At 40.4% G+C, this 209,290-nt stretch overlaps 11 protein-coding genes across 28 annotated transcripts; 8 read left to right on the forward strand and 3 right to left on the reverse strand.

Moving 5' to 3' along the window:
- The first annotated feature begins 3,023 nt into the window (after nucleotides 1–3,023).
- Nucleotides 3,024–15,120, forward strand: LOC112575220 (procollagen galactosyltransferase 1-like). The gene is made up of 14 exons (XM_025256909.1): nucleotides 3,024–3,295; nucleotides 3,992–4,104; nucleotides 6,271–6,386; nucleotides 6,986–7,050; nucleotides 7,438–7,513; nucleotides 8,028–8,232; nucleotides 8,629–8,748; nucleotides 9,187–9,266; nucleotides 9,626–9,732; nucleotides 10,026–10,100; nucleotides 12,315–12,372; nucleotides 12,655–12,782; nucleotides 13,000–13,203; nucleotides 13,443–15,120. Exons 1-14 carry the CDS (start codon nucleotides 3,084–3,086, stop codon nucleotides 13,612–13,614), a joined length of 1,731 nt encoding a protein of 576 aa, XP_025112694.1. The 5' UTR covers nucleotides 3,024–3,083; the 3' UTR covers nucleotides 13,615–15,120.
- Nucleotides 15,121–16,168: 1,048 nt separating this feature from the next.
- LOC112575221 (TBC1 domain family member 13-like) lies at nucleotides 16,169–27,621 on the forward strand. The gene is made up of 15 exons (XM_025256910.1): nucleotides 16,169–16,225; nucleotides 16,339–16,412; nucleotides 16,774–16,814; nucleotides 17,343–17,404; nucleotides 18,579–18,672; nucleotides 18,900–18,982; nucleotides 19,173–19,335; nucleotides 19,630–19,758; nucleotides 20,252–20,318; nucleotides 21,681–21,779; nucleotides 22,050–22,193; nucleotides 22,605–22,686; nucleotides 22,829–22,886; nucleotides 23,175–23,280; nucleotides 24,016–27,621. Exons 1-14 carry the CDS (start codon nucleotides 16,182–16,184, stop codon nucleotides 23,244–23,246), a joined length of 1,212 nt encoding a protein of 403 aa, XP_025112695.1. The 5' UTR covers nucleotides 16,169–16,181; the 3' UTR covers nucleotides 23,247–23,280; nucleotides 24,016–27,621.
- Nucleotides 27,622–29,690: 2,069 nt separating this feature from the next.
- LOC112575040 (V-type proton ATPase subunit G-like) lies at nucleotides 29,691–32,654 on the reverse strand. Its single transcript, XM_025256547.1, has 3 exons — nucleotides 32,499–32,654; nucleotides 31,235–31,335; nucleotides 29,691–30,951 (listed from the first exon to the last, which is right to left on the reverse strand). Exons 1-3 carry the CDS (start codon nucleotides 32,578–32,580, stop codon nucleotides 30,784–30,786), a joined length of 351 nt encoding a protein of 116 aa, XP_025112332.1. The 5' UTR covers nucleotides 32,581–32,654; the 3' UTR covers nucleotides 29,691–30,783.
- A 132-nt stretch (nucleotides 32,655–32,786) lies between these two features.
- On the forward strand, nucleotides 32,787–46,531 carry LOC112575036 (60 kDa SS-A/Ro ribonucleoprotein-like). Its single transcript, XM_025256542.1, has 7 exons — nucleotides 32,787–33,908; nucleotides 37,178–37,398; nucleotides 37,675–37,826; nucleotides 38,341–38,461; nucleotides 38,756–39,004; nucleotides 39,223–39,398; nucleotides 40,102–46,531. The coding sequence occupies exons 1-7, from the start codon at nucleotides 33,371–33,373 to the stop codon at nucleotides 40,232–40,234; spliced, it is 1,590 nt and encodes a 529-aa protein (XP_025112327.1). The 5' UTR covers nucleotides 32,787–33,370; the 3' UTR covers nucleotides 40,235–46,531.
- Nucleotides 46,532–47,231: 700 nt separating this feature from the next.
- Nucleotides 47,232–51,380, reverse strand: LOC112575038 (protein ABHD14B-like). The gene is made up of 4 exons (XM_025256545.1): nucleotides 51,230–51,380; nucleotides 50,718–50,883; nucleotides 50,051–50,286; nucleotides 47,232–48,594 (listed from the first exon to the last, which is right to left on the reverse strand). Exons 1-4 carry the CDS (start codon nucleotides 51,344–51,346, stop codon nucleotides 48,409–48,411), a joined length of 705 nt encoding a protein of 234 aa, XP_025112330.1. The 5' UTR covers nucleotides 51,347–51,380; the 3' UTR covers nucleotides 47,232–48,408.
- Nucleotides 51,381–51,459: 79 nt separating this feature from the next.
- LOC112575037 (rhomboid-related protein 2-like) lies at nucleotides 51,460–64,457 on the forward strand. Of its 2 annotated transcripts, none has more exons than XM_025256544.1 (11): nucleotides 51,460–51,584; nucleotides 52,715–52,967; nucleotides 53,210–53,233; nucleotides 55,825–55,980; nucleotides 56,670–56,828; nucleotides 57,029–57,183; nucleotides 57,810–57,922; nucleotides 58,294–58,394; nucleotides 58,601–58,721; nucleotides 58,986–59,081; nucleotides 59,813–64,457. In XM_025256544.1, exons 2-11 carry the CDS (start codon nucleotides 52,896–52,898, stop codon nucleotides 59,974–59,976), a joined length of 1,161 nt encoding a protein of 386 aa, XP_025112329.1. In that variant the 5' UTR covers nucleotides 51,460–51,584; nucleotides 52,715–52,895; the 3' UTR covers nucleotides 59,977–64,457. The 2 variants fall into 2 exon arrangements, with proteins under 2 accessions (XP_025112329.1, XP_025112328.1); XM_025256543.1 differs by lacking the exon at nucleotides 51,460–51,584 and adding an exon at nucleotides 52,390–52,574.
- A 333-nt stretch (nucleotides 64,458–64,790) lies between these two features.
- On the forward strand, nucleotides 64,791–141,262 carry LOC112575034 (ras-specific guanine nucleotide-releasing factor RalGPS1-like). Of its 9 annotated transcripts, none has more exons than XM_025256534.1 (19): nucleotides 64,791–68,726; nucleotides 86,152–86,252; nucleotides 110,316–110,451; nucleotides 117,102–117,215; nucleotides 118,106–118,156; nucleotides 120,293–120,376; nucleotides 121,052–121,141; nucleotides 122,261–122,353; nucleotides 128,912–129,035; nucleotides 129,857–129,988; nucleotides 130,742–130,835; nucleotides 131,259–131,423; nucleotides 131,826–131,998; nucleotides 132,362–132,431; nucleotides 132,791–132,896; nucleotides 133,394–133,486; nucleotides 133,719–133,824; nucleotides 134,120–134,211; nucleotides 134,507–141,262. In XM_025256534.1, exons 3-19 carry the CDS (start codon nucleotides 110,332–110,334, stop codon nucleotides 134,534–134,536), a joined length of 1,737 nt encoding a protein of 578 aa, XP_025112319.1. In that variant the 5' UTR covers nucleotides 64,791–68,726; nucleotides 86,152–86,252; nucleotides 110,316–110,331; the 3' UTR covers nucleotides 134,537–141,262. The 9 variants fall into 9 exon arrangements, with proteins under 9 accessions (XP_025112319.1, XP_025112313.1, XP_025112315.1 ...); XM_025256528.1 differs by lacking the exon at nucleotides 64,791–68,726 and adding an exon at nucleotides 73,891–74,694; XM_025256530.1 differs by lacking the exon at nucleotides 64,791–68,726 and adding an exon at nucleotides 83,620–84,160.
- An 847-nt stretch (nucleotides 141,263–142,109) lies between these two features.
- LOC112575035 (monocarboxylate transporter 12-like) lies at nucleotides 142,110–156,778 on the forward strand. Of its 3 annotated transcripts, none has more exons than XM_025256538.1 (9): nucleotides 142,110–142,390; nucleotides 150,402–150,592; nucleotides 150,890–150,977; nucleotides 151,470–151,613; nucleotides 151,955–152,399; nucleotides 153,435–153,769; nucleotides 154,262–154,399; nucleotides 154,780–154,830; nucleotides 155,103–155,601. In XM_025256538.1, the coding sequence occupies exons 2-9, from the start codon at nucleotides 150,482–150,484 to the stop codon at nucleotides 155,381–155,383; spliced, it is 1,593 nt and encodes a 530-aa protein (XP_025112323.1). In that variant the 5' UTR covers nucleotides 142,110–142,390; nucleotides 150,402–150,481; the 3' UTR covers nucleotides 155,384–155,601. The 3 variants fall into 3 exon arrangements, with proteins under 3 accessions (XP_025112323.1, XP_025112324.1, XP_025112326.1); XM_025256539.1 differs by lacking the exon at nucleotides 142,110–142,390 and adding an exon at nucleotides 146,841–147,129; XM_025256541.1 differs by lacking the exon at nucleotides 142,110–142,390 and having other exon boundaries at nucleotides 150,539–150,592; nucleotides 151,346–151,613; nucleotides 155,103–156,778.
- Nucleotides 156,779–157,309: 531 nt separating this feature from the next.
- On the reverse strand, nucleotides 157,310–159,538 carry LOC112575039 (uncharacterized protein C1orf131 homolog). Its single transcript, XM_025256546.1, has 5 exons — nucleotides 159,383–159,538; nucleotides 158,740–158,895; nucleotides 158,454–158,522; nucleotides 157,939–157,994; nucleotides 157,310–157,500 (listed from the first exon to the last, which is right to left on the reverse strand). Exons 1-5 carry the CDS (start codon nucleotides 159,497–159,499, stop codon nucleotides 157,395–157,397), a joined length of 504 nt encoding a protein of 167 aa, XP_025112331.1. The 5' UTR covers nucleotides 159,500–159,538; the 3' UTR covers nucleotides 157,310–157,394.
- Nucleotides 159,539–170,815: 11,277 nt separating this feature from the next.
- Nucleotides 170,816–184,984, forward strand: LOC112575362 (nose resistant to fluoxetine protein 6-like). 7 transcript variants are annotated; one of them, XM_025257152.1, is made up of 19 exons: nucleotides 170,828–171,026; nucleotides 175,091–175,305; nucleotides 175,829–175,902; nucleotides 176,275–177,830; nucleotides 178,151–178,500; nucleotides 178,619–178,779; nucleotides 178,897–178,993; nucleotides 179,157–179,244; nucleotides 179,356–179,540; nucleotides 179,698–179,865; nucleotides 180,157–180,253; nucleotides 180,567–180,659; nucleotides 180,890–181,055; nucleotides 181,440–181,519; nucleotides 181,848–181,976; nucleotides 182,888–183,005; nucleotides 183,175–183,361; nucleotides 183,525–183,667; nucleotides 183,993–184,984. In XM_025257152.1, exons 5-19 carry the CDS (start codon nucleotides 178,158–178,160, stop codon nucleotides 184,143–184,145), a joined length of 2,208 nt encoding a protein of 735 aa, XP_025112937.1. In that variant the 5' UTR covers nucleotides 170,828–171,026; nucleotides 175,091–175,305; nucleotides 175,829–175,902; nucleotides 176,275–177,830; nucleotides 178,151–178,157; the 3' UTR covers nucleotides 184,146–184,984. The 7 variants fall into 7 exon arrangements, with proteins under 7 accessions (XP_025112939.1, XP_025112937.1, XP_025112933.1 ...); XM_025257148.1 differs by having other exon boundaries at nucleotides 176,275–176,802; XM_025257153.1 differs by having other exon boundaries at nucleotides 176,275–176,426.
- A 13,072-nt stretch (nucleotides 184,985–198,056) lies between these two features.
- LOC112574691 (nose resistant to fluoxetine protein 6-like) lies at nucleotides 198,057–206,700 on the forward strand. The gene is made up of 15 exons (XM_025255919.1): nucleotides 198,057–198,408; nucleotides 198,519–198,679; nucleotides 198,795–198,891; nucleotides 199,053–199,140; nucleotides 199,252–199,436; nucleotides 199,594–199,761; nucleotides 200,054–200,150; nucleotides 200,470–200,562; nucleotides 200,793–200,958; nucleotides 201,343–201,422; nucleotides 201,744–201,872; nucleotides 205,325–205,446; nucleotides 205,569–205,802; nucleotides 205,971–206,113; nucleotides 206,456–206,700. Exons 1-15 carry the CDS (start codon nucleotides 198,057–198,059, stop codon nucleotides 206,606–206,608), a joined length of 2,268 nt encoding a protein of 755 aa, XP_025111704.1. The 3' UTR covers nucleotides 206,609–206,700.
- Nucleotides 206,701–209,290: the final 2,590 nt, after the last annotated feature.

Below are 209,290 nucleotides of genomic sequence, written 5' to 3' on the forward strand. Positions count from 1 at the left end.
CAAGCCCCCAACTTACTTTAATTAACATAGAAAATGAGTTCAGGTTTTTAAATTTCCCCTCGTTAAAAGTACCCTCTCTCTCTCTCTCTGTCTAAAAAGTCTACTCAATCATTTCACTAACAAGAAAAGGAGACACGGGAAGTTTTCTCTAGCATGCTTTGATGGACTAATTCTGCACGAAAAGAAGATGAAAGTGCTCTTTATCTGGTGTGCGTCAGATGAGTCTATTGTTAAATATAAACACTAAATCTAAAGCATTTGATTTTTTTTTTCTTTCAGACACAAAGGTATCTGAAAAATAAAGTTTTGTGTTAAGACTGTTAATAAATAAACTCGATCGTTGTTTTAAATCTGCCGGAGGTTATGTCACAAAGGTGAACCGCGACTGGTGAGCGAGCCTTGACCAGTAGGAGGGCCTGGGGGTGTTCACCGCTAATCCTCAGCTTCATCCGAGCGAGACGCTGTTGCTGACAGTTCACAGGTCTCCAGCTGTTAACTTCTTGCCTTAGGCACTGATCACTCGTCACGCATGAGGTGTTGACAGCTATAGCGACCGGGCGACCGACAGGCGATTGACCGGCGTCAATAACTGTTACGACTCACCTGTGCTGTTCTGCGAGCAAATATAATAAAGCATTACGGTAATTTATTTGACAGTTTATTGCAAAACAACAAACATGCCCTCCACACACACTCGCAAAAAATGAGTAGACCTTAGACTGTCAGAAGCAAAAGAAATAGCAAGACGGCAACTAAGGCTGCATCATACTGAGAGAAGGATATGTTACTTTAAAAGGGTGAAAAACAAGACTCCCAGATGATACAATAACAATACCACAAACAAAATAAACCAAAATAAGGAAAAAGGATAATATAAAAGGGTAGATAATATGTTAAAAGGGCGTTGTGGTCCAACAGACCACAGCTATGCCAGAACCTTAAACCAAAATCCAACAGAACATTAAATCCGATGGCAATGCCCTACCATTAAAAAAATAGCAGCCGATGGGATGGACCTAAAGAAGAAATCTGAGATTCATTGAATCAATGTCACCGTAGACAAGACCGTTGATAGACTAATATTAAGTTATGGCTGTCAGTCTGCCTATTATGAGCTACATAAGATCAGCGCCAACCGCCACATTCCACATGCGCTGCTTACACTGTTGTCTGTGCGTTTGTTTATATCAAAGCTATTGTAACTCCTTGCTCGCAGGCTGCCCTGCATACCTTCTTCCCAAACTCCAGAAAGAACAGAACTCTGCTGTGCTTAGAGTTAGGAAACGGGACCATGCCACTCATTTCCTTCTGCACTGGCTACCCTTCCTTTCTCGCATTCAGTACAAGGTGTTTGTGGTGTGTTTGCAGGCTCCTGCCCTATTTCTCTGAACTTCTCTTCCCCTACATCCCAGCCAGACTACTTCGCCCGATGATCTTATGCTAACTGTCCCTGTCACCAGAACAACAGTATGGTCACAGCTTTTTTAGTTACTGTGCCGTAAAATAGTGGAACTACCCCCCATCACACACACAGACACACCACTTTTCCACATCTGCCACCGACCCACCATCTGGCCTTTAAAAGTACAATAAAAGCATCTCTTTCGTGAGCGTTACTCCTAACAACAGACCACATAATGCTAGTCCATCTTCTAACCCTTTCACTTTTTCACCATTGACTGTAGTCCTCCTGCTGATCTACAATCCTCTGCACATTCACGAAACTCTCTATCCTTAGTGTTTGCTACTCAATTCCTCTTTGCGTCTAGATGTATATTTTCCCTTTATTATCAGTACAAACCACTTCCGTTCTTCATATGATGTACATGTCTCGTTCTTGTCTTAAGTGCTGAGCGTGCTCTTTCATGAGTTTAACGACTGTGAAAATGGGCTATATATATATTATATTGTTAATGTGTGTATATATATATATTGTTGATATATATTGAAAATGCAAAATTCAGTTTCCAAGGTTGTAAGATTATGATCACACTTGTCACTTATATCAATATGATGCGCTTAGTATTAGTTTTGTAAGGAAAACGAATATGAAACCATTTTAAAACTTTAACAATAAATTTCACATTGGAAGCTTTGTCTGCTATATCGCGCGCGTGTGTGTGTGTGTGCAAAACATGCGGTTTTAATATATGCTAAATACATTGTACCTTATTTTATCAGAGCCATGCATGGATCGAGGTGGCTGTTATCAACAGTCACATTTAAAAAACCTTTGTAAAACTTTATCTGCCACTTGTGCTCGGAAGGATTTCACATACACGATCGTGACCATGTTCGTGTGCAGATTGGGTCGTAGATTGTTAGAAGACTTTAAACTAATTTTAAAAAATACAGTAAGTCAATAAAAAATTTCAAAAATAACAAGATTTTTTTCGAGATATGTAAATGTCGAAGGCCAGTACAAATTAAAATTACATGTACCAGTTGGCGTTAACGATGCAAACGTTACTCCGCACCTATCGTCTGTATCCCAAAGTCAGTTTGGACACGACGTGCACAAAACTTATTCCCTCCATCCTCCTGACATTTCCAAAGTTTATCAAATAAAAAAATGGGCAAAATCACATCGTCTACTTCGGCCATTCGATATATACCCTGGACTTGCCGGGAAGGCTTTTTTCCCTGCCATGTCCGTCGGAAGTGTAATGCGATTTGATGCACTCGTCGACATCATCCTCTACAAAAACAAAAAATATAATATATTTTAAAATATATTTTACACTTCATGGCCCCTTCCAGTGAAAGGTAGTTCGAGGTGAATATAACAGTTTAGGACAGGCCACTCCGACTGCTCTACAATTTTTTTGTACATAACACTTTATTTACCCCACAGGGCAATTCCAGAATGGTCTTCATAGGAATCGAGTAAAAGGCACACACGCAAAACTATAATTTTCTACACGAAAAGTGTCATACTAGTATTTACTTTGTTTCGTACAGTTTGCCTTAACTGACAAACAAAGTCCCAAATGGTACTATTCCCATTTGGTTGTTGTTCTTATCCATTCTCGCAGACAAGTACGATTTCGCAGACGACACGTTCATCATAGGGAACATCTACAATGGCACATGTGACGTGTTTAAAAGTATTGTTTTTTCCAGTTATTATTAGTCTTATTCAGTTTTCCAAAGCAGAAAATGCTGTGGAGACGGATGCTTTTCTTAGACCGACCGTAGTGGTTGCTTTTCTTGTTCGTAACAAGGCTCACACGCTGCCTTGGTTTTTAGGTCATCTCGAGATGCTAGCGTATCCAAAGGATAGAATCTCTTTGTGGTAAGTGACATTCAGCTTTAAAATATTGATTGAAATAGTAGGTTTGTGTATTAAAATGAGGAAAAGAGTATACATTTTCACTTAAAAGCAGCGATCGTATGCCAATGCAAATTTATTTGATTTGTTAAAGATCAACCTGAACGGTTTGCGTGTTTTTTTTCTTTTTTTACCCCCCAGATATCAGTAGATATAGACGGTATAAAACTAACCCGAAAATATCATTCTCTAAAGCCCATCCGTTAATTAATTATCCTCAACGATTCGCACCTGCGATCAACGAGTGCCGTAATAGTGTACTACGTCACGCTAGTGTACCATCTTAGGTTGCCAGCTTTCAATACCAATTTACTTTGGTATCGGATGGGTTTTGGAGGGTGAAATTTACAGGTTAGGTTTATATTGCCTATATCTACCGATATCTGCAAAAAACGCAAACCGCTCAAGTTTTCTTTAACATTTATTAATATCAAAAGCCCAGGAGAATTTACAACTGTCTTTTTAAACTGTCTTTTTGTACAATTTTTATAAAACTATATTTTCCTGGCATCATTCTTAGCTTAAATGACTCGAGCAAACTATTTTATTATTAAAGCACATAAAACTTACCCAAAAAATCGTATTTAATACTTTCAGTAGTATTAGTTATGAAACAGTCTTACTAATACACTTGAAAATATTTTGTTTGTTTAAATATAGGATACGTAGTGACCATAACATTGACAACAGTACAGCTATTTTGAAAGAATGGATTGCAGCTGTAAAACCATTATACCATTCAGTTGATATACAAATTGATGAGAAGCAAATGGGTAAGAAGAGTACCTATATACCTTGTTCTTAAATACTAACCTCCATACCAGCACAAAATGCAAAAAATACATGGTGAAGGACATGGGTCCCATATACTGCTAAGGTTATGCTTTCCTTCCTGGATGTTGTTTTCTTTCACTGTTTTGTCATACATATAAACATAGACAACCCAAGACAACAACACCATTATTCATTGGACCTTCACCAAACAGCTAGAGGACCCAGACTTTGCAGATGACATTAGTCTCCTATATCGGCAGCAGCATGCACAAACCAAACTAAGGAAGCTAAGAGAAGACTGTCTTAAAGATCAACAGAAAGAAGACCGACATGATGAAAATCAACAACAATCAGGAACTGCCAGTCCGACTTCTAGGAGTGAGCATCCTGGAAACAGACCGCTTCATATATCTCTGGAGCATTGTCAACAAGGACGGGTAAGTAGATGATGATATCAAAAGCCGCATTCACAAGGCCAGGCATGCTTTTAACAGCCCCTGCCCCATCTGGAACTCCTGAGCATTATCCTTCCGCAGTAAGACCCGCATCTTCAACACCCTACTTTATAGTGCTGAAACCTGGAGAGTAATGAACACCATCAACAACAAGCTCCAGACCTTTACCAGCTGATACCTATGCCATATTCTGGGAATAAAATGGCCTGAAAAGATCTCCAGCACTAGCCTGTGGAAAAGAACCAAGCAGAATGCCACTGGCCAAGACATCGAAAAGCACAAATGGGGCTGGATAGAACACACCCTGTTAAAACCAGCTGACACCATTGCCAGGCAGGCACTTGACTCGAACGTTCAGAGGAAGAGGAGAGTTGGGAGACCAAAGCAGACTTGGAAAAGAACAGTAGAGAGCAAGGCAAAGGACTTCAGAACCACGTGGGCCCAACTGATGGGCTGCCCAAGATCAGGTCTGCTGGCAAGGTGTTGTTGCAACCCTATGCTCCTCGAGAAATAACAAGGAACAGACTAAACTAAAACTATAGATGTACACAGGCTATACTCAAAGTCCTAAAACTTATATACAAAGTCTAGTCCTACCCTACCATCACAGAAGACTGAAAACATATGGGCTTCATAGAAAATATATGGGATTCATATCCTTCACCAGTAAACATGCATTTTTGGTATTCATTGCTACTAAGGTAGCTTTAACCATAAAAATTCCTTGAAAAAGTTCAAATTCCATCAGGTCCTTCAGTATGAATACCATGATTTTCTTCACTGAGAAGTATTCATTAGATAAATCTCTACTTACGCACTATTTCATTTTTGTCATTTAAAATGTTTACTTAGGCCTTATTCTTCAGAACACAAAAAAAGTGTTCACTAAGATTTTGGCAAGTAATATCTTGAGCTAAGATCAACTCAGAAATTTAAAGAAAGCTTTGCTTTCTTTCTTAGAGGCCTTTAGCTTTGAGATTCTGTGTGAATTGGGTGCATGCATGTGTGCAGTTATGTATGTGCACATATTTATTTGTTTTGTTGAAGGGGATCACTTATCACCATCACTGTCACTTTCCAATTACTTCTCTTTAGTAATGTCCTCAAGGGGACACAAATCTGTGCTCAATTTATTGTCAGTTATTAAACAAGTTTTTAAATTTAGAAAAAAAGTAGAAACAAAATGTAAACCAAGATAAAAAGAGAAAAGGCTTTGTAGTTACTAGTTTTAAGCTCTCTGCATTTTTGTGTCCAAAGCAGCTGAAAACTCTTTTACAGTGTGTTTATTAGTAAGCACAGGCATAGGACGCTCCAAAGTGTAATGCTATGTTTGTCACACCTACTTTTACTCTGAACAACTGAAATAACTGTTAGCACTGTTTCTACTGAGTTCATGTAGCCATGTATTCATTGTTTTTGTTTTTTTTTGTTTGTTTTTTTTGTTTGTTTTTTTTTTGTTTTGTTTTTTTGTTTTTTTTGGAATGCCTAAATACACATATTTTGTTACACAATCTCCTGTAAATGGCAACATATTTTCTGACCTATTGCTTAGCAAGTCCTCCAGATTGCTGGTATAAGGCAGTTTAGAACTTTGTATGTTTTCATGTCTATCAAGCTAATGGCAGGATTTTATGCAATATATTCAGTTTGATTTAATTTTTATTTAAGTTTATGCTTCTATGATTTGTATATTTTGAACAACATCTTCAGGTTATACAGATGAGAGTTCTCCTTTTGACTGGACAGAAAAACGTTTTTCAAATGTAATTACCCTTCGTCAGAAAGCCATTGAATACTCCAAACAAAAATGGGCAGACTATCTCTTTGTAAGTGCGTTGATTGCCTATTTTTGTACTTTGTAAACATAGAGAAATGTAAAATTTACTGGAATATTATATAGCTATATAATAATTTCACCTGATTTAGTTTTTGTTAGACAAGTTATATATATATATACTGTTTTATGCTCAAATATACATGTTTTTCATGTATTCAGAAACTACATTCTATGTGTACATACTATATTTTTGTCATTTCATTCCTGGCAGGACTTCTGTTGTTTGTTTTCGTTTTAATTAGCTAGGTTATTTTTACCCCAGTAGCTTTTCAGAATATCATTCCCTCTTATATGGCCACAACATGGTTAAAATCTTTATTTCTTTCTTTCCAAATTCCTCGTGGGAGGCTATATTTACTGATAATGCTACAATAATCAGTTCTTGCATGCAGCTTTCTCTTTTTCTAAATTCTGAGACTGGTTCTCCTCAGTGTATAATGAGCAGTAAATAATGAAGTAAGCTCTGTATTTTTTGTAATTCTAATGCTGTGTATCAAGAGCTGCATTAATTTATCACAGAATCATGCCGATGAAGAACCAGTTGATGTATGAAACTGTTCATTACGTAGATAACATATGCTTTTTCAGATGATTGATGCTGATGTCATCATAGAAAACCGTCACACTTTGCAACTGCTACAGCAGCAACAGAAGTGAGTTTTATATTTATCTTTGACTGTGCTTGCTGTGGGATTATATCAGAGCAAATGTGAGATATATCCCTGGCAAATTGATAAATGAACTGCCATATAGTGATGTAGAAAACAATGTTTTAGAAATAATCATGTTATTTATCCAGTTTGTGCCATGTGGTCTTTAAAAATTCATGTAGTATAGAAATGAGAAAGGACAGTTTCATTACCAGTAGATCATGGGTCCAACACTATCACCTTAAGTCTTGCATGCTTGTTGTTTTCTTGCTTTTTTCATGTTTCATGTTTATACAGTTATATTGTTTAACGTCAGCAATTCATGATGGTTTCCAATTAACATCTGGTTATTATTTATCCAAAAAGAGCATTTTATTTTTCATTTTCCAGGCTGGCAGTGGGACCAATGCTGAATGCTAGTGTGGAGGGCTACTATTCCAATTTTTGGGGGGCAATGAATGAGAAGGTTGGCAGTACTTTAAATAAAATTGAGCTCTTTTTTTTTTTTTTGCTAAACCACCAAGTAAGTGTGGTTTTCTGATTAAACCAGTTCAAATGAAATGTAAAGAGTGACCTTGATTTTTAGGTACTGATATTTTTATCACATGAACATAATGGAATTATTTAGGAATTCTTACCTTACAAGGAACTAAAGCTGTCATTTAAAAAAAGCATTTTGCCAGTCAGATATGTCTTCAGGATAATGAAAATCGAGTTCGAGTAAAATCCTTATTTTGAGGCCTTATATGCTCTTCGAGAAGTAACAAATAATAAACTAACTAAATCCTTATAACATGCATCTGAATATAATGTTTGGCAGTAGTTCCTAACTAACAAATTATGCTTGGATTTGTACTAACAAGTATAAGGAATCCGTTTCTGTCTCTTTGATATTATCCTGCAAAGCATATTTTGCTGCTACTTTTTTTTTTAAATAAGAATTTGTGGAATGATTTTCTATACCAATTATTTTTTTCCAGGGGTACTATGAACGGTCATCAGATTATATCGCAATAGTGGACAGAAGAAAGATGGGCTGTTTTTCAGTGCCTATGGTACATTCTGCAGTATTATTTGATATGAGGCGAGCACAGTCCAAGCACTTGTCTTACAGCTCTGTTCCAGATGGTTATGAGGGACCAAAAGATGACATCATTATCTTAGCCCATAACATCAAAGTTTCAGGTCGGAAAACAGACCTTATTTGCTACACTTGTATGGGTAGTGTATAGTGTATGTGAAAGAGAAAGAGAGTGTGTCTGTGGAAGTTTTAGGGTGTTCAGATAATAGTATGAATAGCGACATCTGTGAGAATGTGTGTGATTATCATTTATCAAATAAGTGGCAGCCATCAACAAGACATGTTCCTAGTGCAATGTCACTTGGCAAATAAATTGATTCTTCTGTAGTAACCATCTCTAGAAAAACTTTATGAAAAAACAAATATCTGAGGGTGCAAGCAGCACTTGATTAAAATTTGAGGTAGTTGTAGACACATGTATATGCATGCTCATATGTTTTGTCATTTATAATATCTTCAGCAGGCAGAAATTTACGATGTACTGATTGTTACATGTGCAGGGGAAACGATGCATGTTTTGAATAATGAGTACTTCGGCAAGGTGATGATTCCCCTTGATACGAAATATTCCCTACAAGATGATTGGGATCAGTTTGACCACGTACGCCTGGAAGCAAATGGTAGGCTCCCATGGGATTATATTGCTATAAATTTGTGCATATCTCCTTGTTTACTATTAAACAGTTTTCATCTTGTCTCATCAGCCTTAGCTGTTATGTTTTAACTTAAGACAATAAAACAAAGCAAACCATGCTGATGTTGTTAAAACTAGTTATGTTTTGGGAACATCATCTAACAATGAAAAATTACTTTAAAAAATACTGAAGATTACTTATTTTGTTTGAATGTTTGGTCTTCAAGATCTTGTTTAGATCCCAGAGACCACTCCAGATTACTGGGACAGATGGCTATACGTTTGATTGATAGACACTCCACCTTCTATAGCTATGTCATGACTAATCATTTCGCCACTTTTGACCAGTCTTGGAAAACTTGAGAATGGATGTCACAACTTTAGGGGACAGCTCTCTGTATTTTGTCCCACTTTTTTTTTTCAGTGTTTGGGCCACCATTGCCTGCATCTCCTCATATATCTTTCATTCCTATGAAACCAAAGGAGAAACTGGGTTTTGATCAGGTAAATAACATTCTTTCAGGAGCCTAAATAAGGTTGTTTTTTTTTTTCATTAATTTTTTTTTTTAATTGAAAAATATATTGCCATTACACAGTATTAATGTATATGTAATAATAGTAAAATAGAAGAGCTCGTGGTCTTTATATTTCTTTGGCATGCTATAATAGCTGTGATATATTGGTATATATAACCAACCTATTCACTTGTAACATTGTAATTTATGGCTTTTTTTTCTATTTGGGATGCTGTTAAAATAGGCAAAAGTGATAGTCATACTGCTACGGGAGTTTATAAAAATATTCATCAAAGAAGAAAGAAAATACTGGGTTTTTTCCATGTTTAAATGGCATAAATTTTTCAGATCTACATGATCAATCTCGAGCGAAGGAGTGAGAGAAGAGAGCGTATGATGAATGCCTTTGATATCTTGGGAATAGATGCTGTTCTAAAACCTGCTGTGGATGGAAAGTAAGTTAAGCTGTTCTGCACATTTTTAAATGTACCAAAACAGATCTTGCAAGATTTAACAGAAAATAAGCATAATAAGGGCAAACAATATAAAAGATCTTTAACTTGTCTAAATGATGTTTTAAAATATTTTCACGTTTCACTGCTTTGCATTTTTGAGAGAAAATCAACAGTCTTCATTAGTTTATTCCTTGTTGCTCCTTTGAGGAGCATAGGGCGCAACAACACCTGGCCAACGGACCCGGTAACAGTCTTCATCGTCACAAGTTTTCACTTTTGATATCTGTTTGTAGGAAGATCACTCCTGCATTCATTAAACAACTGGGTATCCAGCAGCTGCCAGGATATGCTGATCCCTACAGTGGGAGGTAGGGACCAGTATAAATTTTTCTTTTCTGACTGCCACACTTTGGTATAGAGCACAGATGAGCAAGTAACAACAAATGCCGTACTAGTATACAAACACACATAAACTCTATACATGCATATCCATTTTGGATATATGTGAATAGCAGTGCACTTGAAAATAATGGAGTTATGCCTTCAGAACAACCACTTTAATCTATTTTTTTTTTAAAATTAGAGTTTTTTCCTTTTAAATGGATGGAAAACTGTTTCTTTGTCATGATTACTTTTAATTGTTAAAAAAATAAAGATCCATTTGCTAGTTTTGGAGTTTATGTAGTTAGTTTTTACCTCCTTTTTCCCATTACCTTTATGGTTTTTGTGGTTTCCCCACCCCGAGAAATAAATTGCCGTTTATTATTGATTTAAGACAAAATTGATGTGCAAAGGCTTTATGTGGGACAAAATCAAGCAAATATTTGCGTATGGGAAACATTCTGTTGCTTGTTTGCAGACTGCAAATCGTGGATCAGCTTAATGCATGGAGTTTCTAACATACTGTAGATGTGGGTCTTCGTTAATTTCTGATTTTGATTGATGGATTGCTTGCAGCCATGGCATGTAACTTTTAATGTTCTTAAATCAAAATAAAACTTCCTTACGAATACAGTCTTTTTTTTTGGTGATACTAATGAAATGCTTAAGCATGATTGTTTATGTTTGCTTCCCCTTCTTATTGACAAAACTGGGATATATATTTTGAGCAGGAAAGAGTAAGGTATGGATGCATAGATGCAGAAGAGATAACACTGTAAACATTTTACAGTGATAAGCTCCCGCCTCCATGGAATATAGGCGGGTTTTTTAATTAATACAGTTTCAACTATACCTGTTTTTATTTGTTTCTTTTACTGTTAATACTATTTAGCATAATAAATTCACTGTTTAAATATTAGCTGTTTCTTAATTCATCAGGTGCTGATAAATACGTTTTTGTTTATAAATTTATTGACATAATTCCTTCAAGCAACCAGAGTAGTGCAGTTAAACTGACAGAAACAGTTTATTGACAAATATGAACATTGAATTTTGTATTGTTGCATGTGTGGTCATGATCTGAATTTACTGCATGCAAATATTTTAAATGCATTGAGTAGAGACAGCTAAGCATATACTGACTGCTAAGTCATCTATGCATACTATTAAGAAACCATTAGTTTCCATGTGCTAGGTCCTGTAGTAATATGCTTACTTACCACCACAAATCTACAGCAAATGCAATGGAGGCAAACTTCCAAAGGAGCAATAACTGATCACACAGCAGTAATGCAGACATTTTGTCAAGGGAATAGGATGTGAAGCCATCAGCAAGCAACAAAGTCAGGTGTGTGGTTGAGATGAAATGTGTCCGAGTCTGAATGATTATACTTTTGTTTTGTCTTCAAAATTTCTTAAGCCCTGTTGTGAGGAAGGGAACCAAATATTTTAGCTCTACACACAGCATGTTTTCTACTTTTCCCTGTTTGGGCACACAGATATATTAGTTGTGTGTGTGAGAGAGAGGGAGAGAAAGAGAGAGAGAGCTCCAAGGCCTCGTAGTGTAAATGATGCCACCAGGATATTGTTGGGCTCATTTTTAGAATTAAGCTCAAATTCAATTTTTAAATGAAAACTAAGAATGTGCTTTGCTTTTCCCTTGGTAGCGTCTGAGATGCACTGGATCAGAGGCAATGCTATACAACTGCAATCTGACACTCTGTGTAGTTTTTAACTATTATTTTTACTAACAACTCCTTACATGATCACTGTTGATTTCTTTGTTTCATGGATGTAGTCACAGACATCCTACATCATACAGGTTCAAAACTCAGGATTTTTAAATTCAGATATAGATGTACAGGCTAAAGAGAAGTAATACTTATTATTGTGCTTGTTTGAAAATGTGTTTTTTCTGTAAATAAGCATGGGCTAGTTTGTGTAATGTTATTGATCAAAATTGTTTTTTGGTTATTATGCTTGTTTAGTTTTGATAATAAAATAAAAAGATATATAATAGGCATAGCCTTATATAGTTTGTATTGTTTTCCTCTTTAGTGTTTACTCTTGTAATGGGTTCACTTTCAGATGTTAGCTCAGATAGTTTTGTTGAGATCTTGAAGTTTAGACTTACATTTACGATACAATATACATCATTTATATGATATTCACCCACTTTTATATTTTTTCTCTCTTCTTAGGTCTATGACTATGGGCGAAATTGGCTGTTTTCTCAGTCATTACTATATCTGGGAGGAAGTAAGTACCGAGCACTGCACAGAAATCTAAACTACTTTTTTTTTTTTGGCATCATCACGTTGTTAGTACTACAAAGCAAAATTCCCTAAATTAAAAATTTTAACCAGTAACAGTTTAATCAATTGGTTTAGACTTTTATTGGTTCAGTTATAATATTTTATGACAAAAACTTGGGTTCCCCTTTTTGTTTTGTTATCTTGTCTTGTTTCTTGAATAAACAATTTAACAAATATTATTAATCATTTGTTATTATAGTCATCATTTTTCTCTTATGCTTTTCAGGTGGTTCAGAAAAACTACAGTCGTGTCCTGCTGTTCGAGGATGACATCCGCTTTGAGCCCTATTTTCTAAATAAGTTAAAGTTCTTGATGTATGACCTTGACAGGCTGCTACCTACATGGGACCTTGTGTAAGTGAGCAATTTCCATGAGGTTTTTTTGTGTGTACTGTTAACATACTGATACACCTCCTATACCAAAATAAAACACATTTGCAGACTTTGAAAACCTTATATAATATTTTATTTGCTTAAGGTAAAATTTGTAAACAAGTCTTAAAACATTATACGCTTATAAAATTTGAAGTGTAGTGTACAAACTGTTAAAACTCTCTTGATGCTGTTACAGGTATCTTGGTCGTAAACGCTTGAGAAAAGGTGAAGAAAATTTAGTGGAAGGCTCAGAACGACTTGCATGGCCACATTATTCTTACTGGACCCTGAGTTATGCCATAAGTAATACTGGTGCACAGAAGCTTCTTAATCAGAAGCCATTGACAAAGCTGGTGCCAGTTGATGAGTATCTGCCTATCATGTTTGACAGACACCCAGAGTAAGTATTTAAACACTCACATAATAATAATAAATGCATGATTTATATAGTGCATACTCACCATCGATGATGAGTGTGTTTTCAGCGCTTGAGACAAGAACGAGACATGAAGAACACAGGAACATAAGTCATCATTATTATATTTGGTGTGGTGCATATGTCATCAGCATTTTACTAGAGACCTAAGACTACATAGTGTGTTATTTACTCTCATTGTCCACTTAATCTATTTGTTTCAGGGATTCGTGGAAGCAAGCATTTTGGCCAAGAAATTTACTGGCTGTATCAGCTGATCCATTTTTAGTCTATCCAACTCATTATACGGGAGAATCCAATTATATTTCTGACACAGAAGATTCAGCAGTCATTGAAAATGTTGAAGATGCAAAAATGAGACGAGAAGATTTATGACAAAAAGCACATTTTTTTTCAAGAAGTAGGTGTTTCATTGCAGCTCCTCAGTTCATACACTGTCATACTACACTAATACCAAAGCTGACTGTTCTTTTGCAGTGATATATATTTTAATGTTTTAATTCGCAAAGCTAAGCCTGATGTGCACAATATCTCCCCTGAAATGGGTACAAGATAAACACAAATAATGTTTCTTACAGAATTGATAATTCTAGTATTTGAGCAACTAGGCTTGGCATTTCATGATAAAGAATCTAATGATTTCCTCTTTTTACATTGCTTTATTATTTTGAATGAGCAGAATCTGATTTTCTTACGGTGATTTTATTATAACCATATTTTGATTTTCTTTCTTCCTGGTTCATGACTTTGTTTAAATGCAACATTATTATTAAAAATTATTTGCATGTTTCTTGTGATGTAGAATTCTTAGGTCCTGAATAATGTGGTAAGGATAGATAAGTATACCAGTATTTTTTTTTTAAACTTACCCTGATCTGGACAATTATATGCGGTGTGGATTGTGCTTACTTTTTATTTGTCTGATTTTTTTTATCATTTTAAGAATTATTTCATGTTCTTATATTGCCAAATTTTTAATTTTTGCGTAGAAATAACCATGAACTCTATTGTTCAACATACTTATATCTACATATATATATTACCCCCCATGTACAAAAATTAAAATTAGATGAGGCATTTATAGTTTACATTTTACATTTTAAATGTGTTTGAGACTGGAGGGCCACTGATTGGTGTACTAGTATGACATAATACATTGCTTGTGGCGCATACTTTTTTATAATGGATGGGTTTTGGAGGCTAAAATTTACAGGTTAGTTTTATATCGCCTATATCTATCAATATCTGCAAAAAGTGCAAACAATTCAGGTTGGTCTTTAAAGAGAAAATATTCTTGTAAACCTATTTGCATTTATGATGATTTTTATTTGGTTGATTTTATTATAAAACATCTATTTTAAGTTGTCTATGACATGAACTTTACATAAATACTTTGTCTTCATTTGTAATTGTATTATATTGTCACAATATTTTCTGTGTGAATGCATGGTCACTTGTTTGGGGAACCATGTGAAGTGTGAGAAAAATGCATATACATGGATGTTACATTGATAGTACATAAATATTAACTGATGATTTGCATAGTGGAGTCAGATGGTCAGTAGTTTCAGAAGGTTGCATGTTTGAGACCCACATAAACACTACACTGGAAAACTGTCCCTGCTCACCCAATAGCAAATGTATCCAGTCTATGAGGGAAGGTAAAATGTGGCTGCATCTGCAGCCCCAGTGTAGTGCTCTAGGTATGGTGAACTTTAAAGCTAGACATGGCGTTTAAGGCAATGCAATCTACTGAAGTCAGTGTGTAGTGTACAAATTGCCTTTGGCCTGGAGGTTGACCTAAGCATTTTAATTGAGGCACAACAGATTAAGTTGTTTCAGCTTAAATTTCAGAACCAAAATAAAGTTTCCAATAGCTTCTCTTGAGACTGTATTTTACCAACCTCACATTTCAGAGTATGATTCTCATGCTGCTGATGAGTTAATGGACCACGTACGTTGCTGCACTCAGTTTTGTATGAGCCCTAGCAATCACTAATCACCATAACTTCTGAACTTTTGCTTGTACATATTACATTCATCCTTCATTACTGTCTTACATATAAATCAATGAAAACAGACAAATCCCTTACGCACTCAAACATCTAGGGAACAAGATATGTATTTAATTTCACCTTGGTCTTATTTGGTCATTCCGATAAATGGAATGTTTGGTGTGTGTGTGTTTTTTTGTTTTTTTGTTTTTTTTGCTAAAAAAAAAAACAAGGTGAGGAAGAAATGTCTTACATCAATATAAATGTTTTAAAGAAAGATAAAGTATAGGTGGTGCACATATCGTCTAGGACTCTAGGGCGACTACTGTTTCGATGGTGCTCTTCTAGCACTCATGGACAGATGACGGAAGTTTGTCCATCATTGGTTACTGACAGTGGTTGAGATAAATCGGATCGGTCATGCATGATGTTTATAAATAATTAACAATGAACACTTCAATGCGAGCTCAAATGACAATGACAGAAATCTTTACACTTAAATCTCATGTTCGTCCGTAGCATCCTCAAGGTGCAGCTGGTTTCGTGTCCCAATAAACTTCAGCCATTACCAGCCACCGTAAGATTTTATATTAAATATACGTTGCTCCTCTAGAACCAACAAGAAGTGGACAACGTCAGCTGACAAAGGAACAATGAAGTAACGCTACTGAACCACGTGCTATATGATACCACGGACGTGTATAGGTTTTAGTAAACTGGAAAAAATTGTCTGCAGTCGCAATAGAAGTTCGTGATGACAGGATCGAACCCTTCACGAATTTGATTTCGGACTATCGGCCAACTCAGAATGTGTACAGTAAATAAACTTGCGCATACTCTTATTCTTAAAACCTAATTAGCCTAATATAAATAATGATTGTTGACACTAATCTGCCAATTAATGTCAAAACCTTGCAAATATTCTCAATCCTCACCGTGTCTTCACGCATGCGCACTGGATGTCAACATATGATGGCGGCCTTGAAAGCGAGGTACGGATAAGCCTACAATTTAGGAACGCCCCTTAACTTTCAAAATGATTCGAAATATCCATTCTTCTGAGTACATATTTGGTCTAAGCGATTGCATTTCATTTATTTTGCAGGTTAAAACAGTTTGATGATCTGCTGCAAGGAGAGACGATCGACTTGGATAAACTGAGGAAGATCTGCTTTAATGGTGAGTGTGAGTGCAGCTGCCTTGTGACATGTCCATCGCTTGATCTGTGCTTGCGCTGGTAGTTTTGAGCAAGGAAAGTAGGAAGGGTAACAGTCATACTTGCATATAAATACTATAGTTCCATAATCAAGAACTATGCAGCTATCTGTTAGTGTTACCATAGATTGCAGAACCTATATGGTTGAGGAAGTTCTTTTAAATAAATATTAAGTGTATATATAGGTGTATGGACAGTTCACAGATTTTAGATGGATATATTATAATAATGGAATAATTTTATTGTAAATGCTAATCTAATTGCACTTATTGAGAAATTATTTGGGTGCAGTGTGAGTGTTTAGTTTTTTTTTTATAATCACAGGGTGCCCTTTTGAAAGTGGGCATAGAGCAGTTTGTTGGAAGGTGAGAAAATATTTTCAATGTTACATTTAAAAACTTTGTGTGTATCAAAAAGACCTACTTCCATGTTCCTCTCATTTATGTTTAAACTTCAGTCAGCTTGTCGTTTAATCATAGATCATATAACAACTTATTATATAAAAGCAATGAATATTTATATGCATATGCCTTCTCCAGAGGGAGCTCATGGAGTTCATAATGTAAAAAAAACCAAACAAACAAAACTGCACTACATACTGATCAGTTGTTTGTACATTTAATTCCATGCAGTAAATGACACAAAAGAGAAAGAGAGAAAAATACTTTTGTTGATCTGATCTGACAATGTTGCAATTTATTTTGAAGATAAAATAAAGTTATTTTGGGGGGGGGGGGATCTCTTGCTTAAAATACATATTTCACTCTGGATAGATTGGGTAGTGGAGTGGAAACCTTGTTTCAGTATTGTAACATTGGAAATGCCATGATAGATAATAAATCCCTGAGTCATTTTTACAATGATTGTACATGTTGACCTATGTTTGGTTTCAGCTGCTACTCAACTATCTGCCTTTAAAAACTAGAGAATGGGAAACAGAGCTTGCCAAGCAAAGGTCAGAACCCTGTGAATTAGAACAGTATATTTCAAGTTGCCAAAGTGATTGAGTTTAATTCATAACTAGATACTCCCAAAACTGAAGCTAGCAAATATGTTTCATTGCAAGACACTTTTAAACATCATGTTACCTACAGTTTTACCTGTTGTGATATGTGAATATATAACTGTAAATCTAAATCCTTGAATGGCGAGAAGAATTATACCAGTTAATGTAGAACTCCTGTGATTTGTTGCCAATTCTTTCCACAGAACAGTCAGTTTTCCCATATATTGTTTTGTACTGTAACGTGTTATGCTTGCTATCATGTGTATGTGTGTGTGGTGTGATAGAGAGAGGGAAGATGATGCACTTAACCATATCCACAAAAAGGAATAAATTTGTCTTAACCTGCTGTCAGAAGTGGATTAAAGGGATCATGAAGTTTACAAAATTAAGTTAATGATGTCTTTTTATATCTTCTTCTTTCTTGTTCCTATTCGCCCCCAGTGGAGCATAGGGCCGCAACCACACCCCGCCATCGGACCCGGTTCTGGGTGTCCCTTTCCAGTTGGGACCATGTCATGCCAGCTGTCTCTGCCTCTCTGTGGACTGATCTCCTCCACGTCTGTCTGGGTCTCCCAACCTTGCGCCTCCCTTGTGGGTTCCAGCACAGAGCTTGTCTTGTTAAATTGTCGGCTGGTTTTCTAAGGAGTGACCAATCCAGCCCCACTTCCGCTTCTTGATATCTTGGCTGGCAGGTCTTTGGTTGGTTCTCTCCCACGGGTCTGTATTGGAGATCTTCTCAGGCCATCTGATGTTGAGGATGTGGCACAGACATCTGTTGACGAATGTCTGTATCTTGTTGGTGATGGTGTTTGTCACAAAAGTTATGTATAGTAGCGACTGCCATTCGATCGACTGTTTGATAATATTTCGTAGAGTAGTGATTTGGTCTGTGCATGATTTTCCATGCCGAAAGCCTGCCTGTTTTTGCCTCAGTCTCTTGTCTAGGGCATTCTTCAGTCGCTCCAGGATGATTCTGGTGTTTTTTTATATGAAGCTTGCATAATGTGTGCCTCTCTAGTGCATACATGGACAATCTTTTTTGATGCTTTTCTTCATTTATTTATTTCTACACAGAAATTAGAAGAAATTCAACAACTGAATGTTGGAATATGTTTTGTTTCAGATTATTGTACAGAAATTTTATTCAGGAGCTGATAATCATCCCAGGCAAAAAGACAAGGTCAAACAAGTCTTCCAATGGAACATTAGAAGATCATGTAAGCAACTGTTACTGCTTTGTGAGAAACAATGAACGAAATCTTCTTTTTGTTTTCCTTCCTTTTATTTTGTAGATGTTAAGTATTTTGGTTATTGATTTATTGGAATTTGAGCTTATCACTAATTTTTATTCATACCCTTTAATAATTTTTGAGGTAAGAAATTTCAAGTGTAATTATAGTCATAGTGTATTTTGGTCAGTTTTGTCCTTTTTGTCTTGCTTCAGCCCTTGAACCCAAACCCTGACAGTGAGTGGCAGGAGGACTTCAAGGATAATGAAATGCTGGTACAGATTGACAAAGACTGTCGGTAAAAAAGAGTTCCTGTCTCTGTTGCTGTCCCTTTATTTTGTTAAGTTCAGCTTTATTGATATTATCAATCCTACTGAATGGTGAACTAGGAAAGGTGGTAAATGTGTAAAGGAAATTGGTAGGACATGCATGTCAGTAAATATTTTGTTATTAGAATGCACAAAGGAGCTGAAATTTGTTATTTTCAGACGGCTGTGCCCAGATTTATTTTTTTTTCAACGAGCAACAGACTTTCCATGTGACGAGCTAGTCAATGCGAGTTCCTACGTGGAAACACTTCGTAAACGGGTTGAACACACTGCATTGAAGTCAGAGACAGTGGCCAAAAACAGGCTGGGCATAACATTTAATGTAAGATTTAATTAAAATAAATTACACCAAAATAAGTATTTGCATTTTTATTATTCTTGTATAAGAATAAATTTCTTTATACTAAAGGAGGTTTTTCTTTTAAAGACAAAAACATCATAGTATATATATTGGGGATTTCTTTAAGACAGTGTATTATCTGTACTGAACTTGATACTTTTTAATTTTTGTACAATCATTTTTTATATCAGAGATAGATTACATCATGGTAAGAAGTCACAGTCCTGGCCTTTGGTCTGTTATCATTGGATTGGTCTTTTTGTTGTATTGTTGCAGAAGTCAAACACTCGCAGAAAATCTGAAGAATACAGTACACTCAGAGATGGTGAGGAAGCTCACTGGGAGGTTGTGGAGCGTATTCTTTTCATCTATGCTAAACTCAATCCAGGTCTTGCATATGTACAGGTGTGTTATCTACAGGATTAAGCGTACATAGATTCCAGTGCAGTCAGTTTATTGAAGATGTTCTAAAAGAAACAATGTTGTTGTTTTTGTTGGCTATTGTTGGAATTTTTTTAGGCATCTTTGTGTGTCATACCAGAGTTAATTTGTATAATTTGAATTCTAATTGTCAGTTGGTTATATTTATGCATTACTTTGCAGTTAACAAAAACAGAAGCAATAGTTCTCTATTGACTCTGCAAAATTGGAAAAATATTATTTTGGTACATCTAAAGTATGATTTATGAGGATTTTAACTATTGTTAAAAAAGGCATTGATGTACGTCATAAATAAATAAACATGAATTTAAAGGTGCTTGACGTCATGGTTCCCAAATGAAAGTAACTATTTTATCTCCTTACTATGAGCCCTATCAGTTGTGAACTGATTTTGAGTAGGGAGATTTTACTGTGTACAGATGAAAGAATATTTATAACTATTAACTTTTTTTTACAGGGTATGAATGAAATCTTGGGACCGATCTACTACACATTTGCCACTGATCCTGATGATTCATGGAGAGGTACATTAGACCGCTTCAGTCTGAAAATGTTTCTTTTGTTCAAATTGATATATTCTTTGTTGGTATATGCATTTTGATTTCACATTACTTGCATAAGATTGTAAAATTAAGAGTCAGCTTTCAGAAGTGTGTTACCTCTGTGTGTGTGTGACAGAGTGAGAGAGAAGGTGTATGCGTTTTGTGGTCGGGGAAATGTGTGCATGCTTGTGTTACATACCTGCCAATGTGTATAAAGTAAGGTTTAAAAAGAAAAATTACCACTATGCATTCTAGAGTTACTTTTACCTTAAACAATTTTAAATCATTTTATTTATTGTTGTTTAGAAGGGTTCTGGCAGACAAGGCATAATTCTGTAATTAAGCATTTGTATATGTGTAACAGCCATGTGATCATTAATTTATTTTTGCCGCTGTATGAAGCAGACAAGAGTTGACCACAAATGAAACTTATCTAACATTGAAGGAATGTGAGATTTCGGATTGGTTTTTATTATAGTAATCTTTACTGATGTCAGTCTTGTGATGTGGCTACTCTAATGTGTAGTACAAACTTGAAAGGATTTAAATCTACTTTAAGTTAAATTTTATTTATTAGAAGTAAAGATATAGAATTTCTGGGGGGGGTTCTTTGTTGCTTTTTTCCCTTTCTTTAAATTCTTTGACATGAGAGAGCTTTTACTGTTTCAGGCAATGAGCTCTTATAGCAGACAAAAGTTTTCCATGACAAATGCAGTCTTGTTAACCCACCCCACCTTACTTTTGCAAAGGCTTTTATAATTATAATAAGTGAGAATATAAATATAAAGCACAATATCTCAGCCAAAGGCAGACTTATTGCACTGAACAAATTGACGAAATAGTAACAGAGATGTAGAACAAGTTAACAAAATGTTACAAAAATGTAGGACTAGATAAGCGAGGGAGTGGAGTGGAATTGAGCCAATAGATCCAAACAGTTTGCACTTCAAATAACATTATACACAGTCCTGTTGCAAACCAGAACAGAAAGAAAACACAGAAGAAGCACATGTAAACATAAAGGTCCAAAACTTCTATCCAAATCGAAGCACGACCACAAAACAATATAAAAAACTTTGTTTTGAGTTTAGACAATATTTGTATTGTGTTGTATTGGACGTCAAGGTTTCCCTGAGTAACAATGTAGAGACCATCAAACCTACTGATCATCACAATTTAGGTAATATCTAACCCTAACCCTGATAAAACAAGTAAAACTGCTTGATAGAATGGATCTGATTATCAGGTGTAATTGATTCCCTAGTTGTCCGTGGTTCTGTTGACACAGTAGCAGTGAATATGCAAATGCGTTAAGTTTGTATTACTGATTTATTTGTTTTTCAGTCCATGCAGAGGAAGATTCATTCTTCTGCTTTACCAACCTTATGGCAGAAATCCGAGATAACTTCATAAAGACTCTGGATGATTCCCAGTGTGGAATTGGTAAGCAGATAGCATAGTTTTAAGTCTTTAATGTTCAAATTTATTTTAGGCTTAACTATTGTCTTGTTGCTATTATTCAAGCCTTATCTTGACACTAGTATTTTATGTGTAGGTTTGAAAGGGCAAGGATATCATTTTAGGATACATTATTGGATTATCTTGTGACATGCCATGAACTTGCTAAAGGCTATTTCAACTAATGTTTAGACTATGATTCATTAAAAAAAATAAAAGATTTAGATAATGTTTATGGATTTATGGCATTTTAAGGTCATACCATGTCCTTGCTAATGGAGATGTTGAAGAGCCACGATGCGTCTTTGTGGCATCGCCTACAAGAGCTGGAACTGCAGCCACAGTTTTATGCCTTTCGCTGGCTCACACTTATGCTGTCTCAAGAATTTCCCCTTCCAGGTTTGGTCATTCTGATACTTGTTTATAATACATTCTAATACATAGAGGCATGCATAAATATATGAATGCACTGATGTATTTTTATCTTGAGAATGTTTGCATATTTGTGTGTAGGTGGTGGGTGTGTAAGAGAGCATATTGGAGTGAATGAATGAAGAAGTGAGCTGTCAAAGAAAGGCCTTTAGTGTGTTAGACAGGTCAAATAGTTGGATTGCCTGAGTTCAAAAGAAGAAAAAGCCTGTTTGTCTTCGTTTGAAGATGCAATATGTTTATTACATTAATTATAAGAGGAATTACTGGCAAAGAACCAATAATACAGCTTACATTTCATGATAAATCTTTGTAAATAGGTTGCAGGATAGTGTTACATTTTTGTAAGCAATACAGTTCATGTATTGTCTGTTGCAACAGATGTTCTACGGATATGGGATTCTCTTTTCTCGGATCCTAACCGCTTTGAGTTTTTGATCTACATATGTCTTGCCATGCTTATGTAAGTAGCTTTGTTTAAGTTTAGAACATAACAATAAAGGTTTGGCTTTTGTTATGTCTGGACATGGACAAACTCAGATATGAAGCCATTTAATATTGTACACGCAGCAGTATATTTGACACTTAAGGATCTTATTTTACAGTCTGCTGAGAGAAGAGATCCATAGAAATGACTTTCCTACAGTGATGAAACTTGTTCAGGTAACTAAATAGATTTATTTTATCATAATTTTAATTTTTTTCTTCAAGTTTTTGATGTGCACATTTGTGTGAGTAACAAATACAGAAGACAAGGAACTAGCTTCAACTGAAATTTTGATCTTATTTGTGGCCTTTATCGTTATGTCATTACTGTCAAGGCCAAAAAATTCTATCACAACCCATGCTAGCTCTATTAACAAACTGTTATTTTCCCAGAATATTTTGTTATTTGGTTATTTGAGAGGTTTCCTTGCTTGTTTGACAAGATAAATTTTGTTGTCTGAACAGAACTTTCAACACAGCTCCATTGACATCCAAGTGGTTCTCGCCAAAGCTACAGAACTGTCTTTCAGGAGGTAGCAGGTTGCTGAACAGTGGCATATTTTTGTTATCAGTAAGCTTTGTTGTATTTGTAATTGATTTAAAAAAAAATATGTATATGTCGTAGAGAAGTAAAGATTAAAGATTTTAACTTCATGAAATAGATTTTGAGAGATAAGGTCCGATGAAGGTATCATCACAGGAAGATAAAAGATGTGTAATGTAAAGGACAAATATATCACAACTTGGAGCGCAATTTAGTTTGTGTGTATTTTTGATTGTAAAAAGACCACGTCGGTTTATGCTTATTTAGTGATAATAATGCTTTTGCTAGATATCAATTTACATTTCTGCTAGATGACTGTCTCTTTTCTTGCCTTTTTTAAAAAAAAATCCTTCTCTCTTTTTTAATGTACTGGTCAGTTAGAAATGATTCTTCTGTTTATGAGATGCACATAAGTTCATGAACCTGCTCAATATCAAACAATTAACATTTTTTTTTAAGTTTATTACTTGAGTTCAACTAATGTAGAGCAGATAGCCATGATGCATGACTGAACTAATACACTTCATGCCAATTACCTCTTGCATTCACTATAACTTTTGAATTGATGGCAGGAGACAGCTATTCTGCTAATTTGCTGAAAGGCAATGCCCAATCTAATGTATTTCAGCTTATTTTTTGTTCCTGTTATCTTTGGACATGTACTGGACCCATCTTAGTAGAAAACAAAATAGTTTACCTTCTACATTTAAATATCAAGCATAAGATTGGTTCTTTTAGTGACCTTAATGTCATATGCTGCAGAAACCAGGGACCATCTGTAAGCAAGAATTCCAGGTGCAACAACTGATTCTGAAGGATATATAAAAACAAAGCCAGTGAGGATCATTGCATGTAGAAAACTGACTTTTGTAAAGAAAATATATTTATGCCTAGTGTGTGTGTTTATTTGTTTTTGTTGTTTTTTTTTTTAGAGGGGGATGGGGAAGTGAGGCCGAAGCCAGCAACAATAATGTAAATGGACACAGAAAGTAGCAAATGATAGGAGTGATGCATTAAGTTTGCATATCATCACATATCTTACTGTTTGTGGAGAAACAGCTTACTCTTTGTTGATAAACAGTTTCTCTGTGCTGCTAACCACCATGATCAATTGTAAACAAAAGCTTTCAACTTAGACTTGTTGTCTTTGGTTTGCTTGACTAGAAAGTAGTTTTGATTAATTTTTTTAAAAGAAACATTCTTTTTCCTACAGGAATAAATGGAGCTTTTTTGTTTTTATATGATTTCTTTGGTTTATGCTAATTGTAGAGCTTAGCCATTGATTTAATTTGCTTTGTTTTTGTAACATTGGGGAGTCACTGTTTTCTTATTGCCAAACACAGCTAATGGTGTCAGTATTTTAATAAGTAATGGCTAGAACATCAAAGAATTTTGAAGAGGATGAATCTAGTCCCTTAGTACTGCAGGGTAAATTGAGCTATTGAGTATAAGTTTGCAAAATATCAGCAACATTAATAGAGAATCAATAGTAAAAGAAAAAAAGATACTAGGGAATGGGAAACTCTCCAAAATAAATGAAAAGCAAAATGGGTAATTATGATTAATGCAAAAATTCTTCCACTCACCCTGGGTTTACATGTGGAATTTTGCTTAGAAATTTGCTGAGGAAATCATTCAATAATCTCTCTGCAGTTTCATTTACATGATGCAGTTAAACCTTTAAAAAAGCTCACATGGATAGGTTCATGTAAATGTATTTTAGTAAAGAAAATAGATAATAATAATGTGAATTTATAAAGTATGTGTCTTTACCCCACGATCAAAGGAAAGCTCAAAGTAATTTACAAAGAGAAAAAAAATATAAGCATACAGGCATCATAATAATAATGGTCTCGAAGAGTTCAGCATGTTCTCATCTTCAGAAAAAAATGAATGCGGTGATTACAGCTCAGTACCACAGCCAAAATATCTTTGCCACAAATAAGCACTTTATACATCAGTTTTCAGGGTATGCTTCAGGGTAATTTAATCTGTTTCAGCACTTTTAGCATTTTCTGGTGGTCAAGAAGTGCCTGTGGCTGAGCTGTGTTTGGTGTGTTGTGGCCTTCATTATGTGATACATTTCCATATATATATCCATTTTATTGCATTGTTTACTGTACAGTTTCTTTGCATATTTGGTAATTATTTGAAGCCCACCTATATTTGGTTACATTTTAGTTCCTATATCATCAGATCACATGGCAATAATGGATTCTTTTTAAAAACATTTGATTAAATTCTCTGTAAACATTTACCAAATGATATACCATTTGTCACTGGCAAGAAAAAGTGTGTTACACAGTGTGAGCAATTCAATATTCATTGTAACCCTCTCATTATGTTAAGCTTTTATGATTGAAACGTAAAACTCTTATCTAAGAATGCTCCATACTCAAGAGAAAAATGCATCGATTTCATGTCATTTAAGCATGATGTCATGCTTAACAAAATTAATCGAATTTGTGTATGAATCAACTTGAAGTGCTTTTTGTCAATGTAATAATTAAGTTTGTATTGAGGATACTGAAGTGCATTGAGTGGGTTTATTGAGTGTGGTCTACTTTATAATGTGTATATATATATCACTGCTGTGTGAATAGTGCCATGGAATTAAAAGAATGCGACTCAGTGTCTCAAAGACAGATACCTCCCAGAAAGTCTTTGCAAGATTATAAAATATTTTTGTGATACAACCAGAAAGGCATTTCAGAAAACCAAGATGGTGGCTGTCTTGTGCATTGTGAGATTTCCTTTACCTGCTACTGTATGTTCAGGTTTCTTCCCAATGTTTTTGCTAAAAGTGGGTAGTGACAGATCACTTTTTGTAATTTTACTGGCAACACCATAAGTAATTTACTTAATGCACATATATGAATTCATTGTTGGGACAATATCTACTTTTTAATGAAAAAATTTTTCTTTGAATTTTGATTTACTGAGAGAGGCAATGAATAAAATAAAAATCATGAAGTTGTACAAATTTACTTGTCTGGACATATTATATGCATAATTTGGTGATTATTTATGTATGGCATTAATTTTAAATGAAAATTTCATCTTAAAATTGTGATACTTGTGTTTTTGGACTTCCTTATGTTTCTTGTTTTGATTCTGTTATGTTAGAACTTAGACACTGATTTAATGTCTGGCTTCTTACATGTTCTCCTCTGATAGTCTACCACATTAAGGAATTTTTCATCATTAAAAAAAAGTATGAACAAAAGTGGCCTGAACAAAACTATTTAAAATAAATACAAATTTAAACTACATTCTGGAGCTAACACTGTGTGCTATCCAATGGCTTTATACTAAACAAATTTGATGAAACTGTTAGTACACAAATCCTTATAAATCACTAAACACAAAAAGAGGGCAAAATCATCACAATATATGGATATACCCTATAATTATCAGCTCTCGTATTAACTGTAATTATGACAGCAGATTTTAGCTTTCTAATCATGGCTTTGGCTTCTTTTTGTGCTATGACCAGTGAAAACTGGGACCATATCCACATAAGTCATAATTTCTTTATGCTCTGTAAACATTGCTAACCACTCTGGAAACTGTTCTGTTCAGGGTAAACAAGAACGACATTCATTTTGTAAATTAAAGTGCCTCTTTTTCATAATTTTTTTTAAATGCTTGGCCTTCTTTGCTTTTGATGGTTGAATGCAACACTTTATTCCATTCTTCTGAGAATTTCATAAATTTTAAAATGTGAAGAACCAGCTGTGCAGACCTTGCTCAAGATCACAGGATAATCATAATCAACGGATACAGATGGGGGAATTAGTGTTTTACACCGAGCTAACAACTAAGGCTATATCATGGCAAGGCATCCAGTTGTAATGGATACATTAATACAGTAACTATAGTACAGTGTTCATATCTGTTGAAGCCAAGTTTTTTTTTATCCATTGTTTTGAGCTGCACACATTCTACCAAGTATCATAAAGACTGGTTTGTCTACTCTAAATTGACCATTTGGGGCATTTGAACTATAAAACAAAACTTTCCATTATTATTCCTGTTCATTTAACATGTTTCAGCTGCAGTCAGGTTCTGTAGCTTTATTGTATAATATGTGTATACATGTATTTTGTTTATGCATTTCTGTAATTTTGAACATGGTGTTCACTTTTCTTTAGCAACTATTCCACTAAAGTTGGTAATAATACTCATTTGCTTAATTTGTGCAGTAAAAATTAATTTCAGAATACAGTATTAACATTAAACAAAATTGTTTAACCTATTACTATTCCACTGGTTTAGAAGGCAAACTGATTAAATAAATAATAAACTATTGAGGTAACAAGTTCCCCAAATTTATTTACACTGAAATAAACTTGCGTTCAGTTGGCATACCTCTTGTGTGCATTTATTTAAAAAAATGAGATTTTGTTGATTGAAGATGGCTGTGTTTAATTGCTTGAACTCTTCAGATATCAAAATATTCTCACAGCATTCTTAAGAACATTATCTCTAGTTCACAAAGGAAAGGTCGCCATCTCATCATTGCTACCCAATCATCATATCGTACTTTGAATATTGCCAAGACTGTTCTCATCTAACAATTGACATTCTGTCTGCCCTTGACGTTAGAGGTTTCTGCCTTAGCTCTGCTTGACCTGGCTGCCACATTCAATTAATCATTCAATATTCTTTCAAACACTCCTCACTCCCTGTGGCATCTCTGTAACGCATGGGCACGGTTCAATTCCTATCCAACTGATAGGAGTGTGTTGCCGTCATCTTTCGCATGCTGCACTTGCTGTCTTCCCCAAAACTGTGTGCTTTCACACATTCTGCACATAATACCACTACTATCCTGCACTCGGCATCACTTTGTCATCAGTCCCGTGCATACTTCATTCTGAAACTACGGAAACTGCAGAATTCATGCTCGAATTGAGTACAAAGTGTATGGGCTCTGCTGTAATTTCTCTGAAGGCACTTGTCCTATTTCTGAACCTTTCTTTCCCAAAATCTTTACCAGGAAAATTTACTCATCTGACCAGCACATACCATCTACTACTCTTACCATAACAATAATGTATACTTACCTGGTTTTTTAACTCTATAGTGCTGCAAAACAGTGGAACTTCGCTTTTCTATTTGTCACTTACCCACCATTGTCTTTTAAATATTCATTAAAAATACATCTTTTTTGTGTCAGTCGTCCTCCCTTGACTGGCACCTGTCATTGTGGGGAGGGGGAGCTTATTGTTTTGTAGTTCTGGCACTCTGCTGTTTCCTTTTCTTTAGTGACAGCATCCATTCTTTGGACTATTATTTGCATACTTAGATTCTTTGTCAGTGATAGCCTTTGTAGTTTCTCCTCCACCGCGCTTGAGCAGCTCAGCTAGTAAGTCATTAATGCCAGATGATTTTACTCTCTTCAGAATGAGTACTGCTCTTTCAATCTCTTCCAGTAGGACTTATGTGTGCAGATTCACTGGTTTCTAGTTGGTTGTTTTGAAGGATGTTTGCTGGATGATTTACAGGTCTTTGCAACACAGTTCATCAGGTGAGTATGGCACTGTTTTCGATGACTGAAGTCTTTAGCAGTGGGTAGTCATTTTCACTGTCACCCCATGCCATTCCATCCAGTTCTGTATGGTCTGGCACTGGCTCCTGATCCAGTTCTACCTTCATCCCTTTCTTGGTGGCTGAACTCGCTTCTTCGTATTTGGAAGCTACTTCAGGTTTGTTTTTCCCGTCTTCAAGGCTCTCCTTAGGTGACAGAGATCTACGAGTTTGTTTGTGACCCACGTCCATTTCTTCTTCCTTTGATGAAATAGAACTGCCTGGTCTGTTGACTCTTTTCTGAGTACTACTCCTACACACTGTCAACTAAATGCAAACCTGTTTTCTCTCCCCTGCCCCACCATATGAACATGATTTTGTACACTTATTATTTATTATCTGTGGGGTTTTAGCATAGGAACTTTGTTTTAAAAATACTTTTACGCTTGAAAAAAAGTGTCATCATTTTCAGTCATTTTTGGGTGCTATTTCAGTTGTAAACTACCACTCCCTAATACAAACCTTTAAAGATATTAAGAACATGGTAACTTGAAGCAGTCTAAATGTTAATCTTTGTGTTTTCACCTGTATTTACCCCAAAAGAGACCTGCACTTGATCATCCCCATTGGTGAGCTCTCGTTGCCTCCACATCTCACTGGTCAACCTGACAAAAGGTACCAATGGGATGACTGGCTTGTTCAACATTCAGCTAGTTCTGGTTAAGGGATGATATACCTCTTGCAAGCATGAAACTTAAGTGCTTGTTCACACACGACTGACCCACTTAGGAGTTGCTTGGTAGTGGCGTAGCCTGAGAATGTAAAATTCGTTTTTGTCTGCATATCATGAACCAACTGATACCAAGAGGTCTAAAGTTAAACTGTTTTAATGTAAAATGCAACAGCTGTTCCACAAACAACTTTATTTGTCTAAACTCTTCATACAGTCAGTTCATCCACCATCACAATGATGCTTTATGAAATGATAATTTTACTTATTTACATGAAAAAGACAAAGCAGGTGGTAAAACTAACTCCAGACATCAGTACTTCCATTAGAATGGCATTGCACAGTAGAAGGGCCCTTCCTCCTTCAACAATGCTTCAAGAAATATTTACAGCTTTGGTGGCAAGGAAGCAACATTCTTTCACTATCACTTCATCTAGTGTTCCCAATGACAATGTTTTGAATCATAAATGCAATCTACTTTTTATGTCTAAACTGTTACCAAAGCTATAGTTGCACTTCTTCTTTTAAGCTTTTTTTAAGAGGATAAATTTGAAGCAGGAATCTTAGAAGTTAATAACCGATTATTTTTATTTCTCAAACCCTACTATATATGTATATATACACACAATCTACAAAGCCTGTCTTACTAAAAGACATTGCCATGAAAATCCCAAGATGGAAAGGACTTACAAGCAACAAGTTGTCCCAATAAACAATCTTGATTATTTTATCAGTTGTGAGGAAATTATATTGTAGCATGCAACTTGTTTTCATCAAATGGAACTATCAAAGATGCCTTAGAGACCAAAACAAAAAAAGTTGCCAGTTTGATAGCTCTTGTATTTAATGCTAATAAAGTTAGAAATTGTTAAATGCTATGGAGGCTACTAACACAATTTAGTGCTAGAATGGTTAAAACCCTACTCTCTAAAATTTAGCCACTCTTTGAATGAAGGTAGAATCTGTACTTCGACACAGAAGTTCTAAAACTGTGTAAGCTGTGACTAGACCCTCCACAATTATTTACGGAACTGACCAAAGACACCAACTAGGGTTTTGAAAGAAGCGTGTTCTTTCCCCTGCACATGCATATTTGCCAAAGAACATACTCAATAGTTTTAAATAATACAACACAAAAATTGGCATAGTTGGTGTACCACTTTTTTGAGAATATTTTTTTTTGTGACTCTTGAAGGAAAATTTTAACTAGAGATTTTCATGAAAATTAGTTCCTAAACTCTGCATATGTGAAACATTATTTAGTTCTCTTAGAGCCTAAGGTTGGTGTGCAGCTCAGCCTTGATGTCCAGGCAAATATTGATAAGTCGGCTCAGTGCTAGCTCTTTGTTCTTCTGAACGTTCATGTTTAACTCCTGGATTTTCTGGCGTGTATTGGCATCAATCTTTGTCTCCATGTCACCCTTAGAGCCAAGGATCTGAAATCAATAATTTTTCTTTAGTATTCTGAAATTGGCTCAAACATTCATGTGAGTGTTGTCTGCTTTCTGAGGAACCTAGATGGTCACTGGAGTGTACATTTGCTGATAAAAGAAGGGAACATTAATTTACTGCAGGTTTTTAAATTACACTTGATTAAATGGATTTCAACATATATTTGGATTAAAAACTGAGTTTTAGAATTGTCCATATTATGTATTGGTGCCTGTGTCAGTTGCATCAGTTGCCAAAAAATCTAGTTCAGCACCAAAGATGCTTTACCTTAGCCTCATACTCTTTGTACTGCCGCTCTCTCTCTGCCTTGTAAGCATTGATCTCTGCGTCTGCCTCCTTTTTAGCTTGCTTCAAGCGGTTTGCTTTCCCTGTGCACAAAACACATTCTGTTGGATTAATTGGATTGGAAAAACATCAACTACAGAGACAATTAAAAAACAAATAAGAGAAACTTTCTTAATCAAAATCCTAGCAAAGGTTGTGCAGGTCAGAGATGCTTAACATTACTATGCAATAACCATGCACCTAGACACTCAGAAGAACACTGCAGCTTGTATGATGCTTTTTATGTGGGTTGTAACATATAGATTCATTTCCCACTGTCTTTGATTTGTTTGTTTTTCCTCTATTGATACAAGATATTGTGATATGATATCTGTAATGAGCACACTCTTCTTCATGCTATTCTATGTTATTGTACCATATTTTATCTAACAATGCTTGATTCCTAAATTAGGAGGCTCTCTTGAAGTGATAAATAATAAGTTTTTAATTGTTATTCACAAGAAAGACTCCACTAACACACTTGACACAGGTGAAGTCCCTTCCCAGATCAGAACCTCATAAGCTAGTATTCAATAATGAATACAAAATAAACATTTCCAGTTTTCTCTATATAACTGCTAGAGTTAATAATTTTTACACACTTATGCCTAATAGCCTTAAAATATACCTTCTTTTATAAAATAAAATATACCTTATAACCTTACATGGTAACATGCTGCTGAACTATGTGTTAACCATAAAAGACAAATTGAAGGATAGATGCAGTAGAAATACACTGAAAGGGCGAACAGAATGTCACAACTCAACTTATCAACTCGGTCAAAAGAACGAAGAAAGATTTCGCTTCTTTCATAGTAAAATTTATCACTCTGACATTTTAAAAAAAGGAGATACAGTAAGATGAAAAAGTAAAGGGTATCTTCACTGTTTACCTCAGGTTGTTACTACTACAATACTAAATCCCCCATGTCCTCAATCGTATTTAATAATTAATGCTTATAAAAAGTAACAATTAACTACTCAGCAAGTAAACAAAATTGTCTTAATAAATAAATATTAAAAACCTTGGGGAAAAATAATTAGAACTATAGTTATGTACGTACTAATTATGAGCATCTGTCATTTCAGCACTTATGATCCAAGGACGATATAGTAATCCGTTAAGAACCCCCCGAATGAAGTTAATTCGATTACATAAACAACAGATTTCAAAACATTATGCATTTCAAGATATAAATTTTCATACGTCTTCGAGCTTCCGCAACTTTCTCAGCTGCCTTTTTCTCTGCTTGGAGTAGCTGCTGGATTCCCTGCGTCTGACTCGCCATGTTGATAATGATGTGTCATGTGATCGGTCACATGAAATTACGTCTCTTCCGGCGAAAGTATATCGTTATTCAAGTAAATATAATATATCATAGAACTGCTATAACGTCTTATTTATTTAGAAAAACAATTAAATTAAGGTGCAAAAATTATGAATATCACGGACTTCTGTAAAGTCTGCAAGCCTTGTAGCTTGAAAAAAAACCAACAACTTATGTCTTTGACAACTCTAAGACATAGTTTCGTATTACGTTTATTTACTTTTAGCGTGCAGTAATGAGCAGCTTCTCTTTGAAATAATAACACTTTTAATGTGATGAAAATAACTTTTTATTACAGTAATAATGCACAATTGTTACATAGTTATGTTACATAGTTTTTATATACGAAATCATGAATGGGGCACCTGCGTTACATTTTCCCCGCAGAACAGTTATTTTGGGTCTTTGCTGGGAGAATGCCGCAGATTTCAGGAATTCCTAGGATAGACATTTCATTGTGTGTTTGCCGGTAAATAGCTGAAACTTCTTTCATGCTAAAGAAAGATCTGAAAACATGTGTTACATTGTGAAAATATATTTTCTTCGTTCTTTGGCGAAATCGGCAAAGAGTTAGTGATCGGTGTTCCAGCAGACAGCATTGTATAGGATACTAGGACTTCAGACCAAAAAAAAAAAAAAAGTGTTTCCTGTAGACGATTGTGAATTCTTGCCAATTGCTTCTCTTGTCTGGGTGTCCGGGGCAAGGCTTTTGCAGGTTAGCAGGAGGTTGCACCCAGGTTGTCTGCTGGTCATGGCAACCGACACAGTGAAGATCGACGATCTACAGAGGCTACGACGCTTTTTCTACCTTGGCAACGATCATGGCCTTTATCGGGTGCGCGTGGGACCCGAACGGTGTCTGTCAGCAGAATCAGCGCCCATCGTGAACGATTTACTGGCAAAGGGAAGAGGAGAAGAGGTTGTAGAGGAGGTCGTCAAGTTCCTCTCCGGTGACCGCACGTGCTGCACGAACCATGCTCCAGCGTTGTTTACTCTCGCTATGTGCGCACGATTTGAAGACCAGTCGCAGACGACCAAGCAGGCGGCGGTGAAAGCTATGGGCAAAGCATGCAGTAGTACTGCCGACCTTTTCCAGTTTATTTCTTTCGCTCAGTGCCTCAGAGAGTCCCGTAGGGGCTGGGGACGTTCACTTAAAAATGGCGTACAGAGATGGTTTGACAGCAAGACCAGTATGGAACTTGCAGAAATCGTGACACGGCAGAAGACAGGGAGTAAATGGTCATATATTGACCTGCTTCGTGTAACGCATGTAGTTCCTAAAACAGAAGGTAAGTGTAATGTGCATTTGTGTTATCATTGTAGACTTCAACAAATTTCCTTTCCCCACTTTTTCAAAGTTTGCGCAACTTATAGCTCTGTTTAAGTAATAAATACCTTAGAGAGTTTGTATCAAAACATATCTCAGCTTGATCTTCTGACTGATGTTTTTTGCCTTCCATGTGCTCCTGAGTGAGGCGAAGGCCTGGCTGCCTTTCGCCAGTCGGACTCGAATCTCCACCTCTGCATCCCCGGTGTTTGACATTTTGGACCCAAGATAGGTGAAACTGTCAACTTCCTCAATCTCTTCTCCATTTAGTTTGATGCTGTCTTGGACTTTGGCATTCACTCTCATATTGTTAGTTTTCTTTGTGCTAACCTTCAAGCCAAGGATTCCAACTGTTTCTGAGAAGGCATTTGTTTTTTCCTGCATGTCTTGCTGGCGGTGTGACAGCAGGGCAATGTCATCAGCAAAGTCCAAGTCTTCCAGCATTGTTGTTGCTGTCATAGTCATGGTCCATCTGATCCCTCTCCTCTCACTGTCGGTGGAAGTCTTCATGATCCAGTCCATGGCCAGGATGAAGAGGAACGGGGACTGACGTTGAAGGCGCCTGTGAGCTCCATGTCACATACAACCTGGGATTTGAAATTGCTGTACAGCATTGCAATGACGTGAATAAGTTGTGCAGAGACTCCGTAATGCCTCAGGATCTTCCATAAGGACTCGTGGTGGATGCTGTCAAAAGCCTTCTCCAGGTCGATGAAATTGATGTACAACGGTGTGCTCTATTCGTTGCTTTGCTCCAGAATTTGTCGCAGAATGAGGATGTGTTCAGAGCAGGAACGCCCAGGGCGAAATCCTGCTTGCTGTGGTTGGAGGTCTTTCTCAAGGGTTGCCATCAGTCTTTACAAAACAATCTTGCTGAAGACCTTGCTAGTGAGGGAAAGAAGTGTTATGCCTCTCCAATTATTGCTGTCTCCAAGATCTCCTTTCTTGGGTAACTTGAAGATGAGCCCTGTCTTCCACGCATCAGAGAGCTGCCCTGATTCCCAAACTTGCCTGAAGATTTCAGTCAGCTTGGGAGCTGTCACATTCACATCTGCTTTCAACATCTCTGCTGTTATTCCATCTGCCCCTGGTGCTTTGCCACTCTTCATTATCTGTATTGCTGCTGTCACTTCTTCCAGGCTTGGCAGGTCTGTGCTGATGACAAGGTCTATAGCTGCTGGTTGGATGTCTGCAAGCTGAGGAGGGGGGGGTGTGGTCTGTTCAGAACTGACTCAAAATGCTCCCTCCAGCGCTGTAGTTTTCCTGGCTCTCCCTTGACGACATTAACGTTCATGTCTTTCACTGGCACATTACTGTTCTTAAACCTGTTGTTTAGCTGTTTGTTTATCTTGTACAGTTTCTTCAGGTCATTTTGTCTTGTTGCTTTTTCTGCTTCATCTACCAATTTCTCTATGTAGTCTCTTTTGTCAGATTTTGTCTTTACCTCTTTGTTTAGTTTTGTATATCTTTGTCTGTGTTGTTCCTTCAGGCGTTCAGATCTAGTGCAGTTGATTTTTTGTTTGGCTGACTTTCTCTCTTCTGTCTTCTTCCATGTCTCTTCTCTGATCCACTGTTCTTTCTTTTTCCGTTGGAAGCCTGTTCTCTCCTGTTTTCTGTAAGACTCAATTAAGGTCATCTCTTGTTGGTCTCCTAATGCCTGGAACCTGTTCTTTACTTCCATAGCAAAGGCCTGTTTGGTGGCTGGATTTTTCAGTTTGCCAGAGTCCACTCTCTGCTGACATGCCTGTTTTCCTCGCAATCGACGTAACTTCAGAGAAACTGTGGCTATCACAAGAATGTGGTCACTGGCAACGTCTGCTCCTCTGTAGCTCAGACATCTTGAAGTGAGCTCCTCTATCTTCGGTTGATGATGACATAGTCTATCTGGTTCTTTGTGATCCCATCTGGTGATGTCCATATTGCCTTGTGGATGTCTTTGTGTTGGAAGAGTGTGCTTCCAATCAGTAGATTGTTTTCTTCACAAAAGTCTGCCAGTCTCTCTCCGTTGTCATTGATGGTTCCGATTCCATGTTTGCCCATGACATGCTCCCTGCAGGTGTTGTCACTTCCCACCTTGGCATTGAGATTGCCGATGATGAGCAACATATCGTGGGCTCGAACGCTCTCTGAGGCTGCCTGGAACTGATCGTAAAAAGCATCCTTGTCTTCTGCCTCAGAGTCTTCTGTTGGTGCATAGCAAGCTAGCACTGTCAGCTTGGTGTACTTTGAATGGAATCTTGCTCTCAAAAGCCTGGGTCCATAAGGCTTCCATTCCAGCAGTGCCTTTTCAGTTTTCTTGTTGAGGAGTAGTGCCACTCCTTTAGAGTGCTGACCATCTGATCTTCCTGAGAACAAGATGTTATGTCCAGACGCTAGTCTTCTCTTTCCCGTGCCAGTCCATCTGACCTTACTGACTCCCAGGATGTCCAAGTTGTAGTTGTCAAATTCCTTGACTAGTTGGTGCATCCTGCCAGTCTGGTACAAGGTCTGAACGTTCCAGCACCCCATGCTCAACTTTTGCCTTGGCTTCAGTAAATCCGCTGTCGTGGCGCCAGCTCCCTTTCGGGTTTGGCTGTCGTCCATCATAAGTCCAGTCTCCTGGTGTGCTTCATTACCTCCGCCATCTGTGATGAGTTCTCTGGTTTTAGTTTCGATAACAGTCTTTTTTAAAATGGTGGGGTTGTTAGCCCTACCACAACCTATTTTATCTCTAGGTGAGGTGTCCACCTTAGTCGCCTCTTACGACATGCCTGACTGGATGGCAGGGACCCTATTCTTACAATGCTCGCTAGGCAAGCATACCCTGCGGTCCCACAGGGGGTATCAAAACCAGTTGACTTGATTTTTTTTTTAAGCATCAGTTGACAGCTGTACATTATCAGTCATATGGAGAATTTCAGGCTGCACGTAAAACACAACTATTTCATAAACATTACACCCATCCTGCAACTCATATTTCTAAGTACTGTTGTCATCTTTTCATCTTAGTATATTGTTTGGCTGACAACTTATGGGTTTGTTTTTTATGTGGGTTGTAACGTATATTCATTTCCCACTGTCTTTGATTTGTTTGTTTTTCCTCTATTGATACAAGATATTGTGATATGATATCTGTAATGAGCACATTCTTCTTCATGCTATTCTATGTTATTCTATGTTATTGTACCATATTGTTTTGAACAGAATGGCAAGATGCATCAGCTTTATATTACAACATTTGTCTTTTATCAGGTGCAAAGATGATAGTCAGATACTTGGCTAGGAGCTTACAGGCAGCAGAAGAGGAGTTTGGTGGCGACAAGGCTAGTCCAGAGCTAAAAGAGACCCTGGCATACCTTGGTGCTTTGGAACAGCTAAAGACGGAAAAAGACGTTGCAGTAGCTGTTGGGTTAATAGAGGAATACAAGTTTCATCCAAAACAAGTAGCACCCCACCTGCAGCAGTTTGCACAAGTATGGAGCTTCACTAGTGATAGATGCTATGCCACTGAAGACATTATGCATGATATTGTTAGAAATCTTGCTTTACTGCTGAATGGTATTTACTCCCAGTTCTGTCAGGATTTTCATGGTGGCTCCAGCATGTCAGTTTGTCTTTATCACTTTAAAGAAAGTATCTTAGAGCATTTGGTAACTTGTATATGCATTTCTGATGGCAGAGTACATACAAATTTATATCATGAGATTATAAAGATCTATTGCATTTTCTCTTTTATCTTTGTGCACTAGGTAGTTGCAGCAACATTGACACAGGTCTCACTAGTGGAGCTGCTTCATAACATTGGTAACCTGGCTCGTAGAGCATTGCTGGAGCCTGTGGAACCAGTATCCGGTGACATTGTCCAGCGCATCCAAGATGAAGAATACATCAGAAAAGAGAAGTAAGAGCAGTTTGAGGGGAAAGGGAAATAACCCACATTTCTGGAAGAAGTGCTTTATATTTTTCAGTTTATTTTTCTCTAGGAAGTCACAAATGAAAAAAAAATGACAATAGCCTTTATTTCTGATATAATTTTTAACAATTTAAATTGTTTGTTCTGACACTTTTTAAAGCCTGATTGAATAGATATTTTCACATTTATCATGCATTGTCAAAGTTGTGCACTTTGTGAACAAAAGGTCATGGTCAAGAAGGATCAAAGGTTATTTTGTTTTTACGAATGCATTTTATGTGCAAATGATCTTAAGCTATAGTTTGCCATTCCGTCTTGTAAGAGTAAATATTTTGATTTTGTGTATAAACACTTCTGTAGTTTGCAGGTTTTTCTAGCTTTAGTTTTCTGATTCTAGTTTCGGTTCTATTATTTGTTATCATAGACATTTTTCCTATGTTGGTATTGACTGCCTAAAAGCATGAGCATATGTGAGTTTAAGAGTAATTGTCACATTGTCCAGGTTATCTCCCATAGCAGTATTAATTGCAATGAGGGTATATGAGCAAGGATCCTCTTTGAAATGGACACGCAATGGTGCAGTAGTAGAGGCCTTGAACAACGCCTTTGCCACAGCTTTGAAGGTTTGTGGTAATTTTGTTAATGAAGCAATAAATGTCATAAATTAGTTAGCCTTTTGCTGCATTTGAAGTTTTTGCATTTTTAAAGCTGTATTTACAGTTTTTTGTATCATATGACATTGGGTTCATAGTGGTCACATAGGTGGTAGGAAATGAAGAAGAGATAGTTCAAATAATTATTCATTTATTCCTATTTCACTCCTTGACATGAAAGGTATCATCATTAGGTCCCCCACTCACGACTAGCTTTGTTTATTTTCCCAATACATTCTGTGCTTAATTTGTTTTTGTTTTCAGTATAATGTGGAGTCGACTAATAAACGATACCTGTTGGCGATCAATATTAACAATCAGTTCTTGTGTTGGGTGCATGGAGCTAGAGTGCTGTCTCCAGTCATAGCAGCAGCTAGCATTGCAGTCATCCTGGCACACACTGAGAAGGAACCTACAATGGCTTTTTTCAATAAGGAAGTCAGACCTTTGTCCTTTATAACCAGTGTGCAAATGCCAGAAATCTGTGAGAAGATTGTCCAGTGCGCAACAGCTGTGAGTAACTTATGGGTTCCCATGTGCTGTTGGATTTACTGTGTCTTCTTTGTTTCTACTCTATTGACATGTGTAAAATGGAATATATTGCATCACATTACATGTTGCTTGCAGCAAGTAAGTTCTTTATTCTTAGATGATTTTGATTTAGGAAAGGACCTAAATTAAAAATGTGTTGCAACTCAGAACTGTATCTGTTGTTTGTTTGTTTTTTTCAGCCAGAGGCTGGCAGGAGTAAATGTGACTTGGTGATACCTATAATGTGGGCGCAAAAGGCCAGTGAACCCTATGATGTCATTATCATCATGACAGATCATCGTAACCCAAGTGCCTCTGCTGACTTAGCCACAGCTTTCAAGCAGTATCGCAGCACCATGAAGCTGCCACAAGCCAAGTGAGTTGATAAGGTTTGCTGCAGTAGTTGCAGTTGTAGTCAAATGTGGTGTGAAAATGCATTGACACTGATCAGTCTAGAATAACTTGATGGTCTGAAGAAAAGTTCGCAAGTTTATCGTTGTGCATTGTGCTTTCTTTTGCTGCCTTCTTTGACAAATGAAGTTGGTTGAGAAAAAATTATCTGGCTCAAAAAATCAAACGTAGCAAGAGATAACTCTTTAATTTGGTCAAAGTGTATTTGGTGAAGAAAATGATCCAGCATGATTAGCCATCATGAGGGAACAGTTTGGTTTTGGAAAGCAAAATAGATCTTGCAATGTGAAGACTGTTTATAAAGAAAATTCTCCAAATGAATGCGAAAGTTTGCGCACTTAACAACTTTATAAATAATTGTTTTCTCTGAATAATTCAGAAAATGTTGCAGTATATTCATGTTGATTTGTGTTTTCTCAGAGTTGATAACCTAATGTCAGTTTGTTTACTGCAAGCTACTGATACTGACTCATGGATGTGTCCAGGTGCACACATGCACACATATTCGTCCTAATATTTCTAGTAGTCATCAGTTTTATGTAACACTTTCATCATGGGATGGGCTTCATATTGTCTGCCTGATACAAGATCTAAAACATTATCCATTCTCTACTGACTCAAAATTTTAATGCACCTCATTGAAATTACAATATTTAATTTGTGTGCAGACTGGTTGTATGCAGCGTGACCGCAAGTCATATACAGTTTGCTGACAGCAGTGATGCAGGCATGCTTGACATAGCTGGTTTTGATGAGAGAGTTCCAGATGTCATTCACAAGTTTGTGACAGGAATGCTTTAATTTATGCTTTGATGTGTTTGAAGATTCTCTGGCTTGCATGGAATGGTGAAAGATAAACAGTGCAAGAACTAGCCAGTTGCATCTGTGTGTGTATGCATGTGCATTTGCACCTATTTTGAGAGGAATAGGTAAAGAGAGATGTGGAGATGGATATGAGAGCTTCAGTAGCATCAGTTTACTCTGAATGCTTGCATTTTCAGACTAGCAATGTTTGTACATGTCTAAGTTAAGTGAACAAAAGATTGACATTCATTGTTCTAATTTTAATACTCTTATAAGCCACGTTCTGTAGCAAATTGTTTTTCATATTTTCTATTTCAAATTTACTAGAATGCCAAGTTGAAAAAGATTTACTTTTTATCTGCCTTTTACTCTTTATGGAATGACACAAACCTGTCTTATTTAATAAGAGAATGCAGTGTTCATCAATATTGTAAATTCTGGTTTCTCTGCTCTTTTTTCCTATTGGGTGAAACTTTAAAATGGTTTGTGTTTCACAAAACTTGCTTTTTTTTTAAAAATAGCTTTTCTGTGTTAGTTTTACATAGATTTAGTTTTCTTTTCTGTTACAAGTTTTTTCATGCATGCTATACACTCTGTAAAATACAGGGTCAGGCAACTGTTTCTATGCCTAGAGGTAAGAGAACTAAACTTGCGCAAAGCTTTATTGTTGAAAAAAACAAAGTGTACTGCAGATGAGTGTCATTACTTTGTCATTTTCTGAACAAATTCAATTTGTTCATGGCTAGTTTAAGTTTGCAAACTCCTGTGAGCATTCTTAATGTGTGTGTATTTTCTGTACTGATTTTTGTTTTTCTTTTCCATTCCCTCCTTCCATAAACTCAAGATTTTTTTTTGTATTGCAGATGTTTGTGAAGCAGGGTGGGTAGAACATTCAAGCACTGCTGAGCTTTCTTTAGCAGTCTTTTGTTGTACATATCCTTAGTCTGCAGAGAAAGTAAATTTTGAAAACATCTGTCAGATATACAGATGAGCAGTTTATGTCCTCTGACTCCCTACACAATTCTCATTTTAAATCTGTTCATCTACATTTAGCTGTTCATCTGAAGGCCACTCTGAACCCATTCCTGTTCATTTAATAAGAATTCCATTAACTTATTGTCAGTGTTTCTGTCTCACAGTTTCCTTTATGATCTTCAGTTACCTGCATAAAGTCGCAACACATTTTTTTTTCTCCCCCATGCATTGTTGGGCGGTCCAGTGGTGCAACAGTTAGCGCCTGTCACCAATACTGTGAGGGTTGACTGTCTTGGGTTCAGCTGTCATCTGGGGCACGCTGTTCTGTCTCTGCATGTGGCATCTATTTACAGGGCTGGCTGCCTTGCCATGAAATAGCCTTAGTTGCTGGCTCGGTGTAAAACACCAACCCCCTTCCCCCATGCATTGTTGTCCTTCATCATTGGGATTCTTTTTTGAATTTGACTTACATGTTTCAATTTGTTTTGATTTTTGCATAGTTGATGATGTTGAATATGCTTTTGCTTGAAAGCAGTTTTTTGGATTTTTTTTTTTTATTCTGTCTTGTGGCTCCACATGGGATGATCTGAGGTTTTCCAGAGTAGATTCTAGCCATTCTTTCATGTTTTTCAGAGAGCTCTTCACTGTTGATTAGATGTGTTTGTGGTATTTAAATGCTTAGCTCTGTGTGTATGTGTGCATATGCAATGAACTGTTTTCCATTTATTGCAATGGAAGTAGCTGTGTGCACTACAAAAGTATGGACAAGGGATTGTCTTAAGGATTTTTTTTTTTTTTATGGTAGATCAAGTTAGAATTACAATTGTGGACTTGCATAGATAAATCCAAAGATAAAATTGTGAATATGACCCTTTAATTGACAGTGGCAAGAATCAGGACATTTTCTGGAATAAGATTGTGCTCTTTATCCAGCTCGTTTTATTGCAAGAGTTGCTTATCCTTTATGTAAACAGGATTTTCATATGCATGACAAGAAGAATGACTGCAGGATTGTCTACCCTGCTTTATTGTTTACTGAGAAGTTATAGTGGAGATAATTTTTTCTTCTGTTAAAAGGTTTCTTCCCTGTATTATATGGCAGAGCATTTAAAAGTTGTGTGATTAGAGCAAATTATCATTTTAATAAGTTTGTGTACTTACAGGATAGAGTAATTAGGCATAGAGGGTATTTTGCCTTTTTTTTTTCAAACTAATACAGATGTCTTTTGAGCCAGTTTTTGTAGTTTGCTAAAAGTGATGCAATTATTTCAGTGTCTTTATTGTGTTACTGGCTTAAAGTGACAGAGTTTTCATATGCTAATAACTAGATAAGTATATATATTTATTGTGTGCAATAATAATGATATACAGTATTTTCTGGTTAATTGAGCCATTCTGGATTCGAGGTAGCCATGCCTTTGGGACAAATAGTGGACAATAAAAACCCAGTTAAGAAATCATTTTGCATCACTGCTGGACACAGTGTTGCTTTACCAAGAAAGTAACTGCCATGCGGTTTACTTGTGGGTTGGCCCCCCACTCAACCGTACATACTACTTGTTCACAGATTTTTTTTGTGTCCTCAGAATAGTGAACTGACTGATGGCTTGTTTGTGATTATGACTAGCAGATGCATGTCATGTGGGTTGATTCACTCATAAGCAAATAAGCATATTTAGACAGCATAGGGAGTTTATAAACATCTATAAAGGTTCAGAACTGCTTTCTTGGTATAAGGACTGCCGTGTGATTTTATTCCGTTGCAGAGTAAATAGGGTAATTCTATATTTGATGTTTCCTCCGGTATCAAACAAATATTAGGAACTACTCCAAAAAACTTCAGTTTGATGAAATGAAATTTTTTCGTATTTTTTAACTAGAATTGACTCATTTTTAACAAGTTGCTTAAAGGGACTAAAAGGGTTCTACCTAAGAGGAATGGCCAGATAACCAGAATCTGCTGGGTATTATTTGGTGACTGAACATTATGGTGGTTAAACACCTGCTTCTTAAAATGGTGTCATTAACCAGTTATTTTACTGGCACTTGTGTCTTGAGAGTACTTATAAAATACTTTACTGTTAATAGGCCCTACAAAACTATGCTCAAAGTGCCTTTGAAAGTTCTGTATATTATAACAGGCCTTTATTTTAGTCATTTCATAAAATAATTTATATTAACAGCAAAAAATATGTTTATGAAAATGTGTATTTATTCATATATTTATATTGTAGTACCTTGATAAATGTGAACAATCTTTGAGATATTCAGTCTGCAAGTGAGGCAGATATAAACATCTGGTATTTCATTTTTTTTTCTTGGTGCTTCAGAGGAAGAAAACAGTTTTGTTAGAGATGGCAGGTTTGGACTAAATCTATGAGAATGTGCAGCTGTTGAAATATTAAGCAGCTTAACATCTGATAGACATTAATCTTCTCCAGAGACAGTATAATATTTGAATTTGTTTCCAACCAGTTTTGATGGTAAAATTGTTTTGGTGAACAATTTTAGTGACTTTCAACATAGCTCCAATAAAAAGAAAATTTCAGTTTCTAGTCATTTGCGCCAGCAGTCTGGTGGCGCAACGGTTAGCGCCTGTCACCAATACAGTGAAGGTTGGCTGCCCTGAGTTCATTTCTCATCTCGGGCACGCTTTCTCTGCACGTGGCATCTGTTTACAGGGCTGGCTGCTTGCTGTAATATAGCCTCAGTTGCTGACGGCGTAAAACACCAATTCCCCCCTTCTAGTCATTTGCCCAATATGAAATCTTCTGTTCTCCCAATCATTATTGCCTCCTGAACTGTTGTTGATTTTTAATTTAAAGTGTTTTTAGAAAATGTTTTGCATGGCTATTCCTCATTCTCATTTTTCCATTTTGGTTCAAGTTTATGACCTTTTCAAAGAACATGCAAAATTATTTTCTTTTTGACGTCATATGAGCAGTTAAAATTATGATCTGTAGTAATTTTCAACCAAGCATACATTTAAGATGGATTTATTCTTTAAATGAATGGCTGAAGTACACGTAATTCATTTTATGCGTTTGCTTCTTTAGATATTGATTTTTACTTTACTTTTATTTTCATTTCTAATTTCTATAGTGTGGAGATATTTTGGCAGGAAATCTTCAAGTGGAATCATGTCACAGCTTACTGTTTAACTTATGCTGGAGACACTCAAACTAACTGTTCAGGTTTATGTTCACGAGAGATAAATTATGACTTTCCAGGACTGGGAAGATAGAGCCAAGATCAAGTCATTAAATCGAGGGTGTGCACATTCCCACATCTAAGACTTACATTCCTGCCATCAACATACATTTAAAAGAGGAATGTTTGTCTCAGGAAAATCATTGTAATTTTAATGAGTTGCAGGATTTTACAAAACTGTTTGTGTATCTGAACTAGTATTCCACCTTATTTTTCAGTGGCATTAAATTTGGTGAAGAAGAGATTTAGTTCCAGAGGTATTCAGCAGCACATTTTACATCTAGTAAATGAGTTTTTGATGCCAATTACATCATGGTAAAAAGCTTGCATCCATTAGATGTCTAATAAGATAGTGTCTGTTGATGGTTTGGGTATTTGGGATGCTTTTAATGAAGTGATAGAAGACCATTAAAGGTTATAGTCTGATCTATATTTGAAAAAAATGCAATATCTTAGAGCTAAATACATTTTTATTTGGGATAGAAGAGTATGCTTATTTTATGTTTGATGAAGCGTTTTCATTCCAAATCATTTTAAGTTTTCAACCTGATCATCATTATAGGAAGCAAGAATAAATTACTTAGATTAACAAGGTGTGCAGTGGAGCTACGAGTTGGGTAGTTGATGATTAAAGGGATGGTGTATTGGGTGATTGAGACAACTGTGTAGAAAACTTCAGTGTGGAATTTAAGGGTAGGGCTGCACATAGCACTGTAAGTGTTGAAAAAGCCTTTCATTTTACTAGTCTAAAAAGGTCACATATTGTTCAGTGGTTAAAGAAGGCTGAAAACAGCAGCTAAAATAAAAGAAAAAGAGATGAAAACAAATATTAATAAATGTTCAGAGCTCATCAGAATATGATCAGTATGTTGGTGAGCCAGTTTGTTAAAGTAATACAAATTGTGAATTCGGGCATGGGATGTTTTACTCTCATACCCAAATCAGCAACAAGGAGGCTGTATTCAGTCTGTCTGCTTTGGCTACTTCTGGAAAAGGCAAACTGTATTCACCACTTTTCATATAAATAGGTGTCGAAACTTCAGATCACTGTCTCCAGTGACAAATGTTACCACTGCAAGAAAAAAAAAATTCCTGTCTTGTCAGTTGATTTTCATCAGCTGTACCTGTCACTTGTTGATGCACCTTTTCCCACAAAGCCTTAGTTGCTAACACGATATTAAGCACCTACAACTAGCCACCTGAACAATCCCTTTGTGATGTTGAAGATATCTGAGATTTCTATTTTATTTTGCTCTCTCCGATTAGTTTGACTCCTTTGCTTTTGCTTCTTTTCACACTTCATTTGTACATATGTATTACAGATTCTTGATTGTAATTTTCCTCCTTAAAAAGATTTCTGCTTCTGCTGCAGACCTGCCTTGTTGCAGGTCTGGACAAGGTCACAAAGTCTCTTGCTGAGCTAAATTTATTAGTTCCTTGCACTGAAAATTCCTTTTAATTTCAAGTCATTTGTCCAGTTTTGTGCATCATATCCTGGTGGTTTCCATGCAGTCTTCATATGATCCTTTAAGTTGGGTGTTAAAACTGCACGAAGTGCTCATCACTTATGTGTAAAATATGTGCACAAGACTGCAGTCCATTCCAGAAGTACTCCTGCTGTGTCCTTCAGCAGCACCATTTACTCTTACTATTTCATTATTTTCTTGGTCACACAATCCTATTACTATACGCTGATTTCATACTTAAACCAAGAACTTGACCGTGCAAAGTCATTATGCTGCAGGCACAAATGTTATTTGTAACTTGACAATATTTTTGAAGATTTTGTTAAAAGTAAATAATAGTGCCATTCAAAAACAAAATTATAGCTTTTGGTATTCTTATTTGAGAATTCCTTGCTGCAACTAGTACATGCTTCTGGTTTAGACTGCTACCTGGTGGCTTCTTTGCAACTTTGTTTGGGGTTTTTGCAATGTGTGATTTTAAGGGCTTGTTATGGTTGTGTTGTATTTATTTTTGGTTTCCTTTGTATGCATGTCACTGTGAATGGTTGTATGTACATTCATGGTAAAGTGAATCTGCACAACCAGCCTTTGCAAATCTGGGACACAAGTGCCAGCTGCCTGTCAATAAAGTTTTAGAAGCAAATTGTGTTTTGCTGCAATGATGGTGAATTTAATCTAGCAACTTAATTAAACATTAAATAGCCAGAAATGTACACCGCACTAGAGTGGTTCTGCAACTGATGGAACAGAAGCACAGTGTGCTGCATGGGCACAGCCCAGAGGTTGACATTACATGTGAGTAGTCATGTCTTCAATATATTATAACTCTCTGCCTCAAGAAAGGGATAACTTTTCTCCAAAGTTTTTCACACCTCATTGAACTTCTGAATAAACCAAGGAAAAAATCTTCCTGCTGATGGTTAAGTGGAACCATTACACATTTCTGTAGCTACTGCTGATAAAGAAACAGTATGTTGTGTATGTCAAAGGTTTCTGGTGATCTTGTCAGCTTGAAAATGATTTAGACTAATGATTTCTCTGATTCCTTTGCCACCTAACAATACAGTGAAGATTGGCTGTCCTGGGTTCAGCTCTCATCTCAGGCACGCTGTTCTTTCGCTGCATGTGGTATCTGTTTAGAGGGTGGTTGCTTTGTTGTGAATTCGCCTTAGTTGCTGGCTCGGCATAAAACTCCAAACTCCCCTCTCGCCCCCACTGCCACATTTGGAAAAATCAGCAGCTGAATGGTTTGGTCACCATAAGGCATTTCCATTAGCACTTCCCTCTCTCGCACACGATTTTCAAACGTACTATCATTCACTAAAAAGTATGAAACAAAAACGTGCAAAGTAAAAATTATTACCTAAAGTTCTGACTAGTCAAAAACAACAACTCATCCGAAAAAATAACAAAAAATTAGATTTCAATAAGTGCATCTGTTTAACCTCTCTGGCTTGCATAACTACATGTTGTGTAATCTTCCCTTTCTTATATAATCTTCAATATTTATTTGAGAGTAGACTGCTACAACTGTAGTCTTCCTCAATAGCAGGACCTGACTAGCCATTATAGCAAACATAGCACCAAGGGACATAAGCAGAACAGAAAGGCCTACGAACCACATCTGTGGTCTGTGAGTCATCTTTTTTTCCACTGAAGTCACACTCATATAAGGCACATTAGAAAGGTAGAATTCTTTAAGACTGCTAGAAAATGTTAAAAATACAAGCCCGTGGCTCTTAAAAAATAAGTGCATGTGAAACGTAATTTCTACCTTTTAGTAGTTATCTACATCTTATACATGTCACAACACCAACAGCAGGTATGAACAATCCGAAAACAGTCACACCTGTCACAACAGCAATAGCAGTTCTGAACAATTACACTTGTTTCAAAATAAACTATCCCAAAACAACTGCATCTGTTACAACAGCAGCAAGAACAATAGTAAAAAAGTACATGGTGTGAGCAGCATAAACTCCAGCAGCATGGAACTCACTTTCCCTCTCGACTAAGGAGTCTGATAGTATTGCATCTTTTCAGAAAAATCTTAAGACTCACTTGTTTAACATTATTTGAAGTTGTTCATTTGCCCTGCAGTTTGGTGGCTGCTGGGTTCCCTGCGCATTGAGCGTATCTCTGTGATACGGATACTAGCGCGTTACAAAACTACATCATCATCATCATCATCAGCATAAAAGTTGAAAGTGTAGTTTTCTGAATAACAAAAGTTGCTCGTGAAAACCTTGAAAGCTTCCTGAACATTTATGCAAAACATCACTTTCACAAAATCAGTCCAATTTCTGCCTATCTACATCACAAAATATTTTAGCAAGGAAATGCAAATACCACGCTATTCCAAGAGCACCCATAGCAGCAGGTATCAGGATGCATTTAAGATTATTAAGATGCATACTAATCTAACACTTCATGCTAAATCAATTTGTGCAGCAGCATTCCCTCTGAACCAGAATGTTCATAAATGCATAACAATTAGAGCTGAAATATTTATCTTTTGTATTAAGCTGAAAGTTTGTTTAGGAACCAATACAAAAGGTTGTGAAAAAGAGCTGGCTGATTCATGTAGCAGGCATGCCCAGCATCAGGTATTTCAGCAATCTGGGATGCTGGTAATACTTTCAGACTGTCCCTACTTGCAAAACCAAGCCTCTCATCTCTACTCCCATACACAATCAAAGTTGGCAGCTGAAAATACAGTACACAGAACAGTGGGTAAGGTTGTAATATTTGTCACAAAGTTTCAGGACATAAATGAAAAATAAAAGATATTTTACATTTCTTTTGCACTTTTTTCCTTCAGTAGAACAGACAATACTTGAAGCAAGATAGTGTAAAGTGTATATACAATAAAACCTGCTTAGTGAGTGAGATCTCCTCTAATATAATGCAACCTCTTCTTAGACATGACCCAAAATATTTTCACAGACAGGAAAACCTCCCCAACGTGACTTATGACCTTCAGTTTGTGCTCCATTACGACTTACGACTTTCTAAAAGAACATTTTAAAAAAAGGCTGCTTCTAGAGAAACATTTGCCCAGTATTACAACTATCTGCAGAAACAAATTAAGAATATTTTAAAAGAGATTGCTAATTCATTGTTGCCTTGTTTACCAACATCAATCTATTATACTTCCTTACAACCTGTTGAAGGAGTCATATGTTTATAAAAATAAAAGATTTTTGTGACCCAGTGTTTGTGCTCTATTGCAACTTTTTGGAGAAATTATTTAAAAAGTACATATAATGCATTTTAAGAGACCATATTTGTCTACCACAGTCCACATGTACTGATCAATTGTTCTTCCCTCAAGACTAATTAAGTTTCCTTGAAATTATCAACCAAGCGCTACACTAGAGGAATCAGCAAGCATAACCGAGCAAAAACAAAAACAAAAAAAAGCACGAGGGTTTTTAAGAGCTTTATTTTCAAACATTTAAATACATGAATGGGAAAAAATTATTTGTGCTCGAAGTCATGGTTTGTAGAATGAAAGAAAACTTGTTTTTCCTACTACGATCCCTTTCACCTGATTTTGGTGGAGTTTTAGAAAGTTTTAATAGGAAGATTTTACTGTATTTTTAATGTTTAAAACTTACACTGAGACTTTACCACAAAAGAGAAAGAGCGTTAAGAGTACTGGCCCTACAATTGAAAAAAAATATTCAGAGCATTAAGCTGCTACTGAAAATACAAGTGCATGCAAGCATGCTAGATTTTGACTTGCCTGTCAGTTTTAAATGCAGTAGTTGCAAGCACAATGTGAAATATAGCTATAATAATAATCAGTGATCTTTATCTTTTGTGGTAAAGTCTCAGAGGAAAAGACTTTTTTTTGAGGTTTCTGGAACTTAAATGCAAAACTTACATGCAAGTGTAATGGCAACACATACACACACTGATACTCAAACAGAGGCACAGATATGTCAGCAAACATACATAGCTTTCTGCCTCTCTCACTGAATGCTCACATATATAATTATATACATGACATGCATGTTTGTGACATAAACTTCTGACCCAAACACAGACATACAAAGGTACACATACATCACCTAGACATATTCCCTCTTCCAAGTACCATCACTATTCTCTTTCACGAACACATTTTTCGCATTTGTACAATAGCAAAACTCCTCACCTGACTTTTGGGGTAATTTTGTTCCCAGTTCGCTGTCAGGACAGGTGCCACTGGAATGTATCCTATGGCTTTTTCCGTTGACTGTAAGGGATCCTCGAAAAGATAAGGAAGAGCAAAGCCACCACTCATTGAGGGGCTGATGATGACTGGTTTAATCTGAAGCAAGCTTACCACTGCTGCCATGAACTCTTCGTTGGACACTGGGCCCAATGCTTCATTTTTACTTTTGCCATAGCCTGGGACAGCAAGAATAAAACCATGTATGTTTCACAAAATTAAGCTACATTTGATCTGGTTCATTAGCAAAAAATAAAAAGTGATTTTATTAGTAATATTAGAGGGCGATAGATGCAATTGTGGTGTCTGTAACAGAGGCAGCTCTGTGACAAAATTTAATCCACACACAAACTGAAAGATTGAATTTGCTGAAATGTTCGATCTTTATTGCTGATCAAGCGAAAGTGATAGCAGAAATGAGAAATAAAAATTTCAATACGTGCTGTCTATGGTTTTGAAAACTAAAATGTTATCAGAATACTGGAAATAAAAATATATTGGTGAATTTAACAAAGGGAATTGAGTAATTATAACATGCAATTGAGTGGGCTTTTGTTTTACCTTTAAACTATAGTAGTTTTATTTCATAATGATAAGTGAATTTTCGTACCTGGAAGGTCAATGGCGACAGCACGAAATCCCCACAAAGCAAGGTTCTGCAAGGTTTTGATATCAACCCAGTTCTGAGAAGTGAAAGACATGCCATGCAGCAGAAGCACTGTTAACTTTGGTGAACCACCTGATGGAGCTGTCTGCTGACTGTAGATCTCCACTGTCTGCATTGAACATAACTGACTGTGATGCTGATATAATTATATTATTTTGCAGTCAATATCCTTTCAAAGTGTCATAATGAAACCATTCTATATTTGAATGCCATTTATTCAATTTTTGAGAAAGGAGTGCAAATTATGTTTCAAATGTTGCTGCAGTATGACTACATGCAGCAAAAATTAAGTTTAAAGAATTGCTTAACTTCTTATATATCACGGAGATTCATTATACAAAATCGCTGTGAAATATACTGACAAAGACTAGTGAATATACTGGACACTCTTTAAACTCTGTTGAGCCAGTTTGAATCTATGATATCTATCTCAATACTATGCCTGGTAAACCTACCATACTGGAAAGTTTCACCGACAGTACTTTCTGTTCGATCTCGACGGCAGCAAGGTCCGCTTCGGATGCCGCTGGATACTCTGGGAGTTGTGTGACATCAATCATCTCTGAACTCATGGCTTACTTGTCTCACGCTCAAAGACCCAGGACTGTGATCGTTTGTTCTTGTCTCCAGCTGCTGTCGATGACACAGCTCCGTGCACTTAATATTAATGCTCCCCTCGATGCTGATATTGATTTCGAAACAAGTGCTCGATCGTTGTTTCAGTTAATGCTTGAACTGTACGTGCTCCTGTGTCTCGGGCTGTACGACGGGTCGTCGGTGAATGAACTACGCAGAAAGATAAGCAGGGAGGTGGGTGTGCAAAAACATTCTTACTTCTGGTTCAAAAAGTAGACCACTTGTTATCTTTGTAGGTCTCGTTAGTCTCATAAGATTCTGCTTCGCAGAGGTAAGATATTTTGTTACTTATCTCTTTGTGCATTCTTTGGAGAAAAGTTTGAACTCAAGCATCAACCGAAGTTTTGAACATTGAACTTTTGCAAGAGTAGTCTCCCATAATAGTCTAGTGAAGGTTTGCGGGGGTGGAGTAGGCGTTGAGGTGTCGACAAGGTCGTGGTTTACACCTGTTTATAATAATATAGAACCGCACCTTATATAATGTTAAACCTAAATTATCAAACGTCAGGATGCGGCCGATGTGAGCACCGATCGCTGAACGCGCGCTCTCACGACAATAATGCATCTACGAAGTCGGCTTGCTCTTGTATGATTTAGAATAAATATTTATACTTATCACCATATACATTCGTTTGCTCCCTCTTAATCTCGCACAAAGTCTGCCTGCTTTATGACAAGAGGTGTAAACGTCTTTTCTTCGTCAGTCGCGATTGTTAACTTGTTTCCCCAACTTCTGTCGACAGCTGTGCGTGATTGATTCGCCGGCTACACCTTGATAACAACATCTACTCTGTGACGAGCTAGTGCATGTCGCATCACTGTGTGTGCTAGATATCGTGTCATGTGTGACTGAGTCAGTTCAAATAAATTACTTCCTCAAGTTAACAGTAGGATGTGTCGATATGCGATGCGCTTCTCCTTTACTGATAAGTGCACGTAACTGTGACGTGGGAAAATCCGTTATTATTTATATGACTTGGTTCAGTACCGGTGTTTTTAAGGAGATAGGACACAAACAAACAAAGACGTTAAAAAGAACATTTTATCCTACAAGACTATAAATAAAAATTACAGTCTGTGATCCCACAAACTGTGTTTACTTCAAGGTAGGGGAGATCACCACATAACTTTAACGGCAGCAGACGAGAGCGTCACAGTCGACGGGTACGAAACACACACACACAAAATAACCCACAGTCGCTTCTTTTCTGCACGTTTCACAGCTCAGCAAATAGAAGTGAGTGCTAAAAAAAAGCCTCTTGCATTTTTTTACACAGAGTTGTGGTGTGATCTGATCTTGCCAGGTGCTGACTCAGGTGGGTGGACGAATCCGGAAAGGAGGAAAGCTCTCGGTGGTTTCGGCTCAAGCTATGAAATCAAAAGCCGTTTGGTGACGTGCGTTTTGATCAAAGGTGATTGGCAGGGTAAGCGCGGGCTAGTCATCGCGGATTCCCAGAGTAGCAGCACGGCTGTCACTCAAGCAAGATGGCTCGATCATCAACTAGCCGGGACGACGATGCTATAGAATTGGGAGTGGTACGTTCGCAGCTGGAAACGGTAAGCCATGCAATATCGCTTAGTGCATTCGCAGTTTTTGTATGCTTCGATAGTTATAGGTCTGATCCCGGATTACCATATCCGAGGTCAGCTATAGTGCAGACAGTACACAAGTACTCAACAGTACTGAAAGAATGAATATGAATTTTAAATAACGTGCTAAAAATGACGTGCGTTCTGAGTGTTATCTTGTGTATGTGTGTACATTGCCATTTCTTATATTTGTTTTCCGTTTTCTGCAGAATTTCAAGCCTATTTTTGATAGGGTAAGTGCCATTATTAGTCATGTAAACATATTTTAATGACGCACCCACTTTTGAAGTGAACCAAAATATACATCAGGTGTGCATTAATGTTGTTAAATCAGTGTACTACAATGTTAAAATGAAATGCTACATTTAATGAATGCAGCACCTCAATTTGAGCTTTGTAAGAGACAGTACTGTTAACAAACAATTAAATGAAAAATAGAGAAAGCAACCTGCGGCTTGGGCAACTATGTTAACTAGCTATGTTTAAGTTTTTCTCAAGTTTTTACTTCAATTAGATCTTGAGAAAGCTCCAGGTGCACATACCCTTTTTGTCATAGACTTTGGTGTTTGTCTTTGTGTCTTGTTATCTGTGCCTGACATTTTTATTTCCAAGCACTGTTAGTAACCAAATTTACATTTTATTGTGCTCACAGTTGGAAACATAAAAAGTTGCTGACAGAAGCATGCTGGATGTATTGGGGCTTGCTTAGCTTAAGGTGACCAGACGTCCTGCATTAGGCGGGACAGTCCCGCTTTTGACCTCGTGTCCCGCCTGCTCATCGGGCGGAACGCCCAATGTCCCGCTTTCTTGCTTTCTGGCAAATCCATTAAATGTCCCGGTTGTCTTTAAAAACCACTTTTTTCGGCGTTCTTTGACGGTGACGACACCATCATCGGCATGTGTCCCGCTTTCGCCCCTGAAACTTCTGGTCACCTTACTGAGCTGTATGAATGTGGGTGGATATAAAGACATCGGTGCAAGCAACCTGTCTTTTTTTGACTGAAAGATACACAGTACTGCATTTGAACCATCACTAGAAAACAGTGGACTGAAGACATTACACTAAAGCTTAATGTGATGAGGAAATGAGTCCAATTATTTGTTCCAATTATCACAGGAAGCTTATATTAGTTGCTGCTAATTACCACATGAATGTTACATTATTTGTGGCTTATTATTGCTTTGAACTTTATCTTGCTTTTTGCAACTAATCTTTTTTACTGCCTTTGTTCTGTATGTTTCTTCACTTCTTTACATTTTGGGTAAATAAGTAGCTTTCCCTAATGTTTTGGTAGTGTTTTTTAATCCCCCAATGCAAGGCTTTTATCTTCACTTGGAAATAAACTACACAATGGATAAATGAGATTTTTTTTTTCAGTGTGGTTTTGACTGTATTCATTTATAGGGAAGAAAGCTAAGAGGTCAATTCTAAGTCACCACAAACCATCTGATGAATTTTTAGTTAGTTTAAGGGCATTTTCAATCATTACCTGCCAAGAAAAAAAACAAAAACCCAAGAAGTTATGAAATTAATGTATCTGATAGGTGTGGCCACCAAAAACTTTTCTTCCCTTGTAAATTTAGACCCTTGAAGGCGACTTGCTGAGAACATGAGAAGCCCCATTAAATATTTCTCCACCCTTAGGCATAACCATAAACAGAGGCAAACAGGGAACCATTTGGATGAAATATTTAGCCCCCACTGATTTTATTCACTGTTCACAAACTACAAATCTTGCAGTAACTTTTATAGTTCGTGGTTTCTTGCTTAGCCACTTTTTTTTTTTTTTTTAATGGGAGGAAGGGGCCAGAGACTATCCCTATTTAAGTAAATTTCAAATTAGATTTCCCTGTTATTAATGTGATATAACTGTTTTATTTTCTTTTTTTCACCATAGTGTTCCTCTTAAAAGCAATAAAGGTATGACATACACTTATGTACGTTCTTTTGGTTTTTATTTACAGTAGTTTTTTTCGTTGGTGTGGGATTGATTGTCAGATCTATTGGTAGATCAGTTCACAGCCATGATTTTTCATTTTTTAAAGAAAAGTAAACAATGGTGGTTCTTAGTCAGCATATAGACAGTATGAAGCAACAGGAAGCTGATTCTTTGAATGCAAAGAGTGAAGTTAATTTTGCTCCATTTGTAATAAAAGGAATATGGTCAAAGTAGGTTAAAGTTTGAGTGCAAAGGATTCAAACATTAGTTGGAGCGAGGAGGGAAGAGGAAAGAAAAAATGTGTGCAGCTAGAGAATGGAAAGAAGCAAATGTGTCTGCTTATCTAGCTTGCAAACCTAAGGGGGCAAAAGCCTGACAATGCTTGGACTGGCTTTTTACAACAGCATAGCAATGGTATATCTTGTTTGAAAGACAAAAAGGGAGATGCCTAGCTATTATTTTTTAAATGTAACCTATTGTAAATATTTCAAGAATGTGCTCACTTTATATACATTATCCTAAAGCAGTTTTTTAAGAAGTGTTTGGTCTTTGTTATGAGCATTTATTTTGTTAGGAATTAAGGGCAATGGTGTGTCAAATGACCAAAGCTTTTTATTTATTAATTTTTAAAAAAAGTTCCATAAGTTTGCAGGGGATTTAGTGTTTATGGCGGCATATAAAGTAAGATTAGGCAACTTCAAGAAAAAAAAAAACGTGTAAATGATTGGCTGATGAACTCTCTTGATGGTGATTCACAGGTGAAGGGAAAGGTGAAAAGAAGGAATATGAAATAGTAAATTACATACTTTAGATCTTTAGAAAAGGGAGTCACCAGAATGGATGATAGCAGGATATGTTGGCTCAAAAATCCCTGATATTTTCAGCATGACAGCAGGGGACTGCCTATTGCTGACCTTCGTGCTGAGCTTGAGGATGAAGGACTTCTCAGTTTTATGCCACGAGCACGAATGGATGAACTTCTGGAAAAAGCCAACACTGATGGTGACCAGTTCATCACCTACAAGGAATTTTCTCAAATGGTTAGTACATATGTCACAAAGATTGATCAGTCCTTTTACTGATGTTTTATATATATATAGAAAATGTTCCTTTTCTGATCCCTGAAATAGAAATGTTGTGTTTTTGTTAATTCCTACATATACAGCATTCCACTTACGAATTTTAAAAATATTATACGTTATAATAATAATAATTAGAGTGGAAAATCATAAAAATTATGTCACTTGAAGTTTGCATGTACCTCACCATGTTTGAATTATTTAATTCTATTTTTATGACACAGGTTTACTATTTATTGACACATACAAAGTATTAGATATGGAATAATTCATAACATTGTAATATACATGTAATTTAAAACATGACACACCATGGTGCATGTTTGTGTGTGTGTGTGTGTAGAGAGAGATGATATTTTTTATACATGGACCAGGAGTGCAATGACACGCATAGATTCACGATTTCACAAAGTGCATCATCAACTGCTCTCTGTCACAGTAAAATAAAAGAAGCATTAAGTTATGGTAGTAGGCGGAGAAGATTGCCAATCAAGTAGAAAGCTAAAAGTTTTAGATGTCTTGCCCACTGTGACAGAGGGCTGAAAAGGGTTGTACATCCAGTCATAAATTCCAACACAACATAACACATTACAGGAATCCATTCACATTCTTTTTGTCAACAAAGATGTTGATTTCCTGAATGCTTTCAGATGACAAGAGACTTGACTGCAGCTGAAAGATCCAGATTTCAATCAGTCATTCGAGCAGCTATTAAGGACATTATACCCGTTCGAATGCGGGAGGACTTCCTTGCTAATTACACCTGCTGCCCTCCACCCCTTTTTATTCCATTCATCAGCATTGCAGAGGCAAATATTAAAATTAACTTCCAGCATATTTGTCTGTTGCATGCTTTTTAACTTTTTCTAGCTTTTGACAGTATGTTTGCATGTGTCGGATGAAAAGACATGTATTTACAAGGATACATGCGTACATTTTTTTTTATGTAAACAAGAAATGAGTGACAGTATGCAGTGAAACAGTTTAAACATTTTTTTCACCCCTACAGATAGTTGTGTTCTTGATATACTATGTGGAGCTGAAAGATTCAAAAGATCCAGTAACAGCCACAAGTGGTATTGCCATGTACAGTCCACTAGTGTATAAAGCATCCCGCCGATATGAAGCCTGGCGATTTCTCACCTACATGCTTATGCATCAGGGGTGAGAATTCCTTTCAAAGATTTTCTGTAAGATCTTAAAAGCAGAATATTTAAAACAGTAAAATATATGTATCAGTGGAGAATTTTCCAGGAGAGAATATTGTATCTTATTAGGAAATTCAAGCTTAACTAGTTGTCATTTGCAGTTACTAGGAATATTTCTGTCATAGGAATTTTGTATGCTATAGTATATGCAGTAATAATAGAGCAGGGATCTGTTAAATGGCATATGTAGCTCTGGTAAATGCAAGACAATTCAGTTTACAGTTTTTCATTTTCAGCTTAGTGTTTTGAGAATATTTTTATTGTTAACATCCTCTTAGTCTTACCAATCACTTTCTAAGAATTTAGTGATTTTGATGTATGTTGTTGTTAGGGATATGCTTACTGGTTTACATAAAGTTAAGTAAGGAACACTTAGCAGAACAATATATTAAAAAAAGCCTGACACTTGACATTGTGATTTACTGACAAGTCATACCCATGTTTGTATTTATTTTGATAAAGTGACCAAAAGAAAGAGTGTTAGAAGTTGTTTATCCATCATTGACATAATTTTATACAAAGCAATATTATATCAACTGTTAGTTATTATTGCATTGTGGGCCTCACTGTTATCTGTTCCAGATATATGCATATCATCTTCAATATGCTTTTCCAGCTTTTTTTTGGAATTTCCTTGGAGATAGTGCATAAAGCCTGGAGAGTGTGTATAGTCTATCTTCTTGGTGTGATTGCAGGTTGGTCATGTTAGTTTCCTTGTAATTATTGCATTTTCTATTGATGTTTATGAACTTATACATGAACAGATGAATGTTCTATTTATCTGCAGAGTGCTGTTAATGTCTTCATAAGCTGCTCTTTTTTAATCACAGATAATTTTGTTTTTGCATTTCTCCAAATGCTTAATAACCATTTTCAGTACATTTTCTGTAAACTGGTGTGAGATCAAGATGTTTACAACGAAATAAATATATCGATCAGTTTGCATTGTTACTCAAATGCCTTTGAGTTGCTTGGTAAGTTACGGTGATTAAAGATTAGTGTTATTAATTTGGTTAATGATATGGCCAATAGTGTGAATTTTAATAGAGGCTTCGTTGTTTCATAGGTTCTCTTGCTCACTCTGTTACTGACCATGCCGTGGGCCTTGTTGGTGCCAGTGGAGGGGTGTATGCCATTCTGGGAGCTCATGTAGCAGCAATAGTAACAGTAAGTCAACAATCTCAAAGACAGTGACTATTTTGTATTCATCAGTCAAAAGAAAACAAAAGAATTTATTTTTGTTTCGAACACTGAAAATGCACTATGAAGTCTAAATGCTATAAAATATAATTTTGTTTTTTTTTCAAAACACAGAAGTGTTTTTGATCATTTAATCCTAGTATCAGATATATATGGTTTTGGTTGATAACTAGAACTGGCGTGAAATGAACTACAAGTGTATGGATCAAGAAGAACTGGAAGATAACACTGTTAAGGGGATTGGACGCATCCTTTGTTCTGCTCCAGTGAAACTGGCCTTTCTTCTTTTTCTAGGTGAGGAATGCTTGCATTTTATCACATCTTATCACATCTTTTAACTCTAATGTCCATGCATCACACATGCACTGAAGCTGATATCTAGCCATAGATAATTTCTGGTATGATGACTAGCCCTTCTTTCACGTTTATTTTCTGGTGATGGATGCTATTACTCATTTCCTTAGCATGCTTCCTGTAAACTATCATATTTTGTTCAAATAGCTGTAATGTTATACTGCTATTATACTGTATTATACTATTATACTGTATTGTCGCCAGTGATTCCTGACACATCTCTGGCAGTATACAGGCGCATTGTGGAACCTGAGGCTCAAAAAGTTGGTGTGACAGCACACATTGGGGGGTTCATGGCAGGTATGCTGTTTCTGTTTTTTGGTGTCTTTCCATTTGTGTCACCCATTTGTTATGATTGTTGCTGATGTTGTTGAGATTGGGTGGGATGAATATCTTGACCACACAGCCATTTCATTCTGTGGGGAGGGGGAAATGGGGTATTTAGGGGAAGGGTCACTGCTTTGTTTTGCCACAGGTATCAGTTACTGTTAGTCAGTTAGTGGTTCACTCTTCCATTGATTGTTTGTCACTATTGGGTTCACGAGTCCTCAGTAGTAGCAATCTATACTAATTGACAGATCTCTATATAGCACTGATCCTATTTTCTAGCTGAGAATTTGTTTTTAATTTGTTAATTTATCAATCTGTAGTTTTAATGGTTATGAAAGTTATTTTTTTACGTATATTTCGCGGTTACATTTTTCTTTGCTTAGTTATCCTACCTTATGCTTGACTATAATTCTGTTTTATCCATAGCTGTTTATTAATTAATGAAGGAAGCCATATTTACTATTTGATTTGAGATGTGTTATCTAGTTTATACCCATTATCTGTTTGTATGAATTATTATATAACTGGAAAATATGAGCTAACATGTTTAAATCTTAAAATCCTTCTATTAAGCTATTGAAAAATTGATCAGCTTCATTTGTGATTTAATTTTTTGCATTTTTCTTTTTCTGCAGTGATATGGTTTGCTATTTTTACTTGAAAACATATATGAAAAAAAACAGGATTTGCTGTGATTTCAGGGCTCTTGCTGGGTATACCTGTTTTGAAAAACATAACACGCCACCCATGGGAAACAACGTTGGGCTGGGTTACTTTGTCTGTTTACCTTGCCTTTGTTGCGTTTTGCTGTATCTTTAATGCTGCATACACAGGGTATCCACCAACAGATTATGAGGGTTGGTAATGGATCACAGTGGTGGTCTACCCTTCCCGAAGATTATTTTAAGACATTGAAAAATATCATACATAAATGGACAAATTTCATTTCTGTCTTGTTTTAATTTGGAAAGGCTTTGCAAAATGAGAAGAGATATATTCATGATTTTTAGTTTCCTTTGTTTTTATTGTCAACATAATCGGGACATCATATTTGAAATAAATTTCAAGGTTTGTAACTCCATAGAAGCATTCAGCTTTTTATATTTTATTCCCTTGAACAGAAGTTGCCTGGCTAGATAATTTTCAAATTAACTGCTATTCCAGTTGCTCATTAGCAACACACACTCAGGCATTACACTCAAGTACTGCTGATATTTCAGTAGCTGAGGACTGAGTTAATGGCCATGTTTTTAAGGATTTGCTGTCACTATGCATTTGTTTTTACTCCATTTTTTTAAACAAGTTACTTGTAGCTTTGACAAAAAAACTATATTGTTACCCTTGGCACATACCCTGGAACTGATAAAAGCATGTTAAGACACTAAAGAAAGCCAAAGCAGAGATTAATGGAAGTTTTTCATTAATTAAATCTGTTTAAATTGTGGCACAAATAAAGCATTTAGGTTTTTTCTAATATATGCAGCTATGCAAATACAGCGCAATACATTTTATGCCTTATTTGATTTATTTTTAGCTCATAGATAAAATTTCTATCACAAAAAATTTTTAATAGTTTGTTTAAGAGAGAAGGAAAGCATTTTTGCTCATCTTTGCACTAACGGGATGTGAAAAAAAATTTGAAAATTGAATTTTCCAGAAAATTGCTGCTTTGTAGATATCTCCTTTTTCCTCCGTGATATTAGGATTTATCTCCCAAGCAAGCTCACTGCCTCCACACACATTTTTTTCATTATGTATACAATTGCAAGATAATTTTAAAGTTATGATTTTACCGTCAAAATGTTATATCAAATTTATTGCATTTTGCATGCAACTTACCTGAAATGTGTTACTTTTGTCAAACGTGTCTGTCATTACTTCATCATATCTGCACTGGAGTCTTAAATTTGCTATTTGTACAACAGCCAAAAGTAGCATTTCATTTGCTAGTAAACAGCATTACAATTAAGCTGGCATCACCATGATTGATACGAGGTATTTTTCATTAATGTCATGCATATCAGAAAGGAGTATAACTGTGGATCACCCACATAAAGGCATTCTGATTGCATACAGCATACAGTTTATGCAGAGGTTATCTTGAAATCAGAACTGTTTAATTCTGGTATCTCACTCATATTTGTTTTTAAAAAAAATAGATTTTAATGATGAGGGGATGCCATTGCAATTCATCCTATTGTCCTTTTAGCCTAAAATTATCAGTTTTAACACCATTTTCATATTCTTTTCTTTGCAGTTTTAACTAATTTCAGTGCATTTTGCAGCTGTTTTGTTCAAACTTTCTGATTTACTGGTTTTGTTGTGATGGTGGTTTGCCGACACATGACTGACCTGGCAATCTTTTGAAGATGATTACAAAGAGCTCAGAGTTGTAATTGCTGGCTCCAGGTATTGTTTCAAGTTGGCATGCAATTAATGCTGTCTGCCTGTCAATGTAATAGGAGTCAGTATTTCATAGTAATTGCCCTCGGTAAAAAATGTTACTTTAATTTTCTCTTTTGTTCTAGAGATGCTTGAAATCTGTTTGTTTCTTTTTTTTTTAAATTAGATTTTTGATTATATAAATGATATTCACCAATACTACTTTTTATCTTTCATTTTCATGATGGAGGATGTCTTTGATTTTTTTATTTAAGTTACAAATTAGATTTAAGTTGCAGCTTACATCCCAAATCATGAAGACACTATATACACTTATTTTGGATATTATTTCTCTATGTACCTTTTTTATGTATAAACAAATCTTGTTTCACTATTATTATTTTACCTGGTAAGATTCAGTGTTTAGTTTAGCAAGTTTCAGAAATAACAGATGCATATTCATATTATTTGCTCATGAATAAAACATCTATTTGCCATTAAGTGAAATTCAAAAGGTATCACTTTAGGTCACACTCCTGTGACAGTATTAATGAATAAGGTATTGTCAGATCTTTTATGAGAAACTGTTCCTTCAGGAATCAAGAGGAAAAAATTCTTAGGAAATATGTTGATTTCAGCTGATGGCTCATTTACACAGTATTTTTTGTTGTTTATTGTTCCATCATCTTTGTCGTTCCTTTTTATTGATTATTCTTTACTCTTTATCTGCCATTTGGGTAAAATTATTTTCCTGTTGAAGTTTCTTATTGCTTTGTAACGTATATATTCCAAGGATTTTGTGATTACTTTTGTTGCTCAGATCGTAATCAGTTTGTGTCTTTATTTGTATTGTTTAAAGCTATCATATTTCTCATCTTTGTAGATTAGAAAATTAACCTTTGCATGACTGTAAGGTGGTTATGCACTACAGTTCAAAATAATCTTTTTTTTAATTTTATGTATCTTTTCTGAATGCTAATTCCTGACCACCATATATATATTCAGTTTTCCTTCAATATAAATTTTTTACATTTCTTGACATCATCTTCAGGCAAATTTATCAAGGTATACATTATTCTTTTATTGTGAAGATCTCACTGGTTTTATTATTGCTATGTTTCTGTGTCTTGTAAAATTCATGAAAAAGGTTTATTACATGTACTAATGATTATCATGGTTATTTTATATATATATACAAGGTATGTAGCAGAATAAGGGAAGAAAATGATGCTGACTATAGAATTTAAAAAAGTGGATTCAAGTGGCTCATAAATAATTAACTGTGCCCAGAATTTTAACTATTTCTGTGGTCATTTAAAAAAATATTTAACTGCATTTAATAATTAAATTGTATAGCACCTTCCAGCACAACACAATTGCATGCAAGTGTTTGCGTCAACACACACTCTCTCTCAATTGATAAATGTCTTTAAGTGATTTATTTAAATAATGGAATAACTTAAAAATCATTTGATACTGCATTTTTGGACTTTATTTTTAATCTTGATTTATAGAAGTCTCAGTGCATTCAGCATCTGAAGATTCAATTATTTTACTCGACGAATAATGAGACCAAGATATATGTGTGTGTGGATTACAGTAATAAAGAGATCACATCAGGTAAAATAAATAATAAAAAGACACACCTCTAATAGAATAATACCAAAGAAGGCTTGTGCTGCCATTATCAGAATGCAGAATAATCAATAGGAAGTAAGTTTCAATCAGGGTCCATATCACAGTAATGATGCTGTGTTCCCACACTGTGTGGTGTTTTCATTGATTTTAGGGAATACTTTACAGTATTGCTGGTGCAATAACTATGTGAAGGCAATGAGTATTTATTTATTCATTGTTTTATGAAATGAACTAGGTGGCACCTAACTTTAAATGTATTTGAGCAATTTGATAAATGGCATTTTAAGTTGTTGCTGTCTGTGCTGACTGCTAATCATAAAGTGCTTTTGTTACTTGTTTATTTCTGTCATTTTTCTTTTTGTAAACAAAATGAAACTTTGCTGTCTGCCTGTAAATGGATTGACTCTTCTTGCAAGATAAATGGTGGTGTTTTTTTTAATCCTTAGTCTGTTTGAATGTTGCTGTTTTGTTACTGTCCTGTTCATGCTAGCAGAAAGCTGTAATGGCCATTCATAAACTACACTTTAAATAATTTTTTAAATAATAATTTTAACTGTACTAATCACCAATTTAAGTATTTTACATGACTCTTGTAATATAAGCTTATGATTTTATTTTGCATCATATCTTATATATATATATCAAAACACTTTTTAAATAAATTCTTTTTCATGTTTCTACAACAAATTTTTTAATTGTGGACTTTTTATCACTGTTATCAAGCACTTTTTAAAGATATATATGTATACATTCTTTTGTCATAGAAGGCAGCTGTTATTTGTGCCTTACTTGCTGAAATATGTACGACTTCGCTAAACTTGTAAAACTGCACGTGTACTAAGATAATCCTTGCACTTTTTTGGAGTTGCTAAACTGGAGTTCAGCACACAATAATCTTTACAAAAACTTTATCAGGGATATGCTGCGTAACAATGCAGTAGGTGATAAAGACAGTCAGTCGTGAAGCTGACACTGATGTTACAGTCTTGCCCATTTTCGTGAAGGCAACAGCAAAGTACATGAGATCAAAGTATTGTTATAAAGTTCAAAACATCACCAAATTTGGTTCATTGGCTTCCATTTTGGGTCATTGTTGTTCCGTCACGTATTACATTTTATGATGTTGACATCAGAGCTTCTTGCATTTGAAAATAAAGCAGTCATCTTGTTTTTTTGGGGGGGTTTCTTTTGGTGTTTAAAAGTGCAGTTGCCTTCAGATTTTTCTTACAATGTTTTTTGGTGAAATTAGAACAGAAATACTACTGTTCGCATGCACTGTGTGGCTTCAGCATCTTGTTAAAATCTAAATAAACAAGATAATGCTCATTTTGTTGCTTGACATTTTGCATGATAACATTTTCTGAATATGAACTAAGATTTCTTACAACTATGCAGAACACTTTCATAATTTTTTTAATATGTTGAAACAAACATGATGGCTACAGTAAAGAAGTCAATGTCCAAGCACCATTTTTGCCAGCATGTATCCATACTAGAGACAAGCAGTAATTCAATTCAATTCAATTCAATTTAACTTTATTATCTCACTAGGAGAAATTAAAAGACGTAGTAAAACAACTGGCTGATAATAAAACATAATAAAAACTTAATAACAACTTAATTCCACTCAAACTATCATCTCACACAAACACCTACAGTCCATGTAAATACCCGACTAAATAAGAAACAACACTAAAACTATATTCCCAAAACCACACACCCACACCCTCACACTCACAAATCCTTCCAACACTTATTCAGTAATACAACAGACTGGTGTATAAAACTAAAATGTGTTCTTATAGCTTTGTTAGGTTGTTCTTTGGACTATGTGTTTTACTTCATTAGCAAAATTTTATACTTACTCATATTTATGCTTAATACACATGCTTCCATTGTGAGGGACAAACATGTTATTCAGTGAATTTATCACTGTTAGTTGCTAGTTTTGATTATGGCATTAGTCTTACATAGCTACGCAACTGTATTTCTTCTTTAGGTTGTCAGATTGGATTTGTTTTGTGTTGTTGACTAGAGTGAAGTATGTTTTTTTTTAACAACTATTTGTGGATTCTATACAGATATGTATTTTTCTGCTTTATGAAAGAGAAGATATGGTTTAAAAAAAAATCAGATGGGTGTATTTGCCGTTAAGGTTTTTTATTAAAAGAAATGTGATTTTGTGAAAGATCAGGCTTAAGGTAAAAACATAAGGGCAAAACATAGGGCCTATAGTATAAAGCTTTCTTTCTAGGAGCATAGCAATAACAAAACAAAACATCGAAATTCTTGAAAAATAAAATGGTCTGCTTTGCAAGGGAACTGATCTTGACTTATGCTATGATCTAAGTGTAAATGGCATTTCTGTCTTATACTAAATGGAAGAAAGCATTGCCAAAATTGTAGATTGTTGTGGCTTAACTAATATCCAGGTATTTTTGGTTGTTCAACACATTATTGACACTGGTCCATCACTTTAGCATGAAATGGTGGGCTTATCTTATGTTAATATGAGATCTATACGAAGTAAACAAATCCTTGTAAACCATGTCATCAAAAAATCCACCTTAAGATTTCATTATACATACCTGAAAAATAAACCTAAATCAACTGTTTTTTTCCCTTTTAGAGGTATCTTTCCTTTTTATTTTGCACTATTTGTGTAACCTATATTTTATATACAAGATGTAGATGCTTGTATGTGTACAAGTATGTGCACATATTTTAGGAGGAATGAATGGAGAGAAAAGCAGGGATGGATATGTGTTGATAGTGGTTGTTTTGCACTTTTTTCTAATTGGATTAAAATATAAATGTTTAAAATATATCCTCAGATTTTTTTTGGTTGTTGTTGGCTTGATCATGAGTGAAACAAGTCTGCTCAAAACTTTAATTTTAATCATGAATTTTACTCATTTGCAGCATGAGCATGGCATCATTTGCCTGTCACATTATGATGTGTCTATTAAGAGATGTGTGTTAAGGATATGAGCAATAAGACTTGCTTAATAACTAAGGCTGTTGAACATTGTCACTGGAAAACTAACCACTCTCTTTAAATCAGCAGCATTATAAAAATCATGTCATCAAACATTATAAATATGTTAATGTTAATAATATATGTTCATAACTCAGAATCAGTCTTGTACATCTTATGTGAATGATAAAGGTACCTAACTTATTGCAAAACCCTAACCCTTAGAATAACTATTAAATATGCACATATATAAACAGTGTCCTGACATATCTAAATCATGTTAGCGAATTCCGACTGGCTACTATACAACTGTAGAAGATTTAAAATTAATTCATTGATGAGACCCATCGAAGTATGTTATACTCAGATAATGCAATGATCATTCGATGCGATGTGTTTACAGTAATCAGCTATTGCACTAAAGCTCATAATTATTATATGGTGTTACATTAAGATGGTACAATCGCATATGCTGTATTTCACAGACAACAATAATCATGTTGAAATCCATGTTAAGCTTTACACTTGACACATTTACATTATTATGTTTGGACTACCTCCCTTGGGTTGTGCTGCACCTATCTTCATGTTTGCCTTATATGGCCTCCATGGCTCAATCTCAGAAAATTCACACCTTATGGAGCGAACTGCCTATCTGTGATTACATCTTTACTCCCTCAGAATTTTATATGCCAGATAATAGATATAAATGTTCACATAATTTATCCGGGGAAAGTTCCATCTCATTCTGCAAACAAAATATGATAAACTGTCAGCAGTGTCCATTCACAGTCAAAAGCTTATGGCGACTTCCACAGAAAGATCATAACAATGGCTGGCCGAAGCATTGCCCTTGGTTAATGAAAAAACCAAAATAACAGGGATTTCTGGGTTGCATGGGAACTTGTATTCACTTTTCTGAATTTAATAGCTCCCATATGTTCCTGCTAAATTTATGGATTGGTTTGATAAAAAGGGTTTCAACAGCACTGATCCAAAAATTCTCTTTCTCCACCACCACCACACAGACTATGTATATATAAATGTATGAGCCAGATCAGCTAACATTGGTTACTATAACGGCAATTGGAGGAAACCAACACTGGAATATTTAATTTTAGAAGTGGATTGACATCTTGGCGTCATGCAGTTTACATTTCATTATCACATATACACTAGCCTTCTATTTGAACCAGAAGCTTTCAAAGGGGAAGATAATTCTTGTCACTGCCACAAAAAAAGCATGTTGTGGTTGCTAGATGGGTAAATATTGATTGTTGTTTTATTCACCAGGTTGTTTTTTTCTAATTATCGGGATTGCAAACACCTGTCAATTATTCCTAAAGCTTCTGAGATCAAAGAACAGTTCCAGATGGAGCAGCAGTAGTTTCAGCATTCAGCAGCCACTTGTACATGCTCCACAGATCATTTGATTTTGGAGTAAGAATAAAACAACAACAAAAAACGAATGATTAACAAATTAAAATTACTAAAACAGTTGCAGATTTTTCAGTTTCATCTTGTAGCTTTCTCATAGGGAGAGTACAAAACGACCATAAGAAATGTTTAACTAATCAAAGTGCCTTTTATAACTTTAAACATGTCTGTTGAGAACAATGAGGCTTTGTTATGGTGCACTACAAAAATGGGTATGAGTTTGGAAAATGAATATACAACTAAGAAACAATGGAGTCATATTAGAACTGATACAGACGTCAAATCAGAATGAGTAACTGTAAGGGTGAATTTAATCATAATGCATGATGACTGCTGACAATTAAGGCACATTAAAAAGCTCAGTGTGGACCTGAAGGTATCTTTAAAAGCTAACAAAATTTCATGGGCATTTATTGCCATTGGCAGATTGGTCTTCTGTGTTGGAGTAAAGCTCAGTTTTCCTGGGTGGGAGGAGGGGGAAGCATATTATTGTTTATTGTCTCTACATGTATACAGGTTGAAGCCGCAGAAAGCAATTTTTTTTTAAGTTCAAAGTTCATAACCTGAATACACGACTTTATCTGGAATAAGACCTACATGTGGTTCTTAACAGAATATAGCTATTAGACACAACATACAAGTGCTACAACTGTACCAGTCCAGAGGCGTTCTGGTATTCGCATCACACAACTACTGGCGTGACTTTCTACGAAGCAAACTGCAAAAGATTATTATTTCTGGTGTAGTGAAAAGTACTCTAACACAGCTGCCTACAGTTAGTGTCATTCTGATGGAGATATAGCATCAGCAAACGGTCGATCCGAATCGTCTGCTTTTTTTTTTAGGTCAGGTCTCACAGTACGCTTGAAAACTGACCTTCGTCGTTAGTTTGTAATATTAACAGACATGCATGCACAGATATACTTAATACTGATGATTTCTTTCTCTGCTGTAGAACTTTTTTTCCATTTTCATTCCTCTCAACACACTGGTAGTACTCTTTGTGACAGAAGGAATAAACAGCCGCAACACACCAATTCGTGACGTCACGAGGAGAGGCGACTTGGCGATTGTCACTGTTTGCAGAAGATATTTCATTCAAATCCCATTTGTTTGAAAATTAGGGATTCAGCAAATGCGGATTTTTCGTCGTTGAGAAACGGAAGCTGTAGCTGCAACACGTGAGTAGTCAAGCTTACCGCATATGCAACTTGATCGCTTGGTTGATTGACAATGTGATCCGTAGCAGTGGCAGTTTGCCAAAACCCGCGTCTGCTTCACTGTCTCTCCCATCCCCCTCCTGATCCCCACCCTCCTGCATTACGCACCTGGTTAGTTTGGCTGTGTGAGGGTCTAACATAGTAAACCGTTCCATGTACCTTGCGATCACTTTTGCACTGCTGCATTCTAATCCCAGCCATTGCTGGAAGAGGATGAGATAAACTTTGTTTTGGGAATGCAATACAAATTCTTACTAAATGACTGCTAGCTTTTAAAGCATCATGTAACATATTTCCTGTGCGCTCTGCGGTTTATTGAAAATATATGCAGTAAAATTGTACTAAACCATTTTCAACAAAGTTATGTTTGGAAATGAAGAGATATGTATGGATGAAGAGATGTGTAGTCTGGCATCCTCTGATGCAACTTGATTTAATAGCTGTGTAGTTTTCTACTAGGAGTCATGAGTGATCTCATTTTGAAGTTAATAACCTCAATTAATCATGTGACAGATGTCACAGATGTTGCCGAACCAATCTACTGTTGTTAAACGGCATTATGTGAACATGTACATATGCATGTACAGATAAATTACTTGCATCCTTCATTGTAGATGGTGGTCTCTTTAAGTTGTCAGCATATGTCTCTACTTATTGACTAGACGCCAACACTTATGCTTAAGTACTGAGTGTACAGTTATGTTTATTGTTAAATGTTGGCTTATGATTTTTGTGATAAGTGGATCTGCTCAGTCTCTCCACACAAAATCACAGAGATAAACCAGATGGGTAGCAGAAGGAATAAATATATATGTTCTTCATTAGCATGGTCAGACTTGTACTAACTAAATCATAAACTGAGTCATTTTATTGGGAACACTTCAAAATGAAGAGGACATCTTTTATTTCAGCAAAAAACAGTTTATAGTTTCATTTATAGTTTATAGCTTCTACAATATTTTTAGGTAATCATTAGCATGAAAACCGTGAATGGTTTTCAAGAAAATAGGTAGCCTGTCATCATTTTGTTGTTCAGCCTGATGTACTATCAGATTACTTTCTTTTTTTTTAAGTATCATATTTATGTTCTTACTGTAACTTATAGTTTAGTTAGTTTAGTCCTTGTTACTCCTCGAGGAGCATAGAGCATAGCACCTTGCCAGTGAACCTGGTTTTGAGCTGCCCTCTTCAGCTGGGCCCATGTGGTTCCGACATCCTTTGCCTCGCTTTCTGCTGTTCTTTTCCAAGTCTGCTTTGGTCTCCAAACTCTCCTCTTCCCTTGAGGATTCCAGTGAAGTGGCTGCTTTGCAATGGTGTCAGCTGGTTTGTGCAGGGTATGACCTATCCAGCCTCATTTGTACTTTTTGTTGTCTTGGCTAGTGACATTCTGGTTGGTTGTTTTCCACAGGCTGCTGTTGGAGATCTTTTCAGGTCATCTTTTTCAAAGAAAACTGTGACTTATAACTTTGACTTTATATTTTTACAAGCTTGACCAAGATGTGCAATACTTTTAGATGACTATAATATATGTATCCAATTGATAAAAATCCAGAAACCTTTTGTCAGTCCCATGCAATGAGAAATATCAGAATTCATGAGCTGCTGAGAATTATGTCAAAGAAAGTCTGCTGTGTCTTTCCTGCTGAAAAATGCATGAAGAGAATCAGGCTTGTGGTTAGATGACATGGCATCTTGCCTTTTGGGTAGTGATTCTGTTTTTTCCCTGGTCTTGCTGCACTTTTAGTATTTCCCTAGTCTTGCAGCACTCATCCTGCTGACCTGACCCTTATTGATCTGCGTTCAATTCAAGTCACCCAGGGACAGCTTGATTAATCAGGCAGTTTCGTTTAGATGAAGACTAGTGCTGTGATGAAGAATCGGTCAAACAATACCATGTGGACAAGATGCTAACTCTCATGAGAGATGCTGAATTTGGATTCCCAAAATATGTCTGTTAGATTTACAATGTGCATGTAGTAAAAAAGCCAGGAACATTTTGGTGATTTTTCTGTTTTAAATAGGGGACCATTATCACAGCAATTGCAGCATTTTGTTTCAGATGGAAAACTCTTATCATAGCTGTTGCAACAAGCTGAAAATGCACTGGTTGCTTTTTTGCACAAACAAGCAATGAGTTATTATGTGACATCTTGATGTCTTTTACAGTTTCGCCTTCATTTGTTTTCTTCTTGTTACATTTCATCTGTGCTCTCTAAGGACATTTCTCACTGTAATGGAGTTCTTATGCATGGATGTAAAATGAGCACTACAGTGTGATTTGCAGCTTTATCCATGGGTGGTATTTAGGATGTCAGAAACATCTTGACACCACCACCCCACCCTGTCCCTTGTTTACTCTGTGTGTGTGTGTTTACATGTGATACCCTACAAATACATTGCTTGTAATGCTTAATGGCTTCATGCTGCTTTGAACTGCTAACACTTATGCAAAGTCTGGATGATTTTATATTTTTTCCCAGCCATTTTCTTTGTCTCCTGCACTTTACAAAGTTGCAAGGTTGCATTTTAGCCCATCAAAATTTATGCAGAATATTGATAATATTTTAGAGATTGGACAAATCATTTTCTAGATTTACTCAGAGGGCGCAGTCAGTATGAAAGTTCCTCTAGTTTCCGTCCTTTAAGGCTTAACTGTCAGTTGGGACATCCGCCTTTAAGCTTCCTCCTCCCTTCCAGCCTTTGTGTGTGTGTGAGAGAGATCCCCTAAGTTTCTCACTGCAAATATATTCAACTATAATTTCTGTAAGTGTGACTGAAGGTATCATGTTTTTTCATTATGATAAAAGGATCTGAACAGCAACGTTTTAAAAAGTTTTTTTTTTTTAAAAACACCACAAAAAATGGGGTTTTCCCCATGAGAGAGGGGAGGTGGCTTGGCCTGCAGTGGCCTCCTGGAGCCGCAGCCAGTGACTGCATCATTGATTTTTGTGTGCTGCTGAAAATGGGTGTTTAGGCCATTGCTCGCACGCTTCCAGTCTCTGGTCAGTCAATACCAGAGCCAGGGGTCAGCCAGCAGCGCCATGGAGGACAAGGGCATTCGCAGGGGTAGTGGCTGCCGCGCTGATTGTCTGTCTCAGCTGAAGACAGACAAATGGTGATGGCATTGTGCATGCGCGCGTGACATGTCTCCAGTCACCTGTGCTTTGGGCGCCGGGAATGGGGAGTCTGTCGACAGTTTGTACGATTTAATTTAGCGGTTTTTGCAAGAAAGTGGCCAGTCATTGTTGTCAACGATCAAAATGATCCTTACATGAGGAATGAAGAAACACCCACAATGAAACGCTGTAAGAGAAACGTGTAAAGACATAAGCTGATGCAATAGCTGCTTGCCTATTATTAATTTTATAATACATCCTCGACAAGGATGGGTTTCCCAGATAGCATTTATAAACGTTTACAAATGGTCGAGAACCCTTTGTAAAGGCATATAAAATGTTTAAATGCTCTCAAGGTTTGTAGACTAGGCCTTTGTGCCTATAAAATCAGGGTTAGTAGAAGTTTTAGATGTGCCTTTCTATGTGAATCTATGTGTCAGTCTTAGTTGTCCCCGACCCCCTCATCTCCGTTCTCTGTCTGATGTAAATAAACAACTGAAATGCATGAGTTGGACGTGGGCAGCGAGAGTAAGAATGAAGCAGGCTTTGGCCGCTCCACACCGAGTCCTGTCGTTCCGCGCTTCTGTTGAATTTATTTATTTATTTTTGGCAAAGTAAAGATAGAATCGTGTGCTGCTAAACGCCCAAAGGAAACCGTCGAGGAAAAATTGGCACTTACCGAACAGGAAAACAAGAACATGTGATCTGATAAGAAGAAAGTAACAGCGCACTGAAAATTGACGTGTGCCGTAAACACAACCTGTATACATGCATTCTGAATCACAGAGACGACGCTCACAACACGAGAGCACTTTAAGAAGCTGTCGGACCAGTTTACCTACTGCAATACAGCACAACTTCCTTTATTATTATTTGGCATTCGTGAGTTTCAGTGGGGGTGAAAGGTAAAGGGCCCCATGACCCCCCGATCGGTGGTGGTCGGAGACTCCACTTATCCTCCACAAGGGGGAGAAAGTGGAGGGAGGACGGAGGTGGAGATAGTGGAGGAGTTCGGTGCACTCAGTCCACTAAGTAAGATCTGTTACGTCACTCCCAGACAAAGGTCAGACTCTGTGGGAGATGGGAGCGTTTGCTGCTGAAGGTTATCAGATATTTATTTGCACCTCGAGCGAGTCAAATGGAACCAGTCTCGGGTTCGGCAAGTAAGCTGTTTGTATATATACACATACATAAAAAAAGTGTGTGAACCGTCGCGTTACAATAAATGTGTTAGTTGGGGGATAGCAAGGCTAAAAATGTTGTGGGGATGGTGGACACAACTTTGCATCACGGTGAAAGTATGAATATTGACATATGTATATTTCATTTCATGATGCTTTCTTTTGTTCCAACAAATCGCGATCTTCTCAGTCAATGGAGTTTGGCAGACAACATGACGTAGAGTTTTATGGAACACGCTGTCAGTCTTAATGGAGTGTTACTCTTAAAATGATGTGTGGCTATGTGTACATTGTTACTATTCTTCGAAAATCTTTATTCAGGTGGACAATGGGTCAAAGGAAAAAAAAGGTTGCATTTTTATTAATCTTCGTTGAATATCGTGCAAATATACTCATGCATATATTTTTAGTGCATGCGTTTGTTGCATCTCCTGTGGGCCATTCACTTAAGCACGCACGTAGAGCACACAGACATACACCTCACAGACTTCAGGAAGAACTATAGTAATTTTTAATTTTTTCCCCCGATGAAAATAGTTTTAAAGGAGCTAATCACTAACAGCTGCCTTAAAGCAAACCTTAACCTGTTTCTGGAGAGTGCTCTTGATGCTTGAGGAAGACCATTTTGTTGTGAGCTGCTTGAGGCTCCAGGACAGCTGATGGTGGTAGTGGTGGTGGTGGAGCCAGTAAAACGTATATCGCATCCTTTAGTCAACGGCGGCTATTTTTAGCAAGAGTGCAAGAGAACCAGTAAGTTTGGAGGAGAGAGGATGCTGCTACTCTCCATCTGTGACGAGATGCGGCGGGAGGTACAAGTCTTTGAACTTGCAAGAACAGCTTGCAAGCTTATGGCGGTTCCAGACCCAGTAGGGAAAAAATCGGGAGGCTGGCAGGCTGTGCCACAGAAGTAGAACTGCCTCCTGTGTGTGCCTTGAAGAGCTCACGGCCCAACTCCGGCATCACAGAGGGGAGATGGTAGACAGACATGTATACCTGTGGTCTCTCTCTCCTGACGATTTCAGCAAAAGCTGGTTGCGAGGCTACCGGCGCTTCAGAGGTCTGCGTAATCCCCTCCCTCCCACACCGACCGCCCCAGCACCGGAATTTTACCTGATGCGCTGTGATGGGGGATACTTTGGTCTTGAAAAGAAAGCCTTTTCTTTCAAGACACACAGCACACTAAAGTGACGATAAAGCCTGCATCGACGAGAGAGAGAACATATCGTCGGCCTACATCGATACACTTCATTTTAAGAGGAAGAAAAACAAGGAAAACGTGGATTTTCTTTGTTTTTTTAATATTTTTTTGTGCTGTGCGAGGGACTGCTGCACTAGCAGAGTCGTCTACTTTCGTCCTGAAACTTAAAAAAAAGTTTTTCTTTCGCTATGGAACACGTCTTTTTAAAGTTGAAGCACCTGTCACTAAACGTCATTACGATCAACAGTACATTGTGGAGAAAAGTTGCTTTGTTGCGTGGGACCGGTTGTCAGGTGGCGGTGGTGAGGGTTTAACCCTGTGCGGGAGTGTGAACGCAACTCATGGAACTGGACCTTCTTGTGAGGCCCTTTCAGGGTCTGCACCTGTGTCCTCCGCAGCAACCTCCACATCAACCCCATCACAGGCATCCCCGGGTGAGTGTCATCAGGATGTGTAGAAATAAACACTTATTATTCTTCTAGAAATGGGTTGCGAACGTAGGTTCGTCAGTGGAAGATAATACATATGTGTATATATGGGGGGTTTTCCCAGAAGGGGGGAGGACACTTAGACGAAATAGGACACAGATATTTTACACTGTTCATTTTGTTTAGAATGAAAGTAGTGCCTAGAAGGAAATCCACCATTCTCAATAAACACAGTATGGCTGTGTTTGCCCGGCACCTGCCATGCTAAACGGGACGTGGTAAAATTCCTGGCAGCTTTTGTCTTCACTCGCAGCCCTTGCAGGTCTTTCTCCTCGCTTCTGCGTGTTATCTATGCACAAGCCTCCACCTTTTTCAGCTAAGAGGGAACTCTACGTGTACCAGCAACCTTATTATTTTAAACCTCTCTCAAAGCCAAAAATCTCCTCAACCTATTTTCAGGCTGTTTTGTTTGGGGGCGTGCCAAGCGCGCAAACCTTCGCAAACGAAGGGGAGGGGAGCGAACTGGCACATGTGGAGGAGAATGGTCGACACGGCGGAACGCCACCTCCATCGCCCAAACACGGGAGTGAGTTTTCTACTCACGTCTCAGTTTTGTTTTGGGGGCTAAAGTCGAATATTCCGCGATTAAATGATAGCGAACTTGGATGATTTTGCCAGCATCGTATGGCTTAATGCTCCTCCCCCCCAAAAAAAAAAAATTTTTTTTTTGAAGACTGTTTAGTTTTCCCTGTGATAATGCATTGGTTTCTAAAAATAAAAGTTCGCATAAATAAAGGAGCCAAATGAGTGTCGGGTTTTAAGGGTTGTTTATCGTATCGACCGCTGTCCGGGCTGTTCGTCAACCGTTTTGTAGTTTGAGACAGCTGCACCCCACTGAAAAGTCTAGTGAACAAAATGAAACTCTTCATTAGGTCTTTTAGTGGACTGCAGGTAGCTTATTGCGTCAGCATCTTGTGCATGTGAAGTAATTCCACTGGGTAAATTGGCGGAGTTTTACGCACAAATTCCAGGCAGTTGCCTTGATAACAGTTGCGGCCCGTTTCGTGCCTTCTCGCCACGCTTAGAACCAAGTGAAAAGTTTATTAAACACCGGCTGCCTGTGATTTCCGCAATTGCGGAAGTCTCTCTCTGTTTTTGTTTTGTTTTGTTTACATGCACGCGTGCATGAGTAGCGGACGAACAGAGGGAAAAGAATTGCTTTAAAAGAAAATTGAGAGGGGAATCCTAGAATCCTAGAAACTCCTGGACGTTTAACGGTTAAAAAAAATTAAGGGGAGTTGGGAGGCAGGTAGACTGGGCTATTATTTTTATTAACACCAGCGAATAGAGAAAGGGATCCACATTTTCTGGAGTTCCTCAGATTTTAATGTACAGTTGCACGCATTTTTGTGTGGTCTTCATATAAAAAATATATTTAAAAATCCAACCAAAATGTCATACATAGCTGGACTAAAGAACTGAGTAGCGTCAAGTTCTGAAAGCGGCAACACATTGGGCATGTGATTTTCATGCTCTGGCTTCTGTTAGTGCACTTGTGGTATGACGTTTCTGTTCCTGTAAGTATGTCCAGGTATTTTATTTCTTTTGTGTTACTAGATTCGTCTTGTTCGTATTCCTCCTCGCCATATTCACTTCGATTTGGCCATTATCGTTAAATTTTTTGTGCCATCTTGTCTGGTCTTCACTACCTCAGTCTATCAACAGGATGTCTGCTTGCATGTTTCTTAGAATTCCTCAGTGTGTCGGATTCCACTGGACTGATTGATGGTTACGGGGGAGCTGAAGGCTGTCTTTTGTGGCTAAACTGAGGCGTGTGCCGTTTGGGAAGTTAGGGCGTACACGATGAGCAGACTTTTTTTTTGTGAAATCTGTGGCAGCCGAATGTGGTAGACACTTTTCTATAAACACTGGGAGCAGGGAGGTCTCAGAGAAGGAAAAAAAAAAATTTGCGACATCTATGAATGAAGAAACAAGTCTGAAGTGTAATTTGGTCTGAGACGCCACCGTGAAAATTCCTATAATGCACCGAAATGCCTTCTGTTTTTCACCGAGATGTATCCTGTTTTTCATCAGAATGGATATTCCACCTGAATATTTTCCATTTTTAACAGGAATGTTTCTCATGTTCTTGCAGACTGTATCCCTTTATTTTGCAGACTCTGTCCCGTATTACATCAGATCGTTCCCTTTTTTTAGGAGTGTGTCTTATTTTACACTTAAAGAAATTATTGATGAGTCGCACATGACATTAACCTCACCCTTGCGGGCAGGTTAGGACGAAAAAACAGTCATTGGTTTGTCAGAAGTATACGTTACGTTTTGTAATTGTCTTTACTTTAATGTTTATATTATATACAGTGATACCTCGGTTCTCGAACGCCTTGACTTTCGACCAAATCGGTATTCGACCAGGAAATTCGAGAAAATTTTGTCTTGGAATTCGAACAAATATTTGGAACTCGAACATCCGAACGTCCGACATGAGCCGAGTTGAGCCGAATGGCGTTCATTTCGGCCCAGCGCGCCTTGCTTGCGTCATCAGTGACAATAACCATCCCCCTTCCCTCCTCCCTCCACATTCATTCCTTCCTGCCATAAAGTTTGGTACAGGTACAGTAAATGAAACACAATTTACTGTACTGTACTGTACAGTACATTTTATTTTATTTTTTTTTTGTTTTTGTTTTAATAAATACACTTTTATTTCTTATTTCTTGTTGAGACTCATGTTTTTCTACATATTATATACAAATTAGGCCAGTAAATAGGCATTTTCTGGGGCTTGGAACGAATTAATCCAGTTTCCATTATTTTCTTTGGGTTTCATTGCTTCGGTTCTCGAACAATTTGGTTCTCGACCGTCCTCCCGGAACGAATTATGTTCGAGAACCTAGGTATCACTGTATAGTGTGACTGAATATTGTTAAGTTTATGAGACTTGTATAGAGCAAAGACCTCATGAAAACAGTTTAAGGCGTATGCATGTGTCGATATGAATATTGATGTATATATGTTAGTAATGTGTGTATCAATGTGTGTATAAATGTATGTACGTAAAAGTTTTGTGATTTTTTTTTTGTCGGGAAAAGCACACGTGGAGTGAGCTAAATTATGTCTTACTACAGTGAACACAAGAGATTCGACTACAATGCTAGCGAGTTGCCATTACCGTGAGTCTTGAGATTTAACGAGAAGTGAGCTTTTGACTACTTTGGAAAAAAGAGAATTCTGATGTTCAAAGAACAGAGTTTTATCGATGTCACTTAGATTCGGGAAAACGTCTTTTAGGGAACTGAACTCAGTCCATTTCTTAATAAATGTGATAGAACAGTTTTTTAATGAGTAAAGGGGCCGTTTGGTTGCGTAACTCTTATACCTGTCACCGATACAGTGAAGATTGGCTGTCCTGAGTTCAGGTTTCGTTTGTCATGCTGTTATTTCTCTGTACATTGCACCTGTTTTTTTAGGCCGGCTGCTTTGGTGTGATGTAGCCTTAGTAGCATCCACCCCCTACTTTACTGGGTTATAGACCAGTACCTCCTGTGCTGAAGCATGTAGAATATGCGGCAATTTTTCGCAAGCGGCTGGGCTATTTATCTGCTAAACCGTCGGCCTCATCAGTACCACCTCTTCTCCTTTTTTCCTTTCACGCCCCCTTCCTCTTTCTGGTGCCCTGTTTTTTGTTGTTTTTTTTTTTTTTTGCGGGGGGGGGGGGGGGGGGCATTTTATCCTACATGTCCCTATGGGCATTGAGATTTTTCGTGATGAATATTGCGCGGTACATCCTCCTCTTCCACATCATCGTCATGATGCACTCGGGTAAGTTTTTAGCTGCAAGTACATTGCGTGGTAGATCGGGCTACCGTTTTCCCTCCTGGACTGCGCAATCACGGGGAAGTGAGCTTGGTAAATTCAGACACCCAGGTAAAGCGGCTCCGAGGCGAACTAATGCTTTGATGGCTACCCCCGCTCAAAATGGCCAATTAAACGGCAAACCATGTTACCCCTCTTCCAGTCCCGCCACTCTGCAGGTGCGCAGCATTTATTTACGCCAGGTGCTTTGGCAGAGCAGTCAACTGGGCAAGAGTCTGTGCTCACGAGAAGGATGTGCAGACTCACTTAGGTGATGGTCAAGGGTCTTAGCTCTACTCACTTCTACTTTCCTCCCTTCTTCTCCTGTTCATCTTCTTCTTCTGCCCCCTCCTCTTCTTCCTCTTTCCCTTCTCCCTCTTCTTCCTGTTTGTCTTGTTTTTTGGGTGGCCTGGTGGCGCGACGGTTATCGCCTGTCACCAGTACACTGAACGTTTGCTGTCCTGAATTCATCTCTCGTCTCGGACACGCTGTTCGTTCTCTGTTTACAAGGCTGGCTGTTGTAGCCTTAGTTGATGGCTCGGCGTAAAACAGCACACCCCCCCCCCAACTACCACCACCTTGTCTTCTGTTTCTGTTTGTGCAGTGCCCGTTTACATATCATCAAGAAGGCGGGGGTGTATTTCTAGGCTTGGTTGATCGCGCCCACACGCCGCTAAATGTGTTCGATCTGAAACTAGCTTTGTGACCTCTCGAGGGGGCTAGCAATATCGGGATCCCCAAGGCAGTGTCGTTGTTGCCTTGAAGAAAATAGCCAGCACCTCCCATTGCCGGTCGTTGTCTGCCCTAATGGCTCTTTTCGCGGGAGCAAATGGCGGTTATGTCCCTTTTAGTGTGTCCGCGCAGGAAACAAACGTCTAGTGTAGGAGATAACTCTCGGATAGCGGTGGTAGCTATTGTGATGGTCGGAGGAACGAACTGGCCATTTATTTCAAATGTCTTGCGTCCGTAGCTTGGTTCGGTCTTCTAGTGGACATGTTCCGGCAGTAAGTTCCCGGATGCTGGATGGTGGGAGGTGGTCGTGGAGGTGAAGTTTACTCTGATATGTACAAGTGATTGTGAACAAATCGTGGACTTAGAGGCCGCTTAGCTTCCGTTCACTTCTTCAGAATCAAACTTGGTGTATCTTGATTGCTATTGACCATTCTTGCAAACTGTAGTTGGCAGACGACAATATGAACGTCTTGTGTCGTTTATTTACATGTTTTCTTTTCTTCCTTTCTCGGGAAAGTGAGACCAGAATTCTGCTGGTCTTGTTAAAGAAGGAATAACTATTTAGCATCGTTTACTTAGCTGGAGTAGATAATTATTTTCTCCTTTCTCAGGAATATTAGACCAGAATTCTGTTGATGTTGTTAGTTTCAAAAGAAAAGACTGTTTAGCATATTACACTACGTTAGAATAGACAATTTCGTAACTGTTTGTTTGAACAGATAAGTACTCGTTTGTTCTGTTTTTTACTGATTAACATAAAGGTCACTGTGACCCACCTTGACTGTCACCTTGCTTCGCGTTTTCTGCTTTGTTGGTTGTTTTTTTTCTGACCTTCAACTCAACCTTCCCATCCCTTCGTTTTGCTCCACCTGTGAAAACTCGTCGCCCTTGTGAACCCATGAGTGGTTAATACAGCTGTGCTGGCGAGCTTGTTGTGTATATTTGTCCTCGTAGCAGCGAGAAAATTACCAGTGCCAGCGCCAACAGACGTGTCAGATACTTCTGATATAAGGGTGCTAGCAAGGTGACCTGGCGTTGCCTGGGTGATATTCCGGCTTCTGACAGGCCGTCAGATCAGGTTCCTTGTGCTCCTTCAGCAAGAGATCTCTTTCAGGTGATAACACGAGGCCACGGACCTTTTCTGCGGTGACCTGTAAGGTGGTGCTAGCCTGGAAGTGACCACACGCTACCGGCATGCACCCAAACCCCAAACCCAGTAACTCGAGCGAAAATACTTGCCGAACACATCGTGGCTGCAGACATCGGCAAGAAAGCTCCGAACCCGCCCCTACACGATTTGTGCCGATGGGCGTTTACTGTAGCCAAGAGTTAGTGCTTGGCGGCGCGCCCTTTGTCCGTGCTGGGGGTGTGGGTGGGGTGGGCATGCAGGATGAGGATGCAGGAAGCATCGCCTCCCCTCCCCCTCACTCCTCACACTTGTACCCCCTGCCTCTATGCGTAGTGTCGACATGCAGGAGCAGCCTTGTGAGGTGGCTGGAGTAGGGGCTGGGTGGTTGATGAGCGGAGCCGTGTGGATGAAAACCAGCAGGAAAGGTGAGGGGAGGGAGAAGAGGAGAGCGATAGAAGAATCAGTTTGCGCGTGAACTGGCGGGTGCTAGGCTATATCCCCCACCTCACCCCCCAGATACCATCCCCATTGTATCATCTGGTCCTCTCCTACGAAGCTGCCTTTCGCCGTTTTCTGGCGGATCTCAAGTCCTATAACCCAGTTAAGTACTTCCGATGCACAAGTGGAGGCAAGGGGCTTATTTTGAGAAGACTTCTCGTGCAGCAGCTTCTGCGCATCAACTTCACTATGTCTACGTTATCGTTTTGCTGTTTTTTTTTTAAGATATCATGGGTGCAGGCGCACGTGCACACACACAAACAACGAGCGAGCGAGCGAGAGAAAAGCAGGATAAACACTGGCACTGATGAGTTTATCTTGTTTTAATGTTCATACGGAGTCTTTCTCTTTCATTTCTAGAGAAGAGTGTGTTTCGATGATAACTCCCATTTCCGCAACTAAAACAAATCTCTGACTACAAGGTTTTTCCGTTTTTCATAACGGTCTTTTCCTTCCATTTATTGGAGATACGTGTGACGTAGAAATGACGGGACGACAGGGTAAGTGATCGCAGATTGCGGGTGAACAGAAGTAGTTCCTGTATCTCGGAGTGGGAAACAAGGGCGACGGAACTGATAATTTGACTGTAAAGCTTTCTGAGACTGTGACCCATGAAGACGCGCATTAGGAAAGTGTTTGTGTCTGTGCCAAAGTCTGAAGTGGCATCTGAGATCTTCAGTCTGCTTCACAACCGTAGATGATTTCTGCAGCTTTCACTACCGATACCTAACTTCATAAGTCTTTATGTTCAGGACAGTGTTTATATATATGAGGAAAACATAATGATACTAAAGATAGAAATGATAATAATATTTATACTGCGTTAACATGACTTAAAACAACAGCGTGACTTATCAAAGCTATCACAAACAACTTTTATAAATTGGATGTTTTCTTATCACGTATTTTTGTGGAGCAGAACAGACTGTTCAATTTAACTGCAGTCGGTCGTTTAAAATAAAAATTTAGGAATTTTGTTCTTTATTTTTTTTTCCATAATTTTTGTATACTATCCGATGAAAATTCTGTACTTCAAATCAATTGAATGGTAACTGAATTTTTTTCTTTTTTTGAAACTGCCGTAGCAGTAAAGTGAGTATTTTTCAATGTGAACTCGACATATTCTTTTTAATTTTTTAATTTGGTATACTCACTTTGTTATTGCATTTCGGAGAGTTTGTGTGTCTTATTTGTTTTAATCTTTTCTGTCATGTTAGCTTAGCTTATAGAATTAAGATAGTTTGGGTTAAGGTTTGGATTAAGGTGAGGATAAGGTTTTTGGTGTTGGCTTTGATTTTGGGCAGAATGACTGGTCGAGGTGAAAGTTCGAGGCTGGCAACTGCGTTCGGCTGACGTAGAACAGGTCAGTCGCCCAAATCAGTGCAGAGAAAAAAAAGTGGCTTCTCGGAGGCTGTTTGGCTGGCCGAGTGTTACCTGGCAAGATGGGGGAGGGCTCTACGTGGTTGTGATTATCACATGAAGATAGATAAGGACTAGCACTGACATACGTCACCTCGACTGAGTGTATTTCTTTAGTGTACACAGGCAGAACGGGTTCTTGGCATATGTTCAGATTCGGTTTCTATGCACATCCACAGTGAACATTTATTTGAAAGGATTTCTCGACACCACTGTTATTGTGCTTCTTTTAGAGCTATAGGATGGAGTAGTTCCACTCCATAATTTGTTTGGGCGGTCCGGTGGTGGCATTGGTAAGCACCTGTGACTAATACAGCTAGAGAATTGGCTGCCGTGTGTTCAGATCTCGTCTCGGGCAAGCTATTCTTTCTCTGCACGTGGCATCTGTTTATAGGGCTGACTGCTCTGCCATGATATAGCCTTAGTTGATAGCTCGGCGCAAAACACCAATCCCCACTCTCCCCCAATGATTTGTTTACTTTTCTATGGTGGCAGAGCGCTCAGAAGTGCCACTCCGTAAACTGCAAGGTATTGTTTAGTAACTGTCTTTATTATCTGGCATTCTGAGTGTACGGAAATGTTGATGTTAGCGCGTGTGTGCGTGTGCGTATGTGCGTGTGTGTGTGAGAATGATTGCTTCAGATATTTGAGAGCGATTTCGCTCTAGTTCTTTTTTATGTGCTGAACAGGTTTTTTTTTTTCCTATGTTGTTTACCGTTCTCGCTCTAACAAATCTTAGGACGATATTTAATAATAAAAAAAAATTAGAGTGTGCATAGGTAACAATGGCAAGGTGTGTAGAGACTTGTCGCCATCATCCGATTATGGATATACACCAGTCAGTATCAAACCGCTGATGGCAGCGCTGCAACAATAACAGTTTTGTGAAGAGAGATAAGATGAAGCCAGGAGCAGTAAACACCGCTTTATCATTGAAAGACGGGCCTACATCAGCACACACACACACCCCACACACACACCACACATACACACCACACACACACCGTAACTTGTATCAGGTCATGACGACGTCTTTGTGAGAACGAGTCTCGCCTCGTTTACTAACAGTCGTAGCGAACTATTGATTGATTGATAAATTATTATCATGATTATTATTGGTGTTTGAATGCAAAGGTTGGAACGGTAGCGGGATCAATGTGGGTTTACAGTCACGACCTTGAAGGTAGAGGAATGTGTGTATGTTATCGCAGGTGTACGCATGGTTTAATCGGGTCATAAAGAAGTAGTCTCTTGTCAACACTCCGTGGTTGTCTCGAGGCAGCACGGCATGCAAGTTGGCCGAGTGTCAGATAAGTTGAAGTGCGCGAGGACGATACTTGCTCCTCTGGTTTATTTAGTTTACAACGACCACGGCAAGAGGTCCATTTCACTACATCTCACCTGAAATGTGACCGTTAATTCTACCCCCTCCACATCAAGAAAAGAGGGCTATCTGGTCTTCTGGCTTGACAAGAGATTACTTTAGAGATTATTTGCGTCACGTCGTGTTTACGTGTTTCCGGTCACCTCTGCGGACTGAGATCTTTGACCCGAGGTCTCGTGTGTTTCTGGTTATCTTGGCCTGAGACGTCCAGTCACATTACGGCAGGTCAGAGGGCTGGTCGCCAGAGTCCTGTGGGTCCAGCACTGGCACTGTGAGTCTGTTGTTTTGGAGAATATTGTTGTGGAGGCCAGTTCGATGGGCGTTTTCTTGTGTCCGGGCCTTCGCCGTGTGCCGGTTATGCAGTGTTTTCGGGATCCTTTACCCCGGCAAGCTTTTCTGGGATTCGTCTGCTTCACCTATCCATGGGAAACCTTTGGGTGAGTGGCTTCAGTCTTCCAAAGTTGTAAACATGTCTGACTTATCATCAGAGTTTTTTTTTTCTTTTGGGGGAAAAGGGGGTGAGTGGGTTGGGTAGGGGCCTGGGAGAGATAAGAAGCATTATTTTTATCACGGGTGATTGTGCCTACCTTGGGTTTAGTTACGTTCAGGCTAGACTGGGTTATCAGACTCAGTTTACGTCACGGCGGCGGCTTTCGAAAGGGTGGAGTTATCGCCCCAGGAAACCGTTCCTGCCTCATCTCCCCTTCCATTTTGAGCATCTTGCTTGGTGCAGGAAGGTCTGTGCTGCCGCGACAAAAAGGTCCTTTCTTCGCGGTTCCTTTGGAAGGTGTGTACATCCTGGACAGTTCCTCCCACCGCCAGCAGCAGCAACAGCAGCTTAAGACTGGGCAGTCATCATGGGTCCATCTCTTCCAGCCTTTGGCAAAGGCTTCTTTGGACACTTTGGTCTGCGAACAAAGCACATTCTCGCAGCTATTCGGCCGAGTCTGTACAGACCCCGTTTTTCCCGACAGCCGTTAGCAGGGAGGGTCTCGGAGTGTGGTTTGGGTTGGGAGACTTTTGGGCATAACGCAAGCCCGTCAGTGTGGAGTAGGGGGAGGAAGGGCGAGGTGGGGGGTCTAGATTAAACCGGGCAAGGGGAGGGAACAGAAGGAGAGACAAATGAGCCCGTTCGTTTTATGATTTATTTGCTTTAGGGCGTGCTTGCTTGTGAGCAGCATCAAGATGAAGAGTTTTGAGGCCGTTTCTCTCCTGGCTGCTTCTACTCGTCGCTCATATTCTTGCTTATTTTGTAAGCGCTGAAGACACGTCACGTGCAGTCACAGAAACATAACCACAGAAACGTTACATCACTACTTTGTGTTGAACTCATGAGGTTCACTGTGGCTTTGCCACGTATTGTTATTATTTCATAGTGCAGGTGGTGAACGGAGCAACCGCTCCTTCGCTTTTGAGTCTCATACACACTGCATGCCGAGTGAATCGTAGTATCAGCTTTGTCTTTGTCTTCACGTTTCCCAACTTCTGTATACCATTCTGTTTCCTTTCTACGCGATTTTGAGAGTGGTAAACTGTTTACCACGACTTGTGGTTTTTTTTTTCAACGAGATTTTGCAAGTGATAAACTGTTTACCTGTTCTGCGCCGTTCTCTGCAGTTATTACTGATGGTGCCCAGTTGAGCGAAGTCTTTTTACCCTTGGGCATTCTTGTTTCTTCTTTTACTCGTCTGGAATTCACACATTTCTGTAATCTTGATGTCTCCGACGTATTACTTCCTATAGTGCAGATGGGTGGGTTGTGGTGGTGGTTAGTGGGGAGAGGACCTTTTTCTTTTTCTATCGAAGTCTTGGCAAAATGAGCCATAGGTCATTGCTTTTGTGTTGTATCTCCTCTAAACTTATTGTTTGACTGCTTTTTATTTTTGAACAAAGTGTTGCGAGTGATAACCATATAATCTGTCTTTGTGTGTTATTCTCAATACTGGTATTGGTCCTCATTGCCTTTCGGAATTCACTCCGGCCTATGCACCAGCACTTCTTCGCTCGTCTTCTGACACTAAGATTTATCGAGTCTCACTAAAACAACGACGAATGGACGGAGGTCTTTCTCCTACCTAGTCCTATCAACTTGGAACAGACTACCCGCCAGCCGTCGTCACTCTGATTCGCTTACCACCTTGAAGTTTAAGTTTAAGACATTTTTCAGATTTTACTGTGACCCTGTCCTGACCACGAGGATGCCTAACGTGTGTCTGTATGACTTACTGTGTTAGCGGGTATTTCTGTTATTGAAGTGAACGTGTCTGTTATATGTGAATATGGGTGCATGGTTGGCAATTCAGTTTACTTCTATATGTTATTTCTGTAATGCGCTTCGAGAAAATGGTTGGTAAAGCGCAGTATAAATGTTCATTATTATTATTGTTGTTGCTGTTGCTGATGTTGGTGTTTCATCTGCTTGTTACAGACATTCGTTAAGCGCCACAGCTCCTACCATGGCCCGCCCATCAGCAAGTATCGCCAGGGTCGCAGCCTAAGGCGCCCATCGGGCTCCTTTGTGTTTGTCAGGTAAGAATCCTACAATTTTCTCTTTCAGAGGGCGCCAACTCCATGAAGGGTCCACCAAATGTGGGCCACTGGCATCTGGCTGATGGTACTTTCATCCTGCAGCCGATCGTTGTGGGGTTTCATGGGCATTTCGTGAGGAGAACACTTTACAACATTTGTACTTTTAGGCGCCACCGAGCGATCATTTCGTAAATGTTTTGAAGCTTGGGGATAGAACGAATTTGCAGAATCTTATTTTCCGTGGATTTAAGTTTTTGTTTATAATGGTGCTCCCGTGGGAAGAACTACTTCTGATTTTCGCACCTACACAAACGAAAATGGCAGGCGTAAACCGGTGGTCGGATAGTTCCGCTTATTACAAAACTCAGAAAGACGGTTGTGGAGTGTACAGTGCCAGCGTCATTGACTATTGGTTTGTGTTCCTTCTTAAGGAGACAACATAGATGAAAATCTGTAGAAAAAGTATTTGTTCTTTGTGTTTTTATGCAAAAAATTATTGTTAATTCATAAACCGATTTTAAAATTTCTGTCCGTCGAAGCGAACGTCTACAGTTGCAACCGTTGTAAAGGTGATAGTAGTGGTTATGATGATGATGACGATGATGTGTACAATTTCAAGCTCTGTAGGCTGTCTTAATGACACTACATTGGCTTTTCTTGCAACTTCAATTTAGACGACAAATCCGTAAGATAACTTGTAGTGGAAAACTTTAAAACTCACTTTAAATCATCAGCGATATTGGAAAGCAAAACAGTCACTTCTAATTATCAATGAACAAGCAAATTTAGCATGTATTTGTTAACTTCATCCCTAACTGCAATAAGCAAATATCTATCTGCGACAGCTTGTTTGTCGTTAACCTCACTCCTAATTTTGACACTACGTGTAAAGACCTGTATAAAAATTATATTTTAGCATGCAAAAATATTGCACAATATAATCAAACGCCATGAAACTGCAAATTTTTTATCTGTATGAAAGTAATGTTTTATTGCTTTCTTTTAAAAAGAAAAAGTAATTTCACCCAGAAAAGAACCAGTAGTTTCAAACTACTAGTATTGCCTACTGTTAGATGTACGCGCATGCTAAGTTCAAACATTTTGTCAAATATTAGCCAAGATATAGAAGAAAGCCACCAGTGGTGATCGTCTCGAAACCGACCGGTCGTTGACCGACTGCAAGTAGCGCAGTTGACTAACAGTCTCCGGGGTGTATCGGGCGGGTGGATGGCGGGAGCTTTAATGAAACAGGCCTCTGGGATCTTAGTTCATCACTTGGCATCCTCTCGATAACGAGTGGGAAACGATTTTTATTTATTTCTGGCTTCCTGTGGTTAACGAGTAGGAAATGATTTTTTTATGGGACATTTCAGAAGACAGAGGAGAATAATAGATTTACTTTCAACAAGCTTTCATTCGTCTTAAAGAAGCCCGCACGTCGCATCCCATTTGAAATTCGTGTTTGAAAACGCAGGTTGCCTCCGCACATCTTCTTCTTCTTTTTACAAAGGACAGTCGCCGCACTGTAATCGACTTTCTCTGGGGTTATTATTGAATTGGGGATGTGGGGCGAATGAGAGGGAATGGCATCTCCCTCCAGTCTCGCTCTTTTAATTCAGATTATTGCTTTTTTCTCCCAGAAGGCTGCGCGAGCCGGCTTACTATTTCAACGACTATTTTTATCTTTTGCGGTTCATGAATGGAGATCACAGGACACGTGCAGTTTCATACCTGAAATGCCGGTGGACTTGGGGAGTGGATGGGAGGGCGTGAAACCACCTTTTGGAGGAAACAGATCGCTAGAGTTTCCCCTTCTCGGCCCAGCAGCTGCAAAAAACGCGACTGGCAGTAAAGGCCCGAAATCTTTTAATCAAACGAGAGACTCGTTTCGTAAATAGCAACGAGCATCACTGGGGAGAGCAGGGAAATGATTGCATTTCGGCTCTGGTGTCGGGGGATTCTAGCCTCATCCCTTTTGTGCACGGCAGTCGGCAGTTCGGAGCCAATCAAAAAGAGTGGCAGAACTGGTGGAAAAAAGAAGAAGAAAAAAAATTATTCTAGCTCCGGCGGGACTCGTGGCGTGAAGCATCTGTAGTCTGGCTGATGATCTCCGCAAACATTTAGCGCTCACCTTGCGGACTTTATTCCTTACACCTTGGTCTTACTCCAGGAGGTACTGCAGGGGTGTTCCCGGCGCTGTAGTGACAAACGTGTATTGTTCTCTGCGAGGGCTGATGACTCCGAAAAGCTTTATTAGAGTGTTTTATGAGTTGCAAAGCTCTTGTGCTATAAGTGGCCCGGTACTAGGTCCTTTCAAGTTCGCACACGAAGAACGTGAAACTCGAAATTTGTGGGCGTTTGATGGCATGCTTACTTGAAGCGCTGTGTGTGGGGTCTCTCAGGTTAAAGGTTAGGGTTGGCGTTGTTGCTGTAGTTGTTGTTGTCGTCGTCGTTCTAGTGCTGACAGCTTTGTCCTGGTATGCGCTAGTCATCAAAGGACACTCATTCCACCTTCTGGCACTTTCCCATCCAGGTAGTTGGCACTTCAATATTTAACGCTTGTTTTCATCTCCCCTCCACCTGACCCTCTCACGAAAACACGTCCATATTTTTACTTGGCAGAATTCAGAAAATAGTTTGGTAAGCTCTGTTATTTTTACGATCTTTTTTATCAGGGAAAGGGACGAAAATGTTTTTTTGATAGTTTGTGGTTTGGCGTGGTTTTGATCATTTAGGGTTTTTTAACATGATATATTAGAAACGGTTTATGACATCCTCAGACGCCATCTTGGTAGCCTAACTGTTCCAGCTGATGAATAGTTTACCGTAGTTTATTTTAATTCTGTCACATCTCTGCTACTTAAAGTCATTATATCACTGTAGACAATAGAAGCGTATTCATTACCGAATAGGTAAGCTGTTCAACTTTGGCTCGAGCACACTTCTCGATCATGATGGACAAACACTGTGCGAACAGAAGTGTCTCTTAACGCGTAGTTGTATGTTATCCAGAAAGTTCCGTTGACCGGAAGATTGACACGATTACTATTTGACCTTTGCTCTCTCTGTTCTGACAAGCAGTGCACTACATGCGAGTAGCATCCGCCTTGTTGTCCTCTTATTTGTGTAGTTTACACGACACTTGAGATCAGACAACAGCGAGCTCAATAAATATTAACTAGTAGATAACAGCGGAAAGCTCACCGCCCGGAAGAAAGATCGTAAACTAAGGCTCTGCAGAGGTTACTATAGTAACCGTCATGACGTAATGAAGACGGAACTCTCCGGAGTCGAAGGAGCAGACCTCCTCCTAGCTTTTCTATCCTGTTCGTCTTACTGGTCACTGGAAGACCGCTTGGTTCACAGACGTTAGTGTGACATCAGCTGTCATTACACGAGTAGCTCACGTGACGCAGCATCAGTCATTTGATGTCGGAACTTCAAACCCTTTCTTGTCTTATATCTTCCTTCGCGAAGGCAATAAAATATATGCCTTGTTTAATATCGATGTGCGCTAGCGGGGCTGACTATTATATTGGACACATATGTTCATGTGTGTTCACTTTCGTGGAAGGTGTCGCCCGTTATTTTTGTTTTTAATTTCTTCGCTGACTACTGACGTGAAATATATCAATCAGTGTTCTTGCTTGCGGAACGATACTCTCGTCAGTGGAACGGTAATGTTTAAAAGTTATCTCCGTTTACTCGCAAGACCCAACTGTAAGTAAAAAGAAGGCATTTTGATTGCAATAACCGTAAGACGATCCCCACCGTCAGAAAACCTTGCACCGTCCATAGTGTGTGGAAGATGCAACCAGCGAGATTTATTTTGTTGCCGATTTTTTTCTTTCCTACATCTTTCTTGCTTTTACTGTTTATTAGTGTTTATTTTTTGTTAGGTTTTTTTGGTCTTTTTGTGTGGGCTGTTTTTTTTTTAAACCGTTTTTTACATTTATTGTTGAGGGGTTAGTGCAGTGACTACCTTCATGTGGGTAAAAGTGCGCTGAAGATAGGTCAGCATGATTGACTGGCTTGTTTATCGTCATGCAACGTAGCTTCACTTTATTGCCTTTTTCCTTGGCACCGAAGCAGAAAAGATTCGTGTCATAAACATGGTGTGTGCACGACAGACACGTAACACCTGGTGGACAAAGCACGGCGGTGCACAGAGCGACTGACTGCCCCAGTTCTCTCGTCTGCATCCGAGGCTGTTGTAGTTGCACGTCCGCCGCACCGACGTAACCCTGATGATGGCGGCCCTCGCGCAGGTACTGAGATGATCCGGGCGTCGTCGATAATAAGGCGCGTGTGTGCAGTCACAGCTGTCGGGGTCAAGGTACAGTCTTTTCGCTCACCTCATGTCGTGCGGACGTGTTTATCGTCTTCTGCCGACGAAATCTGTCACGCGCGTGTGTTTAAAGTGGTCGTTCCTTGCATAGTTGTTGCTAATTGATAATGTATCGCAGGGTCATTGGGTGCAGCGGGCTTTACCGGCTTCCAAATCTTGACCTGACTACTAGTACAAGTCGGGGTGGGGAGGTCTTCAACAGCCTGAACAGCAAAAAAAAAAAAAAAAAAACAACAAACAACAACAAAACAACAACAAAACCGAAACCAAAACAAAAACGAAGCGGGATGAGCTGAGCATTGAGACACTACCCCTATACCCTGACTTTCAAGGAAACTATGGCGGCTCTTTTGATCATTTTGGCGAGCATCAGCAAGCAAAATAAAACAAGAAAACAAAGAAAAGGGCAGTTGCAAGTCTGTCACATATTGTAGGTGCTGCTGTGTCAGTCCATTGTGAGCACCAGGCGACAGCTCGGACTCGTGCTTACTGCGTCCTACGTGATTTGACGTAGCACTCCGTTGTCGGACGACAATGGTGGCAAGACCGTAGCCCGGACCTTGGCTGTGTGCAGGTGCCTGTCGTTGGGGGACTTCGATCAAAGGTGTGCACAGTGTGTGTTGGGGGGATAGGGAGGGACTGCACACAAGACCAGCACTGGTCTTGCTCATGTCACATCCACAGCCATCGTGCATTCAGCCCACGTTTTTCAGTGACTTCAGCACGGGAAAAAAAACACACGCACAGATTTTTGCAATATGAAGGACCATTACGGTTATGGTATATGGCTATAGATATCTCCAGAATCTGCCGAAAAACTAAAACACCAGTTCTCACCACCACCTCCACCACCACCTCCGCTCACGAGTCATGCGTGTCGGTAAACCTCGGCTAATGTCCTGTCTCCTCCGTGACCGCAGCTCACTGTCTCGACACGTGCAGCATCGTTGCGAACCATGGTTGTTCCCTCGCATCCTCTTGTATTCCGCAGCACTTTTTCACTCGCAAGCTACGAGGTTTCCACCCAACACCCACTCCTTACCTCCCTTTTGCTGGAGGGTGTACATGGCATTACTTGCCTCCCTTCGCTCCCTCCTTCCATTCTCGACGTTTTGTTTCGAAGTAGGCCAGGGGTGCGTGAGGGCGACAACTTGACAGATCTGCAGGCCACTGGTATAAAATGTTCTCCTCTCCGCCCCCACAGTGCGTCCGCTGGCCTCGACACTGAAACATTGTTCATCCACGTTCAAGTGGAAAGTTTGTGTGAGAGATCTCTGTGAGTGCGTGTATGAATTCAGGAATGTGGGAGGCAAGGTGTGTATGTGTTAGTGTATGTTTGTGTGTACGTACGTGCACGTATGTGTTTTGTGTGTGTATGAGAGAGACTGACACACAGATAAACAGGCAAAATACATTGGAACACAAGCGGACAGTATGCATCACCCTGCCAAGGACTGGAAAAACTGTTTCGCAGACGCGCGTGCGCACACCACACATACGCACGCACAATGTTCACAGGGGAATTGTGCACACACACACCAGCGCACAAAGATAAACGCACACACACACTCTTCCATTCTTACAGGGGTCATGTATAATGCATGGAACAGCGCCATTCTAACTGCCTTGCTGAGGACCATTGTTTGTTGGCAGTGTTGTGCAGCATAAATACATTTTCTTTCCCCCCATCCCAGCTCCTGCCTCTAGTTCCCGCCCCCAGCACTGGCCACGAAAACAACTAAAAAAATCACATATATCTCGCAACCACGAACAAATTCTGTTTCAAATTTATTTGACTAGTTTCTCCTTGTTGTTTACTTCTGATAGTCACCTTTTCCCTCCTGCAAAGAATCGAAATATTTCCGAACATGTCTCAAGTTTCAGTTTTTAAATATTGTGACGTATGTTCCTTTCTTTAAGTTTAAAGTTTAAAAAAGAAATCGAGACATTGCGAGGCAGAAACTTGGTCAAAACAGAACATTGAATAATAATGTTGCTTTTTTTTTTTTTGGCTGCTGGAAGGTAAGAGTCTTATAGATATATAGATATCTAGAGTTGATCGCCAATATCCCATTGTGTTGCCAGTAGGAGAAACTAGTCAAACCTGACGTAGGTCTTTGTTGTTGTTTGACACTGGCCACGTTTTTGTTGTTTACATACTAAGTTTGTGTGTTTACGTACTCGGCAACTTTGTTCTCTCTCTTTCGCCTTCTCGTGAAGGACTTTGCGCTCTTACACGATAATGTAACATACTTCATATCTCTTTACACGAGAGTTCATGGAACTGTATGGAGGAACTAGCACATGAAAAGTTCTCATCACACATTGTGGGTTTTCCTTTTTTATACAGAATGGTGTTACCCCCTAGGTAAACTTGGAATCCACGGTGGTCGCCGATTTGTCAGAAGCAGATGGGAAAGGATCGTCCAGTGAAGACATGACTTTAAGACCTTACCTTGTAAATCTCGTGTGTGATTATGTCTATCTCTCCGCTCACATTGCTGGAGATTGTGGGTTTTCTCCGGATATTCTAACTTCCTCTCTCAGCACACGGCGCCTTCCTGTTGCCAATCTGCGGTGACAACACAGGGTTACCTGTGGTCGCTGTCTGATAGGCAGGACTAACAATACGAGAAATGATGAGGCCCATGCAGTTTTTGTCTCCCCTTTACACTTCTCCTACACTTTCTTTCTTTTTTCATATTCCGCGTTTGTCGAAGACAAGGACGAAACTGGACAGAATTTCCTTTTCACAGACAGGGGAGATGGTGAGGTAAGATGGCGAACAAGACCACCAGCACGTTTGACTTATCGTTTTTAAGAAAAATTTGTAAGACTGATCCGAGATGGCTTCAGACATCGGGTCAGGTTACATAAATCGTAACAGGAGGGTTAATTGTCTAGTCGTATGACGCTGTAGGAACAGTTTTCTTGAGCATTATTGCAACTGTCAGCAGAAATAATAATAGGAACAACAATACATCATAACCAGGTTGTGGTAGTGTAAGTTTTTTTTTATTACAGGTCGGCGATGTCGTTGGTGGACTTGTTCTTTGGAATGTCGACCGAGGGTTTCCCCTAACAAAGAAACAAACAAAAACAAACAAACAAACCGCCAACTCTCGCCCTCTCCTCTTATGCAGCATATATGATGCTAACCGAGTTTTAAACGTAATGTTTTTGTTGCGTTCACGAATGCAAAATACACAAACAGGGAGTTGTTTGACTTTGGTAGGCGGCGCTGGCAGGAACCTCCCAACACCGGGCGCCTTGTCTGGTACCAGATGCGGCGAGGCGCCAGTGCCCACCACATGTGGGGACGTTCTGGGAGCCGTCTTGCCTTTCTCTGTGCGCTTTCCAACGCAGGAGGGGCTCTCTTCAGGCCTGGCCTCTTTGCTGTGTGTACAGTTGATGTCCAAATGGACCAGTAATCAAGCAGTCACGACATCAACGTTCTGTTCCACCATTCACCCATCCGTGACGGCGGACATCATCCTGAGCAGCTGCAGCTTTACACTCAGCTCTGGCGGCGCATCGGTCTTGGAGGTTTGGTTGCGGCGACAAAAGCATCCCCCCGCCAAAAGTGCGAGTGGATCGGTGAGTATTTTGTTATTTGCTGGAGGCAATCTTGGGAGGGTGGGGTAGGGTAAGGGATGCTTATCCGCGAAGTACTTGTGATGTCTGACTTCAGGTGCGTCTGCTCGTCCTGCTTTTCTCGATGGTCACGACCGTAGGAAGTGTCAGATTGTCTTATCGCTGAAATCAGCTGCAGTCCAGCCTACCTTCTTGTTCCACGAATTTCCTTTGAGGCAAACTTCTGTGGAGTTAAAAGCGTTAAGCTGGTCATGTTCGGATTGGTCCAGATCATCTGTGGAAAATTTGAACGTTTAATTTAGCAGTCTGACTTTGGTGGAAAGCAGATTCATGTTTCCACGAAAAATTCAGTGAACAAAACTTGACGTACACATGAATGCCTCATACTTACATCAGTCTGACCTTTGTGGCCAACTGAAATCATACTCTTCTCTTCACCCCGAAACAATCTAGTGAGCAAGACTGACCGTATTTAGTGTCCCAATCCATTCTACTTTCTTCCTGACAGTTGGTTTGTGCATGGGGAGGGGAGTCTGACACTGGTGTGAAGACTACACAGCGTTTTGTGTAAATGAGAAATAATCAGGTGTGAAGGGACTAGCATGGTGGGAAAGGTGCGTTTTTAAGGACAAGATACTTGCTGCTTCACTTTCGTTTTGGAGTGTGGGGTGAGGATTGCCAGTGCCTGTAATGCGTTTATTGACGGAACTGAAAATAATTTTCCAGAGACTAAAATACAGTTCGGAAGGATGGGTGTTGCGATGTATATAGGAAATGGATAGGAGATAGATGACCTATGACCTGCAGCAGATCAAACCGACATACACTTCCGTGAGTCGAGTGAAGGGGAGGGGATGGATGGGGACACAGCAGTTGTCATGGTTGACCTTGACAAGGTAGTAAGGGGGGGGGTCATTTTTTATTTTTTTAATCTTCTTCCATACGAGCGATCATGAGATGAGCTGACCTATCGTCGTCAAAAGTTTCTGGAAAACGATACGTTGCTGACAAGCCCAATGTTTCTCGGAAACTGTATATCAAGGTTTCACGACACCTGTAAGGTGATTGTTGTCAGGACACGCTCCAGCCCCTATCTTGTTTCGTGGCCTTATTCTTATGCCTTCTAGTGGTGCAGTGGCAAAACCATCGTCTCTAAGACAGTGAAGATCATGGTTTTGCTGTGTGCATGTGTGTGTGTGTGGGATGGAGAGGGTAGGGGGACGGGAGAGTTCAGAACTCGCTACATGCTCTCTGCGGATGCGGTACATGCTCACAGAACTGGACTCATGTGCGGACTCGGCTTAAAATGGCAGCAACCAACCATACCCTTACTTATTTTCATGTGTGTGTGTACCAGACAACACGACGCACGTGCAGCAGGCACGCAAGCACGCACACGCAAGCACGGGAAGAATGCAGCACTGCACACACGGCAAGACCCAGTTCAGCCAAGTGAAGGACACAGGTGCATGCGGGGAGGCAGTGATAACGGAGGCGTTGCCCTTGAGCACTAACCGCTCACCACCAGGTGGTTTCCGCGAGACCAACCCTGCATGTAAGTAAAAGCATCAGCGCTGTCGTGTGGTCCATATCAACAGCGGCGTATGTTGCCCTTCTTGTGTTTCTCTTGCCTGCCTCAGCTGCCGCCCTGCTGATGCTGCTGGTGTTAACGGTTTTGTAAACACAAAATCGATTCGAGCTTGTGTACGTGCGTGTGCGTGGCCACAGCTGTGTCGATCACGTGTTACGTAGACGGTGATTTCAAAATCAGCAAAGCCGTCATAGCTATTTATAGAAGAGCTATTTATAGAGAGATATCGTTGGTGATCACGTGTGCGGTATTTTGCCGCAGTGACTGTTTGAGTCGTCATCTTCCCAGAAGTTGGGATTTCAGAATCGTTTCTCGTAAAGGTAAACTCACATAGTTTCAAGAAATTGGAATTGTTTTCTTGGTTTTGTTTTGGTCTCTCACGACTTTCTGTTGTTACGTTTGTGCTGTTAACTTTTGTGTGTGACGCACACAGTCTTTTTCTCAGAAACACAACAGGAGCATATTGTGTGGTGTTGTGTGTTGTGATTTGTAGCTACCTAAGGAGGATAGAAAAGTGTTGAAATCTTTACATAGATTCTCCTCTTTCTCAGAATCTTCTCTTCCTGAAGGTGGGAAGCTGAAAATGTATCCATACCGTGTGAAGAGGGCTTTGGCAATTCACTTTGGACTTTCGTGGCGAGAGGCTACAACTGTGCGCACATCAGCCAGTCAGCACGTGTGAAACAAGCACAATACCTGCACTTTCGATCAAACTCCTCGTAACCCTACAGAAGGAGAGAGAAAGAGAGAAAATAAAATCCGCACAAAGCAGACACTGTGCATGCACGCATCCGTCATTTAGGAGGGCGTTACTAAAAGCATCATGAGAGGCCACATAACAGACTCCTGACCTGGGTTGCCGAAATTCGAACAAAGACGAATGTTGTAGAACGCCAGCCTTTCTCTAGAACAGAAAAAACATTTGCGCAGCTCCAGAAATATTTGACTTAGTCATTAGACATAATGTTTGAGTTAGTCGTTAGAAATGGGGATAGCCAAGTGAGTGGTTAGAGCACAGACCTTCAAACCCGGAGGTGTGCTAGTTCGATACCCGTGTGGCGCAGGTAAACTTTCACCAGTCGACCGTGCATCTGACTCCATAAAAGGGTGTAGGGAAGGTAAGACATCTGTGGAGATGAGATGGACACCGCCCTCACAGGAAGCTGACCTCCGAGGAAAGTGTGTTATGTACACCTCACTCCTCAGCGATCGAAAAGGCTAGTTCGTATAAAACATTCGACGGTGTGCTTTAAAAGTTTAAATGTGCTTTTTGAAAGTTTAACTGAAGGCTTCACGCAGAGGTAGAGACAAAGAACGCGCTTACTATCAAACTCCTAAGCCGAGAGAACACACTTTCTCTCTCTCTCTCTCACACACACACACACTGTTTCACACACACACACACTCTCTCTTAACTAGACAGATTACCTAATATTTGATCTTACATGACATGTTACTTAACAGGTGATCCTGTTGGGAACCTGTTTCGGATAGTGCATGCACTCTCACAATCGATGCCTTAGACATTGTAAACCACTCACTGTCACCGTCCCTGTGACTACTAGGTTGTATGCTTTCGACCATTGCCTTTACCTTTTCTTCTCCTCCTCCACAAGCCACCACCCTTACCAACGAAAAAAAGGGACAAAAACTGTATTGACAGTATGATTAAACATGAATGTATGACAGTATGAATACTTAATTCTATTGTTGTGCACGATCTGTTGGTCTCCGGTCAGATTCCTACATTGACCGGGCACCAGAAGCAGAAACCCTCAGCAAAAAGGTCTTACAGTTGAACTGACAGCCTCCTAGTTAGTGCTTAGCAACATGTGCAACCGGCCCCAGATGGTCCCCAGCTCCTACAAGCCTGTCCTTGTAGAACAGACCTTGCATTGTCTCCGCCTAGAGCGCAGTCCTGTGTTTGAGAGGTGGCCGGTTCGCTTCACTGACGCCGCCAGATTGTGTTCATCACACCATAACACCGCCGGACCTCATTGTCACACCGTGGCTTCCTCCAATAGTGCTGTCATGGCAACTCAGAGATGAAAACATTGTAATTCCGTGCAAAATGCATTAGCACCTGAGAGGCTCAGCAGCAAGGCGACACTATTGAATGTCATTGTGTGTCATTGCATCAAATTTGGACTTTTTTTTTTCAACGAGAAAAACAAATATAATTAAAAATAGATAGGGACGGGAGGGTAATGAACTACTTTCTACAAAAAGGTACTACGGGTATCTTGCAGATATCAGATTTTGGCATGTCTATGGTCGAGGTGCGTGAAACAATCTGCAAACTACTGTTGAGAGGACTTGGTGGGGATTAGTGGACGGGTGTGAAGCATTCTGCCACGTTGGATACAGGGGAGAGGGGAACAGGATGAAAAGCAGCCACCCGTTCATGTCTTTCTTTGTTGTGTATCTTTATGGTTTTTGTGTGTTTTTGGGCGACTGGTATAAGCTTCTAGTTGCGGAACTTTGCATTTTGCCTACAGGTGATGCTTTCACTCTCGGTTATTGCTTGCACGTGTTTGTGTGTGTGTGAGAGAGGGCTTAACACTGAAACCTTTAATGTGAGGCCCGCGGCCTTTCCACGCATGACAGGACAGTTCCATTGACGGCGAAAAGTCTGCACTAGAAAACGGAAAAAAAGATTTTTTTTTTTTATTATAATAGATCTTCCTCGCCGGAATGCGGTCGGGGACATTCATTTTTTTCAGCAGCCTGTACTGTTGGATGGTGGGCGGTGTGGAACTATTTTTCCACCCAAAGCTGTCATCGGGAAGGAAATTAAAGTTGAGATGGGGACCCTCCCTCAACCTGTCGGTTAATCTGACGGACAGGCGCAAGGTGACGCTGAAGCCTCAAGGTACGATGACGGCAAACCGTTGTGTTGCTGTAGTCGCCGTTGAGCCCCACGGCTTTGCCAGGAGAAAGTAAGAGCAGAGGGCGGCCACTGCAGGCAAGGCCCACCTTTGATCGGCAGCACCAACACCAGCATCAGCATCGCCATGCCTGCATGTCCGTGCAACCTCCTAACACCCTCCCCACCAAAAAAAAGTTTCTTCTCTCGCTGTTTATACTAGCTCAGTTTTGTTTTTTTTTTAAACCGAGAGCGGGTGGAGAACGAGTTAAGAGAGGGTCGGATGTGGGGGAGGGCTCGGTTGTGGGGAACAGTTTTGTTGTCGTTGCCACTTTCGTTTCCACCCCAATAAACAAATTCTGCTAGGGTAGACGGAGGGAGCGTTAATTTTCTTGTCTCAGGAGGTAACTGGGCGGCCCCGATTGCACAGCGGAAAACGCCCGCGTGTCGCATTGCAATGAGGATCCTGGCTTCAGGGTTCAGATCCCGCATGGAGCTATACGTACTGTTGTGTGGTTCCTTCTGGGTTCATATCCCACCTGGGGGTGTGCGTACTTTTGTGTGGTTCTGACACAAGGTCTCCTCTCCTAATGTCATCATTCCTTAGTGGGGTATCCTATCAGATAAACCGTACCAACTTGTCCCACTGTTCATAGAGTCGGCTAGTGGTTACCGTTCCGAGGGCGCCGACTGGCAGCCAACAGTCCAACCTTGTTACTTCCGTCGCCCTTTACCTTCCCCGATAAAATCAGGTAAACCTCGCGCGGAGGTTAAAAAGCACGGCTGTGAATCTGCACCCGTGTTCCCTCGCCTGAGAGAGATGGAGAGAAAGAGAGAAGAGCAATTGATGCTAGTGAAGGTTGGTTGTCACTGACAAGACAGTAGTCGTGTTACGCAAGCAGAGGACAAACCTGACGCTCGGTCCAAGAGAGTGGATTGACGACGAATTGCATGCACGTGTCCAGCCATCTCGCCTACCCCTGTCCCTTCCTCCACCAACAATAACAGTATTTGTGAACGTGAGTGGTTTACCGTGTCCAGGCCTCAACATACGGGAGGTGGAGCCCGTGATGCGTTCACGTGGTTGGAGGTAACTGAGAGTGGTGGTGACTCCAGTAACCTGCGGGATGATGACAGAAATGGCAGCGGCCGTAACGAGCGGTACTTTCCCACGCTGGTCCTTGCATGGAGGTGGATGCACCTGTACCTCCACTCTCCAGTTCCTGTCTTCGTGGGAACTTTCTCTGGCGTATTTGCGATCACTGGATCACTAGAAAAAAAAAAAGAGATCTCTAATACAGAGTTGTCAGTAAAGTGATCAACACTTTCTTTTACCGGTTCGGGGGGAAATGTTCGATGTTTTTATCGTGTGAAGGTGGGTTTTTGGGGGGAGGGATGTTTTGTTTTCGGCCAAGTCCCTCTGTGGCAAAATGCATCACCGGTCACCCTCCGTGTTTTCCCGGGCGCTGTGGGGGAACTGGGCCAAGGTGAGAGCGTGGTGACTTGCACTGTGCATGTGCACGAGGCTAGTGCAACCCCCCGACTGTCTACCCCTCTCCCAACCTGTCCTTACCAACACTCGGCCTGGGATTTCCAGCAGACGTGTGAGGGCGTGAAGTATTAGGCTTAGGACGGAAGGAGAGATGCAGTAGAGGAACATTATCTCAGGGCTTGGCGCTCCGGCCTACCACCTTTTGCTGACTTTGTCTGTCAGACACCCAGTCCCCATCATCAAAGGTAAACAGACGTCAAGGCAGAGCAGGTAGGCGGGTTGAGGCGGTGGGTGGCGGGTCGTTCCCTGATGTCAACGTCAGTGTCGTCTTATCCATCATCAGTGAGTGATCATCATGTTGAAAGACAGACGAGACGAGAAACATCTTGACCTGCGGCAACAACCACTTGCAAACTAAGCTCTCTCTCTCTTTCTCTATCACACCTCCCCCTCAACTCCCAACGGGCTGTTTGACGAGTTTGTGGCGTCACCTACTGGCGTTTGGACAGGGCGGTGATGTTACGTCACAGCTCAAGGGTGGTGATAGCCGCTTGCATCTCTGCGTCCGTTAGTGTAGTGGTTAGAACACTCGCTTGTCACCACTGCAGTGAGAAACTCGGGGTTCAGGGTTCAGATCTCGTCTCGGGTCACTCTGTACGTGACACTTGTCCGCAAGGCTGGGGGTTGGGGGGTTTCCTCCCCCTCCCTCTCTCCTGTCTTCTAGGTGGAAGCACTTTCCTTCTACATAAACCAACCGACCAACCAATCGTTGAAGTGCCTCAGCACGACTGAATCGTGAAAGCTGTTGGACTTATCGTTCAGAGAAATAATCCTGCAAACCTTGCCACAGACGGAGTGCTTTGTAAACAACAAAGCGCGAACAGTCAGTGGCTGGTATCAGATTTCACCTCACTATCTAAAGTAGTCGAGTAGCAGGTAGTCATGTTTAGGACGGCTGTGGCTCTTAGTGTGCAATCACAGTTGAACGACAACGGCTCAAGATGGCGACTGTCAACATCGTACTAACGTTTAATTAACATTAAATTTTAATATAAATTAAAACTCAAAAAACGTATTTGCTGTTCAGTCGATTTTGTAAGTCAATACACACTCTGCTTCGCTCTGACCTGCACTAATGCCACCTCCAGTTTTTGAGTTGTGATTTGTGTTTGTTTGTGTGTGTGTTAGCCTCCATGTCGCAGCGCGTGCTGACATCACGACACTGTTGTTATCAGTTATACTCCGTAGCGCGCCTTCAGCAGTTCCATCAGTCATCTGCCTCACTTTCCTCCTCCACCCGGCGCCTTTCATTTCGTCTGACCTTTGACACCAGTGTGCTCCAAATTCACACTGACACAGTTCTGTCACTAATAACTGGCCCTCTGAGTCAGTTCTGTATAAATAGAAGTCAGTCACGTGATCACTGGGCGCTCTCATCGCTTGGGTTGTCAACGATAAAAGATAAAGGTTGTTATTGGGCAAACCGCTATAGGTGTTTGGCCTTGGGTTTTCGGAAAGTGGAGGGAAAAAACCCACCAAGTGCTTCGGGAAGACAAAGGAATCGACTCGAAGCTATTTTTACGCAGGAATTTCCAGGCGGATAACCGAGTACACAAAGGAGTGATAAGTAGATGGAGGGGAGGGTGCGAGGAGAGGGCAGGTGAGGAAATTGGAGCACCTATGGCATTGTCGCAGGTGTCATTACGCAGGCTGGCTGACAACTCGTGTTGACTAGACTACTGCAGCACAGGTAGCAGTTGAACAACTGTTGCTACTCTACCGACAGGACCAGTCCGTCTTTACGTAACACACACACACACACCTGAGTGAAGAACTCGTTGCTTTTGTCAAGGTGTGTTTATTTTTGTGGTGAACTGCCTTCGCCGACAGCTGCCTACCTTCTGTGTGAGGTGAAGATCAAAGGCCCAGGCGCCGACACTGTTCTTGGTTCGGCAGTTACCGGAGGTGCGGCGGCATTCTGTTCGCGCGGGCCCCTGTACAGGTGGGCGGCCTTGTGCCTCGGGTTCACGGGACAAGTCGCCCCCACAGTTGCACCACGGGCTTCGGAGGCAATGGTGGCGTGGACTAGCTGCAGGCCGGACACAATGACCAGCGAGTCCCCTGACCACAACCATGGCTTTTGGTTTTGTTCCATGTTTGCACCAAAGTAAGTGGCTGGCTCTTGTTTGTTTACTCTTTGCCCTACACTCTTGCGCCTCGTCCCCGCGGAGTTCTCTTTCACTAACTGTCTTCCGCATTCTTCAGGGCTGCAGCTGTCATCTGTATCTGAGCTTGCCTTGAAGTTTTCCTCTTCAGTCACAATCACTTAGATGTGTGAGAGTCCAAAGACTTCGGGGGTAGGGTGGGAGTTTAACTACCAGAGAGATTTTGTCTTCTTTTTTTCCCTTTTATTGATAGTCTATTTCACAAGATATCACAATCTTCGTTAACATTTATCAATATATCTTAAGATTAAGAGGTTTTTGGTCTTATTTATGGACATCAGTAACTATTCAGACAGATGTATCATTTCGTCCGAGTTGTTCAAAGGTATCAGTCGAAGTCGGACACTGAACGGTTTAACAGTCGCGCATACTGAGCGGTACGTCCGAGGCTGTGTCTTTGGAGTAGAAAGAAGTTTCACTCGGTCACTTGGTCTACATGTACTCCTCCTGTCCTCCGCATCTGTGCCACACTTTTTGTTTTGTTTTTTTACCTTTCTGACCGATAGGGACAGGAGCGTACCTGTTGGCTGGATGTTAAGTAGCATGTGGAATGCTTTGTTTATGTGTATCTGCTGTACTGTTGCGATTCTTCAATATTTTCCTCAGAGAATGAGGCGAAATACGGACCTTAATGCCAATTAATGCCATTTTCGAGGTTCCGTTATTGTCATCAAAAATAAACGAAAGCAGATTTTTCAGGACCTCATTGGCGCGTACATTCGAGTGTGGGTGGACCGTGTCGACATGTAAAAGAACATTCCCCATTTCTTGGGGGTGCCGTGTGCTAGTCGGGTATTCTCACACCAGCATCAGTCTCTGAAGCCTCGCCAGGTGGAACAGCGTAGAGGCAGCTACAAAACACTGAGCTAAATTAATTGTGAATTTTTAGCAACAATCAGTGCTTTTGTGTTGGCCACAGCCGAGTGCCACCTGGGCTCAGGCGGCGCTTCAAAGTGTGAGCCCAGGTGGCACTCAATGTAGTGACCGCTACAAAGCACTTATCAGCCATCCTGATCATCCTGTGCACCCAGCCGTTCTCACCATCGATCTCCGTTGAGTAGCGACTGATGTAGCTACCCACAAACAAATTTGCAAGGGTCGCTTTTCACTGAGGCCGGATGTGTGTATAATTGTTAGCAAAGTAAGGCAAGTCTATGCTAACCGTTGTGATGGTAAATGACCAGGGACCAGTGACACATTTTAAATTTTGAACAGAGACCTTAACTCTATGTAGTCAATCAATTTTATAGAAACACGGCCTACACAATACGATTTTAAAACTTTTTATACTTAAGTTTTTAAAATAAGATAAAGCTGTTTAAACTAGACTTTCTTTCCCATTCTTCGCAAGCGCTTGAGTGACACATCTAAACGGCGTTGGAGTAATGTTTTAAAAGTGTTTCTAAATCTGCTTCTTTAGAACTGTTTTAAGTTTTATCAACCCCAGATTTGTCTGTTAAGAACGGCCGTTACTAGTTTTTGGTCAAATGATGTCAGACCGCCCTAAACTGACGGCAGCGAGAGCTGGAGGGGCAAACTTTATGCTCAGATTTGTTGTTTATTGAATGACATAGCCAAGAATGGCGACAAGAGTACACAAGAAAGTTGCCTGGCTGCTGCCCACTGACATCAAGTCTGTGAGGGACTCCATGTTTGGCACATCTGCTGTCAGTCATCTTCAAGCCAGCTTAGTGTGTGGGACATAATGCCCGTTTGAGTGGCGGTCGGGCGTGAATTATGACTGGAAGTTTACCTTTGGCTCATCGCTGAACTGTGAAGCATAAAAGAGATTTGCCGTAAGCCGTGGGTGACAGTCTTTCTGTTTTATTGTGTATTACACCTGGAGGGAGAGAGGTTGCGGGCGGAACCCAACACAGGTGAGCAGCTGTGAGAGAATCGACACTGCATGAGGTCAGGTGAGGCTGGTGTGACGTGGAGCTGTCCTTGTTGGTCGGTCGGAAGATTCCGAGGTGCTTGCTTTTTTGGCCATGTCCCCTCCGTCTGGACCGGAATGAGTTGAGCATCACTGACATGCATTTGGTAGTAGGAGGTATGATTGTGGGTGCCCAGTGACAGGGAAAATGGGATGCTTTCCTTTATTTTCGAAATCTTTAACATTCTGGGATTTTTATATCTCAAAATCCCCACATACGTAAAAAAACGGGACTTTGTTGAACCTAAGCAAACAGAGAGCTACTTTTAGCCCAGAGCAAATCGCCTTAATATTTTATTAATGGTAAGTAGAGAGCACTCGACATGAATGTTTAATATGAAACTATCTGGTGAGCAGAAATATAATAAAGGTCCAATCTTAGCACCCAATCAAATCAGCTGATTGTAAATACGCGGAAATATGGCTATAAGTAGTACGAATTGATTTATATGGGGAGTGGGTGGGACTGAGTCAACTTGTCGCAATATGTAGAAGCCAACATACAATGAGCGGTTCAGTGGAAGTGAACACATTGTGGCTGGTCCTTCTCCCATACATCCGTCAGGCGGATAGTCACATCTGACGCACGCTGCGTAAACTGTGAGCACTCACCTTAGAGAGAGGCACACGTGGACTTCCCTCAGAAATAAGGTACGTGAGACAAACTAAAGTCGCTTCCATTTGTTTTGTATTGATTCTTCTTTTTAAATGCGTTGCACTGCAGTTTGTTGACATCCCCGCCATGGTGAATCATCGAAAGCGAGTGTGTTCACAACTAAAGTTCGATCAACCTTACATCCCCTCAGATCACTCATAACGCAGGTGCAAAACAAAACAAAAAGACAACAACACCTAAACAACAACAAAGCCCAGACATGCTTGGGCCGCCATGCCAGCGGTTGGACTTGCTGGACCAGCCGTTAGAAATGTACGTTTGCGGTCACAGAGAGTAGTTGTCTGGAGGGAGCTTGCGATAAGTGAGGCTGGGGTAGATGACAATAAGAGAACAGACGTTGGGGACAGTAACGACTGTGTGTCTGGGGTAGATTCCTCCCCCCCCCCCACACACTACCACCGCCACCACATTGGCAGGAGGTGACCTGGGTGGACGTAAGTGTCCTGGTGTCACCGTTGTTCGCGACAAAGTATGTAAGCCAAGGCAGCAATGGCGTCAGGTGTGAAGGTCGTATTACTAGATTCAATCGACTCGCCGCCAGTGACGCATCAGGACGCGACCGGTGGATAGTGGCGAAGCTGTCACTGCTGACGGAGAGGTGTAAAGGAGGGTCGGTAGTCTCTCCCCCCACCACCCCCACCACCCCGACTCAAACGTTCCAAACATTCCAGTCAACAGCTGTCGAAAAAGCTTCTTGCTGCAGCAGCAGCAACAACGTCGTGCAGCAGATGCTGCAGCGGGAACAATAAACCGCCGTGGATAGTGCGAGCGCCGCGTGGTGACGTGCTGTGCCCCAGAGTGGCTCGCACGTCCACCCTCCACCCGTTATTCGTCCGTCCCCACCCCACCCCTCCAGTCACAGGCGCCGCTAGAACCTCGTGAATCTTTGTTGTTTGAGCGCAGACTCTTACGGCGGGCGTCGTTACCTCCCAGCTGGTCGCGTGCTCTCTTCTTTGAGCCGCGCGCGTGAGTAAGAAAGTTTGATTGTCCAAGCGCGAAGGTTAACAGCCCCGCTGTCCTCTCCCCTCTCTCTCTATATATATATACATGTATATACGCGGTGTGTCACTCGAGTTAGGCGAGCGTGGTATTTGCATAGAGTATTTTATTATCATGGAGGTAAAACATTTGTTTTCTCCCCCCCCCCCTACTGTCTGTACTAGAACTATTTTAAATTGGTATAGATCGGAAGAAGCGAAAACGGTTTCTTGAGAGAAAATCATATATTTATTAATTTGAATTTTTTTTCCTCCCCACTTTTATTCATTCTTTCTACGGTGCGCACGTATGTGTTTCAAACTTCTACTCTTTGATTCGTCGGTAAGAGAGAGGAGGAGGAATGGATGTTTTGCGCCGAGCCAGCAACTAAGGCAGCAGGCGCTGTAAACAGATGCCTCACGCAGATAAAGAACAGCGTGCCCAAGACGAGATTTGATCCCAGAACAGCAAATCCTCACTGGACTGGCGACAGGCGTTAACCGCTGTGTCATCGGAAGGGAGAAGGGGCGGGGAATCGCTGGTGCCAGTGCTCCCCAATCTGACCACGTGTGGTCATTTGGACTGGCACTACCTGACCTTCTTGCTTAACCGATGGCGCCTGGGTTCGCGAGGTGCCGCCAGTAGTTTTCAGAGTGCTTGTTACAGTCTGCCCAGGTTTCGGTTTGACCACTTCCGGTTTTCACGTGGTCTCATCGTTAGACTACAGTATCTGGACTACGTCATCTGTGCTTACTGTGGGAGGGGAAGAGGTCCTGTTATCGAAACTTTTCTAGCAAACCATATCTCAAATAATTCAGTTTTTAAAATCCAGTCTTATTTCTCGCGAATGTTTATTTATTTATTTTTTAACAGAACGAAACGCAAATGCTGTGGCTAATGTGACGCGAAATGAGGGCTGCCTCTAATTGTAGTGATGCGCGTACTTTATCAAAATTGGATTTCACTTTCACAGTTTTTTGTTTTGTTTGTTTGTATTTTACAAAATGCCAATATGCAGGTTCTCTATCATACCAACATTGAATATTTATTTACATAACAATAGTTCGTCATTGCTGTCAGACACAGCGTGTTGGTGCGGTGTATTTTCTGGGTTGGAGTTTAATCGTAATGAGTGTAAAGCTGTGTACAATCTGGCACAGCTTGGGGCAACTAGCTTATCTTTATTTATTTACGTACATACACGCTGCCCACGTTTGCTGACTCTGTCCAAAATGCTCTCATAAAACTAGTCAGTCTATTTCATTGGACTGAGTCGGACCGTGTGAAACTGGTTTTACTTCCTCTCTAATTAAGTAATATTCCTGTGTGTCAACATTTCCCTTTACTTTCATTGCTGTGTGGAATGCACGATTGAAGTTTTGCTAAAGATTTAACTGGTCTGATCCCGGTGTCGGTCAGCAGGAAGATTTATGGTGAAGATGTGTCTTGTGCCATTGACACACATTGTACGGGCATCAATCAGTGTGTCGAGTCTCAAGGCAGGATTAGATTGTCCTGTCCTGCGTGATGGATGTCTTTTCTTCGTGTTTTAAAGTCCCCGTTGCGGGAGATTCTTACAGCTGAATATTGTTTTTGCCGTCTCACCAATATTGACGAATGTAAAATAAAAACAAAAATATCCCCCTTCCCCACTCCAACTTCATGGACTGTGGCACCGCCTTGTACTAGAGCCTTCTGGCCTTTCTCTGTTGCTTCCACCATCTACTGTATGTGGAAATAACCGACTCCTTTAGCTTTCTAGACTATGTTCAGTTTTCTCTAGTCATCATCTACACTAACCAGACTGCCATCTTTGTGGATATCCCCAGTTTCTTCACCTCCTCAGACCGCATTCCGTCGTCTTTGCAGACATCCTCAACTTGCTGACCTACACCAAGAGGTATCGTACCATTTACAGGGCACAGTCACGAATCAGTTTAAGTACTCTGGCTTTCACGGACGTATGGGCGTTAAACCCCAGACGGTCACTTCACTTTTCGTGTGGTCGCTTCCCTCTTCCGTTCCCCATTTCCCCAACATCCCCTTCCCCACCCCCCGAGTCCGAGTGGGCGCTAAGTACTTGCAGCGCTCCAATCAGGTGGCCGCTGTATCAGGAAGCAGTTACCCCTCTGCCTCCCAAATCCTCTTTGTGTCTATAATTTGCTTCCCTTTTCCTTCTCAAACACACGGCACTCAGGCTTCAGTGGGGGCAGAGATCGCAGACAAGGTGGGCGTCGCCGTCATCTGTGAGAGTGACTTGGATGATAGTCGCCGGAGCTTGCGTCCGAAAACTCGGCCTTTGGATAGTTCGTCATGGAGGACAGCGCTGATGGTGGTAAGCATGATAGTCGACCTCTCGTCTCACCTGCCGGACTGTTTGTAAGGGTTGGATGACATGAAGATCTGCAAAAAGTCCTTTAGTCCTGTCTACAGGGCTTGTCGCAACCTTGCTGATGACCTTATGTTTCGCCTGTCAAGAACTCTATGTGACCCTGTGAACTTGGAAACGAGATTGGCCATGATACGAGTCATCATGTAAGAAGAATTCTAGAGATGTTGTCCGCCGTGACGCATTGTCGGTGTGTGGACTTGTGCGCTTGAGTTGTAGTCGGGACACGAGACGCCCATCACAAGGCAAACAAGGAAGTTGAGTAGTCACTACAGACACTACAGTCACTACTGACACTACAGACACTACAGACACTACAGACACTACATTCACTACAGTCCTACTGACACTACAGACACTACAGTCACTACAGACACTACAGACACTGCTCGCACCGTGTCATGACCACCGACCTCTTGTTTGCGGCACTGACAGCTGTCACACGACTAAGCAACTCCGGGTGTGTGTGTGTGATAGATATTGTTGTTTAGGGATGTCTTTTTAAACTTCCAGACTAATTTATCTCAAGGGTTTTTTTCTGCCAGATCTCTCGGGGGGTAGTTGATATTTTCATGTTTGTTTGTTAGTTAGGGTAGTGTGTGTTTCAACATTCATTAGTTATAATACAGGAAGCTCTTGATGTGGGTGTATATGGACTTTCAGTTGGCGACAGCAACAAAGCTATAAGCTCTAGTAATTAACCTCTTAATGCTCTTCCCCTTAAAGCAACAACCTTAAGCCGCTTGGCGCTCATCCGGGCAAGTGATGACCTTTACAATCAAATGCTTACTCGAGATCGTTGTGATGTTTCCGCATGTAGTGTCAGTGGCAGCTACAACACTCGTGTATTGCGTCCCATACAGGCAGTGTAATCAGGACACAAGGTGAAGTGTGGGGCTGGCCCCAAACAGTAGGCAAAAGGTTACAACCTATCCCTCCGATAGCAGTGACGTTTCGAGGTTCACGTTACCCGCACGTTCGCCGTGGAATGGAAGATCGGTTCGGGAAACCCCAGTTTGTGTGCCGGCGAATGCGAGAGACCAATGGGTTGGTGTACTTGATAATTAGCTTCAACCTAGTTGGAAGGAAGATGTGGGTTTCGATGGACAAATATATTCAGTATGTAGATATGTAGAATGAACTGGGATGTCAACATGTTAAGGTCTTCGCGACCTTCGACAGGAACGACACAGTTTAAATTTGATAAAAGATGTTAATAACCGTGGTGACATGTTTGATTATTTGTATGTATTTACTTTTTCTTCTTTGTTTACTCACATACTTGTTTGCTTCTTTTTAGTAATGATTTTGACTATGTTAATGGTTGTTGTAGTGTACAGCCAGTTCGATTTAGATAACGAAGTGAATCTCATGTTGTGTGTGTGAATCTTAAATTGAAGTTTATTGTAGTATATTCACCGCTCTCTGAGTTTAAAAGTCAAGCAAAGCTTAAAGTTATTTAATTGACTGGGTAAAGTTCAGTGCAAGATGCTATACCCCACATTTGGGCGAATACCTCTCTTTAGTTTTCAAGCTACATGATAAACATCACTTTGCACAGGAAGAGGCTAACAACGCAGATATCAGGATCACACACGGATACTCAACCAGAGCCGGGACTATATATATATTAACATGATACATGAGCATGACGACACGAGTTTGACCCCATTCTGTGCATGGTGATGTTCGTAGGTGGATCCTGAGAAGGGAAATGGTAGGGGTTGTGGTGGGCAGTTATTCGTCCGGACTTGGTGAACACGGCATCTTGCACCGAGCTCTAGCCAGTCATAAGTCAAAAATGCTCCCTACTAGATCTTTGAGTACCATGCAGTACGCCATGTGTCATTTCCTATCTCAGCTCCTGTTGCCCTTTGTACATGCACATGCCTTTGTGCGCGCGCTGTAGATAGTCGTGGCGATGTTGTGACGTACACTGAGGCAGGTATGTGCGGTTATCTGTGGTGGCAGGTGCGAGGTGTGCAAGATGAACGTCCCGCACCGCATCCTGACGCCTGACGACCCCAACAAGACAATGGGCAAGAGTCTGGTGGAGCGCGACACGGGCGGCGAGGCCTTCCTCAGCCCCTCCGCCGCCTTCGCAGATGTGAGTTCTTGATGGTGTGTGTAGTTATTGTGTGTGTGTGTTTATCGTTTTCACACCTTTTCCTTTACCCCCTGTCTCCCCTACACCAGCAGGCACACGGACACAGTGCTTGGAGTTCCTGTCGCTGTCTCTTATTTACCTGTTTATCTGTTCGTCAGCTTGTAAATGTAATCGCAGGTATCGCCTCAAGTCATGGAATGAGTTATTGTCCGCGGCCTCCTCATCATGGCCGACCCAGTTGTGATGTAGAAAGTGTTGTAGTGACTTGACATTGCAGTGTCTTACAGGCAGGTTTGGTGTCCGGAAAGACTGTTGCTGTCAGTGTCTGCCAGTAACCTCCGCACACTCACCGCTCGGAGGATGGGCGTCTCGTGCTCAACATCTCAAGCAAAGAACGAGACGGCCAGAAGCAAGGAACGAGACGGCCAGAAGCACGCTCTCAGGCCTGCAAGGAGCCCGTGGAGAGAAAGATGGATAACATACAGTGCAAAGGCATCATGGTGATGTGAGAGGGAACTAATATTCCTGCTTTCTACACGCCACGTGCTCAGTTCCCGTGACGGTGGACTTTCCTATCGAACGGAAGCTTGCGACCTACGAGATTCCTATATACGTCAGCTTTTTTTGCGTATGACGTCACTTTGGATCTAAGCTTTGTGACGTGGGATGTTCCTGCCTACATAAAATTTGTGATGTAGGAGTTCCTTCTGTTCTTTGGCGCAGGAGACGCACCGGAGTGCTTTCTCGGCTGCTTGTACCAGCGGAGCCAGCGACATCTTGAGGATTACACGTGCGCGATAATAGAAACTAAAGTTTCTGGACCGACTTATCAGTGAAGGGTGGCCTACCTGTCAAAAATCTCACATACGTATGTGGTTGCTAGGTAACGATGAAGTCACAGCTTTGCCCCTCCCCCTTCGCGAGGTAGTCACCTGATCTGATATTTGGTACTGACAGACAGTGACAGCGTCAAATGACGTGCTGTCCTCTATCGATGAGACAGCGGCAATGTGAAGACAAATGAAAGGGTTCGTGCTGCCCTCTGTCGACGAGTGCTGTGTTCGCCTCAGCCGTTGGGTTCTCGTTTTGTCTTGGAGCCTGTGGCAGGACGTTCTGTGTCATCGGGATCTCACGGAGCAGGGAAGGTCACCTTGCTTGCCCACGTTTTCTCGTGGTTCTGGAGGCACGGCTGATGGTGTTTGGCTTGTGTACAAACCGGCCATGACGAGGGGGAGGGGTAGAGAAACAGCACGGCAGCGCCGTGAAACACGTTCCACAAAGCGAGCCAGCCCCCTAGCGGCGAGGTTGTTTGTCACGGTGGTAAACACACGAGACTGGAGCATGCTGCAACGATTGACAGCCGCTGGCTCTCTTACGGTCCTGTCTCGTGTACTCTAACCTGCAGCTTGTGCTTTACTGCATTTTTAAACTCAAGACCGGATTATCCAGGTAGCGAGCCAAGACATCAAATACGTCTTTTTTCATTTTCTTTATTTATGTTGGTGAGCTGGTGAATAGTGCAAGCTGCTAGCGAGTCTAGACAGTGATTCTATCATCACAGGGCGGAATATGTATCTCTTTATCCCGGGGCGTGTAATATAGAAGTGCCCTTGCACCGAACCCCTGAAACAGGGCCGTGGTCCTGACACTTTGGTAAGTTATAGCAGTGCTGCTAAACGACGCGTTGTGCGTCTGGCCCCATAGACACGGTGCAGAAGTTGCACATTTCTCGCAGGCGTCTGGTCCTGTCCTGCACTTCCACAGCTTCAAACCTTTTGTGGGTCATGTGGGCACTTGTAGCACTCCCCACGATTTAAAATCATTTGTTCAGCATCATGCACAAAGGGCAAAACACGAGCGGTCTGTGTAGACGGCAGGGTTCATTATGAAAGATCCCTGCGAGCTGGTCCTGTCATCTGAATGCACCCTGGGTCGTGGCGGTGTGTTTCAATATTTACTGCGCCAGGTTGTGTGTATAGTGCACATTACCACAATCGTCACCTACCTTCACTGGGCACACCCCGGCTATTCTTTCGCTGAGAACGAAAAGTGTAGACATATTGACATAAAACAGTGTAACCTGTAACCCTGAACTTATAATAGAGGCATTGCCTTCTTGGGAGCGCCACCCGGTTAAACGTAAAACCAACATCCTCGTGGAAGTAAGGTTACAAAAATTGCATCGCCGTCCTCGTGGGACTCAGATAAACGAACAACATGGGAGACGGTCTGCAAATATTGCTGATTTTGTTTACAATAAAAGCGCCACGAAGCCTTTTTGGGAGCTTCTAAGTGCAGTCCATTCGGTTTTTAAAAAAAAATTATTTCGTGAAAGAATAAAAAAGAAAGTAAACTGGCCTTTTTAGACTTTCTTCTGGTGGCTTGACACAACCGACCTGACAAAAAGCATCAAAGCCTTTGTGCGTTTAACCATCCTGTACCCCAGTCGGCAGTCAAGGTTTTGTGTTTGAGTGGATGCGAGACAGAACCCAGCAAGAATTTAGTGGAGGCATATAATATTTATTTCGCGTCCAAGGTTCCGACAAAAAACGTTTTCTGTGCTTCGGTCCTTAGTGGCAGGCGTGACTTGTGCTGACGAAGCAGGTGCAGAAAAGTTTACCTGTGCGTGGGCGAGTTGCCGCACAAGACAGGGGCTGGCGATGCAGTGAATGGAGGACATCGCCTCCGAGGCCTGGGCACAGTGCCAGGGCCCGAAAGCTGCACCCATTCTCAGGCAGCGTTGAAAGGGAGGGAGGAAGAGGTATTAGGCGAAAAGAAACATCCACCCCTTCAATTTTTGACCATTTGAGGTTATTTGCGGCGAGTTTAGACTTTCCAGGTGTTTGGTGGAAAATGGAGATGTGAGTTGCAGAGAAGAGATACGCTGTCTCGCTCGTTTACTGTGTGTTCATAGGAAATAGGTCCACTCCTAATTGCCCCCTCCCACCAACCCACCGACTCTCCTTTATCATCTCCTCACCACTGGTCATCACCACCACTCCCCTTATCAAATCTCACCCACTCCACCCTGACGCTCGTGGATGTTGCTGTGTGTAGGTAGACACCGGAAGACATGATTATTAGCTCTTCACACATCAAGTAGTTAGTGACGTTGTTGAACTTCTCCACTTTCCGCTCCAGTCGGCATCCTCCCTCCCTCCTTTACAGACACACACTTCTCTCCCTTCGTGCTCTATCAGAATCATGTTTTCTTTAGCCCTAGCGACTTAAGTGTCGCAGTCTCCGGGCTGCGACTCTTTCGGTTGCACTGACTGGTAGTGATGGTAGGGGAGAAGGGAGGAGGGCCGAGAACGGTTACCAGTTAAATAACGTCGCTGCCGGGTGGATATGGGGGTGGGTATTTTTTTTGTGTGTGTTACATTGATCGGGGAACACGTTTAGGGCTCAGCCGCGAGCTGCTCGACCCTAGCAACCCCAGCTGCTTCTCACCAATCAGCACTTGTGAGGCAGGGCATCTTTTTTGTCAGGCGCATCTTCCTGGCCACCCGCTACCCTTCGCTTCCTTTTCGCTTCTCCTCAGCCACCCGTTATTATTATTTTATTTTTTTTTTTTTTTCACCTTTCGTCGTGGACTCGTCTAAGGATACCTGCAACTCCTGACTACATTGTTCACACCTGTGCTGTCGGTGACGTTTGATGACTAAACTTCTGACTCCTGCTCCTCCCATCAGAAGTCTTTGTATGGTGAAGACACAGACGAAGCTGTTAGTACCGAGTCTGCTCTTTAGAAACATGCCATGGCTGGTCAGATTTTCAGGTCCACAGTGCAGCGTACATTCATTAGTTGAATTATTCAGTTATCCTGCAGCAGCAGCAACAACAATAACAATGTTTATTTATAGAGTGCCTTATCCCACCAACAAAGGCGGAATGAAGGCGCTCACACAAATTCGAACTACCACACACTTATCATTAGGTATTAGATACATTCACCAGGGCTTCTGCTTACGCAAAAAATTGCGTACAGTACGCATTAAAAGTTCAGAGGACCCCTTCAATTTTCGTCAATGGGGTCCCATTCAAATTTGGGCGAAGAACAGGGACCCCTTAAAAGTCTGAAGAAGGGGTCCCTGGGACCCCAAAGAATTTAGCCTTAGCAGAAGCCCTGTTCACCATCACCACTCAGTCTCTATCTCACACACACACACACGCGCGATACTTACCCAGCAACTAACAAACCCAGCAAGTATCCGGTAAGCAGAGGGATACAGGAGAATGCATTATTCAGTTTACAGGCGATCATTTGTTACAGCTAAATAAACAGCGAGATTTCCTTTGCTGGTGTCCTCGCATTCCTCGAATTCTCGCTTTCATTGGCGAATGCGGTTACTGGGGACACCCTTTGTTGTCATTGAAATTCCTTGGTCAGCAGTTTTACATCAACAACTATGCAATAATAATAAACACATTTGTATCCTCCTCTGTGCTGTACCCATACCAACAGTTTGTCCTGCTGGGTGGAATGGAAGTATAGACTTGTAAGTAGGATGGTGTTTGTCTTTGAGAGACGTTTGTGAACGCGATTCGCACCCTCAGCACCCATCTCTACCCTCTGACGACACGCAGGGGTGTAGGCGAGCCCAGTGGCCGCATTCCGACAACAGTCGTGGGTGTTACAGCCATCCTAGGGTGGGACATTGAAGTGGGTAGCTGAACAACGACAGCCACCCGTTCCTGTGTAACACTATATTCCGCTCCTCCGGCCAGAGAAGGTAGGGGGTTGGATGGAGTGGGGTGAGAAAAGGTAAGTTAACCCTGAGCCGTGCTCATCCACAGGATGGTCGAGGGGCCTGTCTTGTTTCTCAAAGGATCGTCTGATAAGTGCTACAGAGAAAAAAATTCTCGTCTGGTTGATAAAGGGGGCCTTCCCTTTCACGTGTATTTCTTTGTTGTTGTTTTTTTTCTCCCCTTCTACCTGCCCTTCCTTCATCTTATTTGTCTGCTGGTTTTGCAGGTTCATCTTACCTTCTGCCAATTAGCGGTGTCCTGCGATACCTGGCTACCCTGCTTTCCAAGTCTTTTACGTCAGGTGTGCGGGGAGGGGACACGGTTGTAAATTGGATTCTTGTCTTTACAGGACCGCACACCCACGCATCTCGCACACACACACAACCTTGTACACAGAGGTGGAGAGCACAGCGGCATTAAGTTACGGAGACAATGAGACGCCTGAGAGCATCATTCTCGCCATGGCGTGGTCCATGAGTGGAGTTAAATGGGTGGGTGTCTGCACCCTCACCACCACCACCACTACTGTCACCACACCTGTTCGTCTGTCAGCCTGCGAACCCCGTGATGATCATTCAGTGATGGAAGGAGTTGCGCAACATGTTAATGTTAATAATTCTGCTTAGATATCATCCGATTTGCTAATGAGCCAGCCTTCCTTCTTATGCAGTTAAGTTATATAATTAGAGAATTCAATTGTATAGCTATATATGAATGTATGTGGATGATACCGATATAAAATGCAGAATTCACTATATAATTACCAAACTGGTGTGTGTATATATATATCGCAAATTGGATAGCAGGTCCCCGGCATTATATAGATGAAATACTGTGGATTTTAAGGAATTTTCTTACTGTAGCTATATATTTATAATTGTACGTGTATAGAGAATTGATGCTATATATCTACAGAGAGAGAGCTCTCAAGGGACTTTAGAATGTAGCCCTCTAGGGTGGTTCAGGGAGTAGTGAGATCCCACAAACTTTGAGAACTAAGAATAGAAGTTTATGGATGATCCTGTAATACGGGGAGGGTGTAGGAGGTGCCCCAGACATGAAAGAAGCCGCAGTAAAGGCTTCACGTGTCGCGTGGTATCTACGGCAGGAAGAGAAATGGCGGCGTCCTAACCTGACATCACAGGCGGGTGTGAAGCACCTCGGATCAGCCTGGTGATCTTAAAAACGCCTGGCGGGCAGTGCCAGAGTATTTCGGGATCATGAATGGAGGGCTTTTGATGCAGCTCGGGTTTTCTCGCACCTTCTTGGGCATAGAGCTTTGCAAGACGCAATCTGGGAGGAGCTTTCTCTCTCTCTCGCAGGAGAGAGGTTGCGAGGGGTTGAGCGGTAGTTGGGGTTCAAACGCCTGAGATTCTGAAGTTGTATTAAGGGTTGGCGTGGATGTTGGCGCCGTGCCTCACTTAGGAGCGAAGGAGGAAGTGAAGAGCTGTCAGCTCTTTGTTTGTTGTTGTTTTTTTGGGGGTTTTAGTCGTTTTCGTGTTAAACACGATTTGTATGAAAGAGAAAGAGCATCGGCTGTCGAAGAGTTCGCACCTCTTGTTTCTTACTCTCGCCTCTCGTTTTTCTCCCACCAACACTCTGTTTGTTGTATGTGTAGTGTGTGTGTGATTGTTATGGGGGATGGGTGCATCATTGCTTAACAAGTTGATGATTAATTTCTAGATTGTTTACGTTCTTTGAAAATCTTTTTAGTGTTGTTTATGCAAGTGTTATATTCGCGTTCTCGTTAAATTCTCTTTTTTCCAAGTGTCTTGTCTCTCTCTCTCAAAAGGTCCACTTTTAACCCCATCATCCTGTTTGTATTATCTCCCTGACGTGAGCTTTATTTCTGTTGTTTTCGAGAATTGTTGTTCTGCATCTGTTGTTATGTGTGTGTTCAGGGCACCAGTCAAGGGAGTCAGGACTCGCTGGATAAACGGTCCAGCTTGCCGCGTATGAAGAGCTATGACGCCGTGGTTTTCGATGTGCTCAGGGTCTCACCCGAGGACTTCGCGGTGAGGGCACTTACAATTCTTGACACATCCATTCTTGGCACATGGAAAACTGCAAGTTGGTTACAAGGTCGACCTAATCTTAGAATGTTCCATTCCCTGGAGAAACACAGCATCAATGCTCATTTAGTGTTGTTTGTTGATCGGTACTGACCCTCTGGCTGCCTGTCCACCCACCCGTGCCTTCTCTGGTTGCATTGAGCAGGACAAACCCTGACAGGACAACCCTGTTAGCTCTTTTGTCTCTCCTGTCGCTCTACAGCCACTTAGGTCAAGGGATAAAACTAATCTCTTGACAGTTTTGTTGATGACCCTCCTAGTCACGGATCTAATTCTATTTCCTTGTCCTGGCCTTGGATTTTGTCCCCCATTCTTCCTCCCAACCTCTTTAGGTTTATCGTCTCACTTCTTTAACTGTGAGCATGATTCAGGGTCTCACAAAGTTCTCAAGCACACGTTCTTGTCCTTCTGACAAATTATTTTGCGTCCCTTACCTCCTACTTAATAAGCTTTTAGACCTCTGACCTTCCTTTAATCAAGATATTTTGGGATTAGTTTGGCTTTGGTTAAGGGTCGATGATCAGCTGATAATGAAACTGGCTGAAAGCCCGGAAGATGGTGGACCAGTTGTAACTAGTGATAATTTTGTTCTTTTTTTTACACAAGACTGTGTAGGAGCATTCTCTCCCCTTCCCCCTCCCTTTCTGTCATGTCTCCTGCATTTCAACATATGCATGTGGGGAACATCACATGTACATCACCATCACAGCTAATGAAGCAAGAACATTAAAACCACTTGCACTTGCAATAACCTGATAATAGTTTTGCTTGCTACTCATGTCACTGTAAAATAGCTATAGTTTATCATACTTTGGTTTGGTTTTTTTTTTCAGAGCCAAATAACCTTAATGGATCTTCCAGTCTTCAAGTCCATACAACCAGATGTAAGTCAAACTTCCATGTTTGGTTTTCATTTGTTCATTGAAGTTTGGATGGGTATTGTGATGGGTATCAGGTAGGATAGCCAGGTTGTTGATGCTTCTGGAAAATGGAAAATGGAGTGTTATGTGAAGTCAGGAGAAAGCAGCTGGTAAAATACAATTTTTCTCTCTTTATGTTATCAGTATGTGTTTGTGTGTGGGTGGGTAGGCATGTATGTGGGTGATGTGTGTGGGTGGAGGGGTATTGGGGTTGTGTGTGTGTTGGTTTGTGGGAGGGGTGTAGGTGGGTAGTATGTGTTGATGGGTGGAAGGGTATGTGTGTGCACGATTGCGTATTGTTTACAAACTTTCTGTCTCATTAGTGGGGATTTAGTTGAGAGACTAAGAGAAATCTGTTTCTCCCGCTGAGCATTCTCAAGAAAGATATTTTGTGTTGGAATGCCTGTAATCATCAGCAGAAATGCCTTGAACTACGAGTAAACATTCACCAACAGATAATGGACAAAATGAAAATCACATTGACAACAGCAGACACGGCTACCTGTTCAAATACACAGCAGCCTAAAGACGCCCAACTGTAAACTCTTGTAAGATAAAAAAAAAAAAACCCACAAATGAATCGAGTGTGGAGGTTATGATCAGTACCACTAATGACATCAGCATGCATACGATTGTACACAGGAAAAGAGGAACATGTAGGGGGCACCTTCAGGAAAGCACTGTGTTTAGTTTAAAGCAGGTTTCACTGTAGTTGAATGGGAGAGGGGAGGGGGAGTTGGTGAGAGACCTCGGCTTAAGGAGGAGAGCCAAGGATGAGCTGGGAGTGAAGTTACTTCTGGCGGCCTGTCTGGCATAGACCAGGCCTTTAGATCCAAAATAGCCCCTGGTACTTGGCACAACTTCAAACCCCAGATTACATTTTCAGGTCTCTTGCCTTATTATGCCATATTTTCAGATAATGACTCCTTCCCCTTCCTCTGCCCCCTCCAGACAAACATGCCTCCCACTCCCAAGTGCCAAACCTGGAATTGTTGCTTTGGAAAAAAAAATGTCCTTGGTTACTCCTTTCCATTGTTGTGGCAGTTGTTGCTGTTTTCAACTAATGTGAGAGTTTCCGGGGCTTCACATATCATGGTGCTTGTCTCATGCATTGTTGTGAAAAATACATATTTTTATTTGCTGGAAATCTCAGATAATATTGGTGTTTTATAAGGCTGAGTATCAGTGTATGCTGCTAGAATGAACAGAGAAATTTCTAGGAACAATGCTTTTGAATGTTCAGCAAAAACAAAGGTTCTACTGTTTTTGCTACTGTTATTGCACCCAGGAGTGTGCACACAAACACACACACATAGTCCTCACTGTCAAAAATCAATTGTAATGATAATGAAATTTGAGTAAGAGCGCTGCGTAAAGTTGGCAGCAATTAGGAAACCTCAGGGATCATGGCTGTTTATTTTTTATGAGTTAGTTAAACATGGAGTTTTATTCAGACAATCTCAGCAGCTTCAGTATGTGGTGCACTTTCACCGTCAGTGTTAGCTTCCTTGGTATTTCACACCGAGTTGGCATATTTGAAACTGTTCACTAATGATCAAAGACTAAGGTAGGTAAATACAAAGAAAGGAGTCAGCTATGTATGCTGATTGACATTAAAGACATATTAGGCTACCACGGCAGATGGCCATCTCTTCAAGGTCTTAGTTTTTTGAAACCCTTTTCATTAAAGATACATGATGATGATGATGAAGATGAGCTATAATGGGGCAGCAGTTAAGTCATTATGGAGATATGCAATATTCTATGCACTCCACTTATTGTATTTAGCATTCTGATACTTACCACCACACAGATGATGAGAGTAAAGAAAAAAAAAGGACGAATGATTAACATTCAAATTGTGAAACAAACATTAATTAAGCTTTCCAAATATCCATCCTGCATAGGTATTCAAAGAAAATCATGTGCCATACCTTGGATTGTGAATAAAAATTGAAGGCTTTTTCTATGTAAAGGAAATGCATACTGTTCAGAGTTCATTTTTTTAAACTTCAGATGTTGATATGCATTACATGTAAGAAGCAGGCTTCATGTAGAAAACAGATAGCTGGTAGCTGAAAGTTGGTCTGTCTGTTTCAGGAACTGACATCTTGTGCATGGACGACGAAAGAGAAGTTGATAAAGGCTCCTAATGTCGTGGCATTTACCCGAAGATTTAATCATGTTAGTATGTGGAGAGAGAATGTCATGGGAACTTTGGCGGATGGGATGTAGAGGTGGGAAGTAAAAGGCTGATAACAAGGGGCATGTTGGTGTGTTTCATCAATTGAGTACCTCCATGCTTCATGCAATTGGTTTTGTAAGTTCATTGCTAGATGCAATGATAGCAAAGGTAAAAAAAAAAAATGGTTGATGAATGGGTACATTTGAAATAATTATATTTAAAAATACAAAGCATGATCTGTAGATGGGATTGCATTCATTACATTAACAACACATCGATTCTAGATGCAATGAGGTGAAAGTTCCCTTGTGTCATTATACAGAGCACAGGAATAGTTCTGGTGATGATGCAATCAAATAAAAAAGTCAAGTTTCATGAGTTTTGATGGTTTTGGCAGAGGCACTGTCACTTCACTTTAGTTAAACAGCAAAAATCCTGGCAGATGATATATATTTTTTATAACATTAATACAAAGGGAGCTTAAAAACATAACTGGTCATGGGGTTCTTCACACTGTACAGTCAGTGTCTTTACCAGACACATATTTAATTATTGGAACCTTGTTAATGTAGAGAGAGCTGAATATTCTGATAAAAAGGATGAAGGAAACATGATTAAAATGAATATTGTTTTATTATATGAAGCTTTGTTTAAAAGTGATGACTCTTTTGCAGGTTAACTTCTGGGTGCAGCGAGAAATCTTAAACTGTCAGACTCTTAAAACCAGAGCTGAAGTTCTATCACATTTCATCAAAATTGCTAAGGTAAGCACCTTTATATGTCAAGCATCTTCTGATGTGAGTCTGTTTATCTTAACAGTCTTCCTAATGGTCTTCCTAATTAAAGGAAGGTCTGAAATGCTTAGTGCATGATTAAAGTTTTGCTGCAAAAAAGATTTTCCAGCTTTTAAACAAAGATTTTCACTGCAAAATTAAGTGCATGTTTTTTGGCAAAGAGGCTATGCTTTTTGAAAGTTGATATGCATTTTTTATTATATAGCATAGAATTACAATTACACTCGTATAGGAGTGTGTGCTCAGTGCTTTTGACAGAGGAACTAGGTTAATATGTAGTACATAAAGGAACGGAAAGATGGGGCAGAAGTATAAAAGACAGTAAGGAAAGAGGAACTAAATACATATTCTTTAAGGTGTGCAAGATTTGTGTGCTAACATCGGTCTGTGTGTAAAGGCAATGAGTAATAAGTAAACAAGAGACAGAAATTGAGCTATTTGAGTAAAAAGCGAGTTTAATTTTTACATCTATATCAAAGAAGTGAGTCTGATTGGTACATTTTGTAGCATAAGCCTCTTAATGTTTGGGAATGTTTGTTGATATTTTTGGTACATTCTTGTGTGTATAGTAAGCATCAAAATAGTTCAGCTTTTCATGCCAACAAACCAGCCACCCTCTTTTTCTCTTATACACAACATTACTAATGAATTTTTAAATAATTGTTTTTTCATGTTTTATTATATTTTTCATTGTCAAGGCAGTGCCATTCTATATTATTTTCTATTTTTAAAAAATCGTTAGGACCTGGCAACCTTCTACGTGTGCAAGGTAAACCATGCCAGGTTCCTGCCTTCATTCAGGAAATCTTTGGTTAACTGCCTAAAAAAACACGGCCAGTCTTAGCAAAGAGCAACACAATATTTCTTACTGCTATCTGTTGCATAATCTTGCCTTGCCATGTAGCCTTGTTCTTATCTAAAATAATGCTTCCACCATCCCAAAGCCGACTGCAGTCAGGGACGTGAAACGACTATAAATATTGCCTGAAGGAAATGGATGAGAGATTATGAGATGTTTTGTACCTTCACTAGGCATAAATCTTTCATGTTTTCTTTTTACCCCTCCCTTTTTTTTTTTTCTCTTTTCAGAAACTGTTGGAACTCAACAACCTCCACGCTGTAATGGCTGTCATCTCAGCTCTCCAGAGCGCTGCAATATTCCGTCTTTCCGGCACTTGGATGGTAAGTCTCCTCAAAAAGCTTTCCCTCCTGATACTTTTTATTTCTTGGAAGCAGCATTGACAACTTGTACGAGTGGATTTCCGTGAAGGTGCAGCGTCTGTTAACATTGTCATGATCCGCAGCTTCGTAGTCTTGAAGTGCTTTGTCCGATTTAGAAACCTCATCCTTGGATGCCCCGCTTCATACAAACATCGCGCGCTGCCCCCGCGCACGGACACCGCACTTGGATGCACTGTCTGAGAGAAAATTTACTCTCGTCATGTTGGTGGCTAGCAGCTCTCAAGTCTTGCACTAGAAACGAGGTTTCTGCGAGGTAAGCCATGTTTCAACCGAGATGTTCTGCGTTATAAAGCCTGCGGTTTATGACTGCTCCCAGCATCTCGTGGGCACTCCCCAGGCGTCGTGTCCCTTCAACTGGCGCACGCGGAGTGCAGTTTTTTCCAAACAAGTCGGCGATGTAGGTGAGACCTGTCTTGTAAACAACCTTGCTTTGGTATCGCTGACATGAACTGCTGTATTTTGCCATGTCAGGGTTTGGTTTCCAGACAGAAGAGCAGGATCTTTCCATTTTTAGCAGATTACCTTTTGAGTAGTAGCACTGTTGAAAACTGTGGGCTTCACATTTGAAATGTCACGGAGTACAAATCGTCGAGCGGCGACTGGGTTTTGAAAGCGGCAGCACCTGTGACATCAAAAGAGGGTCAGAGTTGAGTCTCGTGCGGACACGCGGAGGGGCGTATCTGGCGGCCTTGATTTAGTCGGGCCCACAAGTAGGAGTCAGAGTAGGTTACTGTAGTAGGTCAAAAACCAAAAGCATCAGTCTGGCACTTTCGTGGGAAAATGCTCAAGTGCCACTCTAGTCTTGGGTTGCTTCTTTCTTGCAACTTGCCGTTTCAAGCCTCGTCTTTTGATAGCATTGCTCTAGCTTGGGCACTCTCTCTCTCTCTGGTGTGTGTGTGTGTGTGTATCCCTACGTGCTACATCAAGAGCCCTCGTATAAAATGATTGCAGTTACTTTTGAGAGTTGTGTCACGGACGTGTATAGGTGGATTGCTGTCTGTCTTAGTCTCTTGCGAAGTTCTTTGCTGTTAGACTCGGCGAGTCTAGACAAATAACGTGACTAAACCGGAAGCTTTGTACACAACAGCCTCGTTTTAGTAGTTAATTGGGGGGAAAAATCGTCTGCCAGAAGTCCAGTAATACAAGTTCGTGGTTGTATGAATACTTCAGGAATGTGGACCAACAGATATCGCCACAGTCATGTGAACATCACCGATGCTTGCCCCTAGTTGAGTTTATTGAAAAATAGTTACCCATCGTTACAACCTGACAGGGAGGAAGAAAAAACTTTTGGGTATGCAACAGAAGAGGAATTGTATATCATTACCTATGGTCATAGATCTATGGACCATTTTTTCAACTCTTACAAAGAATAAAAACATTGTCTCAAATGAAAGCAATGATGGCACTTGCAATACTAACACCATTTATAAGACATTTCAGATGAGACCCCTCCCTCAGGAAAAAAATTGAAAACACCAGCCCAGTCCTGTTTGCAATACCTGCTACGAAAATCTGTATGCTGGCTTGAAAAAAAAAAGTGGTCTTTTGATTCTCTCATTATCGTGTATCGAGAAATGAGCACAAATAACTAAGTACTGAAATAAATTGAAGACAGTTCATGGACACAGACCTGGCGTCCCGGCTGCCGTCCTTATTACTGGAAAATGAATGTGGCACACAAACCTTTAATTGAGACACCAGACCTTTAATTAAGCCCAGCAAGAGAGGGCTCTTCTCCTCTGCTGGGTAGAGAACAAAAATTACGCACCTTGGCGGCCCTCCAGCTTACCTGGCCGGAGTTGCTTATGAAGACGAGTTGTGAACGTGGATGTGTGTGTGTGTTGGCGCACCTGAGCATAAAGACAACATGGTGATACTCACTGGCCGCTTACACCATCAACTCATGCATAGTTGCTTATGAAGTTCGTAGTAAACACTTTTTTTGTTTTGTTTTTGATGAGCTACACATTTTAATGGCATTAGTGGGATTAAGCTAAATTTATCAACGAGCACTGAAGAAACTTGCATTCACGGAGGAAGTATATGGGTGATAATAAAACACGCGGCTATGGCAACCATTCTCAAGGCAGAGTGCTGCCGCCGCCGAAGGTTTCTAAGGAGAGGTTTAGGCATCATGGTGAGTGCTTTACACATCTGTTAGACATAGCGGCATTTTCGCGAGGGCATGTGAATTCTCTCAAGTTGAAAAGCGAGTGCAGACATTTGAACGAAGCACAAAACGAGCGATGGGGGTTATTGAGAAAGTTTCAAAAAAAAAAAAAAAAAAAAAAAAACAGTTTGAGAGAGGTAGGGCGTGTTATGGGCCAGGAATGGATGGATGGCGTAGCGAAATAGTGGGAGGAAAATAGGAATGCGAAACTGCTGTTGTCTTAGTCACATGACTGGTTGAGCTGCCGTGGGCTGAAATTGAGGAATGTACAGAATAGAGTGGAATTGTGTCCAGAACGTGGCAGCGTATACATGCATTTCGTATTTGTCTTCTTTCGGCTTCTTGTCCACATCTTTGAGAACAAAGGGCCCTAGAATTTTTTTTCGTTAAAAACTAAAGAGAAACTGTGATTTAATAAATCTACCAACTGTTCAGTGAATGTCGTAGAATAAGCTATAGAACGGAAGTGGCCGCTCTAAATGTCTGGAGCAGGTTTATAATGCTCCCAGTATTGGTGTCCGTCAACACCCCGTCATCCCGGGGCCAGATGCTGAAGTTGTCGTGAGGTGCTGACCCTAATTGTTAACACGAAGCAACTCGACTAACGTCTCGCAGTGCGTCGTGAGTGACCCTTGGCACGGGATACTTCGTCGTAGAGTGTCCAGGGGGATGGAGGGATGTTGCGGTGTCTAAGAACGTTACCCGATGCTGGACGAGAGAGGGGGGAAGGGGTCAATCTTACATTTGACGGATGCCACCAGACGCGCCGCTGCCGCAGCTGACGAACGGCCAAAGCAGGGTGCTGCAAGAAACTATCTGCCTGCTGGCGGCACAAGCTTTGGGCTCCCGTATACCTGGCAGACCGTGTACCTGTGTGTACCTGGGAGTTAAAGAGAGCAGCGGAAGTCATTATTCATGCTCAGCACCTGTTTATCGGGGGTAGGGGGAGGCGAGGGAAGGCGAACAGGAAATAAATCTTCGCACTTTGCGGAACCCATCTCGCCGCAATCTTCCTCGCCCTCACCACGCCCCAGTTTGAACGCCTGGCATGTTGGTCATCACAATTACACGCACGGCGCGATCGGCAGGTTTGCATCGCTTGCGACCGCAACATGTCTGTGAGGAAAACGAAACACTGGTGGGAGTTGTTATTAGAATAATAATAAACTCATATTGCCATATCCCAGTCTAAGGGGCAGGCACAGGGCGCTTTACAGAAAGAAAAAAGATACGGACGTATGCACGCAACAAACAATGCATGTGAGATGAAGGTTATGTCGCCAGAAGCGGCTCCCAGTGTTCAGAGTTCACTTGAAAAACCGTGATCCATGCTGCAGATGCCTCTGTCCACGCCACAGGTCCAGTCATAGAACGGATCGAGTAGGTAGAATACTTTTTTTGCCTTGCTTCTCTTTGGGTCGCCTACAGAATTTCTATTTGAAAATCTCAAATGAGCTCACAAGCCGCCGGAAGAGAAGTAGAATCCAGCAAGTAATTTCAAGGCAACATGAACCTTTCTTTCTGGGCGCTTGTTCAGAGAAGAGAGAAGGTGAATGAAATTCTTTCACCCGAAAACACTATGATAATGTCTTGATACAGAGGGGAAGGAGACGCCTTGGTTCAGAGGCCGTTGGTTCATGGCTCCCCTGTGCTTGCCTGGCTAACGGGTGGCGTACACCTACCAGCAGCCGGTACCTGGCTTATAAGGGGAGATTAAGGGTAGAGAGAGAGTAGGGCTCTGCCTTCCACGTGGCGTGGTGTAGACATCGTGCACCATTTGCATCTCATTGTACAGTGAACAGCTTTTGGGACTCGACCTTCTGACGCCATGCTGCAGTCACGAAGTCGCCCAGTCTGGCGTTTTCTCGACCTTATCGAAAGAAGCACCAGAACTGTTCGCTGGGCCTGGGGCAAATCAGGTCTCAGAAGTTGCTCTTTGTCTGCAGAACAATTGCAGAAGCTGTCCGAGACCTGTTTTTCTTCTGTGTGGCCCAGGCCTACATGACACTGCAGTTTTCTGTGCATCCAAAGCAGATCCCTACACTATATATAGCTCTTCACCCACAAAACAGTGCAGTCTTCTCTGTATCCAAGGCAGATCCATTCTCTCTCTATATATATAGCGCCGCACCCACAAGACACTGCAGTTGTGAGATCAATGTTGCACCAGGTCCACAAGACAATGCAGTCATGAACTATATATATATGTCGCCACGGCCTTGATTAGCTGGCATTTTCTCGGCTTCCTTTGATTGCGGCCTTAAAGTATCAGTCTCACCGCCTGGCAGTCAGAGTTTACCTCACCCGTGAATGTCTCCTGATAATGTCGGCACTGTCACAGAGGATTACACATTTTTCACACTTTTGGGTAGTTGACTGGGCAAGGTTGTGGTTTTCCTCCCTCATCATGAAGGCTCATCAAATGTTGTAGTGGTAGCGGATGCTGTGTCAACTGGCAACAGTAAGATTTAGGTCAAGATTTGAACTAAGCTTTTAAGCAGTTAGGGAATTCATTGATGCCTGAACTCTCGTATTGCTGATTGCAGTCTGCATCCAAGCAGTTTCTGTAATATCTCCGACATCTCAAACATAGCTAAATGTTGCTAAAATTCTCTCTTTATTTACATCCCCTTTCCACCTTGATAACCCCTTTCCCTCAAGAAGCAAAAACAATTCGACTGTAACTTACCTTTCTCCTGTTCATCATCAATTTCCACTTTATTGTAGAAGTTAATTTTGTACACTCGTTTCTCTCTGCCTTTTGTTCATAGAGTTTTCTTCATCCTTTTCTGTTAAATTTGTACATCGAGTTAGATAATGTGTGCTGTTCGGTTCACAGAGAAAAAAAAGTTCCTCAGGTTTCAACTTCAAAAAACAAATACATGACTGCAGGCGTTTGCTTACCTTATAGAGCGAGCTTTTAAACTATTTGCTCAAAAACCTCTGACATGTTTAATTCGAATGTAACTCACAAGGGCCTTTGCTTTCCTCCTGCTTTCCCCATGAAGATTTATTGCAGATATGTCTTACCTGTGTGTGCATACTGGCTGAGTTGTAGACGTGTGTGTGTGGGCGCACATGCATGCACTTACAGATGTTTACTAAAGCAATAAATGATTATGAACATTTTTTGTTTCTATATAAATTTAATGAAAAGTGCCACAAGCATAAAGTCTTTATCATGGAGTATTTCACTTGCTTCATGATGTTATGGTGCTGACGTCACACATGAATTTAAACTGTCACTGCAGGTATCAACAAGTACAAAAACAAACAGAATGGTTTTAAGAATACGCCTTTCTTCACACATTACTGCAGGTGTTTAAGAAGAGCAAGAATCATAAGTGTTGTGAAATGATAACAAATTTCCAGAAATACTTTATGATGACTTTCTTTTTTTTTCATTTCTTACCTCTCTGCCAGTGCCTTTGTGTGTGTGCATATAAATGTATGTGTGTTTTGTGTGAGCACCCTTGTCTGTGTGTGTGCTTTACACATGTAACCTGCCACCATGAGTCTTAAGTCGCACAGAGCAGTTTCTTAGTAGAAGCCCAGAAAGGTGATTAGGGTCAACTTTGTGCCATCTGATTTGCACACTTCAAACCATTATCACTCCCTCAATTGTAGGAGTAAGAAGAACATCAGTATCAAAAGATATAGGGAAGGGAGAGTAAATGGCTTAGTGCCTTTAAAGGTCCCCAAGAGCACCAAACTTTTTTCCCCATTCACTAAGTTGAGCATAGTATATGATATTATTTCCTAGTATCTGATTAAATAACCTTCCATGAGCTATATGCCTACAAATACTGCCTTGCAGGCAAGAGGTCAGATGAGTGATGTCACAGGCTAGATGTATAATTTATGGTTTCAACATTGGTTGTAATTTTTACAGCACACTGGGGTATGCATATTCCTGACCTCTTCCTGTGCAAAATTATTCTTGCAACTCTATAAATCCATAAAAAAAAAATTTTCATTTACATTTTGATCTGTTCTGTTTTGCAGTTAGCTCTGCCATTTAAAAAAAAATGGTTTCCCCTCCTTTCCTTTAAGATTTAAAATTTTATTGATTCCTGGGCAGCTGAAAACAGCAATGACAGAACAGCATAGAGCTTTAATGAGCTTGAAAAATCCTTGGGAGAGTAATTTCCTTTACCACTGAGTTGTGTACACCATCAGCATTCTATCATAAATCTCTGTCATAATCTCACAGCATCATCTATGTTGTAATGTACAGACACCCATATTGTATTATATAGACATCCATATTGTAATGCATAAACATCTGTAACTGTACCCTCCCCCTCCCTGCTGGATATTTGCAGATGCTTTCCAAAAGAGACAAGATAATGTACGAGAAGATGGCTGACATGTTTTCCGAGTGCAATAACCGTCAGAAGCTGAGAGATGTCATGGATAATGTGAAACTGCCATGCATCCCCTACCTTGGTGAGTTACACTTGCTTCCTTTCATAAAGCTGTGCTTGGCGGTGCTTAGCTGTGGATGTTACTAGGGGCACAAAGAGGCCAGCAGGCTTACTTGTCCACATTTACTTATTTATAAATGCAGCAGTTTCTGTCACTCATGCACATACTCTAAGTGGAGATGGGCCAGGATGTGTTCTATCTGCATGAATATGGACATGTGTACATTCGCACAAATTATTTTCTTTTGGATGAAGAATAATATTAGCTGATTTAAAGTATACTTTTTCCTCATGATGAAAGCTTAATGAATGCTATGGTGGTAGAGAACAAGAAGACATTGGGAAAAGTGCAAAGCAAGGAAGAATGCAAGAGGGCCAAGTATATCAGAACTGTGGTGGTGGTTAGAGAGGAGAAATTATTTGCCAGCATGCTGGTTGTTAGTGGTGGGAGAAAGACATTTTAAACCTGGTGTCTGGTGAAAACATGCGGAAGAAGTGAGAAGGATTGTGGGGTGACCATTAGCATTAGTTCATAAAAAAGGGTGACATCTAGATGAACAGAAAGGATGCATGAAAGACTGCAAAATGTGTAGCGTGAAATCACAATAATTAGCCTTTGCTGTCTTTAAAACTGCAAAAATGTGTAGCGTGAAACCACAATATTTAGCTTTTGCTGTCTTTAAAGCATGGTTGCATTTTGCAGTTAGCTTCGCGTCACCCTTTCTTTTTTTATTAATTTGTTCGTTGGAGTGTGATGGCCATCATTATTAAAGATGGTGTGGTGACTTTAATTTGTTTTACTTACACGCACACACTGCTAATGACATTTGTAATTTATCCCAGGTCTATATCTGACTGATCTGATTTATATTGATGTGGCTCATCCCCACTCGGGAGGATTGGAAAGCCAGCCAAGGCGCATCCAGATGAACAACATCTTACGTGTCATTGCAGACTTTCAGCAGTCTGTATATGGTTAGCTGCATCTGTTATTACTGTTAATAACTGTTTAATTGCAGTCACTTGTCATTTATATTTTGCTAACTTCCAGCAAATCTTCAGGTGGCTAGGCATAGCTTTTGTCACTATTCAAGACCTGTTATGTCACACATGTGTACATCCCTTCTCAACATTTTTATTTTCACTAAAGGTATTCCAACTGAGCTTGGCTAAATAGTCAAAAAGTTCATGTTTCTGGATACAGAAGTAGGTCAGAAAGAAATGAAAAACCATTATACATGATCAAGGATAAATCACCCCAGCTATAATATGTACACTATAATCTGTTATGTTACACTTTGCACTAAGTCTTGCTCAACAGTAAGAAAAATGAGTATGCAAATACAATTTGTTCAGGCTGTGGTTCAAGGGAAGTAACTTGTAACAGGATGCTTTCCCCTGCAGAAATTGCAACCCTTCATCCCTTCTCTGTTGTCGTACTAGAGAAAATAAATTTGTGATAGTTGTCAGCACATTTGTGTGAAGAATAAGGATTGACTTTAGGCAAATTAACATTTCATTAATAACTTTAACTTTTTATTGCTATTTTATTATTCCTTAATCTAGTAAAGGTAAAAACAAAAATTTATTTATTATGAATGGATGACTGGTCATACTACATGTATATCCTTTGAGAGAAGATGACATTATTATATTCAGATGCCTTGTTTATTGCAACAAGAACTTAGGCATGTAACCATTTCTTTTACTTCTGTTTTTGTTTGATAGATCATCTACAGGTGCTAGACCATGTCCAGAATTACTTGAAGTCTGTGCGCTACATCGAGGAACTACAGAAGTTTGTTGAAGATGATAACTACAAGTAGGTGATCTGTATAAGGAAACCTTATAAGAAATTATTTAAAAAATGATTAGTTTATGCTTTGACAGAATTATGTCTTATATAGGATCTAGTGGGATTCTTGAAACTATGCTTGTGTTGTATGTGGTTTGGCAATTATCCAAAAGCTTGTATGTACAAAAATATGTTTACTCGAAGAGAAGGAGAACCTTTTTTTGTCTCTAAAAGCATAATGTTTGAGAGCAATGTTTGTCCATTATTTGGAGGAAAGAAAGACTAGTATCTTTTATAAATTTGCTGTTTTCACCTTCTCTTTTGTCTCACAGATTTACAGGTTACCTGGGAAGCTGATACCACTTAGAAGACAAAAATAACTTTTCTTTTTGAATGTTTTTACCACTTTCTTTTCCTTGACAGCAGATTTCTGTGGGTTTTTTTTTACAGGCTATCACTGAAACTGGAACCACCAATGTCAGGACAGGTGGGCACCAATACCTCCTCGCGAGAAGACGTTTCAGTCCTGCCACCTTCACCAGCAACAGAACCAAGGCAACTTTGTACAAGTCGGCTCACCACTTCTCACCGCAAAACAAAAAGTCTAAGTGCAAAGTAAGTGATACTTGCAGGGATCATCTATCACTAGTGTGCAAGAAAATTTAAGAGTGATATTTTTTTATCCTGTTTTGAGTGCTGGGGTAGAGGTGGGGGGGCGTGCGGGGAGGACCTCTGTATTCTGGTAGTCAGTTATCTTCATTTTGAAGCAGAAATTTGAGGCTTGTCTAGTTGAGTGACTGAAAATTCTTTTTGCATAAGCAGCAGATGGGATCTGATTTATGATAGAAGATAAACTATGATCAGCGAGAAGAGTACATGAGGCTCCATGTATATGTCCTAGATACAGTGAACAAATTACAGCTCACTGTCCTTATGGTTACTAGGTTGAGGCATCTTGTACAATTTTATCTTTGTTTGCATGGATGAAAGAAGAAGCAATCAATGGTGTGTCTGCAGTTTTATGAGTTGTACGCATCCACAAGTTGAGAGAACCTACAGTCTGCCATCACGAGCCACAGCACCCTACGTTCAAGGCATTCGCCACCTGCTTGACGATAGTGTTCTGGAGGAGTCTCCATGTGCCTCTAGTGATGGCTCTGTGTGCAGCAAGATCCAAGCTTCTTTTTCAGGTAAGGTTTTTTTTTTTTTTTTTTTTTTTGGTAACTTATATTTTTAACGCTTTTTGGGAGGGATGGGTGAGGGTGCTTTAGCATTTTGCCATCTGCTGTGCATTTCATGTTTCAGTCTTTTTTGAAAGTTTTAGCTGGCTAAGATGTATTTTTTTCTGTTTTGCAAATCATGCTATAGCAGCTTTATGTTGTGTCACATGCAAAGTGTGAATTGTATCGGTTTACCACAAAATACCACAGCAATGAAGAAATTTCAAAAAAGAATCTTTGATGACTGTTACTTAATCCTAGTAGTCATGTTTATGGGAGTGGAATTGTCTAAGTGATGGTAACCTTGCATATTGTATGTTTTTTTCACAAAAGGAGAGGGCAGAGAGGTCGTCGAGTCTGGCTCCAGTGATCAGGAAACATTTTGGCCTTCATCTAAAAATAAGTAAGTCTTTTGTGCTCTTGAAACCCCAGAACTGTCCTTTTAAATCATAACAATAGTAACCTTGGTCATGAAAGGACCACAGTATCTATCATAATATGAAAAAATAATTTTTGAATTGTGTAACAGTAATGTGCTAGTCTTTTTTTCAAAACCAGTTCTTATTTTAAATTTGTGGATATTTATAGCTATACAGTAAGAGTTCTTGGTCTGGCTTTCCATTTTGCTGAAATAAGGCAGTTTACCTTGTATTTATAAAATCATTTCTAGCTAGTACAATAGAATAAATTCTTTAGTTAAATTGAGATTAAATTGACAGATTGTGCAGTTAAGACTTTTTAAGGTGTTATTGTAAACTTCAGTGCCCACTGGCAAGACACAGATGAAAAAACAGAATTTCAAGTCAGTTTTTCCTGCGAGGGTTGTGTCAGGAGAAAGACGCTACTCAAAGAGGGAAAGAAACCAACAGTAAGTGACCCTTGTCCTCAGTACTTAATGTGTCCTGAAAGGCATGTCCAGATTTATTTGTTGTTTCTTGGTCGCTGAAGGCAGTTCACTGGGACAGTCATTAAGTACTTATTGCCAATACAGCTAGGATAGGATGTTGTGAGTTCAGATTTCATCTTGTGTATGCTTTTCTTTTTCCACATGGCTCTTGTTTTATGTTATGCATTCGTAAATCATTTTTGTAATGGAATCTGTGCAAATATGAGAGCAGAAAATGATTGCCGTGTTTCGAAAAAGTGTTCCTACTATTTCATAGGCTGCTAAAATGCCCTTAGCCAAGTTCAGTGCTACCTGTGGGTGTTTTTTTTATGGTTTCTGATCCAGTTCTGACAAAGGGTATCAATACCAAAGCTAATAGTTAACCTTGAGAAATTTGGAAATGGTTGCATGCTGGGTAAATTTATTGATTTAGCAATTCAATCCCTTTCAATCTGAAGGTGACAAATGACTATGTTCAGGTGTCATCATGGTCACGATATTGGATGGCACTATGGGGCACCAACATTCTTCTTTATGCTGCCAAGTCACTCCGAGGCACAGATCGTAGTAGTGTAAGCAGTCTGGTTTTTTTCCCCTGCATTCATTGTTGTATTTCTCAAGAAATTTTATTTTGTTAAACATGAGACCCTTTGAAATTTTGTTTAGTTTTGGTTTCTAACCAGTTAAGTTCCCTGTCAGTTTAGTTTCATCTGGATTGTATTGATCTGCCTTCTTTAAGAATTCCTCATGTCAGGAAATTTTGATGAAAATGTGCTGGTGAAAAGGCGCCCTGTTTCATTTCAGTTCAAAACTAACCCTAGCAAAATGACATCCATTGTCGGGTGGATGGTAGTCATGGGAGATAACCCGCTTCAACCTGATGCATTCCAGCTTACTGACCCGGTTAGAGGTACGGCACATTTGTAACAGAGAACACATATATTCTCGCTCTTTCCATTCTGATTTATCCTTATCTCTTCCCCCCCCCCACCCAACCCTCCACTCCTCCTTCTCTCACTTTCTTTTAACATGTGAATTTATACTCACCCAACATTTTTAGTTCTTACGTTGGTACATAAGTCAATTTTTTAAAACAAATGACAGTCCCTCTCTAAACTGCAATCCTCTCTTTTGATTAAGTTTAATCTGGAAAGCAGACAGTGCAAGAATGTTTTTAAAATAGATTTTGGGCTGGTTTTTGGCAGGTAACGTCTACAAATTTCGAGCAGGGACACAGTCATTTGCCTTGCAGTGGTGTCGACACCTTAATGAAGCCTCCAAAAGATATACACCAAGGGTACCATTCCTTTTTTGTCTGTTAAAATTGTATATTTACTGATGATTTAGGGTCCACAGACTGCTCATGAGGAAAACAAAACAGCATAAAGCTGACAATAACAAATGTTGCACAATGGACAGCAGACAGATCATCCAATAATGTTGAAGGAGACACATTATGGTATTACAAAGATTATGAATGAAAAAGTTTTTATTGTTGACAAAGAATTTGAAACACTTATTAGAAATATAGGACATAGTACTTTATAAAACCTGCATAAATGAGAAACTTCATCAGATTTTTTTTATTTCAGCAACCAGTGAACTTAATGTCGTTCGACTGAGGTGTGCACCACAAAAATACTGTGGACTAGACCAGCTGGTCATGTGACCAACAGTCAACTGCCCTGGCAGCCAATCAGCGGGCCTGATACCTTTGCTGGGCAGGGCATGCTTCTGTCAGGTTGAAGTGGGTTCTGCAGTTCAAGGGCCTTGCAGAAAGGGACGCAACTCAATGACCATTCCGTGACCGGTAGGGGGAAGATGCTGCACTAGCGTCTCTCATCATCCGATCGAACTGTCGGCTGTTCGTGCATGACAACAACAAAAAAAAAAAAAAGAAAAAAGAAAAAAAAAAGAGGGAGAGAGAAAAAATCATTCCATCACATTCTTAAATTATTTTTGGATTTGTTCATTTTTTTTTTTAAACCTGAAAACCATTGGTAGTCTCCCATGACTACATTCAACTTCTGACTGAAATGTTTAGATGGAACGAAGTTTCGCGGGATCTTCATGTTGAGTCAAAGGCAATACTTTGTGAAGATTTCTTTGCCCAGGGCTTCAATTATGCTGACAGTTTTGCGCTGAATATGAGATTCTAATATTCTTATACTCTTGACTGCATCAAGCACTTTGTAAAGTTACTGCTGCATTGGCTGCAGGAAGGAAAAAAGGGTGCCTCTCATTGCTCAAAATGCTTCTGTTTTTCTGTCTTGGTGACCGACCTAGTTTGCTCAGTTTGAGAGAAAACGCTTGACCTTCTGTGTCTTCAGAAGGAAGCATTATTTTTGCCTTTGCCTTCTGATGCGGTAAGACGTTTCTCTGCATGCACTGTGCCCTCCATGTGCTAGAAGACTTGTGGGAGAGAAACCACATGCTCTATGTGTCTGCACTGTAAAAGCATCCCTGAGGAGTTGTACAGCTGCCCAGAATTCAGGAGACTTTCAAGTGGACATGGTGGCCAAACCATGGTGAAGGAGACAATCAGTTTCTACATTAAGTGGCGTAATTTTTCAAGGGTTGTGACAGGCTGTGGATGTAATAACCAGGTGCCTCTTAGGAGTCCTGCATATCCAACAGAAAGCCATCTGTGTTTTTACGTACATTGTACAGATTTTGCGCACATTTTTGGTGTAAATTACAAGGCTTTTGCACTTGAACTGTATTGCCATCAAACAGCATCAAAGCTAGACTCCATTATAAAAAAAAAATCTAGTACTGTGTCATTGAAACGGCATTGTAGAAAATATGAAATTTCAGTATTTTTCCGTGATGAATGTTAAATATGAAGAGAAGTTACTTGGTACTATTGCATTATTACCGATGTGTGATATACATCTTTGTTACCATAATTTGTTTATGAGCTAGTCCAAGATTAATCAGTCGCCATCATCAGTGCCGACACTGCATGAACAGGATATGTCAGTTTGTCTTCTCAGATTCTTAACTTAAACCACATTTGTCACCTCAGGCCAGTAAAATCATCAAGTGACTACACCCATGGTCAAAGGCTGATAAAGCTGTGATGAAAAGACCTTTCTTATCAGCCAGACTACATAAAAAAAACAGAGTTTCCATCTTTCATGAGCTGTGGTACTATGACAAGCTGCAGCATCCCAGTGATCTGGTAGCTGTGATGGTTACTGATGCATAAGAAATGTGCTGGTACCATGGGTGGGGTCATGGTGCAAGTATGCATGCACCACTGATAATCAGATGCAGGAGGGGAAAAAAAGGTGTGTGTAATAGGATCTCCAGTTCACTGCAGTCTTGAGGGCAGCCCAATCTGAACACAAAGTCCTGCTAATGCTTTGAGACAGTTTGCTGTCTGCATGTTTTTTTTGTCTTTATTTCATTCCTTCAATGCAGAGCTTCAGGTTAGGCCTCTAGGGTTATGAGGAATTATTTGCTTTCAAACACCATCTCTTTCTGTCACTCACAAGCACTGTTCTTATTCTTGCATCTTACACTCGGGTCTTACTGTGTTCCTGCACTTAATGGCTGAGAGTGTACAAGTCTCCTGGTCTGTTGTAGAATACATCAGCGTACACAAATGCTCATCTTCAAAGTACATATGTACCAATATACTCAGCATCCTCTCGCAAGTGCTTCCAATAGCCAGATCTCCCCGGGCACTATGCAATATATTTACCTTTGGTTTTTACATGCTACTTTGTGGTTGTGCTGCACTCTGTGAACTCTAAAACTATTTTCTTCCTGCTTGTTTCTGTTGGAATAAGTCTGGGAGGGTAAATTAGAAGTTTGTTTTAATTTGGTCATCAAAATCGTGAGTTTTAATTTTCATAGGTTTGTTTTGAACCCAAGTTTGTAAACTACAAAATTATAAAAACCTTTTTCTCCTATTTCATCTTTTAGGTGTAAAATCAGTTGCAACAAACTTTGGCAGAAAAAAATTGGAGCCATCCACCACATAAGGTGGTGTAAAACAAAACAGAAATAATGGACATAATTTTGTTTGTCTCTTGAAATAATTTAAATGTACTTTTGAAATACACTGCGTGCATGTAATCCTGTAATTATTATTTTTTTTTTAGTCCTCATAAGTAGAAAAAGTAAATGTATAACACATTGTAACAATAGCATTCTTAAAAGCTAAACACTTCACACAAAAAAAATTCAAGACAAATTTTTTAAAAGTTTATACACATAGTGCATGTTACAAAAGTAGTCTCCTGATCATATTTCTCATTTTAAGTTGCAGCCTGCCATAGCAATTTAGCAACTGTGGGATGCATTATTTTAAAGTGATTGTATCTGGATTGTTTTCTGGGGATTTTAAACTCATTTTTGCCCATGTGGGATGGGAGGGAGAGAGCGTGTGTATGTGTATATGTGTACTGGTGTGTGTTGGTTTCCACATGTTCCCAGTTGTAGTCATGAGAGTGACTTGCAGGTGCCAGTATCTTTTTTGACTAAATACAATAAATTCTGGGTTAAATCTGTTTCAAGATTTGTTGAGAGTACAGCCCAGTTGCTGAAAGCAGGCAAAAGTGTTGTTTGGATCTTCAAGTTAATAAGGCAACGATTGAAAAATTCATTTGAGGCCTGCGACAGTAATGAAAAGATAGCATGTTCATGAATTAAAATTGCTGATTATTATTTCATGCTGTTTTTTGTCAATAAGCATGCTGATTACTGATTTGACACTAAGTGAAGGATTATATGCTGAATTGTGACTGTTGATTTTGTGATTTCAGTCTCATTTCACTTCTGTGAAGTGACTGAATGTTGTGTCCTCTTGCTTGTTTTAGTACTTCTGGATTAGTATTTATTTAGCATACCACAGATGACTACAATCTACTACATACCTAGAAAGATACATTGATTTTCTATATTCTGAGTGGCCATGTTGTGAAACAGGAAAATTTGCATGTTTCAAGATCATGAGTACCAATTGTATCTCCTTCAGAAATCAGTCAGTTCAAGAAATAGTATTTTAACTTTTATGCCATGATGGTTTGCGTGCACAAGTTTTGAGCAGATGATTGCTAGTTCAACCGTGTCTTTAAAGACAAATCCTGCCTGCCCAGCAGAAATAGGCACCTGATTTATCAGGGAAAGTAAAGTTTGTGGAAGGAGTCTCCATTTTCGTAATGCAATGTCCTAGACATGTGAACCACTTACATTCACTGCCTCTACAGTCATTGGCCATAAGACCGTTTTACCATGTTGCATAAGAGAGTTTGAAATGCTGTTTTTGTTGGGTTTCTTTCTCTCTCTCTGGTGTTACTTCCACCATGAACCTCAGGTTTTTTTTTGGGGGGTGGGGGTGCTTTTTTTTTTTTTGGATGAAGTGGCAGTAGCAGTTAAAATTGCCTGCTGCTTATTATTTGTTACATTAGAAGATACTTCCTAGTGAAGCTGAGGGATGGTATGTGCCCAGATACTCAAAATTGCCAGTTTCTGTTTTCCAGCAAAATGCTTTCATTGATAAGTTAATGACAGCCATCTCAACGTCTTCCAGTATTACATGTTGCCAGAGGTTTTGCTAGTATTGCAATCACAGTTGCTCTGTGAGAGGTCAGCACCAGTTACAGCTAGTGATGCCAGCAGTCATGTGCCAATGTACAGATTTTTTTAAATGTAGTTACTGAGCGCTTCACTGCTATGTGTTGTGAATGTGGTCTCTTGTTGCATGCAGTGTTCTGGTTGACCTGCGGGGTAAAATGCTGAGGGACAGTTGCTTATTTTTGAAAAAGAATTATTGATTATATGTTTGACCTTTTAGTGGGAATACAAAGAGTTCTGTATCACTGACTTGTGACACAGTTATTTGCAATGGATCAGGTTCATAGATTAAAAAATCAAATATCCACATTTATTTCCATGCAGATTTGCATACACGAGGATTCTTTGAAGATGCCTTGTTGGAATGAGAGTGTCATGCTAAACTGTCTCAGATGCTATCAATGAAATTCACATGCTTGAAGTCTTTCAATATGCACTTTGGTGGTCTTTCTTTTTATTTTTGCTTCCTGCATTTCATGCGTAGACTGAGCTAGGTTTCACAATCTGGGTGTCATTCGAAAACGAAATTTTGGATGTTTTGCTGTTTAAGTGCTTAGTATTTTCAGTTTCAATGCCCCTTTCATTTAGTTTTGTAAAGCAATTTTGTTAAAATTGTTAGGTGGTAGTTTCCTGAAAGCTCTCCACCATTCAGCTTACAGCAGTGATTTATCGATGTCTGTTTAGAGATACTTAAAATGTACAGTTCAGAAATGCTAGGGATTGGTACGTCAGAAAGACATATCTTAGGCCCACGATGTAATATATTGTCCCGAATACCAAATTCCTTACTCAGGATGTAAGCTGCTGTAGATTTGGCAGACAAAAGACACCCTTTATGATGTACATGAGTCTTTTGTGGATATATCCTTGATATCAGAAGGGTTCTGAACAGGGGATAATGAGACTTTTGCGGTTCAAATGGCTTTGACATACAGATGCATGCTATTTACCTTGCTTTGTTAATCTGGCATATTTTCTATAGCTGTAAAGTTTTCAAAATTTCTTAAGTTCCATTCCATTGTTTAGCCATTCTCTTTTTTTTTGGTCATAGAATTCTTGCAATAAGTCTCTGATTTCCTGTTCATTCTCCTCAAGCTCTTAATAATTAAATCAATTGCATGTCTACCTAATGGGAAAAAAGAGCAGTCTTCTCATATTTGTATTAACTCTTTTTGTTCTGGGCACATTAATTTAGGCAAAATGAAAAAAAAAAAATCCCTTTATTACTTACTGTGTTCAGTATATGCATAGTATGTACTCTCGTGTGCCATATTGCTCATCAACCTAACACTCCACACAGTGTTATGAGATCACGTAATTAGAAAAAGGTATCTTCCTATATATATAATAGAAAGAGGTATATTCCTATGTAATGCAGGTGATCAGCAAAACCAGTCTTGCAGCCCTTGCATGTGGATGGACATGGTTTTGTAGTCTAGATAGAAAGGAAACCAGTGTACTGGCCACAATTAACATGCTGTTTAAAGTGTACCAAACTATGACATCAGGCTGCACCTGTTAACTTGGACAGGTTTTGCCTGTTCTCACTGAAAATGACAAAAACCCACAACCTAAAACACCTTAAAGTCCTTATAATTAACATTACAATAATTTGAGTCTTGTTTGGAGGCGCACAACTCACATACAGTGGTCCTCTCAAGTGCCCAGATGCTCATGAGCTTTGGTTAATGTTTGCTATGCTCTTCCCATCATGCTCCTTATTTTCTCATTGTGACATTTTTATCAGACTTTTGCGTCCTTTCATAGTGCTTCATTTGAAAAAATATGTTTTTGGCTGTTTTATGTATGTTAAAAAGCTCTAGTTTACCAAAAGATCTAGAAATAAATACAACTTGGTCTGTAAATAGTGACCAAACATTAACCAAAGATATGACATGGGCAAGTCATGAAAATTGTCAAACACCCTTGACCTAGGATGTCCAAGCCTACTTCACTGTTGGCAAAGATGGCAACGGAAAATCTGCATCCAATATTTCACCATCTGAGGTCATTTCTAGTCATTTTTCCTACATTAAACTTTAATTTTTTTTTTAACCTTTAGTAAATTCTGTGAAAAAGAGATATTGGGTGTGCCACTTTAGAACAAAGCCAGGCTTCACTGGGAATTCATGGGCATGTTTTGAAGTGATTTTCCGTTGCCAGTCATGTTTGTTTTCTGAATAGTTGACATGGCTTCAGGACTGTGCTCAAGGACACTGACTAAACACAATCACCACAATAAGACTTTAACACCTACACCCAACAAGGCAGTTGATGCTGCATATCTAGCATCTCTGCAAAACATGACAAGGCTGGCTCTGGGTAATATTACAAGAAAAGAGCATATCCAGGCTTACAATCTCTTTCACCCTATTGTCACTAAATATTTATGAGACTGGATACTTGTTCCTTTCTACTCAGCAAAGACACACTGAGTACACGCCAATGAAAACAAGTCAGCTGCGCCCAGCCACGACAGTACCTTGTGTGGCAGGTGGCAGCACCAGTGCCTCTTTCTCAGACTCAGTGTTTGATGTGTACTGCATTCCACTTTGATAGATGAAACAGAGTATGTCTCACGACACTGTTGAGTACTAACCCCATAGGACAGGCCTATTGTCTCCTTGGTATATTATTATTAGGGGGATTTTTTAATTTAAAATGCATACTACATCCAAGGTGTTCTATTCAGTTAATTTGTATTCTTTTTACAAATGTAACTGCATTATAACAATGATGCAATAAAAATGTTGAAATGACCAGTCTGTGTGTCTGTGACAAAGAGATGGTGACTCTGTGAATGAGTGACATTACCATTGCATGTTATCGACTCATTGATTAGTTCTTAGGATTTTGAAGGTGGTGATTGTTTTCTTTGTCAGAATTGTTGATTATTATCACCGCTTATACAGTGTTTATAAAGCGAAGAGAGTAAAGAGGACAAAATGTATGAATGGTGTCTTGTAGCAGGTGATTGCTTCAGAAACCAAGTGAAAGCCTTCATTTTTCTCATCCCTTTCATATCTAAAGACGGATGTTTGTCTATATGCCCATTTATATACACATGTATAGTTGTAATATCAAAGATAACCATTACAAAAATGTGTTCTCAGTTCTGGGTTTTTGTTTCGCGCTTGACGTTCACTTTTTTTTTAAAGGAAGGTTGAGGTCGCATTTTCTATATTCGTATAGCCGTCGTGGGTGGGAAAGGTCAACAACGCCAAACGGGCGCCAGGGTTTTGTGTTCATGATGCACTGCTTGCCAATCCTCCGTTGTGCACATACACGCATACAGACACTAAGGTGGCAAAATATCTCCGCCGCCCTCCGCACCATTATTTCCCCAATGAACATCGTTATTTGTACTTGCTAATAACCTGTCGCAAACACAGAACAGGATACAGCATAAATTACATGCATACATCTGCTGTCTCACCTGCATGGCTGATGTACCTAAAAAAAATAAAATCGTTTGGATTCAGTTGTCTGTGTGTGAAGCATGAAAAAATATATATCCAATAATTGGAGCTGTTCAGCGATGCAGAACATGAACTCGATGCTAGTCCCAGCCGGCCTCTCGCCCGGAAACAGATCGAATGATGGCAGCCTGCCAACGCTCCAGTTTGAACTAGCCGGTGGTGGCTGCACCCAGCAGCGAAGAAACAAAGACTACACGCATGGCGCGAGTGCCGCGACTTTTATAGCGCGTGACGCTGGGTCTCTCATGTCTCTGACCTCAGCAAACAAAATGCCCTCGACGACACTTCTGATCACGAGCATACCCCCAAGGTGCTTTCTACGGACAAGTCTCAGTGAAAACTAGTGTAGCAACCAAGTATGGAGACCTTTGTCTAGCAGACGACATGCGTCCGGTGACTGTACTGTTGACTGTAAGTATTATACTAATTATTCGCTGATTAATTAGACGTTAGAACGTACGTAACGGCTTCATTGTCGACATATAACGGACTGTTGATTTCTATAACCGATCTTCCAAAATTGTGACCAGATTTGTGAGTCAGGGTTAAACAGTCCTGCTCACTGCTCACTCGATCGTTTAGTTGACATTATTTGTGGTGATTATGTCCATCTTACTCCAGTTCCTCACGTTTTCCTCGCTCTCGTGGACTATTTGTTTCCTCTGAATGTGTGTGGGTGGGTATAGGGGTGGTGCTAGTAGGAGTGCAAGGTAGATTATTATAGGAGTGTGGGCATGGGACTTTCCAAAGTTATGTGTTAGCATAAATATATGTGAGAGCAATTTGGCATGAAAGTATATACAGGTAGTCCTCGACTTACGACGGGGATCCGTTCTTAACGCGGCGTCGTAAACCGAATTTCGATGTAAGTCGGATCATACGTCCATACAGTACTGTACCATAATAACAGTACAGTACTGCAAACACTTAGCCTATCCAAACACCTATCCTAACACAGTACCCTACATAATTATCAAGAAATATAAGTACAGTAAAATATTGTGCAGTACAGTACGCTTTGTTATCACTGTCACTTTCATAGGAGCAGATCCTGTCACGTGTTCAAGGATGCGATCTTTATCCTTGATAATCGTAGCGACAGGCGAACGACTAAGTCCTAATGACCTGCTAATTTCTGTTGCTGTTTCCCCCTTCTCAGATTGCCTTATTTTATCCACTTTCACCTCCATGGTGATGGCCTTCCTTTTCTTTGATGCACTGACCTCGTAAGTCGGAATGAGCGTCGTAACCACGAAACGACGTAACTCGAGACCGTCGTAACCCGAGGACTACCTGTATATATATGTGTGTGTGGGTGTTTTTGTGTATATTTGTATGTATGGCGAATGATTGCAATCTTATGTGCAGAAGTTCTTTCTATGTTTTGCAGATTTTATTTGTCTCGTAAAGCATTAAACGAACTCTCACGAACAACAGCAGAATATGCAACTCACCCTTTGTGTGTGTGTGTTCTCGACCTTCATTTTTGTGTTTCTACTTCTCCCTTCCTCTTAGATTGTTAACTTTCTTCACAACCTGATATTTGTCTACGGAGGGGCGTACTAGTTTCTTCACATACGGTTGAAAATCTTTTTAATGATTAACTGTGGACGCTCCCATTTGCAAGTCGTTCCCTATTAAAAAAAAAAAAAAAAGAGGAGCAGGGTGATCCGATTCATTATTCAGACCTCGATCTCACCTCCCTAGTCACATTCTGATTGTCACGGGTAAAGTTTCGCCACCAGTTTCTACACTATGGGGAATGCAGTTCTGCACAATCATAAGTCGATCGTCTTGGTTACATAAGAAAGGGACTTGGAATGAGGCCACAAGGAATAGATGTCCACCGGGCTTTCCTCAACAATTTGTGTAGTAACTGAAAGTAACCATAATAGTAAGTAAAGAATGACAGTGAATTCTTAATGATAATTTATCGAATGTTAATGAAGTAACTGACCTAGCTGCTGTTGCATTCAAAGACCTTAACATATTTACAGGGATTTTGGTTGGTAGCGCACGCGTTGGTCAGCAGACCCGCCTAACGTGGAACAACCGCCAAGCAGCCTCCGTATCGCATCACGCGACAATCAGTCACGCGCGACCTTCGATTTCCATCAGGACCTTTTACTCAAGAGCACAAAGGCACCTGCTTACTCAAGAGCATGGCCTTTGGTCATCGTTAACCTTTATCCCGGTGACCCCGAACACCGGCTGGACTGCTTACGTTTGCACGCTGAACACCTGCCGTTCTTGTAGCATTTCCTCCTCTTTATTATTTGTTTTATTGAGCTGGTTATTTCATGTTGATTGTATCTCTCTCCCTGTCATCAGAACAGCTGCATATGGTTAACCGATTTTTAGTTAATGTACTGCAAAACAGCGGAATTCTCTTCGTTTCCATAATCCGCCACCTAACCACTACATTGAATCATCAAAGGGGCACTAAAACACGTGTTGCACGAGCATTACTCCTACACCAGTCAACATAGTTGTCAATAGTTGTGATTATAGTCAGTTGACTAGTCCGCCTACTCATCATCCTCAGCAGATTTAGAACATTTTCAATCTTTATTGTTTGTTCCCCGATTCCTCTTTGTGTCTTTATGTTTGTCTTTTATTACTTGTCTGCATAGTTGTTTCTCCTTCCGTCCTTTGTATTCTGTCCATGTTTCCTACTTGCGCACGCTCCTTCGTGAGCGTGATTGTGCGCGATACAAATTACACGATGATTATTATTATTATATCTGGTAGCTTGGCACCAGTATGACATCAACGGCTGATAGTGCAGGTAGCACGGAGTGGGTTGGTTAAATGGGTCGGTTGTTTAATGGCCCTGGCTGGATCCGGATCATTGCTTTGGGCAACAGCAGACAGCCGCCACTTTATTTGCACTGACCTCTGACGCACATGCGTATTCCAGCCGTGCGCGTGTGTAGATTTCAGTTAAATTAATCAACCGTTCGTCGTGAAGTTCTAGACAAAGGGGACAGTGTGCCTGACTGATCTGACAGCAGTAGGTGGTGCAGTAGTAGCAGTACGGGTAGATTTATGGTATTGAATATGTAAATCGTGAAACATAGGCGACCCAATGTGGACTCCTCGATAGGAAGATGTGTGCTGTTTCGAATGTTTAGGTTTATGTAATAATAGGCAGCCCTCGCAGGGCCTGAGGCACACGGCACGTGCGGGGCCAAACGTCTGTGGGGCCACAGTGCAGGAAGTGCGTCAGATACTCAGCGCATGCGCAGTACACTCAGGGCGTCCACGAATGTACGAACATCAAGAGAGGGATGGAAAATATCGCTACTGTTTTATCAACCGTCCCAAAATTAAATTTGGAAAGACAGGCAGGAGTACTGTTAATGTTATTTGCTCTCTCGATGTCTAAACGTTAAACGGATGCCTAGTCCGTGGGGTTGCAAGCGATATGAAGAAACTTTCGTGACGTTCAGATTATATCCATAAATATATTTCAAGCAAAAAGGATTTGCCTTAATCTGAAAAAAAACCGTTTGTACGACTTGCCCACTACACAAACATCAGGGGCGGCTCGAAAGAATCGGGAGCCCCTTCGCCCGCCAGTGTCAATAAAACCAAGTGGCGGCCCATGATATTCTCATGACGGCAGAACGTTGTAATACTACATATGTAGTATATGTATCTTTTATCTTCTCCGACTCTTACAACATTAGTAAACACAGCATACTAATTAACATGGTTTTCAATGTTTTTCGGTCACATTGCCGTGCATCAGCTGTGTCGTTAATTTTGTGTTTCTGCTTTACATTCAGCTTACATTGGCGTGGCGGCCCTGTGCAGGTGCACATACCTAAGGCCGCCCCTCCACTCACACACACACGAAACAGGTAGGGAACAAACTATTCCGAGTAATAAGAGTAGTCTGTCCATATATCATTTAAGTACATAAAATACAGCGCAGACAGAAAAGAATGTCATTTTTAACTGTTTATTTGTTAAAAGCTTTAACTATTAACTTGGCTTGTGATTGGTCTTTTATTTAGTTTGTTGTTCACGCGCAAGTATGTGCATCTACACATCAAACGACTGAAAACAGTTTTATTGTCTCAAACTTATCCACTGTCCAGCTCTGCGCACTTGTGCAGAAAGGTACCTATCGACAATAATCGCAGTCGCAGTACTCGCCACCAGCCTACAAAAGTGGAAGAGACAGACGCTAGCAGACCGTGTCGGTCTCTATCAGAGTAGGTCACATTCTTCGGTTTCCTCGTCTTGCTTTGTCTCTACTGCCGACAATGTAAAATCATTAGTTTGGCAAGAACCGGTAACTGTGAAAGCGACTTTGTCCGTTCACTCACTTGAAAACACTTTCACTCGGTGTCAATAAACTGGAACTTGTAGCTCTCGACGACGCTCGTAGTGAAAGCATGCTTTCAACTAAGGCACGCTCGCCCCCGAGCTACTGATTTGCACACTGCACAGCAAAGATCGCCACATGTTGATTGAATGTTGCAATTGGACACCAGTCTAAAGAAAATACCTCGTTCGTATTGAGTTCTGTGGCACCATTGCCTGGCAGAAAGGTACGGTCAGAGAGTCCATGTAGTGTTAATAAGGAACAGGCTAGTGCTCGTAGGTATTTAATAAGGAGCAGGCTAGTGCTCGTAGGTATTTAATAAGGAGCAGGCTAGTGCTCGTAGGTATTTAATAAGGAACAGGCTAGTGCTCGTAGGTATTTAATAAGGAGCAGGCTAGTGCTCGTAGGTATATAATAAGGAGCAGGCTAGTGCTCGTAGGTATATAATAAGGAGCAGGCTAGTGCTCGTAAGAATTTAATAAGGATAAGCTCATGGCTTTGTCCAAAGCAAGCACGTGTGAGTATTGGTATCTGAACTGATTAGATTTAGAGACAATGGTGGTATTCTTCTTGTGCACTGACCTTTCTGCTGCCCACGATCCACAGCAAGTGTCAAAGGGCAGTTACTCTATTGTAGCACTTCCATGCTCCTCCCAGTCCCTGGGTGTATGAAGGCAGGTCTATCGGGGTCCAGGGAGCCAGCTAGAGTGGGTTTCATCATCCTCAGATGATTCACGGGTCAGAACGGCAGAAACTTGGCGAAATTCGTGGCTGTGATTCGAAGTTGAATGTAGACGGATGACACCCATGGCCGGTGAGTGTTGCTATATTGCGACCTGTGCATTACCTATTATTATTTATGGTAGCTATGTAATATTTACGCACATATCTCATGGCATACTTAGCAATGAAACATTTAATAGTTTCGGAAAGAATGTTAATGATTTATTCTATCGCAGTGTAATCGGAATATGTGACTGAACACTCCGCACGGTTGATTGAATTTGGCAAGATTTATATATCTTAATTATAAGTTAATTTCTCCTAGTGAGATAATAAAGTTAAATTGAATTGAATTGAATTGAATATGGTCAGTGATAGTGTAGAATCACAGCAAGGTAGCAGCACGGTCCATTCTAGCTGCCCAACCAGACAGTCGAATTTTCTGGTACAGTGTCCTTTCATCATCATCATCTGGGAGAGACGGAAAGGGGAGGAAACCGGAGAAAACCCACGATGTCTGGTCCAACGAACAGGTGTCACACCACGGACGTGTATAGGTGGATTGCTGTCTGTCTGCCAAGACCAACGCTTAGCCTCTTGCGAAGTGATCCGCTGTTAGTCTCGGCGAGCCGTAGCAAAGAATGTGGCTAAACCGGAAGCGTTCTTGTATCATACCTCGTTTTAGCAGTTAACTGGAAAAAAATCGCCTGCTAGCAGTCCAGGGATATTTGTTCGTGCATACACAGAGACGAGATCTGAACCCAGGGCCTTTCACTGCAGCGAGGACAATCGAGTGTTTTAATTAACCACCACACTGCCTGGCGCCCCGGTGTGACAGGAGTGAGCAATCTAAAAGCTGGCTGGATGTACTTATATTAAGTCATTTAACCCCGTTAGTATACAGCGGTAAAATAGGACACAGCTGTGCGAGCAAAGAGGACTCCCGGCAGTTCCGGCTCATTACGAAAGTTAATTAACCGTGACTAGTCAGAGAAACAGTCGGGCAGAACCTGCGCCGTTTGATGAGCTGCGGTGCTGGCAGCACACCAGGGGGAAGTCGGCGCGACTGTGCTGTATGTTCCAGGATGTACCTGCCAACTGCACGCTGTGTCAGACGGAATGGAGAGATACATTATTGACCTGGTTCTCAACATCGATAATACCGGAAAGGGAAGCAATCTTCAAACCAACAGCGCTTGCTAGGCATAGGAAGAACCGAAGGAGTTATCTCCCGTCTTGATGCTTTGTCCTGTCTGCGGACAACTTTTAGGTTGCAGAGATGTGGACAGTGTACTATTTTCGTCGATATCACTGCGCGAGTGGGTGTTTGATCGTCTGCTTAAAAAGTAACTACAAGTCAAATTTAAATAAAAAAATAACACGAAAAAGCTAAACACATACAACTCATGCTTTATTTTGGGTTTTGATTAAAAAAAAATAATAATAAAAAAAACCACGAAAATGTCTGCTAAATCATTCAGCAACACTAGAAGACCCAGTGTCTGCATTCCTCGCTGGGAATTCGATTCTGGGTAGGGAATCCTTTCTCGCTACAGTGAAAGGGTAGGGATTACCTCATCGTTCGTAGGGGCTTGTATAGACTGCTTGATGGAGCTTATATTGGTTACTTTGGCTATAATGAATTAGTTGGAAGCAAACTCATATTTCGTGAGGTATATATGTGTGTATATATAAATAAATTGTGGTTTAATTTAAGGACTGGAAATTCAGTGTTCGACGGCGCACTTTCTTTTACCGGGAAACTACGGCCCGAAGACAAGATTTTGCACCAGTGCTAGCAGGAGTGAAGGAAATGGCCTTTGTATAGAGTTCAGCGCGGACTGTCATGGTGCAAGAAGGTCCAAGTCAGCGACGATAAACTTTTGGGATTGTTCGAGCTGTTGTCGAGAGGATGCGAGACCGTGGAGTGGAGTGGGACTACTTGCTGTCTGAGTAAAAGCATACAACTAAGTGTTGTAACGGTAGTTAGTCGAGCGATGCACTTTGTCAGGGCAGATGCTGCTGTCTTGGTGTTTAAACGAAATTGATTTTTAGTATTTAAGACCTTTCATTACATTTTAGCGGCGGACCTAGTGATTGCAATAACGGGGTAGAGTATTAAAAACCGCGATTTTTTATAGACGAAATATTGGGGCTTTCCATTCTTATCTTAATTATTTTGTAATTTAATTGCATACTTAATTATAATTATATATATATTGTGTTAAACACCATAACATCTTGAGATTTTTGGTAAGAAGTGGGAGGTGGATGCCTAAGAGCTATTGTCTTATTTTGTAACTATTTGTTGATATTATGGGGATTTTTGTTGTCACATGCATGAATGTGACAGCGCAGAAAAGAATGCAGAATATATGGAAGAATAGAAACCTGTGTTGCTCGAATCTCCCAGAACCGGTATCATTAGTACTAAAGATAACAATAATCATAACATACCGAGGGGTCGTCCGACGTGTGATGATGATGATGATTGGATGATGATTGATGGATGATTTGATGGAGGATGGATGACTATGATTGATGATGATGGATTGATTATGACGACGACGATGATGATGGTGGTGGATGATAATTGATTGATGATGGATGATGATGATTATGCTTGTTAGGGGGCAATCCTAGCGTGTGCCAGGCTTTCCGCTGTTCACATTACCTGACCAAAACATCGAGAGAAGATTTGATTGTTAAGCGGAAACTTTGTTGCTATAGTCGTAAGATTAGAAGATGAAGAATATTTTTACCAGTCGTGAAGTTTGTGGGGACTTTTGTCTGTATGAATGAGGTGTAGCACTTCCCCTCCTTTGACCATGGTGAATCTCTCTCTCTCACATACACACAAATGGCAGTCAGAATTTTAATAAAAAGAAATGGCTTTAGTTAATAACTGGGTTTCAAGCAAATTAGTCGTGTCAGGCTGAAATAACCTTTTATCATGATCCCTTTTAAATAAACATGTTTAAGAGATTAAGAAAGCATTCATCGGGGCTCGTGTTAGGTAAAAAAAAAAAAAAAAAATTAACTGATAATTAGGCTCGGTGAAATTCACCTCTTATATCCTAGACAAGATGTGTGGTGTCGGAGAGATTCAAACACCCTTCACTTCTCTCACCATTTCGGAAACGTTCCTAAGTCGAATGATGTCAAAGGTCGACATTACCCTGTATAAACCCTAAGGAATCACTAAGTGTGACATGAATACACATAAATTTGTAACAAAAGCAAGTATTCTCCCCCAGATCGATGTAAACTTTTTTGGAAGGGTAGTGAGGTGCGAGTGCAGGTTCACGCGCTTGCGCAGTGAGCGTATCACCGGAAATGAATTGTCGTCTGCTGCGCTTTCAGTTGCCGCTTAAATGTCAGCGAGAACGAAGGGCGATGATCAGAGGCGGAGGAGCAGCTAGGTTCTGAGAGTGGACGGTGCCATGGACCCCCAGCGGGATGTCGACAGAGGCTGGGCGTGGGTGGTGCTGGTGGCGACAGTGGTCAACATGATGCTACAGTCCTTTCTCTCTGTGTCGGCCGGAATATTCCAGGTAGGAGCCGAGGTGTCTGTGAAACTACTTTTTCTCTCTCTATCCCCCGCCCTTCCAACCCTTCTTTCCAAAATATTACCGTATCATTATAATTAATATTTGATTTTTAATGTTGTTCAGTAAGCTGTATTAAGTTGGTCATTACAAGATGTGGGTGATGAATGTGCTTCGTAGTCCTTGGCTGTTCAAGAGGTGAACAAGTTTGCGCATGCGCAGACGTAGTGCAAGGGGTTGGGTAGTTTCGTAAAACAAAGCAAAACAAAAACCACTTTTTTTGTTTATTGTTGTTTGAGGCAGATAGAGTTCCTAGAGGCGTTTGAGGGCAGCAGCAAAGGTGTCATTGCACTGATCGGCGCCATGTCGGCGTGTGGACAGACACTGCTGGGTAGGTCCTTCACCTTTCGTCTTTTTCAGCACGAATAAGGTCAAAGGTCGCTTATACCCGCAAGGACAGGAAACGTAGGGCACGGCATGTGAAGGGCGAAGTACGTTTTTTCGCCTTTACCTCCCCTGATTAAACTGCAGCACTGTGTTAATAAGTAAACAGTTATGTTCGGTTGGCATAGAGAGAGCATTTCTCTAGTCTCAGGCTTCTGGGGATTGCAACCTTTTATTCCAAAGTCCACTAACCATCCGGCTACGTGATCAACATTTTTTTCCCCCCACGTTTCATCTGTTAGTATTTAGTTTTACGCATTCTTCACGTTCTGAATGTGTGTTTTTTTATTTATTTTTTACGTTTCGCCTGGACAGTGCCTACCGCTATGCGTTTGCACGTTCAAAGTGGACTACGTCTATGCTACGTGTTCTCACGTTCCACATGGACAGTGCTCCGAGCTTTACGTGGTCAGGGTTTATCGTAGTGCATTGTCCTCAGGCCCTGTTGCCGGTGTCCTGAGCAGCGCCGTGACCCCGCGAGTGACCATCATGCTGGGATCGCTGCTCATCGCCTTCGGCCTTCTCACCGCCAGCTTCGCCTCTGACCTCGTCTCACTCATTCTTTTCTACGGCGTCGTTGCCGGTGAGTGGAACCAGTCGTCACTTGATCCAGTGAGTCTGTTTAGTGCGGAATATTGTGGCTGGCAGCTAAACCCATGCATTGAATGTGGTATGAGAATGGATGTGAGAGTCATGTGAGTGTGCTGTGGGAGTGACATGCCGTCAAAAGGGTTTGGGTTAGGGTTAGGGTTACATGCCGTCAAAATGACGAGGCCATGACATGGAAACGACCTTAGCGGTTGGTATGTAGAAACTCCTACAACATGAAGTTTTCTCCTAGTAATTCTTGGATGTTTGATGAACACCTTCACGCCGACGCGACGTAGCCAAAAAGAAAAATCTCTGATATTCTCTTCTTGACAGGCACTGGCTCGGGTCTGGCCTACACGCCATCTGTAACCTTCATTGCCGTTTACTTCGTCCGCTACCGCGTCATCGTCAACGGCCTCATCCTAGCGGCGCCTGGGATCGGGGTCCTGGCGGGCCCCTACCTTCTGCGCTGGCTGATCGAGACGCAGGGCTGGCGCCTGGCGCTGGCTGCTTGTGGCGCCTTAATGCTGCATATGTGCGTGTTGTCTGCCCTCCTCTTCACGCCCCCTGGCGAGGGGTCTAGCGCGTCCTGCACGTGCATCCGTAAGAAGGATATCGCGAAAGGTCAGCTGGTCAAGGTCGACATGCTACTAACGCGCGACCCGAACCTGGAGTCGAGGACGAACTGGAAAATGTCCGAGTTGGGAAGTGTCCTGCTGACTGACTCTGTTGTGTGGACTGTGGAGAAGCCAAGCAAAGATGAAACAATGTCACTAATGTTAGTGTTTTTTTTTCCGAGGTTGGAGAGTATTTATGGATTATCTTGATTGTGGAGTGTAGATTGGTTGGGTTGTGGATCATGTGGTTGTGTGTGTGTGTGGAACGTCAGACAGACATCAATTTTCAAAAGTCTCACTATTATATTGTGGTTGGTACACATTAAAAATGGAAGAATTAGAATTCTTTGTGGGCAAATTATTTCCTATAAGAAAGAAACAACAAAGGACTTTATTGGTCTGTGCCAAACAATTTAGGAGCGCAAAGATTAGCGACCACCACACATCCCAGCCATCGGGAGGCGGCCCCTACACAAGTGCTCTTTAAATACTACGTTGATGGCGATGGCAGGCACCATCAACAAACCGCAAGACCTTGCCAACATACTGAAAGACGGAATTACTTATGGAATTGAACCCAGCACTGACAAGATCGAATTCCAGCTTAACAACGGCAATAGCAAAGCAGAGATATTCTTGAAAAAAGTACAACGCGAGGAAGTGCACACCTTCAATTAGTTGGGAACTACCTTTTCTCAAAGATAACGGAGCGCGGTCGTGATCAGGAACCTTCTCTCACAAAATACGAAGCAGAGCATGTTGACTAGCTGGTTACCACCCGTCCCTGCCTTTAAGGGTGGTTGACATTGATATGGACGGAGGAAGAACTGACTGGCGAAGTGACTTTGGTCGTCCCGTGCAGACCTGTTCGACAGGCCTAGGTGGTGCTCTTGTCAGCTGCTGTCTGGTGCCTCCCATGACCAGTCAATTAGTCGAAAGATGAACGAATGAATAACTGATTTTCCCTAGCTGCTAGCCCGGCATGAATTGTTCTTTCTCGCCTCTATGTCGCCATCTTTCTGCTTTTTTCGTCCATTCCTCCTCATCTTTATCGCCATGTTTCTAAACTTCGTGGTCTTTGTTTTAAAATGTTGTGGATGTTTTTCGTCTAATGCAGTTTGCGAAGTAAAGCCTCTGGACCTTAAGAAGAGAGGCAAAGCGTCTGGCAGCTAATGTTCATGTTTTGTTTACTGCAGGCAGCGCCTGACAAACCTGCTGCGGCTGCGGTTCATGTGGATCATGTGTCTGAACCAGTTCCTCCTCTATGCTGGCTACTCCGTCAACTCCATCCTCTTCCCCTCCTACGCGCAAAGTGTGGGCGTGGCCTTCTCGGACCTGCCCGCTCTGTACACAGTGTACGGGACGACTATGATCGTCTCCCGTGTCACCGCCGGCTTCGTCTTCAACCTCCTGCCGCAGCACCACGTGACCATTTACCTCGTCCTGCAGCTGTGCGTGGCCCTGGTGCTGTTGCTGCTGCCGCTGTACGGACTGAATCTGCAGCTGCTCTTCTTCGCGCAGTTTCTAATCGGTGTGTGTCTCCAGGTAGAAGCAAGAATGTGGAAGCTATTTCCCCAGATAAGGTCACCGTGTGTCTTGTTTTGGGTACCTGGTGATGTTTGTTTGTGGAGAGCGGGGTGTTTGAAAAGTCGTAATTTGTACCGAGCTCCACACAATGAAAATAAAACAGAAGAAAATTTTGCTTTTTTTATAGTCTTCAAGCGGATCATGTCCCTCTGATATAGGAGCTCTTGCTGTTGTGATAAAAGTGTGCCCCAAATGCCAATGGGGGACACCGGACGACAGACATCCTCGCACATACTTGTGACTTAAGAGATGTTGTCAGTGTGACTTAAAAATGATGTCGATGGAAGGTATCTGTGGGCGGATTGGGGTGTGCTACAGCGACAGTTACACAGGTGTAAACGATCCAGATTTTTCCTATTCCCCACCGCCACCACCATTTGTTGTTGTTGATTACTATGCATAAATAAAACTCGAGGTTTGACTTGCTCTTCCGCAGGTCTGACCTATGGTCCGGTGTTTTTGCTCGTCACGCCAATGCTCATTTCACAGGTGGGCATGGACAACCTACCTGTAGCTTTTGGCACACTAATGCTTTGCTGTGGAGTTGGCTATATCATCGCTCCACCAATCGGAGGTAGGGGCTTGAGAGAGGAGAGGACAAAATATTTCACCGAAAACTGCTTGTTGAAGAACGCACATGAGATGACATAAAACACGGGCATGCTAGCCGAGATACGACATTTTGTAATATATCAAAAATATTATCGTAAGCCAAATATAGTATTATCTCTAAGGTCTTTTAAACTTTTTAACCTTTGTCTGGTGACTGTTATTGGGATGACTAGATGTTGACACGGATTATTTTGAAGGAACTGGCATGCTTCTCCTGCATTTAGTTGCGCCAGGGTTTTTAAAAGACAAGTTGAATACTGTCGGCCTTCTCTATCTGTTTACATGTATTCTCGCCAAACACTTTGAAAGATATAATTCTGATACAATTTATTTATTTTGCAGGTCTGATGTACGACATCTTTGGTGACTACAAAGTTTCCTATCATATAGCAGGTAAGTCCTTTGGCAGTGGATGTGTAGTGGTCGTTGTTGAGAATGTGATCAACCTGGTGAGGTCTAGCACACCAAATCCTCCACGAAAACCCACGGTATCATTCCAGGAAATAATTAAATGATTGCTTAGAATCTTGCGATTGGCGGACTACTTCCTTTAGTTTCCCTAACGTGTGTCGTTTTCTGCACAAAGCCTTAATTGAGTTTCAGAAGAAATAAAAATAAACATATTTTAAACGAAGTTTTTCTACATATGATTGGTAAATTTTCAGGGTCAACGATCGCCTTGGCAGCTTTGTCGGTTATACCATTGTTATTTCTGAAAGTCGATGACAAGAAAAAGGACGAAAAGTTCAACGAGACAACCTTGTTGTCTCCTAGCGACGCAGACGCCGAAAGTGACGGGTTGGTGACAAAACACAGTAACGGCTCCGCGTCTTCTTTTCTCACGGGAAAAACCAGCAATCCTTCCCTGTTGTCCACAGCTCCTCCAGTCAGTGAACTAACTGAAACCTGGGAATTAGAGTCCGCGAGTTCGTTCCGGGAGGTGTAATCCAAGAGTCGAAGGAGTCTGCTCGTGAGTGGAGAGCGCAGACCCAGTGCTGGTGACTCACCTGTCATGTCTGTAAACACTACGTTTGAATACCTGATATTTTACAAACTTGTGGTGTGGTTTATACATTTATTTATTGGTGTGAACAAGTTTTATATGCAAAATTATTCCTTTAAAATTATATAGCAGTATACTGTTTAAATAAATCTTTATCTGCACTCGCCTTCTTCAAAGATATTTATATGTTAGTGGCCATCATATGCTGTATATATATATATGTGTGTCCCATATACTTGTGGCCTAAAAGGTTTCGAAGTATCCGTTGGTTTGTGTGTGTGTGTCGCTGCCTTCACCTTCCAATGGGAAAATGAAAAAAAAACAAAACAAAAAACAAATAAGAATTTCTGCGAAGTGGGCAGGTGAAGTTTTCCATTTACTAGCCTGAGTGAGCATCGAACCGGCGACTTTCAGTCCAGCGCACTAACCACCAGTCTACGGGTTTTTATCAATAAGCAAGTGTTACGTGCATGGGATATGTGAAGTTTTAAAAATAAGCCTTAACATTTTATCTTATAAAGTTCTAATCAAAACAAATGGGCTTCATGAAGACAATTTTTTCGGCCACTTGTACATACCAATCTTAGTAAGAAAACGATTGAGTCAGAGAAGAGAAACAAGCAGAAGAAATATTGTAGAAGCGATTATCGTCAGAAAAGAAGGCTGGACGACACCTCTCACATTTCGCACGTGAGTCTTGTACAAGGAAAGGTCAATAAACAGGCCGGCGACCTAAGGGAGTGAGGTGTTAAAAGATCCCACTTTTCTCGGGGTTTTTATGAGGGTGGTACCCCTTCACTTCCCCCTCTCTACTTTCCTAAACCCTCCACGCCTAAGGAGATAGTACATACACCACAGTCTGGTCAACTAATGAAGATGTACGCTAGGAATAATAACAATAATACAGCGCATTTATATTGCTCCTTTACCCAGCACCAAAACCTTTTACACACACCTTTTAAGGTAGGTATCGAATTAACCGTCAAGAACACACACACCGGCTAGTGTTATGCGAATTCGAGCACTGTCGCTCTAGGGCTAGGATGTCCCCTCCTCGCCACCACCCTTTGGACAAGAAGAATGAGTCAAGGGATTTACTATGTTACTGTGGGACACGCAAACCTGCGTCTTGCACTTGGCAGAGGAAGTGCCTGGACTTGAAACTGAAGCGGTGGAACCTGCATACATGATGTTGATGTTGTAACATCAAGTCTAAGGAACATCTGTACAGGGAGTATAGGTCTAGCTGATCACAGGCATTAGGGTTGAAAGAATGTGCAAGAAATTACAGCACAGTAGGAACCGTCTTCTTTTTAAAAGTACACCCCCCCCCCAGAATGCAATCACACATTATAATGCTTAAAAAAGTCTTAGAGGTCATTTAGATAAAAGAAAGATGAATTAAATAGCTGAAAGAAGACAACTGTTCATTTGGTAATGTAGAATTAATTGTGCAATTATGTATCATAGGTGTGGACAATGACAGAACTTCTTTCTCAACCTTTTCACACAGCACAGCAACATGCAAGTGATTGTCAGAGTTAGTGACAAAATCCTGTATACATTTAACTGCATTTACAAACAAGTAACCAAACCAAACTTTAAAAAAAAAAGGAAAGAAAAATCTGTGAAACAATTCCCTTTCCAGCCTCCATACAAAAATTCCAGCATAACATTTCCAAGCCTCTGATTGGTTTGGTTAACACACCCCCTCCTCCTTTTAACCTGTAATCCAATCCTAAATTTAAACATCAGAATGCTAAAAATAACTGTTGGTCAGGCACTGTCATTACTTTGTTACTGTATAAATGCATTCACACTTTCACCCCATCATTTATAAATACTTTTTAAAAATCCAAGAAAAAGAAATTATAAATACTGTATCATTTATTTATGCAAGTTTACTGCCATGGCACATTCACATCTATACCTCCAAACACACACTTAGCTGGTATCACGAGTTCATTACTCTTTTAATATCTGCTTCTTTAAGAAAGTGGACGCCACCACTCACTTTTCCAATTGTAGCTTTAAATTTAGAGTCATCTTTACTGATTTTTCTGAAAAAAATACACATCGTAGTAATACAAGAGTTTTTTTTACCAACAGCAAACTTGATTGTCAAATATAACTTAAAGGGATCCTGAAGAAAAGTCAGCGTGTGTTTGTGTGCATGCATATATGTATATGTGTGTGGTGTTGCATTTAATTCATCAGCAGAAATATATAATCCATGTGAAATGCATATGAGGCTAACCTTAAAACTGATTAAAGTGCATCTTTACTAGCAAAACATTTTTTTAAATCTTCAATGTTGAGCATCTGTAGCATGCTACAGTTTTTGTTAAATGTAAACACCAAATGAGCAAAGCAATTTTACAGTTGAATACATATCCATATAGATATATCTAACTGTAATGATATCTCTAAGTCTATTGCTGTCTTTGATTAGATAGTAATGACAAAGTGGATGAAACATAGATGTAAGATGTACTTACTTGTCTTTCTTCTCTGGACCTTTTGCTACTTTTGTTTTCACTCCAATCCGAAGATCCTAGAAAACAGACAATACATACTGTCAACATCAACAGTATTTTGACCTACAAGAGTCCAAATCATCATCCACAATTTAATAATCATAATAATAACAGATTAGAAGATTACAAAGATGAAATTATTATAAAAATTATGATGTTCATAATCATTTCACTTTAGTACTCTTCTGAGCTGTTAGAGTGTAGCGCATTGTAGTGTGTGGTATAGATTATATTAATTAAGCACTAAGGTTGGGGGTAAAGTGACTGCTTTTTAGCCATAAAACCAAGCAAACAACTCTTTAAGATGACAAAACACACCACAGGTACCACTTAAATTTTCATTAAGTAATGTGTACTACTCACATTTTCTTTTTTGATCTGCATACAATAATTTTAAAACAAGTCCAACTCCAAAATATTGCTAACATTGCCCAAATAGATAACCAGACAGACACTTGCCACCTGCATAGTCATACCTGTCTGTGTCTTTGATAATTGATATTCCTCTTCTTTCTTTCCATTTTCCTCACCCAGACTTTTGGGATCTATAATAAAAACAGATTATTGTTGTCAAAACGATTGGAATAAAATGCCAGAATGTTGTCTGCAGGCAAAACAATGTCCAATTTTCTCTTGAATGCTTTTAAATCATTATTACTCTTTTCTTCCAAACCACATTAAGAATCCAAGATATTAAATTTTTTATCACACTACTGTTTGTATTATCATAAATTTTGCAGATTAATTGTTTAATAATCTTACTTTTGCTCCCAGATCTCTTAATTTGGCTATTTCTGCTTCTGTCTTGGTCCGACCAGTAAAGCCTTGAATTCCCAGCTGACGAATTTCAGCCCGAGCCTTTTCAAGGTTAAATTCAGGTGGAGCTGAGGTCTTTGGTGATGATGATGATGGAATAGACTACAAAAACATGGTTTTTATTGCAGCTGTTACTAATCTATTATAATTCATAGAAGTTATAAACACTTCCAGGGAGTAAAAAGGTACTTAAAGAATTTTCTTAATTTTAAAGGTAAACAATAAAAAAAAAAACCTTTCTTTTTCCTTATAAGGGGATTACAATTATCTCGCAAACAGAATCTTCACAGAAGACAAGTATTTCTATGGCTTGGTGTATATAAATACCCAGGCTAATGTATTTGTGGACAAAAAATTAAACAGTAGTGTAAGGTTAATATAAACTACGACATTTTTACAACTGTTTCTGTTGATATCAGGTATGCAGTGGCATATGCACTCCCTAAATAACTCAACATTTTAAAGTTTTATCATACCTCACTACCAGCTTTCCTTCACTAATAGTAAACATCATAGCCATTTTCGCATAAGATTATTTCATCAATATTTAGCTTAAATTGTTACTGTAAACAAAACTATGCTTAATTACCTCATTTCTAACATTTTTCTTTTTTCTTGACGGTGCATGATATACGACGATCTCTGGTTTGTTAGCCGATGAAGAGTGTTTTTGAACAGACCCACTGCACATGTGTTGAGCGGCCATTTTGAATGAATATGTCAAGAGGAGCAACTCTAAGTAACATTAGAATTGTGGAGTTGCATCCCTTGTGCTGTCGTTGAAGAAAGTATCGCTATATTTTCTGGTAGTTCGCTCTTCTAAGGTGACCAGACGTCCCGCATTTGGCGGGACAGTCCCGCTTTTGACCTCGTGTCCCGCCTGCTCATCGGGCGGAACGCCCAATGTCCCGCTTTCTGGCAAGTCCCTCAAATGTCCCGGTTGTCTTTAAAAATCACTTTTTTCGGCGTTTTTTGACGGTGACGACACCATCATCGGCACGTGTCCCGCTTTCGCCCCCGAAACACTGGTCACCTTAGCTCTTCATAAAATTGTATTTTTAAAGACGGCAGCTACACAGTAGGCATATTATACATCAATACTGCAACAACGTTAGCAGGCTAAATAGGACTTGGTGCAACAACACTATCAGGTTAGCTACCGAGTACAGACTACATGTAGACCCCATCTTCATGTACAGGTGCCAACGACGCAACCGCCGTCTCTTGATTCCCAGAGATCCCAGTCCCGAGAATCCCAGACCTATCCCAAAGAATCTGTCGTCCCTTATTCCAACAAACCCAAAGTCCGAAGAGGATCCCGACCCCTTGTCTGGTCTACACTCAGACGATCCAGACGTTACTGTTGACAATCCAGAGCCATGTCCAGGAGCCGCAGCCAGGAAGGCGCCAGCGTCCAAAGTCATCGCTCCTCCAGACCAGCCTGTCAAGACTACCAAGAGTGGTCGCACCATCAAGATCCCACAGAGACTTGACTTGTAAATGATTGACTCGATTGACTCGAAGCAAACGCACATAGACTTGAATAGGAAATTCAAGAATATTAAAATTAATGTTAATTAAGTTATATTGAAACAATGTCCATTTTAAAGAAAGGGAGATGTGACATAAGGCAAGTGTTGGCCTTATTCCCAAAATGAACAATCCGTAAAAGGTTTAGTTCCGGTTAAGAGATTTAAATATACTTGGGCGGGAGCCGACATGAAGCTGTCTCTTGTGTGTTTTCAAACTGGACAGTTTAATGAGTGCCACCTCTAATACCCACAAACCAATAACACAACATTTCCCTTGCTCATAAAGTTAACCCTTTCCTTTTAGTTCCATCGTGGGAACAAAACATGTGTTCTAACATTAGTCTTTTATTAATGTCCTATTGGTTTTAGTACTAAACACTCCATTTTATTTAAAATTTGTTTTTGGTGTGTGTTTTGGAGTGTTTAGGACGAATGAATCGGATTTACATTGATTCACACAAAAATAATTGCCTCGGTTTTTGTTTTCCGACGGATTATCGACGAAAACCGGTTTCACTGTATGTAGTATTGGTTAAGGGAGGCTACTTCATAAGAAACTGTGGTGCTCAGGGTAGCGGAGTTACATCCCATTATATGGTGGGATTTCTTGCGTAAAAATTTCTACTTTCAGTGTCCCGACCCACAGACCACAGAGTAAGTCAGGTAACGTTCGTACCCGTAAGAAAGATTACGTCTCAGAAGAAAAACAAAGTTAAAAGAATGAGAAGAAATTTTAGTTCTGTTCTGTGAGTCGTGGCAATGGCGTCACTAGTACTACAGTCATTATAGGGATACAACAAGTAGGGCTATAGTTGGTCGTATTGCTGTCAGTAGTAATCCTATAACAGAGAGAATAACGGAGGAAATGGGTACATCGATTTAGTAACTACGTCTTGAACTACGGCTATTTCATGGGAAGACAGCTTGCTCTGTACACAGATGCCACATCCAGAGAAAGAACAGGGTGCCCAAGACCACAGGTGAACCCAGGACAGCCAACCTTCACAGACGCTAACCGTTGTGCCACCGAATCGCTCTGCAAGAAAAGTTTCCAGCCTTTAAAAAACCGTTCGCCTCGCAAATTGTTTGTACCACCTCAATAGTCGCATCTACTAGCTGCTGCTTACACTTGACAGATGAATTAATTCCTTATGCAGTGGAGCTACTGGTGGTGTCAGTGTAAGACAGACACCTGTAGATGCTGTGGACTGGCCTAATCACAAAACAACGACTCCGTTCCGGCAGTTAAGTTCATGGCAGAGTGAGTGAGCTCAATCTATTGGTCCTGCAAACATCATGTCTATAGTGATGGTTGACACAAACATGTCTATAGCGATGGTTGACTCCCATAAATAAGTTTTCTTCAAGATGTGATCTGAGACTCACATTCCGTCGTTTATCCCAGTCAAGTCTCAGGTGGTGTAACTGCTATAGTACTACTAGCCATATTGCTCATGAGCACACTGTCTTTGCAGTATGTATAGATGATTAAATTAGTCAAGAGTTTGTTTAGAAGCGTCATATATGACAATTTATTTTAAAATTATAGTTCACCTCGACTGTGAAGCAGGTGGTTCAGGGCTTCTGCTAAGGCTAAATTCTTTGGGGTCCAAGGGACCCCTTCTTCAGATTTTTAAGGGGTCCCTGTTCTTCGCCCAAATTTGAAGGGGACCCCATTGACGAAATTTGAAGGGGTCCTCCGAACTTTTAATGCGTACAGTACGCAATTTTTTGCGTAAGCAGAAGCCCTGTGGTTTAAATAAGCATGAAGAAGATAAATTTAATTTTTCCCATTTAATTTCCAACAAAAATTGCAATACATGAAATTTAATGTCCCCCCACCTGCTACAACACTATTTCATATTCCTTTTCTTCAAGCTAATCATTGTAATCATGCAAGCATAAGTGCATTGCTTACTTTGTAATTTGTCCAGTCCCATCATAGCTAACTGTATCATCGGCATGACGATCACTGTAGCAGGTAGAGGATGGTTAGAATGGTCATCAGACATCAGCCTATAATAGGTAGCTGGATGGTTAGAATAGTTATCAGATATCAGCCTATAGTTGGTAGCTGGGTGGTTAGAAAGGTCATCAGTATTGAGTGGACTGACTCGCGTTTGCACCTAGCCTCTGAATGAGCTCAGTAATCAACAATTGTTTTTCATGTGAAGTGAGCCTGTCTGATCTGTCTGTGTCTGTTTTACACTGTGAACGGTTGTCTTATACTCTGGCGGTGATACAGACCGGCTTCCATTGTGGACAGTGACAGACAACCTCTGTCTCCTCAGTTAGAGAACGCTTGAGAGAGTTGCGTCCCTTGTACAGCTACCTCTGTTTAGGTTGTCTAGTCCTAGTCAGTTTATTCAAATTGTTTCTGATCAGCTGGTAGCAGCTAATTACACGGAAATGCAATGTTTCTTCTCAAAACGATTTGTCTCCAGGTACTCAATGTACTTTCCACAGGCCGCTGCCACAGGTGGAGCAGGTGAGGCCAGACCTTGCGAGCGTGGACCAAGGTATACTGGTTGCTGGGATCCAGTGAGAACATGTGATACCCATAGATGATCGAGGGTCTAGCTAAACGGAGCACATATCATGGCCGAATGTCTACTTCTGCTTTCATCAGCTGAACCTAAGTCAACAGCAACAAAAAAAAAAAAAAAAAAAAATTAGGATAAAGCTGATTTAAGTTTTAGGAATATTAAATGGCTATGTAACGATTAATAATAACTAGCAAACAATAGCAGGCATCATTGAATGTCATTCTCCAACAACAGGAAGGAAAACATCACAGAGTTAGAAAAAAAAAACCAACTGCAGAGTTAGAACCATGGTGTATTTTCCCCAGTCCATATAGGTGTTAATTCATTTGCAGCGAGTTGTGTGGTTCAATTCTACAGGAAAAAAAAATAGAAAAAGTAGAATAAGTTATATCTGAATTAGTATGGTAGGTGTAGAACATTATGTATTTGATAACATTCAAAAGAAACGAAACAGATACAAAAGAGGTGATGTTGCCTTAAGAGATACTTGTACACCATGGACACTCACATACATTTGACACCCACAGTCATGTCTACAATCACTCATCCTCAGAATGACAATGAGCCTTCAGGTGGGACGTACCTGGGAAAGGTAGCCTGCCAACACGTGACCAGCCATTTCGTCGCAGTTGCATCTTTCAAGAGTTTTGAGTATCATGTAAGCCATTGCTATGGCAACCTCAAAGACATACAAAGATTTTACTGAGTCGCCAAAATCCAGCAGGCGGCACACGTGGGTTTGTGATGGCAAGTCTCGTGTAGTGTGGACTAGTATGTTGTGGTCATTGAAATCGCTGTGAATTATCCCTGTAGGACCAAGAATGCAACTCGTACAGACAGTTGTTACAAAAGCACACGTTCGAAGTATTAATGCAAAGAAACTTTGAGAAAACAGAAACCGAAGCCTTCATGATGGTCTTCATCTGGGTTAGGCGACCTTGTTTTCATCCTGCCTGTCTTCAGACCCAAGTTTTTCTGTCAGCCTGCTCATTACCTTCCGTACAGCAGTGGTAGGTAATATCCACTGAACTATTGTTTTTAAACATTTGACAATGATATATCTCCGTGTTGTAAACGGTAACAGTCGTCATTGCTTCAACATTAACCTTGTAGTAGACCTGTAAACCTTTAAAAGTACAGTTCTAGTCATTTTGCAAGGTGTATAGTTCACACAGACACGCACACACACGATTGGCCTATTGTTATATAGACTAGTCCAATATTGGGATAAGATGGGCGACACATTGGGGCCAAGATTCGACCAAGACTTTGCCAGGTTTGGGCTAAGAGTGGCCCAACTATCATTTCCCAGCTTGGTTCTATATTGTAACCAAGGAAGAACCAATATTGGTACCAAGGCAAACCAACGAAGCGCCAAGATTAGGCCAATCTTGGCGTGTTTGCTCGGCAGCTCCACTGTCAGAACTATGACTAAAATAATTAGTAAGTATTGTTGTATTGGCATTACTGAATAAATTCTCTCGACTAGTTTTATGGAGACCAATTGTTACACATAATGATTTGAAGAACTGATTGATATCAACAAGGGACACTGCTTGGTCAGATCCTGCTAAAATGGATGAATGGGACTTGGATGAACAAAACAGTAATAAAACAAAATAAAGTTCTCGACAAATAAGCATTGTAATTAACTTTTGGTTACAGTTGTACGCCAGGGGTTTAACTAATTAACTAAGACATCATAACTGTGGCCTGTTGTGACTAATTGACGGCTACAGGAACGTGCTAACGACTCATAGTCGGTCTTCATGGTCGTGACACAAACCCGCGTACATCCGGGTGCTCGCTGTAGGCCGCAGTGTCTCACAATTAAAAACGTAAGCTGTGTAGCTATTGGTCACAGCCCAACAGGACTCCTCCCCTCATCGCAACGGTTCAAGGTGATCAACACCTCCTACCTCCCTGGACCAATCAGAAAACATTCGGGCGACAGCCTGACGTCATTAACCTGCAGAGCACGTGATGGTCAAGGCCAGGCGACATTGTCCAAGCAAAAGCTAAAGGTAGATGTGACAAGGCTACCCTGTCCGCACCGAAGGGAGGGTGGGGGGTAGAGCATGGAGACGGGGGAACAAGGAGGTGCCAACGGGAGGTGTCGACAGAGGGCGCTTCACGTGAACGGAAAGTGCAAAGTATTCGATGCCATCTACTTGTCTGCCTACCCGTCCATCATGCATACATTGCACTTACACCTACTGACGGGTTTACCTACTCATCTATCATACATATGCACGTGTACATGTGTGCACAGCGCATTCACACACACACACAGACATTCGACACACAGCAAATGGAAGTGTTGTCTGACAAGACGAGTGCTTGAAACGATTATTGAGAGATGAATGCTGAATGCAGCAGTGGAGGAATAAGAAAGGTCAGAGCATCTCTCCATCAACAGAAGCAGGACACTGTGACACACAAAGACAAGATCGTTTCCTGCAAGACTAGCGGCTGCCTTCACCTTTGACCTTTGACCACATACATGGAATGTAGATGCTAATTTCTTCTTAGGGACTATTATATGATTTAAGGTTTTCATTACCAACCACCTCACTTTTTAAAGTAACACTTGTGAATGAAATTATAGCAAGTGTATTTTCTTATAAAGTCTAATAATGTTGTCCAGCACAACGACCAACTGGTTCCATTGTCATCATCCCCAGCACAACATGACTGTAATGGTGGACATCATTTTTATAGAATGTATGAAGTGATTCTTGTACAAAATGAAAAGTCATGGACTAAATATGTAGAAGAACTATTTCAAATATAATAATAGTAATACAAAATTTTTAAAGTGCACACTCACACTCCTAAGGAGCATGCTACAAGCGCCTAAGAACATAAACGAAACAAGGACAGTACACGAGGGACAAGAAACAAACGAATGATATAGGAACTATGAAAGAAGAAATAGCATTACTAATACGGTATATAAACAAAGACAAAAACACAAAGAGGAAGCCAATCATATGTCCGTTACTTGCCGGCCATTAAAGCCTTATAACAGTGCACTAAGCACAAACCGTTTATCGGAGCACGACTGCTGAACACAGTTCACTTACAGCAGCTCAACCGCTCCTTCACTCTCCCCCTTCCTCCTTCTTTGTCTCTTGGTTAGTCTATCCTACCGATAGTGCTACTTCCTCTCCCTCATCACTGACCGTCTTTGTCTTCTGTTGTGTACTTCATGCTCACCTCACTCGTGTTTGAGCTGAGTCTTTATACACCTGTGATGATGATGATGATAATAATAATGATGATGATGGTGATGATGATGTCGACGATGATGATGATGATGATGATGATGATGATTTGGTACTTGAGTGCATAGATGTCTCGTGTGTGTCCGTACGTTCAGGGTTTAAAGTGCGCGGATGTGTGCGTGTGTGTGATCGCTTGCACGTGTCCGGGGAGAGTGTAGACGTGCCGCATGTCACGTGACTTGACCTGTAATAATACATACAGAGATAAGTGTTGACAACATCAAACACAAATATCAATCTCGAGTGAGTCATCACACTAGAGGCAGAGACCTTGATGTCTCGTAGGCACTTTTGGACCTCTTGCTATGTCAGCGAGGCTCTAGTCACATGAACCAACCACACAGCCACACGTGCGTCACGTGATTTATGCAGTCACCCTTTCAAAACGATTCGTAATGTGGACTTCAGTCAAAAGCTAAAAAAAAAATTCTGGAAGTTAGTCAAACTGGAATAGTTTTCCTTTTAGGGAATGACAGGTTAGGCACAGACTATCTCCCAAAAAGGTCTGACATCTATCGTGGACTCCCCTCCCCCTGTGGGTTCAGACCAATGGGCCAATAGAAAACAGGTTTTCTGAGGCTTGTATGGGACTAAACTATTGGTTCTTCCGGATTTAAATTAAAAAGGCTATCAAAGCCAAAATCAACTAAATTTTTTCACTGTCACCTGTCAGCGTGCGGCAAACAGGAATCCGGGAGAGGGGAAAGGACGGGGAGAAGGGGGAACCTTGTCACCTTGAAATGTGATGATCAAGCGAGCAGGACCGGCCATCTACAATTGTAAAGTGCAGAGAAGGGGGGAAGGAAACAAAGGGGAATCCACCGACTTTGCGGCCTCCCCGCTTTGTACTGGTCCTGCCGCCTGACGACAGGCTAGGTCTTTGTAGAAGAGGTAGAAAATGGAGGGAGAAAGAGTCATATCCGTTTTCAGTAACAGAACTTTTTCTACTGTTCCTAGAAGGACCTGTCACTTCGCGACAAGTCACCTGCAAGCTCTCGTTGTTGTGCTCTATTCATATTTAAAGTTGGTAAGCTGATTCTACCATCCAAGTTTGCATTTTCCAGGATAAAAAGTCAATGATATAAGCCCACCATATGAACTTGCAAGATAGTAAATGCCCGAAAAACTAGGTCTAGTGTTAGAATGAAGGACCCTGCTGATACACACCCGGCTGGCACCACAGCGAGTATACAGAGACACCTGTCTACAAGACAAACTCAGCATGCGACAACAGCTGTCCTGAGTACCTGTAGTCTGGCACCAAATACTCTGTATAGTGGCCAGAGGGGAGGGTTAGTGATATTATGTATATAGTATTATAATAATATTATAATGGGTTACAATTAGGGTTAGGATTAGTAATATTTTGTATATACAGTGGAACCTCGGTTAGCGAATATTTCGGATAACGAACAAAAATTTCGTTATAAATTTGTCTCGGATAGCGAACAACACGTGACCGACCAGCACATTATCATTCGCGCTCGCGACACAGTTACGATCCTTATTGTGGGCATCCTTCTTACTTAGTTATTTGTGGGCTTTAGTTTAATAAGATAATCCTCAATCACGGCTGCAAAGAAGATTAAGAGCAATGACTAGTAGTGATTAGTAGTGAGGTAGTGACAGTGCGATAGTGCGATAGGCAATAGGAGCCTAAACATGTTAATGATAATGTGATGTCGTGTAACCCAAGTTTTACAAAAAGACAGAAGCAACAGACACTGCACAAGTTTTTTCCTTCAACCTCAAACCACAGAAAAGGGAAGTCACCCCGATTTTACAGTGTCACGTGCTCATGGAGGGGGAATCCAAACAGTCATTCCACTATTTCCTCCCCACACCTCCATCCACCCGCGCCGTCAAAACAAGTTTTCTGATGTTTAAATGCTTTCGTTAATGTTTTAATGTTTATTTAACTGCATTTATGCTGTATTATAACTGTTCTCATTAAAACCTACTTATATAGCCTGTAACTTTCAAATATTAGCGAGTCAACTGGGGCTGGGAACCAATCAAATCTATTTCCTTTATTTCTGATGGGAAAAATTGTTTCGGATAACGAAAAACTTTCCAGAACAGACTGTGTTCGTTAACCGAGGTTGCACTGTAGTATTCTAATAATATTATAATGTGTAGTCTGTAACCGCATACTCAGTACTCAATGATCTACACTAACAAGGGATTTAACTCTCAATAAATATTAACAATAAATGTGAAATTTGTATTGATGAACTAGACCTGTTTCTGACAACTATTGGTTAGGGGAGACAATCACAAGCTGTGACGTACAAAGGGACATGAAGATGTAGGGGAGACAATACAGATGTCATCATCTGAGTCATCATCAACACGGTCCATGCAGACGACGACTTTATTTTCCCAACCACGAGCACCCGTCCATTCGCCACCCACACCACGTCACTGCGTACTGTGGCCACGTCCTCGATGACATCCTCCTTCATCACCCGCACTGGGATACCCGATCCTTCAGCGCCCTCCCCATACCCGAGTTGTCACTGACGTACCCCCCACACACACACCATCAACACGTCTCGCAGGCAGGTGGGGGGTGGGGTGGTTATTGTGCCGCCGACGGTTAGGGGGACGGTTGTTGCTGTTGTCGTGACAACGTCTGTTGGCATTGAAAGCGAAATCTCAAAAATTCAGCGTACACACTGACAGACGCAAGGATTACAAACAATGACGACAGATCGTTATAATTAAAAGTTGCAGACACGCGTGACTAACACACTATCTTCTTCACAAGACTGTTTCTAACGTGTTTATTTATCACACAGACAGTCACACACACGTTGCCCCCGGATACAAGTGACGTCACGACACCCGCTCATCACGACCGTTACACTACGTCACGCTCCAACAGGTTTCCAGGATAACAAGAACACCTCGGGTCGCATGGAGCGAACACAAGAATATTATTTCTTCACTCGATGGTGCTATTCGTTATCTTTCTTTCACGGGAAATAAAGTTCGGGCATAGACAGTCAGGGGCAGTAACTTCCCAGTTTATTACATTGTGAAATCGCCTCCCCTGAACGAACTGCAAGAGGTTGACAGCGTTGTTCCCGCTGTCCTCTGTAGTACTTATCATGACATAAGAAGGTCCATATAGAGAAACTATCAATATGTTTGCCTCATTTTCATTGTGCAGAATAGGAGAAAAAAAAATCAAGAAAAAAATCATAAACAATCATAAAAAGTCATAAACACACAAATATCCTCCACAAACACACAAGTACTTCATGCATTGGAGGGTTGTGTGTTTGTATCATGTGTGTGTGTGTTTGTGCCTGCGCGCGCGCGCGTCTGTGTGTGTGTAACACAGAGTTTGAATTAAATTTTCTAGGCTTTCGGTGTGTTTGTGTGTGTGTGTGTTTTAGTCATTGAGTGTGTATCATCACTCAGTGGTCTGGAGAAGACGATGCAATGCATACAGTATGTGAGTGAATTCTTGTCACGCTGCCCAGTGCACTTTGACCTCACGTGGTGGTCTGATGTTGTCGGTGCTGTTGTCTGTTGACACCTGGCTGGCTGCCTGACCTCAAAGACTTGTTGACAACGACAAGTCATGCATCTGTATGGTATGTGAGTGAATTCTTGTCTCGCTGCCCAGTGCACTTTGACCTCACGTGGTGGTCTGATGTTGTCGGTGCTGTTGTCTGTTGACACCTTGCTCGCTGCCTGACCTCAAAGACTTGTCAAAGACTTGTTGACACAGACAAGTCATGCATCTGTGTGGTATGTGAGTGAATTCTTGTCACGCTGCCAATGCACGTGGTGGTGGGATGTCGGTCCTGTTGTCTGTTGACACCTTGCTCGCTGCCTGACCTCAAAGACATGTTGACAGACAGGTCATGCACCTGTACATGTACCAGCAAGTTGATTTTAAAAATGACAAATGAAGTATTTATGTAAGGTTTGGTGTGAACGATCGAATAAAATATATTAATTTAACATCCAAAAAAAGTAGGTTGTCCTGCATGTTCATTATTCTCAACATGGCTCCTCTTGTGATAACAATATAAATAAAAATAAAGAGAGTAAATAAGATGTGTACACAAGCAATGTCTATAAATACCTAATAAATGTCATACTAAGCTGCCGACAGTCTGTGTTTCACACCTGAGATACCTGGCTACGCAACACCATATAGCCATTGTGGAAACTAGAGAAGTAAGGATGAGTTTCATGAGATGGTTCTCTGTCCTCACCCACAGCTTGCTGCCAGAGCTCTGTGTCTCAGACACTTGCACGCCATTGTCATATCCTGATTGTACCCTGTCTGTCTGTGTTTGTGTGTGTGTGTGTGAGAGAGAGAGAGTAACTGAGGGAGGAAATGTGTTTTTATACATTTGTATGCGTGCTTTTATATCATTTTATGTGTGTGTTTGTTTGTGTGATTTAGTGGTCAGTACGTGGAGAACGGAATTCACTCCGGTATTTTCTGTAGGCAGGTTGCCCAGTCCATCGTGTTCTCCGGTGATGATGTTTTCATTGTCGTCCACGTCTGTTGACACCTGCCTGACCTCACTGACCTGTTCACACGTGAACATCATGGACTGGAGCCTCCTGTACTTTAGGTATGTGCGGGGGGAGGAGCTTGCATCCTCATGTTGTGAGCATCGCTGCTGTCGTTCCTGTACTTCATGTATATGTGGGGGGAGGGGCTTGCATCCTCATGGTGTGAGCATCGCTGCTGTCGTTGGTTCTTCACTCTCTCCTGCTATCTATCTGCCTCTCCACACGTGCAGACTACCAGCAGTTGTCAACCTCTCCTCGTCTCAGACGCTGCTTTCCTCGGGACATCCTGCCACTAACAGCATTCTTACAAAGACCATCTCCGGGTGAGTTACTTTAATCATGATGTGTTTAATCTGCAGTTAATTATTATACTCACATTGTTTTGTATGTAAATGTCAGTTATTTTAGTAACTGTTTCTCGATCTCAAGGGGAATTTACTTAGTTTGCAGGTTTTATGTGAAGAGGATTTATTTTAGAGACTATCGTCGACCTGAAGACATTTTTGTCATTTGATGTTTGACTATGGATGAGATATTTAACTCACTGTGTGTTTAAAGTAAAATAAGTTATTTCTGTCATCAAGCTTCTCCAATATTAAGTTCGGTTAGTACATGTACACGGCATATCCCCGTCAAAGGTCGCCTGTTACCTGAGCAAATGGAAATAGTTACAAGAGGTCGCCAGCAAGTCATCCACACCTGAAACCTCATGTAGACTGTCAGGTGTGGAGATGGCAACTGTTACAATTGTATTGGTGCAGTGGGAGATGCTCATCCTGCTGTAAAGACAAAGGTCGCAGCCACCCGACCTTGTCAAGCACGCTGACATGGAGGTCTTTGTGCCTAATTTACTATTTATTAATTTACTGTTTTTGTCCAAACTCTGTACTTGACACGAGTCCCATGGCCAGTTAGCACCAGTCACCAATACAGGGAGAAGCAGCTTTACTGGGTTCAGGTCTCGTCTCGGGGTCGCGGCTCTTTTTCTGCATTAGTTTTGGCGCCACGTGGTCTTAGCTGCTGCCTCGGCGTAAACCGCTTTGGCCTCTCACACCTGACAACATCGATGACAGGTAGGAACTGTCGAGCGACGCTTGGTGAGATGTCAAAACATTCCAGAAGATCATCAAGAGTCACGTGATCTACATGCTCTGAATATTTACCTCATTTTCATGCCGCAGTCAGTGTCACGGAACAGGGGGTTGTTGCCCCTGTCTTTTTTTTTTTTTTTTTTTTTAAAGATTATTGCCCTTACCTTACATATATGAGTGTGTTGGTTGCGTCGTGGTTTCGCGTCAGAACCCGACGTCATTTTATGACGCAATTGGAGAGGGACGTAAGGTGAAAATAATTTGGAAGAAAGCAGACGGCTGTGAGCAGGGAAGAGAGGCGGACAGAAAGTGTGTGTGGTGTTCACTTCGGATATTGTGTGTGTCGATCCCTGCGGATTTATGAGTGGTGCTCGCTTTGGGTCATTTGTTGATCCCCAGGAGTATATTTGTGGTGCCAGCTTTGGGTCATGTGTTGATCCCCTAAATTCGTGCCGTGGAGTGTCGAGGACACTGACGATTTGATTGTCCGCTGGTGCCGACAACGCAAAGTAAGACTTTTGCCTTTTGAGTTTACCTGTAGAGAGAGAGAGGGAAGGTCGTACCCACCCCCCACTTTGTTAATCTCCACCGTCAACGTTAGAGGGAGAGTAAGACGGTTTACACGGACTGTGTGTATGTGTGTGATGAACATTAATGAGCACACGGACATTGCTGGTGGCTATAAAAGTGCTCGGAGAGACGTATCGTTAGGAGTGGATTGACACGGACATGTGTATGTCGTCTTGGTGACATTAAGAGAGAACTGTTGTAGCAGCCTGTGCGCTGTCGTAGTTTCGGTATTGAATAATATTTGACGTATATCTTATGATTTAGAAAAGACAGGAGTGATAACTTGGGCGGTATGGTTTAAATTGATTTGTTTGAAACTCTTGTATTAGAATTAATGTTGATTGATTTAAAGTTCTATTTGATTCCCACGACAAATCTTTGTGATATATGATTGAAAGAACACGCAAGGGGACGCGTGCGTGTTGTGAGTGAAAGTGAGATCTAAAAACTGCGTCCCTGACAGTCAGCAGCTGTTCACAGGGGAGATAAGAGGTTGTTAGTAGGACAATCAGCGTCACGTGACAAGAATCCTTTGTCCAACATCACCACTGTGCTATATTGTTTGTTGTGTTATACATTGGGCGTTTACCTGATGATCTGACCCCACCTGGCTGTAGGGTCATGGTGATTGGAGATGTCAGACACTGTGCATCAACCATTTAGTTTGTCATCGTCTATCTACACACAGAACTAGGGTCAGTTCCAGGATAATCTATAATAAATATTAATAAATACACTTGATTGAGGAGCTCTCTGCTCCTTTCTTGCTCGTGTGTGACGGACTTTATGGACTCTACGTGATGGACTGAGCTGCAGGAAGATAAAATGTATTTCTTTTCTGTATTTGTTTTTATTCAACATTAGTATTGTTGTTTATTATTTACTAGTTCATACGTTATTCGTTTGCTTTCTTGTCCCTCGTATGCTGTCCATGTTTCCTTCTTGTTGTTAAGCACTGAGAGCATGGTCCTTAGGAGTGTTCGAACTATTCATTGACTAGTTGTGATAATAGTTTGGAGCATTTTTGTTATTTCCAAACCCACTGGAAGCTCGTCTGTGTTGAAAGAAGGAAGGCGACAGGTCGTTAGGGCGGTGTGTGAGGATGTAGGAATCCACCAGCAGCAGGAGGCAGCAGCAGTCTTCTCGTTGTTGCTGGGATACAGTGTAATCTTAGATTGCAAAGAAACAAAACCAATAGAGATGGAGAGAAAATATAAGAGAATATACAAAACCAAAGAGGCACAAGAAGGCATCTTCCTCTCTTTATTATTCTTCACAAGATGATTTCCCCTTGTGGTTACAACGGTCACGAGCAGACAGTGCGCTGTCTGACGTGCACACGCACGGCATCACGGGAAGATGACAGCAGCGAGCTCACGTCTGATGAAATCATCGGTTATCTCAGACGCCATCTTAGCCCGCTCCTTACGGTTTCTTAATGAAATTAGCCTTATAACCATGTCTTGATATCTTTGCGATTTTTTCCTCAGCATCTGCTTGTCCTTAAAAAAAATACCTGACACCATTTTTCCCAGTAATACTAATTATAATTTTTCAACACCTAGTCTAATAACAAATTTTCACTGCACTAATTACAGGCTCCATTATTTTCTTGTCATACTTTCTGTATAATTTTATCATATACTTATCATTAATCTTACCCTACTCTTTGTCAGCCATGCTTCTGTTCATGGCCCCTCCCCTCCCTGTCCGAAGTTTGGGCGAAAAGCCTTCACGCGCTTACTATGCATACTTGGTTGTGATAACTCGGGCAGTAATATTGCTTGTTGCACATTATTGTAGGCTCTCTGAAAATCTATGAATGCTACTTATAGCTTCATATTCTGGGATAATTGGTTCTCTACTGCCGTAAAGAATGTGAAAATAGGATAAACCGACACAAACCTGCTTGTGTTTCATTATTCCTGTCAAGGCGTCCTCCCTCTAAGAAACAGACTTAAACTTAACAAATGCAGTTTCATGTACAAAATACTGACGGGTAAACAGTATCATACACTCTCTTTACTGTTTTCCTCCAAGAACACTACAACTTCTCCAAAACTTACTCTTTCCATTTCTAGACTAGACCTTTTTATATCAAGTTTGAAATACTCTGGGAGCGTGCTGTGGAACAGCCTCCCTCTCCATCTTAGGTAATTGAACTTCATGAACTTCTACCTAAGCACATTCAAGAAAATTAGATGAGACCTCTAGAGATACCTCCTAGCTCTAGGAAATCTTGTAAATATATGTTTTTTCTCAACCACCACTTTTGTACATATTCAGCTTCCACTTACCTTACCTTATTCTCATAGTATTTACAATTACTTCAGTTAGTGCTTTCCCTGTAAAGGGCGGGGCAAAATGGAAAATGCATTTTCTTACTTATTTTACCTCTCATTAATAAGGAATTACCATTGTCATTTCATTTAATTGGCTGCTTTCTGCCCACTGGGTTAATATTTTATTTAGAGAGCATGTAAAGACTTTATTAGTAAGAGAGATACCTTGGTAGTTACCTGACTGGTTGTTGTCACTCTTTTGTATAGTGGGATAGTAACAGATTGAGTTCATTCCTTGGGTCACAGCATTGAACAGTTTAGCAAGGGAGTAATAACAGGGGATGCAGCGTCTAATATATTATTGACAATACCATCTGGGCCTGCTGATTAACATTTTTTAACTAATTGCCTCTTTGACCTTTGCTGTGATCTGATTGTCCACAGGTTGGACATACAGTGACATTTGACTACTGGTACTTTCACAAGGGTTATCTTGACCATCCACATCCATCATCCCTTTATTTAGTATTGCTTGGAAGTGCTTTACCCACCCTCTTCACTGATTTGGTCCACTACAGGCTGTCTTCTGTTTCTCCTCATCACCTCCCAGAAGGCCTTTTGTTTGGTGACTGCATTTTCTAAAGACTTGATTTTTAAAGGTTTGTAGTTTTGTTTCTTTACTGTTAGCAGAGTTCTATTAGCTTTCCTTTCTCTGCTATAAGCTGTTCTGTCTTCCTGTATTTTCTTCTTTCTACACTTTCTTAGACACTACTAGTCACTTTTTGTCTGTACACTCTTTATGAAATAATGCATCAAAGGGAGAAGCAAACCTATTGTGTTGTAACAAATTACATTACTAACCGTTTCTCTTATTTATTAGTTCCTATCTCTTGAATAGGCTCTTTCCCATAAACCTTTGTTGATTGCTATTTGTTGTCACCTTTGACACTGTGTCTTTTGTACTTTATGTTCATGCATGCCAGACATACTAACCTAGTTTTAGTCTTAAGCTTTGAGGGATCACTTCTTTTTGTGCATGTTTCTACGAATGATATTTGCCAAATATTTAATTAAGAATTTTTTTTTAAGTAGTAATTATTTTGCTGATTTAAATTAATATAATAAAGAAATATTACACGAGAAAGACTCACAAAACTTCTCGCTGTTGCATGTGCTTAACAGGTGGATACAATGCTGCGATTCTTTATATTTCTACTCTCACTCTCTCCTTTCGTGTTGACGGAGAAGACAGGAAGGTAAACCGTGTTGACTCTTCTTGGCTCTTGGCTTACAATACATGCCAAAGGTTTAACAATCAGCTTTTTATGTAGTCAATAATAAACTGAAATACTGATCGTTTGTTAGTCTTCTACATAATATGTAAATAATGACAAACATTAAAATAAGAATTGTTGTTTTAGTGACATGTTTCACCATAGTCTATATTCTCACACTGCGGGCTTCACTTCCCGGAGCGCCTTGTCTCTCTGTTTATTTTTATGTATGTTAACATTTAATGTCTTACTTGAGGTATCATGTGATGTCTGATGTGCTATAAATAATATATATATAAAATAAATAATTGATAACATTGATTTATTAAGAATTTTCAAAAGTACAAATTCTAGTTGCAAAGGCGCAGACTGTGTGCCAAAGACTTGGCACAATGTAAGATGCTCGACTAAGGACGACTGCGATGCGCACCACGCCGCGTGCTACAAGCAACTCTGTCGGTGTGAAGACGGGTACTTCTACACCACACAGGACACATGTACTAGCAGTGAGTAGACAATGGGTCTGTCCGTCTGTGTGGTGTGATTGACAGCAACAAACTCCACTTTGTTGTCGGCTTGTTACAGTTAGGGACGGAAGAGATTTTGTATGATTTTTGCATTCTTAAAAGAATAACTTGTAAAACAACATAAAGAGTGAATCGGAGAGTTGCTTTGTATGGAAAAGCCAAGGTCGCTGACGTCACGCTTCCGTTTTTTTGTTTTTTTTTTTTCCTTTCACTGAGACGTTGAGGAAAAAAATCAGCCACCCGGCCACCCCTCCACGGTAGATAAGCGATAACTGTAACTTTCCCGTTACCCCCCTTTGTAGATGGTATCCACTGGCGAAACTTTCCAGTCTCGCTCACTGACAAAGTTAACAAGGTTAGTCAATCTGTCGTTTATTTGTGTGTGTGTGTGTGTGTGTTATATGCTTTTGTGACCCTCACTGTAACATTACTTTATCTTAGTACATGATTACTTGCCTGAGATCTTATATTTTCTTCTCTCCCGTCTCTCTCTCTCTGTCCTAGTCCCGTAGCCTATCGAGGGTAACGAAGGAAGGTAGTTGTATGTCGAAAGCTCCGTGAGTGTGCAGATATTTTTTCTTGACTGTAAACTCAACAGAAAGCGGTCGACATTTCAAAGAAGAATTTTCACATAAATGACCCATGCTTACTCAGGTAGAACCCAAGACTACATCGTGGGTATAAAAGCGAGAACACTCGCGCTTTACTGAGACTAGCAAAGAAAAGAAAATGTTTTGCCCGACTTGGATCGCTAGGTATCTCCAAACCCATGGCTAGACCGCTGGGGTACACTTATCCCCCTGTGGTTATCTCGGTTCATTTTGCAATCACTCTGGAATGTCTGCGCCCGCTGCACTCGGGTCGTCTGCACTTTACACACCCAGCTCTGTCCCAGTCATGTCTGCCTGCACTTGTCTTACATTCTCACACCACTCCAACCCCTTTCCTGTTTGCTGAAAGGTCACCCACGGTGACCTAACCTTTGCTGCTCGTGTAACTACCTATCGAACTGCACGAGAGCTAAATTCGCTGACACACTGTTAGTGGGCAGATAACAGACTCTCAATCTTTGTCTGTGATGAAGATTTTTCAAAACATTCTCCCCCTCTCCCATACCTTCTCCTAGACCCTCCCCCACCCAGAGTCAATCGTGCAGGTCGTCTGTGGTGTGGGGACAACTCGTCCTGTAAAGTGAGGTGCCACCCTGGGTTGACTCTGGGACGAGTTTCCTGCCATGTAGAGAATATCACAGAAGGGACCGTTAGTGTTTCACACCTCACCTCCTCCCGTTAGCAGCTGTACCCCGCTGTGCCACTCCTCGCGATCTTCACAAGCAAGAAAATTGTTTCCAGTATTTCAGCTTTGGACCAGAGGTACATTGAGGTAATTTCTGATTCCTCACTCAGTCTCACAATGCAACTACATTCAGATAAATAGATTGTTTATATTTATCGTACACATGTTTGTCTTTATGACTGTGTTATAATGTATGTACTTAAGTGTCCGTGATTGTGTGTGTATATATTTATTTGGATTGATGGGAGTATGCTTACTGAAGTAACATGAAAGGCAGCAACTTACGAGTGAATAAGAGATCCTAACGAAATCACATTTCTTTCTGTGTTAAAGCGCGCACACACACACATACACACAAATAAACACCTTCTATATGTTAACCCTTTGTATACTGAATTTCATCAAAGGTCCACGATGACGACTGCTGGCGGTGGCCATGTCGTGCTGTTGTTGCTGCTGTTTCTCAGCATCCACACCGAAACAGACGCCGCAGAAGCTCTGTCTTACGTCCAGCGCCTGGAACTGGCGTCTCGTCTCACTAGGGGTGCCACCGCGGATCCCGCCAGTCTCGTCACAGCCCCGGATGTAGAGAAGCTGTTGACTCTGTCCAGCGCCACCGTCCAGCAGGCCGTGCTGACCTCCGCCAATACCTTGTCGTCGTCGTCGAGTGACGTGGCGAGCGGGGCGGAGGTGTGTGCCAACGACACCATCGCCACCATCATGGCGCTGACACAGAGACAGATGTGGGCCGTGCGGAGTGAGTTTGGTGCAGCAGAGAAAGAAAGAACGAACGAAAAAAAAAATACCCAGAAAAATACTGTAATTCAGTTGCTACTGAAGCCGATGGCTTAAATGTTTGTTTATCGCCCTTCTAGTGGTGGATGCTGCCGGCAAACCCATACCAGACATACTGGACGGCAACTTCATCTGGCTCGGCGCCTACGACCTGTGCTTCTCCATCCGCTCTGATGTCACAGGGAACAAGTCGAGTCAGTTCTCCGGCCAGTACTGCACGGCCACTGTGCCACTTCCGGTTGTAAGTAGAGAGAGAGAGACTTTCTAAAAGAATTTTCTTGACGAACCCCAAGAAACATAAACTGTTTGGATAACATGACAGCCAAGCTTCAAAATAATAAACACAAATTTCTTGCAGACATCTCAAGGCGTATTCGGCCCCCCGGTCCTCTCTGTGGGGCTGTGTGTCCCCAACTCCTGCTCCTCCTCTGACATCACCTTGATTCTGACAGATGGTGAGTTCACAGAGCCTCTTTGTACACATGCACATACACATTGACATACACATAACATATAATATCGCGGTCTGCATTAAGCTCTTTGCTGAGAAACTCTTCTATCCTTGAAATGATCTACTATATCATCGCTTGATTTTGTTGGTGTTTCTCTTTGTTTTAGTCCTTGCGCTTCTAAACACCTCACTGAGCGTGCAGGTCACGTGTCCAGAGAAAACCAAGCCTCTGGATGTCAAGGCCAAGGTCGCCATGTGAGTGACACTATCGTTGTCCGCACTGACATCATCGTTTTCTGAGTACATTGTCATGTGCAGTGACCACACAGGGCTCTGACATCATTGCTTTATTTATTTTGTACGCAGCGCCATCTGCAGTGTGTTGCTGGCCTTGATGGTAGTCGGGACTGTGGTGGACGTTGTCTTCATTCAGATGCCCAAATGGTGGCCCCAGGACAAACTGGATTTCGCCGCCAACGGTGCAGCTGGTCCTGATGAGCATCAGCCGCTCCTGCAAAGCCAACAGACCAAAGCCAGTGTTCCCAGACTCGGTAGGTTGACGATTCGCTTCTCTTGTGAATCAATTCTGGAAAGGCAGAGAAAGTGACCGTTTAACTGTGGACCATCAAACAGACTGAATGTCAGGAGCTACATTCTAAGACAAGGCAACCTTTCTCTCTCTCTCTTCTAACCTTGTCTTGTGCCCAGGTGTTACCATTATGCTCCTCGTTGCCTTCTCCATCTACACCAACGGTTCCAAGTTGCTGTCCACCCACCAGCCACCCGGCAGTCTCACCTGCATCCACGGCATCCGCTTCCTGAGCATGACCTGGGTCGTCCTGGGTCACAGCTTCATGTTTCCACTGTCCGCTGCAGGTCGGTTTGTCATTCAATCGTGACTGAATGAACGGATGAATTTGTGGATTGGTGAGTTAGACAAATAAAACGAGAATGTCTACGGTAAATGATAAGGTGGGATTGACATAAATCAACTGTAATTACACTCAGTGCACTCATCTATGGAGCAGAAGGTTTTTGGTTCGAGACCTGCTCGGGGTCTGTGACTGAAAAAAAAACTCTCCTCATGTGATCTGCTTAAAAACATTAGGCTAAGCATTTATCATGGAAGGTAAATGTATTTAAAGCAATCGCACTTTACTTCTGCAGAAAATGTTGGAAGATTCTTGCCAACCGCCATCAAGCGCTGGACTTTTCAGGGAATCGTCAACGCCACTGTGTCCGTCGACAGTTTCTTCGCCATCAGGTAAGTCTGCAGATGGTAATGACAACAACGATCAACACTGACCCCGAGCAGTCCACAATATTGTCTATTCTGGTCAAAATGTATTCTGAACAGAATGTGCGCACGCTCACATACACATATACACCCACTCTCTCCCTCTTCTCTCTCTCACACACAATGAGAGTGAGATATTCAAAATTTAAAACAATCTAATTTCTGCTTATTGTGAATTTTTCCATGTTGATGTATATTGCTGTCATTTGTTATCATAACTTCACGATTCGTAGCAGACTTAACATTTTTAAAATAAAAATTGTAAATTTGTTTTCAACAGCGGTCTGCTGGTGGCCTACCTCACCCTGAAAGAACTGAGGAAGAACAGCGGGAAACTAAACTGGTTTATGTTTTACTTTCACAGATTTTGGAGGTACTGTAGTATATTCCTGTATACTTCAAATTGAATAAATTTACTAAAGTAAATTAACTGGCCTAATTACATGGTCACAGTATTACCATAAAGCTTAATCTTCGCAACTGTTTGTTCTTTCTGTCTTCTCTCCGCTCCTTCTCTTTCTCTGGTATAGTTCAGGATACGAAAACAAACTTTGTATTGTCGTAATAAAAGCTACAGAGTACTACTTAAAATCCTTATTTCAGACTGACTCCAGCGTACATGCTGGTCATCATGGTCTACTCATGTCTGTCCTCTTACTGGGGTGACGGACCCTTGTGGCCATCAGCCCTTCCTGACAGGGATAAGTGCAGCGAGAAGTGGTGGACCAACCTGCTGTACATCAACAATCTGATGAGCTTCACAGAGACAGTAAGCTTGCCTGGGTTGAGCATCTGGTGGGATGTCATTTCTCAAACCTTGGGTGAATATCATCCTGGCTTACATTTTCGAGAAACTCGCATTAAAAAAATCCCCGTGAACCCAAAGAAATTGATGACATCACCTGTGTCCACCCCGTTGACATACAGAGCTGCTGTCTCATTGGCTGTAATCAAATGCAAATGCATCTATGGACAGTTTTGATGCCTCTGTGGTTGGTCTTTCCATAGACAGTTGGAAAACAATTTATGCTACACGAAGCCTTTAATTTCTGTGCGTGTGTGTGTGTTTATTTGTCAAGTAAAACACCTTGTACTCTGGTTAACTGACTTATTGATGTCCAAGTGCAATGATTCTTCTGTTCTATCATTCCAGTGTCTTGCTCAGTCCTGGTACCTGGCCAATGACATGCAGTTTTATATTCTCAGCCCGCTCATTTTCTTACCTTTATTCTAGTGAGTAATGTTTATTATGGTGAAGAGGATTAAGAGGATGAAAAATATTTTTACTGCTACGATTGCATTTCAAATACATGATAATTTCTTTTGGGTCTACATAATTAATACAACATCAGCAAATCGCAATACAAATTTTATGAAAAAAACTGGATGAAAACTTAATTGTAAGAGAATTATTCTAAGAAGCTCTAAAATATATTTTCGCAGTTCAAAAAAAAAAAATATATATATGAACTTTACGTATCATATTCTAAGCTTAATGGCAAGACTCTCTTGTTAATCATTGTAATAATGCAGACTTTTCCCACTGTGCCACTCACTGCAGCTCCCCACTGCTGGGGCTCGGCTCGGCGGCGGTGTTCATTCTAGTGTCGGCCCTTACTCCTGGCATCTTGACCATGAGGGACAACCTTCCTCCGAGTTTTACTGCTCAAGTTGAAGGCATCAGTGTAAAGTGAGTTACTGTTTTGTTATTCCTTCGCCCTCCTGTACTGAGTACATGTAAACATTGCGGTCAGAACGATACATCAGATTCCTTGAAACATCTTGTTTTGCTCCAACAGCAAACATAAATTACATTGTGTGTGTTCTTGAAGCACTAAGCCAGACATATTTGAACCTGAGGATGAAGATGTTGAGGTAGCAGACGATAAAGAACTCTTCTATATTCTAACACCAGTCGATGCTTCTAAAATGTTGCAAGCTTCAGCTGACCACAGCAAATAAAAAGGACAAAACTTTCTTTAAGCGACATCTACATAAATATTAGAAAAAAAAAACACCGAAGCAACAGGAAAAAAAAAAATCGGAGAAATTTATTTTCAGGACTGCCTCTGCACCAGACGATGTCAACGGGACCTCGAACGACCTTTGCCCCTCATGCCACTATATACAATGTCCGGTAGCAGTCAGTAGTCAAGAATTTTGTTCGTACATGAAGGTGACTGTGCACGCGGACATAAATATATCATTACACATTCACGATGAAGTCAGCTCTACACATTGAGGTGACCCACTTCCTGTTGAACTCGCCAAAAAGTAGGAATTCTTTCCTGCACATTCATCAACACTTTCATTGCACGTGCTTTTAAGTTCGGCCATCAACCTGGTAGGTGACGTCACACAGGAGTTTACACCTGTTGGGATTTGAACAGGTGTGCGGATATTGGGTTTAGTTAATTTCTCAAAACGTGCGCGGGTACTCCCTCCCTACGATTTAGTTTTTTTTTTTTTACTCCTTGCTGTTAAGTGATGTGAAAGGTTTATTTTTTGGTATGATGTGTGTCAGTGCTCGGGTAGGTCTTTAAATCAGTCAAGTCATGATGTAACCCAGCTCAGACAACTGTTCATGTTTTTGTTCTACAGTTTATCGGACTACATGGACTTCTACAACAAACCCTACAACAGAATGGGTCCTTACGCCGTGGGAATGGTGGCCGGCTACATCCTGTACCGCACGGACTGCAGGTTGAAAATCAACAAGGTGTGTCTGTCAGCACATTTCTTTCTCACCTTTTGAAGTTGCCAAAGTTACAAAGAAACTCCCCCCGCCTCCTACCCCACTTTCTATTCTCCATCTCTCTCGGAGGTCAATGACCTCGTGAGGGCATCGCCGACATTATGGTTTTAATGAAGTCGTTGTGACGTCACAGGTCATCAACCTGTGCGCATGGGCAGTGGCGACTGGCTGCGCCCTCACCGTGTTGTACGGTCTGCACGGGGCGTCCACCGGGTCCCCCGTGACCTTAGCGACCTCCGCCTTCTACAACGCCGTCAACCGTCACGTGTGGGGGGCCTGCGTGTGCTGGGTGGTGGTGGCTTGCGTCACCGGAAACGGAGGTGGGCAAGATGTCCTGAGATGAGAGTAGTGTCCAGTGTGTTGGATTTGATCGTTGGGGTGTTGTGAGACTTTTTACTGCATGGAGGGATGATGGATGGATGGGTTGAGAGATGCATATACAAGCAGACAAACACACAGACTGACAGCTTCTGTTTATTTCAGGTTTCGTCAACACCATCCTCTCCTGGTCAGCCTTTGTGCCCCTCAGTCGTCTGACCTACTGCATCTACTTGTTACACATCATGATCATCGAGCTTTACATTCAGGATTCAGATACAACTTTTTATGCGAACGATGTCAATATGGTTAGTAAGACCTGCATTTCCTTCTCCATCTTCTTTTCTTTTTTTTTTAAATTTAATTCAGTCTATATCTTCTTTTGATTAATAATTGTAAATAGAGCAAACTATACATATTTCAGAGACATGACAAACATATTGATATGTTAATAGCCATAAACACTAAAAATATTGCTATTATTTTCACACAAAGCAAACAATTGATATTTAGTAAAATATCTACATTTTTGTGCAACTTAGCGAAACCTGGAATGTCACGAGCATGGTAGAAATGGCGATATTTCGCAGACACTGGTTTCAGTTTTAATTAATGAGAATCGTTGTCTTGCAGGTGATGCTTTTCCTCTCGGTTCTGGTCGTCTCCTACATGGCGGCTGTAGTCGCTTCTCTAAGTTTCGAGGCGCCCATGATGGGGCTGGAGAGGGTTCTACTCCGCCGCGAGAAGCAAGAAAAGGCCGGCATGGCAGACGTCCAGAGTAAGTGAGTTCGCTGACTCACTGCTCACTGACTCGCTGCTCACTTGAAACCTGGAGTCAGTCCACACAACAAGAAGGAACAAACGAACAGATGAGATTCAATCAGAGATGTAAAAATTGGCGATAAAGTTTCTTTTTTGCTGTACATACAAGCTTCAAGGTGGAACCAAACTGCACAGATCTTCTTGTATCATCATCATCATCATCATCATCATCATCATCATCATCATCATCATCATCGTCGTCGTCGCCATACTTTTCCATGACGACCATTGTCACAATTCACCATTGCCGTAAGGCTAGTCCATGTTATCATTATCTCGGAATTCATCTCTTTAACTTCTCTCATGCAAATCAATTGAAGAATAAGGATGACCACTCTGCTCCCTCAACTGGAGATCCTGTTTATTTATGTAGATATATATAAATATTGTTGCTACGACCATCGTTAATTGAATTCCATCGGTGTACGGACACACATGACAGACCATAACCACTGTACCTGTGATCTTTGCTGAACACTTGTACTCATAGAAACATAATGAATATGTGATATGTGATCCTTTACTGTACCCTGTAATTACCCTGTAATGTCGGGTTACAGGTCACAGAACATAGTGGATTGGTCATTGCGTTTTCTGGTGACAATGTGTCATGACATGTTTTTTTCAATAATGATTCAGGCACTGGTAAAATCGAACCCAGGGCTATAGATACATTCACAAGTCCACAAGTTTCAATGTGTTGTTTCTTGGCATCGTTGACAAAGATTCTCATTATTTTGTTATTGGACAGAGCTGCAATCTTCGATTAATATTTTTTTTATTTAATTAAAAAAACAATTCTGTTTCGATATTAATTTTACTGTGTCTGACTGTTTGGCAGTTTTGTAATCACCTGATCACCTGCTGATCAATGTGATAGTCTGTTAATTTGCTTCTGCTGTTAACGATCACAATATTTAAAAATTCTTCATTTAGACAGACAGGCAGACACGCATCCAGAGATACAGAGAATGTGTGTGAGAGAAAGAGAGGTTATTTTGAAATAATAATAATAATAATAATAATAATAATAAAGAGAAAGGGTAAGCCAGGTTCAACGAGCTTTGTAGAGAGCAACCGACACTTTTAGAAAAATATAATTCTCTGTTCCATTTTTTCTAGTAAGCAAACACTTGTACAGAGAGAGAGAAGTCGGTGTGATCACCAGGCGCAGCAAGAAAGGATTAGGAGACTGTAAGGAGAAACTAGAGAAGACCTGCCAAGAGTAACTTAATCCAGTCTGTACAACCAACAACTTGTATTACATCCATGGTACAACTGTCTACCGACTGCACACTGGCGAGACATGTTTTGCACAAAGGAATCGCTGGGGTAACGCCCACCCCGTGGGTAGACCCTTGCCCCCGGTGTTTATTCACAGTTCATGTCGCAATCACCGCTCCGGTCGTCTGCACTTACTGTCTGTCTTAGTCAGGTCTGTCTGAACTTGCTTCACACGCAATCCCCGACCTCTCACCCGCGGAAAGGTCACCCTGTGTGATATAACCTTTCGTGCTAGTGCAGCTGTCTATTGACCTCAATACTGGAAGGTAAAGAGGTCACTGACAGGTGATAAGGAGAGCGAGAATAAAGTGTTCCTCTCCCGTTTGAATGCGATTACATTAACTGAATAATTGTCACTATTTCGTCTATTATGGTTTAAAGGTTTTCTTCTCGTTAAAACGGCTTAAGAGCAGAAATATAAAATATAGCCTCATAGACTCTGAATCAACTGCGCTCCATCTTGACCCCTCCACCCCGGGTACCTCTAGTAGCAGTTACAGGATAAAATGAAATAAATGTGTACTTCATCATGTACGGTTTTGAGCTGAGAGCAAACTAAGCTTTCAGACATAATTCATGTACTTGTAAAAGTACACAGAAGCATAATATAAATTCCAGAGGCGAGAGAGTAAGAAAGACAGTGATAAGGATTGAGAAATTGGGTAGTTTGTAACCGTTGACACTAATCAAATAAACACATGCCGACAAAGGTCGGGCACAAAAGCTTTCGCTCATAATCAAATAATGTTTGGCTGGTTGGCTGAAAATTTTTGAAACCCGAGGTTTGGTTCTATGAACCGAAAAGGAGAGGGTGGGGTGGGGAAGGAAACTGGAGAAAACCCCCCTATGGGCGGGCCTGCTGGCATGATGCAAACATGTGCAACATGTACTTAAAGTTCTGAAGGAGGGTCGCAGTTGGTGTCAAAAGTTCATCGTTTTGTGTGAGAGAGAGAGAGAGGTGGGGGGGGGGGTCTTTTTATATTTACGTGTGTGCAAAGATATAGCGAATGTGATGAACACTTGCGACTGCCCGATACAGATCAGGCCCCGTATGCATGTAGACCGGAGAAGGGGTCTAATCGGTAATAACGCCCATCCGGGTGGATAGGAGCGAAAAATTCGTATGCACGAGAGCCCGGAGAAGCTCTCCGGTCTGGCTTCTCGCGTATAAAGTTATCGGCGGCCCCGGGGCTGTGTAAGTCGCTATCCGGGCGGAAAAATGGCGGCCGTCACTGTGTTTACTAGCAACAACGTCGATTGTCGAGACGAAATCGGGTGTTTGGTGACAGATCGCACCCGTTTGAAGTGTTGGATGAATTAAAAACTGTAGTGCAAACTTCATTTTAGACGAGAGAACATTCTACCCAGCCTGCAAGAACTCTTGGGTCCCTCATGGGACCTCTTCGGGAAGAAAGTTGGGTCCCTCTCGGGTTTTGGAAGCGGGACCCTAAGGGGACCTCGTAGGGAATTCCCACGGGTTGCCATGTTTTCCCACGAAAGACCCACCCACCTTCCCACCAAAAAACCATTGCATACCCACCGATCGCCCATGAGAAGTCGTGTTTTCCCATCAAACTCCCAACTCCCACTCCCCTCTTGCTGCATTCCTCACCCTTTCTCACTTTTTACTTACACTGGTACACAGGCTTGCACACCATGAAGAAAACATTCAAACAGCTTTTCAAAATCTCGTTTCCTCACAACGCATAAATAGTAGGCAAGAGATATCATTAAACAATTTTATTATTTACACCAAAAAAACTATTTTAACAGTTTACATTATTTAAAGCATTAAAATTGTTTTTGAACATAAGCATTCATCCAATTATTTACATAAAAATTGCAGTCAATAATTTTTTACCCCATGAAAGTTATTTTTGAAATAATTATTTATAACATAAAGTCAAACAATTTACATAAAAGATAGAAAAATATGACACCAAAAATCGATCCATGAGTGGTGGAATCCCTGTAGAAGAAAAGAAAAAAGTTACAATGCATTTACATATTTTGATTTTTGCTATGTAAGTAGAACTAACCTCTCACATAGATGAAAGCTTAACTCTTTCTTTATACACTCAACACGGGTGGCCGATTTTGCCCTGCTCACTTGTTACGCAGTATTTACATTGGGCTTATGCATTGTTGTAATTTTTTTTAGGCCTTTACAGCTCGTGGTTTAAAAGAAAAAATTAATAAATAAGATAGTTTAGGCCTTTATGAACACAATTATCTCCCTTACATGACGAAGGACGTACGTTTGAACGAAGTCTCGCCGATATTCTACACTACCTGTCCTTTTCGATGGTACACATTGCGAACATCATGCATCTGAAACGTCAAATAACAAAAGAAAGAACATCCCAGAGGATATTCCTGCTTCAGATGAAGGAGAATTTGACCACGAATGGTGTAAAAATGGTTTTCATCTGCTCCCGAATTTTTTGTTTGAAATGTGTTAAAAAAAAAAAAAATTTTCCAAACTTCACATAATATACCTAATTTTGGTTGGATTATCATAAAAGTGAGTTCACGAGCAAGATTACGGTAAAATTGTTCCACTTCTACACATTTTGATCTGTCATAATCAATTTAAATTTCTGTTCTATCTTGTTTAGTTATTTTTTAATAATTTTTTGAAAAAGGGTAAATTCATGCGTACAGGGGGTTTGACCGCCTTTAGCCTTGTGTAAAGAAAGAGTTAAAGCTTTCATAAATCTACTAATTACTAGTGAGATTACAAGAACTTGAACAAGAGTGGAATAAAAAGATTTTTAAACGGTAATGTCTTGATGGCCATTTGTGTGTATAAGAAGTTTTGGATAATATCTGAAAGTAACCAATTAATCTTTAGTACAAAAAGTAAAGTAAATAGGCCTACTGAATAAATCCACGAAGAATAAAACAATGCTCACATTAATAATTTTAACTTGACAAACTCATTTTGTAATTCCACTCACCATTAGATGGCATCACCCTTCGAATCATTCCTCAATCCATGTCTCTTGGACTGCAGCTGTGCACAAATAGAAATTGTAAGGTAGACTTAAATGCTATTGTACACAATAATAAATTTGTAAATGTAGAGAAAATAATACTTAGATTCACTATTTTTTTTAAATTGTTCGGAAACTTGTCCTTTTAAGTTCATATTGACGTACACCTCAAAGAAATCAAAACCAAACAAAAACTACACACCAATTAATATACTTCTCAGCTGAAGTGACTGGAAACTTTTTCCCCTTTGGTTCCACTGAGCCAACTCTGAAGATAGCAGCCGTTTTAAAATTCTCCGTGCACGAGAGGTGCTGAACCTGTTAAAAAAAATCTTTAGTTGTTTCCACCATGTAAAATACTACAATACAAATGCGAAATAAATTAATTCACTGGATTGGATAAGTTTAAGATATAATGCTGAACCCTACTCCACTGATGAGGGATCAATGGTTGCATGATGAATATAGCTACAAACCAGACCCAGTCTCTTAAATAAACCCTAGTGGGACTTCAGAGAAAATAATGGCATTAAGTGACTCAAATCACCAAGTTAATTAAGAGTTTAATCAAAGCTGTTCTTTATGAAAGTAGAACAATTTTAGTGGTCATAGTTAATAGACACACAGACTGCTCATTTTGACACCATGAAAAGCAAGTGACAGAATTATTTTATAAATAAAATCTATGCATATAAAATACTACATTATTTTGTACTTCATAAAATGTGTATTATTTTTAATACAAATATTACACTGACCACACATTCTTGTCAGGAGAGTTAACCTGTAAGCTGATGCTATGCCTGCCTGTTTGTTAAATGGTTTATCAAGACTGTAAAGCATAACATACATATTAACTGATATATTAGCTAAAGCTAAAGGTAACATTTAAAAAAGGTGTCTAGTACTAACACATTATACTTAAATGACATACCACTTTTGTTCTAATTCATTTCTTCATCAGCTCCTCTTTCCCCATATTTTGAAGAAGCAGGGTGACCTGATTCAGTTTGTGAACTACATTCTGTAGTGTTTTGCTCTGCTCATCAACTTTGCTGAGAACTCTGTTCAAAAATGTATTTGAAATCAAAATATTACTTTTAGTCTTTAAAGTAATGACAAAACAAAACTATGGATGTAAGTCTATTGACAATTTTTTTAATTAACAGAAAATGTTTAGATGGATATAATAAGGATGTGCATGTAGACCACTAAAAACACAAAACCTGTGCTTGTATAGTGATCCTGATGAAATCATAGAGGGAGACAAAATAAACTTACTGGTAAAATTCACTGAGCCAGACCTAGTCAGTGTGATCTGCAATTAAAGATTGTTATAATTAGTTCTTTTTGTAAATCATGTAAAATAAACTGAAAAAATGGCATGCAGCATTTTAAAGACAAAGAAAATATATGTGATCAGATAAGTGATTGTTAGAAAAATGACAGACTTTGACAAAGTTCATTGCATAGCATTGGATTTCATACATTTTGTTTTTATTTCAAAGTGTATAAGTACAAAAATAAAATTCTTTCTTTTGCTTTGCATTAATTTTCCAAAATTTTAGTTGTTCAGAAAGCAATGTGATTGTCTCGTTGCTTTCCCCTAGAATGCACCAAGACGGACACAAACGTTTGGTAATCGCAGCACCGCTGTTATTGAGAAAGCAGACGACGAATTTCAAGCATGACTCAATGAGTTCATGTCATAGATTTCAACTTCGAAGTTAATCATCAATGATACGAGAGATTGTGTGTGTGTACTTTACCTCTTGACTAGTTGATTTGAACCCATCATGCACTGTCCTCTTGCTTCTGCCAATCGTATTCGCGCTCAACATTTCGTTTCTGTAATTAGTAAATACGTGCAATTAGTAGGCAAGAGATACGATTAAACAATTTGATTATTTACAACAAGAAGGATATATGGTTAAACCATTTAAATTATCTACAGCACATATAGAAGACAGCGTCATGTAAAAGCGAGTTGCTAGCGGATGTAGTATGTGTGAGACCTGCCGGGTACAACACGTGAAACATTTCACAAAAAGCACTACAATACTTATATATGATCATAAATTATTCATGACTATCCACTGTTATAAAGTATAGTTGTTTTAATGGCATCTTTCACTTAACTTTATTAAGACTTACTTCAGAAATCGGCGGTGTTTCACTTGAAGATGGACGTACAGTTCAAAATGTCCGCGCGCCGGCCGGTGTGACCTTCCTGTGCCCTGTGACCCGCCCGTACCTTGAGGTACACGCGGGGATATCGGGATGCGACACGATCACGTGGCTACCAAATCGAGAGCGGCTGAAGAAAAAAAGCGCGATGGACGCGTCAGTTTAGGATCGAATTACAGGCTTCCCTCCCCAAAGTCTCACTTCCCTATAGGGGCCGTTCAAACACCCAAAGCCCTTGCACGCTGGGTAGCGATGACCGCTGTAGTGGCATGCGAGATCGCTGTCACCAGTCGGCAAGGCACACTAACGTGTTCACTACAAGTGCTCATCACTTTACGATATTTTGCCACAAATATCAAACTTTCAAGAAGTGTGTGGAGAATTCACTGATGTAGACAAATCGACTGTTATTAGTACTGTGGCGAGAATCACCAATGGTTTGCATCGGCGAGCCCCTAAAGGAATTTCATTGCCGGATCAAGGTTGTGCGGAAAAGACAAAGACATGCAGACACATCGGGCCTGTGAATGTCCTTAAGTACTTGGATTTATCGACAGCAACTTGATTTCAGACTCCAATGAAAAATAAAGTAAACTTATCCATAATATTAATACTTGAATTTGTAAGGCGCTTGTAAATGTTTGCTGAATGCACCACACATGAAGTATTGCAAAACAAACCTACAGTACAAAACATGTGTACAAGAAACATGTAGACAAAATGAAACCCTAGAAATGAAAGGCTCTACATACTTTGTAATTTCATTATCTATTCAACTCTAATCAACAAATAAACAGACCCTTATTAGATGAGCTAAGTTTGTTTACTTAGGACGGTAATCTAGAAGAATTAAGTGTGTGGAGGAGGGAGCTTTACATATATATATATCAGTAAATATGAGTATATGCATGTGTGGATGTGGGTAGTATATCTATAAGCAAATATATGTATGTGGGGAGATTTACATATATAAGCAGAGATGTGTGTGTTGGGAGGCATTAAATATATATATAGATATGAGGGAGGGGGGGATTATATATATATATGCAAATATGAGTGCGTAGGGTGTGTGTGTGTCAGGGGGTATTTTATATATGCAGATATATATATATAAAAGCAGATATAAGACTATCTGTGCCAGGGTTATAAATAAGCAAATATGAGGCTGTTTGTGTGTGTGCGTAGTTGGATTATATATATGCAGATATGAGTGAGAAGGTGTGTGTAGGTGGTATATATATATAAGCAGATATGAGGCTGTGTGGGGTGGGACTACACCTGCATACATAAGCAGAAACAAGTGTGTATGAGTGGAGGGGAATTATATTTATATATGCTAATATGAGTGAGTAGGGGGAATGTGTCGGGGGTGGGGGGATATTTTATGTAGATGCAGATACATGTGTCTGTGGATTATATACATATGTAGGCATGTATATAGGCAGACATGAGTATGTGTGTGTGTTGGGGGGATATATATATATAAGCAGATGTGTGCGTGTGGATGTTTACGTATATATATATATACACATAAGCAGACATGAGACTGTGTGTAGCAGGATTATTTTTAAATATATATATATGCACGTATGAGTAAGTAGGTGTGTGTGTCAGGAGGTATTAGATAAATATATATGTGCAGATATGAGTATGTGTGTAAAGGAGGTTACATGTATATATATAAAAGCAGAGATGAGTGTATGTGCATGGGGGGTTTACATCTATGTATATAAGCAGATATAAGGCTGTGTGTGTGGGTGGGTGGGGGTTACACATGTATGCATAAGCAAATGTGTGTGCGTTATATACTGATATGAGTAGGTGTGTGTGTCCGGGAGGTTTATATATATGTGTGTGTGTGTGTGCATGTGGCTTGTGTATATATAAGCCTCAGTGAGTGTATGTGTAAGGGGGATATTTTATATATGTATGCAGATATAAGTAAGAATGTATGTGTATATATCTGTGTTTAGGTAAGAATGAAATGGAGGGGCAGAAACATTCCCTCCAAAACTTTTTGCTTGTGTACATGTGTTTATATACTTTGATTTATTTGATTACACATGCTGTGATGCAATTTGCATTAAAGGGCTAGATTGCTAGAAGAAGGAAAGAACAAGTGAGTGAGGCAAAAAATTAGCTTTTAATGTATTAACTGTTACAAAATGACCAGCGAATGTGTGTATGTGTGAGGGATATTGCATGTAAGATATATAGTAATGCGTGTGAATATCTCTATAGACCCTTGAAAGGGTGAAAAAAATAAAGATTCTTGAATCATAAGCTTCACAAACTGATGACACTCTGAAAAACATGAACTAAGTGCACTGGTGAAGATGTAAGGAATGAACCAAGTCAAAAAGTGCTAGATTACACAAATTGTTTCTTCAAGAATTCTTAAAGTAAAAGGTTATAAAATCAAATGCCCACAAATACAAACACTGGTTAAACATGACAAATGTTGTGCTTGTCTGTCCATGATAGGAACAGCTTGAACAAAATTGCCCATGTTAGTTATAAGATCATTGGTGTCAAGCAGAAGAATTTGGGTTTTTGTTGCAATTAGTAAATTGCAGGAAATTTGCATTTACTCAATATCTGAACATGTCACTGCAGGAGAATTGTTTTATTAAATTGAGGCAAACCTAATGCTATTCCAAAAGTGCAGAAGCAATAAATATATATATATACACAAAATCATTTCCTTTATCATTTCAACTGCTGAATACTAAGTGAAAGGTGTGTGAGTGTGAAGGGTATGGTCCTAGAATAGATGCATATATTCCTAGAATAGATGTAGGAAACTAGGAATTTTTTTATGAAGCCATTCATTTTTTTTACGATGTACCACTTTGTTTTGTAACTGAGAACTTGCTTTGTAACTTAGCAGACTTAAAATTAACCTCTGGTATTTCTAATGGTTGTCATTGGTCAATGACATAAACTACAATGTTGCCCTCTCTAAATGCCACTCTGTGTGTTTAGCATGTGTGTAGACACTTTGTAAATGCAATGAACTCCTCTATCGATGTGTGTATACTAAATAGTCACTTGCTTTCAACTGTTAAATTATACATCATCTTGATTATCTGTGTAATAATGTAACGAATTAAACACAACCTTAGACTGAACACAGGCTATATATAGTCAATATTTACATTTCAAGGCTCAAGGCTCTTCATTTGTCTTTGCACTCAGGGCACTTCTAGTGCCAACCCACATGCAGGTATTCACCTTTTGCATGTTGACTCCTCATGAACTTTTTTTTTTAGGTTATGACTGTGACTGTGATTACCAAATAAAACAGGATGCTTGAGGGAGATTTCTACAAGCAATGTCGGAACGCCTTGCCCATATGTTTATTTCTTGAACATTTTAAACTTTTGCACATGTAATATAGTCACAAGAGACAACTCCCTTTGGTAGTTGACATCCCGTCTACTCTCTGACAAATCCTTTCACCAGCCCCTTTGTTTATTTTCTTACTTTTTTTGTCTCCGCTAGTAACCACGCAAACACACCAAGGTGAGAGATCGCTGCCTCACACTCTGAGTCACTTGACTCACTACAACAGGGTCAAATACCGAACATTGAGACAATGACTTGCTAATTAAGTAGGTGGGACCTCAAAGACGACAGTTCGATGTAAGGAAAGAACGAGGTGACGATAGGAAGTAGTTAGCCTCCTTCACCTCCACTGACAGCCATCGGGTTTTCCCGCAGCCAGGCCCGGAGAGCTAGTTGAGGGCGATTAGCGCTTCGTGCATGCGGAATCCGGAGAGACCGTAATCGGGAGTAGGTCCCGAGTAGCTTTCCGGGACTAGCAGCTACTTGGAATTATCCTCAGTCGATTTTCATGCATACGGGACCAGGACTTTTCAATACTTTATGCTAATTCGCCCAAACACACTAGTATGACTAGCTATGAATCTCCAGCCACATTAAAAGATGATGACTGCTAACCTTCTGAAGTATTATCGTCTTGTCCAGCACCCAGTTCCAGACAACGGCTTGTTTTTTGAAATAAGTGTTCCATGTAAAGAGAAAACTCAAACTCTTGTTGGTGCTGCAGTGTATGTGCCGCCTGAAAACTCAGTTTATACTAACAGATTAGCTTTTCAAGAAATTGAAGAGACTTTAGCTAATTGGGAGAGTGAACGTGTATTACTATTTGGAGATTTCAATGCTAGGACAGGAATAATTCCAGATTTTATTAACTCTGATGATAATGGTGTTGATGACAATGCACTTAATGCTACAACCACTGATTTGATGGACACTTTTGGTATAAATAAATCAAGGTACTCTAGGGACAAGAAGTACAAAAAATACAGAAGCCATTTACACAAGAAGCTACGAACTATGCGATGCAAAAACCCTAAGTCATTTTGGAAGCTTCTTAACTCGTCTAGTACAAATAGGAATATAGTGGACAATCTACCATCCCATGAGGAATTTGTGTGCCATTTTGAAAAACTAGGAAACATTCCTGATGAGGATATCCTACCTGATACATGCCCCTTAGATATAAATGGTGATCTAATTATTAATGACTTATTGGATAAAGAGATATCTACTGACGAGGTACAGTCAGGTATTGGTAGGTTAAAAAACAATAAGGCTTGTGGAGTTGATATGATTTTAAATGAATTTCTTAAAGCCTCTTCTCCAAAATTAGTAAGCATATTAACATCATTGTTCAACCTTGTTCTACAGTCTGGTAAGGTTCCAGAAGCTTGGTCTGTTGGAATAATCTGCCCGCTGTATAAGGGTAAAGGTGACACTTTAAATGTTGATAATTATAGAGGAATAACTATATTGAGCTGCATTGGAAAGCTATTTACCAGTATCATTAACTCAAGGTTATAAACCTTGTTGGAAGTCAACAATCTACTAGGACAAGAACAGGCAGGCTTCAGAAAAAATAACTCCACTGTCGACCATATTTTTGCGTTGCATTGCCTAATTGATATTTATCTAAAGTGCAAGAAAAGACTGCTATGCACTTTCATTGATTACAGGAAGGCCTTTGACAATGTACAAAGGCATATACTGTGGGAAAAATTGATTAGCCATGGCATAGGCGGGAAAGTGTTAAACATAATAAAAGATATTTACCATAAGGCAAAGTCCAGTGTTAAAACACAGTATGGACTGTCCTCTTTCTTCACCTGTAATGTTGGAGTACGGCAGGGAGAAAACCTGTCGCCTGTACTTTTCTCACTGTTTTTAAATGACTTAAAAGAATTTCTTTCTCAGTATGTTGATGGACTGGTATTACCTCACACCCTAGCTAATGAACATGATTTTTGCAATGCTGGTCATTATCTGTACTTATTCCTGCTTTTGTATGCTGATGATACTGTTATACTTGCTGAAACTGCCAGTGATATGCAGAAAGCATTAGATGCTTTAAATGTTTACTGCAAAAAATATGGCCTTCAACTAAATACTGAAAAAACACAAACTATGATATTCTCACGTGGAAAGGTTAGAAAAGTTCCACATCTTTCCTTCAATGGAAAAACAATTGAAGTGGTATGGGAGTATAAGTACCTAGGAACAGTTTTTAATTATAATAACAAATTTAATAAAGTTATAAAATTACAGTGTGTACTGGCAAACAAAGCTATGTTTTCATTGATTAAGAAATGTAGAACACTAGACTTGCCTTTAGACACTCAAATAATAAATAAAAACTATCTTGTTGTATGGAAGTGAAATTTGGGCTTTTGAATCTCTTGATATTTATGATAGGATGCAACTGAGATTTTTGAAAATGTTATTAAATGTGAAAACTAGCACGCCAACATGTATGGTGTTGGGTGAACTGGGCACTTTTCCTGTGTCAATTTTTGCAAAATGTAGGTTACTGTGTTTTTGGTATAGATTATACATGGAACATAACTCTGGAACCCCTAAACTATCTGTTCTCTTGTTTCATCTGTGCAATTCTCTAGCTGATAGCCCACTATGTAAACCTTCCTGGGTTAGCTATGTACGTTCACTATTAGATTCCTTAGGTCTTTCCACTTTTTGGAAATTTGGCTGTAGTTTTTCTTCCTGTAATTTTAAAAACATTGTAATGCAACGTCTAAAGGATCAATTTATTCAAAAATGGAAACAAGAAATATATCAAATGAGATTTGCACCGCTTACAGCATGTTTAAAGAATATTTCAGTTTTGAGAACTACTTAATAGACCTGCCACCAGCTCTGAGATCAAACTTAATAAAATTTAGATAAAACTGTCATAAACTCCCTATTCAGCAATTAAGATATAGCGGTATACCGAGATATTTAAGAACATATCCATTGTGTAATCTAGATGAGGTAGGCGATGAATTTCATTATTTGTTTGTGTGTACCCACCCTTTTTTAACTGCCTCACGGAAAGCGCTACTTCTGGTATATTTTGTATATCATCTAAATGAATTTAAATTTCAGCAGCTAATGAATGCTAAATCCAAGCGTATGCTTATTAACTTAAGCAAATTTATTCAAACGGTATTCTCATTGTTTAAATAATCTATATATATATTTATATACATACATAGTGCCATGTATCTATTTACATATATTTGCTATATTGTCACCACCTGTTGTGAGCTTGTTACTGAGAAAAAATTGTCATTTGTTCTTTATAATTGTGATGTTATGGCTAAAAATGCCCCTGGGCTTATAGCCATTAAATAAAATGTTCAATGTTCAATGTTCACCTCACCTCCTCCCGTCAGCAGCTGTACCCCGCTGTGCCACTCATCGCGATCTTCACAAGCAAGAAAATTGTTTCCAGTATTTCAGCTTTGGACCAGAGGTACATTGAGTTAATTTTTGATTCCTCACTCAGTCTCACAATACAACTACATTCAGATAAATAGATTGTTTATATATATCGTACACCATGTTCACGTACATATGCTTTGTTCGAAGAAACTGAAAAAAGAAAAAAGAAAAAAAGGAGACACTGTACGGGAACAAACTCGGAAAGTTCCTCGAGATCATTATTGATGCATCTTCTCTTGTGTTTTTTGCTTATTGTTTTAGTGTGTTGTCTTTGTCTGTGCCTTTGTCGCTGCCGTTATTGTCAACTGAAACTGTTACATTTGCATCGACTGTTGTTGTGTATTTGTTGGTGTGTGAATGTATGTGGATATGTTTGTCTTTATGACTGTGTTATAATGTATGTACTTACGTGTCCGTGATTGTGTGTGTATATATTTATTTGGATTGATGGGAGTGTGCTTACTGCAGTAACATGGAAGGCAGCAACTTACGAGTGAATAAGAGGTCCTAATGAAATCACATTTCTCTCTGTGTTAAAGCGCCCACACACACACACATACACACAAATAAACACCTTCTATATGTTAACCCTTTGTATACTGAATTTCATCAAAGGTCCACGATGACGACTGCTGGCGGTGGCTATGTCGTGCTGTTGTTGCTGCTGTTTCTCAGCATCCACACCGAAACAGACGCCGCAGAAGCTCTGTCTCACGTCCAGCGCCTGGAACTGGCGTCTCGTCTCACCAGGGGCGCCACCGCGGATCCCGCCAGCCTCATTACAGCCCCGGATGTAGAGAAGCTGTTGACTCTGTCCAGCGCGACCGTCCAGCAGGCCGTGCTGACTTCCTCCACTACCTTGTCGTTGTCGTCGTCGTCGTCGAATGACGTGGCGAGCGGGGCGGAGGTGTGTGCCAACGACACCATCACCACCATCATGGCGCTGACACAGAGACAGATGTGGGCCGTGCGGAGTGAGTTTGGTGTAGCAGAAAGAAAGAACAAACGAACAAAAGCAGAAAAATACTGTAATTCAGTTGCTACTGTAGCCGATGGCTTAAATGTTTGTTTATCGCCCTTCCAGTGGTGGACGCTGCCGGCAAACCCAAACCAGACATACTGGACGGCAACTTCATCTGGCCCGGCGCCTACGACGTGTGCTTCTCCATCCGTTCTGACGTCACAGGGAACCGGTCGAGTCAGTTCTCCGGCCAGTACTGCACGGCCACTGTGCCACTTCCGGTTGTAAGTAGAGAGAGAGACTTTCTAAAAGAATTGCCTTGACGACCCCCAAGAAACATAAACTGTTTGGATAACATGATAGCCAAGCTTCAAACTAGTAAACACAAATTTCTTGCAGACATCTCAAGGGGTATTCGGCCCCCCGGTCCTGTCTGTGGGGCTGTGTGTCCCCAACTCCTGCTCCTCCTCTGACATCACCTTGATTCTGACAGATGGTGAGTTCACAGCCTTTTTGTACACATGCACATACACATTGACATACACATAACATAGAATATCGCGGTCTGCATTGAGCTCTTTGCTGTGAAACTCTTCTATCCTTGAAATGATATACTATATCATCGCTTGATTTTGTTGGTGTTTCTGTTTGTTTTAGTCCTTGCGCTTCTAAACACCTCACTGAGCGTGCAGGTCACGTGTCCAGAGAAAACCAAGCCTCTGGATGTCAAGGCCAAGGTCGCCATGTGAGTGACACTAACGTTGTCCGCACTGACGTCATCGTTTTCTGAGTACATTGTCATGTGCAGCGACCACACAGGACTCTGACATCATTGCTTTATTTATTTTGTACGCAGCGCCATCTGCAGTGTGTTGCTGGCCTTGATGGTCGTCGGGACTGTGGTGGACGTTGTCTTCATTCAGATGCCCAAATGGTGGCCCCAGGACAAACTGGATTTCGCCGCCAACGGTGCAGCTGGTCCTGATGAGCATCAGCCGCTCCTGCAAAGCCAACAGACCAAAGCCAGTGTTCCCAGACTCGGTAGGTTGACGATTCGCTTCTCTTGTGAATCAAGTCTGGAAAGGCAGAGAAAGTGACCGTTTAACTGTGGACCATCAAACAGACTGAATGTCAGGAGCTACATTCTAAGACAAGGCAACCTTTCTCTCTCTCTCTTCTAACCTTGTCTTGTGCCCAGGTGTTGCCATTATGCTCCTCGTTGCCTTCTCCATCTACACCAACGGTTCCAAGTTGCTGTCCACCCACCAGCCACCCGGCAGTTTCACCTGCATCCACGGCATCCGCTTCCTGAGCATGACCTGGGTCGTCCTGGGTCACAGCTTCCTGTTTCCACTGTCCGTTGCAGGTCAGTTTGTCGTGTAATCCTGACTGAAGGAATGGATGAATTTTTCGATTGATGAGTTAGACAAATAAAACGAGAATGTCTACGGTAAATGATAAGGTGGGATTGACATAAATCAACTGTAATTACACTCAGTGCACTCATCTATGGAGCAGAAGGTTTTTGGTTCGAGACCTGCTCGGGGTCTGTGACTGAAAAAAAAAACTCTCCTCGTGTGATCTGTTTAAAAACATTAGGCTAAGCATTTATCATGGAAGGTAAGTGTGTTTAAAGCAATCGCACTTTACTTCTGCAGAAAATGTTGGGAGATTCTTGCCAACCGGCATCAAGCGCTGGACTATTCAGGGAATCGTCAACGCCACTGTGTCCGTCGACAGTTTCTTCGCCCTCAGGTGAGTCTGCAGATGGTAATGACAACAACGATCAACACTGACCCCGAACAGTCCACAATATTGTCTATTCTGGTCAAAATGTATTCTGAACAGAAAGTGCGCACGCTCACATACACATATACACTCACTCTCTCCCTCTTCTCTTTCTCACACACAATGAGAGTGAGATATTCAAAATTTAAAACAATCTAATTTCTTCTAATTGTGAATTTTTCCATGTTGATGTATAGCCATATAGCTGTCATTTGTTATCATAACTTCACGATTCGTAGCAGACTTAACATTTTTTAAATAAAAATTGTAAATTTGTTTTCAACAGCGGTCTGCTGGTGGCCTACCTCACCCTGAAAGAACTGAGGAAGAACAGCGGGAAACTAAACTGGTTTATGTTTTACTTTCACAGATTTTGGAGGTACTGTAGTATATTCCTGTATACTTCAAATTGAATAAATTTACTAAAGTAAATTAACTGGCCTAATTACATGGTCACAGTATTACCATGAAGCTTAATCTTCGCAACTGTTTGTTCTTTCTGTCTTCTCTCCGCTCCTTCTCCATCTCTGGTATAGTTCAGGATACGAAAACAAACTTTGTATTGTCGTAATAAAAGCTACAGAGTACTACTTAAAATCCTTATTTCAGACTGACTCCAGCGTACATGCTGGTCATCATGGTCTACTCATGTCTGTCCTCTTACTGGGGTGACGGACCCTTGTGGCCATCAGCCCTTCCTGACAGGGATAAGTGCAGCGAGAAGTGGTGGACCAACCTGCTGTACATCAACAATCTGATGAGCTTCAAAGAGACAGTAAGCATGCCTGGGTGAGGCATCTGGTGGGATGTCATTTCTCAAACCTTGGGTGAATATCATCCTGGCTTACATTCTCGAGAAACTCGCATTAAAAAAATCCCCGTGAACCCAAAGAAATTGAGGACATCACCTGTGTCCACCCCGTTGACATACAGAGCTGCTGTCTCATTGGCTGTAATCAAATGTAAATGTATCTATGGACAGTTTTGATGCCTCTGTGGTTGGTCTTTCCATAGACAGTTGGAAAGCAATTTATGCTACACGAAGCCTTTAATTTCTGTGTGTGTGTGTGTGTTTATTTATCAAGTAAAACACCTTGTACTCTGGTTAACTGACTTATTGATGTCCATATGCAATGATTCTTCTGTTCTATCATTCCAGTGTCTTGCTCATTCCTGGTACCTGGCCAATGACATGCAGTTTTACATTCTCAGCCCGCTCATTTTCTTACCTTTATTCTAGTGAGTAATGTTTATTATGGTGAAGAGGATTAAGAGGATGAAAAATATTTTTACTGCTACGATTGCATTTCAAATATATGATAATTTCTTTTGGGTCTACATAATCCATACAACATCAGCAAATCGCAATATAAATTTTATGAAAACAACTGAATGAAAACTTATTTGTAAGAGAATTTTTCTAGGAAGCTCTAAAAATATATTTTCACAGTTCAATATATATATATGAACTTTTTGTATCATATTCTAATCTTAATGGCAAGACTCTCTTGTTGATCATTGTAATAATGCAGACTTTTCCCACTGTGCCACTCACTGCAGCTCCCCACTGCTGGGGCTCAGCTCGGCGGCGGTGTTCATTCTAGTGTCGGCCCTCACTCCTGGCATCTTGACCATGAGGGACAACCTTCCTCCGGGTTTTAGTGCTCAAGTTGAAGGCATCAGTGTAAAGTGAGTTACTGTTTTGTTATTCCTTCACCCTCCTGTACTGAGTACATGTAAACAATGCGGTCAGAACGATACATCAGATTCCTTGAAACATCTTGTTTTGCTCAAATAGCAAACATAAAATTACATTGTGGGTGTTCTTGAAGTACTAAGCCAGACATATTTGAACCTGAGGATGAAGATGTTGAGGTAGCAGACGATAAAGAACTCTTCTATTGTTAACACCAGTCGATGCTTCTAAAATGTTGCAAGCTTCAGCTGACCACAGCAAATAAAAAGGACAAAACTTTCTTTAAGCGACATCTACAGAAATATTAGAAAAAAGAAACGAAGCAACAGGAAAAAAAAAATCGGAGAAATTTATTTTGAGGACTGCCTCTACACCAGACGATGTCAACGGGACCTCGAACGACCTTTGCCCCTCATGCCACTATATACAATGTCCGGTAGCAGTCAGTAGTCAAGAATTTTGTTCGTACACGAAGGTGACTGTGCACGGGACATAAATATATCATTACACATTCACGATGAAGTCAGCTCTACACACTCAGGTGACCCACTTCCTGTTGAACTCGCCAAAAAGTAGGACTTCTTTCCTGCACATTCATCAACACTTTCATTGCACATACTTTTAAGGTCGGCCATCAACCTGGTAGGTGACGTCACACACAGGGATGGGGAGTAGCTGTAGCCGGCTACAAATTTTGTAGCTTGTAGCTTAGCCGGCTACAAATTTTAAAAAAGTAGCTTGTAGCCGTAGCTACATTTTAGAAAGTAGCTGTAGCTTGGCTACATGTTGGCTACTTTCACGACTGTAGCACTCTAGTAGTGTACAAAGTATAATGTCTTTGGGTTGTAGATTTGCATCTATATTCCAGAATGTTCAGCACGGCAGCAATGTAAAAGATAGAATGTCTTTGCGCGAGGGAGGAAATGATGTTCAACAATGTAGCAATGTTCACAGTAAAATGTCTTGTGCGAGGGAGGAAATGATGTTCAACAATGTAGCGATGTTCAAAAATGTCTTTATTGCGACGAAATAGAATGTCTGTGCTAGAATGTTCGAGGGGAGGGAGAATAAATAGCAGGGCTGACAGTGGTGTGGGACCTCTTTGTGAATTGGAGAGAGAGAGAAGTTAGGCCAGCTGCTGAGAAAAAGATACTGAATTAAAGAAAACTTCAGTGTGGAATTCAATCTCTGTGTTATTTCTGGTACGACAGCCCACTCTACGTAGCCATTTGACGTGTTGGTTACACGACCATTCGTTGACAGCGTGTCAGCAAGACGACGACAGCCACTGCTGTCACTGCTCGGTGTCTTGACAGCCAGACACCACGTGTCTCGCACGCTCAGTAACCGGAAGTACCGGGTCGTCCACGTGGCGGGAGCGATTTGAAAAACGAAGATGGACGTACCCATCAATTTCCAGCCTTATTTGAAATTTTTTACATTTTGCGAAGCCACAAAATGTGGATATAGTTTCAAATGCAAGAATGGCAGCACGAAGTACTCAACGAACAAGACGTTACCGGCACCCCTGAGACAACTACCTTCCTGATGTCTGGATTGTCACAGAATGTCAGTGAACTGGACAAATATCCCACGGTCAAACAAATTTATCTGCGCACCAACACCGTCTTGCCAAGCAGTGCTGCGGTTGAGAGATAGTTCAGTCTGGCAGGACTTATCATGACAAAGCTGCGCACTAGGGTGACAGACAGCAACTTCGAGGCCAAAGTTCTGGTCAAATTCAATTACATGAAGGACTGAAAGAATGTAGATTTGTTTTAAGGTTACCGGTACACTCCAAAAATTAAAATCCATATTTTAAATATCTTTAAGGGTTTTTAAATATAGAGTAACAAAATAACATAAATATAGCACTTTAAAACTATTTTTGAGTACCTAAAGTGAAAATTGTGACTTTAATCAACGATTTTGTTTCAAAACGTACAAGCATTTAAAAAACAAATTTACACAATACCATAAGTCATATACCAAAGGTTTTGTTGTTTTTGTAAACTAGAGGCACTGATAAGAAAGCTGATGCATAAGCCGTTTTGATATCTCAAGATTTCTAGGAGATATAAAAAATCAGACATGGTACCCACCGACTCAGTGTTAATGTGGCAATTAAATATTTAGAAAAATGTTAATTTTACCAAAAGTAATGTTTATACCATATTCTCAAATGCATCACTTTGTAGCTTATGCATTTCTAAACAAAATTGCAAAATTTTACTGCTGTAGCACAAGCCAATCTTGAGAAATATGTTTTTATAGTTTAGGACTGGATGTCAAAAACGACAAACAGATAAATTCAAGCTTAAAGATTTAAAATAAATATATCTTGTAACAGATCATTTTTGAAAAATATATTTCAGTGTTTATATGCTACATTTGACATCCTACTATATAACTAAAGTCTATTCTAGTATGCCAGGACTATACTTTTCACCCTATCAGCTTTTGGAAACAGTTTGTGTTCCTTTCTTTGTTTTCAGTGTCAGTGTTAGAAAAAAAAAGCCTTATGATCTGCTTGCCTAAATTAGATTAAGCAGTGTTTTACTTATATTCCACGCAAACTCATTTATTTCAATGGTCTGTTGTTCATTGTCACAGTATTGATAAGAGGTTGACATTTTTCATCACCACATAACCTAACTTATTGAAAATTCCACCAGGTACCTGATACTTAAGCATCTGTTTAGTTTTCATTTCTAAGTAATAGGGAACAAATAGTTATAGAAAACAAATGTTTATCGGAAAACTTATATAATTTCTTTTGTCACTAAAACAGGATGAGGAAAAAGATCCAGAAATGTTTAATATAATCGTAAAATATGTGTACTTATTGTGTGAAAAAGGCCGGGGGAGGAAGGGGGCAAGGAATGAATGAAAGCATTTATGGATTCACTAAATAAAATTGTCGGTATATCGCAGTTCTCCGTTTCATTATTATAATAAAAACTTTGTAAAGCAAGTAATAGTGTTTTGTGTGTATGTTTGATGTTTGTGTATGTTGCTACAGCCAGCTGGCTACAGCTAACTTGTTATAACATCACGCTTTTAAAAGTAGCCAAAAGAAGCTGGCTACATTTTAAAAGTAGCCCAAAGTAGCTGGCTACTTTTTGCAAAATTGTAGCTGTAGTGTAGCCGGCTACATTTTGAAAAAAAGTAGCTGTAGCCTAGCCGGCTACAAATTCAAAGTAGCTTGCCCATCCCTGGTCACACACGAGTTTACACCTGTGGGGATTTCAACAGGTGTGGGGATATTGAAACATGTGCAGCTGCTCCCTCCCTAAGATTTAGTTTTTTTTCCTCCTTGCAATTAAGTGATGTGAAAGGTATATTTTTTGGTATGATGTGTGTCAGTGCTCGGGTAGGTCTTTAAATCAGTCTAGTCATGATGTAACCCAGCTCAGAAAACTGTTAATGTTTTTTTTTTCTACAGTTTATCGGACTACATGGACTTCTACAACAAACCCTACAACAGAATGGGTCCTTACGCCGTGGGAATGGTGGCCGGCTACATCCTGTACCGCACGGACTGCCGGTTGAAAATCAACAAGGTGTGTCTGTCAGCACATTCATTCTTTCTCACCTTTTGAAGTTGCCAAAGTTACAAAGAAACTCCCCCCCGCCTCCTACCCCACTTTCTATTCTCCATCTCTCTCGGCGGTCAATGACCTCGTGAGGGCATCGCCGACATTATGGTTTTAATGAAGTCGTTGTGACGTCACAGGTCATCAATCTGTGCGCATGGGCAGTGGCGACTGGCTGCGCCCTGTCCGTGTTGTACGGTCTGCACGGGGCGTCCACCGGGTCCCCCATGACCTTAGCGACCTCCGCCTTCTACAACGCCGTCAGCCGTCACGTGTGGGGGGCCTGCGTGTGCTGGGTGGTGGTGGCTTGCGTCACCGGAAACGGAGGTGGGCAAGATGTCCTGAGATGAGAGTAGTGTCCCGTGTCTTTTATTTAGTCGTTGGGGTGTTGTGAGACTTTTTACTGCATGGAGGGATGGATGGATGGATGGATGGGTTGAGAGATGCATATACAAGCAGACAAACACACAGACTGACAGCTTCTGTTTATTTCAGGTTTCGTCAACACCATCCTCTCCTGGTCAGCCTTTGTGCCCCTCAGTCGTCTGACCTACTGCATCTACTTGTTACACATCATGATAATCGACCTTTACATTCTGGATTCAGATACAACTTTTTATGCGAACGATGTCAACATGGTTAGTATGACCTGCATTTCCTTCTCCACCTTGTTCTGCTTTTTTTTTTTTTTTTTTTTTTAATTTAATTCAGTCTGTATCTTCTTTTGATTAATAATTGTAAATAGAGCAAACTATACATATTTCAGAGACATGCAAACATATTGATATTTTAATAGCCATAAACACTAAAAATATTGCTATTATTTTCACACAAAGCAAACAATTGATATTTAGTAAACTATCTACATTTTTGTGCAACTTAGCGAAACCTGGAATGTCACAGCCACGAGCATGGTAGAAATGGCGATATTTCGCAGACACTGGTATCAGTTTTAATTAATGAGAATCGTTGTCTTGCAGGTGATGCTTTTCCTCTCGGTTTTGGTCGTCTCCTACATGGCGGCTGTAGTCGCTTCTCTAAGTTTCGAGGCGCCCATGATGGGGCTGGAGAGGGTTCTACTCCGCCGAGAGAAGCAAGAAAAGGCCGGCATGGCAGACGTCCAGAGTAAGTGAGTTCGCTGACTCACTGCTCACTGACTCGCTGCTCACTTGGAACCTTGAGTCAGTCCACACAACAAGAAGGAACAAACGAACAGATGAGATTCAATCGAAGATGTAAAAATTGGCGATGAAATTTCTTTTTTGCTGTACATACAAGCTGAAAGGTGGAACCAAACTGCACAGATCTTCTTGTAGAATCATCATCATCATCATCATCATCATCATCATCATCATCATCATCATCATCATCATCGTCGTCGTCGTCGTCGCCATACTTTTCCATGACGACCATTGTCACAATTCACCATTACCGTAATGGTCCATGTTATCATTATCTCGAAATTCATCATTTAACTTCTCTCGTGCAAATCAATTGAAGAATAAGGATGACCACTCTGCTTCCTCAACTGGAGATCCTGTTTATTTATGTATATATATATATAAATATTGTTGCTACAGCTGATACGACCTTCGTTGATTGAATTCCATCGGTGTACGGACACACATGACAGACCATAACCACTGTACCGGTGATTGCTGAACACTTGTACTCATAGAAACATAATGAATATGTGATATGTGATCCTGTACTGTACCCTGTAATTACCCTGTAATGTCGGGTTACAGGTCACAGAACACAGTTACTTGGTCATTGCGTTTTCTGGTGACAATGTGTCAAGACATTTATTTTTCAATAATGATTCAGGCACTGATAAAATAGAACCCAGGGCTATAGATACATTCACAAGTCCATAAGTTTCAATGTTTCTTGGCATCGTTGACAAAGATTCTCATTATTTTGTTATTGGACAGAGCTGCAATCTTCGATTAATATTTTTTTTTATTTAATTAAAAAAACAATTCTGTTTCGATATTAATTTTACTGTGTCTGACTGTTTGGCAGTTTTGTAATCACCTGATCACCTGCTGATCAATGTGATAGTCTGTTAATTTGCTTCTGCTGTTAACGATCACAATATTTAAAAATTCTTCATTTAGACAGACAGGCAGACACGCATCCAGAGATACAGAGAATGTGTGTGAGAGAAAGAGAGGTTATTTTGAAATAATAATAATAATAATAATAATAATAATAATAATAATAATAATAATAATAATAAAGAGAAAGGGTAAGCCAGGTTCAACGAGCTTTGTAGAGAGCAACCGACACTTTTAGAAAAATATAATTCTCTGTTCCATTTTTTTCTAGTAAGCAAACACTTGTACACAGAGAGAGAGAAAAAAATTCGGTGTAATCGCCAGGCGCAGCAAGAAAAGATTAGGAGACTGTAAGGAGAAACTAGAGAAGACCTGCTGAGAGTAACTTTCCAGTCTGTACAACCACGAACTTGTATTGCATCCATGGTACAACTGTCAGCACTTTAGCGACTGCACACTGGCGAGACATGTTTTCCACAAAGGAATCGCTGGGGTAACGCCCACCCCGTGGGTAGACCCTTGACCCCGGTGTTTATCCACAGTTCATGTCGCAATCACCGCTCCGGTCGTCTGCACTTACTGTCTGTCTTAGTCAGGTCTGCCTGAACTTGCTTCACACGCAATCCCCGACCTCTCACCCGCGGAAAGGTCACCCTGTGTGATATAACCTTTCGTGCTAGTGCAGCTGTCTATTGACCTCAATACTGGAAGGTAAAGAAGTCACTGACAGGTGATAAGGAGAGCGAGAATAAAGTGTTCCTCTCCCCTTTGAATGCGATTACATTAACTGAATAATTGTCACTATTTCGTCTATTATGGTTTAAAGGTTTTCTGCTCGTTAAAACGGCTTGAGAGCAGAAATATAAAATATAGCCTCATAGACTCTGAATCAACTGAGCTCCATCTTGACTCCTCCACCCCGGGTACCTCTAGTAGCAGCTACAGGATAAAATGAAATAAATGTGTACTTTATCATGTACGGTTTTGAGTTGAGAGCAAACTAAGCTTTCCGATATAATATTAATTCATGTACTTGTAAAAGTACACAGAAGCATAATATAAATTCCAGAGGCGAGAGAGTAAGAAAGACAGTGATAAGGATTGAGAAATTGGGTAGTTTGTAACCGTTGACACTAATCAAATAAACACATGCCGACAAAGGTCGGGCACAAAAGCTTTCGCTCATAATCAAATAATGTTTGGTTGGTTGGCTGAAAATTTTTGTAACCCGAGGTTTGGTTCTATGAGCGGAAAAGGAGAGGGTGGGGTGGGGTGGGGAAGGAAACTGGAGAAAACCCCCCTATGGGCGGGCCTGCTGGCATGATGCAAACATGTGCAACATGTACTTAAAGTTCTGAAGGAGCAGTTGGTGTCAAAAGTTCATGGTTTTGTGTGTGAGAGAGAGAGAGAGGTGGGGGTCCTTTTTATATTTACGTGTGTGCAAAGATATATATATATACCAGTGTAATCTATTGTATATATATACTATGTGTTTGTGTATCTGAGAGAAAGCCAATAAACATCTGCTCAAACTGTAAAAGGTTAGGACTGAAATGTCGCTCATTTTTCAATCATACATACAAATACTTAAACATATATAAACACAAACACATAAATGACATATTGAAACACGCAAACACTTACGCATACATACCTTCGGATGTACCACACGCATATTTCCTACCATGTATACACAAATGCTCACACGTACATGCGCGAATACAAATATACACAAGTACGCACGCACATATATCC

Source organism: Pomacea canaliculata, linkage group LG11 (assembly GCF_003073045.1).
Source record: "Pomacea canaliculata isolate SZHN2017 linkage group LG11, ASM307304v1, whole genome shotgun sequence".
Classification (NCBI taxonomy): domain Eukaryota; kingdom Metazoa; phylum Mollusca; class Gastropoda; order Architaenioglossa; family Ampullariidae; genus Pomacea; species Pomacea canaliculata.

Excerpts from the sequence above, each read along its gene's own strand:
- LOC112575220 (XM_025256909.1), top strand. The coding sequence starts at position 3,084 with ATGGCACATGTGACGTGTTTAAAAGTATTGTTTTTTCCAGTTATTATT. Across the intron at positions 6,387-6,985 it reads AATGGGCAGACTATCTCTTT|ATGATTGATGCTGATGTCAT; the intron begins GTAAGTGCGTTG and ends ATGCTTTTTCAG. Across the intron at positions 8,749-9,186 it reads CGTACGCCTGGAAGCAAATG|TGTTTGGGCCACCATTGCCT; the intron begins GTAGGCTCCCAT and ends TTTTTTTTTCAG.
- LOC112575221 (XM_025256910.1), top strand. The coding sequence starts at position 16,182 with ATGCGCACTGGATGTCAACATATGATGGCGGCCTTGAAAGCGAG. Across the intron at positions 16,413-16,773 it reads GAGGAAGATCTGCTTTAATG|GGTGCCCTTTTGAAAGTGGG; the intron begins GTGAGTGTGAGT and ends TTATAATCACAG. Across the intron at positions 19,759-20,251 it reads CAGGTCTTGCATATGTACAG|GGTATGAATGAAATCTTGGG; the intron begins GTGTGTTATCTA and ends TTTTTTTTACAG.
- LOC112575040 (XM_025256547.1), bottom strand. The coding sequence starts at position 32,580 with ATGGCGAGTCAGACGCAGGGAATCCAGCAGCTACTCCAAGCAGAGAAA. Across the intron at positions 31,336-32,498 it reads AGTTGCGGAAGCTCGAAGAC|GGAAAGCAAACCGCTTGAAG; the intron begins GTATGAAAATTT and ends TTTTGTGCACAG. Across the intron at positions 30,952-31,234 it reads ACAAAGAGTATGAGGCTAAG|ATCCTTGGCTCTAAGGGTGA; the intron begins GTAAAGCATCTT and ends TATTGATTTCAG.
- LOC112575036 (XM_025256542.1), top strand. The coding sequence starts at position 33,371 with ATGGCAACCGACACAGTGAAGATCGACGATCTACAGAGGCTACGACGC. Across the intron at positions 37,827-38,340 it reads GAATACATCAGAAAAGAGAA|GTTATCTCCCATAGCAGTAT; the intron begins GTAAGAGCAGTT and ends CACATTGTCCAG. Across the intron at positions 38,462-38,755 it reads CCTTTGCCACAGCTTTGAAG|TATAATGTGGAGTCGACTAA; the intron begins GTTTGTGGTAAT and ends TTTTGTTTTCAG.
- LOC112575038 (XM_025256545.1), bottom strand. The coding sequence starts at position 51,346 with ATGAGTTCAGAGATGATTGATGTCACACAACTCCCAGAGTATCCAGCG. Across the intron at positions 50,884-51,229 it reads CGGTGAAACTTTCCAGTATG|ACAGTGGAGATCTACAGTCA; the intron begins GTAGGTTTACCA and ends TGTTCAATGCAG. Across the intron at positions 50,287-50,717 it reads TGTCGCCATTGACCTTCCAG|GCTATGGCAAAAGTAAAAAT; the intron begins GTACGAAAATTC and ends TTGCTGTCCCAG.
- LOC112575037 (XM_025256544.1), top strand. The coding sequence starts at position 52,896 with ATGGCTCGATCATCAACTAGCCGGGACGACGATGCTATAGAATTGGGA. Across the intron at positions 57,923-58,293 it reads TCTTCTTGGTGTGATTGCAG|GTTCTCTTGCTCACTCTGTT; the intron begins GTTGGTCATGTT and ends GTTGTTTCATAG. Across the intron at positions 58,722-58,985 it reads GGCCTTTCTTCTTTTTCTAG|TGATTCCTGACACATCTCTG; the intron begins GTGAGGAATGCT and ends TATTGTCGCCAG.
- LOC112575034 (XM_025256528.1), top strand. The coding sequence starts at position 74,602 with ATGGAACTGGACCTTCTTGTGAGGCCCTTTCAGGGTCTGCACCTGTGT. Across the intron at positions 74,695-86,151 it reads CCCATCACAGGCATCCCCGG|ACATTCGTTAAGCGCCACAG; the intron begins GTGAGTGTCATC and ends TGCTTGTTACAG. Across the intron at positions 117,216-118,105 it reads TCTCACCCGAGGACTTCGCG|AGCCAAATAACCTTAATGGA; the intron begins GTGAGGGCACTT and ends TTTTTTTTTCAG.
- LOC112575035 (XM_025256538.1), top strand. The coding sequence starts at position 150,482 with ATGGACCCCCAGCGGGATGTCGACAGAGGCTGGGCGTGGGTGGTGCTG. Across the intron at positions 151,614-151,954 it reads TTTCTACGGCGTCGTTGCCG|GCACTGGCTCGGGTCTGGCC; the intron begins GTGAGTGGAACC and ends TCTTCTTGACAG. Across the intron at positions 154,831-155,102 it reads AGTTTCCTATCATATAGCAG|GGTCAACGATCGCCTTGGCA; the intron begins GTAAGTCCTTTG and ends GTAAATTTTCAG.
- LOC112575039 (XM_025256546.1), bottom strand. The coding sequence starts at position 159,499 with ATGGCCGCTCAACACATGTGCAGTGGGTCTGTTCAAAAACACTCTTCA. Across the intron at positions 158,523-158,739 it reads TAAGAGATCTGGGAGCAAAA|ATCCCAAAAGTCTGGGTGAG; the intron begins GTAAGATTATTA and ends TTTTTATTATAG. Across the intron at positions 157,995-158,453 it reads ATTATCAAAGACACAGACAG|GATCTTCGGATTGGAGTGAA; the intron begins GTATGACTATGC and ends TCTGTTTTCTAG.
- LOC112575362 (XM_025257148.1), top strand. The coding sequence starts at position 176,750 with ATGGTATCCACTGGCGAAACTTTCCAGTCTCGCTCACTGACAAAGTTA. Across the intron at positions 179,541-179,697 it reads AGCCAGTGTTCCCAGACTCG|GTGTTACCATTATGCTCCTC; the intron begins GTAGGTTGACGA and ends TCTTGTGCCCAG. Across the intron at positions 183,006-183,174 it reads GCAGGTTGAAAATCAACAAG|GTCATCAACCTGTGCGCATG; the intron begins GTGTGTCTGTCA and ends GTGACGTCACAG.
- LOC112574691 (XM_025255919.1), top strand. The coding sequence starts at position 198,057 with ATGACGACTGCTGGCGGTGGCTATGTCGTGCTGTTGTTGCTGCTGTTT. Across the intron at positions 200,959-201,342 it reads TGATGAGCTTCAAAGAGACA|TGTCTTGCTCATTCCTGGTA; the intron begins GTAAGCATGCCT and ends CTATCATTCCAG. Across the intron at positions 205,803-205,970 it reads TTGCGTCACCGGAAACGGAG|GTTTCGTCAACACCATCCTC; the intron begins GTGGGCAAGATG and ends TGTTTATTTCAG.